This window comes from Oenanthe melanoleuca, chromosome Z (assembly GCF_029582105.1).
Source record: "Oenanthe melanoleuca isolate GR-GAL-2019-014 chromosome Z, OMel1.0, whole genome shotgun sequence".
Taxonomy (NCBI): domain Eukaryota; kingdom Metazoa; phylum Chordata; class Aves; order Passeriformes; family Muscicapidae; genus Oenanthe; species Oenanthe melanoleuca.
The window spans coordinates 75,247,563-75,490,778 of record NC_079362.1 but is presented as its reverse complement, the minus strand read 5'-3'; the positions used below and the strand labels follow the sequence as shown (position 1 = coordinate 75,490,778).

The 243,216-nt window shown below is 41.7% G+C and overlaps 1 protein-coding gene across 6 annotated transcripts; it reads left to right on the top strand.

The window, feature by feature from the left end:
• Positions 1-4,933: 4,933 nt before the first annotated feature.
• On the top strand, positions 4,934-213,058 carry DYM (dymeclin). Of its 6 annotated transcripts, none has more exons than XM_056514014.1 (19): positions 4,947-5,056; positions 16,015-16,192; positions 25,604-25,656; positions 26,316-26,409; positions 27,674-27,810; positions 34,271-34,343; positions 34,595-34,687; positions 45,800-45,925; positions 48,309-48,451; positions 82,392-82,574; positions 86,062-86,240; positions 92,341-92,466; positions 99,846-99,959; positions 101,263-101,357; positions 149,405-149,507; positions 157,918-157,971; positions 170,691-170,873; positions 180,802-180,915; positions 212,007-213,058. In XM_056514014.1, exons 2-19 carry the CDS (start codon positions 16,053-16,055, stop codon positions 212,154-212,156), a joined length of 2,160 nt encoding a protein of 719 aa, XP_056369989.1. In that variant the 5' UTR covers positions 4,947-5,056; positions 16,015-16,052; the 3' UTR covers positions 212,157-213,058. The 6 variants fall into 6 exon arrangements, with proteins under 6 accessions (XP_056369992.1, XP_056369991.1, XP_056369993.1 ...); XM_056514013.1 differs by having other exon boundaries at positions 34,595-34,699; XM_056514017.1 differs by lacking the exon at positions 34,595-34,687 and having other exon boundaries at positions 4,934-5,056.
• The last annotated feature ends 30,158 nt before the right edge of the window (positions 213,059-243,216 follow it).

Genomic DNA, 243,216 nt, shown 5'->3' with positions numbered 1-243,216 from the left:
ATCAGGAGGCAAAACGGGCAGCCCTAAAGGAAATGGTCCTAAAAAGAAAAAGGGGGGCAAAGGGGAAAAGATGGAGTCAAGGACGGTGAAAACACTGACACAATTTTTACAAATGAGGAGAAAGAGAGACTTAGAAGAATGGGGGTTACAGAGGAAGCAGGAAAGTGGATATTAGCAGACGGCCGGGAAGTGTTACCAAAGGCGATAGCTCAAAGGGTATTGTACAAGTTACATCAGAAAACTCATTGGGGAGCCCAGGGGCTGGTGGATCACTTTGCCACTAGGTACATGAGCATCGGGCTCCACGATATAGCTAAACATATCACAAAGGGATGTCCTACCTGTTTGCGGGTAAATCGAAGTAACCTCAGAAAATTACCCTATGGGGGAAGGCCTTTAGCAAAACAACCCTTTGCAAATATTCAAGTGGATTTTACCGAATTGCCAAAGGTGGGGAGGATTAAATATCTTTTAGTGGTAGTAGATCATCTTACTCATTATGTGGAAGCCTTCCCGACATCAAGGGAAACCGCACGAACAGTAGTAAAAGCCCTGCTGGAGGAGATAGTCCCCAGGTATGGTGTACCAGAAACAATTGACTCTGATAAGGGGCCGCACTTTACATCAAAGGTAACTCAGGAGCTGGCAGCAGCATTAGGAATAAAACGGGAACAACATACTCCTTTGCACCCTCAAAGTTCAGGCCGGGTAGAAAGGATGAATGGAGAAATAAAAAAACAACTTACTAAATTGGTACTAGAAACAAAATTATCATGGGTTAAATGCATTCCCCTAGCCTTGCTAAATATTCGGACTCAACCCCGGGCGGATTTGAGAATTTCCCCATTCGAGATGTTATATGGCATGCCCTATAGTTTAGAAAAGGCACAGACAAACCCAAATGTTAGTGAAGGATACATTAACAAGTATTTAATAGCTTTGATGAAATTCAAAAAAACAGTTATGGGAAAAAGGAATGTTGGTTCAGAGACCACCATTAGATCTTGTATTACATCAGGTTCAGCCCGGGGACTGGGTACTGGTCCGAAGTTGGAAGGAAAATCCGATAACACCCAAGTGGGAAGGACCTTACCAGGTGTTGCTTACAACAGACACAGCAGTACGCACTGTGGAAAAAGGGTGGACTCACGCAAGCCGAATCAAGGGACCAGTAGATCCGTCTAAATTCACCAACGACCCTGGGTGGGAAGTGAAGGGCACACCTGGGAGCCTGAAACTGACACTTAAGAAGCGAGTAAGCTCTAATTAAAAAGACAGGCTACATTATTCCCACCCCACCACAGGTATGAGACTTTTTCCACATGGGAGATAGACTGTGGGATCCAACATACTATTCCTTCCTGGCAGAGCTCCGAGCAACAGGAGCACCAGTGGGGGGGGGGGGAAGATCTGCTGAATGCAGCAGTGAAAATAAGATGTAATGCTGAAAATTGCTGGGGAAATTGTAACCCTTTTGTATGCTTTATTTGTTTAGTTTGTAAGGAGGAGTGGTGGACCCATTGCAGCAACAGTTACCCCCCAAGGGGAGTGTGTAAAAATTGTTATTCGGACCAAAGGCTACTCACCTCTCAGGTCCTGGTTACCAAAGTGGCTGCCAGAGAACTTTTAAGAGGATCTGAAGAGTGGTGGAAAATTTTTACAAAGGGGATAAACCCCCAGTTCTATTGTTATCACTCTAATGAACCTGCCCCATTTGTGGCTAGGATAGTAGCCGCCCTGTGCAGACGGTGGGTACCTGAACTCAGTTGTTATACCCCTCCAATTAAGAACCGCAAGTGGTATAAATACATAAAACGTATCAAAAAGCATGGGTCAAACACCCCTCCTGAAGAATACTCCTGCTGCCGAGAAGATGGAACTCCCCATAGCTCGTAGCAACCGAGTTGATGGGCAAGGCAGAGGAGACGAGAGCAGTGGAGGGGGGAGCCCGAGCAAAAGGGGAAAACGAGGAACAGGTACCCAGAGCTGTCGAGAGTCCAGGGAAAGGGAAAAGTCTGAGGTAAATTGGGAGGAAAATAAAAAGAGCAGTTGTGGAAAATGGGGAAGCTACCACCTCCAATTAGGAATCTTATATATAATGCTTTTGAGATCTGCGCTTGCAAGCCATGAACCCTTTAAATGGTCACTAATACAATGGGAAGGTCAGAGGGAAATTCAAACACAAATTACTTCGAAAGGTCCTAGCTTTAACATAACCCTGGATGACCTACTTGATAGGACGGGTTCTAGCCCCTATAGTGTATTCTACATGTGTCCAGCATCTAACCCAGGGAGGTCATACTGTAACTACCCCGGAGAATTTTACTGTGGATATTGGGGCTGTGAAACGATTTCCCTGGGATGGTCGGTCCAAATCCAAGATAAATACTTAAGGGTTGAAAGAGGTCCACATGGATGTAAAAAGCCCTGGACAGATCCGTCAGGGGTGGTGACTTATATCGGTACTTGCAAATGGGTCTATCTTAACGTCACGCAACCCCAAGACCCAGGATGGGTAGTAGGAAAATTCTGGGGAGTTAGAATATGGGAACCCGGGAAAGACCGGGGGGGGCATATTGTTATAAAGAAGGAAATTGTACCCCACGATCCTCAACCTGTTGGACCGAATCCTGCAATAACAGACTCAAAAGCCACAATAATAAATCAAGGTGATTTAGACAGCATGACCCCAGAAAATTTCACGGAGGCTAATAATAAATCACAGTTAATGGAGACCACGGCCGTGACGCAACCAAGTAGAGGGACCCTATGGAAAATCCTACAAGCCACCTTTAGGGTGTTAAATGGCACATACCCCAATTTAACTAAAGAGTGCTGGTTGTGCTACAGTATTAATCCACCCTTTTATGAAGCCTTAGGTTCTGTAGCAAAGTCTAGAAGAATAAAGGGGACCAATCCTTCCTTGTGCCTTTGGAAAAGGGGAAAAGAAAGCACCCCAGGGGTATCGGTGGCTCAGGTAACTGGGAAGGGGAGGTGTATAGGCAACATACCTCGGGATAAAGACCACCTTTGCGGGGTAAAAATGGCTGTAACCGACTCCCGCAAACCGGCCCAATGGTTGATCCCTGCTGCAAACACCAAGTGGGTTTGTAACACATTAGGGGTAACCCCGTGTATATCAATATCTAATTTTAATGAAACATCCGAATACTGCATTCAGGTCATGGTAGTCCCCCGGATTGTGTACCACCCAAAAGACTATGTGTATGCTCATCAATTCACTCCAAAACACCACTTAGAGAAACGAGAACCGTTTACAGCCCTCACAGTTGCTATATTACTAAGTATAGGAAGTGCTGGGGTGGGGACAGGAGTGGCTTCCTTAGTGAACCAACAGCAAGGATTTAAGGATCTCAGAATTTCAGTAGATGAAGATTTAAGTAAAATAGAGAAGGCAATAGACGGTCTCGTAAAATCAGTAAGATCTCTTTCAGAAGTTGTATTGCAGAACAGACGGGGATTAGACCTGTTGTTTTTACAGCAAGGGGGACTGTGTGTGGCTTTGCGAGAGGAGTGTTGCACCTATGCAGACCACACTGGGATAGTAACTGACACCATGGCTGAGCTCCGAAAACAACTGGAGCAGCGCAAGAGAGAAAGGGAGGCCCAGCAAAATTGGTATGAGTCTTGGTTTAAATATTCACCCTGGCTAACGACCCTCTTGTCAAGCATAGCTGCACCAGTGATTTTAATAATTTTAGGGCTTGCTTTTGGCCCCTGTATTTTCAACAAAATAATTAGCATTGTAAAAAGCAGGTTAGAAGCCGCTCACCTCATGTTAATACGAGCAAAATATGAAGCCTTAAACGGGGAAGAGGAAAAAGATTATCTGGAGTTAAGTAAGAGGGAATTACAAAGATTTAGCGAACAAAAGTAATAATATAGAAAAAGGGGGACTTGTAATAAATAAGAGGCCTTTTGTTCGCCTGACAGACTTTAGACCTTGGAGGAATATCACCAAGATTTGTGAGGTCAGAATGGGAGTTGTTCTGCTTTGATCCTCTGACAGACAGACCTTGAAAAAGATATCGCTAGAACTTGTTAATTGCTTTGCTCTGCTTGATAGGCCTAAAGTAAAAAGCCAGAATGTGTTTTGCTTTGCTTGCATAATTACATATTGTTTTAAGTGCCAAGAAAGGAGTCAGTGGCTGAGGAAGACTACTCGCCCTCATCCCCCGACCACCAGAAGGCAGAAAAAGACCCCCTAGCAACTGGAGGAGCATGCGCAGAATTACTAAAGGAGGAGCACGTCACCCAAAAACCTAACAGCTTAAAAGGAACAGACTAAGGGGGGGTGGGCGCAGCAGGTGGTGGAGTGGAGACTCCCCTGCTGCCCAGCGCTGAATTTGCTTTTGCTTTCTGTAACCAATAAATCTTTAAATTGTTATTTGATCTTTTATAGCCCATTGCGCTCATTTATAACACCTTCCACTGTCCCAGGCTGCTCCAATTCCCATCCAGCCTGGCCTTGGGCACTGGGAGCCATTGCCTGTGTCCTGTCCCTGCATGCCTTGTCCCCAGTCCCTGTGCAGCTCTCCTGGAGCCCCTTCAGGCCCTGGCAGGGGCTCTGAGCTCTCCCTGGAGCTTCTCTTGTGCAGCTGAGCACCCCCAGCTCTGCCAGCCTGGCTCCAGAGCAGAGGGGCTCCAGCCCTGCAGCATCTCCGTGCCTCCTCTGCACTGGCTGCAGCAGCTCCACGTCCTTGTGCTGCTGGAGCCCAGGGCTGGAGGCAGCTCTGCAGGTGGGGTCTCACCTGAGCACAGGGGCACAGGGGAGAATCCCCCCCGCCCTCTGCCCATGCTGGGGCTCAGCCCAGGGCAGGGGGGGTGTCATGGCCGCCCCGCCCGTCATGAACTACAACTCCCGTAGTGCCCTGCGCGCTGCCCCGCGCCGGCTTCGCGCACGCGCGGCGGGGCCGCGCCGGCGACGTGGAGGCGGGCGGGGACCGTGAGGGGCCGTGAGGGGACCCGGGAACGGCACCGGCCGAGGCACCCCGCCACCGACCCCGCCACCGAGCTCGGGCCCAGGGCACGGACGGTAAGCGTGGCCTCCGCGGTGTCTTCGAGGGGCACGGGCGACGGGAGGAACCGGCGGCCGCCGGCTCCGTAAGGGGCCCCCGAGATCCCCCGGTTACCCCGACGTCACCGTCCCCTCGTGGCGCGGGCCTATGTCGCGATAGATGGAGGGATACCTTGCGTAATTTGACACCGGTACTGCGGATAGTTGCCGAGGCACCGGCACTCGCCATATCCCTGCCCAGGCTGGGGCATCTCCAGGGATCCCTCACAGGGTCCCCGGGTTGTACCTGTGTCCCTTCGGGATCCAGGAATCGTTCCTCCTCTGGCTCCCCAGGATGTCCTTGTGTCTCTTAGAGATGCAGGGGTCCCTGCCAGGATTCTCAGAATGTGGCCGTGTCCCTTTACCCAGACACTGAGTGCTCACTTACCGGGATCCTGTGATTCCGCAGGGTCCTGGGATGTCCCTGTGTCCCTTTAAATGCGCCTAGGACTGGAAAGCCAGAGATTCATACCCGTATTTTGTTATGTGCTCTTAATGATATTTATCGTTCATTTTCCATCCTGTTCTTGGGAAGCAGAGGCTTTTCTATTCCTCTGCAGCATCTCAGGTCTGCTGGGGCTCACTCTGCCTCTTCACTCCTACCACATTGTTTTCATACTTATGAAGGATAATATTTATCAAAAGCGAGGCATCTTTTAGCTTAGAATTCAATTGGTATCTTCTCTGAGTTGCCAAGCTTTGTATTACCTCATATGCCTTCATGCCAAATGCTGGTTGTTTGTTTATTTATTCTTTTTAATCTCCTGTGCTGGGTGTAGGGAGTTCATGGGGCTGTAATCTGATTTTTTCCCTCTCCTGTGCTGAGGGATAATGTGCTGGGCTGCAGTTGTAATCATTGTAGGTATTTGTAGAAGTAAGTAAGCTGTTGATATTTCCATCACAGATCACTTTTGGAGTGCAGGGGAGTGGAAGGAAGCTCCTGGGTGGTTGGGTCCAGTGTCCCAATGCAGGGTTGTGTAATCCCACATTGTGTCAATTCCCAACTGAAAAACGTTCAAGGTGCTCCAGCTGGACCAACTAGAAAATTGCCATTGCTCCTCAGATTGCCAGGAGCTTGGGAGGGCCTTGTGCTGTCATTTCCATGGGCTGTTTTCTCTTTCCACTGCTGCTGCATCAGCAGAGGCCCGTGGAGAGCCCAGGGAGTGGTGGACCCAGCTCAGCACTGTCACCTGGCTGAAGCATCCCTCTGCTCCTCCTCTTACAGTCCCGTACTGATGTTTTAATAGCAGAGCTTCTAATCCCTCATATTTCCTGTCAAATCAGTGAAATAAGTACTTAGTAGCAAATTACTGCTCAACTTGGATGGATCTGGTTCTTCCTTCCGATGATTTTATCAGATTAAGAGGAAAATTCAGAGATGGTAGAATCCCAGACTGGTTTGAGTGGGAAAGGACCTTAAGGATCATCCAGTTCCACCCCTTGCCATGGGCAGGGACACCTTCCACTGTCCCAGGCTGCTCCAAGCCCTGTCCAAACTGGCCTTGGGCACTGCCAGGGATCCAGGGGCAGCCACAGCTGCTCTGGGCACCCTGTGCCAGGGCCTGCCCATCCTCCCAGCCAGCAATTCCTTCCCAATATCCCATCCAGCCCTGCCCTCTGGCATTTTCTGACATGCTGTGTTTTTAAGATGTTGTTTTTAACATGCTGATGACTGACAAAAGTCACTAAAAGTAAGAAATCCTGTTTGGTGGCTGCTGAACTGATGCCACAGTAGATGATTAATATTTTTAACAGTATTTTTCAAAGCGTATTCTCTAAAGTGGGAAGTCTATTGCACCTTGAAGTAATCCCACACCCTGGCGAGTATAATTTAATTTGCAGTTGATCCTGAAGATAGGTGATATAAATCACAATGTGTAATATAATATAAAATTATTACAGATACAGAGCAGATTTATCTTTCTGCATAACATGCTTTTTTATGCTGTAGTTAGACCTTTCGCTGTGAGAAACTTCAAAAGCAGAGACAAATAATCCTGTTCCAAAAATATGGTTAATGTGGAAGAGCACAGATACCAAAATAGTTGCATAATCTTTGAAATATAGCAAAATATACGAATATTGAAACAAATGCAGGCCTTTTAATGAACATCTGAATATCTGAAGCTTAAATGGTGTTTGAATTACCATTTTGAAACATTACTTTGGCCTTTAGGCAGGCGTTCCTTACATCTGATAATGAAATAGGGAGGAAATACTTGTGTGTAACAGTAATCTTAACATCTTTTCCATATAGAAGCTACTTGATTTATTAAATCAGGCTAGGTTTAGTCTGGTTTGTATCATATCCAATGCAGTTGTCCATTTCAATTATGGTAGAAACAATAAATTACTATAAATTGATTTTTTAGGTAGATATACTGCGGGTTTGTTTTTTTTTTAATAGAGAGAAGGGACAAATTCATCAGAGCCTTCTCATATTGAACAAAATTTCCAACACTATAATCCATCATAGATTATCAGGGAGTTTGTGTAAAACGGCTTTTAAAAACCATTGCTGTATTTGTAGTAATAAAAGTCTCTTTTTGGCCACTGCAAGAAGATAAGATCAAACCAGCAGTGTTGCTTCTGATGTGCTGTATGTTCTTAATCTGTGAAAGCAGGTCTCAGTATGGGTTGTGCATATTCTTGATTTGTCTTTTTTTTTTTTAAGCTCCATATCCCTTTGATATTTTTGTTTAAAGTTCAATTTGTCATTCTCATTTTATAGTTCCAGCACACCTGTCCTGGCTGGCAGCAGGAATCTCACTGGTGAGAGCAAACAAAACCTTTACAGAAATACCTGCCCACTGCAGAGAGCGGAGATAGTATTTGAATTTTCACTTCTTGAAACTTTTGAAAAATGTGTTATTTACCTGTAGTAGTTTTGTAACAGGTGTAGAGCCTTTTACACAGAAATTACAAGGTGTGCTTGACCCAGCCTTCTTCCCTTCTGACAGTGTTTACTGATTGGATTAAAGAATTTATTTCTGCATGTACTCCAAAAAATGCTAGCTGTGTTTGAGTGCTGAGCTGTTCTTGGGGTGTTGGAATGTAAGAGGACGGATAGAGGTATCTTTTTTTGTAATTAAATTTTTTCATAACTGCCTCCACACCAGCTCTCCTCCCCTCTGTGTCAGGATGCCTCTGTAAAACTGAGTCTGGGATTCTACTCTCAGATTGGTAGGCTTAGTGCAGTACTTATTTAATAACTTATTACATAGGAAGTTCAACAGAAAAGTTATCTTTATGTTTTTATAGCTTTAAATTTCATTAACTCTTGTCAAATTTTATATATTGAGAGGCTTTTGAACCTTCAGGGAGATACACAAGTACTGTGTTTTGGTATGGGAGTGTAACTGCCAGCACTAAAAATGAGCGTAATTGAGGGCCCCATAATTGACCTTGTGGGATTTTGTATTAGTGGACTAGAGATCTGTTTTGTTGCATAAATTGCTTTGTAAATTGGACAAAGAAGTCCTTAAATGCTTATTTACTTGTAAAGTTAAATAGGAGCTCTCAGAACTTCTTGACAGAAAGGTGTTTCACATGCAGGATTCAGCAAAAGCTCCCTCAAGAGGTTTGCCATGTACCTGCTGCCCTGTCCTGACAGAACATGGTGACTGAGGGGATGGAGGACAGAAAGCTTCATGTAGATTAGCTGTGTCACTCATGGGTATGTGCTAATGGAAAGGCCAATACATGTTGGGTGAAAATATACTAATTTTGGGGTTTAATTTGCCACAAGCCTGTATTTGCTTATTGGTGTTTGGGGCCATCACAGAACATTTAATATTTTTTAGAGCTCTCTGTATCAGAAGTGTCTGTTGTGAGGCAAAAGGTTGGAATGGCATTTTTGTGTAAATTATTTTTGATCTCTTATAACTTTAGAGAAAAGCAACTTGAGCAAAGTTGTTTTTGTCCTCCTGTGAGTCAGTAGTTCCAGTTCAGGACATGGCTTTGAAGGTGACCTATAAAGGTGACTAGTAGTTCACTTGAAATAAGGTACTTTGAGATTAGTCAGTGAGCATCTGCTTATCAAAATTGTTAAATTTGGTGATCAGAAATTAGCAGAGTGGATCACCAGTAACCTGGAGGTTAGAGATTATAGAGTATATGAAAATGCGTTAGTTCTCTGAGATGGCATTGAGAAACATGATTGGTACATCTCAGTCTCATTTATGGAATTTAGGTTTTCATTTTTCTGTCACCTCCTTTCAGAACACTTTAATAAAGTGTGACAAATTGTGTAGGGTGAGCTGTCAAAGACAATAGCATTCCTTGTTGAGCAGTTTGAGAAGCACCACAACATCCGGGCTCACTCACATACGAATTCTTCTGCTTGAAATACTCTGCCTCACCATGAAGGTTTTGAAAAATCCCTTCTTCAGCTGTGAGCAGAACAACTGTCCTGTAGGTGGGACATGAAGGAAACAGATTGTGCTCTTCAGAATTAGGCTTTTATTGATCACTGACTCCCACGAAAATGTTGTGGAAAGGGAACTGGAGCAGAAAACACAGCATCGTCACTCGTTTTTTCAGCCGCTTGCCTTCCCTGTGAGGGGCCGTCTTTGCCTGCAGTAAATCACTTCTGCTATGTGCAAGACGCTTCAGGCTTCAGTGGAACCCAGAAGGACTATACTGATGTCACTGCACTGCTGCTCAATTCAGGTTCTTACTGTGCAAAGGAAAGGCTCTAGAACAGCAGGAGAACGAAAAGAGATGCTGTGATTGTTCACCCAGCTGAGTAAACAGTGAGCAAGTCAGATAATTTATGTTGAGAGCTGCCTAAAGACCTTAAGATGGGTTTTTTTTATTGTATTGTTCTTGTTCTTAGGCATTGTGGGGACCTCTTCATAATTCTGTTGCATTTCTTGCTGCCATCTGTGTTTCTGTACTGATGTGCTGAGCTTGGCAGGAAGATGTTTTGGTACCTGGTGAATAGTTTTTGTGCTGGGCTGATGCAAAGATAGGTCAGAGGGTTGTATCAGTAGCCATCAAACTTTGCAGTGTCTGAAACACAGTGGGCACAGGAGAAACACAGGATTATCCAGAAAACTATGGAAGATGGTACTGGCCCCCAGGCTGCAAAAACACAGCCTGTCATGGTCAACCATGTTCTCTAAAAGAGCATCTACTTTTGTGTTTTTCACAAAAGCAGCTTGTCTGTTTGCTACTTCTCATAAGACTGTGTTTTTTGTGGTTTGGTGGGTTTTTTTCTGGGGGGTAGGGAATTTTGTATATGTCTGAACAGTTTCAGTATGCAAAAGTAAAAGGAGTGGGTAAAAGGAACTGAAGAAAGGAGTGATTGCCAAAAGGCAGTAGAAAAGAGGAGAAAAATTACAAATCAATGTAAAGTGAGCAGAAATAATCTTTCCTGCATAGCTCATTAACTTAAAAACTGTAGGAAGCTTTTTTTAATTGGTCACAAAGGATGCGTTTATTCCATTCTGAAATCTCCCAGGCTGATTAGCTGTTGCTAACTGGTGTATCAAGAAAGTGAATTTTTAATAGTGGTTTGATAGTGTTTGAATATTGCTAAGCATTGAGTTATAACTGGAATATTCTGACTCATTAACATGCTTTAAAAACAAATACTATTTCAATGCTCTTCTCTGATTTAAAAAGGCAAAAATTTCTAATGTCTGAGGATTGTAAAGATTGTTTTTTCCTGAAGATCCTTTTTACTGGCATGAATTGTATTGCCAGGTATTTCTCCATCATTAGTTTTGCTTAGCAAAATCTTACCACTTTAATTATTGAAACCAAAATTCTTACAGTTTTGTACATCTTTGTGTGAAATTAGTGAATGATCTCTGATCTCTGATCTCTGAGTATGAATGAAGTATTTGCACAGTTTTTGTCTTTGTAGAAAGATAGAATCTCATTTATTTATTTTTTTTTTATTTTTATTTTCAGTCTATTAACAGCACGAAAACTTCCCCAAAACAATTCCCCAAGCAGTGTGGGTAAATAAACATCTAATGTGCCTGCAAGACTGCAAAGTTGCTCAGAGAAATTGTGTCTGCCCCATCTGTGGAACTGTTCCAGGCTGAGCTGGGTGGGGCTTGGAGCAGCCTGGGGAAGTGGAAGGTGTTGCGGCCCGTGGAAGGGGTGGGATGGGATGGCCTTTAAAGGTCCCTTCCAACACAAACCATTCTATGGATCTATGAAATATTACTGTAACATGGCTGTAATAGTAATTACTGTGTTACTGTAACAGTGATTACTGTGTTACTGTAACAGCAGTCAGAATTCAAGTATCTTTTGCAGACTGTAAAATTCAAATATTGGAGCTGAACAGTACATACTGATAATCTAACTTCTGTGTTTTCTGTTGCATGGAGAATTATGTGTAAATATATTGCAGTAGTCTCATAACTCTGTGACAAGCTTCATGTTTGGATTTTGTAGGATGCTTTAATGTGTCATGGGTGAAAGTGCAGTGCTTTGGTAATATGGAGTGAGCAGCATCACATCTCATGTTCTCTTCTTTACAGTGATTGTGGCTGCTTTTCTTGGAAAGAAAACAATGTCCATTTGCTTTAGTTTGTAAAGTTGCAAACTGTAAAGGTAACCAGAAATTTTTGTTAGGTTTTAAAATGTTTCCAGTATTTTCATATGGTTGAGTTAAAGACTCAACCTAGCAACCAGATCTCAGATGACATTGTAAAATCATGTGCATGACCATCTCAAATTCTTACACTTTAAAGTAGTAATTTAAAAAGAATCCCACAGCTATATGTAATCTATATTATTCAAGATATCTGCGGACTCAGACAGACAGCCATGGCAAGCATAGTTTTGGAAGGGGGCAGCTGGCTTTGCAGTACAGATAAAATTCCAGCATTAGCAATTAAGTTGTGACACCATTAGGAGATACTGGCCTGAAAGGAACTTTGATTACTTGTCTAAACTTATTTAACTAGAAGATACATAAAACATGACAAGTTTTTTCCCAAGTTCAGCAGTACACATCTATACCTTGAGTTGCACTTAGGAACTCATACATGGCATCTGTGTATTGCTGAATTGCTTTTAACTTTTTTTCAGAGGAAAAATTGTATTCTTGTAAGCCTTGTTAATAATTAATACTAAAATCTTCTGGAAGAAACAGCAAACTTGGGATTTATACCTACCCTTAGCAATTTGAGATTGGAAAGAGTCCCTTGTGTTGCTCTAAAGCCTCTACTGCTGCATCATGGTGCCAAGTTCTAGGACTAAACAGGTGCTGGATTTAATAGAGAGTGACTCTTGCAGACCAGGCTGTGATTCTTTGGGGGTGTAATAATACCGAGTAAAACTAAGTGAGTTGCTAATAAATTGTGTCTGGTTGGGTTTTTTTTTTTTTTGCGGGGGGAGAGGCAAATAAATAGATTGGCTTTTTGTAAAATTTTATTTTAATGAACCATGCTTTTGTTTATTTAGTGTATTTCAAGGAAAAGGAAATTAGATTTCATTGGTAATTTGCTGCTAGAGTAAGGACTGACTTTCCTGGAGTGAAAGGGAATTTCCTGTGATGTTTGATGTTTGTTGGGGCTGTCCTGCTTCAGTGTGTGAGGAAGCAGAAAGTGTTTAACCTTGTGTTTTGCAATTTCTTTGGGATCCCCTGGAGCAACCTTTCTGTGCAGTGGGAACTGTTATGAAATTCACATGTAGGAAAAATCATGGAGAAATAAATAAATAAATGTTCTAAATACTGCTTAAAGCATACTGTTGTAAATCTGTTCCAAGTACTGACATACCTTTTATATTATCTAATGACTTGAACCTCTACTATCTTAACCAGCATACAGACACAGAGGCAGTGCCTCTTAATCAAAAGCAGTGTGGACATTTAAGTGGTTACACATTTTATTTGAGTGATCTTTTCAGCTAAAGGCAGCTGTATCTAAAAGAAACATTTGATAGCATGTTTGAAAATTATTTAAGGTGGTGACTGCCATTTATTTAGTACTATTTAGTAGCAGCTGTCTTGGAAATGTGTTTGAGATCATGACTAGCATGTAATCAGCTAAGTTAGAACATTGGGATTAATCTGTTACTATTGTTAAAATGCCTGGAAATTAAATGTTGATTTTTTTTTTCTATTTTAAATTATTTTTAGACATTTTTCCTGTAGGATATTCATGTACTCTAAAGAAGAGACTTGTTTCCTGGGTCACTTGATGGCTGGAGTTCCTCAGAAATGTCTTGCTTATGTAAAGCAGGGCCTGTGGTTCAGATTGTAGGAGCTGCAGGTCTCAGGCTGTATCATGAAGTCATTGCAGAGCACTTCATCAAGCTTTGGGATAACACAAGCTCTGGTGGAAGAAGTTAGCTTTGTGTGCCTGTAAGCTATAGGATGGATCAATAGAATCTGCTCAGATTTTTACTTCAGAGGGGTGTAGTGAGTGTAATGTATGTAGGAGAGGAAAGAAACCACCTGGGATATAAGAGGGAGAGAAAATCTGTATGTTTGTTTGCTCTGAGATTTGTTGGCTCTTGAATCAGTGGAAGTCAAAGCTCGCCAAGTCCCCTTATCTACAAGCTACTGTCAGGTATTTAAAGCTCAAGGTAACAGGTGGATTATTTTGACAGGTCTGGATGGCTTGATATTTATTTCATTTAGAGGAGAAAATAATCAGCTGGTGCCTTATTTTTCTGTCGCTTTGGGGGAGGCCTGTGGAATGAAACATGTTCTCTGCAGTTTGGAAGGAGCCAGCTGGGCATTAGAGCTGGAGGGCTCCCAAGGGGCTCCATAGCTTGTCACATTGCTTGGGAGCATGGCTGTGGCTGTGGAACGTGGGGCACGTTTTTGGGCAGTGTGATTTGACACTGATTCTGAAAACAGACAAATTTTGCTAAGACTTGCTGTTAAAACCCTCTTTATTTTGGATTTTGTCTTAATGGTATTGAACCTGCTGCCATACCATAGGAAATCTGGAAAGCAAGCATGACTCTTTTTGAAGAATTAGCTTGAAACTAGTTGTCATATTTTTGGGAAGGTGGTTTAAATGTGGGGGCTTTGGTAGCTGCAGCGAGCTGTAAGAGAGCTTGTAAATAAAGAATATGGTGACTCATCTTAAGAGAGCATGCTAAGGATTTTGGGCACTGTCTGTGCTCTGGCATGGAGAACTCAAGAGTTCCAGGTGAGGGTGGAGGGATTTGAAGGCAGGGCTCCAGCTGCCTCTTGGTTCTCTTCACTATTGGTTGTTTGTCTTGGAGCAATTGAGCTGGAAAAATGAGCAGAGAATGAGAACTTGAAGCAGTGAGAGACTAGACTTGTCTTTTCTCCAAGAAATAAAGGTTTAAATGTAGGGCCTTTAAGTAATTTAAAGGCACAGGAACGAGGCTTGAGTCATTATATTGGTCGAGGGCTTTTGCAGTAGTTGAATATGTTGCAAACATGTCAGGTTGGATGGGGCTTGGAGCAACCTGCTCCAGTCCAAGTATCCCTGCCTGTAGAGTCTCCTATAAATAAAATATAGAAAATAATCACCAATTTCTTTTTTTTTTTTCTTTTTTTTTTTTTTTTTTTTTTTTTTTTATGGTAAGCCTTCACATTTTAAAGATCTCTCTATTACTTAATATATCTTATATTCTGCTCTAGATGACGCGCTGACCCCTTGTTGTTTCATTTGGGTACTGTGCAGTTGCTCTAAACCTCAAATATGAATTCTTCAGAGAACTTCTGCTATGGCTGCTAGTGGTGCAGCTTTTTGTTGCAGTTCTTGCTTGTTTTTAGTAAGCTTTCTTCATATTTACACAGTTCTTTAATAATATTAATTGCTATTAGAAGTATCTTTTCTGGAAGTAATTGCTGCTGCGAAGTTGATGAGTTTGAGAGTATCATAGGGTCATGATTCTTGTATCTGATACTTTGCATCTGTATCTTTGTAGGAACCAAGGGAAAAGTTGCTGCTGGGTAGTAGTTTACGTCTTTTGGTACAGCTGTGCCTGTTCTTATGTCTTATGCCAGCTCAGGATTGAGTGTTTAGGTTACAGTAAATGTTGCACAGCACTTCTATCTTGACGGGATGCCTTTTTTTCATACAAACTTTTAAACCTATCAGTCACAGTTATTTTGTCCCAACTGGTGGAATTTTATTGAAGTTGATGGCCTGGAAAGATGTGAGGTGCTTGGGATCATACCTGGCACTCAGTCAATAGCATTGTGATGGTTCTCTTTAATTAAATTCTTTACAAAGATGAGAAGCAGCGTGAAGAATTTAAAGCTTCTCATTCTTCACACATATCAAGTACAACACATACATACAGTAAGAGGGTTTGGAGTGCCATCTTCTGCAGTGTCCCATCAAAAAGCAGTTGTATTTCTGATGTGTTAATTTTATGTCTTTTTCACATTGAAATAGTTGCCTGGAAGGAACCACATTAACTTAGAGAGGTCAGGAGATTAATGTATGGTCCACAGGACCTTTGCTTGCTTGATAACAGCATGATAAGAGCTGTGCTTACTCTGGAAAGGCAGGAACTTTAAACTGGTGGCACACAGGAATTAAGTGCATCCTTACAGAAGCAGTGATTTTCTATCTGTGCATGTTCAGTTTGAAAACATATTTCTGAATAGTATGTCAGCATGACACGCCATTAAAATTGTGAATTCTGTGTTGTTTCTCCCATTACTAGTAGCCTTGTTACTGATAAAACTGTGCTCCAGTGCTCTTGCTCAGTATAATTTATTAAAATACAAGTGAGGTGATGACTGAAGTAGTAGCACAGAAACTTTTATCTTTCTGGACCAAAGATGTTATTGTCCAAAGTTTGTTGAAAGGAAATCTTTCTAATATATTCCTATGTTCCTGATTCCTACATCTCAGTAATTTTTCGAGGAGGTGATCTAAAGCTCTACTAGTGGCTAACTCAGGCTCTTCATATTCCTTATTTGTGCAAAAGACTTAAAATGTTTCTTTCTTCTTCTTTTTTTTTCCTCGAAGCAATGAAAATTTAGGAAGACATTTGCCAAATAAAGAAGATGGGAGCAAATAGCAGCAGCATCAGTGAGCTTCCAGAAAATGAGTACTTGCAGAAACTGTCAGGATCAGAGCCCATCTCTGAGAATGACCCGTTCTGGAATCAGCTTCTGTCTTTTAGCTTCACCACTCCAACAAACAGGTAAGAAGGTGTTGAAGAGCTGGCTTTGATAATACGTTATTAGAAGTGACCAGTCTGAAAGCAAATGAGTGGTTATGTTAATTATTCCTGTTTTAGGTAGCAGAGGAATAAATACCTGTGCAAAATATGCTGTTGTTTCTAAGTTTGAAAGTGTTTTCCACCACCTCTTTCATTCCTGTGTGTTTCTTTCTTCTTCATAATAACTGTAATTGCTATTCATTCTCCTGGTAAAGATCAGAAATAGGGTCTGTAGTATTGGGGGAAAGCCTTTTTCCTTGTTTCCGGAAGCTCTCTTTTCCTTTGGTAGAACATTTGGGTTGACTGTATTTGTAGATTCCAACATTTGAAGTTTCCTCTAAATTTAGAGTGAATTGTACTTCTTGCATGATTTAATTATAGTTAGCTTTTGAGTTGCTTGGTCTGTATGGCTTCTTTTCACCCTCTTTGCATTTTAAAAAGAAATTTGGTGTGTTTTCTCCATAAAGATATTTTCTAAATACCTAAAATTCAAGCTTTGAATGCCTTTTCATTCGAGAAAGTGGTGTGGCTATAAATAAGATCAGTATTTTTTGTAGGATCCATAGCACATCTCCAGAAATAGAGAATTTAACTTCTTATAACTTCTATAACCCAAATCCATTTCTAAATTCTTTGGCCTATATGTTGATTATCAGTCTTACAAGAACAATCTAGTATTTATACCTTCCAGGTGTTGCTTAAACTGTTTTTACAGTTTTCAGCATAAAACTGGTGCTTCTCTGTAAGTGAAAGTTCAGGCAACTGGAATGGAAAATGGTTAAGGTAAATAACTGGGAGGCATTTACTAGGTGCTATTTTTGTAGAGATTGAGGAGGAGGAAGTATTTTGCCTTCTGCCTGAGAGAATAGCCAGGGTTAGGGAGAAGGCACAGTGTTGTGGAGGGCTGTAAAGCTGATAAAGGGCAGTACAGAATTGGGAATGTGCGAGCAATCAGTTGTTTCTCCTTTAAGATCCCTGAAGACAAGAATTATTTACAGCCTATCCATGACTAATAGAATTGACAGTATTCTAAGAGTATATATAATACTCTGTTGTTTGGGTTTTTTTAAGGGGGAATAATTACAGTAAAACCCCACCTATTTCTTTTGGTTGTTCTGTTTTCCTTCATTCCCCTATGAAAGTTAAGAAGTTTTTCTTAGCTTGTTTTGCAGCTTTTTTATCCATGTTTCATGGAATTCAGATCCAGTGCAGAGTAAATTTACTAAAGCTCTTCCAAATCAACAAAGCAAAAACCTAACCAAACAAAAAAACCTCAAGAAAGAAACATAATTAAAAAGACAAGTAGTCCAATAAAATAACCCAAACACAGGTTGAAATCTTTAATTAGCTGAACACCAGATGGTGCTCTTGCCTGGGAGCTAGAGCAGAAATATTTTTAGAGGCATCTTTTCTGCAGCTTAGCCTTGGAAGGAAACAGAAATTTCCCATCTACCTGAGACAACCATTGGCAAGTGAAATCAGATGATGTTGGCTGCGCAGCACCCTCAGCATTTGTCTATATCAGATAACCTTGCCTGCAGGAATGTAACAATAGAGGTCAATGTCAATTTCTGAGATTGAAATCTTCCAAATTACCAAGTTAACTCTTTTTTTAATGAGGCTTAAGTGTCAGGAGCAAGATGTTTGTTTGTAATTTGTGGAAAGGAGCCAGTTTTCACCTGTCATACAGAATAGAGTTTTGCAGGTTTCTTCTCTTTATAAATTTACTTTTTCCAGTTGTCTGTTGTGAAACTAGTGACTTGTTTGCAAGAATTATTGGAAGCTGAGTAAGTGTTTTGTGCTGTTTTTTTCTGCTTGCACTTGGTGATACTTCAGAATAAAAGATCTGTTCCCTGAAGTTTTTGCTAAGATGGGACTGATGTGGTCCCCAGGGAGAAGAGGACTGTTTTCTCTGGTGCTGCTTTGGACATAATTCTGTTATACATATGTCAGTACCATAGGGGAGGAGGCATAGAACAGCATTAGAAGAGCAGGTGATAGAAAAAGTCATGTTGGTAGGAAAAGCAATCAGCCAAACCCAAATTATCCAAGCAAAAACCAGCAAGGTGGGGAAGTGATGGGGCTGGGGTGCATTTACTCCTTTCAGCAACAAATTTACCTTGTTGGCAAGAAGCCGTGGCCATAGCAAGGCAACAGTATCTGCGAGGAAGACTTCCATGGGAAATAGGAACCTGTATATTTAAGAAAGTCTGTGGGGTTTTTAACGCTTTTCCATATATGCTTTTCCTAGTTGGGAACTTGTGACTAGTGCTTTGCTTTACAGAAACTGTTCCAGGTTAGTCCAGGTACTGTAGATCCCAGGTGTCTTCTGTGGAACAGTAGTCTTTGTGCCTTGTCTTGAGAGATGGGGAATTACTGTCTTGCTACTCCAAGAAACATGAAGACATGTTACCAGATCTTAAAACAGCTCTGCTTTCTGTGCTCTGCTGTCTTCATTTTCTTATGATTTGTTTGTCTTGGCACTTTGTTTTTCTTTATTTGTCCTTGTTTTGCTTTTCTTTCTTTCCCCTTTCAGTTTGGTTGATCTCTTCCTCCTTTTATCGATGCCTCATCTTCTCTCCTTGTTTTTTTTTTCTGACCTTTACCTGAATGAATGTGTTAATCTCTCTTTTTCTAGTTCCATGTGAAATTGTTTAGCATTGCTCATTTCCTCAGCCATGCCTTCTTTACTGGGTTTTATTTTTTCAATCCTGCCTACTTTTTGGTCTGCATAAGGTAGTTTTCCGTATGGGGTAAAGTTTGCCAAATACCAGTGCTGCCGACTGCAATGTTGCTGTATCTCTGTCAGCAACATTGATGCAAGATGCTCTTGCCCTTTCACTATCTCTTCCAGTGTTTATTTTGTTCTTCTGTGAGTTTAATCAGGAGCTAATCTATCTGGAAAACATAGCAGAAGTGTTTATTTTTTCAGCCAAGATAATTCCCTACGGTGATTCATAGCTTGGCACCACAAAACAATTCTGGCACGATGAGGGATTGATTTTTTGGGGCAAAGCAACCTATTGATCTAAAAGGTGGGATTGCTTAAACCTGCTGTGCCATCCAAAAATGAACAGGAGAGCATGTTGTCAAAGCAGAGCTGGCTGCGAGGAGTCCAGTATTCTGCCTTTCTGGGCTGCTTGTTCTTCCTTTCATACTGTTGATTTTTTTTCTTAATAATTAGGCAAATATTAAAAGGGAATATCAGCTGTCAGTAATCAGAAATGAGCTGATGGTGAATCCCTGCTCACTGCCTGCGACTCTCCTGGTATGAGTGAATATAACAGCCAGAGCCAGCCTGTGTGTCTGGCAGGTAAAGAAAGCCACCAGGGCCTTTCATAGTCCAGGAGTGGCAGCAGATAAGTGGTGCAGACATTAATGACAGTCAAAGGAACAGCTTCCAGTAGTTTAGTTTTAGGTTGCCTCATGCTTTTCACTGTAAAAGCTTTATTGTGATATCCTCTTCCATGAAGCAAATCAGAGTGCTAAGCAGGTACTGTTGAAGTGTCTGCTGAGACATTTCGGGTTTGGAAGTACCTGGTAGACTAATTTCACACTCTTGCATGTTTGTTTGATCTTTCCTTCATGGGTCCTTATTTGTTGCAGAATGGATTTGTGGGAGCTGAATTAAAATTGTATAAAACCTCTTAAATCTACCGCTTCTATACTTTAGATGACTGCCCTATCAATCTGAAAGTGTTTGGATACTGGAAAAATTAAATACAGCTTTTCTGGATGATTTTTTAAGTTACTGTCAGGATTAAGAGCTATGAGGTTTGCTTTGGAGTATTAGCTCCCAGTCTAGGCAGATTTTGTGTTTGTCTGGCTTTTCTGTGATTTGCTACCAAGAATGCAACCTCCTCCTTAGTGGTGGTATTAGTTACAATTATTTTCTGATGGAAAACTTAAAGTTAACTAAAGCAGAACTTGCTGAAAATCATGTGCTTAATATTTACTGTTCTGCTTTGTTCCTTCCCCAGAGTTATTAATGAGTTGCTGGTTCAAGAATAATGTGCATGGGCCTTTAATGGAAAGGCATAAAGATGGGAAGCTTTTATGTTGCCTTAACATGGTACATTTTTTAAAATGGTACAATAAATCATATGCTGCCTTATATTCTTTGATGTCTGTCCTCCAACTAGTCCATTAAAATCAGCATTCCCACAGTATGAATTTAGTAAATGGGCTGGTTCTTTTGTTTTGTGTTCAGAAGCAAAGAAAAAAGGCCTTACAGTGAGGAAAAAACTGTCAGGAAGCCTACTTGTTTTGGTTTTTTCCTCTCCTTTTGTAGAGGAGTACTTGTCTGCTTTGGTTTGGGTCTTTTTCTTACCATACTAAGAGGGGTGTTGTAGTGTGAATATGTTTATAATTGCAGCTTTTAGGCAGAATGCTTTCTCTTGTTATGTGGAGATACTTTAACAGAAGCCACTGCAACTTTGAAACATATTGTTGGGCTTTTAAAACAAAAGCAGATAAAACTAAGTTCTTCAAAGTTGTCTGCTGTCAGGAAACAACCTTCACTGTCTAAATAATTATGGTTTTGCTGAAGACTGATTGTTAGTAAATTTAAAGTAAAGCAGCTGAATTCAACTATATAAAAATAATCCTATTTATAATGCCACTGGTGTTTTTTCCCCCTTTTTCTTTTTTTACCATCCTCTTCTTTTTGGAAGTAATGTTTTTTACAATACATGCCAGAATAGTTGACTGCGGGATCCTGCTTTTTGGTTGTAAGAAGCCAGAAATAAAAATCTGCAGTCAATGATAATGATGAAGTTTTATTGACTAAATTGCCTGCTCAGTTTGCCATTCTTTCCCACCTCTACTGAAAGAAGGTTTTCTTACAGAAAACTAATTTTCTGATGAAGAAACTCTTTGGACTGTGATGAGAGATTGCAGACACAAAGTGATTAAATCCCAATGAAATAATGATTATCCTTGATTGCTCTTTACTTTCACCACTTATATGTAATAGCTGCAGTCACACAGATGCTGAGTGTATAGAGTGGTTTTTAGTGACAATTGGTATGCAGAATATTCTTATTACATGGTGAAAACAATCACTGCCACTATAAAAATCTCTCTTGTTTGGATACCTTTAAAATAAACAAAGACAAACCAATTTTCTTTGAACGTGGCTGTGCTGTCAAGGAAGCAAATTTCACTATTATTAATTTTAGTTTTGCTGAAGCCTGTGGACTTAGCCTCTACATAAAAGAAAAGCAAATAAAGTAATTTCTTTCTTTTATTAAGTACTTGCTAAATCTGCCCATCAGATCACAGGATGAGGGAGGAACTCCTGTGAAGCCTGGAATTCTTTTCTGAAGTGTGTGGGAAACAACCATGCACCTCACAAATTTGCTTGTATCCAACTGAGTCAGTAAAGTCTGTATAGTTAAGAATATTCTGCTTTGAGTCTATTCTGTTTGCCCCATATGTTCAAAACCGATTTGAATCCCCACATCAGGTGATACCTTTTGTTCTATTCTTGGAAAATTGTAGAACTGGTGAATATGTAAATATGTACTGCTCTCTGAGGTGGTTCAGTGCAGATTGTGCCAGTTGAAGTACATGTGCAAACTCACCCAGGTCACTGTGATCATGCTGTTAAAGGTCTGTAGCTTGAAGCTGGTATCACAGGAGCCCAAAACAGTTTGAGTTGGAAGGAATCTTAAAAATCATTCCATTCCACACCGCTGCCATGGGCAAGGACGACTTCCACTATCCCAGGTGACTCCAAGCCCTGTCCAGCCTGGCCTGGGACACTGCCAGGGATCCAGGGGCAGCCACAGCTGCTGTGAGCAGCCTGTGTGAGGGCCCCACCACCCTCAGAGTTTGTTCCGTGTGCATGTGACCAGTTTCCATAGAGGTGTCCTGTCTAGGGCAGAGTTTCCTGGATGAGACTGGTGTGCTTGGGTTTCTCCTACTGATGCTCAGTAGAGCCATCAAGCAGCAGGCAGAGTTGACTTTTCATACTTATCGCCTGTTTATAGATAGATAATCTGTTTCATGTTGCAAATATACCAAATGTTTCTCATAGAGCAGGAAATATTTTACACTCCATCTTTTACTTTTATGTTTTCTAACCCATGCCCCCAAATGCCACATCTACACTGCTTTTAAATCCCTCCTGTGATGGCAACTCCATCACTGCCCTGGGCAGCACTGCCAGGATTGGACAGCCCTTTCCATGAACAAGTTTTAACCAATTTCCAACCTGAGCCTCTCTGGCACAGCCTGAGGCCATTCCCTCTCCTCTTATCCCTGTTCCCTGGATGCAATTCAAGTACTTATTAGCAGTGTTCTGTGTGGCTTAATGAAAGGACAGATGTTTCACTGTTAAGTTTCCATTCTTACATTCATTCATTTACTAATCTCATTTCCACAGGAACTGTGGAGAAAAGTCAGTGACACAGTTGGTTGTACTGTTTCTTTTGTGCCACCTTGTGAATCTTGGCTCTGGCATCTTCTACCCATATCTTAATGTAATTTACCTTCTGTCTTTTCACTGCACAAGAAAACACCCAGACAGATTTTTCCATGTCTCTCACTTCTCTTTCCTGCCCAATCAAAGGAAAGAAAGTCACTGTTGAGTTTGGCCCAAGGTGCTTAGGAATGAGCTGCTATTTTTTGTACCCCTCCACGATATTGTCTCTGTGAATTCATCCTTGGGGGTGTAACAGTATTGATTATTTCACTGATATGTGTCTATTGGGGTGTTATTTCTGCTGTAATTCCCCCTCACTAGGTGTTTCTTTTGAGTGAACTGAAATTTTGCAGTAGCTGTTGCCTGGTCTTGAGTGTGGCGAAATTCACTTTTGTGTTCTTGTTGTTGAATAAGAGGCAGTGGGCTGTAGTTAATTTTTAAGTTAAGCTTCATTTTAGTATGAAAAAGAATTACTTGAGTATTAAAAGCTTTGCTAAAGATCTGAAAGCCTTGCTTGCTTTGCCACTGCTTTTGATCCTGGCAACTTGTAGAAATTAAACAACTCTGTGGAATTTTTTTTAGGACTTTGTGTGGGTTTTAATAACTCAAAGAGAAGAAAAAAAAATCTGTAAGAGTGCTATACTTTGAAACCTAACCTTAGAAATTAGGGAGAAAATGAACCATAATTCAAAGCTGAATGTCTGCATTTATGGTTTAAATCCTGGAGCAATTACAATAACCACTCTGACTGTGTCCCCAGGATCTTTGGATAGTGGGAGGGGTCATGTTGTCTTAGATTATGATTTTTCAGTACCTAAGAACTCTCTGCTGAGTTGTTGTCCATTGTAATATTCACCCTCCCTGCCTGCCAGGTCTCGGGAAGGAATAAATCCTGACGACAGGCAGCCAGCTGAGCAAATTAAGAAGTTTTTGTTTTTTTAAAGAAGTGTAAGGTCACATAGACCTAGAAAACTGTTGTCCGTAGTTGCTGGTGGTGTGTTCTTGCTCAATACCATTTGTTTTTAATTACTCTGTATGTTTGTAGTGCTGGAACAAGAGACCACCTTTGAGACCAAGCCTAATGTTTTTAAAGTATATATCAAAGTGTAAGCTTGTTCTTTCTGAATCTTGTGTTTCAAAGCAGTTTGTGAGAGAAGATTGAATGCTGGTAATTGATATCAGGACAAGCCAATCTGCATAATCTGAGGTTGTCTTAGGATATTCAGCTGTAGGTGAAGAGCTGTCTCAGCTGTCAGCTCTCTGCACAGTAAATTAGTCTGATATACAAGAAAATTTGCAGGCATCTTAAAACTTAATTTGTTTGATGTCTCTATCCTGAATAGTTTCCTGTTGAAGGGTTTTGAAATAATTCTTTTGACTCCTCTTCTAATCCTTATGAGTTGGGAACAGCTCAAACTCCACAGCTTCTAAGAGTATGAGTTTTCAGCACTGGAGTTGGTTTAGCAGTTTCCTACACAGCACAGCTGATAATCTCAGGTTGATGCAATAGTGTGTTGTAAACTGGATTACCATGCAAATTTTAAAATACTTCACTGGGCTTCAAAAAGAAAGGAGGACTGTGTTATGACTGCAGGCATTGAACTAAGTTTTTTTGACTGTCCTTTAATTTGTTGAACTTCAGAAGTCCCTGAAAGTCAGCCTATATATTCAGTCTGTATAGGCTCAACCATTTCTTCCAATACACTGAGCAGTAGGATCTTCATGATATGACAAGACATGATAGTTTTAAACCAGAAGAGGGTGGATTCAGACAAGATAGAAGGAAAAAAATTTAAAGATAAGAGTGGTGGAGCAGGGTGCCCTTATGTTATTAATATTCGTATTGCTCAGTATGGCAGTGAGCACATTATCTGATGATTTGTTTTGTTTTCCCATCTGTTAAGGATGTTTTTGAGGATCAGTTGCCTTGCACTGGTAGGTCAGAAGTATGTGTTTGTCACAGCTGTGTGGTTTCAGTGGTTGCTGTCAGGTTTTGCTTTAGTGCTTTATTGTTGTTTTCAGATGATGTTTTTCTGAGGCGTATCACGAGGCAATTAATGAAGCTACAAACAATGTGCTGTATCTGATGTGATTGCTGCACTAGTATAATAACGTTAGTTAAAAGGAAAGAGCTGCTTAGCTTGAGGTTAAATGTCAGATTGAGGTTTCTTTTATTCATGTTTTTAAAAGTGCGTCATTTCATGTGAAATTTCTTGTAAAAGAAGTTCAAATTCTTTCTGTAGACTGCTATTCTATTTGTATTTTCAGTGACACCAAACTGAGCATGGCAGCACGGCAGCACTGAAGCTGCAAAACTAGCAGTAATAAAATGCACATGGAATCACAGAATCATCTGGGATGTAAAAACCCACAAAAACCCTGGCGTTTTTGTCCTGGAGTGTTTCCCAGCACTGCCCAGTCCACCACTGACCCATGTCCCCAAGTGCCACATCCATACCTTTAAATCCCTCCAGGCTTGGAGACTCCCACCACTGGACAGTCCTTTCCGTGGAGGAATTTTCCCCAATATCCAACCTAAAACTCCCTTGGGACAGCTTGAGGCCATTTTCTCTCATCCTGTCCCTTGTTCCCTGGGAGAACACACCAACATAATTTCACTCTGATGAACAATTCACTTTTGAATATTAGTTTCCTGTTTTGTAGTTACGGTACTTCAAAAGAATATTGCACTGCCTGGTGTTAGGATGATGGAGTATTGGAATGAGTTGCTCAGAGTGCTTGTGGGGATACTCAAAAGCCACCTGGACATAGTCTGGGGCTGTCGGCTCTAGGAGATCCTGCTTGAGCAGGGAGGTTGGACTAACTGACCTCCACAAGCTAATGGATAGCTAAAATTAAGTGCTTCATAGAAAGATTTTATTACTGTTTTGTAATGAATTTTCACTTCAAGTACAGGAATCCAGCTGCTTGTGTAACCATTTTTGTTTTCTTTTCCTTCTACCTAGTGCTGATTTAAAGCTCTTGGAGGAAGCCACCATCTCAGTCTGCAAGTCTTTGGGTGAGACGTTGTGCCATCTTTTTTCTATGCACTTTACCAAAAAAATAGAGAAACAGCATCCCTGTTTTATGACTTTAGAATTCTATTGGTATATGTTGCCCTAGTAAGATTAAAGCAATGTAATGAGTGTGTTTATGTATATCCCAAATCTTTACTTCCATGGTTAGCTGATTCACAGAACTTGGTATCACTGCAAGGTTTAAAACAATTCCATCTCTAGTATGTCTTTCCCTCTTTGCCCTTTAAGCTGATCAGTAAGGGGAAAGAATGAGAGGATGAAAGGAAGGGATGATGTAAATGTGCTCAGTGGTGTTATGAGAAGGTAAAAGGTGCTTGTGAAGACCTGCCCAGTTTCCTGACAGGAGGCTGTTGGGCTGCAGACAAGTCTGGGAAAGGAAGCAGTATGAGTATGAGTATCCCATGTTTGGGATATTTTAAATCTAGGATTAATAGTATTTAGAAAACAATTATGGTCTAGTAAACCATGTACTGGAGAACCATGAAAGAAGAATGCATGTACAGAAAAACAAGACATACTGTGCTTTATTTAGAAATATTTAATACATTGAAATCTGTTTTTTTTCCCTATATATTATTTGAACTAGATAGTGTCAGCTTATGCATGCTTTGTAATGATATCTTATTTTTTTCTCATCTAGTTGAGAAGAATCCTCGAACAGGAAACCTTGGATCATTGATTAAAGTCTTTCTTTCTAGAACCAAAGAGTTAAAAATTTCAGCAGAATGTCAGAAGTAAGTTCCCAGAAACGAGCTGTGTGTGCCATTTAATTTTTTTAATGTTCCTTTTGTTGCTAGCTCTTGAATTTTTTTACTCTGCTAATTAACATACTCACATACCAAGCCTTAGATTTTCTTAAACTGTTGTTTGAAACAGAACAAGTGTCTAGTACTTTTCTAAACACAGAAATTAAATGTAATAGGTACATAGATTACTGGGGAAAAAATACATATTTGTGTATTGAATGAACACATTTTTGTATAAATGGTGTAAGCTATGGCTACTACTGGGTTAGAAATGTTTAAAAATTTTCTGAATTTTTTAGCTGAACTTAATGTATGAGCCAGTATTCTATCTTGGAAATATTTTAAATACCTCTATCTATAAATATGTAAATATGTATTAAAATATTACTTTCAAGTTATGTCATTGGTTTTGCTTGCCTCCTTTCAGCAGTAGGAGAGAACTCCAACAGGCTACTCGTGCAGCGCTGTGGGGGCTTTTTCAGGAGGCTTTCTGTAGTTGTTCCCTCACACCCACAGATAAATGTCCCACGTTTATCAGATCTGGGGCTGGAATTCCTCCTTGATCCCAGGACTGCCCTCAAGTTTTTTGCTTGACTCTAAAGTAAGAAGTTACTTGTGCCCAGATAGCTGTTGCTGTTTTAATCCTAAGATACCTTGAAGGTACAGCTTTGGGCAATAGTTGACTTGTGCTGTTGCATGGACTTTCCAGCAGTTGCTTACTGGGACTCAAAAAAATTTTGTGCTGCTGTATTTCCTTCTCATTCAGAAAACTTGGAAAATATCTGTGTGTATTGCATAAGAAAATCCTGCCGTATAGTGCTCTTGAAGTCCATAAATGCCTACTGTTACTTGAAGGCTGTTTACCTGGGGAAAAGGCTAATGTTCAGGGAGCCAGGAAGCTTTCAAGTCTGAGCCTGTTGGAAGTTTTCAAATGTCTGTGTGCCTTGAGTCCATAGTGCATAGAGACCCCTAGAACTATTGCTGAGCTATTTGCTGAGTTCCTCAAAGAGTTCTGTCTGCTGTGGTAGTTTTAATGGTACAAATGTTGTTAGGGATAAGGTTGTATTTTTAAAATTACTTTTGAATACATTCCCATTGTGTTTTCTGTAACATCAACTGCTTAAACACTTTGACTTTTCTTTGCTTCAGCTGTAGAGCTTTGTCTACTCTGACATTTATTTTCTTGTGGTTTTTGATGCATGTTTGCTGGTAAAGCATTACTGACTCTTGCTTGTTCCTGCTTCTTTTCTAGCCACCTCTTTATCTGGCAGGCTCACAATGCACTGTTCATAATTTGCTGTTTGCTGAAAGTATTCATCAGTCGAATGTCAGAAGAGGAGCTGCAACTTCATTTTACTTACGAAGAGAAGGCAGGACCAAGCTCATATGGTGGGTACACACAAGTGCTAGTGAAACAAACATCCCATAAGAAACTTCTGTGTCCTGGTGTTTGTAGATGTGGCATGTAGGGACATGGTTTGGTACTGGACTAGTGAGTTAGGTTGATGGTTGTACTTGATCTTAAGGGTCTTTCCCTTCAGATTCTTTAGGTCTAAATAATTCTGTTATTCTGTGTTTTTTCTAGACTCAGAATCCCAAACTTTGCTTTAAAACCAGAAATTAAGAGACTAGAGAGTTCAGTTTAGCTTAATCTGGCTTCTTCTGAACAGCTGTTGAGATGTTATGCTGTAGACCTACCCGAGCTTTAGTGATTTTCATACAATTTGAAAGGTGGTAATGGTCCTCTTCAGAGGAACATAACAAACTTGGGGTGAAGGTGACCACATATGAGCATGGTAACATTGATATTGCAATTTAATGCATCTTTTTACATATTTTTCATAAACCAACAGCAGCCATAGTGTGCAATTAATATTATTTTTAGGGATCTAGTGGAGGAAAGTAGAAGCCCTTTGGTTAGAATTGACTCCTTGAGAAAGCAACTGCTAAAATTTAATTTGGTGGCAGTAGCTTATACAAGAGTACAGGAAAAGTCGCAGAATTTAGGCAGACTTACCAAAATGGGCTCATGTCTAGGAAATGGAGTATGTATTACATGAGATGGAAGGTGGCAGGAGAGATGCTCAAGGAAGAAACTGTTGTCTTTGAATAAGAAAAATACAAATGCATTCAAAATCAGTTACATTACAGCAAAAAGACAGTCTGAACACAGTCTGCCGCAAATCTTTGTGTAGCCCTGTATCAAGAGGCTCTTAGAAAATGCCTGATGGATAATGCTGCCATGGGAGCCTTGATTTCTTTTGCTTTGTTGTAAATTGTGGAATCATTTAGGCCTGAAAAGCCCTCTAAGATCATCAAGTCAGATGGCTAACCCAGAACTGCCACATGCAAGTCAAAATGCTGTTCAGTATATAATTTCATGTTGTTTGTTTCATGAAGCCTAAAAGTCTAAGAATGCTAGAGCAATGTGAGTGGATGGTGTGAGAACAACCAAGAGTGTCTGACTGTGGATTTCCTGCGATGAGGACACGTGTTGAGAGCACCGAATTGCTGCTTGCTCATCAAACATTGAAAACTGTTCATTAAAATCTGTTTAACTCCTTGGCGCCTGCCAGTGCTCTGGGGAAATCAGAATTGTGGTGCCAAAGGATTAAGTGCTACATGTTGAAATGGTTTAATGTATTTAAACTGTGATGAGTGATCTCCAGGAGGGAAGTCAGCTCACTGATGCACTGGAAAAGAATATCTGATTATGTATAAGCTTTCCCTGCAGACTGCCTATGGGTTTATTCCTGGATTAAAAATATGGCTCACCTCTTGCTTCAGTGCAGCGTGACACAGTGGGATGGGTGGAAAAGCTGAGACTTTTGTCAACTGGAACTCCTGTGATCTTTTTTCCTTGCACTGGGAGTTCCTTGCAGTGTGGTGTGGAAAGTGATTCTTGTCACAAGGGTAAACCCATGTTTATACCATATCTAGTAGCACTTGACTGTAATTCACAGTGACATTTATTAGCGATAATTCTGTGCATATTGATGGCAAATGTACTTAGCAATTACCTCTGAGCGGATTGTTCATGGGATGTTGTTGATTAGGAAGGTAATTGTGTGTAGTCTGCTGGCGAGGCAGGAAATGAGCTGCTCCTCGGCTCGTCTTCGAGTTTCCAGTTGGAACTGGAAGATGGCTTTTGTGAACTTTCTCAGGGTGTTGAGGTTCATAACATGCTAAGGTTACATAGGCATTGAGTTTGATTCCTAAAAATATTAATTTTAAATATCTACAGAAGGTGGTAATAAGGCTTATACCTTCCTATAGCTCTTATGCTCAGCTATAGGAAGGTGAAGTATTATGATTGAATTGTCATAAACTGTAGTTGTGCTAGGGCCTATTAAGAGTAAGCAGAAGAAAATGAAGTGTTTCATTGTTTGTATTTTTATAATTAATTGTAGCTTTCTTGAGTTTTTGGTTTCTGCTTTATGGAAAGTATAATATTTTTGTTAATATTATGTATTATTACATTATTATTATTAATTATTTTTTATTAAATTATTATTTAATTATTATTATTAGTCTATTATTATGATATTGTTATTCCTATATTCCTCTTAATTTTACATAGATTTATTAGTACTTTTGAGGAAATTTTACTATCTTTAGGAGACATGCTTTTTAAAAATTAAGTTCTTAGTCATCCTTACTATTTTTTCATTTACTAGAGCTTGGCAGTATTTATAATTCTTCAATTGTGGCCATGATAAAACAAGCTTTATGAAAGACATTATTATGTGAATTGTATTATGCAAATAAAAGATCCATATTTAAAAAAGTTTCATTACAATGTCTGAATTTTGAAGTTTCTGTATTTCCTTACTGTCTGGTCGGGAGTTACTTGAAAGAATAGTGCAACCACCCAACACCACAAACAACCTCTCTACCTTGTGGTCCATTTTCATATGCTTTGTTCAGTCTCTTAGTCTTCTGAGAAAAAGTTATTGTTGTTTTCAGGATCATCACTACCCCTTTGGAAATTACTCTGTGGTGGTTTTTGTTTCCTGCTGAACATCACATTTTTATCCTTCTGGTTTGACAGTATCTTGTGGTGCCACACTCTTGGGGTTAAGTACAGCACCTGGGAGCTCACAGCACGTAACTGCAGTGTCAGGATGTCAGGATACTCACACTGCAATCAGGCACTGCAGCAGCACCTGCTCCAAGATATTTGGTGTCTCAGGGGGAAGTGTATAATTATAGCCTGTGAGAGTCCTGTCTATGGAAAATACTTCTGTCACTGGCTGCTCAGAAATACAAACTCTATATGACATAGCCACGATTTTTCAGGTAGCATTTTTTATAGTTGCCTTATCTGGAAGAATTCTTCTCTCAGATTTTGCAGTTCATATGCTTTTACTTTTTCTGAATGTCCAGTTTGTAATTCTTCCTACTAGGCTGTGCTTGAGGCTCAGAAGAAAGCTATGCAATGGTGCTTTCTGTCATAAAATGGAATTTTTTGTGGTTTGAGTGTATGGGTATACTTTAGCCTAATGAATAAATTCCCCTGGAGTCCCTGCTAATAGTGCTGTTTTTGATTCCCTTCAAGCAAAGGCCTACCATTGATAGAAATGTATTATTTTTGAGGAGTTTCAGATGGTTCTTTAGCCCAAGAAGCGCAGCCTTTGCCTCCTCATCTATAGCTGGAATTTGCTTATAATTTTGGAGAATATTGGAGAATTTTGATTGCAGAAAAATCCGCAGAGAGACTAAACCTATATACTTTTAAGGTTCAGCTGAAAATTTCCTGATATCAATAAATCCCAAACTGGAGTCAGCATCTGCTCAGCTGAAGCTGGACTTAGTCTCACTAATACAAATTATTCATCTTTCTACTATCTATATCCAATAATTTCTGCACAGACTTTAACTGTACTGTGACTCAAAGGTGTAAGAGAGCACATACTGAGTATTGTATTATAAATCAGACCATCAATTCATTTAACCTGTTCCCTGAGCTGTAGTAGGAAGCTTTACTTATCTGTAGAGAAGTTTTTATGCACAAGGCTACTCCTAAGGGCTGTCTGTGACATGGAGAAGGGAATAAATAACAACACATTTACTGCAAGCCTTAAATGATTTCATGAATGTTCAGCTGTCACATAAAGGAAATGAGGGAAGGCAATCAATTTATGTACTCATTATTATCACTCTTAAGTAGAAGTTGTAAGTTTTTTGAGAGTAATTAGAGCTGAAGATTAAACCGCAAAATCTGTGGAAGCCCTGAGTGTGTTTTGCAAGAAATTACTTATTTCATTACTTGTGTCCAGGCTCTGTATGAGCAACAGGGCAGAAAAACAAGTAACATCTAAGATGAGGATATACCCTGCTATGTCTAAATGTCTTTCTGATATTGGTATTAAACACATCCACCAGATCAGGTCTTATCAATATAGTAGTTATGTTCTCAATGATGGAACTGGACTGGTTTTAGAACTGGGGCCTCCTGGCATCTCTGCTTTCCTCTGCATAAGCCATTTTACCCGTGTAGTGTGTGCTAATCTATGTATGCAACTTTGAGAAAGTAAAAACAAACAAAAAAATTGTTCTAAAAAAAAATTAGAAGTGTATATAAATATATATATGAATAAATAAAAGTGTGTATATATACATATACACCAGACCCAAAAGAAAGAAACCCCACCAAAAAGTCAAAATCCATGTAATTACCTGCAAAATGAAATAATCCACGTTTGAGGACATAAATAGAGCTGATGAAAAAATGGTTCTTCAGCATAACTGGATATTTTAAAACCTGTGTAATTGCAGTCACTTCTACAGTGGAGTTTGGAAGATACACCTGTGATTCCTCTCTATGCTCTAATTTTATCTGGACAGGTTCACCCTGTACTTACTTTCCCCAAGGCTTTACAGGTCCTTGATCCAAGTATGTGATCTATTAATGTAAATGAGTCTTGTGTGTATTGTCTTTATCCTGCTATTGAAAGAGGCATTGTTTGTGAAAACACAGAGTGTTCCGTGTTTATAGCTCTCTCTCACGTTATAGATTTGGCTTGCATCCTCCTCATTGTCTTGGCAAGATGAAAATTGAACAAGAATGTGTGTGCCCCACTTGGGAAAAGGATACATTAATTATTGTAGCTGAATGACATTGATTACAGCAATTAAGCTTCTTTTTTTCTTTTTTTTTATTCTTTCTTTTTTTTTTTTTTTAATAACATCTTTCATTCCGCATGAGTGTGCTAACCCAGTGTTTTCTTCCTTTATTTTGAATATTGTCTTGAGAAAACAGCCTTCTTTGATATTCAAATAATCTCTGTTCAGATGAGTTGTGCATACAGTGTTGCAAAAAAAATGATGTTTTAAAAATGCTCTCACTTCACTTTAACCTTTTTCTTCTCACTTTCTTCTGTTAGGAGAAAAATTAGGAACCTGTTGGGAATTAGTATCAGTCTTGCTTTATAAGCATTTTCTAGGTTCAGAAAGCCTTAGGAAAATGTCACATTCAAGTTACTTTGGAATATATTATCTGTGCTACATTATTGGCTGTGGTTTCTGTCCAAGGTTAAATACTCTGAGCAGTTCTTGGTTTTACTAACAGGAGCTGCATTGTGTTACTCATGGGGGATTCTATATAAAGGAAACCATGTTTCCGTGATAAAAAACTGATTTCCTTTAGAATGTGCAGTTCACTAGGTGACAATTTTTAATGTGTTTTTAATAAACTGATTGTGGAAAGAAATAATTTTGCTTTATAGTGAATATTCCCCCTGGTGTGCTTCTTAAAATTGAGTTCTGGATTCAAGAACAAAATTGGGTTAAGCAGAATAACACCACTGCAACCTGGCTATAAAGTTGTGTTTATGGCAGGACTTATGTATTTGAAAATACAAAATAAACAGGCATTTGGGTAATTACTGTGCTGCGATGCTGTAATGCGGGGGATCAGCTATGCCACTTTTAAGCCATCCAGCATATAAAACCCTCCACTTCTTTATGATGTAAGTTTCTCATCATAATTTTATTTTTGAAAGCAGAATAAATCCTGATGAGCCAAGAGATTTATCTTCTGGGGTTTTTTAGTATTATATGATAACTTGAAGTGTTTTAATAAGCTTTTTCCTCAGTGAGTGTTTAAAAGTATTTTAAAAAAATACTAATGTGAAATATGACCAGCTTTATTGCTTATTATAGTTGCAAGTTTTTAAATAATTCTGAATTGCTTTGTGTATTTTATCACATTGTATATGACTAGAGATTGATTTCTGTTCCCTTAACATGCACTATCTTGTCATTGAAATGTATAAAACTTCCTCAATAAATAAATATGTATTCATGAAAAAATTGTAGCTATATTAGTCTAGAGCAGCAGTGACATACTCATACTCATACATTCTTTTGACATTCTTTTATAATGTTGCTCAGTGTATATTAGACAAGTGAAACTGTCTCTGATTATTCTTCGCTTGGGTTTAAAAAACAGTGGAAAAATATGTGAAGTGCATAGAATTTTGTGGACCAGTGATTCGTTCAGCTGTTAGTTATAACACTGCTTAATATGATCTTTTGTAAGTAGTAAAGGAAAGCTTGATATGCTAAGTATTAGCACAATCCCACAATACCAACATCTCATTTAATTTATGCGGTTGTTGCTAGTTACTTTTTTATGTAAAAAAGAGAAGGGATCACCATTTTCTCTGTTAATAATCTCGAGTGCTTTCTATTTCAGGAAAAAAAATCATATCTCCTTTAACAGCTAGAACTTTTAGTGGTTGTTCCTTAATTAAGATATCGATCATCTGCATTTGTGTATTTGAATCTTTGCTCTTTGTTTTGGTTTTTGAAAACGAAGAAATCCTTTGCTATGTTTCTTTTATAGGAACAGAATGTGAAGACCTCATAGAAGAGCTGCTGTGTTGCCTCATCCAGCTCATTGTTGAAATTCCCCTCTTGTAAGTAGGCTTTATTTTTTTTCTCTCCTTAGTCTTCTTTTATAAAGTGAGCACTTGAGAGAATATGGAACTTGTAGTAATGGGTTTATAATGTTTAAATTGCTGTACTTGAATGTTCCATGCAATGGAACAGTACAGATAACAATAAGCTGCTGCCAGTGCCAGCCCTGAATATTCTGTTGGAAGAAGTACATGATGAACGTCTCACACCCAGTTCAAACCATCAACAGAAGTTATTCCGTTTGTTTCAGGTACCCCTGTCAGCACACAGACAGTAACTGGTGGAAATGGTTGTGCTCATGGTACAGGGGAAGGTACAGTGGAGGTGTCACTTCAGCTCTGGGGTATGCAGTAAGGTGAAAACTAAAGTTCTTCTGCAGTTCTGTGGGGGTTGAAATTGCAAAAGTAAATCATACTGTGCTATTTAATACTGATTTCTGAAATTCCAGTGAATTGATGTCTGAAGAAGGGACAAGAGAAATGAATAAGTGGAATGTTTCTGTAGATCTCCAGATTTGTTTACATGGCTTTGTTTCTTTTCATGCATCTTTTGTATTTGAGAAATGCGCATTCCACATCTTGTTGGGAAATGTGTCATAAAACATACTTCAGTGTTTTATGTAGGAGAGCATGCTTTGTTCATTGGGGGGAAAAAAAGCATTCTTTCACTTTCTTGCAAATTTTCTGATGAGTTTTGACTATTTTCCCATTTACCCTGTACTAAAGGTAGAGTGAGCAGTGTCTTTAGTGTTTAATTGCATTGTAATCTGTGTCTAAAGTGTAGTGCCCCAAGTGAAGCATGGCAGCTTTGGAGGAGTTTCGGCTTGTCTGTTACAGTGCAGTATAGAGTTCTGCTATCTTGTAGCTGGGATTGTTCTTTTGGTTGGAAAACAGACAAAGATGCAAAGTTTTTTGAAACAAGTCATTAAATGCAGCTCTGTCAACATTAACACGAGGGATTTGTGTAGGTAGAGTGTAATGAATTAGTGCTGTGATTCAGAGTGTCATTCCACAGAGCTTGTCAGGACTTCCTGGAACAGATACACGCTTTGTTTGGAACAGATTAGAGGAAGTACAAAGGGCTGAGAGGACTGTGATATATGGGCAAGTTCATAAATCCTGCAGGGTTTTATTTTTGTTTCTTGGAAGTACCAGTGTGTGTATGAGTCTCTGTAGTCCGGTATCCTTTATTCTGCCTTTCCAGCAGAAGAAAATGATTGTTCCTCACCCACTTCAACAACTGAACCTGTCAGCATCTGTTTCTGTGTGAATGTGGTTGCTGCAAGTGGAAGCAGCTGCTGAAAGCACTTAGATTAATATAAGATTTCATGGGAAAATAGCTAATTTAAAAAGAAAATTATTAAGTCCATAATGTAATATTTAGCTATATCAAAAACTTAAGTTTTTTAGCTAGATTTCTCCAGAAACAGCAAGTTGCTGATTGCTTATAAATACTAACACTTACAAAAATGTGTATTACTGTCTTGTTTATCACTAGAACATGTTTAACAATGTGATAATGCCTTAACTAAGAATTTTGTTCCCATATCTTCAAAAGGGAAGTAGTGAGGGGAAAGGAGATACTGGAAAACTTGCATTCTCTTATACACAGTCTAACTGTGTTCTTCAAAAAAGTGTTATAAGGTATTATTATTTTATTATTAATTTTGTTCCACACAATGCTCAGGGTTATTCTCATATTGACTTTACTTCTTGCTTATCTCCCTCTCCCCAGTCAGGTATCACTAGAGATTCTTTCCCTATTTTGTTTCAAGGGAGCAGTCCATTTCTGTCTTTAACTGGAATGAATCAAGAGAACTGCAAGCCTAATATGTGAATTTGGGGAAGGAATATGAGTGGAATACATGAAATATTCAAACTTGTAATGATCTCTGTTTCAGGACTTAGGATCACCTGTGAGAGAATAGACAGCTTTGGCAGCTTGCAGTGGCACTGTAACAGAGTGTCTGTCTGCAAGGATACTATTAAAGATAAATTTTTGTTGTGACAGACAGTTAAAATCTCCATGCTGAGCTGGTATTCGAAGTGTCTTTCAGAATAGCAAAGATTTTGTTAGGAGCATTCAATAGCCTTAACAGAGGATTGTGACAATTAGTGTGTCCCTTGGGTTCTGTAGATGCAGTTTGGTGAAGGGGTAGATACAGCTAGCAGCTGCTGTCTGAATTTGTTGCATGTCTGCACCCCAGTTAAAGCTTATATTTTTCTCCTTCACTGAAACTGTAACATTATTTTTAAAGCGTGGAAGGCCACCTCCACGTTCAGAATACAGGAACAGAGGTTCCTTTGTGGATGTCTTGCACTCCTTCCTTGTGAACTTGTTCTGAATTTCATGTCATGTGCTTGGGATACCTGTGTGGTGTTTTCCAGGCAAGTACATAGTTGTTCCAGGCTGGCTGGGGAGCAGCCCTGAGGAGAAGGGATTTTGTGTATACTGGTTGTAGCCCGCTGGACGTGGACCAGCCATGTGCACTAGGACCCAGAAATCCCCCTGCCCTGGGCTGAGCCCCAGCGTGGGCAGAGGGAAGGGGGGATTCTGCCCCTGTGCCCCTGTGCTCAGGTGAGACCCCACCTGCAGAGCTGCCTCCAGCCCTGGGCTCCAGCAGCACAAGGACGTGGAGCTGCTGCAGCCAGTGCAGAGGAGGCACGGAGATGCTGCAGGGCTGGAGCCCCTCTGCTCTGGAGCCAGGCTGGCAGAGCTGGGGGTGCTCAGCTGCACCAGAGAAGCTCCAGGGAGAGCTCAGAGCCCCTGCCAGGGCCTGAAGGGGCTCCAGGAGAGCTGCACAGGGACTGGGGACAGGGCATGCAGGGACAGGACACAGGCAATGGCTCCCAGTGCCAGAGGGCAGGGCTGGATGGGATATTGGGAAGGAATTGCTGGTGGGAGGGTGGGCAGGCCCTGGCACAGGGTGCCCAGAGCAGCTGTGGCTGCCCCTGGATCCCTGGCAGTGCCCAAGGCCAGGCTGGATGGGAATTGGAGCAGCCTGGGACAGTGGAAGATGTCCCTGCCCATGGCAAGGGGTTTGAACTGGATGGGCTTTAATGTCCCTTCCCACCCAAACCATTCTGGGATGCTAAATATAAGAAGTTTGGGCTTGGCAGGGACATTGAATTTGTGAAGGCTCCGGTCTTTTCCTGGCATGGACAGATGTCACTTACCTCTGAGCTTGCTCTAGTTACCAGCCTTGGTAGAATAAGCTCATTTCTGCCTACAAAACAGCCTACAGCACACTTGTAAATTGCAGGTGAACTGTCTTTCTCAAAATTAATAAGGAAGATGTGGGATGTGGAAGAAGGTAAATGTCAAAACTCTGTCCTTTATTAGGAAACATAACTTCTTTTTGTTCTTGGGAAACACTGCAGAGCCTTTCTGGGAGGCAGAGTATTTCTGGAAGTGACTCAGTTTTTCTATAGGGAATTTTAAGAAAATCTTTCTCAAAGTTAGTTTGTATTGGAAAAGGCAAATGTGCTTTAAGGCAGAAATGGGTTGCAGTAGGGACTCTGGGACTCTGCAACATTGTGGTGCTGTGTCTGAGAGTTATTAAAAATATCTTGAATTACCTTTCTGAAAAACAGGCCGTGCTGCATTGTACAGAATGCCAGGATAAAGGTCTCAGCTTTAATTTTATAGAAAATAGAGTTTTCAACAATTAGACTTGTGCAGTCCCTTATAACACGTGTGTTACTGTATGTTGATGTTTGATTTATGGTTCCCTTGGGTGTGCTATGGAGACTCTGCTTTTTCTTTGGTTTTGCTAGTGTTAGCACTCAAGAGTGTACACTAATGATTCGAACTGCATAGTCGGCAAAAAGATACAATGTTAGTATTTAATTGTATGACTCCTATGTAGAAACCATTGCTAACATTTTGTTGCAGGATGGAGCTCCCAAAGCTTTAAATTATAAAGGCTTCTTTCAGCAGCTTGTTAAGAGCTGGTATCCGTAACTGAACATCTGGTTGTTATCAGTGCATTTTCACTTCATTAAAAACTATAAATGCATGTGGAGGAAAAATGAAATACTGTGATCTAGTTACATCACTCCTAAGTAGCACCCTGCGGTGCCAGTGCAAGTTAGTTGATATTTCTATTCCATTCCCTTATTTTCTCTAGTTATGGTTGTTTTAAGGTGTAGTCTTATTTATTTGGAAATTTAAATGTTAGCAATGTTTTGACTCATTTAGCGATGCTCGGTGCATTTTATGGGAGCTTTAAAGTCAAATGTAGAAGGAAAAAACGCAATATAATTAATTATAAAGCTCTACAAAATAACTGCAGTGTAGGAAATGTGCCATGCACAGATGATGACAAATGTTTACGCTTTCTTTCTTGCCAGTTGTGAGCAGCAAAGAGATTAAGAAATATTTTCTGTTCTAGATCAGGAATGTCATATTTTAATTATTTTTGTTACTTTCAAAAGAATAGGTCAGAATAGTGCTTTTTAAAAAGAGTCTATTCAAGGAATTTTTATCAAGATTGTAGTAGCTCCATTATTTGGAAAACTATGTGACTTTTGTGGTTTTGGCAACTTTGTCTAATCATCAAAGACAAATTTCCATCTGTTGAAACTGAGTTTGAAGGTATTGGAAACATCCAAACTGAGAGAGATTTGTGTTGCTTCACTTTGAAGAGCTTCAAAATTTAAGACTATTGTACTCTGTTTGGGAGGGAGCTGATTCATTTAGATGGAGTTTCATTTGCTGCTGCACCTTGGGGTGGTGCAGCAAATAGAACATATTTATGTATTTTTAAGATTTTCTTAATCGCTCATATCCTTATTTCTAATGATAGATGTGCAGTGTTTTAAGCGTTCAAAGATCCTGAGAAGAGCCTTTATCTGTATCACATATTCTTACTCTGTTCTAGTTCAGTTTTAATTTTAGACATAGATCAGTATTTCTCTATGGCCTGTCTTTTCACTAGGTGTGCTTTAACTGGTAACAAACTTCCTCACTTCAAAGCACAGTATGAGAGGTCTGTACAGTTTTTCGTACATTATGCTGTGTGTCATATTCCTAATAATCTGCTTTCTGATATGGTTTTCAGCCCTGTTTTCACAAAAGCTCATGGGTGTTGGAAAACCTCTGGTTGCAGGCATTTGGCTCTCAACAGCAAAGACATGGAGAAACTGTGGAGCAGATCTTCCTTTCACTTAGGCTGCTTCACTGAAATGTAGGATGTGATTCCTGTGGTCTGGCTATGTGTAGAACTCAGTGATGGTGTAATGTAAATCAAATGAGTCATCTTCTTTTACCTGGGGGTTGTAACCTGCACCTGTCCATTTTTATGGGAATTTGGGCTGCTTACTTGTGTTTGAAAAGTAATGTCTTTTAAATAGTTTTAGTGGATATTGGTAACAAGACTTGGTGATATGTGAAGTAAAAAGGGAATGATACAGGCTTCTCTGTGCAACATTTAAAAGTACAGAATTTCTTCTAGTATTTTTAATCTGTAGAGGGAAGAAATAAATACCAGTGAGGTGAAAATATACACTGTCATGTAGTCTCAGATAGTTTAGGAACAGATCTGTGAAAAAAGGCTCCTGAGTCCGACTGTCATATTAATCCTTTAGGCACTACCTTTAGAGTATTTCCTTATTATTGATGCTGCGGGGCTAGAGCCCCTCTGCTCTGGAGCCAGGCTGGCAGAGCTGGGGGTGCTCAGCTGCACAAGAGAAGCTCCAGGGAGAGCTCAGAGCCCCTGCCAGGGCCTGAAGGGGCTCCAGGAGAGCTGCACAGGGACTGGGGACAAGGCATGCAGGGACAGGACACAGGCAATGGCTCCCAGTGCCAGAGGGCAGGGCTGGATGGGATATTGGGAAGGAATTGCTGGTGGGAGGGTGGGCAGGCCCTGGCACAGGGTGCCCAGAGCAGCTGTGGCTGCCCCTGGATCCCTGGCAGTGTCCAGGGCCAGGTTGGACAGGGCTGGGAGCAGCCTGGGACAGTGGAAGGATGTCCCTGCCCATGGCAGGGGGTGGACTGAGATGATTTTTAAGGTCCTTTTCCACTCAAATAATATTGGGATTTTTTGTTTCCTCACCCTCTTCTTCTCCCAGTTGAGAATACCCACTGTGGATGAGATGCAGCACAAAATGTCACAGATGCTTCCAGTTTTCAGTGTTTGCTCAGTGCCCCCTTGGGACATCTCCCAAATGTTTGGAGTCAGCTGTAATGAGTGTAGGGCATTATCAGCTGCCACAGTGCATATGTGCCATCAGTGAGTATAAAATTAGGAGTGTTTCCAAGAGGAAAGATCATGTTCTCTTTCAGTTGTTGTACTTGTATCCCTAGACTGATAGCTAGATATTATACTTGCTTTTCAGTTTTCAAAACTGATCCTATTCTCTGTGGTGACTCCTCTTTCACCTTTCTGGTGGGCCCTCAGGAAGCAGGGAAATGAAACCTGGTTCCTGTATGATTTGAGACTTTTTGTATGAATCAGCCCTTTTGGCAACTCTCCTAAATTAGAAAATGGGTTACCTTTTAACCTTTTAATACTCGGAGTAGACAGCTCTGCCTGGGTGAAAGTTCAGGAAAATATTTGAACAGGGAGGGGGCTTGGTCTAGGGGTGGGTGTTGAAATTTGAAGTTTGGTTTCTGACTGTTCAGGCTGTTTGCTCTGTAGGTGTGAAATCATTTATGAGCTCTCAGTCCTCTGTGTGCTGATATAGAAATAGCTGCATTTCACTGAGTAATTAAAGTGTTTACAGCAGCATGTGCCTTCAGAGTGTTAATTGGAGTTCATAGCTGAGTTTTTCCTCTATGGTGCCTCTGTGCTTCACCTTGGTTCCTCTGTCACAGACCTCTCTCTCACAGGCAGGGAACAAAGCTGAATGATTGGGAGTACAGAAAGCACTTATGAACGGTGCTTGGCCTTGGAGAGAAGCCAGCAGCAGCAGGATGGTGACACATAGGTAGATTGTTGAAGTTCTTGGTAGGTGATGCTGATAGGAGGTCATCCACATGGTTTTGAATGAATAAACCAGATGCCAGGATACTGGGGAGCTGTGGTTTTAACAGGACCATAGTTCTTGTACTTATGTGGGGTGATTGCATCATTTGAAAATAGTATTTGGGCTGAGGTTGTACAGGGCTTGTAGTGACCTGGGATAGTGAAAGTTGTTCCTGTCAGTATCACAGGGTGGAACTGGATGAGTTTTAAGGTCCCTTCTGACACAAACCAGTCTAGGATTCAATGACTCTAATTTACAAGTTTGCCACCAAAGTTAATAAATAAAATAAATAAACTAAAATTTATGTTCTTGGTGGTCAACCAGAAGAGAAGTGATATTATCTCCAGTCCATATCCTGGAAGAATTAGATACTGCACCAATTTATTCTAAAGCAGTTCTATTGTATGTCTAAATGCAGTCTGCTTTAAAGCAGCGCTGTGGGGGCTGCAGAGGTTCCAGAGGAGCCCAGGATCTCTGTTACCTACCTGACAAAGCTGATTAAGATGGAACATGGTCTGACTCAGTAGAATTTATTTCTTGGAGCTTGTGGACTCTCCATCCCTAGAAGTGTCCAAGGCCAGATTAAATGGGGTTTGGAGCAACCTGGGACAGTGGAAGGTGTCCCTGCCCACAGTAGAAGGTGGCACTGGGTGAGCTTCAAGGTGCCTCCCAACCCACACCATTCTGTGATTCTGATTTTTGTATTTTGATTTAATAAGTTGTTATCTAATGATTACTATAAGTCATACAACTCCTTCATTGTTAATTTTAAAATTTTTTATTGAAATGATCTGGCATCATTTGCTTTTGGAAGGAATGCATTGGTATAAGGTTTTCATTGAAATGTAGACACCAAGTGTGTTAAATACACACACACGTTTATTGTGCTGGTATAGGGGAATTTTCCCTTTTAGAGCTCCTCATTCTATGGCGAATCCATAATTTAACATAATCTCAGATAGATATGGTATGATGTGTCTTTTCGTCAGAGAGTACATGTTTATCTATAAGGTTTGTTGCCAGATAACAGTTTTAGCTTGGGTGTCACAGTGGGAGAACCTGGACCTGCTCCCTCCAGTCCAAAGATGTCACTGCATACGAGGAGGTGTGATACCAGGAGGACAGCTGGGATAAGGAAAGATGTGTGTTTTGACAGGCAGACCTGTAGTAAAGGAGAGAGAGAGAGAATAAGATGAAAAAATTGAGAATAAGTAATGAATCCTCATAAGAGAAAATGCAAAAGAAGAGAAAGAAAAGACCTCTGCATGTTTTGATACATTACTTTATGAAGTCCATTTACACAGAACATGAGCTCTATCTGTGGATTTTTTTTGTTAGTTTTGTAAGACACTTGAGAAGGAAAAAAAAAAAAAGGCACAGGAGCTCAAAACAACATGCAGTTATTCTGGCTTTCTGAAATAAGTAGCTAAATAATTTTGACATGTAATTGATACATGAGTTCATTATTTCTAGTTTCCTCCTTATCTGCAAGCAAACAGTTTTCAGGGGAAGTTGGAGATCAGCATAAATTCCATGTAAAGTCATTCTGTATGACTGATAGCTTTGAATAAAACAAAAAAAAAATCAAATCCAAGACCTTGTATTATATAGTCTCTTAATATAAATAAACAATATGTTCTTTGAAGTTGAAAGAGGTTTTGGGTAGTTCTTATGATTCTTTAGAAATGCCTGAGTTTCAGAAAACCGTATATTTGACCCCTGGTGGAGAAAATAATTTTACTCTGAAGCTTTATCCTTGTGCTGGTGAATTCAGGGTGACTGGACCTCAGGGGTTACCTCAGATATCAGGACCCTGCTTGTGTTTATATCAGAGCATATTTAATTTGAACAGATTCTATAGGTTTGAGTGGAGTGTTTCTACAGTTAAACCTGCCCTGTCTGGGTGTTGAACTTAGAGAAAATGAGAATAACTCACTAAGTGGGACTGCTTGAATTTACCTGTTTGTTTTTTCTGTCAGAGTTATATAAGGATATTGAAAGCAAATTTTTTCCCTCACAAAATGTACTTAATACAGTACAGTAATCTCTTAGTTTATTTTTTATGCTGATTTTTATCAAAACAGAAAATTATTTTGTAATGGTTCCTCGAATTTGCTATTTCACTTGTGTGAGTTATAATAATAATAAATTAATAAATAATTGAAATGGAGAAAAAATATAGTAGACCCCAAAATTTGTTTCCCCTCTGAATAGTGACCCAGTGCATGTTGTAGTTTGTCATGAAATTATTATTATTACCCTTTTCATTCATCATCTTGGGATAGGAGACATTGTTCTTGTATTCTCTGCCTTTGCCATAATGATAAGTTTCTAAATGTTTTTCTTATGATATAAAAAAAGTATTTTTCCAAACTGTTGTTTTTATTTTGATAGAAAAACATTTCTTAATTTTTTATTTTTTTTTTGCTGGTGGCTGAACCTTTGATAATTGATATGTTTATATATAAGTCCTCTTTGCTTTGCTTGGGGTTTGTGTGGGTGGCAGATTCCACAGAACCCCTGTTTTGGAGAGGGAGCAGGCACTGTTCCTAGTGCAGCCTTGCTTCTGGCTGAGATGAATTTGCAGTGGAACCAGATCAGAGTGTAACCTCTGGCCTGATCTAATTATCAGCATTTACACTGGTGAACTTCCTCAGGAGTGGGCAAAAAGTCAGGTAACTTGCAGAGAGTAAAAGTAATTCAAAAGGACATCATGATTTTCAGGAAAATGTTACTTAGGCAGTATGTCCTTTCCCAACCCGCAACTTCAAATGTTTGGGGTTCAAATACTCAAATGAGGCGAGAGAAAATAAAAAACAGTGAGTTTGCACAACCTTCACTTGTAAAAACATTTTTGTATGAGAGGTGGTGCGGTTCTGTGGATTGTGATCCAGGAAATTGTGATTCTAGTTTGCTGTTGGCTTTGAGTAAATAAATAACTGCACTCTGCAGAAACTCCAGCCTGGAGCTGAAGAGGAGCTTAACTTAAGCAGTCTTTGCATTGTGGTGCATGAAATTCTTCTTTTTGCATTTCACAGTAATGCAAATGTTTACAGCATATCTGGCAGCATGCTTGAGAATATTAAGTTATTTGATTGTGTCAAAAATTAGACTGGTGTATTCTAAATAAAATCCTGCGTATTTCAGTGAGGACCTTACCAGCTCTGATCCCCAGACTAGTGAAAAATCTTGTCTTTTCTGGGGTTGATTTGTTTTTCTTTGGAAGATTGCACTGTACTTTTCAAATCAACATTGTTTGAAAGGGCACCACTGATTAAACAACTTCAATGCTGATTTGTCCTTCAGTGTTTTGATTTTTTTTTTTTTAATCTTAAATGGAGGTACTACTAAATATTTACATTTGACAATAATAAACAAATTTTGAATTTCCAGTATCTTCCAGGTTAGAGAACCTTGGTAGTTGTTGCAGGGAAGCTATTGTAACTTAGCAATACTGGATTGTGAGGCATACTGTGGAAATTAAATAGTGACAGTGGGAAAAGCATTAAAGAATTTGTGTTATCAATAACAGTACTTGATAACAATATTTCTGATTAACTGCAGGATGGTGCTGTTGCACCAAATGAGGTACCTCTTTTTGGAGGATGCAAAAACAGTCTTTGGTTGAAAGTAAGAATGGTACTGGTTCATGTCCAAATTAGTTCATTGTGTTTTTAAAGGTTTCTTGCAGTCTGCAATTTGTTACTGATTAAGGAGGCAAATGCCATTTTTTTCTCCCTTTTAAAAACAAGATTTGTAACAAAGTCATTATAGGCAGAGGTGGGAACAGAAAGCACAAGATATTTTTAATAGTGTGCCTGTCATCTGTTCTGCTGCACAGCCTTTCCTAATCAGCCTGAGCTAAATGAACTTCGCTGAACTGTCTGGTGTCTGTATTTAAGCATTGCAGCTCATTCTTTGTGATTATCTGTAATACCTTGAAACTTTCTAGTTCCCTGTTACCTCAAAAATACCATTTAAAACTGAACAACGTACATGGTATCCTGATACTCTGAGAGTTTTGTACGCTTGAGCTGGCACTTGTATATTACAATCCACTCACAGGGATCCAGTTTTTTTGGCAGATGGAGCTGTGTTGGGCTAACTGGACATTCATTCCCTCACTTAGCATGATGGTTTTGTGACAATTTTGTTTAACAGTAGAAAGGACATAGTTCTGAGAGATACTTATTGTTTTTAGGAAGAAATGTAGTGTATCAATTGCAAGTTGAGTGCAATGAGCAGTACCTCTTTTTATATTGTTTTTTCCTTTGGCATATAAAAAAATGCTTATTTCTAAGAAAAACAACCCATTTTTGGGAGGAAATAGTTCTAATGTTTCTCGAATTTGTTGTTTACATGTTCTGAGTTGAAACTCTCTGTGCTACACAGTGTATAACATCAGGTGAAGCTATCAAGTATTCTTGGAAATCTGCTTGTAAACAACCCAATAGATTAATCTCTGTGCTTTTCCCTTTATTCTGCAGAGATATTACATACAGCATTTCTTTGGAAGCCGTGACAACTCTCATTGTATTCCTCTCCTGCCAATTATTCCACAAAGAGATTCTGCGAGAGAGCATCATTCACAGATACCTGATGCATGGTCGATGGTATGTCCTGCTTTGGGGTGCTGCCTAAGGGCAAAGCAAACACTGTTGGTCACTTCTTTAGGTTCCTTGTACCTGAAAACAGAAGGCAGCAAAATGTTATCTTGTTGTTCTGCATAAAAGAAAAGAGAGTAGAAAAACGAAAATCTCTAAAGGCTCTTGGAGGGATTTGAGTGGAAATCTCACAGCCCAGATTCAGTAAAACTCGTTTGGAAGTAATTTTTATATTTTGAGACTAGTTTCATTAACTTAAAACAGCATTTACTTTCCAGGATGGTTTTCTTATTCAGCAATGAGTCTTGTAGCACTGCAGCCTAGAGAAGTCAGGTCCCTCAGAAATGCTAGAGCTTTCTTGCCATCTAGATAAGCAGCAGTCCTTGGAAAGATGAAGGCACGTGCTGTGCTGAGCTGAAGGGAAGGCTTAGCGGGGGGAAAACTTGGTTGTGTGAGTAATACCACTTGTTCTGGCAAGCTGGTGGTTGTGTTCAAGTGCTTTCATGGTGGCTTACATGCATTTTAGTCAGGCTCCCATTCATCCTCTTTCAGCTTCAAGTTCTGTGTGGGCAGATTTTTCATAAATGCATTTATTCTCTGGTTTCCTGAAGTTTCTAGTAGGTGTAAGGGACAGATACTGCTCTGACGTGAAAGGAGAGAAGGGGAAAGGAGAGAGACTCACCTTGGAGCACAGGGCAGACTTCAGACTGAAACAGCAGCAGAACAGAGCCAGAGCCTCAGGATATGTGGGGTGTCCTGGTACTTCAGTCTCTGGGCTGAAGAAATTGAGGGTTTGGGGGAAAATGGAGCATATTTGGGGGAAGAGTTAATATATGGTCTAAGAGGTCTAATTTTGGGAGTAGCAGGTACCTGACCTCTGGAGGCAGACATGGGAATTTGGTGGCTGGGAATCAAGAGCAGTGTGAACAGTTGGAGAGGTACTGGTGTGACTACTCACCCACAAGGAGAGGGGAGCACCTAGGATTTATACATGTTCATGATCAAAATGAATGACAGAAGTTAGAGGATCTGCCAGGTTTTATTAGTAATTGACACAGTTGGCATGGAAAACAGTGTGTTTGTCGCTGATATCACAGTGTAAGCACAGTGGTGTTTGGATAAAGGTGAGGGAGGCTATAAAGGGAGAAAAAGAGGGACACAGAGAGAGAGAGAGAAAATTAGATCAGAGAAGGGGAGAGAGAAAGGAAGAAAGAGAAAGATCATCAGTCCTGGCTCCATGTGGATCCAGCTGGTGGGATGTCCTGGGGTTCTGGGCTTTGTGAGGCACCTTTTAATTCTTCCCCTCCCTGGAGAGAAGTTTCTCCCTTTTTGTGCAAATCAGTTCTCACTCACAGTGAGTTCTTGCAGACCTTCCTGGGAATGGGTTGGAGGCTTTGGGGTCTGGGATGGGCTTGTTCCCCCCTCCAGCCCCCAGCCCTTCTCGGCCCCATCCCAGCACCTGCGCTGAGCCAGGAGTGCTTTTCTGCAGGAGCCACAACCAGGAGGTTTGTTGCAGAAAATGCTGCCCTGCCTCCATGTGGGCCCTTCTCCAGCCACATCCTGGTCTTTCTCTTGTGTGTTTTTACCAACAGTCCTTGTTTGTTATTCCCAATAATCCACACCATGCAGGTGTTGGTGTTTGGGGACATGCACATTAACCCCTTACTTTCTGGGCTTCTGCAGATGGTCAGAGGGTCTATCCTAACAAATCTCCTGTCTTTTCAGCTCTAAATCAGGTGGGAATGGGAGCAGCTGTTTGCTTCTGTGGAAATGCTACTCCATTTTGGAAATACTGTAACCTTTTAGGTAAACTCAACAAATTCTACAGGTGTTTTTCTGATTCACTGGTGTAAGGTTGTTTCATTGGTCTTTGCAAATTCATAGCATTATGGAGTTCTTGAGGTATGAAAAAGTGTTAAAGATTGGTTCTGAGCTGCACACACATAAATATTGTGGATGTGGAGAGATGCTGTTGGTACCTGTTCTGTGCTAGCAGGGCATGGAGTAAAAACTGAAAAAATACAGCTTTTCTTTCCATTGCATAAATATTTTTCCAGTTGTGTCCTGAAGTAAGTGAATACAAAGATTCTACAAACTAAGTGGTTTATTTAAAAATAGTATTTAAAAAACAAAAACCAAAAGGCAATTTTTATGATCCTGCTGTGGAAGTTGGTCCTGCAGACCCCTGCTGAAGTCCAGGCAGCTTTCCATGGGCAAGACCTTGGTGTTCTTTCCCTTTCCAGTCTGGTAAGCACTGGGACGTTTACTGACCATCTTTAATGCCAAACACCCTACAAACAGCCTTTGCACCCTACCTGGACTTTGTTGTGCCAATTTTTGTGAATTGTGAGTCAACTAAAGTTTTTTGTTTTTTTTTTTTTTTTCTTTCCAGTCTCCCATACACCAGCAGACTTGTGAAAACTTTGCTGTATAATTTCATTAGGCAAGAGAGGAGCCCTCCTCCAGGGGCCCACGTCTTTCAGCAGCAAACAGATGGAGGAGGACTGCTTTATGGAATTGCATCTGGGGTGGCAAGTGAGTCTGATTTTCTATAAATTGTACTTAAGACCATATGAAGTATCACCTTCTGTGTGCCCTCTCTTGCAGACACACCTGTAGCCCATTTATTTTTCAGCAAGTGTTACCAGTGTAGAAAAGCTGTCCACAGGCCTGCATGGCCCATCTTGAGATGTGTTAGAATCTGAAGCAATTATACCTGCAGGACAGCAGATGGTGAAAGTATCACCTAGCCCCTGTTTTTTTTTTTTTAACTAACACATTAAAAAACCCTCAACCAACCGAGTAGTGCCCTATTTGATGAATCACATACTTAAGTTACTTTAAATGTTGCAAGGAATAGTTTTATGTGCACATTTTATTCTTTACAATTACTCAGTGGATGTGGTGACCTGTTCTATTGCTCTGCTTGAGCAAAAGATTATGCTAGGTGGTCCCAAGGGGTCTCTCCCAGGAGGTTTCTTTGATGTAAGGGAGCAACCTAGATAGGAATTTTTGTAACATACTGTGCCTTTCCCAGTAAGTTGACTAATGTTTTTTCCTGATAAGTATGACTAGATTCTGACCTTTCCCAGACTTTGCTGTAGAGAAATACTGCCTAAGGAATAGCAAAGACTTGATGCCTTTCGTTTTTCAGAAAAAGGTTTCTCATTTTTGTTACACTGTATACTCTGTTTTGGTTGGTGGCTACTCCCTTCCCCACACCAGATGTGTTTTACTGGTATTTAAAAATCCGTCCTAGAGGTTTTTTTCTTTTCCACTGAATGAGGATAAAACATAATACAGTGCTAACAGCAAAGGTAGATATTATTTTCTTTCTCCCCGATAAACTGGAGAACACTTTGCAAGTCAGTTGCTGTTAAAACCGATACTATTTATTTAGCTCTTTTGTGAAATCAATTCACTGGCAGCCTCCTGGGGGAATATTAAAGTTCAGGCCGCAAGGGGTCTGCCAGAATTTGCAGTGGGAGGCAGTGCCCGCGTCTCTCCTCACGGCGGCAGCAAAAGCGCACGGCTGCTTTTCTGCTGCTGCTTCTGTGCTCCGGGCGACACCCTCCAGAGCCGCGCCTGGCTTGTGTCCCTAACGTAAACCCAGCACGAAGCAGTGCCTCGGTTTTCAATTCACTTACACACACGCCAGATTAATTAAATTGTTCCTTATAGTGTTTTACTCAAGAGTCCCATCAGGTATATTCTTTTCCTTCGTTGCATTTGCAAAGGGGGATTGCTCTTAACATGTTATTCTAAAGCAGTTTTCAGTATCTGGTTTGTAGTTTTGCAGTTTTTTCTGCATGTTTTGCTACATGTTATTACCTGAATAATTGTTGTTATTTATGTTGTTACTAATTCTGATCTCTGTAGTATCTTTCTGTCTCGGTGCTGCCACAGGCAAAACACTTCTTCTGTTCCTCTCGTTACTTGACTGATTTGTAAATCCATCCATATTGCCACCACTCCAGCCTCCCTCTGTAACACTTCTCACATGATAACCCCCATGACTTTTTACTGGTTGTATATTAAGTTTCCATTTCTTAGTGCAAACTCTTAAGATTTCAGCCTACATCTGTTCTTGTCTCTTCCTACACTCCCACCTCCTTCACTCCTCTTGAACCATTCCCTTAGCAACTACCTTGGCATACGCCTACGCTTGTTTTTTTGCTTCTTTCATGAGTACCTGAAGTGCCATCTCTTAGCCTGGCAAATTAAGTGTCTTCATTTAAAGCTTTAAGAAGAGGAGCCTTTTAAAGAGCTTTCTAATTTCCTGCCTGGGAAAAGGGAAAAAAGAAGTACCACATCCTGTTAAAAAACATAAATGTTTTTTCTATCCATGCCTAGACGGTTGAGATTTTTTAAAAATTATTTGCCTATATATGATGTTGGACTATAGGCAAAATATGGACACAGTAGGATTGTAGAGTAAATGGCATATTTGCCTGTCTTATCTCTGAATTAACTCTTATCAAGTCAGTACTTTGGTTCATGTAGCCTCAGGTACATTGGTAGAGTGCAGCACAAATGAAGATGCAGCAGTATGAGTTGATAGTCTGTTAGGGAACAAAAGCAAATTTTGAACAATGAACAGCTATGGAAAGCTTTGATGTTTTTTATGTATTGCATTACTTCTGTGTATTTTGTAATCTTTACGTGATTGAGATTGAAAGAAGAATGGGAGAATTGAAAACTCACTTCTGTGTTGCTCAGTGCCTTTTAGATGCCACATAATGTTTAAAGTAAGTTTACTGAAGCAGTCTAAATATAATCTACTTAGGATGAAGGGAGATAGGAGCCTGGTTTAAAAAAAATACTTTTAATATGAAATTTTGAGTCCTAAAATAATTATGGTACTTGTTAATTATTTTACTTGATGCCACAGTCATGGTCATTTATAATGCTATTCGTATTTTGTAGTCACTTGCACTGCAGCAGGAGATCAGCAAACTCTTACAAGCACCGTATTTTAGATCCACCCTCCTTTTCCTTCCTTGTGATTCAGCAGAATTGATAATTATACACAATATGAGCAGAATTTTACCCTTTCCCACAGTTAACCTTCTCCTGCATCTCAACCTTCGTAGCCTGTTTTTCTTCCTCTCATCAGCTTCCTTAACTCTGAAACCACAGAACCAGCACCCTCACACGATTACTTCTGGTTTTGGCCTCTGACTGGATCCAAGTTACCTCTGTGCAAGGACCTTTTTCCATCCTGGATATAAAATACCTGGATTGGATTGTCCTGCCAATTCTGTTATGCTCCAATAATTAAAGAAACAATGGTGGTTTTTGAAGGAGGGGAAAAATAATGGTATTTATTTTTGTAAATTCGGAAAGGAGATTTTTCTCTACTGAGTCAACTTTGCTTTGTCTTTGTGGTCTTTCAGTAGGTGTGCAAAGGAATTGTAAAGTGCTCCTAGATCTGGGGCAGTGTTGTGAAGCATAAATGACATTAATATGCATGGCACTAGAGTTCAGATATTAGAAACTCATTTATTGGAAACTAGAAATTAATTATTCTCGGTTCACAAAGCACATTGAACCAACTTACCCTCAAACCCAAGTTTTTTTGTTGGCTTTAAGTTCTCTCTTCTTTTTTGTTAAGATTTATTAACGTTTGCCAATTCATAGTCTACAGTCAACTAAGTTGAGACAACTTTTTGTGGAAAAGCAAATTTTTTTTTAATTAGTCATTTTATTGCTTGCAAAATAAAATCCTTGTTAGAGTGAAGAACTGCCAAGCAGATGATGTGCTAAGACAGGGAAATGATAGTGCTACTCAAGACTGTTGAAAAATAACTCAGTTTAAATGGTTTCCTTTGAAATAGGTGATCCAGTTTATACTTTGCTATTAAAAACAACTCCAGACACTAATGCATCTGGCAGAAGTAAGGAGTTACTGCAACAGTGGGATCTAATTGACTTGGTTTGTGCTGTTAGGGTGTTTATAGATGTGAGGGGTACAATGCTGTATCTGTAAGGAACCTCAACCAGAGTCAGTAACCGGATTCAGCTTCATTAATCACCTAAGTCATCATCATAACTAATCTGCCATACAAGTGGACTTTTGTAACATTAATAGAAATTGCAGAGTTCAGTGTGTGGTGGTCAGTGATGGCTTGTTTTCTGTCTGTATTCTTTGGTTGGGACTAGAGAAAAATTCCTGGCCATTAATGACTTTATATCAGGCTTTACTCTGCATTATACTGTTCAGCATTAGAATACCTGAAGGTATCAGACCTCTGTTGTACATCTGTGATTTATGCACACTATAGCTTATTCCTTTTTTTATATTTGGTGCTACTTTCTGGTTAATATAAGCATTTGCATGGTAATTTTTAACTTTACAAAAAACTATTTAATAATATTTAGTATTTTATATTAATATTTTTTTCCTCTTCAATTTTATGTAGCCTGGTTTGTAATATCTACATTAACCTATATCAAAGTAGAGAGACAAAATGGTACCAACAATGTGTCCATTATTTCCAATGATTTCATCAACCTTTACTTCTGCTAAGGAATGCATCACTCTGCTTGCTTCTACCTTCCAGATCCCTTTTGTGATGTGTCACAGATCTGGTGTCTATCTCTGATGCTTAGTCAGTGCTTAATTGCCTGTTCATGCCCACCTCAATGGAAATGTACATTTGAGCTTTCTTTACCAGTTCTGTCTGTTCGTGTTCCTTCTTGCTTGCAGTCTGTAAGTGTCATCCTCTTGACGTTGTATCTGTGATATTTTCCCGTGTCTGAATGGAAGATTGAGGGAGTTTCCAGATTTTTAATCTTTCACTTAGTTCCCCTGATGATGTGCCTGACACAGAGCGAAGTGTGTGGCTGCAGTTCAAGCACAGGTACTTTGAGAACAAATAGCTGAGTGTTCCTGGTTGTGCAGTTGTGGCAGGGGCAGTCTGCAAAAGCTGCACAGCAAACTGGTGCCAGAGCAGCTTCATACTGCCCAAATTCTGTGCTTGGGTGCCACAAAGACCACAGAAGCTGGTTTGAAATCGAGTTGCTGCAGCCCAAGCAGTGCCTCAGTGTCACCTTAGTGACTTTTCATGTTTTTATGACAAAAACTCGCCTTCTACCTTAATCACAGTAATACAGAAATACATTGTGTTGGGTAGAAATCTCTGCAGGCTAGAGATGTATTCAATATCAAGCTCTTAGACACTTCCTTTGACAGCCACTGTGTCATGTATATTCTGTTTCTTGAAATATAATTTATCTTCGTGTATTTTAATAATGTGAGAGCTTAGAATGATTACACAGCAATAGCACTTCTGGTAGCATTTGGTCCCAGCTCCACCAAGCTCTTGGGACTTTGAATGACAGAGATCTTATACTAGAAAGAACTATTGTTCTGCTTTGGAAATAATTAGAAATAATGATGCTCCAAGGGGTGGAGCCTCTCTGCTCTGCAGCTGTTCCCCAGGAGAAGAGAATGCTCCAGGGAGAGCTCAGAGCCCCTGCCAGGGCCTGAAGGGGCTCCAGGAGAGCTGCACAGGGACTGGGGACAAGGCATGCAGGGACAGGACACAGGCAATGGCTCCCAGTGCCAGAGGGCAGGGCTGGATGGGACATTGGGAAGGAATGCTTGGCACAAATTTCTTGAAGCATCTGTGGCTGCCCCTGGATCCCTGGCAGTGTCCAAGGCCAGGTTGGATGGGGCTTGGAGTAACCTGGGACAGTGGAAGGTGTCCCTGCCCATGGCAGGGGGTTTGGAATGAGATGGCTTTTAAAGTCCCATTTCAACTCAAACCATCCTGAGATTCCATGAAATTCTTGATCAGTCATGTTAGCTTCACTAACATTATTTTGATAGTAAACCACCATTAATCAGAATTAGCTGCACAGGTAGCATGGTCTTTGCTCTGTGAGCTCTACTCTTTGCACGTACACTGATGGTAGTGACAGCAAAGAATTCTTTCCCAGAAGAGCAGTTTATACTGTCATTTCCTGGCTTGATAGTTCTTAGAAGTCTTCCATTGACTTTGAAGAGACTCATCAGTATCTGCAAGGAGGTATCAGAGTATGGATCAGGCTCTGCTCTGTGAGGCTCAGCAATGGCACCAGAGGAAGTGATGCCCAGGAAGATCCACCTGGACATGAGGAAGAACTTCCCTGTGCAGTGACTGAGCACTGAAATAGACCAGAGAGAGTGTGGAGTCTCCCTTGCTGGGGATATTCCAGACCCATCTGGGCACAGTCCTGTACCATTGATCTGGGATCACCCTGCTGCAGGAGGGAGCTGGGACCAAATGATCCACTATGGTCCCTTGCACCCTTACCTATTCTGAGATTCTGTGAAACTGTACATTTTTCTTCTTTTTTTGGAGAGGCTGGTGCCTTGTGAGTGACACAATTTTTCATACTTAAGGTTGTGGAGGCTTAAATGTTTATAAGGTTTGTAAAGCCTCTTTTCTATGATGTCTTGCTGACACTGCCCAGGCTTGTGTTGTGCTGGGAGCTGTGCTGTAGCTCTCTGTAGCCTGTCAGCTGTTTGGAGCAGGGACCATCAGTGCACAGCCCAGCAAGGCTGTGGTTCATGACTAGAGCTTCTGATTTCTGTGGTCATACAAACCCTAATTGTAACCATATGCTTCAGCTTGTTTACTGAGAGTGTAGCAGCAAGTTTCACGAGGTGTGTTGGTGATTTATCTCCCTGACATTTATCCTGATATTCCAAAACCTGAGCAGCTTCAAGTAACCCATTATAAAAGAGAAGAGAAAACCTATTGGCTCAGAAATGATTTTTCTTTAATTCTTTAGGGGAAATTGCTTGTTCAAGGAAACCAAGAAGCAAGCTGATGTATTGTAACAAAGTTTTAAAAGTTGATATTTTGCAAGGATTAGAGATAGAAAAAAGGAATTTTATATGTCTAAAAAGGAAGTATTTATTTCAAAATTCTTCTTAGCTCTAGAAAATTATGGAAATTGAAATTGAGATAGACAATATTTGTAATTAGAGAATGTCTGTAATCAGCTATGTAAAAAAACAAATCTGAGCAACAAAACCAGTTATATTTGACTTTTTCTTAAAGTCCTATGAATTTCAACTAGTAGATGGTAAGAAATCCATAACTCTTCACCTCATAATTCAGTGTGAACAAGAGTATTAATTTCTTACCTAATCTTTATTTTAGCAATAAAGGTGAAAAGGCTTTAAAAATATCAGTATTTTTTCAGTTCATTTTTGAGCACTTTTCAAGTGACAAAGATGTTTGACCATCCATGCTGCCTATGAAATAGTCCAAAATCTGTGACTTAAAGCCCACACTTCTTCTTGTGGGCTTCTCTGCTTCTTGTACAGAGTTGAGAGATACTGTGCTCAGGTGAGACCCCACCTGCAGAGCTGCCTCCAGCCCTGGGCTCCAGCAGCACAAGGACGTGGAGCTGCTGCAGCCGGTGCAGAGGAGGCACGGAGATGCTGCAGGGCTGGAGCCCCTCTGCTCTGGAGCCAGGCTGGCAGAGCTGGGGGTGCTCAGCTGCACAAGAGAAGCTCCAGGGAGAGCTCAGAGCCCCTGCCAGGGCCTGAAGGGGCTCCAGGAGAGCTGCACAGGGACTGGGGACAAGGCATGCAGGGACAGGACACAGGCAATGGCTCCCAGTGCCAGAGGGCAGGGCTGGGTGGGATATTGGGAAGGAATTGCTGGTGGGAGGGTGGGCAGGCCCTGGCACAGGGTGCCCAGAGCAGCTGTGGCTGCCCCTGGATCCCTGGCAGTGCCCAAGGCCAGGCTGGATGGGAATTGGAGCAGCCTGGGACAGTGGAAGGTGTCCCTGCCCATGGCAAGGGGTTTGAACTGGATGAACTTCCAACACAAACCATTCTAGGATTTTATGATCTTGAACTTTTCGATGGCCCTCCTTCTGGATGGCAGATGCAGACTTTGTAGCATTCATGACTCAAAAGACTGGGTTTTTTTTGCACTAATATGGGATATTAAAATAACAGCTATAAATTACAATGCCATGAGTGGTTTATTCTTTATAATTTTGAAAATACCTGCTCTAAACTGTTTAGGCTGTGGCATTTAGCTGCATGATTTCTCATCAAAATGGTTGGATAGGTCAGGAAAAATGATGATCTGTTTGGTTAGATGTACTGATGCCATGTTATGAAAAACTTGATATCTTAAAATTGACAGGTGCCCTGGATAGATTGGAAAGTGAATGAATAGGATAAACTGAGCTGCATTTCAAGTTGGGATGAGGAACATTGATAAAGCACAACAAATCCTTTAGCTTTCTATTGTTCTTTCTTAAAAACTGTTTTTCAGGTCTGCTCATGGATTAAACCTATCTGAAGCTGCATTTGTTAATAAATTACATGTTACTGAATAACATATTAACTGTTTCCCCTTCATTGTCCTGCCAGATGTCTGTGCCATGTTTTGGAGTGGAGTATTCAGACATCAGATCACTCATTTTAACCATTGTCCATGTTCAGCAGAGCAGGGGAGTTACATTGCCTGGCGTGTGAAACTCCGTTTAATAGTTAAATTTTGTGGTTTTATTGATTGGTCGTGTGTGTAAAGACTAAAGGAATGAAAGGCAATGCTGTGCACTGCCTGACTGGAAATATTGATTAGCTAGCTCCATTTTCTGGGTGTTCTGTTTTCTCCAGTAGGCTACTGGAGTATCACTTTTGTATCATGATCAAATAAGTTCAAGTTCTGAAATAGTTTTATTTGTCTTTCAGTATTTTTGTCAGGAGAGAGCCGTAATTTGTCATGTCAGTCTACTCAACTAAAGTGCCCAAATATAAAGAATAGTTTACTTAAGGAGCCTGTGGATGACCTCTTATTTAGTAACAATAATTATGAGACAAGAATATTCCCTGCAGAAAGTGGTACCTGTCTTTCCAGTGCTAAGCACCTGTCCAGAAGGAGATGGGCAATTAACTACCTCTGTAAGCAAGTCATTAATGCAAGTAGAAATTGTCATTCTCTCTTTTGAATGTGCATGATGCAAGGGAATACTGTGCTTTTAGGTGATGACTGTGGTAGGTTCTGCTGGATCTCTGAGGGAAAGGAAGAAAAACAAAAGTGTGTTGTGAAAGCAAATCTTTGAACAGCACCAAAACTCAGAATCAGATGAACACTTGACTCTCTTTAATCTGTAGTGACAATATTTGTGGGCATTTCTGTGTATATTTGCAGTTCAAAATTGCAGTCTTGCAGATCTGTACAGAAGCTTTTTTCCTTGACTCAGATAATAAAACTGTGCTTTTATTTTCCTAAGCAACCTTGTTTTAAATTTGGTTGTTTGCATTTTTTATTGTGGTTGGTATGCAAAGAATACATTGAATTTGCAAAATATGAGACAAAAAATATTTTGAAGGGTAGGAGAATTCCCATCCCTGGCAGTGTTCAAGGCCAGGCTGGACAGGGCTTGGAGCAGCCTGGGATAGTGGAAGGTGTCCCTGCCCATGGCAGAGGGCTGAAACAAGAGGAGCTTTAAGGTCTTTTCTAACCCAAACCATTCTGTGATAAGAGAAAATACTGTGAATATCTTGGCTATAATTAATTTTGAGGTATACAACTTCACTGGAACCACACACCATCTGGATGTGGCTCAGAGTATGTTTTCCCTTGAGCCTTGTTGAGTATGTTCTTAAGAGCACAAGCTTGCAGTATTGCCTGTATGGACTGAAGTGTTTGACTCTGATTTTGAGGGTTGATTTCACAAATAATTTCATTTTGACAGCTGTATTTCTAATTAATGTATTTTGTTCAACAGGGGAAAATGTTCATCTACTTCTAAGCATAAAAAATTTGGAAGTCTTTCCATCTTTCTTTTATTTCTATGGATTATAGTTGTACTTCCTTGTTTTTGTAGACCCACGGAGGAGCTAAGCTCTGCACAGAATGATCTAAGATTTAATGAGGCCTTTGACTAAAATCTTTGTCTTAAACCAACAAAGACAAACCCTTAATGCGATTAAACCATCGTTATTTTTTACCTAATGTTCTAGAAGACCCAGTGGTAATTGAATGTGTTCTGCCAAAGTGTAGTTTCCAACACAAGTATGAGATTTTTACATAACCTGATAAATGGCTATTTTTCCTTTTGAATAAGCCATCAAAAACTTTTTCCGTCTTTCTGCGAAAGACTTCCCAGCCAAAGCAGAGCAAAGCCAAACAGATCATGTGCTTAGCAGTGTATTAGTAGAAACTATTTTCACAGTTGCAGACTTAAGTTTTATTTCCTTGTCCTGAGGCCAGTTACTATTGTTGAGTAATTTGGTACTTTTGTGATTGAGGTTTAAGTTATTGGTATGTGGTAGTTGTAGCTCTGAGCATGAACATTCATTTTTGTGACAGTTGGGGTTGTTTGTCAATTTTTCTCTTTTAAGCAAATGGCATTTTCCAGAGTGACTCACTTTGGGGAAAGAAAAATACTATTAACAAGAAAAGAATGTGGCACCTAGGAATAGACATCCTGGTTGAAAAGAATGGATTTCCATTATTGAAAAATAAAATTCTGCATTACATGGAAATTCAATTAGTATCCTTATAGGAAAGTGTGAATTTTTGCTTGCTCCTAAGTAATTAGATTTTTATTTGGATTTTGAATATACATGAAGCCCAGGGTTGTGCTGCTGCCAAGCTCTGTCAGATGATTACTGGGTGAAGGTGATTGTCACAGGTGAGGGGATGTGGCTCAGACATGCTGCTTTTGTGCAGGCTGACTGGGTGAAGGGCTGAAGCAAGAGGGAAGAAATGTTACCAGCACAATAGCTGGAACGCAGCTTTATTCATTTTATCTTTCATCAAATATTGGAGTTTAATAAAGCTAAGCCTTGTAAACTTAAGTGTTGTGTAAAGGAAAGGGAAGGACTAGATAGATGAGAGGCTGGAGGGGCAGGCACAGAAGCAAATCCCTGTTTGCTTGAGTGTCGTGGTGCTTTCCATCTTCTGTTTTTGTCCTGTAAGACAAAAAATGGGGGTGGTGGGGAGCTGGAGAGATCGAGTAGCTGTAGGTAGGAGGATGATTGTCATCTCTAAACCAGGTATGACTTGGCTGGCTGACATGCAGGCTGTTGCTTGTGTGTAAATGGCTGTTGTGATGTAAACCCATTCCTGATGTGAATGTATATCCAAGAGTTAATGCTAAAAAACTTCCTTTGTTAGGGGCTTGCTTATGCCAGGTGGACAGCAAGTTGGTCTGATAGGCTCTCACATATTACATTTATTTAGCATGTTAAGCAAATGCTTTCATATTTTTTCTAGTTCTCTAGATCATATTTCTTTCTAGATAGTATTTGTGCCAAGCACTGCTCTCTTTCCCCCTTAAGTTTTGAGCATTTTGTGAGGTTTGAGGTAGACTATTACTGGTAGAAATGCTGCAGTACAATGGACAGATTTTCCTTGGCTGGGATCCAAACCCTGTGTTCCTTTTGTGGATATTAATAATGACAGAGTTGAGACCTTGTCACTCTTGTGCTGAATTGGGTAGGTAATAAATTTAAAACTAGGTTTCATAAGAGAATTGTGGTCAGGAACAGGATAATATTTTCTGTCTAAATGAAAAATTTCAGAATGATTCTGACTCTGGAATAATTCCTTGTAATTGTTAAAAGACTGAATTTCTTAGCAATCCAGCTAATATTTCGGATTTTTGTTCAGCAGTATGAGACTCTGTAGCTGATAAATACATAGGCCTGTACTCTCAGCCTGAACTGGGAGTTTCTACTTTCCTGTTGGTCTTAATTCACACAAAACATGTCAGGAAGGTGGCATGAGCTGGTCTTCAAGGCCCCTTCCCACCCAAATCATTCTGGGATGTCTGTCATACAGCTAAGTTTGAACCTTTGGGGAAAGATGGATTTATAGATTCATTTAAGCTTTTAGAACAAACTAGTTTTCAGAATTAGGTCTTAAATGAGCTAAGACTTTGGAGGCAAGAAATAGCTCTTTCACAACTAGTTCTTACTGTACCACCCATGTAATATCTACCTCAATGCATTGCTTTGTGTAGTGAAATTCAAAAAAAGTGGGGAGAAGCTTAGCCAGTAGGATAAGAGAGAAGTGAATAATTTGTTGAGAACCATCTTTATTGTTCTTTTTCTCTGTGTTCTCAAGGAAGATCCTGCATTGCAGTTACCAGGCTTGCAAACTTTTGGACTGGCAAAGCTCTTAAGCACAAATTTTACTAGAGGCAGCATGTCTAAAGAGTCAGAGTCAGCTAACGCACTTTTTCAAAGTGCATAAGCTGGTCTTACATTACTCTCTGAATACTTCTGAAGGTTTTGTGTAAATATATCAGAATCTGTACCATTCTTTGGAAAGAGAGTAAACCCCCAGGACTGCCATGAATCATGAAATCACAGAATCACAGAGTAGTTTGTGTTGGAAGGGACCTTAAAGTGCCACCCCCTGCCATGGGCAGGGACTCCTATTATCCCAGGCTGCTCCAAGCCCAGTCCAGCCTGGCCTTGGACACTGCCAGGGATCCAGGGGCAGCCACAGCTGCTCTGGGCACCCTGTGCCAGGGCCTCATCACCTTCACAAGCCAAAATTCCTTCCTAAGTAAAGAGTAATTTTGTAGATGATGATGGCAGATTGTGTGGTATAAAAGTGTTCATGTTCCTCTATGTGAAAAGGGTGTGTATTTATAGCTTTGCAATGTGTGGTTCTGGGGTCTGCTTATGCACAAAGACATTGTGTGCTTGTGCAGAATCCCAGTAGCTTCAGAGGAAATCTTGAGATGAGACCCTGCACTTTCAGCCTGTTTGTTTTTGCAGTGGTACAAAGTGCTCTAAGGAAAGAGGGGACACTTCTTGATCATGCTCTGAATTCTTAGTGATGGTGATGCCTGGAAACAGAGGAGCATCTAATTTTTCCTAGATTACTGAGTGAACTGTGTTGGGTTTTTACACAGTTCCTGCTGAAAACAATCAGATAGCCATGGTTTGAAAAAGTGCATAGTTAAAATACTTAACCATTTGAAGGAGAAAAGTTGTGCAACGTTCCAGATGCAAACTGGGTATGTCATGTGGTACAGCACATGCAGAGCACACGAATGTCTGGTATTGAAATAACATGTCCCCAACCACTTCCAGTTTTGAGGAAATACATGACATCTTTCAGATAAAAGAGCTAAAACCGTAAGATGTAATTTTAGAATTTCTTTATATCTAGTTATTTAAATAACATTAGGAAGAACTTTGATTTCTATGGTCAGCAACAAACACTTGAGTCTTTTTTATTAAGTGATGCTTCACAGAAAAGTGTGGCAAGAGGAGCAGAATAAGTAAAAAGAAAACAGTTTTATTCAACAGAGAACTGAATTATTTTTGAAATATAATGTTTGGAACTACATTGGATTTCTGTAGTACCAGGACAAGCCAGACATGATGATATTCACAAGAAATTACCTACACAGGAAACTTGCATTTTAGAACCTCTATAAAAGAACAATTGCTATAAAAACATGTCTGGAAAATAAAGTAGTAATTGTTGATTTTAAAAATGTAATGAGTTTAACAATGAATTGCATAAAGGGTTCTTGCTGGGATGTATTAGTAAACTGTTTATGATCTTGGTGATGGTAGCAGTCAGGCACAGCAGCTTGAATGCCCGTGAAAGCTCTGATGGACAGAATTTGATATTATACTTCTGAGACCTGGTAACTAGTCCAAAAATTTTTTGTTTAACTGCATATGTCTAACCAAAACACCACCTTTCCTGTGTAGTGGAATAAAGAGTCCTTTGGGTTGGAAAGGCTCTCCTTGGAGAAAAAGTAGTTGTAAATGTGGAAGTACGCTGCTTAAAACACATTTTTCCTGGAAGATTTCTCTGAGAAGATTTTCTCAGAAGCCTTATGTTGTAGTATGGAATATATACTAAATTCTAGCAGGAGGGCTTGTACCCAAACATCCTTCCAAACAGATCAGTGGAAGTGGAACAGCTCCCAACAAGTCTTATCACCTGCAGAGGAAAAAGTGAAAATAAAAATTTCCCTTCCTAGTAAGTAGTTGATTGGCCTGTGGTCTCAAAGTCAGATAAATCAAAATTTCAAGTGTCTCAAGCAATTACTTTGAACTTCTTGATATTAGTACGTGGTTGAAGTTGTGTAGGCTCATTGGCCCAAGAGACCCTTTGGGCACTGGGAATGAAGCAAAGCTCCTTGGCCTGCTGAACTGGGTGCTGCTTTTCCACATCACAGTATGGAGAGCAAGACATGGACATACAGCATTTTGTCTGTCTGTGTGTCATCCACGTGTGTGGCTGACTTCAGAACTTTTCAGACACTAGTCCTGACTTAACACAAAGTTCTGTCTTCACTGAGGCATCTAATTTGGTGGAAATTATGGATATTTCCATAATTTTAGAAATAAGTTTGGTCCTCAAAAGCTGTTAACTTTCTGGGAAGAGAAGCAGAATGGCTGATCTTCACGGTGAGCCAACTCTGAGTGTTAGTATGTGGCTGCCTCCCTCTGGAAGTGTTGGACAGGGCTTGGAGCAATCTGATCTAGTAGCAAGTATGCTTGCCCATGGCAAGGGTGGAACTGGATGATCCTGAAGGTCCCGTCCAGCTAAAACCATTCTGGGATTCTATTTGTATCTCTGTACAGGAAAACTTTACTGTAAGTTTCCTCAATGATCTAGTCATTTAGTCTCAAGAAAAATGAACAGCAACAAATTTATGGTTGGACTTGACCTTAGAGATCTTTTCAACCATAGTGATATGATGATATGTAAAATCTGGAGTAGTTTTTTTTAAGTTAAAAAGCCCACCTGATGAAGCAGAAATCTTAAAAAATAATGGCAAGTCTAGGACTACACCAAGCAGACACATTCCCTTTCTTGACTAAATAGGGGATTTCATTGCTACTAAGTCTGACCTTACTTGTGATTCTCCATGAGCTTTACTGTTGCCAAACATTTTGTGAAATGAATCAGATGACTGTGATGAGAAAGGTTTCGGGCTGACTTGTAGTCAACCTCTTTAAATTGTCTTGTGACCAAGAAGTGAGAGGTGGCAAGCTGTTATTCCATTGGCATTTCCAGAAGCAGTGTTGGTCTTCCAAGGTTTCTCTCAAACAGCATCTGGAGCATCTGCTCCCAAAATCAAATGTAAGATCTGCACACAAGTTCTAGTGGCAGTCTGCTGTTTCACCTTGACTCAGTAGTAGTTTGGTGATCATTGAGTGGAGTTTACCAACATGCTTAAAGATAATCTAATTTTGCTACAGAGAAATCTTTATTGGTTTCAGGCTTCTTTTCCCTCCTTGACTTGCTCTCCTGTTTTTCAGTTTGGGTATTTTGTGTGCTGTCTTTTCTGTTAAGAGTTAGATTCGAGATTTGCTGCAAGTCATCACTCTAAAGGTGTTGTTTCTTGGTGCAAGCAGCCTGGGAGATGGACAGAAGCTATAGAGCCTCTGATTGTTGTCACTGTTGTTTTTGGACAGGAATCACATATAATCTAGGTTAGAGAGCTGCTTGTTATGTAAAGGCTTTATGCAATTGGAAGTGCAGCATTTTACATTTTTGCAATTAAGAGAGTTGTCCTGAAATAGTCTTAGCCTCGATGGAAAATGTGCTCATTAGCCATGTTCCTATTCTTGCCCAATGTTCTGTTTAATTTTTCTACAGCCTTTTAACATGCTGTGGCTGCTGTCAGTGCATTTTTTTTTTTTTTTTTTGTTATAATTGCTGTATTGGTTCAAATTGCTTAATAATGAAGATTTATATAAATTTTTCCTTTTCTGAGATATATTTGCCTTCCCTATCCCGAGTTTGAAAACATGCTGGAGCTTTGCAAGAGTTGTACTGTTTCCCAAACAAACAATTTTAAACTGCTGTAGCAGTCACAAAACAAAGTCCTGGTGACAGCACTTGGTAGAGCCGAGTGATTTAATTGCAGCATTAAAATGAACAAATGCAGGGAAAGCTATTGTGTGTGGCTGGTCTGGGTGTGTTTGCCATTTATGCTTGTGCTGCTTTATGAATAGAAAATACATTACATTTAATATGTGCTCTCGCGGGACTGTGGAAGTTTACTGTATCAGTGCATCAAGTGATACCATGAAAATAAGTAGTAAATTGTTACTCTTGTCTCTTCCTCCAAGGTTTTCCTGTTCCCTTGGTGCATTCCGTTGACTTATAAAAGTTTTTTAGAACTGAAGGCAAACTTGCTTTGAACAATGTATAGAGAATAAAATTTAATAATTATTTTCCAGAGCAGTCAACTAAATGTTTTAAATGTAATCCTATGTAGCTTGTCTAGTCAGGATAATGATTTGTCATATAATACATAGCTACTTGGGGAATTTTTGTCCTTGCTAAATAGAAAACGTTTATCTTTGCCATTTGGCTTCTTAGTATTTTCACTGGAAGAAGAAAAAATAACCTTATGAGCTTTTGCAGTTTGTGTATTGGAAAATAATGTGTTCTCAATCACTCTTACAGTGTTTCTCTTCCTGTCTTTTTAATAGCATCTTTTTTTCCCTTCTGTGTTTTGCACTCCCTCTCCCCACCACAGCCACCACCAGTCTGCTGAAACTCATGGCATGCTCAAATATTTGGAGTAATTTTTTAAGTCATTCCAGCATCCTATTGGTATGTCAAGAACTGGCATATTTGCAAATTGCAGAAGTCAATTTTTTAAAGGATAGAAGCTTTGTAGAGGTTAGCTTCGGCATGTATGTAGAGTTCTCCAGTTAATTAATTTTAAATTAGATTTTCACTGTGGTTTGGCACATACTTGAAACAAGCACAATGCAATTACTAAAGATGGAAAATAAGTACTAAATAATCATTTCACCTTCTGTACAAATCAATCCCTTTGTCTTGTCACTTTTTCTGCCTTAGGAGGCATTCTTTGAAAAGAAGTAATGACTGTATAAATTAAAATGTATAGTTCTGTCTGGTTAATATGGGTATTGTGTATGTCCATAGTGCAGCCGTCATTGTGTCCTTCCACAAGCGTAGGAAGGGATTTTATAATCTTATAGCATGCCAAATTCTTTCAACTAGAATTAAAAGTAAAGTGGTCCATGATCCATCAATTGCAATCATGTGTGTGTGGGGGAGTGTCTTACCATTAAACTCTTATGTCAGTGTGAGAGGTGTGGGGGGAAGTAAAAGCTTGGAATGGAATGGTTGATTTATTGTACATTTTCTTTTTCCAATTTGTTCTGAATGTATTTTGGAGCTCGTTAATTCATGCTTTCCTCAAACAAGTTGATGCTTGCTTTGGGGGGTTTGTTCAGAAGTATATTAATTAAACAGTATCTTGTTTCGTTTTTTCTTTTGGGCTTGTTTCAAATGATAATTAAAAACTAATTAATGAAGTCCATATACTGTGCTTGAATGTGTAAGGCATGTTTACTCAAATTTGTGCTTATTTTAGATGTCTGAGTTAGAACTGGACCTTTTACTACTATAACTACATTGGAATATTCCTTAATGTGAGGTCATGTGTTTCTGTAGCTGCTGATACTTTTTTAAATTACTTAAACTTGAGCAAGAGAAGTCTGGCTTATCTGTAGTTGTATCTATGGTGAGGATTCTTAGGTATGAAATTTTCAGGGCTTGATGTGGGTGTTGAGTCCTGTGGGAAAATATAAAAACATTGCATTTCTTAAAAAAATTCTGAATTTCTCCCTCAATCGTGTCCTGATCCTTCCTGTGAAGGATATTACTCCAAAGGCAGCCTCCTGTTGGGCCTGTGATGTCTGGTGCTTTAGGATAAGAGAGGACCTAGATGTTCAGGGTCAGAAGGAATGACAAAAGTCAGAGGGTCCATAAAAGCTTAGGAAGCTTTCCTAATGAATTACACTCTTGGCATGGAAATTGCTGTGGCTGTTCTTCTAGTATAAGCACATGCTGATGGATTTTGGATAAAGGAGTAGAGTGAAAGGGAAGAGAAAGACAGGGGGTGGATTAAAGAGAGGAAAGAAGGGAAAGAGGAAGGGGAAGTTTCAGGGAAGTTTCAGGGAAGTTTCAGGGAAGTTTCAGGGAAGGGAAGTTTCAGGGAAGTTTCAGGGAAGGGAAGTTTCAGGGAAGTTTCAGGGAAGTTTCAGGGAAGGGAAGTTTCAGGGAAGTTTCAGGGAAGGGAAGTTTCAGGGAAGTTTCAGGGAAGGGAAGTTTCAGGGAAGTTTCAGGGAAGTTTCAGGGAAGGGAAGTTTCAGGGAAGTTTCAGGGAAGGGAAGTTTCAGGGAAGTTTCAGGGAAGTTTCAGGGAAGGGAAGTTTCAGGGAAGTTTCAGGGAAGGGAAGTTTCAGGGAAGTTTCAGGGAAGGGAAGTTTCAGGGAAGTTTCAGGGAAGGGAAGTTTCAGGGAAGTTTCAGGGAAGTTTCAGGGAAGGGAAGTTTCAGGGAAGTTTCAGGGAAGGGAAGTTTCAGGGAAGTTTCAGGGAAGTTTCAGGGAAGTTTCAGGGAAGTTTCAGGGAAGGGAAGGGAAGGGAAGGGAAGGGAAGGGAAGGGAAGGGAAGGGAAGGGAAGGGAAGGGAAGGGAAGGGAAGGGAAGGGAAGGGAAGGGAAGTTTCAGGGAAGGGAAGGGAAGGGAAGGGAAGTTTCAGGGAAGGGAAGGGAAGTTTCAGGGAAGGGAAGGGAAGGGAAGGGAAGTTTCAGGGAAGGGAAGGGAAGTTTCAGGGAAGTTTCAGGGAAGGGAAGGGAAGTTTCAGGGAAGTTTCAGGGAAGGGAAGTTTCAGGGAAGGGAAGTTTCAGGGAAGGGAAGTTTCAGGGAAGGGAAGTTTCAGGGAAGGGAAGGGAAGGGAAGGGAAGGGAAGGGAAGTTTCAGGGAAGGGAAGTTTCAGGGAAGTTTCAGGGAAGGGAAGTTTCAGGGAAGTTTCAGGGAAGTTTCAGGGAAGTTTCAGGGAAGTTTCAGGGAAGTTTCAGGGAAGTTTCAGGGAAGTTTCAGGGAAGGGAAGGGAAGGGAAGGGAAGGGAAGGGAAGGGAAGGGAAGGGAAGGGAAGGGAAGGGAAGGGAAGGGAAGGGAAGGGAAGGGAAGGGAAGGGAAGGGAAGGGAAGGGAAGGGAAGGGAAGGGAAGGGAAGGGAAGGGAAGGGAAGGGAAGGGAAGGGAAGGGAAAGGGAAGTTTCAGGGAAGGGAAGGGAAGGGAAGGGAAGGGAAGGGAAGGGAAGGGAAGGGAAGGGAAGGGAAGGGAAGGGAAGGGTGTTTGTCCCAGAAAGTGCTATACTTCCTCCCTGTGGCCCCTTCTGCAGCCACATCCTGGTCTTTCTCATGCGTATTCTTACCAACAACCCTTGGCTGTTGTTCCCAGCAACTGCTCTTGGTTCTTGGTTGGCTCCACAGCCATCCAGCTATTGGTGTTTGGGGCATACACGTTAGCCCCTCACCTTCTGGGCTTCTGCAGAGCCTTCAGCTGCTGTGGGGGGACCTGTTGGCAAGGGAGGACACCACAGCAGTTGCTGTTTTCGCTGGTCATGCATCATATCTGTTGATGGAGTGTGCAGAAAGTGTAGGGAAATGCACCCAGAGTAGTTCATTTGCCAGAGCCTGACCTTCCCAGGGTGCTCCCTAAAGGCCTCCATGGCTTGTTGGCCTCTTTGAGGAGCTGTCAGATTGTTTGGAAAAGCCTTTACTGTTGATTTTTATACCTTTAGCAGGCTGTTCCCAAATTACTTTTGGCTCAACTCACTCCAGTTTAGCATTGAACTTGCCAAAGCTTATATACCTTTTTTTTCCCCTGGTTTGGAAAAAACTTAATCTCTTTACATTTAGTAGTCTCCTTTCTCTGCAGTTGAGTTATGGTGCTTTTTCGTCTGTTCAGGGTCTCTAACAGAGACATCCCATCTAAGCCCTCATGTGGTGACTTTGTCTTGTTGCCACCTAGGAATTCATAAGCTGAACCTGTTTTCTTACCTGTTTCTTAATCTTTAGGGTAAGTGCTATCCTGAAATTGCTAACTAGGAAAATAAATTCTGTTTTATAAGAAACTTGGAAACTTGAAGAATCCTCTGAATGTTTCATAGTTAATGCACTTGAATTATGAATTTTGGACAAATCTGTGTGGGCAACTGGTGGGGGTTTTTGTTTTTAGAAAAAAAAAAATCAGGTCATAGAATTGTAGAATCCTGTAAGGGCTTGGGTTGGAAGAGATCTTAAGAATCATTTTGTTCCACCATCCTGCTGTGTGCAGGGATACCTTCCACTCGACCAGGTTGCTCAGAGCTCCATCTAACCTGGTCTTGGACACTTGCAGGGATGCAGCCACATCATGACCTTGGAACAAGGACTTTTTTCTTGTCTGCAAAAGAAAAGAAAGTAGATATATGGGAGGTTTCAGCAGAGTTTACTCTCAGCTGGAAGGTAAATCTGGATCAAATTAATTCTGCAAAGAATGAGGGATGTTGTAGACACCACAGCATTTGACAGTTATTTGGTACTCACTAGTTTCTGTGTGTGGATGTGTATGTATATAATAGAAAAACTATAAAATACAAATAAAATACAGACTATAGAGAAAAAAAAGAACATACTTACACTTAATAATAGAAATATATATGACCCAGTGTACTGTGTCTATATATTGAGTATATTTATACAAAAATATACCATTTAGGTATAAAAATACCTAGAGATATAAAAATAAAATTTATAAGTTGCATATGAGAATAAATTGTTTCATAAATCTAGAACATATTATATCAACATGATGCTTAGTTAGGAGTCATACTATTTTTCTGTGGTAATTTGCAAGGTTCCCACTTAAACAATTTCAAGTGATTTTATAAGATGTATATATAGCATATACAAATATGACATGTGTGAACATATTAAAGCAAATATATATGCAGAAATGTAAATAGTACAAAATATAAAAATATTCTTAGGAAAAACTATTTTGTCTCGCATAATATCAAGTTTAGTATCAGGTTTATCCATCTAATACACTGCTGGCTTCTAATTTCTGCCTCAATAGTTTATATTTATTGAACTGCTTCTCTCAGCAATTGTCATTCTGAGAGGATCTGTCAAGTGGAGACCTGTCTTTTTATATGTCTATATAATTATATCTGTATAATTTGATATGTTCTGTATATCTATACCATTAGCTGGCTGTATGTAAATACACAACGAGTGTGTAATCAGTCCTGTTGTGTATATAATCTGCTCTGTCTCTCTTCAGTGGGTCAGAGATCTCTTCGGAAATTGGAACATCAGCTCAGGAACAACGCACGTTCAGGCCAAGGGCATCAGGATGTAAAGGCCCTTATTAAGTAGAAAATTCTCATTTTTATAGATAGGGGAAAAAGAGGAAATAACATGCTTGAAGCTTGGCTAGAATTGCACAATCAGTTGACATTGCAGCTGGGAATAAAATTCCACTGTCCTGATCTTTATCCTCGTGTTTTAACTGCTGGGCCTTGCTTCAAGGTTAATAAAACATGCTGTTTGCATGTGATAATGTGTGTAGGATTCCAACATACCAAACAATTTCAGGTGATTTTATAAGATGTAAATACAGCACATAGGGGGTTCTCATTGTCTTATCTTGCTACTTGTAATTGAAAACACCTGCTCACAAGGCCCTGCTGTCAGCTTGTGCCAAATAGTTTGGTGGCATTTGTGATTTTCCATAAAGTTTACTGAGTAATTGTTGTGGGAATGTGGAGTGAGTTTCATCCTGCACAAAAGAAGCTCCAGGGAGAGCTCAGAGCCCCTGCCAGGGCCTGCAGGGGCTCCAGGAGAGCTGCACAGGGACTGGGGACAAGGCATGCAGGGACAGGACACAGGCAATGGCTCCCAGTGCCAGAGGGCAGGGCTGGATGGGATATTGGGAAGGAATTGCTGGTGGGAGGGTGGGCAGGCCCTGGCACAGGGTGCCCAGAGCAGCTGTGGCTGCCCCTGGATCCCTGGCAGTGCCCAAGGCCAGGCTGGATGGGAATTGGAGCAGCCTGGGACAGTGGAAGGTGTCCCTGCCCATGGCAGGCAGGAGTTTGGGATGAGATGATCTTGAAGGTCCCTTTCCACCCAAATCATTGTGTGTTTCTGTGAACGTTTAGGATAGAAGAAATGTTTTTTGTGAAAAATATTACAATATTCAAATTATCTACTTAAAACCTGTTAGCCTAGAAAGGATGTCTCTACACAGGGGGCGGCTGCTGATGATGGAAGCCTAGAAAGTTTGTCTGCATCATAGGACTTGCCTGGGATTGCCAAGTAGCTTCCACATAAGTGAGATCTACATGCAAATCTGGAGGTGGTGATACCGAGTGTCACCCTCGAGGGCAGTCGTGCTGCTCAAATTTGCTTTTATAATTCCTACGTTGGTCTCAAACAGAGTAAGAATAGCTTTGTACATTATATTAAAAAGTTATATTAACTCCTCTTTCTCAGGTAGGGGCATAGCCCCTTTGTAGGTGGTGGCAGAGAGGCAGACATAGCTTATCCTCACTATTTCCTAACTCTGTGCCCTGAGAGCAAAATTCTTTTCCCTTTATGGCTTGGCACTATTGCAAAATGCTTAGGAACAGGAAAAGCCCAGAGGAGTCCCTTGCCCTGCAGTAAAAACATTTTTGGGCACTGAAGATGAAATATTATGGAACTAAACGTGCGTGCTAGAGGAAAAATAAAGTGCCTCTAAATATATTTTTTTCATATAAATGCAAATCTTTGTGTAATTCATTCCATAAATTGGCAAATCAGTATTTGGAACGAATCTTAATACTATATATGTAATTTTTGTCTTTAATAGTAAAGTCGATGAGTGTTAGCACATGTTTCTGTAAAATTTCAATGTTAACTATGGTTTTTTGCTGGGAACTAATATGCAGGCAGAGTCAGTAATACTTAGTCAGCCTTTTTCTCCCTCCATAGCGTTTTCATAGTCAGTAAATTTGACACACCAAAACCTTTCCCTACACCATCCCCTCCACACTGGCCATCAACCCGAAAGAGAGGGAATTCAGTCGGTGTTGGATCCACAGGAGAGCTTCAAAGAGTGTTCCGTGAGTGTCAGCCGTGTTTTGCTGGTGTGGCTCCAGCCGTGGTGTCTGGTGACAGAAACGTGTTCCTGTCTGATGCCGCTGGAGTTGATGTCAGTGCCGAGAGCGGAGCCAAAGGGCAGGTGCTGACATAAAACAGCTCGTCAGCCTTGGCAGGAGCTCACGCCCCGCTCGCAGAGGGAGCAGGGACACTGGGTTCTTTCAGCTGAGGAGGCATTTTCTGCTAGTCAAGATAATGAAAAGTTTTGCCTGTGGCACGCTTGTTCTGGGGGTAGGACTTCATTCCTCAGCATTGCTGCTTTCCACAACGCTTCATCATTAAAACTGCCACTTTAATAATGTTCGTATGACTGGAGCTGGTATTGATGTCTCAAGATAAGCTTATAGAGCACTTTCTGTAGTGAAATCCAGTTTTCAATTGCTCATAATTTTTTTTCAGACTTCAGTTGTTTGTGATGAAACTTTTCATGCTGAGTATCTTCCTTAGGCTCTTTTTTTAAGTTTTTTTTTTTTTTAAAGTTTTTTGGCACTGCTTTAATTGAAAACAGTTCTTCTGTTTCTGAGAATGAGGTTAGGGAAAAATGTTACTTAACCAATGCTGAATTCTTACATCTGTTTTATTGAGGAGTTTTAGAGCCTTCATGCCTTGGAACAGGCTCTTGAGATTTGGGAAGCGGGGCTTAGGGGAGTGAAGCTGTGGATAGAGATGTGCCATTTACAATCCCTCTTAAAGTTTACTAAATCTGGCCAAGTTACAAGGTCCCAAAACTTGCCATTTGCATACATTGAGCAGAAACTTGTTGAAAAACTGGCAGAAAAACTGTCTGAACGTTGAGTTTTCATGAAGTGTGTTCCACAGAGTGTCATGCCAGTGAGGCTCGGGATGCAGCACCCCTCCTGAGGTCCATGAGCCTGTTCCAGGATCCAAGGGGGACTTTCCCTGCTCCATGCAGTTGCTGGTGGACTGGGTTTCAACCAGAATTAACACTTAAAGTTTGTCTTGTCCTTGGAGTGGCAGGTAGTGTAGAGGCAGAGGTTACCTCACACAAACAGTGACCTCTTGAAGAAAAAAAGAGGGGCATGCTGGGTTAAAAAATTACTTGCCCATTGTGCTGGGGAGAGGTGGCAAGCTCCAAGGAGTGTGAGCAGATCTTCTCAGGAATAAGGGTGGCAGCCAGAGCATTCCTGAGCTGTGTAATTCCCAAGTTTTCCAGTGGTGCTTGTATTAGGAGTTTTATTTAATTGTTTTTGAATTCTCTCCTGAAGGCTGATGGAGAAGCTGGCTGGAATTGCTGCAGGTACCAGTGGTGAGGTGCTTCACAAGTCTAGAAGAGTGAAACTTAGGTCAAGGAGGGAAGCAGCAGATCTGTGCTGACTTTGCTGTGCTAGCTATTCCTTGTTCCTCTCATGTCTCAAGAAACAGTTGAATTGAGCGCCTGCAGGCGCAACAAGCCAACAGGAGCAATATGGTAAACTCACTAACTGATATAAAAATCTAACTGCTCTGGAAAAATAATTTCTTGGATGCCTTGACCTGTCTAGCAACTTTACAGGTCACTTCTTTCATTGGTTGTCTGGCTTTCTCCTTCCCCCTTCCCTATTATGTGTGAGGATGAAGTTCTCCTGAGGGTCCTGCATCAAATGCATTAGTTAATATTGATACCCTGATTAGCACTATTTAAAATTAATACTGCCAAGATGGTTATTTTGTAGCATGTTTCTGTGTTTGTTTCTGCCTCTCATTTTGCCTGCTGAAGTCCACAGAAGATTTTACTCGAAGTTCCAGAATTGGTTGAATTATACACATTCACTGTGTTCCCTTGCATTCTGACAAGAACAAAAAAAATATGGAGATGGTATTCTGGGCAAAAGCCAGAGGAGTTTTCGAATAAAAACATATATAATTAAATAAATAATAATGAAAAAATAAAAGCCTGAAGAAAACCCTCCAAGAACTAACCTTCTCTCCCCAGAATTCCACCAAAATAACCCAGATCAAAACAAGATCCCAAACCCCACTATCCAACAACTCCTTTTTAATGTCTCTATGTGAACTTGTTGTTGGCGTGAGATTTGCTGTTCCAAGGTGGATAGATGATTGAGTCAGACAATTCCTCTAAAATTAAATCCAACACTGTGTGGATTTGCAGTTTTTCCCACATTTCTCATTTGTTTTCCTCTCTCTCACTCTCTTCAACCTTGCACTTAGTTTCCTGGTTTCCGAATAGTCATAATACTGTGGTATTGTGTTCTTGTGTAATATCATAAAACCTTCGTTTATTTTTTCTTGATACTGTGGTCACATTTGCAGCTTCAGTTATACTGGACAGTGTTCAAATGTGCAGCAGGAGTACTGTTCCATCTCAGAAATTGTATCACTTGTGTCCAAAGGAGTTTGAAATAGGTATTGCCAGCAACAGGCCAGGAGCTGGGCTAATAAAAATGTGGATTCCTTGCTTAAGACGTTCCCTTCCTATAGATACTTTAAATATATTTCTAAAAGTGAATTAATGATTTGTTAGAGTTGTTCTCAGCTTTATTTGTCCTTTTGATTCAGAAGTATGTTATGTAATTTGCTTTACTTAATTCTTCAAGATCTTTGTCTCTGGGTATGTCTACTACTCATACTCCAATTACATATAATAAAAATGTCATCAGGGATTTCCAGCTAACGAAGCTGTTCCATGCTTCAGCATCTCTGGGCAAGTGAGAGGTAGACCCCATCTGGAAATGTTAAATTTATCATAGACTCTTGGAATCATCAAATTTGGGAAAGACCTTCAAGATCATCAAATCCAACTGTTAATAGTATATATAGTTACAGGTAGTATAATTTCACTGAGTTTACAGGTGACTTTGTTTTTGAATGTTTTCGTCATTTTTCAGATTAAATACTTCTTTGGTATTTGGTATGGAATTTCTGATTCCTCTATGGTGTGAAAAGCTTTAATGAGGATGCAAGTCTGCAGCTGAGCCTCACAGTCTTGGTAGAATATGATTGTCTCCTTATTTTAAAGTTCAAGAAAAAGAGTAATAATGCAATAGATGGGTTGCCTCGAGGAAAGCTTGGATCATTTCAGATTTCACAGTAAAGATCTCTTGAGATCTAGTGATAAAAAGGAAGGTGAATGGTTTAAAATGAAATAAACTGTTTGTGCAGTGAAATGAGGGATCTGCTTATTTATCAATTTATGCAATTTTGTGTTCGCAATCTTTTTCAGTTCCCTGACATTTGAAAGGTCGTGCAAAGTATTGGAGCTGGGATTAATTGCAGGAAGCAAACTGGAAAAGACTTTAAAAGAAAGGAAAGAAAAATGTGTGTATGTAATTTGGCTGGGCAACAAAGGAGACCTGACTGTGCCTTTTATTTAAGGGCTGTAAACACTGAACTGGGGCAGAAATGTTTTATGGTATTACATAGAACCACTTAAAGGAATAAGTAGAAGAAGCTGAGCAAAGTAATGTTTAGCTGAATATTAGGAAAAGAATCTTAACATTGAGGTTTATTAGATTATGGAACACGCTTCCCAAAGGATGTGGTTCAAGCTCCATTACTAGTCCCTTAAAATTAGACTAGAATAACAAGCTGTACTGGAGGGAACAGTGTTCATGGACAGAGGATGGACACAGTTACCTAAAACATCTTTGCATTTCACTTGCTTCCATGATTCATTTCCTGAAAAACTGCTTCCAGAATGTGTTAATGACATCACAGCCTTGGGCACCTCAGACTCATCAGTGCCTCTCTGGCTTTGGAGGATTTGGAGATTTCCTGGGCTGTCTTTTCCCCAGTGGCTCCTCCACCCAGCCATTCCCTGTCGCTTTCCTGTCCTGCTGCAGCACTGGGAGCAGTGGTGGCTTCAAATAGGTGCCTGGGATGTATTTGAAATTTGTGGGTGGACAGAGACATAAACTGAGCTATTCCTGGAGAGGCTGTGACCAGGAATGGGGCAGGCAGGGAGCTGGTGTTGCAGAGCTTGGCTCCACAGAAACAACTACCTTCTGCTGTTCTTGGCAGGGAGGATGAAGTACTGGTCTCCTTTACAATAGTATTATTAGGTGTGAAAACCCTCAAACAATTAAGTCATACTCAGTCATGTATTTCAATGAGGCAGTTGAAATCTATGAAATATAGAGCAGTTGTTCTGTTGCAGTGATTTTGTGAGAAGAAAATAACTTGGTTTTTAAATCACTTCTATAATTCTTTTTAATGTTTAAAGAAGTAATCTAAAACATGCACTTAATCGTTCTATAGCATTTCAGTCACTTTCCTGTAGTATTTAGGAATTAAATGCTTAAAATATAGTAGTAAAGGAGCTGAAATATAACACAGCACCTGAAATAAAGCCATGGCAATAATCTGTGTGAATTGTGTGACTTTGACCTTGCACTAAGGACTAAGTGGTAGTTCGATGGGATTTTAAGCCCGAATATGCAGTTCCAAGTGATCACACATTTAGTCTGATACACATCATATACCATTTCTGTGTTCCAGACAAGAAATAGAGTCAAGATGGACTGGTACATAGCTGTAGTTTCAAAATGCTTTTAAATTTAGTGTCTCCCACGCATGAATTCTTGCTGCAGCCTGCTTATGACTTAGAAAGCTGCTAGCCTACCAATATTTAAAATACAAATTTGTTTTGCTAGACTGTGTGACATCCAGAAACTGTTCATTTATAGCTGTTTGTAGAATCTCCCCTATGTTTCAAGCTAGTTTGGGTTAATCCTCTTAGTCCAATGCTGGACAATGAAGACCATGAAAAATATTTGCCATTTGTATTACCATGCCAGCTGAAATGTTGCAAAAGCCTATCATTTATGGAAACTTATGTCAGTTGAAAAAGTTACTGCAATTAAAAAGTGATTGCAAACAAAAAGTTAGTGTAGTATTTAGGACAGCCATTTTTGTGCTTCTGAGTTTTTACAATTTCCCTTCTTAAAAAGTCTACAGTCACCAGATTGACTTTTTCAGTCACAGTGTGTGTGTTAGTGTGTTTATGCTACAGATGAGTTTAATTCTGCTTGAGACTAGAATATTTAACATGCAGGTTCATAAACCATGTAAAAATGATTCCATATTTCCTATACTTCAGCTTTGCTAGTTTCTTTCTGTAATGAATCCTCCCAAATCTGCAGTAGGACTTCCCTAAAATCAACATTTGTTGTTTTTATAGTTTTCTAAGCAAGTGTGCCCTGGACTCCTCACAATTTGCAGTTTAAGTTCCTTAACTAAAGATCTGAGATGTTGAAGATGTGCATTATAAAGTATAAAATGCCCCTGATACAGCAGTTGCCTCACCCATCCCTGTTCATGATTCCATGGACCTCTTTTTCCTCTCCCATTCATTATCACATAACATCCCCGTGGCAACTTGAGAAATTGCTTGCACGGAAAAGTAATCGTAGGAAAGTATTTATGTATTTTTAGCTTTCTTCTAACACAATGTAGCAGCTGGAAACAAGGACAAGAGCCAGCACAATGTGAACTGCCAGCTCTCCATGGGCCACCAGAAAGTGTTCATCAGACCACAGTGTGAGAACTATTGAATTGACTTAAGAAATGTGACACACATAATAAGCATTAAAAAAACAACGCTCAAATTCCCACTGCTGCTGCTTGAATGTAATAAGAATTAAACAGTAATTGTAATGTTTTTTAATAATGCGTTATTTACTGGTTTTGGTGGAGGAACTATGTGATGGTATCAATTAGATGCAATGGAAATCACTTTTGCTTTAATTTTTCATCATCTCTGTTTAGTGATGCCTTAGATGCTGTTGCAGCATTGGACAATCTTCTGGATGCTAAAAGTTTCAGAAATATGAAAGCAGAACGTGGAACTAGGTTTTGGATGTATTACTAACCATAAGTTAGATCTGTTCTGTTTTGGGCTTTTTTTGTTGTGGTTTTCTTTCTGATATTTAACACTGTCTTTGCTAACTTTTGTATCCTTATCTATTTGTGTTCTTTCCATTTTTGCAACAAGGGAGCAGGATGATTGTTTTGGATATGTCAGAATGACGGGGAGATCAAGAGACCTTTTGAAGATCTTTATGTCTACTAAAACTCGTATTTTGTCCTGTTCAATCTCAGAAGCAGCCTGGGGCAGCACCTCAAGTTGGTGCCCTCGGCAAATACTTTCACAAGTAATAAAAAAGTCATTAGGAGGATGCTAAATATGTTTGAGATTGTGTGGGTCATGTGATGGGGAATGAGGGGAGGATCTGCCCTCTTACCAAGCTCCAGTGAGGAGAGACAGGACCAAACTCAAAAGACTTTGCTGATATTAATTGCAATTTAATGCCTATATTTAAACGCAATGAAGGATGTTCAAAGGAAGGGTTGAAGTTCAGTGATCACTTTAATTGAATTTTTGAGCTACTATTAGATTTAAAAAAACCCTAAACAATACTAATTTCCTAGAAAGAAACTTGGAAATAAGTAACTCCAATTTCCTCAGCATTAATTTAATGCTCTGTCCAGCATGAGAAGTCAGAGAGTTTATCTTCTGAGCCTTGACACTGAAGGTTGAAAGGTGAATAATATGTTTTGCAGAAGAATTACAACTAGTTTAATAACTAATCCAGGAGAGCTCAAAAATCAATTATAGCTCACAGTCGGTTGATCTGCTGACTTGAAATAACGGCAGGCAGTGTTAGAAGTTGTGGACTATAAGTTGCAATGCTTTATGTGAGTGTAATGAGTTTTTAGAATGCCTTCTGTACTCTTCAAAAATGTCTTCATAGTCAAAGTCTTAAAATTCTTCGTATTCTTGTAAAACTATAAATAAGTATGTTTAAACTTTTTCAAAGTAGGTACAAACATGAACCTTATTTGTATCTCATTGTGTAACAGAGACCAGGCATTATTAGGCTGAGGTTTCTGCAGAGTTGTGTTTACATCAAATAACAGTCAGGTGAAAGAAAGTTCTATTTTGATGACTGTGTCATAACTTCATTTTACCATTAAGTGTTGTTTCACAGACTGTCAAAGTAGATTAAAGTCCTGGGTTTGTTTTCATGGCTGTTAACTGTGTTTCCAGCCATCTTACAGAAAACCTCAGCTTCTCTGTTGCAAAATAACATACTTTCCTCTTACGACCTGCTTTTCTTGCTCTGCCTTACATAGAGTTGTATGAACAGGGGAAAAAAAATCTTTGGCTGATAGTTTGGTGAAAGAGAAGGGCAAAAATGAATCTGTTAATTATGTTTTAAATGCAAAAGCAGTCAGTTCCTTATTAAAGTATTTGAGTATTTCCCAGAAATAATTGGCAGAATTTTACAGTTCTCCAGTTGACAAAACTTCTAGCAGTGTGGTACCATGTGGGACTGAGTCAAGAAATAAAGTTATATCAGTGAATCCCAGAGCTGGTCAGGCTGGAAGGGCCCACAGTGGGACATCTGACCTGACATCCCTGATCCAGCAGGGCCATCCCCAGCACAGGGCACAGGATTGTGTCCAGAGGGCTCTGGAATACCCCTGGTGAGGGGGACTCCACCCCTCTCTGTCTCTGTTTGGGGCAGAAGTTGTGTCTCCTTTGCAGGGGGAACTGCTGGGCTCAGCCCCTGCCCGTGGCTCTGGTGCCATTGCTGGGATGAGCCCAGAGCAGAGCCTGGGCCCTGCTCTGCCCCTTCCAGTACACAGGGACAGACAGGGACACCAGGGACACCCAGGGCTGAGGGCCCCTCTCACAGCCCTGAGCAGCCCCAGCTCCCTCAGCCTGTCCTGGGCAGGGAGATGCTCCAGGCCCTTCAGTGTATGTGTCACTCTCCCCTGGACCTGCTCCTGGAGCTCCAGGTCCCTCTTGTACTAGGGAGCCCAGAGATGGATGTAGTTAGAAATTATGGACAAATATTATGGAAATGCACTTGAAAATATTCTGCAGAAAGCAGTAAACTGTATAAATTAAACAAGTAATGCAAATACCTAGGTGTTTGTCTTGTTTTCAGCTTGGATAGAGTTGCAGTGCTGGGTAATGTTGATATCACTCTGATGTTTTAGTTGTTACTAAGTCATGCTTATGCTGAATCAAGGACTTGTCACCTTCTCATAATTTCAGAAGAAATTCTTGGCTGTGAGGTTGGTGGGGCCCTGGCACATGTTTTCCCAGAGCAGCTCTGCTGCCTCTGGATCCCTGAAAGTGTTCCAGAGCAGGTTGGATGGGGCTTGGAGCAACCTGGGAAAGTGGAAGGTGTCCCTGCCCATGGCAGGGGTTAGAATGGGATGAGCTTAAGTGTTTCTTAAGGCACAAGGAGCTGGCAGGAGACACAGCCAGGACAGCTGACCCAACTGGTTGAAGGAATATCCCATATCCTATCATGCTGAGCAATAAAACTGAGGGGTCTTGCCCAGGGGTTGGTGGACATTGCTTCAGGTCTGCAGCAGGTGGTGAGCAACTGCACTGTCCGTCACTTCCTCTATATTATTTCATTATCATTATTATCATCATAATTTTCTCTTCTTTTTTGTTCCTACTGAATTGCCTTCATCTCACCCCCCCAAGTTTTGCATTTTCTCTTGGTTCTCTTCCCCATCTCACCAAAGAGTAGAGAATGATTGGCTGTGTGGTGTTAAACCACAAGGTTGAAGAGACTATTTTAGGGTTATGGATTATTGACTTCTTCAGGCTTATAACTGGGACCAGAAAGATAGTATTTGGTACTGTAGAGCCTTTTTAGGATTTTATAAATCTTCTGAACAGTTTGCCTCATGATGCTGTTTCAGGTAGTCTACTCTTCCCTCTTCTTCGCAGTTTAGTGGTTTAGTTTTGAGGACCCTAGCTTATCTTTGCCACCTCCCAGAGACATAGAAAGCTTTACAAAAACACCTGGAATTTGTGTTTCTGTTGTGATATATAAAAAAATGACAAGAGGATAGAAGTAAAATAAAAAAAAAAAACCCTCAGTGTGAAAGAAATCCAATCTTATGTTGAAGCCTTTAGCCAAATTTCTCATCATGCCTGTAATGATGCAAGGCAGAACTAGTACTCTTGCAGCTATCTGTGGCTATCCTGTTGGCTTAAAAAGGGATTTTCATAGAATCATGGAATCCTAGAATGATTTGGGTTGGAAGGGATTTCAAAGCTCATCTTGTTCCAACCCCTGCCATGGGCAGGAACACCTCTCACTATCCCAGGTTGTTCCAAACCCTGTCCAACCTGGCCTTTGTTCCTTTTAAACATGGAATTGTCTTCCTTTAATTCTGATTTTTTTTCCTGTGGTGTTTTGAAGAAGCAGAATCTGAAATATTATTCAGTCCACATTGTATCCATGTCTATTCTTCTGTTTTCTGTTAACTTCAGATCTGAAAAGAATATAGTAAGGAATGCTTCCAAAAGAGTGTAGCATAAGTTACTTTGTTTTGTGTGTTAAAGAAGTTAAATATAGTCTTGTAATTTTGAAATATGCATAAATATAAAATTAGAATTAACAAAGTAATATTTCAGATGTTTTGAACATACTGCTACATACAGCTAAAAACCTCCTGTCTCTCTGTTCTCCCATGCTCTTTACCTATTTAGCATTTTAATCTGAAGTTTATGATCAGAAATATTATTTTCCTTTACAATGTTTTTAACTTGAGTATGTTGGAGGCATCAGCCAATACTTACCACTTAATATGACACTGCCCTTGTAACTGCAAGGAATCTTATGAACCTGGTACACGGGATTGGTTTTCTGGAGGACCTGCCAACACACAAATTTCAGGAGGTTACTTGGGTCACATATTAATGTTCAGATTTCTCCCGGACATAGTGACCTCGTTCTCCCTGGTGGAAGATTCAGATTAATCAATGGTGTTTTGGCCAAATCCCTCTTTTTCTAACTAGTGAAAGATGGAATGACAGATGGCAGCCACAGAAGGATGGGGTGGTAGAAAATTAAAAACAAAAAGTACACTAAAATTTAAGAATGGAAATTTGATAAATTTTAATTTATTTAGCACATGATGATAAATGTATAGTTGTTTCAGGGTTTTTAAAATAGTTTCTTTGCATGTTACCTCTCTGGTTAACTCATGCGAGTTAAAAACTTAAAAAACTTCATGGTCAGCATCATTCATTCTGATAAGAACAGTGAATGAAGAACATGATGATAAAGGATTATTAATGTAACATGAAATTTTTGCTAAGAAGGTTGCAATTACAGTACTTTTTATTATAGGAACTCTCTCAAGCTGCTTAACACTGAGTGGCATTAGTCCCCTTGCCCATGCCATGGCAGTAATTGCCCTGCAATTGTCCTAATGAGGGAGCATTGGTTTGTTACATAATTACATTTGAAGAAAAATTCTTACTGGTTGGCTTGAAATTTTGTAGTGCTAAGAGTACTTGAAATTCTTTTAATCAGTTATGCTTTAATGTTTTGCATTCAAATGGCTTGCAGCTTTTTATCATTTACACCTTGAATCTTGCAGACTACAAGACTGGAAACTAAACTTTCTTGATTTTTCTTTTTTCTTTAGGAGGAGGCTGTAATTTCTTGAGAAGGTTGTAACTAATTTTTGATTTAGGCATTAATTAAAAGAGGAAATAAGAATTTACCTTTTTTAAAGTAGAACTTACAGGTTTTTTTCCTGTATAACTCATAGCTTTGACCTGTTAAATGAATAATTTGATGAAATGCTTAGTCTCTGCCATAAAATTTCAAGATACACTGAAAAAATGATCTGCTAGGCAGGCATTTGGGGACGCATCTAATACTGTGTGGTTGGGAGGGGCTGCTTCTTATCCCCTTGAAATGAATGTATCAAGCGCCCTGATGTGATAAATGTAGAGGTTTTGTCCTTTCCTCTGACTTTGTACACCAATAATGCTGAGTCTGCAGCATCTCTGTTTCAGTTTTGGTGCTTTTCTTAGTTTTTTTCAGTGCTGTAATACAGTCCTGTGAGCAGTGGCAAGGGCATAAGGACTAATGGACTTGCTGGAGAGGGGTGAGGGGAGTCCTTTAATCCTCCTCTGATGCTCCTTCTCCTCTAATCAGTATTTGGGCATGTAGCTGATCATCTGGTTTCACCAATGCTGCTGTAATTAGGAACAGGAATTTCAAATGCAGTAGTTTTGTATTGGAGATGCAGCACTAAAAAGAATTAAGTGTGACAATGACTCTGCATTTGAGGCCCAATCATTGAAGTGTGATAAGCAGTGTGATAATGAGAATTTTTTCAAGCAGCTTTGGGGACATTACATTGGCTTTATACATTATGTCTTATTACCGGACCTGCACAATGTACAATTGTAGAATCAGAGAATGGTTTGGCTGGAAGGACCTTAAAGACCATGGAGTTCCAACCCCCTGCCATGGGCAGTGACACCTTCCACTGTCCCAGGCTGCTCCAATTCCCATCCAGCCTGGCCTTGGGCACTGCCAGGGATCCAGGGGCAGCCACAGCTGCTCTGGGCACCCTGTGCCAGGGCCTGCCCACCCTCACAGGGACGGATTTTTTTCCAGTATCTAATCTAAACCTACTCTCTAAAATAGCATTGTTTATTAAAGTATGACCAAACCTGTTGTTTGTTTGTTGTTTTTTTTTTCTCTGCAGCTGGCCTGTGGACAGTGTTCACGCTGGGTGGGGTGGGCAGCAAAGCGTCGGCGCAGCTGGAGCAGTGCTCTCCTCTGGCCAGCCAGAGCCTGCTGCTGCTGCTGGTCCTGGCCAACCTGACCGACGCCCCAGACACCCCGAACCCCTACAGGCAAGCCATCATGTCCTTCAAGAACACACAAGGTTTGTATCTGTTCTTACTTTTGAGCCTGAACTGATGAAATGGAGTTTTAAGATGCTGTGATTGCTTAGAGGGTCTCTTTCCAAGATTTGGTGTCCTTCCAGCACATCCATGGAGAAGTAGTAATAACACTTTTTTATCTGGGAGTTTAAGGTGGAGTTCCTCAACTGCTGAACTTAATGGTGGGGACAGAGAGAGGATACTTTATCCTTCTGACCTGAGAAATACTAGAAAGCTTCATAATCCTGGTCCAGTTTACTTCCTGGGCTAGAGGTTTTTGAAGGTTTCTTCTGATTCTCGATGATTCTGTGATGCTATAATTATATAAAATATAGCATAAAACTAACCTATAAGTAGATTGGTATCCAAGAGTATGCAGGAATTCCCTAAAAATTTGTAGCACTTCTTGTCCTGGAGTCATGGTCCTTAGAGAGAAGGTAAATAATTAAATTGCTACCTGGGTTTGCTGACTGTATTCTTATATTTCAAATGTAAGAAAAAAATGTTTACCATAAACATGTCCATGAGTTTTGTATGTATAGGAGGTTTCGGAGTTGTTTCGGTGCTTGTCTGGATTTTGAGAAGGCAGGTTCCAGTCTGTGTGTCAGATAACTGCAGGTGCCATGTGGCACTGACACGCAGAGGGTCTTATTTGGGGCATGGGAATGCCAAACACAAGTTGTACTATCTAGATAGCTCAGTATGCAGCCTGTGCCTTTCACAGAATCATGGAATCATTTAGTTTGGAAAGCCCTCCAAGTCCAACCATTCCCCCAGCACTGCCCAGGCCACCAATCCCTGTCCCCAAGTACCTCAGTCACACAGTTTTTAAATCCCTGCAGGATGAGGACTCCACCATTTTCCATGTGTACTTTATCCATGCTTAGATCTCTGAGTCTGAGCCATGTGGTTTTACCTTTCATTGGCTTTGAGCAGGTTGGCACCGTGCACAGAGCTCAGGAGCTGTGTGACAACTTGTGAAGCCACAGTAATATCCTGAGTTATGTACTTTCTTCTGGGGAGTTTTTGTATTCCTTTATCCATTAAGTTTTAACCAGGTTGAGCTCTAAATTAATTCACCATTACCTAGGAAAATTTATTGGGTTATGAAGGTGGAGGATTGTTCTTATAAGAATTCTGAGTCCTAACATGCTTCTTTGATTTATTGGATACCATTTACAGGTGGTTGAGATCAAATTGTTGATAAAGTTTTTGTTTTGTTCTGTCTTTAAACTGCAAACTTCCTTTAATGTTGCATTTTGCTTGACTTTGTTTCATGCCATGAGTAGCCAGTAGTGTATTTCATTAATGTTCGCTATACATTTATCATTATAAAATTTTGCAACAACTTGTGTCAACAACTTTGTGTCAAATGTAGCATGAAAAGCTGTATTTTCTCTACGTGTGTATGTTGATAGAATGACTTATTGTTTCCCAGAAACTTGTTCCCACTAGCAATACTCATAATTGAGCTTAAATTTGATTTCTGTGAACATTTTAAGGGGTTTGTAAGAGGAAAGTAATGTGAAAAAAAGAGGCTGGTTGCTGTCACAATATATACTATAAAAGGAAAATTGGCATTTTTGTTAAAATAATTTCTATAATTTAATTGGGACTAAACTAGGAGACTTCAGGATAGGGTTTTTTTTTTTGTACATGGTCTAGAATAGTTTAATTTTTCTGTTTATCAGTTTAATGATCTACAGAATAATACAGGATATGCTGGTGTTGCTGGTAAGTTTCTTTAATTCTGTTCAGATTTTTATTTTACTGCACTTTTTAGTATCCTTTATTAAAACTGATAGTGAAATACTATAAATCCCAGTGGCACAGCTTAAAAATCCACAGAAGTGAAGCTGCAAAGCCAAGGGGAGCTTCTCAGCTAATGACCTGTGGCACCAAGGACTGAATGGTTCTGATTTTGCTGTCTACATCCAGGTTTTCCCTCCTGAAGGGAAATTCCTGCCCAAAGCAGGGAGGTTTTAACCCAGCTGGTGCATAGTCACGGTCAGCAGTTGAGGAAGGCCAGGTTGGAGTCTCTCTTGCACCCCTGGGTGCATGGTTTTGGGACAGGCAGGGTCTCCATCACCACAGGGCTGTGTCTCTGTGTGGTTCCCAACTCCTGCAGGCAGGAGTCCTGTTTACTCCAGGGCCTCCTGCTGCCTCCAGTTCAATGGCTGGAGCTGTCCCCCCTTGCCCTGGCCAAGAGGAGTGGTGGCTCCCCAGCACACTGTCTGCTGGGCCCCACAAAACCAGTGGCAGCCAGGGCTCCTGCAGGGATCCTGCAGCAATTCCAAGCACTTTTTCCATCCAAAGTGGGTGGAAATGTACAAAATACGTGACGACTGCCATGCTCTTCTGTGCTGAAAGCTACTTAGCAAACTTCAATAGGAATATGGGCTAAAAATCATAGAACCACAGTGTGGTTTGGATTGGAAGGGATCTTCAAGATCACCCTGTTTCAACTCTCCTGCCGTGGGCAGGGACATCTTCCACTGTCACAGATTCCTCCAAGCCCCATCCCACCTGTCCTTGGACACTGCCAGGGATGGGGGAGCCATAACTTACCAAGGCACCCTGTGCCAGGGCCTCACCACCCTCACAGGGATGAATTTCTTCCTGATCTCTCATCTAAATGTCTTCTCTTTCACTTTAAAACCCTTCCCCCTTGTCATATGGCTATTTTCCCATGTAAAAATTCTCTCAACTCTCCGTCTTCTTCAAAAGCCCCCTGTAAGTACTAGCTTTTTTGTTTCCACAGGGAATTTCTAGACCTTAGAGATCTGTGCAGATGTATGTTTTTATTGAAGCTGGTAAAGGTTCTGTGAACAGAAATCTGTTTTATTTTTGCTTCCAGCCCTGGCACAGAGTATATTGTGATTCTGAACAAACTGCTATTACTTTGAGGGATATCAGACAATGTGATGTGATGTTTTACATTGCTTAACTCAGCAAACTCCCCACCACACACCTCTGAAGTCTTGACACCTATATTTCAGTGAGATATCACAGTAATCTTGACCTATGCACATCCACCCTTCGTGCCAAGAAAGGGATGGATGGGAAATACTCCACCTTAATGCAAGAGAACTAAACCTGCAAGTTTGACGTGCAGGGATTGGAAGTTAATCATTGATATATTGGTTCCAGCAAAGACCTTGTGTCTAAACCCCTTCCAGCAGCTCCTGGGATCACATTCCTTCTTAGCAGTGGAAGCCATATGGAGGGACAAAATTGTTTTATGAAAAGAAAGGAATATTTTGTGCAGGTACTGGGCTCGTATGGGAGGACAACTTCAGCTTTTTGGCACAACTGAAGCTTTATGAGACTCTATTATGGTTTATGACCATTGGTGATAGGAGTCGCAGGTGATTTTTGTTCCTCCTTTCTGTGGTGTATTAAATATTTCCCCTAGGGATTTTATAAAATTAAAAGTAACTGAATAATAAATGTGTTTGTTAAAGATTTTCTTTTATTTCTTTATTTCAGATAACACTGCTTTTTCGTCATCAAATCCACATGCTTTCCAGATTAACTTTAACAGTTTATACACAGCTTTATGTGAGCAGCAGAAATCTGATCAAGCCACTCTTCTCCTATATATGCTTCTGCATCAGAACAGCAACGTGCGGACCTACGTGTTGGCACGGACAGACATAGAAAATCTGGTGAGTCTTGCTCTACCTCCTTTATTCTCACCATGAGAGATTGGCCCTGCAAGCTCGGGTGTCACCAGCTGCCAGTGGCCTCTGTTCTGCAGTGGGAGCAGCAGGTTCTGGATCATTCATTCCACCAGTTCTAGCTCATTTATTCATTTTTGTTATGTCATCTCAGGAGTGTAGTGAATGTCATTGCAGTCAAGGGTGGTAAAGCCACAAGACCATCTTGGATTCCCTCTTTCTATGTGCCACTATCATGACCCAGGTCAAAACCCCCCACTTCAGATCATGCTACCAGAGAAACTGGTAGCAGGTATCATTCTATTCATTGTTTTATTTAACTTTTTCAGATATCTAGGCCAAAAAGTTGAACAAGCTTACTCTGTGCTTTCAGGAGTAATAGTTAACAAAATGAGCTGTTACTGGACTAACATGCCAAATGTCTTACAGGGTTGACCTAAGACTGAAACTCCTCAAGGAGCAGCTCAAAGATTTTATAGAAATATAACTGTAGTGCCTTTTTAGCTGCCTAAATAGGATTGTGGTTAATGGCCAATATAACAGACACCTGGTATGGTTTTTGTAGGTTATAAATTAGCTTATGCTCCCCACTTTAGTAATGTCACAAACCACTTTAACAAATCTTACTTATTAAAAAGCATTCCTTTAATAAGATAATGGCTGTCTAGGGGAATTGGTAACAGAATAGAGGACCCTTTCCATTTTAATATTTGAAATCTTGCCAGGTAATTAGATCCCTTGCCTGTTTGATGGCAGATATGGAGTGAGTTTGGTTTCAGTCCAAGTTCTAGCAGATGTATTGCTAAAATCGGAGTTGATAGACACCACTGTTGGCAAACTGGGGTGAGATGGTTGAAGCTGAATTGATTCAAGACTGAACTCCTGTGTTCACTGCAGATTATGTAGGCAAGGCTGAGTCATTTTGCATGAATTCTGTGAACAAATGGTCGTGTATAATTTTTGGGGCTGCTAGTGTGTGATATGACAAGTTTACAGCTGCTAACCATAACAATTTGCTGTATCTTTAGAATCATAGAATGGAAACCCAGAATGGTCTGGGTTGGAAGGGGTTTTAAAGCTGCTCTTGTTGCAACCCCTTGCATGTGCAGGGATGCCTTCCACTATTCCAGGTTGCTCTAGACAACTAAATGTTAGGTGTGTTCATTGTTTTATAATTACAGTGTCTCATACACTGTAAAGCTTCCAGAAAAACAGTGCAGTACATCTGTCAAAACAAGTCAAGATGCAGGTACTCAGATGCTCTGCAATGTAAGATATTTTCATATATTATCACCTAAAGAAGAACAGTCAGAAAATCTCAGAAATTACCAGCAACTTTAAACACTTCACGGGGAAAGATTGAAAAATTTCAAAAAGCATCACTGAAAAGTCGACAGTATGTTTTTCTGGGTATTTTGACTTTTTTCAATACTAACGTTGGAAATTGCTGTTATTTTGCTCTTCGTGCTTCTGCTTTGTGATCTTTACTGACAACTTACTGACATCTTTGTCCAATCTTCTTGTTTTTATTGGGCCAGTAGATAAGGATAAGCAGCAACCAGCTGAGAAGAGCAGTTTTAATTGCTCAGTAAGGCCAGCTGAGCCAGACTCAAAAAGAATTGGATGGGCTGGGAGGGCTACTGGACAAAGAAATCATGACCTCCTAACTACAGTCCTGTGGTGAAAGAGAGCAATTCAACCTTAGACCTGAAAATGAGATAAAGGGACTTGAGTACTGAAGCTGACTATCCTTCCCTGTATGGCAAGAGTGATGCTGATGCACTGTGTACTGTTCTGGTGTTGTACTTCCAGACTTCATCAAACAGTTAGAAAAATGGATCAGTGTTGAGAAACATGGGAGTTTTTTTACTTCAAAATTAACAATAATGCTGTGTCTCACAGCATTAATGTCTCACAGCCTAGGAAACTGACTCTAGCTGCTCAGAGAAGAGCTCAGGGAGCATCAGGATATGTTTATGCTTTATAAAAGGGAATCCTTAAAAAACAGGAATCTCTACTTGCAGAGAGGGATGGGAAGAACTAAAGCCTGGAGGTTGATTCCTAGCATCTGGAAATATGGGAGAAAAACAATAAGGTCATTAATTCAGAGGCAAAATGATCCTTGAATGAGGGTGGAGCACTTTTTGGAGGCATGTGGTGTAAATCTGTGGCTCTTTGTACAGAGAAGTGTAAGGTGTTGTGTGAGAGATATGTCCACAAGCAGTTCAGAACTCATCCTAAAGTTTAGGGGGTTTTGCAGGTTGCACCTGTTTCACTGCATTCAGTGCATTCCATATGTTGTGTTTTCCCCTATTTTTATTTGTCTCCTTTTCTGCGCCTAGGAAGCATCACCAGAAGGTGCTCTGTAACATTTCATAAGGATTTTTGAAATGTGTCTCTGCTCTTTTTCAACTTAGTTTAACTTGTAAATTAAAACAGTTTGTTTTTCTTAGCTGTTGTACCAGATATTGTCTCAGCTCACTTCCTCATTTGTATGAATCTCCCTCTGCCAGTTATAGTTAAATATCTTCACTTTTTTTTGTTGGGCTTTGTGTTTTATTCTTAATAAAGAACCTTTTTTGCTCTTATTATAATTCTGCTTAGCAAAATGAATCTTTGTGTGTCGTTCATGACTTTGTTTTTGAAAATAACTGGATTAAATATCTGATGCTAGAGAATCTTCTGTTAGAGAAGTTTATATTTGGCTGTGCTTTTCAAAGTGCTTGCAGGGATCCTATGGAAAGAGGTGGTAGAGGTGAAACAGAGGGCAGTTACACATTTTTTGATAAGCATAGTGTTCTAGTCTGTGAATGGGAGACTGTTGAGCCTTCTTCTGTTTGGAAGAGAAGTTATTGCCAGTATTGCAAGTAAATATACCAGTGAGATTTCTGCATGTAAGAAATGAGCTATTTGATGTGTTTGTTTTGGCTGCTGAGTTGAGATTTTCTTGCTGCTCAACATGACTGGAATGAAATAACATACATGACGATGTATTTATATCAGCTGATGGTAGAGCAATATTTTTTCCTGTAGTATAAATTTGTCTTAAGCAGATTGCTGCTTGTATTTTGTTGATTACTAAAGACAATCTATTTTTAAACTTTACTGGGGAAACCAACCTTGGACTGGATATAGCACCTGCAATTTTCAGTGTCTGTTTTTACCTGCCACTTTTTTTTGGGATTAAAAGTAACATTTTTATGGTGGCTGTTTCTTACCAGTTAAAAGCTGCTCCTGAGGGAGGAGTATTAGTAGTGGTGCAGTAGAGTTAGTGTGACGACTGTGAGAAAAGGGTCAGCAATACAAGAGAAGTGGTGGCTCTCAATAAAAGATTGGATAAAATCATTGTGTAATAAGATAGGTATAAAAGTATTAATGTATGTATATAGCATAGGAGTGTAGAAATGTATTTCAGTTGAAAGTCTAGATAAATTTTAATATAATTAAAATATTAACTGAGAGAATTATTCTCTTTTGGAGGAATCTGTCTCTTCCAGAATCCTCCTGAGGCTCCTCCCAGGCATCTCCTGCAGTTTCCACCTTTATTTGAGGCACCTGAGATCCCAGGCAGAAGCTCTGGACTCCTTCAGAGAAGATCCCTGAGATGTTTCTGCCCTTTCAATAGCAGATCTCGCTTACAAGGTTCACTTGAGACTCCTTACAGGCTTCTCCCAGGGCTCTTTAAATTCTTCTAGAGACCTGATATCCAGGTTTCAGCCCCAGACTTCTCCAAGGAAACTACCTAAAAGTCTTCCTCTTTTGAAAAAAAACATCTCCTCCAGGTTCTACCCAAGACTCCTCCCAGGCACTTCCCAGAGTATTTCTAATTTTACATTTTCATATGTTTAGACTTTTAATTAAATCTATATTGTAACTTTTTTATAGAAGTGGTGGCTTGTTATCTAGTTTTTGTTTTGAGAACAATAATACTTGTCCTAAGGTATGTGTGCACCTCAGCAATCAATGTACAGAGGAAAAAGGAGGAAGGATTATGGAAAGTGTACAAATTGATTCTGGTTCCATCTGGACATGGCACATAAGAGAGAATTATAATTTGCTCCTTGAGTTTTGTCCAGTGTGTAGACAGCACAAAGCCTGAAAGATGAGTGGAAAGGGAGATGTGGCCAAAGGAGTGGGGGTTTTGGAAGCAACAGAGGTTTGTTTGGGGCAGCAGGACTGATTGCCATGATCTGGAGTGCCAGACTACTCTTCAGTAGCAAGTATGGAGCTTTAGTAACAGCACTTTCACATTTTGGCTTGTAGGGGAATGGCTGCAATGTCTCAATATCAGGTATTTTTAAATGTCGTTTGTAGCAGCACACATGTAGGACTTGGAGCACTTGAGAACGTGAATGGACTTTTTCAGTTACAATTAGTATTAATGTGTGTGGACAGAGGAGATATTTTGGGCTATTCTGAAGGAGTATGTTTTGCCAGAGTGGTTTGTATGGTTTAACACAACCAGACTGAATCACAATTATCTTTAAAGGTCCCTTCCAGCCCAAACCTTTCTGTGCTTCCATCTGGGATCTATCTAGAAAACTAAGAAGTTGTTCCAATGGCTACCTTTAGCAAGGCTTTTGTTGTTCTCCCTGCAAAGTCCAGTTGTAAATGTGATTCTTCATTAGTTTTTATGTTGCTTCAAGTTCTATCCAGCTTTTTATAATAATTAATGGACTTGTAAATTACAGAGCTTTTACACTGCAAAGCTCCATGTCAGTGTTCGGGATGGGAACAATTTGAATGGTGGACTAAAGCAGTGATGTTTCTCTCTGTTTCTCCCCATCCCAGGAAAAGGACAAATCTTTTTTTGACTATATGCTAATTAGAAGTTCTAGGGAAAACCTGGACTTCACTCAAGACTGATATTCAGTCTATTTTATTTCAATATTTATTTAATACTAATAAAAATACTGCTGTAAGTATATTCTCCCTCTGCTTCTGTTGTCATCTTGTATTGACCCTGACCAAAGCATGTGTCAAAAGGTTTTGTGGCCTGCAGCATTTAGATCAATCTTGTTTCACTCTGATAGAAACTGGTTTAGGATGTCCCAACTGTTTTGGGGATGGTTGATTGTAAGAGAACATTTTGGTAACTTCAGAGGCTTGTGAAGCACTTGGTGTCCTGGCTGCTCACCAGAATAGGTTTTGCATGATTCATCCAGCTGCATTTGGCCTGTTTTGAAAAACAGCAAGTTTTTAGGTGTCTAGAAGCTGCTTGGAACTGAGGGCTTTCTCCAGTTCCTTTTTCCAGGGCTTTTTTGATTTCGGCCTATTTCTGCAGCCCAGGGAAGCCACGTTGTACTGAGCCAGTAGAAAGCTAATTTTCATTTGGTAGAGAGACAACGTTTGCATCTGGATTAACTTTAGGCTAGTACCCAGGTATGCTTGCTGTTGCAATGAAATCTCATTTTCATTATTATTGCAAGGCTTTGGCTCAAGCTGTTCATCCTGGTGGAAATGTTGCAAGACCTTGGGCTGAACTCTAATCATAATGATCAGTCAGTTCTCTTTGGCTGCATATTATCTAAAATTGGAAAAACAGGCCTCTTCTAGTCTTAACCCAACCCAAACTGTTTTTTCTGGTATTATCTTCACACACCAAAATGGGATTTAACTTTCATGTCTCAAAATGCCTCTGTTCACCTTGGCTTTGATGTACTTGATGAGGAAAGGCTTTTCACAACAGGCTTGTGGTGGCACAGATGGGCAGACACAACTGTTTTCCTGCTTGGAGTGGTGAAAATCTTGTTTAAAAATTCTCTTTTTGCTATAGTGTAGAGAGGAGGTCTGAAGCATTTGGAGATTATGGTAACTGGTATGGCTGGGAATCTCATCTATCAGGGATTGAAATTCCATTTCTGACCACAAGAAAGCACTTGTTTAGACTCTCTTGTGAGACAAAATGAAGCAGATGGAAGGTGTTTGGACACTGTATGTCACTGCTCAGGGGTGGTTGTTTCAAGAGGGAGGAATTGGTATTAATTGTCAAGGGCAGGGCAATACATGGGACCTTTAGAGCCTCCTCTGTTTAGTGTCTGAGGGAGTTGAAGACGAAACTAATACACAGATTTTTCCTTCCCTAAAGGTTCTGCCAATTCTTGAAATTTTGTATCACGTTGAAGAAAGGAATTCGCACCATGTTTACATGGCCCTTATAATTTTGCTGATCCTTACAGAGGATGATGGCTTCAACCGATCCATTCACGAAGTGGTGAGTTGCTGTTTTGGTAAATAATCCTTCAGCTCTAAAAATAATCTAAATATTTACTTCTAAGATACATCAGCTAATCTGTTCCCTCAACAGAGACTGTATGAGTTCATCCAAATTTGATGGCATATATATCTTCCTTTTGTAAGAAGAAGGAACTTGAAGACTGATTCCAAAACTTTTCCCAAGTAAAATGAGCAAACACACTCCCTCCTGTAGAGAAACTGCTGCAAATATCTCTTTTTCTGCCTTTTTTGGTGTTCCCTGTTACAAATTAGCCTAGTAATAGCCGGGCAGGCTGCCTCAGAGGTGCTGAATGTTTGCCATGGAAGTGGAGGGCCTAGAAGAGAGGAAAAAAAACAGGAAACCTTTTTTATTTCTCTTGAAAAACTTTGCTTAACTAGTTTGATGCAGCCTTTAGCTGGAGTTGTATTTTCCATACTAAATGTTACTTCCTTACTTGGCACTTCTTTTTCTGTCTCTCTGTTAGATTAATTTCTATTTTATGTTGTCCATGTAACAGCATCCAAATTTTTACTAGATTTGATGGACCTTGACCATCTGTGCAGGAAAATACCTTGGACAATTACATCCTAGTTTCCCAGCTTCTAAAACTATGGTATCACATGAGATATTTGATTAATTTAATTTTTTGACAGGGATACAGAAATTCTCTTTTGGGGAAATTACTATCTTGTGAAATTATTATCTTTTGCGAAATTAGTGAAATACAAAATGCTGAAAGCAAGTTTCAAGGTTCCTAAACAGAATTGTCTCCCAGGTGAATTTTCTGCCTATTTTGGAGGGAGCTGGCATTTTTTCTTGGTGCCAAGCAGTAAAGACTTACAGTATTTTTTCTCTGAAATTTCAGATTATTTAGTAGCTCTGTGTGTAGAAAGCAGGAAGAGATTATTTAAGTGCAATTTCCTGGGAAAATCTTTTTGGAAGCAGCTTTTAGGAGCACCTATAGCAACCATGTAGATGACTGAAATATTTTCTTGAAGCTTTTTCCTGCCTTAGACTTTGTTTGCCTTAAACCTGAACATGTGCACCAGAGGTGTACATGTGTTATGTGTATTTTTGGGTTCCATGTCACTGGGTCATTTATCCTGTCTCATAAATGGCCTTGTTGAGAGTTGGAATTCAGCAGACAAGGTGTCATTCCTGCCTCAGTCTCTTCCCCTACCACTCTTTGTTCATTTTAGAGGCTTTACACACAGTCTTTCAATAAATTCCTTACTGAATGAGTAAAAGTGGAAGATTTCCCTGAAATTCCTTAATGAGGATCCAGCTGTGGAATGAAAACATAAATCAAGTTTTCTTGTCCGGTTTATCCTGCCTTTTAGCTAACTCTGCCAACAGAGTTGTAGTGTTTGCTTGCAATGTGGATATTGGTTTACTGCTTCTATCTTAATAGAAACACAAACCCCACCTTAATTCGTTTTACCCTGCACTGATCTTTTTTTCAGTCATGCCTTTGCTTCTTCCATTTTCTTCACAATTTTTTTTTATTTTACTTGTGTTGTTCACTAACTGCTTCTTTCTTTTCCTCTGTGGTTGTATTTTCCTGCTCTGTAGTGCCTGGTTCCATTTGTTAATAGTGCTGTGTGGCCAGAGTCTTGCTGGATTTGGTTCTTAGGTGGATAATGAGAGGTGGCTGTGAAGTGCATGAGCCTGCAGGCCTTCTCCTGCACATTCCTGCAGATCCCAAGGAGGGAAATACGTGTAAGGGGAAAAAAGTTTCAAAATCATACTTATCAATCCATTTCCCTCACCCATGTCTTTGGATTAATTAAATGAATGCTTTCAGGTGTGAATGAGCAAGTTACTATTCAAAAACTCTATATGAAATTAATCTCATACTTTCTTAAATATTGACTCCACGTCTCCTAAAGCCTAAGAGGGTATTATAGGCCTGCAAAATGATGGGAGTCAGAAAATCTGTGTAGGCCTTTCTGTAAAATGTAAGCATCTAGCATGAGTTTTATAAACCTCATGCATGCAAATACATACCAAATTTTAGCAATTACAGCAGGATTATTTTTTCCTTCATCACTTGGGTAAAAGATGTATAAAAAAAGATGTGCTATATTTTAGATCAACCTGTTTTTCTCTCTGCTGTGTGTCCTGTGTACTGTTCTTATAAGAACCATGACTGTGCAGTTCATTTATGGGTTATTTTCCTTTGTGGCATTTAACCCACATTTATTTATTGATTTTTAGGATTAATTTTAGTAAGCAAAGTTTTATAAATCTGGTGATTATACCAACTGCTAAGGAGCTCAGGAAACCACAGAAACTCTTTTTGACTGCTGTAGGATGCTGAAGCATTTTTATTTAAAATGAATGTGGTCTTAACTGCCTGGAAAATATGATCAAAATCATAGATCATGTTTCTGCAATTGGTTTAATGCAGTTGGGTCACAATAACCACCAGAACTCAATTTCTTTCACTAATAATAACAATAATTATAATAGTAGAATAAACAAGTAAATGTAAGAATTCCCCAGAGGTTCAAGTATTGGTGATCTTCTGTCTCTGATTTATGAAATTCTAAATAAAATTACATCAGACATCGAAATCATACAGTATTTTATGTAGCAGTAACCTTATTGTGCTACTGTAGCACTTTATTCTGTAGTAAATGGTGATAGACTGTAAATTACAATTTAACTGTGTTTATTTTTAGTGTGTTAAAAAATATGTCAGGAGCAAAGTTGTGGAAAACTGAGTATCTCACTGCTTGGTATATGTAGAACTGAGCTCCTGCTCTTTGCATCTGCAGTTTGTTCTCCTTGAACTGAAACTATCAAAGAGCCTCATATTCAAAGGAATAATCAGTCAATCAAAACATACTAATTTCTTTTTAAATTATTCTTGTGAGACCATCCCAGGACTAAGTTTTTTTTTTTCTCCTTTTTAATGTTAACTGCAAACCAATGAGATTGGTCAGAGGGGGCACTGGTTTTGGGTAGACAATTTTGAAATTTAAGATATTTTCATGCTTAATGCCTCTGAAACCCAGAATGGATGGTGGTGGTTGCTGCTGTTGTTTTTGAAATAGCCATTTCACTGCCTACCAGCTCAGGTTGCTTTCCTCAGTGTGGAGGAGAGGTAACAGCTATGTACCTGTATAACTGTGAATTTATCTGTTTCTTTGAAGAGTGGTGTACTGTTTCAATGAATAGTTATCTCAGTAACTGTCATTTTTCCCAGGCTGGTGTTTTCAGAGTTTCAGGAAGAACCACTGAAGGTTTCTGGGGTGAGGCTGGAGCATTAACATGTCTTTGCCCATGCCTACAGCTGTCAATGTGTTACATAATGAGCACTTCATGTAACTTCATGTTTTGCATTAGGAATCTGAAATTTGGCAGGTGGCCTTTGTGCCAGGGCTCTGCTGCTGATAATATGTCTAAATGTGACCAAATTATCAGTCTCCAGGCACGGGGAGCAGTCTGTTTCCATCTGCAGGGACGTAGCCGGAGGTGGCCTGACGTCTGTGGAAACTGAATATTCTCATTTTGCTGCTCCCAGAGCCATCTGGGCTGTGTGCATCCTCCCCTGCCCAGGGATCGTGTTATCAGCTGAGATAGGCACGGATGAGCTGCAGCTAGTGCAAGTGCAGCTCCCAGCTCCCAAGGGACGGGACTGTGCTCCCAGGGATGTTTCTGCTGCTGCTTGGCACGGGTTGAAGCCACACAGAACTTGGAAAAGCCCTGCAAGGCCATCAAGTCCAACCATTCCCCCAGCACTGCCAGGGCCACCTATGACCCACGAGCCACATCCACACATCAGAAAAAATGTGTAAGAGTGGGAGCCCTGATGTGACAGGAGTTGGGAGAAATTTGGAACAGGCTGGGGCTGGCTGTACATGGAACATGAGATAGTGCATGAGAGTGATAGGGGAGAGGGACAGTAGTTAAAGAAGAAGTAGGTAAGATTTTGGGATGCCGAGAAGAGAAATGAATGAAGAGGCAGGATAGGAACAGAGTGACAAAAAGCTGAGGAAGGTGAAGTCAGGCTTCTTTTTTATGAGAGACTGAGATGGGCAGGGTAGAACAAAGGAGAGTGGCTTCACCATGGCAGAAGGCAGGGTTAGATGGGATATTGGGAAGAAATTCTTCCTTTTGGAGTGAGGCAGGCCCTGGCACAGGGTGCCCAGAGCAGCTGTGGCTGCCCTCGGATGCCTGGAAGTGTCCAAGGCCAGGCTGGACAGGGCTTGGAGTAACCTGGGATGGTGGAGGTTGGGCTGAGCTTTAAAGTCCCTTCTATACGAAACCATTCCGTGGTTGTGTGATAAGGTGTAGGTGGGAGGCATGGTACCTGTAAAAGGAAGAGGTCAGAGGGAATGAGGTCTGTGAGGATGACGAGGTGGGAATAAGCTACAGGGAGGGAAAACAAGAAGGGTGATGGCTTCTATAAACAACAGAGATCCATGGAGGGGAGAGAAAGATGTGTCTGGAGATGGCTGGCTCAAGGTACTACTTGAAACTACTGAGCTTGTCCCAGCCCCATTTCTCTTGTCCCACTGGGACACCCTGTGGGAGAGAGCACATGATGGCATCTGCTGTCAGTTCCAGCATAGAGTGAACCATGAACTTCCACTTTGGTTGGTGAAGTGCAGGGATGTGCCCCAGAAAATAGCCCCAAAGAGGGTGGGGGGAAACATGGGGATTGTTTTATTTGTGGGAGGAAGTTGCTTTGCTATTTCACTCATAAATCAGAGACTACAAAAAGTAACTTATTAGAAATTTAATCAGTTAAGTTGATGGCTTTTTGGCCAGGATAAGTGTATTTTGTCTAAGAAGGGGAAAAAAAAAAAACCCAAAAAGCCAAACTCTTGGGTATCGTTTCAGAGCAAATTGAGTGAAATTATTTCTTCAATATTCATCAGGAAATACATCCCTTTATGTACTATTGGTTTCAATTTACATTGTGTGTCATGTCAAAACAAATAGTATTTTATACTACCCATTTTCATAGCTGTATTTTGTTTTTTAAAAAGTCTGTTAAATTTTCAATAAGCATTTAAAAGTCAGGAAATGAAATGTGCAACCACAATTTATCCCTGCTATATTTATATATTACTGAGAGTAACCATTATTTAATGATCATATACTATATTCTTCAAATAACAATGTGTTTTTCTTCTGGAAGATTCCAGTGCTGAGCTTGAGATATTTGAGCTTGAGATATTTGTCAAAGTGGTTAATTTATTTCTTTAAATAAAATCTTCTCTTGAGAACAGGTATATTCACATAGTCATAAATAAGCTGTTATTAAGAAATTACAATTAAGGCAACTAGGATGGATGTCTATACTTATTTTAGCATTTTGCATTTGTGAAGTAACCCATGAACTTGCTATGTCTTACCATATGTTTATGCTTAGCAGCCTTGGGATGATCAAGTTCTCCACTAGCAGAGTATCTTCTTGCAGTGAAGTTCGTACATGTGATTAATTAATTACTTACACTAAAAGCTTTTGAAATTTTCAGTTGCCTTCTTTTGTGAAAATATGTGTGGATTTTGCTTTGTCTTTCAGGCATTTCCTGTTAATCATCTATGTTCTTCATCCCAACTAGCTGTCCTTGTTTACTGAAACTCCTTGGATGACTTGTTTTCATTTATACCATCATCACTTTGTCTTAAAATAGTATTAGTGACTTTTTATAACCAGAAATTACACTGGTTTCCGCATCCACTCATCGCCTGCTATTTGTGGAAACCTTTTTTGTAGTGATTTCGTATTTCTTATTCGTTCCTCAGCCTTGACCATTCTCCCCTTAAATACCTCTCAAGTCTTTATATATTCCCCCATTCTGATTACTTTGATCCTTTTAGCAAAAGGTGTTTATCATCAACCACTACACCTCAGCCTGTACCTGGGGATGTTTTGTCACCTTTACCATGAAATAGTGTTTTTCCCATCTATAGGTTACAGTCACTGTCTTCATTTTAACTTCCCTGTGGAAAATAGGAAGGTGCTGACAAAGAGCCAGGTACCGTGCGGCATGTGATAATGGAGACACTTTTAAAAAATTATTTTTAAATTTATTTTAAGGATTTGGATTTTTATTTTGTCTCTTCGTACATAATAAAAAATTATTTTTGTATCTCAAACTTTATCAGCTTATAAATTAGCAAGAATCATAATAAGGATACTATTTCAAATGTCTCTTTTACTGTGAAGGAGCTTCCAGAGAAATAGACTCGCAGAATGGTTTGGTTTGGAAGAGACCTTAAAGTTCATCTCGAAGTTCCATTCCCTGCCATGGGCAGGGCACCTTCCACTGTCCCAGGTTGCTCCAGGCCCCATCCAAACTGGCCTTGGGCACTGCCAGGGATGCAGGGGCAGCCACAGCTGCTCTGGGCACCCTGTGCCAGGGCCTGCCCACCCTCCCACCAGCAATTCCTTCCCAATATCCCATCCAGCCCTGCCCTCTGGCACTGGGAGCCATTGCCTGTGTCCTGTTTGTCCAGTCCTTCTCCAGCTCTCTTGCAGTTTCTCTTCTCTCTCCGAAGTTACACAGAGCAATAGCTTTGTGTGCAGTAGTCCTTGTTAAACATATTTATGTTTTGACCGAGAATAACCCTGAATTTATAGAGGATCTTTTCCATGTTTTCAGGACAGTTCCTGTTGAGTCATTTTTACCAGTGCTTCAAGGCAGGGTGTTCGGCACATGTGTTTCCTCCATGTAGGTTGGCTGAGTACAAGGAAAGAGCGGATGGATTCTCCATCTGCAGTAAACTTGGAAATGGTGGTTAACTTCATCCACCCTCATAGTGAAGGGCCATGAAAGATACGAAGCTCTTAACTTAGCTGATGACTTCCTCCAAGTATTAGAGGAAGAGACTTCATACTTTTCAAGGGAAAGGCTTCAGTGTGAAGCCACACTGCTAATCTGCCCCTGACCTTCTGTGTGTGTGCTCTTGCCCATCAGTCAGAGCTCCTGTGTGCTGCCTCTTGCCCAGCCAGAGATGAGGGAAAATGGCAGAACATTGGCAGAATTATTTGGGAGTCTTGGGTGTAAATCAAGACTTTATAAAGTATAAAGGATAAAATCAAAATGAGTATATGAGTGTGGTGGCACAGGGTATAGAAATTAGTGAAGCACCAAATGTAATCTTCTTTCTGCACTTGGTGTGTTTCCATATGACTTCAAGTTGATGAGATCTACAAGGTGATAATGCTGCAGAGATCCAACTTCTTTTGGTTAATTTTGTTTTAATTATGCTTTGGAATACAAAAATGAAGCCATATTTGAGACTGGAAACTAATTTTTATGTCTTGAGGAATGTGAGATTCCAGACAACGTCCTGTGTTCTTATTCAGACATAGGTGCTGAAGAACCTTGTTCTTGTATTTTTTCCTTTTGCAGATACTGAAAAACATCACTTGGTATGCTGAGCGTGTCCTAACAGAGATCTCACTTGGGAGTCTTCTGATACTGGTTGTGATAAGAACCATCCAGTACAACATGACACGGACAAGGGTAAGAGCTATGTGGAGCACTTGTGAATTCCAAACCTCAGCAGCTTGAATTCAATTTCAAGCAGGAGGTGGAATTTTATTAATTTTGTTGCAATCAGTTGGCATTTGGTTTTGGCATTGGTTTTTGCAGGAGGGAAGAAAATGGATCAGCTGTGTTAACTAAGTGTTTGTGAACTTGTAATACAATTTCTGTGTTGTCTTCCAGTTCATTGAGTATGGTTCTCTAAAGACCTTAATTCAGGTATCAAGCTCATCTTCAGTCGAGAAGAAAGTGTTCCTTAGTTTCATGAGAAGAAATGATTCCATATAGGCTGTTTGCCTCTCTGAATGACTTAAAAGTGGGAAGGAATTTCTGGTCTATTTATTGTTAGTTTTTTTAGGAAGTATGGCAGGGACTGGGCCAGAAGACCTTTTTGAGCTCTGGCAAAGCAAAACTGCCTTAACTTCACAGCCTTATAGCCTAGATTGATTTTGTGCATTTTTTCAAGCATTTGGTTTTTTACTACTTTTGCAAACGCAAACGTGGTATCGTGCACTTGGGATTCTTTTCAACAATTAAAGAATTAAAAAACAGAATTTTTACATTAAACAGTAGCCAAAATATAAAATATATTTTAAATTGCAAAAATTAAGGATTTTACTTTTATGATAAAAAGAACTGGGGGGAACAAGAACAGATTTGGCATATATTTGTAGTATTTAGAATCTGTTACGTCATTTAGTATTTTAGACTTGAATAGGGAAATTTATCCCTTTTGAATAGGATATGTGGACAAGTTTCATTCTGTGAGAGCCCTTGACTTTGGAAGGGTCATCAGATAAATGCTTATCTGATCAAATGGTTTCAGGGATGCTGAAATGAGGACCAGTGCTCTGAAGTATGATGGGGGTATATGGAATGGTGTGAAAGAATCAATAGGGAGATGAGTTATGAAGTAGAAAGTTTTAGGATAAGATTACGAGAGAGAGAGAGAAAGGAAGGTAGAGGGGACGAAAATGTCTTTGTGTATGTGTTACAGCTGTGTGCAATTGTAAATGAACATTGAAAGACAAATACAAACATGTCTATACATATATGTACATACACACTCTGAAATCTGTATGGAATCACTCTTTTATAAGCCTTATATTTCAAGAAAACATGTTCAAACATCACCAAGTATATACTCTTTGCAATTCTGCCTGTGTTTTTAAAACAACATCCATTACTCAGTCTTTTGAATGATTCCTGCAAGAGGTGTCAGTGCATATCCAACAAACAGTTTGATGTGTTGGTTTTTTATCTTTCCTCTTCTCTCTGACAGGACAAATACCTTCATACAAATTGTCTGGCAGCCTTAGCAAATATGTCAGCACAATTCCGCTCGCTTCATCAGTATGCTGCTCAGAGGATCATCAGGTAAATATAAAGACTCTGCTGGAAAATTGTCTTTACTGAAACTCAGGAGGAGAGAAGATTGAATTTTGTATGCTGTAGTGGTAGAGAAACATTCGTTTTATATGCCTTAGTAGATACCAATGAACTAAACAGCAGAAATGATAACTGAGTAACTAAATAATCTCAGAATAAATTTTACTTGCTCTGTATTTGAGCCTGCTCTGAATGGACAGAAAAAATACTAGTTTCTCTGTCTGAGCAGCTCAGTAACTGCCTTCAAAACAGAAGGTTTTCAGGGGTTTGTGTGAATTAAAAATTCAGTTGTGCATTCAGTTATTATAAAAATGCACTGAGTGGTGGTTCTCAAGTACTGTGCAGCATGGATTTTCAGCTTATTTCTTCCTGCATATTTTGCAAAAGATCTATTTTTAAGATCAGATATAATTAAATGATCATTTTGTAACAATACCCTGCAAATACGGGCAATAAAGCCTAGATCTGTGCTTTTCAAATGATAAAGTTTATTATCCTGTATAGTAGTCAGTAGTCAATATCTGCTCTGGTTCTAAAACAAAGCCAGAACTTTGAAGAAGCAGATATTGAGGCTGGTCCTCCCCATTGTGTTTCTGTGCTGCAGAGCACATTGTAAAGGCAGGTAACCCTGTGCCAGGCATCCTTCTCATCTTGGCAGCCAGCCCTGCTCCACGCTCCAAGGGAAGCTGGGAAGGTCCTTTTTAATGTGATCTGGAATAAATTGTTACAGGGCTTGTCAGGTACAGACTGCATGCCAAAAATAATAATTGTGTACCTGTACACTTTGTCAAGGACTGGGTTAACATGACATACAGCTTGTTCTTAAGGATTTAATTCTCTCTAAGACACTTCTCCTTTGAAAATGGTTGGTGGTAAAAGTAGGACAGGTTACCAGAATGAATGCATTGTGTTGGTGCCTTTCACCTGCCTGATATTTGCCCTCTTTTCATACCCTTGGCAAAACTAAAGAGGGTTCAGAGTTTGAAATGGAGCTATTTTCCCCTTACTTGCAACAGACATTGTCTTAGATATTTGCTGTGCTCATTTCTCAAATCACAGACATGAAGTCTGAGTTTTCCAAGCATTTGAAATGCTCTGAAATCAGAGATCCTGGTGCGGTGTGAGATACACTTTCTCTGACTCAAAAACTTGGTCTGGTTCTTACTGTGATACTTCATTTGCCACTTCAGAGCTTGTTCCTAGAATCCTGCTTTCTGATGTTGTTCATTTTATTCTATGGCTGTTTTTGCAGCCCAAAGTGAGAAGTGTTCTTCTGGTTATGTTTGAGGCAGGAAGCAGTTACCTTGCTAGTCTCAAGACCCAAGAATTTCTCTTTCACTCATTTCATGCAGCATTTTATCAGGATCCTCTAGTCGTTGGGAGCCGTATTCCTCATGTGTCTTGACCTACATAGTTACAACATGACTTTAAGATTGCTGTTTGATTTTTAGTTATGATGTTCTTATCGGAGGCAGACTTGTTCTACTGCTTGACACTGACTTGTGTGGAAAGAAAGCAAAAGGGTGAATGGCAGAAAACAGGGAAAGGAAATTCTGTCAGAGTGGAAGGTCATCAAATCCAGCGTGTTTAAAAGCCATGTGGCACTTGGGGGTATGGGTCAGTGGTGGCCTTGGGCAGTGCTGGGGGAATGGTTGGACTCGATGGTCTTCAGGAGCTTTTCCAACTTAAATGGTTCTGTAGTTCTATTCTGTGATTCCATAAATTAGTCTGAGACCTCAGTGCTCTCAGTTTGGAGAACTGTAGACGTGTTAGTCTGGTAGGAGAGCTGAGAGAAGGATGCTGGCTATCCCAGCCATTGGGTGCCAGCAGGGTTAGAGCTGTATTGTTCTGCCTGGAAGTAATGTAAGGGTTGGTAGAGAAAATAGTCATACTCATCAACTGAAGAAGCAAAAAAATAGCAATAAGATCTTTATTATGTATTCTGTGACATCTTTACATAGTCCAAAGGTATTCCATGCTGTTGCTTTTAAGCTTCTGTCTTCTTGTAGCCAGGCAGTCCATATTATTGTAAGTGGAAATTGTGATGAAGGAGGTGACTTTAGATTTGAAACAGAACCAGCAAAACAAGAGGAGTATTAGGGAAAGAGAATCTTATTCTGGAGTTAGAAAACTGTACATCTGGACAATAGGCAAAAACGACCACCAAGACTGGAATTTAATTTGTCGCTGTGATCATGATTGCTTGTAAATCAAAAGACACTACTTTAAAAATGTATTAAAATCTGTTGTAAAGTGTCCTGTGGGACTAGGACATGGGCAGGCTGGAAGGAAGAGCCAGTTCCAGGAGCAGCCTGTCTCCTGTTAGACTTTACTGTATTTTCTTCTCAGGAACTTTACAGCTCTGGATTTCTTGGCAGGTTTAATCACAATTGAGGAAGTATTTTAACCTGATTTCCTCTCAAAATGCACTGGATTTGCTATGAAGTTTCAGTTACCAAGAAAAGCAGTGCAAACACACTTATTTCTTAAGGGACTGGTGTTTGAGTCGTATATGGTCCTTTGTTTTTCTACCTTAGGAAGTCTGTTATCCACAGTTATTGAATTTAGCCAGCAGTGGTGGACACAGATTTGTCCCATGATGGCAAAACAGAATATTTATACTCCTAATCTCCTTTGCCATCAGAATACAAGCATCTTAATGAGAAAGTGTTTTGTGCGAAGGGAAAACCAAAATTGTACTTTATATTACGTGAAGTATTTCAGGGTATAGGTTTCTAAATTAAGTAGCTCTCAAACACTTAAAATCTGCTTAGCAATACAACTGAATAGACAGTCATAATTTAAACCTCACCAGATGCTCTAATGACTCCTTCCTTAATGTGAGAATTAATTCCATTTCCATGAAGGCTTTTTCCTAATCCTATTCTGAGCAGAGACAGCCAATTGTTTTAAATTCTGAAGACTATATTCTGTGAAAGAATGAGCTGGGAATATTCAATGTAGTGCACTTAAGAGCTCAGTAAAATACAACTTTATAATGTTGGGTGATTTGTATCCCATTCCAGCAAGGCATGAAAATTGTCAGATTTGTGTAAATCTATCACAAACAGCTGCTGGAAGTTAAAAATAGAAGTAATAGATGTGTCCTAGTAAGATCGAGGGTTCACTTAGTGTTGGATGTCCTGTGTTGTAGATTACCCTGACTTCGAAATCCTTGTGTTCTCTGATCCCTGTATGGGCCATTCACTGAAGAGCTGGACTCAATGATCCATGTGGGTCCCTTCCAGTTCAGAATATTCTGTGATTCTGAGATTCTCTATGCACTGCTACCTGGGGTTTGTGTTTAATTACTCAGAGCTCTTTTATCAGCAGATTTCTGAGGGTGGTACTGCACTGGTGGAGTGCTTCTAGTACTTTTTAGTATCTTAAAATTATGTCTAAATGTACCTGCATCGTAGGTTTGTCATTTAACACTACAAGTCAGTTGGCATTAATTCCTTTAACCTATTTGGAAACAGCTTTTGTTCATGATACCTGGCTTTTCTGCAGCCTACCTGACTGCTGTAGTATCTGGAACACTTGGAGGGTCTTCCTCAGATCAGCTGTATCCTGGCATCTCCTCTCCATGTCACTCTAATAAAATCAGTGACAAGAAGAGGACTGATCACTTCAGGCACATGCTTTTCCTGTAGCTTCGTGTATTGGAATGTTTGCTGTTTCCTAAGCAGGCATATGCCACTAGAGGTTGCCATGCACCTCATTAATTAGATGTGGACTTCTAACATTAAGTGACTTCATGGGGCTAGAAATGTCATCCAAATTTCCTTTTTTGCTATATTATCACCACACCTGCTCACGTGCAGAGCTGTGTGAGACACTTAGGACTCTACTGGTTGCACTTTTGTTGATTTCTTTGGTAGTCACAGAGGTTTCAGTGAGATTCAGGGAATGGCATGAGGAAAGAAGTTTGTGTCAATTCTCCTGATGCTGGTAGGAGTCGACCTGGGCAACTTGCATGCTAAGGGGTGCAGTAGGTTGTAGTGTCATCACAGCCCTGCAGTACCTGCTTGGAGAGCAAAGCTAGAGACATCTGTACCAGCTGTAGACGTTTTTCTCATTTTGTTTAATAAGTTGTGAGTAGTGTCTTATGCATCAATGCTTGTAAATCTGACTGCACTGCACTAGCTCCTCACATCTGAGAGGAGGATGAAGCCCTGAATTCCCTTTTTACTCTTCAGTAGTCTTCCTCTTTTTGTAAGGTTGATTATGTTTCTTAAGCTACTGTGAAAATTGCTATCCTTGATGATATGTGCTGCTGTATTTGAGAAGTTTCAGTTACCCAACAAAACCATTTATTTGCTTTATGGTTTTTAGTGTTAGTAATTTAATTTCTTTGGTATGGTTTCCTCTTACAGAACTCTGATGGGATTTTCCAGAGTAAAAATGTTTATGACTGTTGTTTAGGAAAAAGAGTACAGGATGTTGCTTTAAACTCTGCTTTTTAAGCCCTTTTTATGCTGAACTAAAAATTGTGTTTAAGTTGTAATGTGTGAGTTTCTACAGGAATATTGCATTACTATTGAAATGTATTTTATGCAATCCCAAAATAGTTTCAGTGGGAATGAACCCGAAAGCCCATCTGGTTCCACCTTCCATCCCATGGACAGGGACACCTTCCACTAGACTGGTTTGCTTGAGACTTTATTCAATGTTTACCTTAAAGTAACTGTAAATAAAATTTTTCCTTATACCCAATACAGCTCTGCCCTCTGGCACTGGGAGCCATTGCCTGTGTCCTGTCCCTGCATGCCTTGTCCCCAGTCCCTGTGCAGCTCTCCTGGAGCCCCTTCAGGCCCTGGCAGGGGCTCTGAGCTCTCCCTGGAGCTTCTCTTGTGCAGCTGAGCACCCCCAGCTCTGCCAGCCTGGCTCCAGAGCAGAGGGGCTCCAGCCCTGCAGCATCTCTGTGCCTCCTCTGCTCTGGCTGCAGCAGCTCCACGTCCTTGTGCTGCTGGAGCCCAGGGCTGGAGGCAGCTCTGCAGGTGGGGTCTCACCTGAGCACAGGGGCACAGGGGCAGAATCCCCCCTGCCCTCTGCCCACGCTGGGGGCTCAGCCCAGGGCAGGGGGGCTCAGGCTGGGCAGGTCCAGCTCTCACCCACAGCACCCCCAGCTCCTTCTTCCAGGTCTGCTCTTGGTCCATTTTTGCTCACAAAAATGTGTGTGAATCACTGTGTTTCAACAAAGAAGAAAATGCTTATAGAGCAGCAAGACCCATGTGATCTGACCCGTGTATTAGAGGCTACACTGAACTGAAAAATCTGAAATTGTTAGTGTGTGAATGTGATGAAATTAAAATTTTCCAATTGCTTAATATTATTTAGCAGTGCAAATAATGAGATGTAATTGTTGGTTCAAAATTCTCTAGGCTGCTCACATAGGAAGATAAACAAATTTGTCTCTCACTCAACTTTAGACTCTGTGAGCATTCTGGTTTTCCTGCCTTTTTCTTTGAAGTTCACAGTGGTTTTGGGAAGCTCTTTAGTAGGGAGCTTCCTCTTTCATTGGAGAATAGCAATGGGATAGTTGGAGCAGAGAACTAGTGGGATGGAGTTCTTAAAATCAAAGTTACTTCTTAAGGGGAAAAACTTGGAAGCATAATCCAGGTTGCTGAATAGATGCTTCAAACTTGTTTGCTTTCTAATTTAATTCTCATTTGTAAATGTGGGTATAGAACAGAAGTGCTTCTTCTCATAAACGAGTTGTAATTTTTAGATTACAAGATTTGAGCTAAGTTGGCATTTCAGACTTCAACTGAGATGTCTAAATTGAGCAAATAGAATTAGGTGAATAGGGTATGCAGTAATTTTGTTAAGCTCGTCATTCTGGCTTCTATCTTACAGCAGGGTAGTGAATGGGGTTTAATTAGAGCAGTTTTTCAGGTAAAAAAAGTTCCTAAAATTGTTTTAGTTTTGGGAGTTTAAGCACTTTGACACTAGGAAACCTTATTTTGAAAAACTCTTTAGTTTCAGGAATGTCAACTTTCAGTAATCAAAAAGCAAGATAACACTAGTAAGATGTTCAGTGATTGATTTATAGCCTATACAATTATTAATGCATCGCATGAAAACTGGTTCCACCCTCCTTTATTCCTTCTCCATTGGTCCTGTTGGAACAGTTTATGTTGCTTAGAGCTGCAGAACTCTGGGGATGGTTTGGAACACACAGGTTTGCACCACACCATGCACACCAGGAGCCTGGGCTTGGGTAGGCTGTAATGACACTGTAGGAACAATCAGTAGACAAGGGTTTTACAATCTGGGTTCAAATCTTCATCTCTTAATTGGGCCATTAAATTAAATCTCAGTTTACTGATCTCTTAATCATAGCAGAGAAGTGTTCACAATGGCAGGCCCTAGAGAAAAGAGACTGCTCCTGCTCCCACGGCAGCAGACATTGAGAGACTTCACAGGTTAAATTATAACATAATAAACGATGAAGCTTCTTGGAATTAGTGCCCTGTGGCCAGAGCTGTTAAATACTGAACCCTCTAAGCATCAGCTTTGTCCTGCTCAATAGTGAGCCCTCTGAGAATCAGCTTTCCCATTTCTCTTTTTAACCAAAAGAAAAGAAGAAAGGAATGAATTGAGGGCAATGAACAGTTTCACTAAAGCAGTGAAATCTGTCTCTGCAGATAACATGATGGGAATAGTCAAAAATCTCTGTAACTTAAGTACCTCCAGTCTGAGCTGTCCAAGAATAAAAGATAATTTTTTGTCATCTTTTGAATCACATATGGGTTCTGCTAAAAAAAAATATTTCAGTGATAGTTATCACAACAGTATGACTGTCTTCTGAACTTTCTAAATGTGATCTTTAACCTCAGGCTTATGTTAATTTCACTGTCAGTGCAGGAAACCCCACAGCCCTACTCTCCAATTCCAAACTATGGGGGAACTATTGGTAGAAACAGTGGCTTTTAGTAATTCCTATCCCTGATTATTTTCATGCAGATATCATGTCACGGAGGTGAACAGGCAAGAGCACCTTTCTGTGGATATGGCTTCACGTTATTTATCTGCAACTTAACCAGCTTGTTTAATTTTCTGTGTTTGCTTTAAAGCTGATGACCTGCTCATCCCAACAAACTTATGTTGCCATAACAATACTTGGACTGGTGAATTTGTTACTTTGAAAAATCTCTATTGATTTTTCTTTCAGTCCTTCATTTGAGTGGTATTTACCATGTGCTGTGAGATACAGGTTCTAGCAATAAATCCCCTTCAGAATGGATGGCTACAGACCTGACTGGCTGACTTTGCCTCAAAAGTAAGAATCAAAATCCTTAAAGACTATTTAGTGCTTCTTAGCTTTGAAATTGTTCATAAAAGAAAGCATTTGTTGTCTAGCCTGGGTATAAAATGGCTTCCCAGTGCCAGAGGGCAGGGATGGATGGGATATTGGGAAGGAATTGCTGGCTGGGAGGGTGGGCAGGCCCTGGCACAGGGTGCCCAGAGCAGCTGTGGCTGCCCCTGGATCCCTGGAATTGTCCAGGAGCTTGCTTGGAGCAACCTGGGATGGTGGGAGGTGTCCCTGCCCATGGCAGGGGGTGGAACTGGATGATCTTGAAAATGTCTTGCAACACAAGCCATTCTGTGATTCTATGATAAAATAATACTCTGTTTATGAGAAACTGCTTTATAATGAGGGGTTTTTTTCAACCTCTATGCAGTGCAGCAAAAGTGGTAATCCCATTTTTATTAAGCATTCCAAGTGGAGTGAAAAGTAGTGTCTTCTCAGAAAAAGGGCCTTCATGATATTTTCATGCTCAGGCCATGTTTGAAAGAGGACACTGTGGAAATGGAAGATCAAGCAACTTCAAGCCCCTGAGCCAGAGCTTTGCTTTTCACTTGTGGACTGCCAGAAGCCAAAGCTGTGTGTGCAGTAGGACACATTGTTTGAGTCACCCGGTGAAACCTCGGGCAGCTTTGCCTTCTCTTCCTTGAGCTGTGCACAGGCACAGACTCCCTACTCTGTGTGCAGTGCTTTTTATACCACTCATTCTCTACTCTCTGTCACTGTTACTCCTCAAACCTGTAGAGGGTCTTGAATCCCTGGGGTGCCTTTTATTGGGAGACAGAAGTGATTTATAAAGATCTGATAGCGTTAAATAAAAGAAACATATGCTGGCCTTATTAGTAGCTTGTTGACCTAGATTAGCTGTGGGGAAGCTTATAAGCTGATCAGCCATTCCAAAATTGGGAGGTGTCATTGCAATTAGTAGGAAAGGCTGTGACAAAAGGGAAGACAACAATTGTTCTGACAAGGGAAAAGAGAATATTGGTAGCAAATGGGCTCTTGCTGGCACAACTTAAGGATGTAAATAGAATGAAGTTAATTTTTTAAGAGGAAAGAAACATCCTTTGTTACTAAGAATTGAGTGTAGTTGTGGTCAAATGTACTAAAATGCTGCTTTAGCTTTGTCAACAGCAAGAGGACTACCCCACGTGTGCTCGCCTGTTTTTGCCTCTGTGTAACATATGGAGGTGAGGTTTTAGGCTGATATCAGCTGTTTCCAGCATGGAAATATCATTGAACTTGGTTTAAGCCTGGTTGAACCTGCTGGGGATTCTGAGTGGGCATCTGATGGGACAGTAATACCCTCATCCCCCATCTGGCGTGGGCAGTCGAGTGCCCCACGTGCCATTGGAAGTGTTTGCAGGCCAGGACCCCCAGCTCACGGGTCATGGAGGCTCCCCAGATGGGTAGATTGGATCAGGGTGAGCCATGGAGGGCTGCTGGGGAAGCAGTTGCTTCTCTCTGTGTCAGGGTCTTCTCACATGGAGCAGAGTAGTTAAACTGCTTTATCTTCTGCTCTGCGGTTAATGGGCACAGGACTCCTTAAAAATGACAGTTTGATTGCTGATTTGGCTTTAAAAGGTATTTAGTGTCAGAATTTGCACCACTCTGAAACTCAGCTTTGTACAAGGTAGTTTGCTCTTCCATGGACCTCCTTTGTGTATCTGCTGACTTGTAGGCAGCAACCACAGGATAATTCTCTCATTTTTGTGGGGTAAGACTACTACAACTCGTCTTCTGCCATTCAGAAAATTGTGTATTTCAGAGTCATACAAACTGCAAGTTGCTGCCTGGCAAGATATATCAAATCAGCATAGAACTGAGGTCTGTTGAAGCCTTGATCTCTCTTTCAGGGCACACAGAGCATCACACCGAGCTGAAGTTAGGAGGGAGAAAGCCCCATTGTGACATCTTTAATTATTATGAATGGCCCATTCACTGTCACTGCGCTGCATAAACGCTTTGGAAACAGTGTAACTTGTTGTAATGTTCAAATTGGGGAATAAACTTTTCTTTTTTGGTGGAACCTTGAAACTGTTGATCTTGTGAATCTCTTCTGATAGAAGGAGAAATATCAGAGGAAACCTGTAGAGAAATAACTGTTTTTGTGATAGTCTTGTTTTACACATGAATTTGCAGAGTAAACTGAGGTCGTTCTGAATTGTGTCACTTAAGTTTTCTGCATGTTTAATGGCTACAGAAAGCAAAAATGAGAAAACAAGTAGTATTATTCCAGTCCTGCTAATGGAATTTTGATTTCTTTTAGATGGAAAAAATGTTAAGGCCACTGAAATAGTTGCTGTCTCACTGTATTATTTGGGATTCTTATGTCCAGTGTGGAGGTCACAGAATGGTTTAGGTTAGAAGGGTCCTTAGAGATATCTAGATGTGATCCTTATAGGTTTTGTGTTGTAAAAAGACTATTTTATACCAATAAGTTGTCCTGCATAAGGTTTTTTTGAGATTTAAGAAAACAACTGAATTCTGATGGTCTTTTAGAAAGTATTATTTGCCATTCTGGTAGAATCCTAGAAACTGCAGTCTTGTGTTCTCAGTTTGTTTTGAGTGGAAAGTATTTATGGGACAGTGTTCCTTAACAGAAATAGAGGTGACTCAAGATAATGACTTGCTTGAACCTGTAATTTATCCTCAGTTGCAGGGTATTTGGCTCATTAATGCTTTATTCTGATACAACATGTACTCTTTCCTTTTTAGAAATTTTCTCTTTGGAAAAAACTGTGCACTGTGATCTAAAGACATGAATAATGAACTTTTAAGGATTTATCTGACAAACTAAAATGGTTCTAAGTAAACATTACTATGAAACAAAAGTGTAGCCAAAAGTATAGCATTAATTATATTTTTTTCCTTGTCAGGCTGCTGCTTATTTCACATTTTAACTGATGTCATTATATACGTCTAGTATTTTTCCAGCTCTACACTGCAGTGAACTAATGTTCCTCTCCACTTGTGTGAAGTCAGGATAGGCATGAGTGGCTGCAGGGAGGGAAGCAGGGCTGTGTAATACCCAACTGACCTGTGTCAGTGCCCTCCAAATGCCTCCTGAAAACCTTCTTTTCCACCACACATGGAAATTTTCAGTTCATTCAGAGCCCACACTTCAGTGAGGATTTTCAAATAGGCTTTCTAATGGATTTTGGGAATAGAAAATAACAGTTTATGAAATTTCTGATTCTCCTAAGTACTCAAACTGAGCTGTTTCCTACCACCATGTATTTTCACTGGCTCTCAAAGACAATATTGCACATTGAATCATCTGAAATTTGTAAATGGAGGGTGAAACTATAGGTACAGGCAAAATAATCAGGATTTAACAACTTTAATGTGCAGCAGGTCTTTATAACCATTGAATGACTCAGCCTATTTAATGGTAATGACCTTCAGCAAGTTTAGGAAATAACAGGCTTTTAGGTAAAGTAAGTGCACTTAGTAGTGTAATGAATAAACAAATTTACTATGAAGTTGTGTAGAGGCATGCTCCTGTCACTTGTTAGTTGTGTGCTGGGGTGTGTCTCCAAGTAACCCAGTTAGCTGGGGTGGGGATGGGTGGATGGATGGATGGATGGATGGATGGATGGATGGATGGATGGATGGATGGATGGATGGATGGATGGATGGATGATGGATGGATGGATGGATGGATGGATGGATGGATGGATGGATGGATGGATGGATGGATGGATGGATGGATGGATGGATGGATGGATGGATGGATGGATGGATGGATGGATGGATGGATGGATGGATGGATGGATGATGGATGGATGGATGGATGGATGGATGGATGATGGATGGATGGTAGATGGATGGATGATGGATGAATGAGGGATGGCAGCGTGGCTCAGACTCCGCTGCCCTCGGTGCCCTCTCTTGCCGCTGTCTCCGACACAGGATTTTCAGGTTTAGGCAGACGGAGATGCAAAATGCCTCTGTTAATGAAGGTGTCGTAGCATCCCTGTAATCCCATGCAGAGCCTGTGAATTATCACAAGTGTCTAGCCAAAGGATAAAAGCACAGGAGGTTTCCAGAACAACATTCCCATAGTAGCATCTCTTAAGCTGGCAGGGACATGTTACTTCCAAGTAACTAGCGCATCTGGGTGATTAAAGCCTTCGCCTTTGTCTGAAACATCAGAACTGAATAGACACTTCCTCTGAGCTCTTTTATATCTCTTTTGTGTATAGGTCATCAGTTATTTCTGTCTGCTTTTAATATATAAATCCTTTTGTTGTTTCTGATAGAACTTCATCTGTACAGAAGTAATTTGGCCTTTCTGTAGAAGAATCTCATATATTTCTCATTTTGTTTCCAGTCTATCAGGCTTCTCCAGAACTTGTTTGGCTTTCATTTCCTTGCCCTCTGTCACTATAAATACTTCCATGCATAAAGATAATACTCCTCTCATAAGCCTGTTGTGTACATTTGGCCAGTACTGTGATAGAGTGCTGCTTCAGGGCATGAGAACTTACATCTGTGACACATTATCACAAATAATCGCTTCTTAAGCATTTAAATAATTTTCATCCTTTTCTATGTTGTTATGTCACCTTTAACCCCAGGATGACCCCTCGCTGCCAAACTGCTGTTTTGCAGTAATGTAATTTAAAATCCTGTCATCACTTTATGATGTAAGATATGAATTTAGGGATACTTGCATCTGAAAAGGAGGCAGGAATTAAGTATTTTTAGAAATCTGTGAGATTGTTACTTAGAAGAGGACATTAGGTGGGGATCAGGGAGAAAGGAAAGTGTCAGCACTGGAAAAGGATCAAGTCAGGATTACTGGAGAACTGACCTAGCCATGTCCACAGGGCCTGGTAAAACACACCCAAGAGTGTGTGTTGACTTGTGCTCGTGCAAGGCCACTGTGTTGGATCACATCTGGAAAACTGCATCCAAGTTTTGGGCCTCTAGACATAGCAGAGTAGCTGCCAGACTGGAGGGAGTTCTGTGGAGGGCAGCATGATGGCTGGGAGCTGGTGTGGGAAGATGGCCTGAGGGTACCTGTTTAGCCCGGAGGAGAGAAGGCTTTGGGGCAAGGCTACAGCAGGAGGTTCTCAGAAAGGGTGAGCAGTGTTCTGTATGAGAAGGCTGCTGAGGAGATGGAGCCAGGCTCTTTACACAGAAGGGCGTGGCAGGAGGATGAGAGAGAATGGTCAGGAGGTTCCAGGCTGAGGGGAAAGAATGCAGTTTTTCATGGCAGAATTGGCACAGTGGCACAGGGAAGTTGTAGAGTCTCCCTCCCTGGAGGCTTCTGAGACTCAACCCCTGCTCAGGTGTGGATACAGTTTTAATCCTGCTTTGAGCACAAGGTTGTACTAGAGACCCCCTCAGGTCTCTTTCATCTTAATTATGGCCCTAATGTTAGGATAATAATTCAAAAAATGCTTAAACAGTGTGAAAAATGAGGGATTTCTTAAGCAGTTTAACTGTATTAATACCACAGTGGCAGAAACTCACCTCAAAGAGGCCTAGAACATCTTTTCTTGAATCTGGGCATGTCAATCTTTGAAAACCTTCTTGGAAAGGAAAAACAAATAGATAGATAGATTTCTGCTATGGTTCATCAGTACCATAGTTCATTGTGTCATCAGTGGCAGAACGCTAAACAGAAATGAAAAGTTCAATCCAAAATTCTGTTTTTGCCTGATGTATATGATGTATTTTACTGTTGCAAGAATCACAGAATCCTAGACTGGCTCATGGTAGCAAGGGACCTTAAAAATCATTTCATTCCAACCCTCCTACCACGGGCAGATGCACCTTCCACTAAACCTGGAAGATTGCTCCAGGCCCTGTCCAACCTGGCCTTGATATAAGCAGAGAGATGGTTTGCCTTTCAGCTCTTCATGCCTTATGAAATAACATTAATTGGTGATATTTCAAGCAGAATAGAAATCAATTCCCATGGAATGGATGATCAACAACAACAAGTTGTTGTTATCATATATTTGGTGTTTGAGTGCAGGGTGTATTTTGCTTGGGTTTGTCTTTGGTAACAGGAGTAGTGACTGATAGGACTTCCTAGAACACATATTATCAAACATGAACACTAATAAAATGTTCACTTCATGTCGTGACGTTCTGCCCACGTGTACAGAGCTAGTTTGGTGTGTTGACTAACATGTACTAGTTTAATTAGCTTCTTCCATTCATTTTTCTTTTAAAGACTTTCATGTTGGTTTTCCTGCAGAGTCGTGTTGTAACATAACTGCCTTTTGAAAATACAATGATTAAGTCTTCAAGCTCAGGGAAAGATGTTATTTGCTGTGCATTTTTCAAATTCTGCCGCAGAAACAATATGACCTAAATATTTAATCAGGCTTAGTAGAATTGGCTTTTTTTATTGCTGCAGATTAATCTAGTTTCTCTGAGCTAATACACATGGCATGTATGTCTTCAAGACCTTTCTTTTTCTCAATAATGTTAAAGATTTATAGCTCTCATAAAATCTGGCATGTGCCAAGAGAAAGATGATGAATTACAATTACTTAAACATTAACACTGGGAATTTTTCTTTTGAATCCTGTATATGCTGTTTCAGCCTAGGTTGTATTTGTAGAGGGGTTAGTGAACACTGGTTTTATACCACTTTTCTATACCCTGCCCAATTTGCTTCCTTTCTGTGTTGCTAAGATGTTGGCCTGGTGCTGTTTACATTTTTGCCTTTGATATATTTATTTTAAAATGACAGCTGATTTCACTAGAGAAAATATCAGCTTTCAAATTTAAACAAATGAAGGTGTAAGTGGCTTTGCATGTTTTGCTTAGTGCTGTTGTCTTGTCAGATCTTAAATTTTGGATGAAAAAATTAATGTAAACATATGATGAATTTCTGCAATTCTTATTTTCAAGCTCTTGTTTTTGCTAGGTGTTTAGTCTGCAGCCGTAGCCTTATGTACACTTCTTGAATTAATGTGGAGTTTGAGTTAAATATTGAAAGTGATTTGATCACCTGAACCAAAATAGTTGCAGTGGCCAATTAAGATGTGAGATTTTCAGAGAAACTTTGGAAGAATCTTTAACAAAGTCTTATTTATTTGTTGGTTTTGACACTCTGATGGTTTCACACAATGTGCTTGGAGGGCTTCCAGATGATCAGGGAGATAACTAAAGCTGCAGGAAGCTGTGACATCCTTCTGTGCCCTGGCATTCCCAGAGGGAAAACTGCATACTGGTGTGCATCAAACACAGCAAAACCAGTTGGTCAAGGGAGGGGGTTGTTCCACTTTGCTTAGCATTGTTGCAGTGTTGTTTTGAGCACTGTGTGCCGTTCTGGACACATCATCTGAGAAGGATGTGAAGGTCCTTGGATGCATCCAGAGAAGGGCAGCAATGCTGGTGAAAGGGCTGGAAGAAGTGTCCTGTGATGAGCAGGTAAAGTGTCTGGGCTGGCCTGGTTTGGAGAAGGAGGCTGAGGCACAACCCCATTGCTCCCTGCAGCACCTTCCTGAGGGGAAGCTAGTGATAGGATGTGTGGGAATGGTTCAAAACCGCCCAGGGGAGGTTCAGACTGGATATTAGGAAGCATTTTACTGAGAGGGTGGTCAAACCTTGGAACAGCCTAGAGAGGTGGTCCATCATGGAATCCCAGAATGTTTTGGGTTGGAAGGCATCTTTAGTCTTACATCATTTCAACCCCCTGCTATGGGCAGGGACCTTCCACTGTCCCAGGTTGATCCAAACACTGCCCAGCCTTGCCTTGGACACTGCAAGGGATCCAAGGGCAGCTACAGCTGCTCTGGACACCCTGTGCCAGTGCTTTAGCATGGTTTAACTTGGTCATCCCTGAGCTGGTCAGGCAGTTGGACTAGAAGGTTGTTGTAGGTCCCTTCCTACTGAATATATTCTCCTTTATTCACATGGAAACTTCCACCTTCCTTCCACATCAAACTCCCATAGATTTTTAAGTGTGTCTTTGATGCTCTCGTTTAACTGCTGTCATCAGAATATCTTTATTGATTGGGGTAAGAAAAAGGAAGGAAACTTCTCTATGCGTTCATCAAATCTGCACTTAATTGCAAATAAATGTTGATATACTGGGTTAATTTTACATGTGTGTAGAAGTTACATGTTTCCCCTACATGTGCTTGATGTCAGGCAGTGAGCAGTGAGTACAGTAGAGGGTCTCAGCCTTCATTTTAACTACTTCTGGTTCATTCAAATTTAAAAAGCTCTCAGGCAGAGGACCAAAGCTCCAGGATTATGGAAGATTGGGATAAATGGGTGAGAGTATTCTCAGAGCAGTCAGATGAAGGCATTCACCTCTTGATGAGAACAGGCTGCCTTTGCAGGGTGTCAGAGGAAAGGTCAGCTCAGAAGTTGGGGAGAGATAAAAGCAGGACCAATGATCCCTTTAAGAAAATTCGCTTTTTATTTGTTTTGTTTTGTTTTTCTAGAAGGTTGATATGGCTGACTAATGTGGTTTGTTTGGTGGTGTTTTCCTTTTCGTTTTTTACTTTTCTCTTCTCTTTCTTTCATTTGCCAGCCAGTACTGCAGCTTCCTCCCTGCCCTCTCAATTTATAGCAGCTGCTGGGCAAGATCAGACAGTGCCAGGATCAGGGAAGGAATGAATCACTAATGGATGCCAGAAGCTATGAGTAGAAAGAGTTCTCAATTAGCAGGTAGTTTACAGGCTTTTTCACAGATGTCAGGTTCTCTCTGCTGTCTCTTACAGCATCAAATTACTTAAAGTAAATTTTTTTTATTCCAAAATTCACATTATTGATAGTTAGCAAGTGAGCATTTTTATGGCGGTTTTGGTGTTTTGTTCAATTTTTGTCCATTTCAATTCTCTACCCTGAATGTGCAGTAGAGAAAGTAAAAAGCAAACAAGAAACCTATAAAAATACCTATGGAATTAAATCCTTGGAGCCTCCTAAATGCTACTTTCTGACTATATAAAGACTGAATTTGGTGTTTTGCTGTGATGGCTGTCAGTTTTGAGCATCTTCTCTTATCTTAAAAATGTTGTTGGGTTTCCATGTTTACGTTTCCATCCAGCTGATATTCTGTAATCACAGGGGATCCCAACTGATCCAGTGAGAGATGGGGAACTATCAAGACGGAAAGGATCCTGGCATTTTAGTCTCCAAAATACTGATGCTGACCTCTGTTGCTTTGGATCTGAAAGTTTTGGGTTCTGTGGCTTTTGTGGCTGTTAAAGAACATTAATCACTTGAAGTTTTAACAGAGCATATGGAATTTTTTTCATAAATTTAAACTTTTGTTGAACATGGTTGTGTATTTTTCTGTCATGAGAAGCAAGAGAGGAGTTCTATTGTTTTCATTACCATAAAAAAGAGAAGAGAGTGTTAGTTTACTGTTATATGGGAATAATTAATTTTTTTTTTATTGGGTAACTCAAGTCCACCCTAATTTCCCTGACAGAGTTTTATAACAGGGCATTCTATCTTTTAGCTTTTAGAAATGGACACTAGTCATGTTGTGGTATCAGCATTCAAAATATTGATCAGAGAGCTTTTTACATGAGGGGACTACAATCTTTTGAAGTGGGATTTTAGTACAGTGTGAGCTACTGTTTTGTTCTCCACATAAACAGGATACCTGATTAGCACATATGCAGACACATACAGACACAGACCATAAATCAAATATGATTGTCTTCATTTTTTGCAGTAGTGCTTCTTCAAAAATTTCAGTTCTACATTGTAGTTGAAGTGCACCACATGCAGAAAACAAAAATAGCTGCAAACCTCATTTCTGGTGGATCAAATAAACTTAGTTCAAACTTACAAGTAGCCAGTGAAAATTGATGTCAATGTCTCTTAAAGTACAGGTCCTTAAAGGAACTCTGTTCTTAAACCTTGATTTTATTCTGATTTATTTTAGAGAATTTAATAACAGAAATGCTTAATCTTCAATATGATGTAAGTTCTGCTGGTCAAAGTGGCTATGGAGTTATGGGAGTTATGGGATTGCATGGATCTTGGTGTGGGTTTAACATCAAACTTCTCAGTATACAAGTTCAGCTTTGAAAATAGGAATGGTCTATGGAGGGCAATGCTGCTGGCACTGTGTCACCCTGTGTGTGTCTCTAGAACCTCTGAAGTGATGTTTTGGGGAAACTTCCATCTTTCTCCACGTGCTGTGGCCTCACCCAGTTGGTCAGTTAAGTCTAAATACGGTGGTGGTAGTTGTGGAATCAAGTTTTGTTCTTCCCATCTATGGAGAATGCTGGCAGGGGTCAAAGACAGTTGCTGTCACTTTCCCTGTGGAGCCAGGCTGGCAGAGCTGGGGGTGCTCAGCTGCACAAGAGAAGCTCCAGGGAGAGCTCAGAGCCCCTGCCAGGGCCTGCAGGGGCTCCAGGAGAGCTGCACAGGGACTGGGGACAAGGCATGCAGGGACAGGACACAGGCAATGGCTCCCAGTGCCAGAGGGCAGGGCTGGATGGGATATTGGGAAGGAATTGCTGGTGGGAGGGTGGGCAGGCCCTGGCACAGGGTGCCCAGAGCAGCTGTGGCTGCCCCTGCATCCCTGGCAGTGCCCAAGGCCAGGTTGAACAGGGCTTGGAGCAACCTGGGACAGTGGAAGGTGTGGGTTGGGATGGGGTGAGCTTTAAGGTCCCTTCCAACCAAAACCATCCTGGGATTTCTCGATAAATCTAAGTAAATTGAATGGCTAGAAGGAGTTTCCTAGTAAGAGGCTTTGTTAAATACAGTAAATGATAAAAGTGGACATTGAAGCATTTAAATCTTGTAAGCATCATTCTGAATTCTGGTTTCATCCATCATTCTTTATTCTGGTTTTGGAAAAAAAATATGTGGCCTCTCTGGGTAGCTGGAAGGGCAGGCTTTGGATTGAGGGTTTTCTTTAGCATGGGACCCTGTAAATCCTTTGTCTTGTCCATCCCTGGCCTATGGAGTGAACAGAATAGCCTGCCTTGCTCACAATGTACTGTGGCCAGGAAAGCAGAAAAGGCATGAAAGCTTAGGAAATTGCATCCTTGAAGCTTCTTCATCTCCTGAAAATTGCCATATCTGCAAATGAAATGCAGAGGGGATCTTGTGTTCTTAAACTTCCAGAGCAAATATAGGACTGATTTAACCCAGTAGTGAGTGTTGTTTAAAGCAAAGCAGAGGGAGGTGTTAGTTTTGATACAGCCTTGGGCTTAGAGCCCCGCTGATTGCACCAATTAACTGTTGGTGGCACTCCTTTTGTCCTGCTTTTTGCTCAAGGTACACAAATGATTTTGTCTCAAGAAAGGGTGTTTCGGCCTCATGTGACTGTGTCAGGTAAGGATTTAGAGAGACACTAGCCTGTGGAATGCAGGTGGTTGGGTGTCTAACCACTGGCCAATTTTCCTACCTATGAAGCCATGAAACAGTGGGGTTTTTTGATTTGGTGAGAATGCTGGAGCCTAGAGTTCAGGTGTTGTTGGTTCTTGCCAGAGTCAGCCAAAGCGGCTTGATTTCATAAATGTCCATGGGAAACTTTCCCAGTTTAGCACTCCATGGGTATGTCTTGGAGAAAGCCATGTCCCCTGGCTGCAAATAAGGACAGCAGAGCCTGGTAGGACCATCATGAGCTAACTTTTTTGTCTCACAGTGTATTAGGCTGGTTAAAGCACTATCTGAACAACTTAGAATCACAAAATCATTAAGGTTGGGAAAGATCTCCAGGATTACCAAGTCCAGCTGTAAGATCACTGAGTCACACCATCATATCACATCATATCACATCAAATATTTGGCACACCCATTATGCACTGACTGAGCACCATTATGCAGTGAAGTATTTTCTATACAAACCCTAAAATAAAAGGTTGAGGTTATATTTTCTGTGTGCCTCCAGTTTTCTAGTGATGCAGTTTGTTGCAGGTGAACTATGCTAATGAATTTATTTTCCTTTCCGTTGTGAGTGGGAGGATATCCTGTGCATAGGCAAAAGCAATATATCTCTTAGGTACATTCAGGGTTGCTTAATATAAATTTTAAATGTTTTATTGTTTGCCTTGTATTTACTTCATAGAAGTGACTGTAGTTCTTCATGGAAAAGCTAGCCAGGTCTTAATTGAGTAACTCTGTTATGATTAAACATAGCATTTGAGCAATTAGAATTAAGTACAGGAACACTCTACCCTTAAAATCCCAGGCTGCAAGAACAGTACACACTGATCAATAATTCTGCATTATTTTTTTTCCCTTTAAGTCAACTGTCAGTTTTCATGAAAGGCAGTAAAATTTTGTGAACATTCTTAGGTTTATTTTAGAGGTAACCTTTGTAAACCAGAGGCCAGTCTCCTACATTTATAATTTTTTGGCATGTTGAGAGAGAGATACTCTTCTTAAGAAGATTCTGAGAAAAAAAAAGGTGGGGGGAGGAGGGAGAGAAATGACACACACACCCAAAAGAAGCCCAAATTCTTGTGTCTAATGCGTGAGACTTGGCGAATTCCCCGTGAAGCAGTGACAGAACCAGCGTGTGGGCACAGGGGCAAACAGATCCCTCTGTTTCTTGAAACTGTTGTTTTATGTCAAACCGCTCCATTGCTTTCTTGGCATCTTCCATTGACTCTTGGCACAAAAGCCAGGGATGTTAAACCATGACTTAGCTTTCTTAAAGGCAAACACCTCTTTTTTCTGTTTTGTCTCCCTCTGCCCTTGTCTTTCAGTTATACCTGCCGCCACTTGCGGAGATATGTGTATGTCTTGGACAAACTGTATTTCCCCCACTCCCACTGCTCTACGCTGCAGCATTGCTTCTCGACCCTCAGTGACAATGGAGAGGAACTCTTGTCTTTAACTTGTTCTCACATTCTCAGATCCTATGCTTCCAGGTTATTAACCTCTGCTCTCCATTTACTGCATGCTGCATGCCCTGTGACTGATCTGTGCATGTTTTCAGTTAACTGATGAATAATTTAATTTCTAAGGGGATGGCTTGTCCTTGATGTATATTCTAAGAAATGGGAGTCTAGTAATGGTTTGGGTTTGTCTTTTTAAATTTAGAATACAAATTCTTTGGTCTTTGGAAGATTTAAATCCTTTTTATGTTAAAGTATTTTAATCCATTTCCAAAGCCTTGACATAAGAACATAAGCTGTGATTCACAAAACTTCCATTGCAGCTGCATAGTTTGTTTGGAATTGGTGCAGAGATTTAAGTTGTCTTACATGCAAGTGTCTAATATTTCCTTGATACCCCTTGTTTTATTTGTAATGTTTTATATATAATTTGCTTTTCGAGAATAGAAATGATAGAGCTTTTTCCTCAAGTTCAGAAGTTTTCATGGCACTTAATCACACTGGAAAAGCCCTCCAAGATAATCGAGTCCAACCATTTCCCAGGATTGCAACTGCTACCACTGCCCCATGTCCCCAGGTGCCACATCCCCACAGCATCTAAATCCCTCCAGAGATGGGTACTCCACCACTGCCCTGGACAGCTGTGCCAGTGCCTGCCTACCCTTGGGGTTAAAATTTTTTTCCCAATATCCAACTTAAACCTCCCCTGACACAAATTGAGTCCATTTCCTCTTCTGTTGGTTATTACTTGGGCCAGTTTTTTTTTGTATGCCTGATCACTTTTAATTATACAGAATAAGAATGTTGAAAATCTATCAGCCCCAAATCCTTGTTTATGATAGAGAATTATAGATGCTTTACAGAAACTGTAAAAAGGGTGAATTCAAAACTGAGTCCTACTTGCTGTACCCAAAGAATTTCTCTTAGCTGTTTACTCCAAGTAAAATTTAAGTTTTACTATTTCATTGTTGATGCTGTGGATAATTAAATATATTAACCTAGATCCTAGAAGCTTTGGGAAAACAAGGAAAAAATTGCGTGACAAAATTGATCAGAACATGGAAAGCATCCAGGGTGGAAATGCAGCTTCCCAGCTAAGCCAGCATACAATAGCAAGAGACCACACAGTAAACATAAGTAAAACCAGCTTGATTGTCAAGGGAAGAAAATACGGCATGCAAGCTGAAATAGCTCTTTTTGTACAAAAGAAAAAAATTTATAGTAGTACATAATGATGGAGAATTACTCTGAAGATCTCAACAGGAGATGAAAATCTAGCTGTCCCAGGGGCATTCTGCAGATTAATTTGGAACAGGGATATGGTATTAAAGTAGGCAAAAGCCTGAGATTTCAAAGGCTTATTTAAAAATGAATGCTAATAATAAGTGCAGTCTACACTACAATCTTCTTTAAGATGTAATGTTTTACATGTAGGAATGATATCCTGAAAATGTAAAAGAAATAGTGTAATTCTTCCAGCTTGTTTCCATGAAATTTTGGTAATTCTGTACAGCAGCAGCATTACACATTAAGCTGAAAAAATTGTTCTTGGGAGACTAAGTGCTTCTCCATGGATATTGCATCTTTCAGGGGTTCTGTGGATGAAAATAAGTACTGATAACACTGTATGTGTTTTCATGTAACAAGCTTGTGAAGTTTTAGAGCAAAAAACATTCATCTAGTTATTCCCTGTACCAAAACTGATGGAGTTATTTTTTTTCTTCTACTGGTATTCACTTTCTGAAATGGGGGTTATGCATCCGTTGAGATATATTAGAGTACGTCAGTCTGAGAGGTTGTAAAATCTCAGATTTTCATTGCAGGTTATCTTTTTCTGAGATAGGAGGAGAACAGAGGATTTGAAATACAAATTGCTGCTGTAAAAATACAGAGGTAGCAGGTTTTTTATTGCTAAATCTCTGTTGTTGTTTTGATATCGGATGATTAGAGAAGTTACACACTCAGAAAATTTGCCTAAGTCTGTAAGTAGCATTGAATATAACAGCATAATTGATGTGTGAAAAGTTTTTTGTGTGACTCCATGCAACCATCCTGCATTAAGTACTACAGTGTTTTATTGTGTGAACAGCCTGTTTAGAGAAGAGATGGAATTTATAAATTTCTAAAGGCAGAGGATAATTAGTTATGGTGATTTATAAATCACACCCACCATACAGTATTCCTGGTAAAGAATATAAAATTTAGCCCAGAGCAACAGGTCTCTAACGATGCTCTGATACCCACAGATGGTGTTGCCTTTGTGCTTACCAAAGAATTACAGTTTTCATTACTATTGTGGTAGATTTTATGTGCAAATATATTAGTGTTTGGATTAAACATGGTCAAAAGCAGTGTGGGCAGCAAGAAGGTGATCAAGGAAGAATCAAGGAAGGTGATTGTGCCCCTGTGCTCAGGTGAGACCCCACCTGCAGAGCTGCCTCCAGCCCTGGGCTCCAGCAGCACAAGGACGTGGAGCTGCTGCAGCCAGTGCAGAGGAGGCACGGAGATGCTGCAGGGCTGGAGCCCCTCTGCTCTGGAGCCAGGCTGGCAGAGCTGGGGGTGCTCAGCTGCACAAGAGAAGCTCCAGGGAGAGCTCAGAGCCCCTGCCAGGGCCTGAAGGGGCTCCAGGAGAGCTGCACAGGGACTGGGGACAAGGCATGCAGGGACAGGACACAGGCAATGGCTCCCAGTGCCAGAGGGCAGGGCTGGATGGGATATTGGGAAGGAATTGCTGGTTGGAGGGTGGGCAGGCCCTGGCACAGGGTGCCCAGAGCAGCTGTGGCTGCTCCTGGATCCCTGGCAGTGCCCAAGGCCAGGCTGGATGGGAATTGGAGCAGCCTGGGACAGTGGAAGGTGTCCCTGCCATGGCAGGCAGGGGTGTGGTAATACATGGTCCTTCAGCTCCCTTCCAACCCAAGCCATTCTGTATCTCTAAGGTTTTCAGTGTAGCCTGGATGTGTGTCACACAGGCACACCACACCCCACACTTACTGGACAGCCAACACTGGTTAAAGCAGGGAGGAGGGAATGCAAAAGAGCACATATTTTGCTATCCCACAGAGAGCAAGACCACAGCCCCAGTTTTCCAGGCAGCTTTCACTGGGATTTAGTACCAGTGCTGCTTTCAGTCTCTTGCAAATTCTAGAAGCATAGTGGATACAATATCCATTTTATTATGCTCAGCATTAGCATAGTGTAAATCTTGAGCCGGAGTTTGTAATGTGAAATTCCTAATATCTAATAATTCTGTTGTGACTTGCTATGTATTTTTTATTTTAGCAGCTGTGCTTTGTGATATGAGATATGTTTGCTACTATTACTGTTTCCTTTTGCATTTCATATTCGTTGTGTGATGTTTTAATGCTCGTGTGTGTTCTTGTTTTGTTTTAAACCTCTTTGGGTTGCAGTCAAGCTCAGGAAAATAGCTTTTTAAAGCAGACTGCCTTAGTGCATGTACTAGCAAAGAGGAAGCTAACAAGCAATGATTAGCTCTGGGATGCTGAGCAGTTTTAGTTTTATAGCGAGCATGACATTGTGTGTGAAAGCAGGAAATATAGTTTTTCTAAGCCTTATAAATGGGGAAATATGTCTTAAAGTAGTAAAGGTGAAATTTATTATGGATTAATTTAAATTAGGGGTTTTTTTCCTAGATAAAAAAGTCCAAGAAATATAACATCAAGCTGACATTCAGTTTACCCATTTTGCTTATCTTTTGTTACTTGCTGGGTAACAAAATGCTAGGTTTGTTTAAACAGCAAAATGTATCTCATAAGATTATAATGCTCCCTTTCAGAAGTGTTCTGGCACATTGTCTGAAGTATATGGAGAATGAGCTTTGCAGCCACCCTTCTCTCACGCCATCAGAGTCAATGGAATTATGCAATTACATTCATTTAAGAATGTGCCGCCTTAGCAGGATCAGGGCCTTGGAGGTTGGCTTTGAGAAATGCTGCTAATTTACTAGAAATGGTTCTGTTGCTGCAACCTGATGCTGAAGTGCTGCTTAAAGCCAATTTGAATTTATTATCCAGTTTCCAGTTCCTTTTTCCATGGAGTGCGAGCTGTGCTGGGCTACAGGGCTTGGATCTCAGTCCTGTGTCCTGGTATGGATTACTGACCTGACAATGCAGGAAAGGTGTCTAGATATCATCCTCAAAAACAGCTTAAACATTTGCAAGTCTGACATATTTTCTTTGACTTTAGTTTGTGAAGGGAAGATGGGGAAAAACATGAGGCAGACATGTTTATTATTGAGCCTTAAATGGCTTTAGGGTGGATTACTGCTATGTGGAGATGTGCAGCAATTTGTATTCTTTCAAATGGAGCTTGACAGATGTGAATTCTTTTTCTCTGATAAACCTGAGCGTTTGTTGCTATTTAGTTTTTAGGCAGTTAGTGTAAAAAACTCATCCTAAGTTAGTGCAAGTGAAATACTCAATACATCAGCCTTGCTTAGAGTCATTAAATGCTTTGAGTTGGAAGGTACCCTATAGCTCATCCCATTCCACCCCCTTCCAGGGACCAGGGACACCTTCCACTATCCCAGGTTGCTGCAAGCCCCATCCAGCCTGGCCTGGAATACTTCCAGGCATAGAAGATACATTGATCCTTACTTCACTGTGAGCTTAACTTGTCAGAGCTTTTATAAATGGCTCCACATTTGTCATAGGATTAAAAGTAGAGTAATGATGATGGCAGAATCTGGATCTGTCACAGGCAAGAACCAGCTTCACTTCATTCATCACTGAAGCAAACTATTTTTGGAATGGTAGATAGCATAGTTTAAAATATCTTTCCCCAAAGAAAAATTTATTTCTCCAATACATGTAAAAAATTGATAGATTTAAGCACTTTTTAAAAATAAACAAACTTGGGTTGTTTTGGTTTTGTTTTTTACAATACTGAGTGAAAACATTCTTTTTCTTCAGTATATTTAAATAAGATTCTGCACTTTGCTTCCAAAACTGGCATTTGACCAATGAACTTCTTTTCATTCTCTTTTTCCTTTCTGTTCCCCCAAACACCATTCAGTGATTTCTGCTCAGTATCCTGCCAGGCTGAGGGGCTGATAGGAGTGGGCTTGGTACCATTCAGGGACTGCAGTGTCGTTGCATTATCAGAGAGTGTCATTATGGATGGGCTGGGAAAATTTTTCTTGTTGTTGAAACATACAGCATAATTTCTCCAGCCTTTAGTGTCAGAGTTGGAAGTGGTACATTTTCATGACAATGGACAATTTTTTTTTGTCTTAATGCTGTGCCACTGATAAATTCTAACTGCTGCCATTTCCAGTGCTAAACCTGAAGTCTCAGAGGTGGTCTTTTTGCTACTGGGTTTAATATGCATGGTTTTACTTTTTATTTTCAATGCCTGCCCAGTGCTGTGAGTTCCTGTAATAGTCAACCAATAGTCATTGAGTTCAGTGATTATGGTGTATTTTAAATTTCAGTCTTAGGCAGACCATGGAACAGCTGACAGAATTTAATTAAGTCAATTAAGAAGTAAAGAGAAGCAAGAACGAGTGAAAATTTTCAAAGGGAAAAAGACAATCAAACTGCATTAATATTTCTTCACAGATTCAGGCTGGTTTGTTAATACCCATATGCTGAGATGTCTCTAGAGTGGCCTGTAAATTTCTATGGAAACTCTGTTCTCTGAGCTTCCATGCAAGATAGTTTGTGGGGCTCAGTTTCTGAGCTGGGGGCACAGCTCAGGAGATGAAGCTTTTTTTTTTTTCTGCTGCATTGGTGTGAATCATTACCCCAAAATGCAGCTCATCTAATCATTTTTCTTTGGGGGGAAAAATATAATTAAAAAATATAAAGGTCAGAAGTCTGTTGAATGAATATAATTTAATGTTTTATTGCTTTGTGATTGTGATTTTTAGTCAGCTGCTCATAATTTTATTGAAGGCTCGGAGTTGTTTATTGTGTAAGGATCACTTTACACTCAACATCGAGTGACTTGGCAGAGCAGAATTGTTTATAAATAATTCTATTAGAGATAATTTATCTTTGTACTGCACAGCATAATGATCAAGAAACCAGTGAGATATAAAATCAATGCTGTGGGTATTCATTGGGTGAAGAACTGCCTGGCTTGCAGGTCTCAAATACAGTTTAACTGGATGCTTATCAAATGGGTTCATGTCTAGTGGAAACCCTCTGCATTGATTTGTTAAGTCCTGCCCTATTTAAAATTAAGTATCAAAAATAGTTTTTATGGAAGGAGTGATCAGTGAAGGGGAGAGATTGCTGATATAAAAATGTAATTGTCTAAGCTAGATGAAAGCAAGGTATATTTTCATGAAGCTGGTGGAGTACTGTGCACATAGATCATGCTACAAGATAAAAGGTCCAGGTTGACTTTGAAAGAAATCAGAAGTACTCCATGGCATTTTTATGAGTTTACTCCTTAAATTATTTGGAAGATTAAGAGCAAATAAATCCTTCAATAAGGAGGTTGGTTAATAAGGTATGTCAAGGGAGGTTTAGGTTGGATTTCAGGAATGGGCACGGCCCCAAGGCTGCCAGAGCTCCAGGAGGGTTTGGACAATGCTCTCAGGGATGCACAGGGTGGGATTTTTGGGGTGTCTGTGCAGGGCCAGGAGCTGGGCTTGATGATCCTTGGAGGTCCCTTCCTCCTATGCAAAAGTACAATGCACACCAGTAGCTGGGAAGCAAACCCAGCTGAGACTGGTCCTCTTTTTTTGCATGGTGTATGAGTCACTGGAATAGTTTAACAAGGGCTTTGGATTTCCCAAGATTGGAATTTTTAAATGAGACTGGATGTTCTCCTAAAAGATATGTCCAAGTCCAGCCAAGCTATTGGACTTGAAGGAGGAAGTAGCTGAGGGAATTCCTATGGCTTGTGTCAGATGAGTGGATCAAAGTGGCTTCTTTTGGCATAAAAAATGGAAGTTGAAGGCAGATTGCCATGCAGGATTTTGTTCATTTATTTGCCTTACTGATTGCTTTAAAAGGCTGCATTTTGATTTGGAATCTTCCCATTAAAAATTATATCTTCTCAGGTTCCCCAGGTGATTTGACCCAAATAGTACAAAACAGCACAGGTTGCCAAAACTCTACATTCTCATGTACAAAGAATGAAATTGAAAAGGGAAAAATTGCAAGAGTGAGGTTCTTTCTCTATAATGATTTCTATTCCTCCCACCCTGGTAAAAATCTATCACAGGCATGTTCTAGACACATGCTGCCACATTAGCATGTGAAGCTAAAACACATCTCCATCAGTTGGAATTATTTTTAATTGGATGCTTATGAGCCCACATTCCCATGAGATGAAACTGGAACAAAATTACTTTCACACATTTCCATTGTAGCAGTATGTTCAGAGTCCGGGGGTTTTGCGTTCCTACGTAACGTCTGGCATTTAATCAGCATTGGGAGGGTGTCTTATTCTTTGGTTAGTATGTAAATAGGCTGTTGTGTTGGGAGTAAAAGGAGAAAAATACCATAGCTTGCCTGAAGAGTTCAGGGGAATGCTAACAAAATGCATGTGATCCTGAATATACTGAAACTGCTTATAACTGAAAGGAGAAAGGATTTATACTCGTCTCAGCCAGTTTTATCCTTTGACTGAAAAGCCTTGCTGAGATCTTGCCCCTCTGTAGTCTGCTGACTTCCATGGGTGCACCTCTCCCACAGCTTAAGTCACTGCCACTGGCAGCAGGGAGTGCCCTGCAAGTGTTCTTGGCTTTCTCTGTCTAGGTGATGCACTTGTGTCTGTTTTGATATCCCAAACAGCATTGGATGAACTTTGACTACTGAAAGCACCTTAGTAAAATATTTAATTATTGCCTAAATATAAAAAATTATTCATTTAGAAAATAATGAACATATGTTACCGGTTCAAAACATCTTCCAATTTGTCAAATTAAAGAAAGTATTGACTGCAGCTAGAGTTGTCACAATTGATAATTTTGATAAAGATGTTCCAGTCAGAATGCCTGAAGCTTCAGAATGTATATATTTTTTCCCCTTTTAAGTAGGAGTATCTATACCTTGGTATCAGTTGAGAACATATGTGAGTCTCCTGAGAGAGATCTGGGTGTCTACCCAGGACTGGGCAGTACCCTCAGTATTAAAATATTGCAAAGAACTTTGCAGTAACAAATGATTCACAAGAAGAATTGTGCAGCAAACATCTTTGCAGGTGTCTACTGGAAACAGAGATGGGTGAGCTTAAGGGATTCAAATTGTGCATATGAACAGTGGTGATGAGGGAAATTTTAAATTTTGATCAAGGATTCTGAAGAACAGAAGCAGCAAGAAATTTATCTTGTTAATGTAGAGGACAAGAGGTTTAAAGTTTTATGCTTTTAAGGTTGGATGCAAAGTGTCCCACTGCATGAAATACATACAGTTTTAGTTCTGCAGTTATTTTAATCAATAACCCCAAGAATCAACAGTGCAATTAAAAATGAGAGAACCTCACAACATGCTCATAGCTTCATAGGAGTCTTTCACTTGAAATGTGATCTGGTTAGTGGGATGTTGTGCATGAGAAGGATGTCTGAGTGTTCTGCTGGTATGGGGCTGGTATGTTAGTTTGAAAGCAATGAGTGCAGAAGATAAGCCTTATAGAGTGAAACCCAGGGTTTTTACCAGTAATCCCAAATTGTCTCAAAGCAGGGGTTGTGATATGTGCTGCAGAGATGTTCTGTGCAGGAGCCATAGAGCAGACCTGCTTAGTGAAAATACCTGAGAGTTCTATTCTTCTAATTAACTGCAGCTGCGGATAGCATGAGTTTGGTTTCTTTTGACAAAAAACCTCCAAATTTTAAATATTTAATTAACAATATAAATGATTAGAGGCATCATCCTCATGGTTCTCCTTCTGAAGTAGTTTTGGGTAGTCTCCCAGCTGCCCAGCTGTTGAATATGAGTAAGTGATTCTCCATCAAAGAGGCAGGTGCCACCAGTGAGAGGTCATAAGAGGCAAAGAGGCAGAGCCCCTGAGCTGCTGGGTCCTGCAGACCTGGCCTGGCTCCCCACATGGCTGGAACGGGATAGGGAGGAAAGGACCTTAATAGGGACCTTTGCTGATCTGCTTACTGAACGTGTAACATCTGAAAAATTGGAAATGGGCATCCAGATCCATTCATACTGACCTAAGTGACCCAAACCATTCCAGATTTGCAGAATTAATAACATTGTAAGAATAAATCCTTCTGTTCTTTTCATTTCCGGCTTCTATTGAGAACATGTGAAAACAAGAGCTATTATGTCTTCTCACATTTTGGTATCGCCCTTCCTCACCACAGCCTATTTGACCAAGAAATGCAGAGAGAGGCTTGGGGGGAAGATTTAGTCAGCTCTTTATTCCAGTCCTCCAAAGGATTGATTTAAGTTGTGTAAGGAGTTTTTGGATCCCCACTCTGCAGCAGGATGTAGGGGGTGAGAGCTGTGAGCTATTCTTAAGTGGTTTTGTTCTTTCGTGTTTGTAAGCTGAATTTATGAGAAAACATTGATGAGAATGCTCCCACTGCAGCAGCCACAGATCAGAAAAAGCAGTGGGAGAGGAAAATAAGAACAACCACAACTGGTTTCCAAAGATGACTAATCCTGCAGCCCCAGAGTAACCTCCAGGACAGTGATTAGCGTTTGGCTTTTCTTCTGCTGGAAAAGTTTTCTGGGGCGTCAGCCTAGCTGAAAACTGGTTCAATACATGTAACTAATGAAAGATTTTAAAGTTCCCATTTAATGTTCCTACTTTGTGCATTTGGTTACTTTATATATTTCTAGGTGCATAATGTGCCGTATTACATTTTGCCTGTATTCTGTATTAGTTGCCAGAATATTTTATGAATTAGGAAAATCTAGTTTCATAGGTTAGATATGGCAAGGTACCTCTAATAGACCTGTCAACAGTAGTGTGATAGGGTTTTTGACTTCCAGTTGGTGAAAATTCGGTGATTGCTCTTCAGTTTTGCAGAAGACTTTTAAGGAAATTCATCATAGATGTTTTCCTTTTCACCATCGTGAAGAAAGATGGAAGTCCTTGCTTTTAGTATGACATTCACTTGCAAAAATAAAAAATTGGTGATTATAAAAAACTCCCAACCGAATAAATAAAATCAGGTCTTTCCGATGCTGCATTCTTGTAATTAATCAACAAGCCACCCTCTTGCCACTGTAGGATTTTACCCTGAGGTATGTTGCCTGTATTTCCCAGAGTGCTTTGTACTGCAGTTGTGGCTTTACAGGTTTCTACATTGTCTTGGTTCTCATTCCCAGCAGGCAGTTTTCCTTGCATTTTGTTGTTTATTGTGTTGCATTCAATGTTTGTGCTCAGTGGTTTCAGGGAATCATCAAAGTGCCTGGTTGGGAAGCATCTTTGGAGGTTGTCATGTCCAAGGGCAGGGCTACCAAGAGCTGTATGCCCAAGGCTACATCCAGTTGATGTTTAATATCTCCAAGGATGGTGACTCCACAAGCTCTCTGAGTAACTTGTGGTTTTTCTCTTACGGTTAAATGCAATTTCCTGTATTTTGAATTGGGCCCATTTCCTTTTGTCCTTTCTCTGGGCACCAGTGTGTCTGGCTTCGTCATGTCTAGATCTTCCCATCAGAATCACAGAATCATCTAGATCAGAAAAGGGTGACCTTTAAAAAACGGTGATCATCAAGTTCTACCTATGACCTAACACCTCATCATCTATCAGACATTTGTATATCCTGAGACCCCCATAAGCCCTTTCTTCCCCAAGCTAATCACAGGTCTCTCAGCTTCTCTTTGCATGTCAGATGCTTTTTGTGGTGCTTTGCTGGATCTGCTGCAGCGTGTGCATGTCCCTGCTGCTGGGAGCCTGGTGCTCCAGGTGAGGCTTCCCAGTGCTGAGCAGAGAGGGGGGATCACCCCTGCAGTGAGTGATGCAGCCCCAGGTGCCCAGGCCTTTCTTTGCTGAGAGGATCAGTTGCTGGTGTAGCTTCAATTCTGTGTTCCCCAGGAGTTCGGGAGCCCTTGCTGCAAAGCTGGTTTGTATCTGGTGGACCCTCAACACCCAGGATCTGGTACATCCTTTTATAGCTTCACAAGCTTTCTCTTGGAGTTTATCCAGCCCATCCTCATCCCTCTAGCACCACAACCATCATGTGCATCAGCTTCTCCTCCCAGTTTTGTATCACCTGCAAACTTGCCAAAGCTTCAGCCTGCCCCACCAGCTGGGGCATCAGTGGAGATGCTGGAAAACATTGGTCCCAGAATCTCAGAGTGGTTTAAAGGCCATCTTGTTAACCCCCCTGCCTTGGGCAGGAACACCTTCCACTGTCCCAAGGTGCTCCCAAGCCCTACCCAACATTGGACACTGCCAGGGATGCAGGGGCAGCCACAGCTGCTCTGGGCACCCTGTGCCAGGGCCTGCCCACCCTCCCACCAGCAATTCCTTCCCAATATCCCATCCAGCCCTGCCCTCTGGCACTGGGAGCCATTGCCTGTGTCCTGTCCCTGCATGCCTTGTCCCCAGTCCCTGTGCAGCTCTCCTGGAGCCCCTTCAGGCCCTGGCAGGGGCTCTGAGCTCTCCCTGGAGCTTCTCTTGTGCAGCTGAGCACCCCCAGCTCTGCCAGCCTGGCTCCAGAGCAGAGGGGCTCCAGCCCTGCAGCATCTCCGTGGCCTCCTCCAGAATCAACACATGGGGTGCACTACTTATGGCTGGGCTCCAGCTGGACTTTGTACTGCTGACTGTAGATCTCTGACCCCTTGAGTTTAGCCAGTTTTCTGTCCACCTCACTGTCCATTTATCTAGTGTCTACTTCATCACTCTGTTACAACTTGGCTTAATTGTAAAATACCATGATTATCTTGATTTTTATCTTAGAGAGTACTTGTACTGTGTAGTTGTTCACATTTGCAAATTTCTTTCAGTATCCGGGATAGTTTTGGCCTTGCATTAAGATTTCAGATTACACCACCAGGGCTGGGAAAACTCATCTGTGATCTGTGCCAGCACTGCTGAGGCACCTCCAGTGCTGGGGACAGTTCTGGGCCCCTCAGGACAAGAGAGACACTGGGGGCTGGAGAGTACAGAAACCCGTATTTTTATCATAAAGATGGCAAAACATTACATCTTGCAAATGGCCAGAAAAAAAACACCAATTAGCAGTTTAAACCACAGTCTTCTTCATGTTTTTCCTTCATATCTCCCGAATTTTACTACATACAGTATACTACAGTTGCAGGAATATAATTTGTCCACCAGTACCCTATCATCCCAGCATCATCTCTGACTGTATTATCAAATATTTTCTTCATCCTTAATATTATGCTTAGCAGTAACTACTGTGACATTCTGGAAAAGTATATATATAACCTTTAGCATATTTCCTGTTAGCCACATGCTGTCACTCAAGAAACTCACTCCATAATTACAGATTACACCAATCCTGGAGTCAGTTCTGGAACCCTCAGGACAAGAGAGACACCGAGGGGCCGGAGCGTGTCCAGGGCAGGGACGGAGCTGGGGAAGGGGCTGGAGCCCCAGGAGAGGCTGAGGGAGCTGGAAAGGGGCTGAGCCTGGAGAAAAGGAGGCTCAGGGGGGACCTTGTGGCTCTGCACAACTCCCTGACAGGAGGGGACAGCCGGGGGGATTTGGGATCTTATCCCAGGGAACAGGGACAGGAGGAGAGGGAATGGGCTCAGGGCCGGGGGGGCTCAGGTTGGACACCAGGAGGAATTTCCCCATGGAAAGGGTGGTCAAGCATTGGAAGGTGCTGCCCAGGCAGGTTTGGGGTCCCCATCCCTGGAGGTGTCCCAGGAATGAGTGGACATGGCACTCAGAGCTCTGGGCTGGAGGACAAGGTGGGGATTGGACACAGGTTGGAGTCCGTGGGCTTGGAGGTTTTTCTCAGCCTAAATGATTCTGTGTAGTTCTGTCGCCTGGGTAAATTGGATTTCAGAACAATGTTTGTACGTGCCTAGAAGGAGTCTTATCATGTCTCTTCAGAATATCTCATTGAAACACAGTTCACATTTGATCCTATGCCCTAGCATTTGTTTCCCAAGTGGGAGTGGAATTAACATCCTAACCCATGACGGTTGTACTAGGTTTTTGTACTGTATAGAATATGAAATTTGTTAGTGTTTGCTTTATCATCATAAAGTCAGTTCCTGGAAGTGTTGTCCTAACTTTGGGAAAAACAGAGAATGACCTGGAGCATCGCAGAAATGTGTCTTTTTTAAAAGTACATTTTGGGGAGGGCAATGTTTTGGAATCTCAGAGGATTTTTGGATTGATAGAGGCACACAGAATTACACAGCAGAATAAGATTTATAAAACTGAGTGGGAGGTAAAGCACAACCTCTTTCTCCGTGGGAAGGAGGTTAATTTCCAAATAAATTGAAGACAATGTAAATTTAATTACTGTGCAGCTTGAAGGACTGGGACTTAAAAGCTATCATGTTAGTTTTTAAGATGGAAAAATATTGCACAACTGCAAGAATGATGAAATAAATCATTAAATCAAATCTGTGTTAGTTGTCCCACCAATCCCGAGACTTGAGGGTGTCTGAGGGCAATAAAATAATCTCTCTTCAGAATGACAGGTTCAGTAGTGGGTAAGGTAATTTCAGATGCCAGTGTATGTGGGAAATAATGACGCTTTTCTTTTGAAAAGTAATGAACAATAGCTTTAAAGCTTTACCTAAATAAAATCTGCCTTTTCTTAATAAGGCCTATTCACACCCATGTAACATTTCTAGATCTCATTGGTATTTTCTGTAACACTTTTTTCACTGAAGTATAAAATTAAAAGCATTGACAGGCAGACTAGTGTGGAGAAACAGGATTACATTTCATCTCTGTCAGGGTTGGATTGTCAAACCTGGGTAAGATGTGACTTTTGCTGGATATGGAAAATATTTTTATAAAATATGAGGGGATGGTCCAAGCTGGGGATCCTTTAGGATGCTGTCAAGCCTTTTCCTGCTGTGAGCTATGGTGATTTTGATCACACGTTTGTTTGGGAGAACAGTGGTGGTGATGGAGACAAAAGCTGAGAGAATTCAGTGCTCCAAACATTTTTCCTTCCTTTAAAGGCTTCCAGATTGTCCATTCCAAGATTGTCATCTTCCTGAAACAATGAGTAGTTCACAACATTTCAAACTGACTGTAGTGTATATCTAAATGCTTTTGTACATGCTAAAGATGATGGTATATTCTTGATACCTATATGCTGTTTCCTGGAGTTGTGTTTTAACCTTTCTAGGTCCTTGCTCTACATTTAATGGAATAATTTAGTCTGGAAAATCTGCCTAAAAGCATCAAGTCCAACCATTCCCCCAGCACTGCCAAGATCACCACTAACCCATGTCCCAAAATTTCACATTCACAGATCTTTTAAATCCCTCCAGCGAGGCTTCAAAGGTTGTTCCCCCCACCCCTTTTTCTGTTTGTTTGAGTTTTTAGTTTTGGTTTTTGTTTGGCTTTGGTTTTGTTTTGTTTTGTGTTTCCTTATGAGCTGTAGAACAAGGGGAAGAGAATCACTAAACACTGAATTTAGGATGTGATGTTAGGAAGGTCAACTTTACTGTTCATAATAAAGATACATGAAAAATGAAGCAGGTGAAGGACCCTGGCATTATCCCTCAGACATACATAGGAAAGGACATGAATGTTGTTGAGAGGCTGAAGCTACCAAGAAGAGAGAAATACAGAAAATAAAGAGAAATGTTAAATAACAGGACTTAAGAAAATGGTGTGGGCTGATTTCCCAGGATGTAGGCACAGCATTTACACTGAACTGGGCAAGGGCAGGCTGGGACTTCCTAAAGCCAAGTTAACCTCCGTGTAGGTCATTAACTGTAGCTTTTCCCATAGTGAATTGCGCTCTTATGAGATGCTTCATTATCCCTTGTTTTGTTCAGCATTTGCTGCAGTTGGGTTTTCTGACTGGATATTAACATCACTTACAAAAGTTTAATATTTTTGATAAATGCTTTCTTTCGATGATGCAGTATTTTTCAGGATGAAAATACATGTTTTTAATTTCCTATCTATTTTAACCTCAATTTTCCTTTGAAAAGTGGTTTATTTATGACAGGCTACCTTTTGCAGGTCTGTTTCTAAGAACAGAGATTCAAAGAAATAGAACAAAGGGGATGATGTTGACATTACAGTGAAAGATGTAAACAATTTTTATTTGAGATACTTGTTTTTCAAGTACTGTGTTGTTACAGGATGGGTTTAGTAATAGATATTGAACTTAATCTTGGTCTTGTATAGAAAAACACTTGATATGTTACATTATTTGGTGTTACATTATTTGACATTATCATGCGGTTTTATTGCATTTTTTGTTTTGTCAAGCACTAGTATACCTTCATGTTCTTCTGAAAATATTTAAGCTTTTCACCTCTTTGAAAGTATATGTGTCTGCACATCAGTGCTGTTTGCAGAGAGGAGTATTTCCAACAAATACCTCTCTGGGAGGAAGGTGTGGGTGTTTTATGTAGGTGCATACACTCAGTCATAGGATCCCAGAGTGGTTTGGGTTGAAAGGGACCTCAAAGCTCAACTCCTTCCACCCCCTGCCATGGCAGGGACACCTTCCACTGTCCCAGGCTGCTCCAATTCCCATCCAGCCTGGCCTTGGGCACTGCCAGGGATGCAGGGGCAGCCACAGCTGCTCTGGGCACCCTGTGCCAGGGCCTGCCCACCCTCCCACCAGCAATTCCTTCCCAATATCCCATCCAGCCCTGCCCTCTGGCACTGGGAGCCATTGCCTGTGTCCTGTCCCTGCATGCCTTGTCCCCAGTCCCTGTGCAGCTCTCCTGGAGCCCCTTCAGGCCTGGCAGGGGCTCTGAGCTCTCCCTGGAGCTTCTCTTGTGCAGCTGAGCACCCCCAGCTCTGCCAGCCTGGCTCCAGAGCAGAGGGGCTCCAGCCCTGCAGCATCTCCGTGCCTCCTCTGCACTGGCTGCAGCAGCTCCACGTCCTTGTGCTGCTGGAGCCCAGGGCTGGAGGCAGCTCTGCAGGTGGGGTCTCACCTGAGAACAGGGGCACAGGGGCAGAATCCCCCCTGCCCTCTGCCCACGCTGGGGGCTCAGCCCAGGGCAGGGGGGCTCAGGCTGGGCAGGTCCAGCTCTCACCCACAGCACCCCCAGCTCCTTCTCCCAGAGCTGCTCCCTCTGCTCATCCCCAGCCTGGACTGATCCTGGGGCTGCCCTGACCCAGTGCAGCTCCAGCACTTGGCCTTGTTAAACCTCAGAGATTTCCATGGGCCACTGCTTGAGCCTTTCTTGATAATGTGATTCCAGATGTTATAGTGTCCAAGGTATTTCATGCCTGACATGATTTATTCAAAAAGTAATACATGAGCAAAATTTGAAAATTGAAGTTTTCCATGTACTGATTTGAATACACGTTCCTTGGAAATTGCAGTTTGTGTATCAAGGTTGAACATCCTGTGTGACATTCCTGGTGGAGATGTAGAGGGAATGATCAAAATTCAGCTCCAAGTTTGGCTTTATAGTAGTGCAGCTCAAACTATGTATTTTTTCTGTCTGGAAAATCAGTAAAATGAGATATTTGAGCCAAAATCTAACAATATATGGAGGAAGGTAGTCCTTTGAAGAAGCTGGTAGTACACTCAGTATATTCTGCTATATGCACTTTTTACATTAAAAAGTTTACTTCATCGATATTGAAATTTGACTCAAAGTTCAGGAAATAATAGATTAAGATTTCATGAGAAGTTTTAATTCACCGTCTTTGTTTCAAAAGTGAAACACAATCTTTAATTAGGTGCTTGTTCATTGTGCTTTGTTCTGAATGTAGGATTATTCACTGGTTTGGGTTTTTTTTACATCATCTTTATTCTTTGTGTGGCCTCAGGCACACTGAACACATGCCATCTGACTTTATCCAGAAGACAAAAAATGCTCATTTCCTTAATAACTGTTTTTTTAGAGGCTGTGGTACTCATAAAAGTTCTCAGTGGTTCACAAGTGTTCACAGTGAAAATGCAAATTGTTTATAGATATGGATTTGGGAAAAAAAAATTGCTACCCACTATGAACAGTTAGGGAAGTTATCCACAGATATAAATATATTATCTTTCAAATTTTTTTCCTTTATGAGGTACTGGAAGTTTGGAAATGGCCTTATTGTTGTGCAAAACAGTCCATGCATCCAAAATTATGTTTGGGAGAACACCTTAACTGTGACACCTATGTCAGGTTTGAATTCCTGTAGTGTCCTTAGCAATGGCTTTATTGTAAAGTTGATTGGTTCAACTGATCTTATTTATATTAAAAAATGTTTCCAATTTGTTAAAATTTTAGAGGTTTTGTGTCAGTAAGATTACCAAACAAACTGTATTGCCAAGGGAGAAACAGCCTAGAGGCTTTCCATGCCTGCTAGTAGGATTACTGTGGAGGGAGAAAGGTGTGATCAGGAAAAGAGTAGGTGAGTCCATGAGGAATGCAGTCAACTCCTTCCTGTGGAGCAGGGAGGTCAAAGAGAGCCTTTAGGACAGGGACTGAAAGAAAGGAGGAGAAAAGGAGACAAAGGCTTAAGACAAAAATAGTATTCTCTGTCTGCAGATGAGTCCTCCTAGGGGCTTGTTTCTTGTTCTGTTTTGACACTGAAACTCAAGTTTTATAAAGTTAGGTCAAAGCCTGGAGAACAGAAGGCTCCAGGGAGAGCTCAGAGCCCCTGCCAGGGCCTGAAGGGGCTCCAGGAGAGCTGCACAGGGACTGGGGACAAGGCATGCAGGGACAGGACACAGGCAATGGCTCCCAGTGCCAGAGGGCAGGGCTGGATGGGATATTGGGAAGGAATTGCTGGTGGGAGGGTGGGCAGGCCCTGGCACAGGGTGCCCAGAGCAGCTGTGGCTGCCCCTGGATCCCTGGCAGTGCCCAAGGCCAGGCTGGATGGGAATTGGGACAGCCTGGGACAGTGGAAGGTGTCCCTCCCCACAGCAGAGGGTGGTGTTGTGATGGTTTTTAAGATCCTTTCCCACCCAAACATTCTATGACTCTGTGATATTTTTTTCCAAGCTTCAGTGGACATTATAATGAACAATTAATTTGTTGTAACTGTGCCAGTGCACTCAAAAGCCAAACTCTCACTGAGCCCATGAGGCTGCATGAGGACAGGATGATGCCAGAGGTCTGCTGTGAGGGCTCTGGGTGCAGAACCAGGGCTCCAGACTCACGTTCTGCTTAAATCTTAAAAGAAAGAGCTGTTAGCAACACATACTGTGACCTTCTGCCTGCAGAATGAGTCTCCTAAAGTGGACACAGATTCTTTCCTGTCAGAATGAGTTCAGAGGGTACAGCAATTCTCTTTCCAAGTGTAGTAAGCACTCAAATACATACAAATACAAATGTCCTTGCACTGCCAGTGTGTTTGGGCAAAGCTGTGCTGAATCCGAGCTGCTCAAAGGACAGGGATTTGCACCTTAGGTTGCATGACACAGTGTTTTTCTAATTTTCATATTGTTATTTCTTTGCTAGGAGTCTGTTGTTGGGGTTTTGGGTGAGAGTTTTGCTCAGGGTGCTTTTCCAGCAATTTCCTCTGATTCTCACCCACAGAGTTTTGCCCTCATTCAAGGCAAATGTCATCTCTCAGCAGCTATGAGACACTTACCCTGTTGAATTAAGATCAAGTAGATAAAATGGAAATTTTGCGGGCTCTGACCATTTGATATTCTAATAAAATAGTAATAGGACAAATATAGGGATCATTGGAGGGAATTGCATGCATACTTTAAGACACCCAAAACAGGTTTGAGGATTTTAAACTCAGAATAAACCTTGTATTTAATGTTTGCAAACATACATTCTGTTTATACTGGACTGCACTCATTTTCCTCTCTTAGCTTTCAGCCTTTCACAATTTAGTTTCCCACTTGCCACTCCCTTGGAAAGTACAGGATGCAGCACAGCACTGCCCTGTCAAGTCAAAATCATCAAGTTCTTTAGGATTTGTGTGCAGGAGTTCAGTCTGTGGTAGATCACAGTCTGCTTATTGAGTTTCTACTTCAATACAACCTGGAGTTGGGTCCCAGCCCGCCCCTGCCCTGTAAGTGGAATCACAAGGATGTTATTTGGTATGCCAGACAAAAGGGGAATAAAACGATCTGTACCAAGATATAGGGGAAGGAATTTACTGCTTTCTGTTCCTTTTACTTCTCTAGCAATAGGAGCATCCATTTCCCAACATTGGCTGGAAAGTGGCCATGAGATGCCGAACAATTTATGCCTTCAGTTGAAAAATACATTTCCTGGTCTCTGGAAATTAAACTCTTGGCTTATTTTGTAAATATTTACTTTTGTCTTGCCACATCAAATTCCTTTCTTCCATGTTGTTTCTAGTGTCATTGTCTTTCTAACTCCATTTTAGCAGGAAATCCTGTTCGTTAATGCAAAGCCTCCCTTAATTGTTCTAGGTTGTTTCTGATTTTGCTTATATACCTACAAGTGTATGGTGACTTCTCATTTTTCTACTTAATATAACAATATGCTAAATAATAATGTTATCCTCTGTGAGGCAGAATTTGATATGACTTTATAGCACATGACTTACAGATCTCTGCTCATATGTAGGCAGTAGCAGATAAAAGAGTACTCTTTAAAATTAGTAAGATGTTTTGTCATGAAGAAATCTTGAAATTTATAATTTATTAGGATCAAGTTTAGCATTGTAGAATTAAAAGAGTGGCCTTTTATGTTTAGTGTTTAACAGGGAAATGGGCTAGAAGTTATTTTCTTACCCAGGCTCTATTAAAATCATTTGTGATGCCAGAGATCAGCTCAGGAGAATGACTTTTTACATGGGCAGATACTGACAGGACAGCTTTAAACAGGCAGAGAGAAGGTTCAGACTGGATATTAGGAAGAAATTCTTTATTCAGAAGGGTGGGCAGGCCCTGGCACAGGGTGCCCAGAGCAGCTGTGGCTGCCCCTGGATCCCTGGCAGTGTCCAAGGCCAGGTTGGACAGGGCTTGGAGCAACTTGGGGTAGTGGAAGGTATCCCTGCCCATAGCAGGGGGTGGAACTGGATGAGCTTTAAGATCTGTTTCAACTCAAACCACTCAGAGGTTCTATAGTTTGGGATTTGCCCTGAAATAGCTGCCAGCTGCAGCACACAGCTGTTTCCAAGGGGATTCAAACTTATATCCCTAAGAAGGCACGAGATAAGAAAAGCAGAAAAAGGTCTGATCACTGTCCAACAAAATCAGAATGTGGCAGTATCCTCCTCATATGAATATTGTACTGTCTGGGAGTTCTTTTCATTCCCTGATCCCTTGAACACTCTTTGTTCATCAGTTTGGCCCATGCAAGCCATGTTACTTACATCCATGATGTTTGTCAAGTCTGCACACTGTGAGTCTCTCAATTTCACATCATCTCCACAAGCCAGATGTACCTAATAGTAAATATAGCAAATTTTTATCCAGCAGAATTTAGTTATGTTTCACTTTACAGGATTAGAAAGAAAGATATAGAATGTGTTTTTACTTTTTGTTTATTCTGTTATTTAATATTTTAATTGGTTAGATTCTGTTTCTGGGATCCTAAATGTCTTCCAGGCTTTAGAGTTGGGCTCAAATAGATAAGAGCAGTGCCCCTCTATGGAATAAATCACTCTGCAAAGGCCTTGGTGTTCTCCATGGCTATTGTCTCTCTTTATTTCTATTTATGTGCCATTGTAGCTTGGGTCATTTGAATGCAGAATGCCTCAAGGGTTCTTCAGTAGACATGAGCAGAGGGGACTTAGGGATTTTTCTCTGTATTTATTTTTTAAATGGATTTTTCCCAGTGCTGGATTCCTTAAGTGCTCACAGAGCACTTCTCCATCTCCCACAGACAGGCACTTGCTTACAACCTGTCCCCCATACAGGTCTATGGGACAATGCATTTATTGTATTTCAAGTGGAGCAGCACAGTGCCTTTGTTTTGTTCTGATGTCTGGTATGACCCTTCACAGACCTTTATTCAACCAGATGGGCATTTCAGGTTGTCTGCTTGGAGATGTCTGTGCAGGCACATATCCATGTCTAGAGTTCTTGTGCTACAGCACATACTTTTTTTGCTGCAATCCTTTTAAAATCTTTTTAAAACCAGGAAGAGTTCCTTAATTATACAGAAATGGTATTGTAAAAGGTATGGTTTTAATGTTTAGATGTCAGGTTTCGAAAATTAAATATTTTTAGAGCTTTATTCTGATATGATTGTGGCAATATAAAATCCATTTGTTTTTGTGTAGCAAGGTTTTGGTGTTTAAGGCTTTATATTTAAGTCTCTAAAACAGAACAATAGGTACATTTTGCATGTGTATAGGAGAGAGAAAAAGCAACATGGAATACTGCTGAATTGTTTGAGAACATTCATCCTCAAATTTTTTTATCCATGGAGCTGTTTTTTTCCATCATCAGATAGTGGTTTGGGTGCTTAGTTTACAGCACTTCTGAACTAGGAGAGCGAGCAGAAAAAATTCAGAATATCTGAATTTCCAGACTTCAGATAAATTCTGTGGAGAGGTTCTTTAGTCCTCAAGTAGTTTTGTACTCAGCACATATAGAATATTTCTAGATATACAGATAAAATATACCTTTAGAAGCTCAATAGTGATTTGAATTGTAATTGTGAGAAATCAAATCCTTACCCCTTCTTTCTGTCATATAACTCGATCTGACTTTCCTCTGCTAATATCATCAGTTTTTTCTGTCTGTGACCCTTTTTTTCAGTCTTCCATCTCTTTCTTTGCATCACACCATCAGTCTAAGCTCATCTCATACCCTAGGTATTGAGATTGTCTTCTTTCCTCCCAGGTTTTTCTTCCCTCTCTGCCATTGCTTTGACAGTGCAAATTGGAATTTATTGCACCTCGAGCCTTGCTTCCAGCTCCTTTCTAAGAGAGGTTTGTGCCCATGGGATGACAGTTAGTTTCTGTTTCAGTAACTCCTTTCTTTTTTTTTTTTTTACTCTCTTATCTTGTAGAATCCTCTGAAAGTAAGCTTCCTTTCTCCATTTGCATATTTTTGGTTTTTTGGTCAAATCACTCTTTCATCTTTTCTCAAATCCGTTAAATAAATGAGTTTTATGGCATTTCGTGTTTTCTGGTTTAGAGCCTTTGCATTTCCATACAGTTGTTTCAAAATCTTGCACAGGATGCCAGGGGCAGTTGCTGCACAGCACAGCTTTACTGGATATAAAATAATAGAATTGTTTTGGTTGGAAAGGACATCTAAGTTTGAGTCCACCCATTCCTCCACCGCTGCCCAGGCCACCATTGACCCATGTCCCCAAGTGCCACATCCACAGGCTTTGAAACTCCTCAAGGGATGGGGAGTCCATGGGCAGCTGTGCCAGGCTGGACAGCCCTTTCCATGAAGAAACTTTTTCTTATATCCAAACTAAACCTCCTGGCACAACCTGAGCCATTTCTGCTTGTCCTGTCACTTGTTATCTGGAGTAAGAGGCTGACACCCACCTGGCTGCAGCCACTTCCCCTCCTCTGTTCCCTTCTCTGGACATGCTCAAGCACCTCTATGTCTTTCTTGTCACGAAAGGCCATATTTTTGTTGAAACCAAAGACAGGTACTCTTTGTTAACACCAAAGATAGGTACTCTTTCAGCAGTTTTGTTGCATTATAGACAGCTGTTTGCTGTCTGGTCATCCTTAGTTGCTGCTCCTAGGGTGAAATCCTTCATTCTTAGGGAGCAGCTTGGATTGTTTGTTGCTGTATTAAATCCCAACAAGTTTATTTTGTGTCCAACTTCTTAAAAGGTAAAACAAAAATTAATTAAAATGCCTTTTGTCTTTATTTATCACTCCTGTAGTGACTGTGCCATTTGCAAAGTTTAACTGTAGTATTTAATAGAATCACAGAATAATCTGAGCTGGAAGGGACCCACAGGGATCATCCAGCCCAGCCCCTGTCCCTGCACAAACACCCCAACAATCCCACCCTGTGCATCCCTGGAGCAGTGTCCAAACTCTCCTGGAGCTCTGGCAGCCTCAGGGCTGTGCCCATTCCCTGGGGAGCCTGGGCAGTGCCAGCACCCTCTGGGGGAAAATCCTTTCCTGAAATCCCACCTAAACCTCCCTGGCACAACTTCAGGTCATTAGCATTTCTTTACTGTTGATGTATATTGATATAGGTCACTTTATATATTCTCTCTGTAAATTGAAAGTATTTTGGTAGCTCAAGCAAGTGTTTTATTAGTTTTTGGTATTTAGATGGGCCAAGGATGTGTTCCTTTTTGGACCTATTAAGAATATTTTTCACACTGTTGGGATGTCTCGCCTTTTGTTCATATGATGCATCCCATGTTACTTTTTATTATTCAACTGTCTTAATTTTGAAAAAAAATCTCACGTGAACAAAGTCATATAAATAATGTGTAGAAGCCTATTACAACATGGGTACTATTGTGCCTTATTTTACTTCCAGTCTCATTGAAAGACCATTGACGAGGCATATTTTTCATATTCTCCTTGAAATGAGTTTCACAATCACTGTTCCAGTATTATGCTCAGGACAAACTGTATGTCATTATTTTGGAGCATCCTATTCTTCCTTAAAATACACTGCTACCTTTCCTTCTCATTGTCCAAAGCTTTCAGAAAAGGTTTTGGCAAATTCTAACTTCAGATTTACTTTCAACTTCGAATTTTAATACCCACATATTTTTTTCCAATTTTTTCAAAATAAAAGCTGTGTTTTATGCATTGGGTTTTTTTTATGTGAAAAGTGTACTTTATTAGCTGTTTCAAACTGACTTTTTGAGGCACTTGTTAAATGAGTCTCCTTATTGGCTTCTTTTTTTTTTTGGCGGGGGGGGGGAATCTACAGGCTTTGTGGAGTTGACTTTTTGAAAGTATTAAGATCATATATTACTGATTTGCATTTTATTGTGTGTGCAAATAGCATTTAATCAGTTCGCTGGTATTAGCGACCATTACTATTTAGTCCAAATTAATTTTTTTATTTATTGAAGTTCAGCCCTGAGTTAAATTAAAAACCGCTGTGTAAAGGGAGGTAAGAAACCAATTTTGTTTTTAATTCCTTAAAAACAAACAACCACAGGACCTTGAGATTGTTTTTCAGCCTTGAGTCTTCCTTGTTGGCTGAGCTCATCCGTGGTGCAATTTGATGATCTGTAATAGATCACATTATCCCAGAATGGTGTGGGCTGCAAAGACCTTAAAGATCACCCTGTTTGTGGTCAGGGGCACCTTCCACTGAGCCAGGTTGTCCCAAGCCCCATCCAGCCAGGCCTTGGACTGCCAAGGACCTGGAGACTTCCAGCTGCACACAGCTTCTCTGGGCACCCTGTGTCAGGGACTCACCACCCTCACAGCCAGGAATTTCTCCTGATAATGCCAGCTGATGGTTCCTAATCTTCATAACAGATGCCAGCTGTTACCCCATCTTGTTCTTATTCCAACTTCACTGTTTTGCTTTCTAAACTTTGGGATGGATTACTTCTGTCAGGGAGAGATGAGCTGGGGTACCAAGATGTTTTCATTGTTCTGAACATAGCTTTTTATTATTATGAAAAGTCCATAATGGGTGAGATTGAAGGGCTGGCAAGCTCCATAGCCTGCCTGACAGTTGATGGAGAAGAGTGGATGAAAGAGGACAAGTATTCTGGTAGAAAGAATCCATATTCTTGTCAGTCTGTGCATGCTGCCCTCAGTGACCACAAAGTACATGCATTTTTCTGTTTGATCTCAATTTTTAGTTGGGCAAAAATAGATGTGTGATGAATACACATGAGGGAAATTTGGGAGACAGTCTCAGCTTCCACTTCTGGGCCTTGTACCTTATTGTGAAGAGGGGAACAACCTTGTTGTAAAGCATTTTTGCTTTTCAAAAATTGCATTATTCATGCTGTGAAAATCAAAATCAAGTCTAAAACTGTACAGACACTGGAGACATGACTGCTGCAGAACCAAGCAACTCTTTAGAATACAATATTTGTTGGTAATGAAAGATATTTATGAGCTAAACTTCATACAAATGGCTTTTGAGCATTGCAACTAACTCTGTGCTGAGTCTTTAAAACTTAGTCTGATATTTATCAAGGTGGTTTTCAGAGCTACAGATGGAGGCATAATAATAAGTCTATGACTTGGAATTGAAGTTTTGCACCAATTCAAGAGGCAACAGTACTTCCTAGGAAGCTCCAAATCCATTTGTTAATCACAATACCTAGCCTTGATTTTTTTTTCTTCTGTGTTTAGCTGTGGTGTTTTTGTAGAGCTCTTTGAATTTGCAGTTCCATGCATTTTTATTATGAAAAATTTAATTTGAAAGATTCTGCCATCTATCCCTGCCTTTTTGCTTATCTAAAAGATGGTCCTTGGAGAAGGATAACTAATGGATGGAGGAGAGAATTGTGTTGAGTTTTTTTAACCTGGTATCTGTGTTATGGGCAGTGGTCCCACAAAGAATTCTCCCAGCATGGTGTAAAGGTCATGAGTTTGTGGCTGGAAAGCAGAACTTTGCTAGGGAAAAGACAACAAAAACTTCTGCACTGCTGCTTTGGAACTAGAAATCAGTCACCAAGGTGTTGCTTATGCCATAAACTCTACTTACAGTACAATTAATTATGAAAAAAAAAAGCCCTTAATGAATGCATTAAGAAATAATTTATCATTATTTTCCTTTCTACTTTTTCCCAGTTCTCTACATTTCTGTTGGAATAAATAAATTTACTCTTTGCTGTTCTGATTTCATGCAGAGTACCACTGTACGTTCATTTTCCTCTTCACATGCATTGAATGCATGCACCAAAATCTTGATGCCACTCCTTTGTTTATATTTAAATTTCCTCTAAAACCAGAATGCTTTATGTATTTTCAAGAAAAATCTACTAGTTGGAAATCCTCTTTATTCCATATTCTTCCTCTTGGTGAAATTGTCTGTATCTTCTGGAGCATACAGCAGATTTAACCTGGTTTTGCTGCAGCCCACCTTAAGCATCTCCAGCTTAGTTTTAACTGATTATTTTGTCTCCACAGCACTAGATGGTGCTGATGACAGTATCTCTGAAATCTGTGTCTTCAAAGACACCCATGGTTGCAGAAGTAGCGCTTCTCTTTCCTACCAAGGACCAGTTTACACATCCAGTTATTGATCTGAACAAAAATTTTACTCTGTGAATGCAATGAGAGAATATGAGAGGGAGGGAAAAGACAGAAAGCAACCAATATCTCTTAATTTCTGTGCTGCTTCTCCCCCTTTTAACATGGAAAGTTCTAGTGGTATTGACTAATATCTGTTAGTGTAACTAATTCCTCATGCCTGTGAGGAGTGTTGGAAAAGCTTTTTCCTGAGGCTCTTGGGATGACAAGCACTGGTACTCAAAGAATCCACTCCCACCATCTGTGAAGAATATAATATGAATGATAGATTACAAGTTAAAAAAATTCAGATGACTTCTCCCAGTGCTGATCATCCTTTCATGAGGCAGAAGAGCCTTGTAAGCACATGACTTAAAACACTGATCCAGTTCCAAGAAGCAGAGGACGTCCAGAATATAATACTGAGGTACATTTTGCCACTTGAAAGTGAATTGTGTTCACAGCATCACAGAATGGTTTGGGGTGGACGGGACCTTAAATCTTATCCCATTCCACCCCCTGCCATGGGCAGAGACACCTTCCACTTATCCCAGGTTGTCCAGCTTGGCCTGGGACACTTCCAGGGATCCAAGGACAGCCAGAGCTGCTCTGGGCAGCCTGTGCCAGGGCCTCACCTCTAATCTTTTTGGTGCCTGATGATCAAGGTAGCCTTCCCACCCTCTAAAACACATATAGTTATCCTAGGAAAACCTAATAGAAGTCCTGTAATGCTCCAAAAAGAAGTAAAAAAGTCCAGATGATGTTTTTAAACACAGAAAGCCTAAAAACATCTGACACGTAACTAGAGCAAATGGCCTCAGGTTGCACCAGAGTAGGTTTATAATGGATATTAGGGAAAAATTCTCCAGGGAATGGGGTTGTTCTTTCACAGGCTGCCCAGGGCAGTGGTGAGTCCCCACCCCTGGAGGGATTTAAAAGCAATTTGAATGTGGCACTTGGGGACAGCGGTCAGTGGTGGCCTGAGCAGTGTAAGGGACATGGCTGGACTCAGTGGTCTTAGAAGCTCTTCCTAGATGGGGGATCACATTTATCTATGAATTGACAGTCATGTTTGAGCTATCCAGGGCTTTAAAGGAGTATCTTTTTGCTGCTGCTCTTTGCTGCTGCTGAGCATTAGCTGGTGGCTTTTGCCCAGTGGTGCTGCCCACCATTCTCCTTGTAAATCAGGTTACACCATCCTGTGTGAGTGTCATTGCCTTGCCTTTTTCCAGAATGCAAGAAAAATGTGTTTATTTCTCTGTATATGTATGGACCTCTGATTTAACAGATTATTTATAAAGCTAAGGTAATCCTTTTTTCATTGACTTAGGCTAAAATAAATTTGAAAGTAATATATACTAGTAAAATGTAATAACTTGGCCTCGAAATACCCAAAGCTTTTGTTATATACTCATATATATGCTCAGATTTCTCCTGTCTAAACAATAGGTTATTAGAATGGATAATATATGAGATACTTAAATGTATATTACAATATTGCATGAGGTGTTGCACTTAAAAATTGCATTCTAGTGAACACAAACTATTTATGAACTAAAATTGCATGTATGCCATTCCTTCTGTGACAATTTGACTTTTAAAAATTCAATCATGAACATAAAATTTTCTTCAGATCATACATTGTATAGAGTATTTCTGATTCAAACTCTGCTGTTACTTACCCAGATGTTAAATAAATAAATAAATAAATGGTTTAACTATTGTGCATTGCATTCTAAAAATTTTGTGTATATAATAACACTTCTTTCCTTACTGAACAGTCTTAACTATTACAGGACATTATCATGAAGTTATTTTAATTTTTTTCCCCCCAGTTTATTTTCTCTGTTGTCTAAAAAACACAACAAAGTGCTGGAGCAAGCCACGCAGTCCTTGAGAGGTTCCCTGGGTTCAAACGACTCTCCACTTCCTGATTATGTGAGTATCAAAATGAATGTTGTAATGGGTGCTTCGAAATTCTAGTCATACATCCCTAAACCTGCAAAGAATTCTCAGAGTGTGGCAGCTGAGCAACCACCAACATCAAAATACAGGAACCTGTATGAATGATGTCATGTCTGAAACATCTCTAAAAAACAAGAATTGCACTTAGAAATGGCAGAACAAAACCACAGCTATGCAGAGGGAAGAGACTTTCTGTCAACTCATGCTTTTCAAGCCATTTGTAATTCAGGATATTTAAATCACACAGTTGAAAATGGTGCATTTTTAAGAGCTGGGTTTTAGCATCCACAGAATCTTAAAATGCCTAAAAATGATTGAAACCACTTCCCAGTGAGCCTCTGGGGGAGTACTGGAGTCATGGGGCAAATTGGTATGTTCTGAATACATGGATACTTAGAGTTCCCTCATTGCTGAGCCAATGCCCACAAGTAGGCAACAATTTTGTATTTAATTGCACAGCTTATTGGGAAATCTCTGCTTTGGGTGGAAGAAGGACACATCGTGAAAGGACTTGAATAATATCTTTATACTGCTGAAATAACTTTGGTTTGTACTCATTTGAACCCTCACTGCAGTATTGTGTAAAGGAAAGAAAAGTTGATTTATTGGTTGCTCGGGATTTTTGAGGATGAAAATGTATCAACTGTTTTACATTCAGGGGTAATACATGATCCAGAATATGTCTGCCTAAAAATTCACATATCTGATTAGTCTAACATTAAATATAAAGATACCTAAAAAGATAATTTGATATATAGTTTAGTGACTTAAAAAAGAAAACAGCATGATACACTTGTCTGTAAACTACATAGGCACACATAGGCGTGTGATAACATACATATGAAGATACATATTTTAGGATGTGTAAGAGTACAATGCTTGAAAAATATTTTATGGGATTTGGACTTCTTTTAACTTGCTGGATGTAAACAATGCTGCAGTTAAAGAAAGGCACAGGGAAAGGGCTTTCTGTACGAAGTTGTCCCTTACATGCAGAGACAGCAGAACAATGCAGCTGATAGAGCTGGGAAAGCTCCCTGGAGTACAGCCAAGAGGCTTAGACACTGAATTTCATCTCTTTTTACTGTTGGTATGATGGAGGGATGGAAGGGGGAATGAGAGCACTTGGGAAGGTTGGTGTAGGGAAGAGTAAAATAAGTTACTGGCCTTTATTTTGAAACAATAAAACTATTAAACATGGCTTTCTGGTTATTTTCTTTTTCCTCTCCAAATTGTTCATGTTACAGCTCAGTCTGAAATATAGGCAGTTGACTAAAAAACATTGAGGCCAGATTTTGTCACTTCAGCATATTCTGCTCCTGAATGCCTGTTTATGTTGTGTGTAAGAGCAAGGAGGAGTGTAGGAGCTGAGGGGACTAAATGTCTGAAGTTCTGAAGCATGTTCTACCTCTGTATCCCAGCATGGAGCTAAGGAAAGGGGTGATTCCAGTATTGGCTGCTCTGCACAGGTTTGTTCAGTGAGAGGTGAAGGTTTGCCTAATAAGCAGGTCTCTTTGCAGATTCTGTACAGACCAAATAAGTACTTTAAAAATGCATCTCTCACCATTTTTTCATTCACTTTAATTTAGAAATTAATAATGTTCTTACTGTGCTCTGTAATCCAAAGGGAAATTTGCATGCAACCTGAATCCAAGGGTTAAATAATGCATAAAAGTATTCTAGGTGCTGCTTAAGATACTATCTTAAATTCTGAACAGTAGTACTCTTTGTATTTTAGTAAGTTTTTGACCCAATACACAATCACTGAGCTTATACTCACTGATGGTGGTAGGAATATACTGAGTTCTACCTTTACCACTTTTTAAAATATTATTTTTGTGAGTATCTGCTGCAGCCTGCCATTAGATCTGTGGTGTACCAGCAGAGCTGGGAACTGGAGTAAGGAACTGATCCTGTTGGTTCTTGCTGGTTTTTTTGTTTCTAAAAAAGAAAAGAGGAAGTTGTTTCATTTATTGAGGCTGGTCCAGTGTCCAGATCTTTTCCTGATAAACTCTTGTCAGTGTGGTGAGATTTAGGAGCAGGATGAAGAAGGCAGCAAGACAGAGACAGCCCTTGTCATTGCATCAAAGACACAATCCTTTGTTAGACTAATTCTCATTCTGAGTAGTTTGCTTATTGTTCCATAAGCCATAATAATATTAATTGTTTTTGTAACAGCATTGACCTGTTTTGAAATACTACATTTCGATCCAATTGGAAATGGGAAGAATCCACTTAGGTTTATCTTTCTTGCTTTCTTGCATTTAATGAAAGCATATTTTCCAATGTTTTTAGCAAACAAGAAAACTGGTGATAAAATAATTGAGAATTTTGCTTCTTTCAGTTCAAATCAAGACATATTACTTAAGTAAACGTCTCAATTATTTTCATGGTAATTTGATTTCAGCCTAATGTAATTTATCAAATCAGAGGTGCTTAACAGCATAACTAGAGACATGCTAACTTCTCTTGGGAAGTAGCATGACAGATGTGTTGTTGGAGCTACCATCTACCCCAAAAACTTCTTTTTAAGAATTTCATTGTATTCTTTATGATTTTTGAGCACTTCCCCTGCTTGCTAAACTACACTTGATAATGAGAGATTCTCCTTAAATCTTTCTAGGGAAAGAGTGGATGGAGAAGAAGAGAGTAAATTTTGATTTTTGGCAACTTCATATCATTTTCTTGTGATGTAAGGGAAAAAAACCAGTTTCCTTAATGCAAAAATTGAGGAAATTAAAAATCAAATGTAGGTATAGTATTAGATTTAAGTAGTTCAGTAGACATCATCACTTGAATCTTACCTTCTAAATTTTGCGTAAAAAATAAAATGTTCTAGCGAGACAAAGTTTGAATGTGTTAGGAAAAACTCTAAAAAAAAAATCCCATTTAATGGCAATACATTCAATTATTTAATACATAGCATTGTCATCTAAAGAGCACTTCAGTGGTGGATGAAATTTGGGATAGAAACCTTATAGTGTAATACTGAACTTTTCGTATTAGTAGATACGTTAATCAATATATGGAGAGCCATCCTTTAATCCTCTGTCCAAAATTTGTAGGGTTTTCGGTTATTTAGTGTAGAAATAAAAGCATGTTGGCAATTCAAAGAGAAAAATGTAAAAAATACAAATGTAGTAAGCTCTGTGTGTGCATGTATATGTATAAAAATATATGTTTTAATATATAGTTGTATGTGTAAAGTTTGCAGTAGCAAAGGCTGGTAGTACTGGGAGAGTTCCCAATCAGAGCTGGCTTTTCCTGACTCATTCCCAATCCAGTAAATTTACCCACTGTGCAAAGCTGGCTTTCATGGAGGGCTGGAATTCTGCAAATGTTGATGAGTTTTTCTCTCGTCTTGATAACCAGAATTAAACTTTGCATCTGGATGACGAGATTTCTGTATTATTTTCTTTTCCCCCTCAGTTTGTGCTCCATAATGGTCTAAATGAATTCCAATATTTAGATTCTTCTTTGATTTTTCTCTGATTTATATGGTAAATAGAAAGCAGCTGTCTTTTTAACCATCTAACTCTTGAAACTCCTAGGCCCCTCGAGCGTCATCTGGAAGTAATGTAGCTTGTAAAACAAAGCTAAGAAGAAAAAGCAATGTTTGTTTTATGTGGGATGAATGACATCAGTTGGGGTCCCTCTAATTCGGCCATTGTGGGGGTTATTAAAAAGCAGTATTACAAAAGTGGTTTCAACAAAAAAGAAATTTGGGGGGTGGGAGCTTATATCTTGTTATTACATTTGATTATATTCAAAGTTCCAAGTAGTTCATAAACAGTCCTTCGTTTGAGTTTCCCCAAGAGAGAACCAGCCCACTCTCCCCTGTACATCAATAGATGTAAAAAGGTTCCCTTGCATCATTAATTCCTAAGAAGAAATTGTCTGTTATAATTAAGAGCTCTGTATTTATCTCAGAAACTTGAAATTGCTAAAGAGAAAGTAAAATCAGGTCCATGGACTGCAGTGTTTGCTGTCTTTTAATCATAATGGAACAGATCTAAAATCTGTTAATGTTCTAGATTCAGTTACTTTGCAGAGAAGTTACTTTTTAATCCAATATGTAGCAAAAAAGTATTTAATTCACTATTGTTGTGAACAATTTGGCCTTTAAATAAATGCTGTGATGTTTTTGGGGTTAGAAGGAGACCATCTGCAAGCCTAAATCATTCTAGGATTATGTGATTCTATGAATCATAGACCTGTTAGGAGTGGGAAAGACCTCTAGGTTAATCAGGTCCTGTAATATGCTTTGTGCTTGCATATCTAATATTACATTAGGTATCCTGCAGCTCTATCTGATTTTTTTTAAATTATCTAAAGAACAGTTTAATGCAGAGCTCTGCCATCACATAGAAATGTTCTCCTATAAATGTGTGTTATCACAAAGAAATGGGAAATCTTCTCCACAATCATCTGATGACTCCAGTAATGATGCAGAAATGAAATTAAACCTACTTCCAAATAAACTGGTCGGCCATAATAGAGTTAGTGTGATGAAATTAACATTGTTCAGTTGGTAGTCTGTGAAGTGCTGCTCAGTGCTAATTGCTAAGAATGCACAAAATGTGTAAACTGGATACACTGTTGGCAGAATGGGAAGCTTTTGCCAAATTAAATCAAGACTCCTGACTAAGATATGTCTAAGATTTGTCAAATACTGGGGTGAGGAAAAAAGTTAAGGTAGTTTTGTTGGGGATTTTTTTTGTCATAATCTTTCTTTAAAATTCAGAAACCACCTACTTACCACCAAAACCACTGCGTAGGTCTCTTCAGTGTATTTGTCTATTTTCTTCCATTTCAAAATGTCATCAAGAAACTCAGTAAGACTTTTTTTTTAATGCCTTAGCCATGCATTATTAGTGGTCTAAAAAGCTTCATTTTTGTGTGTGAATTTTTAGTTTCTCATGTTGTCTAGAGGAGTAAACTTAAAATGTGATTATACAAGAAAATTTTTATTAGGGCATTGTTTACTGGAAGCATATGGTAAAGCAATATAGTACTAGATGGGTTTTGTATAGTATGTGGATTCTAGCTGTTTAAGTTGCACTTAATAGGAGAATCACCTTGTTTTGCACTATAATACCTTCTTTTTGATTACTCTGACTTGGTGGCTGATGAAGTAACATTTTCAATATCAGGTTATTCTTGGTTTTGCCTGTCTCCAGTATTGAGCAGAGGGCCTATAAATACTTTTTCTAAATACTAGTCATACCCTCCTCCAGATGAATTATATTTTATAGAATATTACTCCTACCTAATCCCCCTATTTTTATATCACCAAAAAATAGCTATTTCAGAATAGACTGAAATAACCACCCTAACCCAAATCTAAAGCAAGCTTTTCTATTGAGTAATAGCTGAATTCTGCAGTTCTGTCTGAATTCTTAATCAGTTCTTTCCTTTAAATGAATTGAAACTTTCATGAGAAAATGCTGCATAAATTATCCTTAAGAAGAAGAACTATCCTAAAATCCAGTGAAAAAGATGTTGGTGAAGTTCAGCCTGTTTAAACTTCTATATATCACTATGAAGTACTAATAGTTATTTGCAGCTGGTTTTTGCATTATTGTATCTTTACAAATATATTGCTTGTGGTTGAAAGATTTGTAGACAAATACATTGAAGAAGATCAAGATGATGTTCTTCAAAAAGTTGATGGGTCTTTCATCCCCCAGGACTTACACAAAAGTGTCATTGGTGTCTGGTATTTGTGTTACATAGATGGTGTTAAGCCTTATTTCACTTAGAAATTCTCATTATTTTGGGAAATAAGGATGAAAATCTGTTTTGAAAGAGTATTTACTGTAGCAGTAGCATCTTATGATCATCTGATTGAAAATCTTTCATTCTTCAGGTTTATGAGGCAGAAGAACAAATAAGTAAAAGAATTTTTGACATTAGCACTGCAAACACCTGCTAAAGTAATTTCAAATCCCCTTGTTTTGCTTGTTCAGAAACATGTGACATAAACCAAACATGAACATCATCATTTTTTACTTATTCTTCTTCAATAGTTCTAGAGCTTTAGGATATTGTCATTATTTTGCACTAAATGGTGTAAATTATGGCATATGTTCAAATTCTGTACTCAAAACCCGTGTTTTTTGAGAAGACTGCTTAAATGAGTGTCCTTAAAAGACAAGATGATTAAACTGAAGAAGCTGTAAGATTTGTCGTATAAATAAGACAAATTTATCTCCATAAGATAAAAAGGAAAATTTTGTTTTCTCCTGCACAACTAATTGGGTTGCATTTGAGAGAACTGGAAACCTGGGAATGCTGAGATATTAGAATGGTCTTAGATATTAGAATGGTCTTAGCTGTAGCTGTAGATGGAAAATGTGATACATTATTAAGATAAAGCCCTCACAAGCCTCTCTATAAAACTGTTTATTTCTGCCATGTAAACCAACATTTGTTTTATTCACACTAATGGCAAGTATTGAAGTGTTTGGATGAAAAAAGGAACAGTACTGATCCCCAAAGCACCCTTCTTTGCTGATTTGGTCATTAGATGCTTTTCCTGTTGTCTCTTTCACATGAATGGATTGTTCAGGGTTTCTCAGAAACCAATTATTCACCTGGACAGTTCATCTTGGTCAGACATCCACAGACAAGCAGAACAACCTAATGCAGTAGCTCTCCAAAGAATAGGATTTATTTTTATAGCAGCAATCTATTTCAACAATGCATTAAAACAATTTTCTGGTGTTCCTAACGCAAGGTTTTGATTGAAAAATGTAGTGCTTAAAAACCATAAGTATGTGGCCATATGTTATAAACATCCCAGTAATTGTTTTTTTAAACATGCAGCCATATAAAGTAGAGGAAATGGATGAGGAAGAAAGTATGTACCAAACCTTTTAGGCTGTTTGGTACTAAATATCTAATTGGAACTGGAATTTCTGTGTGCTGCTTTTTCTCTATGAGATATTGGCGGAACATGTTGTACCTTCAATTTCCAATTTCTCCTCTTTGTATTTTACGGGGACATTTACAGACTAACCAGTGAGATTTTTGTACATTTTTAGTTGTTGTTTAAAAAAAAAGCCACCCATTTCTATCAAAGGGTTCTAAGAAGTTGTTAAAAAAGTCAATGAACAAAGATCTTGCAGATATCTGTGATTTGGCATTGGAAAGACAAAGAAAATAAGAGAAATTAGGGTAAACCAAGACCCAGTGATTTTGAGAAACATGCTGTAAGAGTAAGATGGTGTGCTTCACATTGGATAAAATAATGGAAGTAGTTATTCACCTGTGGAGAGGCTGCTCACATCTCTCTGAAGTGAAACATCCACACCTCAGATGCTGTGTCCAGTTCTGCGCCACTCAGAACAACAAAGACACCGAGGGGCTGGGGCATGTCCAGGGCAGGAACGGAGCTGGGGAATTTGTTAACAAATTCATGTTACTGAAGCAAGTTAATCTCATCAGTTTACAGTTTATCTTCCTGGAGAGTTCTTGTCCCCCTGAGCAGCATTTCACAGTGTCACGCTGAGGGCAATTCTCCCACTGATGGCTCTTGTTAATATTACCTATAATGTTACACAACTGCTGCTGATTGGCAGTGTGGGTGGCCAGGAAACAGAATGATGGGATGAAGGGAAGGAGAGTATTTTAAAGGGAATGAGTCAACCATATTAAAAGACGGTCTTGGTCCGAAGTGAATAAGAAAAAGATTTGGAGAAGAAAAATTACTAATATATACAGAAATTCCAAACCAAAAGTGGATTTTGAAGAAGGGTTGTCTCCTCTCTGCTGCTCATATAAAGTATCACATGGAGCAAAGTAAGCCACTTACTGAAAACTGATTTCCTCATCACCTGGCCTGAAAACAGCATTAAAAAATTGTAGAAGGGAAAATTTACATTTTGTTTATCCTCATTGACAGGAGTGGATTCTTGTTCTCTGTGAAATATCTTTCTGAAAAACCTCTCAGAAAATGTAGAGAATGTATTTAGAAGAAACAGAAATTTTTAAGAGTCTGTTACTCATTTTTATTGATTTGTGTAGACACCCTAATGTTTTTCACAGGTGTAATTGAAAAGATAAACTTTTAATTCCCTTTCATGTAATCAGCTATTTCTCCTAATTTTCTCATTTCTTTGTTGATTAGGAAGTAAGTGAATTAGTGGAATACATTGCATATTTCTTATGCTAAATCAGCTTTTATAAATAGGAATTCTTCCAAAGAATTATTTAATTACAGAAACAATAACCCAGAGTTTGGGCAAAAAGTAGCAATTCTTAAGAATCTATGAGTTAGAGGCAGAGAAAGGGGTGTTCAGCCTGGGGAAGAGAAGGCTCTGGGGAGACAAGCCTCTAATACATTGCCATTGTTTAATCCTCCTGTATTTGTTATCCCCAGCACTTTTGGGAGATGTCTGATTGCCTTCACTTCTCTGAAACAAAGTTGGGACAAGTAAGATACCTTTTTTTTTTTAATTGCCCTTCAGATATGTTGCTGGAATGTGGTGGAGCTCTTCCAGAGCTGCTCTTGTTCATATTCAGGCTGGATGAGTTGTGGCCCACTACTGAATAACATATTCTCCAAAGACATTGTGATCCAATGCATTTTTTTGTTGCTATCAAGCTGGTACGGTGTGTACAGAGCCTGTTCCACTCCAGCATTTGTGTATGTGTTAACCCAAACCCTTGACCTCAAAGATAATGTTGGCTAATAACAAAAAACAACCATCCTGTTCTAGAGAAAATAAGATGTATTGTAACATTGCAGGTTCAATTTGCTTTATTCACTGCAATAGGACTCATTATCTGAAGTATATCTGTTCTCCCCAGATAAAGAGGAGAAAATGGATGTTGCAGTTCCCAAAGGCAAGTCTTTCATCTGCTTACCAGCAGATAATTTGTGGCACTCACAGAGAAATCAGATGCTTACTCAATGCAGCCAAAAAAAATTATCTGAACAAATAATGACAAATTTTCCCATTCCAAGACTAATCTCGTAGATTTTGATAAATTGAGGCAATAGGAAGAGTCATGTTACATTCCCATGGGAAAAAGCTTTGTGGAATTTTTCTGATATATAAAATTGTTTTCCTGCAATAAATTAGCCATCTTAACATGTAGTAGCTTAAATAGAGTCTGTTAGAAAACTTAGTGTAAATTATAAGTAACCAGTTACAATCACAAATGGGATCTTGGTGAGGAAGAGTTGAGGGACTCTGGGATGGATGTACAACATACCCAGGTGCTTTGCTGTCTTTCAGCAGTGATCTCTCATCTTGTCCCTGTCTGTCACTGCTGTGCTTTATGAACCAGGCTACACAAAATTAACTTTGGTCCCAAAATAGACAAGACTTCATAAATATTCCAGGAAAATTTATTTTGTTGGATAATGCTGTTTTTACATATTTCTATCAAGAGCATTTTGCTTCAACATTTGAAAAAATACCATCTGTTGCTCATAGTTCATTTTGGAACAAGAGCCTGTGTACATAGACTTCTATAATTATTTTCTGTAAGTTTTGGGTATTCCACATCCCAATTAAAGGTTCGTTTTTTGGCTTTCAGGCTGCAGCTGCTCTGTGCTTCCAGAACATTCAGCAGAGCAGTGGTCAGCAGCTTCTATGTTTATCAGAACTGATGCAGTGTCTTTGTGTCCAAAAGTCTTTCAAAAATAAGATGGAATGTATGAAAAAGAGATTTAATCTTAAAGTTACCCCATTTATTTGGTTTGTTTGCTGTGAGCTCTCAGAAGGCTGTTTCTCATCTCCTTACAATTTCCATTTTATTCAGCACTAGAGAGCAGTTCTTGAAATTTGTTCATGGAGATTTTTTGGGCCCAGGTTACAGAACAAATTATACTTTTACTGGCAGTGACTAGTTTTGGAGAATTGGTAAGGTAAGAGGAAAATAAAACCACTTTCTTGTGTTTTCTAATCTTTTAGAAGAACTTATCTCCTTTATACTGAAAACCACTTCAAAGCTCAAAAATGTGGTTTTTCTGATAGGCTTCATACATCTTTGTTAAGCTATTCCCTTTAATTTTGGAAATATTTAACACTGTTGAAGGAACGAATATAGTATGTGTGCTAAGTGGTGTCATAAAGGATTACTTCTTTAATCATGCTGCTGTCTTTAAATGTATCATAAGAAATAAAAGCATTTTCCCTTATTTATCTTCAGCTCTGGTATATGATGGTAGCTGTAAAGCATCTTATTCCTGCTTACTGCAGTTTAGGAATTTCTTGCCATGTCAACTGTCTGCTATCTGGGACCTGACATCTTTTATCATGCATTGCTGCTCTTTAATACTGAACCATCATAAAAGCTTTCCTTTTTGCCCACTGTCACCTTCTGTATGAGCAGCAACAGGTTAAATCAACCTTTTTTGTCATTGCTGTTTTTAAACATCCATAATATTGTCATGAGGCAGTCAAGAGGGGGATTTTTTGTGTTTTGTGGTGATTTTGTATTGTTGTGTTACCCATCTCAGTTTCCCTTTGCACTGGTTTTTGGTGTTTGAGCAGGGCAGGCATCTTGCTCTGTGGAAGAGGCAGTAACACCATTCCCTTGCCTCCTTGGCATTCCCAGAATTGTAATGATGGATATGTTTGCTCTGCAAACCCCTTCTGACTTTCTTATGCCTCCCACAGAAATTTCAATAGCAAGTTTCATCCCAAGGGCAGGAATACAGAATCTTTTGGCTGCTGGGCAGAGAGAAGCACTGACTTTTCCCACTGACATCCTGTGCGTTATCAGGACCGGAAAATCTTCTTCTTGGATAGTATGGAAATTGTGGAAACTCCATTCAGTCTTTGTTTGTATTGAGGACTTGGATTACAAAGTCTTGTGTGTGAAGTTTTTTCTCTTAGAAAGGGTCAAAATTGTTCAGACAACAATTCCAAGGCATTGATGGGTTTAATGTGTCACTGCAGAGATGCTGAACCACAGGATGAGGTTCAGCACAGGTGAGGAACCAGATGAGAACTTATGAATTCAGCTTCTGTGAAGTTGGCAGTTTTAGTCAGGGATCAGTATATATTCAGTTTGTTTTGATACCTTCTCAATTAAAATTGCTTGTACACTGAAGGTGGGTCTGCAAAACCACAGAACTGTGCGATCATTAGCTTTGGAAAAGTCATTGAGTCCAACCATTCCCCCAGCCTGCCAAGGCTGCCACTAACTCATGTCCCCAAGTGCCACATCCATATGGCTTTTAAATCCCTCCAGGGATGGAGACTCCATTCTGGGCAGCCTGTGCCAGGGCTGGACAGTCCTTTTAGGAAAGAAATTTTCCCTAATATTTATTCAACCTGAGCCTCCCCTGGCCCAGCCTGAGGCCGTTCCCTCTCCTCCTGTCCCTGTTCCCTGGGATAAGATCCCAAATCCCCCCAGCTGTCCCCTCCTGTCAGGGAGCTGTGCAGAGCCACAAGGTCCCCCCTGAGCCTCCTTTTCTCCAGGCTCAGCCCCTTTCCAGCTCCCTCAGCCTCTCCTGGGGCTCCAGCCCCTTCCCCAGCTCCGTCCCTGCCCTGGACACGCTCCAGCCCCTCGGTGTCTCTCTTGTCCTGAGGGTTCCAGAGCTGGTTCCAGGGTTGGTGTAATCTGTAATTTCTGAGTGATTTTCTCGAGTGATAGCAGGTGGTTCACACAAAATATGCTGAAAGTTGTACAAACACTTTGCCAGAGTGTCACAGTTGTTACTGCTAAGCATAATATTAAGGATGAAGAAAATATTTGATAATATAGTCAGAGATGATGCTGGGATGATAGGGTACTGGTTACATTCCTGAACTGTAATGTATTGTATGTAGTAAAATTTGGGAGATGTGAAGGAAAAGCATGAAGAAAACTGTGGTTTAACTTGCGTATCGGTATTTTTCTGGCCATTTGCAAGATGAAATGTTTTGCCATCTTCATGATAAAAGTATGGGTTTCTATACTTTGTTAACATCACAGAGGATAAAACAAATAATGCTCCTTCCGAAGAAGCATTAAAATATGGTAAGGGTGCTCAAATCTAGAGTTGTCTATGAGGTGAAACACAGAAATGGATGCCTGTGTAGCAACTGTATCTTCTCACAACATTGTTAAATTTATTTCTTTTTGGAGAAGTACTTACTTGCTTCAAAGAGGGTCCTCAGAAATCATCTCAAAGATACACTTCAAGGTCTACAGATTTCATTGGGTAATATTTACCCCTCTATTAATACTACTGTTAGGTTTAATGCATAAATTAGAAACTTTGTCTTATGTAAGACCTGCATTGGTCCTGATGGGAGCCTACAAGGAAGTGGAAAGGCACTTTTTACAAGAGAATGGAGTGACAGAATAAGGAGGATTGGATTTCCAGTGCCAGGGTGCTGGGGTAAGTGGGATATTGGGAAGGAATTGCTGGCTGGGAGGGTGGGCAGGCCCTTCCAACCCATACCATTCTGGGATAGTTATCATTCCATGATAATTATCAAGGTTTCAGTTCTTGCAGCACCTTCTTCTGTCTAACTTCTCCAAACAGTTTTGCTGGTTACATTTTGCAGCTAAACTGAATGTGTAGGGCTGCAATCAGAAACTTTTTTCCCTTGAAGAATGTGTTTAAAGTCCTTGAACTCTCCTCAAGGTAGATCAGTTCTATTAATTAAACCTGTATTATGATGATCTATTTACCTTTGAATGGTGGAGTTGGTTTTGTGTATGGGACTTGTTCTTCCTTGTTCTACCAGTCAAACTAAACAAAAATCTTCTCATACCTCTAGGGAATATTTAGTTTCATGGAGAAACAGAGAAATCTTCATTTCCTTTCAACAGCAAGAAAACCTCATTAGTATTTCAAGCACAGTATGACTAAATAGAAACACACAGTTTTAATTTTCTTAGTAAGAACATTGTCATCTTCTAGTAGCAGTTGCTTCCCAGGTTTTATGGGATTTTAGACAATGATTGGGTTCTGTTTTACTAAATACTGTTTGCATTCTGTTGTCCTTGTTGCGTGTGGTTTGGAAAAACTGTCTTGGGAGAGTTTGAGTTCCCAGCTGGTGACTGTCAGGTATTTTGGGCATTGTCGTGGATCCCCTTGTGCTGGAGCTTCTTGGTGGGCTTAGACCCTGAGTAGATGTCTTCCAGAGTAATTTACTTTTTCTAAGCTAATTGTGGTGAAAATCAGTTTCTTTGATTTGATTCATGGGGAAGCTTGGACCAACTTGGTCTAGAGGAAGATTTCCCTGCCAATAAAGCTTCCAAACAAAACTATTTTGGGACTTCTGTGATTCTGGGAATTGCAAAATCCTCAGTAAACAGGGCTATGAAAGTGAAGCATCACCCAGAAACAGTAAAGCAGTGAGGGAATCTGGGCAATTTTATAGTAATTTTTGATTGATTCTGGAGCCTGACTTTGAAAGAAGTGAAGGATAAGTTAAAATATTTTGAAGTGAAGTGGTTTAGGATTGGAATTTCAAAGATAGGAAGGGCATTGGATGGAGGAAGAGATGAAGGTGAAGGGGTGACCAGGACCAGGAGATGAGCTGTGGATTGGCTGTAGGTCAGCTGGATACTAAACATGGTATGGTGAAGTAATGTAAGAAGTACCAATGAAGCATCCTCACCTTCCCTGGGTTCCTGTCCTCAGAAATGGAAATTTTTTTCTGGACCAGTGCAAGTTGGGAAAACAGGGTTTTGGAGCATGAAAGCAGTTGGACTTGCTGCCTTGGCAGGTGTCCTGTGGTGTGTTTTCCCTTGGAGCAGCCTGCTCCTGGGACTGGACATACTCTATGGCATTTCCTCCAGTGTAGCCTTGTCCTGGGCTGAGGTGGGTGTTGGCATTGGGATACAGGCTGGAAATGCCACATTCTTCGTGGGAAGTTCCTGCATGGGCTGGCCTGGCGTGGCTGGAAACCTGTGCTCTCAGCCTGCCAGTTACTCAGGAGGGCAGAGGAGGAGTGTCAGGATGGACAGTTTATTTGGCCAAGTGTCTGGCAACAAACTTCACTCTGGTGTGACAGCTCTGCTTTCATTTCTAAGCAGTGCTTAAAAATCTAAGAGATGCCAGGGTTAATTCTTGAGGTTATAATCACTATGGGCCCTGCATTTTTTCACGTAATACCTACTTTGCCAAAAGTTGTCTGAGCTTGACATAGAGCAGCCAAAGAGTATTGCCAGTAAAAGAGATAAAGATAAGATTCTGGTCACCAAAGGCTTGGCTTTGAAGTTACTTTGCTCACTGAGGGTAAGAGCAGTTTTCTTGTGAGCTTCCTTCATTCCTCTCCTTCTTCTACTCCTTTGGCAGAGTGAGTTTATTTTGTTGAAGGTTTTATTTTCTGCTGAAAGTGCAGGAAATTCAGACAGCTCTCTTGGAATCTCCCCAAAGCTAATACAAACAAGATACATATGCTTCTCTTAAACTAAGTAAAAATAAAGTAAATTATTTGAAAAATATTTAACTATAGATATTCCTCTATGAAGACAAAAGGGAAATTTACATAATTACAGTTGCAGATGCTGATAAATTATGTAATCAAGGTGAAATTCTCTGGAGTGTCTGTTGTCTGTTGCTCACAAAAGATTGAAGAGTACCACCCTAAAATCTGGAATAGCTGTGATACTGACAGAAGTAGTAACTACTGAATGTCCAAAAGCATAATTCATTGAAGTATTCTTTAGCATGTACAAAGCCAGATTTAAAAAAATAAGGTGACGTGTAATGAATTGAAACTGTCTGTTCAGCTATACTTTGTGTGGCTGCAGCTTATGGATCTGAAACAGATTATCAAATTTTTCCTGCCGGTTTATCTCTGGTAAAAAATAAAAAAAAAAAAAAAAAAATTACAGAACTTGTGTGTTTGAGGTTAATTTGGCATTCTTAGTCCTTTTGATATCTGTTAATTGTGCAGGAGATGTACGCTTTTTTTTTTTCCATTGCTGACAAAATTGCCTTTATAGTCATATCTGCGTCATGAAGGAAGTAGTTGTTTATGACTATAATTTTTGTAATTCGTGTTCACAAATTGTTGAATCTCACTGAAAATATTGCAAATGAAGAGCTATAGTGAGTCATCATGGACAGGGGCTCAGAATGGAGAACAGCCATAATTACAGTTGCCTGTGCAACCTCCACCCTCACCTTTTCCTGCATCTGTATGAGGCCTTCAGCCTCAGCTCTGAAGATGATGGGTGGTCCCACAGTCTAGATGCAGCAACACAGACATGTTGCAGCCCTCCCTGACATTCCAGGGCCTGCAGGGGCTCCAGGAGAGCTGCACAGGGACTGGGGACAAGGCATGCAGGGACAGGACACAGGCAATGGCTCCCAGTGCCAGAGGGCAGGGCTGGATGGGATATTGGGAAGGAATTGCTGGTGGGAGGGTGGGCAGGCCCTGGCACAGGGTGCCCAGAGCAGCTGTGGCTGCCCCTGCATCCCTGGCAGTGCCCAAGGCCAGGCTGGATGGGAACTGGAGCAGCCTGGGACAGTGGAAGGTGTCCCTGCCCATGGCAGGGGCTGGAAGTGGATAGGTCCTTTCCCACCTGAACCGTCCTGGGATTTTCTGAGTTGCAAAGAAAGGCAAAGGGAGCAGATGTCCTTTTAAGGGGTCACTTAGAACTAGCAGGCAGAGTGGTGAGTCTGAGATGGTTTTCCTTCTGTGAATTGTGGAGTTCCTGGGAAGGAAATTATTACATCATGTCCAGCTGTTCTAAGTAGCTGCTTCACAGCTTTTGCACACTGTGTGCACTCCTGGCTCCACTGGAGAGGACCAGCAGTGTTGGTCAGAATGAGCTAAAGCCATCAAGGTTTGACACAAAGCAACTTGCACCTTTGAAAATTCAAATGTAGAAGCATTTTTTACTGGCAGCAAGTTCCCACTCACTAAAAGCCATTCATTGTCATAAGCAGTTAAGATCAGAATTGTGTTTGGACATTGTTTTTTTGTCAGCCTGCACTTCCATCAAGTATTTCTTTTGCAATTACATGTGACATTTCCATTTTATTTTGTCAGGTTTCTTTGAATTAAGACTTCAGCACAGAGTGGTGTCCTGTTGTTTTCTTTTACCCTATTTACATTATGCAGTTGTAGTATACTCCCTTACCAATCCCTGCTCAGGTTTGCTTTTTTTAGGCAGATAAGCTTCTGCCTGCTTAATGTCCTAACTATATAATTAGCAGTTATTTAGCTGAAAGTATAATTTGGCTGGAAAATTGCTATGATGTGAATGCACAGTGAGAAATGTGGCTTTTTTTAGTGCACACAAGTGACCGGGGTGTCTGTACCCATTGTATGGTGCATAACACCATTCCTATTAATCTTGCCACAAAGGAAAAGTTGCTCTGTTAGATCTCCAATTTTGTAAAAAGTTAGAGAGTAGACATCTTTGGGCTTAGAATTATTCATTGCTTTGGACTGGGGTCTACTGTACATGCAGATAAAAGGAAGGAAAACCAAATCATTGCATTTAACTGAATTTCAGCTTGCAATAAAGAAATATATAAACATATTTGTAATATATAGTCTGAAGCATATAATTGTCATGTGGACATGATGTGAGGCTTAAGTTTGTTCAGAAGTGCTTCTTAGAGCCATGGAATAGAATCCCTGAATGGTTTGGGTTGGAAGGAACCTTAGAGCTGATCTTGTTCCACCCCTGCTGTGGACAGGAGCACCTTCCAGGGTCCCTGTCCAACCTGGCCTTGGGCATTTCTCTGGGAAACCTGTTCCAGCTGTGGCTGAGTGTGCAGCACATCTTCCTGCATGAATGATCAAAAATACAAAATGTCATTAAGAAATCTGTCACCATGTGTGCTCTGTAATGCCCTGGGTACCACTCTGAAAAAGGGCAATGCTTGACTTCCAGCCTGGACCCAGGACTGAAGGTCAAAAAATGGGCTAATTTCATCATGAAAGAGAAACTCATGTCCACCTTTGCTTATTGATGCCATTTCATAGCATCACAAGTCACCAAAATTCTGATTTTTCAACAAGCTATTCTTTTTCCGTATAAACTAACTTTGGAGGAAAGAAAACAGAAAGCTGAATAATTTTGTCTCTGTTTATATTTGTACAAGCCACGAGGGATGGTTATGCAACATTAAGCTGAATTACACAAGACATGCCTCCCTTTATCTCCTCAGAACTGGTAACATTTAGAGGGTGGAGATTTGTATTCATTCATGAGAGAACTTTTAAAATCAGTTTTTAATCGTCACAATAATTAAAATAAATTCAATGTCAAATTGAATTAAAAGGATGAGCAGTCAGAATGTTCCATTGTGGGAACCAGGAGATGTGGCACCATAAATTAAACAGGTTTTTGGTGACATTGAGTTTTTGCATCCTCTGCTGACAGTGATTTGTTTTTTGATGGGTAAACACGTCTGTAAGGAGCTAAACTGTGAGCAAATGCCTGGGGTTTTGTGGTTAGGCTGCTTAACTTCTCTTGATATTTAAAAGCCATATACTTTTCAAGTGGTTCTACACATCAGGATGTAAGTATTGAATTCTATGGAAGTGTTTGCCCAGGAGGATACCATGCTAATTATTAATTGTACTGCAGTAAAGAAAGCAACAATATTCCATGATGGTCAGATCCAGGAACATCCAGCTCTGCCCATCATTTGCCTTGGCTTTAAACTTTTGAGTGTTCCTTGATAGTGTTTATCAAACTCAAATTGTTTTTCCCAGATAATGTTCTCATTCATTTTTGTTTTCCCCTGCATGCTCTCAGCTTATTTCCATTCTCTTTTCTCTGGCATGATATACTTGTTTTTTTCCTTTTAATAAAAACTACCCAGACGTGTACCTGGCTGTCTTTTAGCTGTAACTGCATGGCTTATACCTTGTGCATCTACAACATGACCAAACATCTGTCTTTTTGCTTTAGAAGTTAGAATCTTTGCAAAAAAAAGCCCCATATTTAATTTCTCTCCTGGGAAGGAGCAAGAGGTGACTACTTAGAATTATCCACAGTTATGTGGGGGCTGTGCCTACATTCCTGTGCCCTTTGCAGGCATGATTTTAACTCTTAATTGTACTGTTCAATTGATTGAAGCATGTCTACCATTCACAAATCAATATTTCACTTTTGTTCTCATGTAACAGTTAATACAGTAAAAAAAATTGGTCATAAAAAGCTGATGAGTATGATGTGTTAGTCCTTGTCTTGGCCACAGGCATTCAGCATTTCAGCTGTGTTCAACTCCTCTGAAAGTAATACACAGGGTGATAAACTTCAACAACAAAATGTTAATGTAACTTTAGTTATACCTGTCTTGATACCATGTCTGGATGTGGTGGGGCTGTAGCTTGATACTGATGATACCAAGGACAAAACCACATGGCATTTTATCAGCATTTCTCCACTATCTCATCCAAATGCTGTCCTTGGATTTATGCTTGTTTTTTTGCCTTGTTTTGAAAACTTTTAAACCCTTAGGAATGATTCAATCTCATTAATTATAGGAGCAAACAGTTCTGGTAATGTATGTGCAATAAAGGGATTCAGTGATATTCCTCTGTCTTTTATGGAGATAGTTCTTCTTATAAATTCTTTCTTATGTAGTTAATTGTGAGTAAAAATCTTTACTATATGTTGTATTTTTCTTCATATGGGTCCCAGATTCTGCACCTGCAATGAGATAGCTGAAATACAGATGGTTGATTCTGTCCATCAGCTCTTAAAAATGTTGAATTTAATTACTGTACAGTAACCTCTGAACCTTTTCATTGTTTGAAACTGACCACTAGATATTGGAAGATGGTTAGCAATGCTTTCTGTTTCAATTAGCTGTATGCCTGGGGTTTAAGCTGAACACCTTTCATTAAAAAACAGTTAGTTTTTGAAAAGTTGTGTGGTTTGTTACCTTTCTGGATAGATCTCACTTGATTTTGAATCATATTATTTCTGTGAAAGTCTGTATTTTAGATAGTGTCTTGGTCACTAGCTCACCCTGCTGAGGTGAGAGCAAAAGTGTGACAGTGCTCAGAGCTTTTAAAAATACACCATAATAGAGCATATTCTGCAGTAAATCTGAGTTGAAAGGCAAGCACCATTTCCCATGTGAGTTTGGTCTGGATTTTTCTTGAGATCCCAGGTGAAACAGTTATTTCTATTTTTGTCTAATATTTTCCATTGCATACCCTTCACAACACCTACCTGGGATGCTGTTTCATAGCACAATAACTCAGTAACTACAGGCAGAGGAACCACCTGCACTTTGAAAGTAAAGATTATTTCTATCATAGAAGAGTGTGATCCCATTGACAGCAATCAGCTTTGTAAGGGTTTCTGCCATCATTGTTAGCTACACTACAGTGCTAATTTAGTTGGCAAAGTCATTTTAAAAAAAGGAGATACTTACATTCAGAAAAAAATCCGTAACCTTCACTGTCAGGCTTTGTTGCTAAAGAAGGAATTTTACTGGAATGCATGCACAAAATATTCCTCTTTAGACAAGAGCTCCAAAAAGCTTCCACTTAAATCTCCCTTGTACATGTAGAAGACAAGTTTTGGGGATGAGCAGACACAAGTGTGGGAATAATGATGGGATCTCACTTCTCCATGGTCCTCAGTGTCACAAAAGAAATGGAGGAGCAGGTTAGGGGAGGGGTGCTGCCTTCTGCAGGGCCACATCAAGGAGAGTGATTTGGGACAAAGGACTGAGAGATGGGACAAGGTGGAATGCCTTCCCACTGCCTGAGTATAGATGGGATATTGGGAAGGAAATCCTGTCTGTGAAGGGGGGGAGGCCCTGGCACAGGGTGCCCAGAGCAGCTGTGGCTGCCCCTGGATCCCTGGCAGTGCCCAAGGCCAGGCTGGATGGAAATTGGAGCAACATGGGATAGTGGAAGGTGTCCCTGCCCATGGCAGGGGTGGAATTGGCTGAACTTTAAAGTTCCTTCCAACCCAAACCATTCAGGGATTCTGTGAGCTACACTTCTAGGAAGAAATGCACCTTGCTTTGCATTGAAAGCAGCTAGAGCAAAATGGTAGCAAAGAATTTGCTCTTTATGACTCTAAACAGGATAATGAAAATTTCTATGTTCTCTTCTGCCGTGGTGAGAGCATACATCTGCCACATGACAATTCCTGCAGTGCTACTTAATAGTAGAAAATAACTGTGCAGATTGAATGACAGCCCAACAAAATGCTGTGGTAAGGACTGCCTGCCTTTTTATAAAGAATTTAAGAGCCTTGTGATAACTCAGAAAATGAACTTTGTGGGCAGTTGGCAAAAGGAAATGTCGGTGGTTTCTTTGTTCATACCCAGCAGAAAAACTCAAGCTGGTGTAGCATGGTTCACAGTCTTGCCAGACCTGTAAAGTCTCACAGTCCAGTGTTTGATGTGATGGAGACCACCTAAATGATTGGTAGAAGTGTCCTTTTTTTACCCTATTCCAAGGCAGGACAGTCTGCTCTGCAGTCAGAATAACCATATTGGAGATATCCTGATGTGGAGCTCAGTGAGGGAAATCCAGGCAGCTGGTAGGAGTTCACATGCCAGCTTGTTCAGCTTAGGAAGCGTGAGTTGTCAAATGCACTGACAAAATGAAAAGCTCTACAAACTTATCTTAGTGTGAAGGCTTAGTGCACTACAAAAGGAGATTCCTTTTTTCATTTATTACAAGTGTTCTTCAATGCCAAGAAAATAATTTTAAAAAATAGTCAAAGGGGAAAAGTCTGGTAACAGTGACAGATGTTCAAGGTGGAGGGATGTTTGATCCAGTTGGTTTTCCTTCTTCTGCCTTTGCTTTTCTCTTTCACCCACTGTTTTTTATTTCTCTTTTATTTTTTCTCTCTTTTCACTATCTCCCCCCTTGCTTAGGGGCTCAACAGAAAATTTAATAAATTAATGATATGCTGAAGTGCTTTTGCTTAGAATACTAAGGGTTGAAAAAACTGTGTTCACTTAACCCTTAAGAATTCAGCTGACTACAATATGGTAATGCTTTATGTCGTGGCTCCTGTTGGGAGAACCAAGCTATGATGCTGAGTACTAGTATGATATAATTCAATTAAAATTTTGGTGATTACTGGAGAAAACAGATTCCTTTCCAGACACATGGATGCCAGATTTGCTCACCATAGAGACATTACTAGCCAATAGCTTTATTAATAATGATTACCTGTGCGCTGCCTTTATTACTCAATATTTTACACTGGAAAAAGGCACACTGACCTTTTACTCCTTTCTTAAAGGCACAAGACCTGAATGTGATCGAGGAGGTGATCCGAATGATGCTGGAGATTATCAACTCCTGCCTGACCAACTCTCTCCATCACAACCCCAACCTGGTGTATGCTCTGCTCTACAAGCGGGATCTGTTCGAGCAGTTTCGGACTCACCCTTCCTTCCAGGACATAATGCAAAATATAGACCTGGTGAGTGATACCTGACTTCAAGGGTGGTTACACTTGGTTATATGATCTCCTTTTACTCTGGAGAGATGGGAAATATGTATCACCTCTTACTGGTTTGTTTTAAAATGCTGAATATTTCTTGCCTTTTTGGGCCTACACTGTGAGGACTTCTGAGCAGCATAGAAATACAGAGTGGTTTGGGTTGGAAGCAACCTTAAATCCAATTCTGTAAATTCTTGAACAACTCTTTCTCACATCTTTATCATGGGAGAATCAGAGGGATTTTGAGATGCCTCTGGTAAGGAATTCCCAGCCTGTGACACATCTTTCACCCCCAAAAGGGTGTCGGCTTCTCTTGACTGCCCCTTGTTAGAAACCTGCCTGTCGGGGGAACAAATGCTAGTTTTCATTGTCTAACAATCCTTTTCCTTTTTTTTTACTCCTGTCACCAGCCTATTAATGATTATAGGGAATTATTTTTAAATAACTAAAGAGCTGACATTCAGCTGCCTTATACTGTGTCTGAATGTGTGTTGTTTTCACCTGCCAAGTGTTTTCTTCACAGCAACCTTCCCCTTGTGTAAGGAAATATTTTAGAAGAAAACAGAAGAAAATTGCTGTGGGTGAGAACATGTTACCAGTGTGGCTCTCTTTGGAGTATGACTTTGGGAAACAGTTGTTAATTATTTCTACATCTGATAGTAGTTTTAATGTTCATAGGGAGAACATGAGCTTCTGCTAGAAAAATCTGAACCATTACATGTTTCACTGTCTTCTAGTCAATATTTTCAGAGCTGAGCAATGTTTGAAGGCATTCTATGATCACAGGTTGCAAAATACTGGAAGGGAGAGCTGAGCAGAGTGCTAAGTCTCTGGATGCACTGAATAACATATTATTGTGTCTTATAATCTGCAGTGTTTCTGGCTGATTTACTTTTAATTACAGGAGATTGACAGGTATCTGATTGTCCATAGAGGAAAGTAGCTTTAAATGTTGAACTGAAGTCCTGCTCTGTACCTATTCCTTCCTCTTGTGTTCTCTCTTCACATTTTCTGGTCCTGCAGGAGTTTGGGGTGTGGAGGACTTGAAGCTCAAAACTCTCCAAACTTTCAGCAGCTGCAGACTACAGGCAGCATGATACTGCCTGCATGATTAGAACAAGATGTCTTCAAGTTATGTAAAGAGGATATGGTGCACTGAAGATAACAGTTGTCTACATTCCTGACTGAGATAGGGACCTTCTCTGGTTTCTTGCCCACATCCAGGATAACTGGTGGTGGCCAGATCCTTCTGCTTGCAGCCCTGTGCCTCCCACAGACAGCAGTACGTCTTTTCCTTTGTAACAGTTAAATGTAGGTTTTCCTCAACAATTTAAACAATTCCTCCCCAAAACTGTTTAATACTGGGTTACAGCATAATGCCAGTTACATTCAGAAACTATTTAAAGCTTTCCAAGGGAGAATGTTGAATTTTTAAATAGCTCCTTTGTTAGAGAAGCGAGGACGTCAAAAAAGAATTTTTAAATTTTTTTTTTTAAATGTACCTGTCACCATCTGGCAAGTGGTAAGAGCTGTCAGGCTTGTAGATCTGAATAAAAGATGAGATTCATCTGACTCCTCATCTACCCTGTCACGTCCTGCACTTCATACACAGTATTGGCAGCACCACACAGAACCAGTCTTTGTCTTGTGTGCTCCAGCCAGAATGTTCTAGCTGGTCTTGCTGTCCCTTGTGGCAAATCATGTTAGTTTTGCTGTACACATTGCAGGGAGCTTGTCTGGCATCTGAGAAGAACCAAAATGAGTTTCTATCTCCAAGAACTTGCCAGACTTTTCTCTGCAGTGGTGTAGCTGGGAACTCCATCCTTACAGCTGCATGGGACACTGTGGATGTCTGAAATGTAGCTGTGCTCTAAAAGGAGCCAGAAAAAAAATCTTAAAATATTTGGCTTAATAAATTTCTAAACTGTATGTTGCTGAAAGCTAGGAGGATATACTCATGGGGAGGATCTTCCTATTTTTGACCTGCTCTTATATTCTTATTTCAGCATCCATCCCAGCCTGCTTTTAGATAGAACAGTGAGCTGGCCAGGCTTTTCAAATTACCAAGGCTGGTTTTTCAGAAGCGGGTGGATCCTCCAACTTCCTGTGTACTGGGGAGCTGTGTTGGCTTTCAGGTTGTTGTGATCAGTGAAATGTTGTGGTCCAAATTGTGTAAATTGTAGATGGAAATGGTAAATGTTGTAACTTTTGGAAATGCAAGAGTGGTCAAGAAAAATTACCTTTCTGAAGCTCACCAAGTGTATCTGCAGGGACTCTGCTCCATCCCAAACTCCCTCTCTTGGTATTTTCTCTGGTCATAAGCAGCAAAATGTGTTTGGATTTTCTGCACTCATGCTGCAGTAGAACCAGGAGTGTAATTTTTAACAATGGCTTTTAGTGACAGGACAAGAAGCAATGGCTTCCCAGTGCCAGAGGGCAGGGCTGGATGGGATATTGGGAAGGAATTGCTGGTGGGAGGGTGGGCAGGCCCTGGCACAGGGTGCCCAGAGCAGCTGTGGCTGCCCCTGCATCCCTGGCAGTGTCCAAGGCCAGGCTGGATGGGGCTTGGAGCAGCCTGGGAAGGTGGAAGGTGCATTGGGCTTGGACTAGATGGCATTTGAAGGTCCCTTGCAGCCCAAACCATTCCAGAATTCCAGTCATCAGATAGCTCTAGAGATTCACATGAGCAGTAGCTGCTTATTGTGCACTGTGTCACTCTGGCATCCCTCTGCTCCAGCAAAATCTGCCCACCAGTTGATGAAAGATTCTCCAACTGTAAACTGTGGTCCAGATTTGTATTTTGTAGAGAAATAATAATAGACAAAGTGATAATATTTACTGGTGCAGAAATCAGACCAAAATACAGAGCATGTAAAGTCTGTAATTAGTTTTGGACACCATAACAGTTGCCAGTTTGCCTTGTCAAGAATGTATGAAATAGATATGTCATGTAAAGACTTAAATGCTTATTATTTTTACTCTGTTGGACGTAATGTACTCATCAACCAAAAGGAAGCATGGAAGAGGTGAAAAGGCTAAAAATTTGATGAAGAATTAATTGGACAATGTAGTGGGGATGTAATAATTAATAGTTTATGATGCAAATAGAAAAAGGCATTTGCTGCAATTCTGTGTGTGTATACAAGCAAAGAATGACCCAGAGGTGCCCTCTAAGCCTAATTACACTGGTGACATCTCAGCTGGATTACTTTGGTTTTAGAATCTCAGAATCATTTGGATTGAAAAAGACTTTCAATACCATTGAGTCCATTTCTCAGCACTGCCCAGGCCACCACTGACCCATGACCCCCAAGTGCCACATCCACAAGGCTTTTAAACCCTTCCATTAACTGGGGACTCCTCCACTGGAGTTGTGCCAGGGCTGGACAGCCCTTTCCCTGAAGGAATTTTCCTCAGTATCCAACCTGAGCCTCCCCATGCCCAGCCTGAGGCCGTTCCCTCTCCTCCTGTCCCTGTTCCCTGGGATAAGATCCCAAATCCCCCCGGCTGTCCCCTCCTGTCAGGGAGTTGTGCAGAGCCACAAGGTCCCCCCTGAGCCTCCTTTTCTCCAGGCTCAGCCCCTTTCCAGCTCCCTCAGCCTCTCCTGGGGCTCCAGCCCCTTCCCCAGCTCCGTCCCTGCCCTGGACACGCTCCAGCCCCTCGGTGTCTCTCTTGTCCTGAGGGTTCCAGAGCTGTCCCCAGCACTGGAGGTGTCCCAGCAGTGCCAGCACAGGGGACAGGCACTGCCCTGGGCTGTGTCACACCCTGGCTGGGACAGCCCAGGGGCCATTGCCCACCTGGGCGCCCCTGTGCTCATGCTCAACAGGCATGAAAGACATTCCAGGTAGGAATAAGAGCTGTAGAAAGCAGAACCTCTGTAGGTGCTGATTTGCCACAGGAAGGGTAAAGTGATGTGGTATTTTTCAAATAAAATGCTGCTGTGAAGTGAAATGGAATAATCTCTTTCACATTCTTGTGGGTTCACAGCTCATAAGGAAAGGCTTTTCCTAGGTTAGGAAAAACAAAGCACTGTGGTAGGTTTTCAGGGACCTCTGGATAGCAGGGCTTTGGCAGCATGGCAGAGGAGAAATCAGCATAGGGCTATAGGTAGGTGTGGGGATGCCTCTGCAGCCCCACCAGAGCTCAGACCAGAGCAGGAATTGCTCAGGTAACCTTCAGTACAGACCTGGCCACAGTAACTCTGGGCTCTTCCTCAGGATTTGGACCATTCAGTCTACTCTGGAGATACACATAATCTCTGTGTGCTTCATCATTGAGGCAAAAATAGGTGAACATATAAGGGTCATTAGTATATTGACCACTTTTTATTGAAAACTACTTATTTGCCTTTGTGTTTTTAAAAATCTAAAAGTCATCATTACCAGCTGATTGGGAACATATGGGAACCATTAGTACTGTACAGAAGAAACTGAAATCAAAATACTTTCTGTTTTCTATTACTTCACTTTTCATTTTAGAAAGCCATTTTAGTAGGAGATAGTGCATCTTTTTTAGCTAAAATGAGATATTCTTCTTCTGAATGGTGAACAAAGCGGAATGCTATGGTTCCTCTTCTGGCCTTGTCCAGAAATATTTCAGCTGGGAGCTCTCTATATGCCTCCACTTCAGAGGTGGTCTGTAATTTGGTCAGCCACCTCAGATATGTCAGGAATTTGGTGGAGGCTCTTCACTTATCATTCCTAAAGATGTGTTTGGTTCATGGCCATGGTGAGAACTCCTTGGCTTTCACTGCTCTCATATTTCCTACAAGCGAGCAACTGATACCAGGTGGCGGAACAGGCCTAACTAGGAGCTGCTAGAATTTTGTTTGCAAAATAGTCTGATAGACATCAGGAGGTTGGGAGCAATGGTTTAGTGATGCAAAGGATTCAATTGATGCAATTTCCTGCAAGGAATTTAATTCTTCAAAGACATTTCCCTGCTAGATTTTAAAATCAATCAAGTTGGCTTCGCTCTGGCATAGCAATCCCTGTTGTTAGACCTGCAGGGCTTAAGAACTAAGATTTTATGGCTTTCCTTAAAATGTGCTTTGAAAAACCTTGATCCTGCTGATTACCAGAGCCTGGCTAAATACTCTAAGGATCTGGGATTTTGGTGGGTTTGGGTTGGACTTTTTTTGGTTGTTGTTTGCTTTGTTGGGGGGGGGGGGGGGGGGGATATTTTTTGCCTGTTGTTTTTCTCCTCACTCTTATACCCTAGGAATGAGGGTGTATACCTGCAATACCTCATGTGTCCCTGAACATGCTCCTCATTTCAAGGTGATTCTGAAAAATACAGTACTTCAAGTTTGCTGATTAACCTCTTCTGTTTCTCCTGCTATTGAATCACCTGAAACTGTTTCACCCCTTCTTAAATCAGTGAGGTTTGGCATTGCCTCCAGGTATGACTACTGGATACCAAATGTAGCTGTGATTTGTCTTTCCCTATGGAAGCTACTTAGTTGAAGTGCTAATCCTGTAGTACTTTACAGCAAGAGGTTTGTTTTTTTCTTTTCTTCTCCATTCAGTGTGCCATCAATACACCATATTACTCTCCCAGTGGTGGACGTGGCTGGAAATAAAATACTCAAAGTGTTTCTTTCAATCACTTTAAAAGGGAAACAGAATTGACAAAAACAGGTTCAAAACTTACTCATTTTGTGCCAAGTGATTTTTTTCTTGTGTCTTGCAGAACTGACCTTTGCAGTTGCAGGCAGAGGAGGCAGCAACATGTTGCACTGTTATTTTTAGCTGGAGGAGAAGGAGAGGAGCTGTCATGTTCATTAGGCAGTGGCACTGCCTGGGCTGCCACAGGCCTCACAGCACTTCAGCATCTGCTGACAGAATCCAAGTGGAGAAAACATCTTGCCCTTGATAGCTCTGCTGTTGGCATGCTGTAAAGGGAAATATTTTGTTAATTCAGCCTTGCAGCCCGATTGAAAACAATAGTTGGGTGAAATAACAGACACTGTGGTTGTTCCCTCACAATCTCAAAAATTATCTCTGAAACCTAAAATATTGCCTTTAAATCAAAAATGTTTCTAAATCATTCTAATCCTGTTGTACTTTTAATAATCTCTGGCAATACCTTGTAAGTTTACTGTTTAGAAAACAAAAGGAGAAAGTATGAGTTTCTCATGGAAAATTGATCTCTAGGAAGAAGTTCTCACCGTGAGGGTGGTGAGGTCCTAGCACAAGTTTCCCAGAGCAGCTGTGGCTGCCCCTGGATCCCTGGCAGTCCAAGGCCAGGTTGGATGGGGCTGGGGCAGCCTGGGATGGTGGAAGGTGTCCCTGTCCACAGTAGGGGGTGACACTGGATGATCTTCAAAATCCCTTCCCAACCAAACCATTCTGTCAGTCTGTGATTAAAACCAGTTTTGAAAATCACTATAGAAAACAGTTTTTGTATAGAAATATTAATGGCATTTTATTGCAAACCCTGGCAAGGCCTGAGCTGGAGGTGGCCAAGCCAGGTCCCCTGTGCCCGTCGTGTCACAGGTTTGGGGACCTTGCACAGCCAGGAGTAGACTCTGCACAGGGCAAGGCTCTCCATACACCCACTGTTTTATCTGGACAGGGATCAGATACTCCTGATGAGGGGCTGTCAAATCCTGGATTAGATGTGCCTTTTAATCTCTGTTAACATGGAAGCCAGACTGGAGAGAGAGCTCTTAGGACAGGTTATGTTCCTTCATTGAACACATTCATGTTCCTTATGTTCATGGAAGGAACATAACCTTTCAGTACTCAGCATGACTAGGAAAAGAGTAATATATAGCAACTTGTGGAGTTTCTTCTTACTCTTCTTTTTTAAGCAGTCTTTGCAGTTGTTTTTTATTTTCTTAGACCAGTTGCCCAAATGATTAAGGAGAAAATTAATTTTTCAGAGTATCAGGACGACACCATCTCTCAACCTTGTTTATTTCCCCTAAGATCTGGGTTTTTTCTATTCATACAGTTATATGCTTGGTTGGTTTTAAAACCTGTACTAAAACCTGAAACTCATTTAATACTATTCACCCAGGGTTTTTTTCTGGTTTATTTTACTTTTGATGGGACAAGGAGTGGAAATCTGTTAATTTTCTTTTTATTTTAAATTAATCTCTCTTACTCAAGTGTAGAAGATGTTTAAAGCTCTTTCAAAGGAAAAGGCTAGTCTTCCTTGTTATGACGTTTAGCTTTTATATTTTTATATCTGACTAGATTTGTAGAAAAAGTGTTAGACCCTCTGCTACAGATGTTGGAGCTTGGACATGAGGGATGTAATACTGGATGCTTTTTGGTTTTATTGCTGATGTGGAGCTAATAAGAAAATGCCTTCTTTAGGATCTCTTCTTTATAATTAATCTTCTTTTACTTTTTCTTTTTGCTTTTCTGTTTTCTTACTTCATTGGGATACTTGTGGGTACCTCACTGTTTCATTGGGGTATTGTGCTCTCAGGGTCCAAACAAGAGGTACTTAATTTCTATATTGTTTGAAGTAGTAAGGCAAATAACTCTTAGAAATAAGTACCATTATTGAAGTAGATATTTTTAATTTTAGTCATCAACTACACATCAAAAATAGGCATTCTTAGCTCTCTGAAATGCTGACATAGCCTTAAAATACTGGAAGCCTGTCTTGCTTTTGTTCTTTTGAAATATAACCCAAAGAAGATTAGTAGTTTTACCACAAAAACATAAGTCTTTTAAAAACATGGTAAGAATGAAGGGTTTGACTTTCCAAAATAGGAAACGTCAGAATTCAGGGAGTATCTGTGAGCCTCATTCAAATTTTACATGTTTGCTTTATGATAGTATTTTATCCTTTTGGTTAAAAGTTAAATATTAAGTTTTGCTTTTGTTGTGGTTTAGCAGAACTTGAGCTAACAAGGCAGTGCCACTGGGATGGATTCTCTGCAGGAGCCTGCCCTTGGCAAGAATGGGTTTCACCAGTGATTACTGACAACAGAGGAGTGTTGAAATGCAGGAAGATGTTTTTTTCTTGCAAAGTCTGTGGGCAACTTGCTTGTTCCTCTGTGAGCTGTGTATCCTCCACCAGCAATTTGTCCCAAACTCTGTGCCAAAACCATGTCAGCCTCGCTCTGAGGTCCTCACGCTCTTTGCACAAGCTGTTTCTTGCTGTTTTACTCTGTTTTGTCTGGTCACTCCCTCCAGCTCCTTTGCTTATGAACTCAGCACATCTTCCTACTCCTGTTTTTTTTCTAAGGATCAGAGATCACAGTGCTCCTTATCTCTAAGAATGTAAAACCCTACCTGTAGCATCCGCCAGAGGCAGTGAAATTCTCCCTCTCTGCTCAAGTATGGAGATAATCGTAGGGACAGCACAGAAGATTAAACCTGAATTTACTCTTGACTGATTTCCATACTTCTGTTGTTAGAAACAAAATAAAACAGGGACAAAAACCCAAAACAAATACTACAATCCCATGACAACCCCAAAAAGCAACTTCCAGCAACTTTAGTCTGCCTGTCTCATTCACTTGGTGCAAGAGTTTCTAGAAATCCCAGCAAATCTTCCAGCTCAAAACAAGGGCTGGGCTTTCTGTGGGGGAAGTCAAAAACAGGAACAACAAATTTGAATCTCACAGTAATCAAGCCATCAGCTGTCTTTGTTTTATGAACAGCAGCTGAGCTGGGAGGCATAATTAGGGTAATGGTTTCTGGCTCCAGCTGTGTCTCACTACAGAACAAAGAGAGCTCAGCAGAGATTTTGTAGTATAATACACTTTTCCCCCCTTCTACTTGGGAGAATTATCAAAGATTACTCGATGGATTGGGACTGTGATTCAGATACAAGTGAACATCAGTATTTTTCCGCAGAGTGTATCAAAAGCTCACAGGATTTTGCAGAATCTGCCATCAGCATCGTGCTTGCCTCCAGCCCAGGAGTAGCCAGGTGCTCTGGTGTAGACAGGCTTTACCAAGTGCCTCTTGTGGTGCTTCCAGAGGGTTCTAAGTAGGTGTTGAAATGTTTCCCCAGACCCTTTTTGTGTTTTGAGTCCTGGATCCCCTGTGTGACTATGGAGTTTTCCTTGGATAAGGGATGGGGTTTGCAAAGTGTGTTCTTTTTGGATGAAAGGAGCTATAGGAATGAAGGTTTTCTGATGTCCCACATGGATAACTGTCAGTGGGATGTCTGTTTCTGGTGTGACCTACTGTGCTTGGAGAGGGATAAAAGTTAAAGCCTGACCTAACTGAGTTCTAGCTAACAAGGACCAGCTGGGTCACAGAAAAGGAGGTCGGAAGGGAAATACGGGAAAAATCAACTTGGCTTCACCAGGGGGATGTCTGGAACATGAGAGGGAATTTGCAGGATTCCTTGGGCCTAGAATACAGGATGTGGAAGGTATGTCTGGCACTTGGGGTGGATACTGGTTGAGGAGGAGCTTTGTGGTGTGGGCTTCCTTCTTACTGTCCACTTGCTGCAGCTTTGAGTGCTGCACAGCTCCCAGGAAATGTAGTCTCTCATATTGAGATGCTTTTCCTAAAGCCTTTTGTCCAAAAGTCAATGAAAGTGTAATGACTTTACTGCTTTACAATTAAAGTAAATTTCTAGCTCAAATCATAGAAAGACTAGAAGAACTCAAAAGCTTGATGGGCAGAACTGACTGAAAGAAATATAGGCATATGTCGGTGCACAGTACTTGAAAATGTAAATTTATTAATTCAGCTGTGTGTGTTAAACTGTAAAATCATCTGTCTGTTAAAAATGACTGCAGGAGGATGCTGAGAGTTGAGCTAACTTGACATTAATGAAGTCTCCCTGGCTGTGACAGAGGCAATAACGTGTTTATTCTTTAAGAAGTACAAGTACAGCTGTGCCAAAAAAGAAGATGACAGCTTTGTGTATAAATCGACCCAAAGATCTCTTCTATTTATTTATGTGCTGTGATGTTTCATTCCAGGTGATCAGCTTTTTCAGCTCCCGATTAGAGCAAGCTGGAGCTGAGCTGTCAGTGGAGCGAGTTCTGGAAATCATCAAGCAAGGAGCTGTTGCTTTGCCCAAAGACAGGCTAAGAGTAAGTGCTCAAGACCTCATCACTTAAAGTGTACCATTCCTATCAATTACACATACATGCCCTTTATATCTGTAACTTCAAAAAATCATCTCTCCTCTCAGTAGTGACTGATAAGTGATTACACTGTCGATTGCCATATGTGTATGTTTTCATTTAAATTCCTAATTTCTGCTAAATGTTTGGATGAGTTTTTGTGAATAGTTATTAAATTGAAGCGTGTGGAGAAATTAAAATTTGCTGAAGCTAAGGTTTTCTTCATCACATCCTGAAGATACAGGCTATGGAGATACACTCCATCTGTTGTTTAGTTATGCTGTTATCAAACATTGATAATTCTCTCTTTTGATTAATTTCTTTTTCTGTCTCTAGTGTTCTGCACCTCTGTCTGGGTCTATATTAAATGCTATAAAGATAAATTTTAGGGGCTTTAAGAATTACCCAACCTAGTGAAAATCAGTTCAGGACCTGTAAGTCTGGTCAACATGGTGATGAGCTTTCTGTATAATCCTGAGCAGTCCCCTCCATTGCTTTCTGAGAATCTTTCAAATCTCTTGAGGGATTTACCAATGACAGGCTAAAATCCATTAATGGCTGTGTGATGTTTAAATACTACAATAAAGAAATCTGTGTAAGTGGGTAAGTAAGCAAACGGGAGCTGTGTGTATTTTTTAAACATGATGAATCTTGTTTCTCTGTTATGCCAAGTGTATTTTAAATACTATCTGTTTTCTGAGAACTATTTTGGTTGCTACTCTGTGATAAGAGAGTGAGAGCACCATTTCTTTTGCGGTAACTTTAGTAAAATATCCTCTGATAAGGCACACTGAGTCCGTACAGCCACTGGCGACGGCTGGTAATTTATTTATATGCTGGTAATTTTAAAACACCCAGTGGGAATTTTCTAGCTGGCTGCATATACTGATGTCTTTCCTGAGTTCCCTGCATCCCTGAGATGGCACATCTTCAGTCACTCAGAATTCCTTCAGGAGAGGTTGGTCTAAAGTCCGTGTCCTGAGCCACAATACAGGAATATCCTGAGTAACACCTGAGCAGTTGTATCCAAATCCAGCCCTTAGGTTGTCCTTTCTACGTGGTGATGCTGTGAACACAGAGGAACACTGGAACTTTGGCTGTTTCTATGACAACTTGTTCTTATGTGCAGATATTTAAAAGCTCTTACATTGAGGCTACAGTTATTCCTTCTTGACAGAGAGCCATCACCAAATAAATTCACTGTTAGAAAAAAATGAAGGTTTTCTCAGTTACTGAACATGCCACATCGGCTGACATGTCAGGCCACAATATACAGAAATGCTGTTTCTGGAGAGAAATCGCATCAAGTTTCAATTTTCTGCACTAACGATATACAATATTCAAAATCATGTATTTATATTGCCACTTAAAGCAACCAACCAACAGTTTCTGGCGTGTGCCAAGCTCTGTAAGTCCTCACCAAACAGTCAAGTACTTCCAGTTTTAAGGATGCTTAGCGTTGCTTGGAGCACTTCCCTTTCCTCTGGAGCACTTGAGTTTCGGGACAGACTTACAAAGGGGATACAGCCAGCCTGGCACATCAGACTTCTGTATTGACCACTTACCTCTACTGGGTCTTTTTCCTTTTTCCTTTCCTTTCCTTTCCTTTTCTTTTCTTTTCAGCAGTTTGGTCAGAGCAGGTTACTTTTCCAGGTAGAAAAAGTGACGTTGGGGTGGGGCATTTGTATATATATAGATATATATGTATGCATTGTCATGCATCAATTTGTACATGCAAATAACATCCTTCCTTTACACAGATAGTGATGAGGAGCAGCACATGTTTCCCTCCTATAGAAGTGTTCTTGTGAGTTTTTGTGCCCTCTGTCCTTGTGCCTCTCTCCTGGGAGTCTCTCTGTTCCTCAGGTCTTCCCACTTCAGTCTGAGGTTTTCAGGGGAAGCTATTCTAAAGCTTGACAAACTCATATTAAGATCAGACTGAAGATATTGTTACACAATAGCTCTGGCAGCTCTGAGGCATTTCAGCAGCTAAATAAAGGAGAAAGCTTTAATCCTTATGTCTTTAATGACACTCTCTGGGTGAGTCTGGATGGGTGGGAGCAGCCCTACCCACGCTGGCTTTGATGGCACCTTTCAGGGAGCTGTGCAGAGCCACAAGGTCCCCCCTGAGCTTCCTTTTCTCTAGGCTCAGCCCCTTTCCAGCTCCCTCAACCTCTCCTGGGGCTCCAGCCCCTTCCCCAGCTCCTCAATGTCTCTCTTGTCCCCAGAACCAGGGGCAGCTTGTGCTCAGCCAGTTTGGGCAATGTCTGGAGGAATTCTGAATCCGTTGCATCTGTGTTGACACAGCCTACACATAATTCCAACGTGCAAAGCTGTGGAGTTCAATCCCAAGAATATATATGCATATATTCAGGTTTGCAGTTAATTGCTAACTAATTTTCAAGCCACCCTTGCCTTTTGCCACAGCATTCTGAAGTGCTGTAAAGTACAAGAGACCCTGCAGAGATATCATTCCTGCCTCCTAGAAATAACCATCTTCAGCTGAAGCACTCTGGGGAAGGCAGTTGGAACACGGAAATGATTTGGAAAATGAGGGCTGAGGCAGAGCTTTTACTCACTCACTTCCCTGCAGCTCAGACAATGATGTTTTTTTCTTGTGTGTAAGTACCCAATATATGCATAGATGTTTTCAAGTGAATGTTTTCAAGTTGCTTATCTTGGCCTTTGTTGAGGAAGTGAGCATTCAAGAGGTGCTACACTATTCATGTTCTGAATCTGTTGCTTAGTCCACAGTTCAAACATGAATCAACTTCAACTAAAAATAACAGCACTTAGAGCCACAATCCTCATCTGCATAATGGAGCTTATCAGTTTGGGAGCACACCCCGGTGCTCCTGCTCCCTTCCACTGTGGGAAGTAACACGGGATGCAAAGTGTGGTAGCAGTAGGTCATGGATAAATATATATATGTGTGTGTGTGTGTGTTAGGAAAGATATCCTGCATTTTCTTAGCAAATAATTATTGGGAAATGGGAGATCTAACTCAGATTTTCCTTCCAGTCCTGGAGCAGTCTGACTGGAGACAAACAATATAATTAACATTATTTTAAGCATATGCTTTTAGCTGTGTACTGTGGAAGGCCAAGTAAGTCCAAGCTGAGCAATTAGCCTTTTAGAAGACTTCTGCACAAACAGAGAGATAAAGGGCAGGTGCTGAAATCAAGAGCTGGTTATTTCTCCCTCAGTCTGTGGGAGGAGATAAATGAAGTTAATATGCCCAGGATGGAGGCAGAAGCCATGGCGTGGAGATAGAGCTGTCTCCTTTGCAGACAAGCAGCCCACAATCCAGGCTCCCTGCTATATTGCAGAAGCTTATTAAAGGCAATTTAGAGATCATAGTGATAGGTGAAAATTAGCCTCATTCTTTCTTTCTCTTTATTTTTTTTTAAAGTTCTCAGGCTGCCTTCCTTCCCTTTGGTGAACTATCTGTACTTTCAGGATTAGGAGAGTGAGAGCAGTGGGACTGTGTCTGGAGCCTGTGACTTATCTCAGGATTTCAAGGGGAGTTAGCCAGCAGATAACAACTCTTCTGCAATAAGTGGGAAAACTTGTTTCAAATGCCAGCTAGTGACTGGAAACTGACATTTGGTTTCATGGAGTGATCACACTTGGGAGACCATGTTTAATGCTTTATAAAAGAAAAGTTCCCATTACCTAAGCCACTTAAGATGGAGATTTGTTTTTCATGAGCATTTCCTGATCTGCTTGTGTTTTTCCTCTACTCCTTTTCTCCCCTTGCCAATGAGTATTTTGTCATCAGTGTGCACTCTGTCAGATGCTCTTTGTGTGCTATGCAGACGTGCCATTATGCCATCAACTCTCGTGTTTTTGATATGGTACAAAATTTAATATTTATTGAAGTGCATTTGAGTTCGATGGGCATTAAAATTTCACAGAATATGTAAAAGGAGCAGAGGTAAAAGCCTTCAGTCTCTTGACAGAACAAGTTTCGCTTTAGGTGTTAAAAGCACTTCTCATAGGTTTCCCCTTCTATTAACAATGTACTTCCAACTCCATCAGCATCCATTTGTTTCACTGAAAAAAGCTGCTAATCACTGAGGCACCAGAGCATAGAGGAAGAGTAAATTGTCGTTGTGGTGATGGCAGATACTGCCTGTGAGGTGGACCAAAGCAGCTTTATATCCCTGGCACATCACCTGGGAAAGCAGCACTGGCAGTTCAGCTACAAAAAATGTCATAAAAATAACATGGTTATTGACTGAGATGGCAGTGAATTCAACAGGGGATGTCAAGCACAGGTACTTTGGTAGAATCACAGAATCATTTAGGTTGGAAAAGCCTTCCAAGACCACCAAGTCCCACCATTTCCCCAGCACTGCCCAGGTCACCACTAACCTATGTCCAGAAGTGCCACATCCACACAGCTTTTAAATCCCTGCAGGTATGGGGACACCAACACTGCCCTCAGCAAACAGTGATTGACAGAGCTTTATGTGAAGAAATTTTCCCTGGTGTCCACCCTGAGCCTCCCCTGGCCCTGAGGCTGTTCCTTCTCCTCCTGTCCCAGTTTCCTGGGATAAGATCCCAAATACCCCCAGCTTTACCCTCCTGTCAGGGAGCTGTGCAGAGCCACAAGGTGCCCCCTGAGCCTCCTTTTCTCCGGGCTGAGCCCCTTTCCAACTCCCTCACCTGCTTCCTATCAGACTTACACTCATGGGTAATCAGAAATCAGACCATAAAAGAAAGTGTATGTGAAGTCCCCAAAATCAAAGGAGCCTAAATGTTGTCTTGGCTTGGATACTGAGCTCTCTTTGGAAGAATTTTCCTGCTTTTGAAGATGTTCCTCCCAGGGAGGAGACATCATCTGTTGAGCAGTCAGTGGTGCCATCACAACTACAGAGGGACAGGGCACAGGCAGCCCTGCAAAGGAACTCAGTAGTGTTATGTATATAAGCACCCTGTTGATCCAAATAAACCATCCATTGCCCCATCTTCTATTAGAATTGCTCCTGATTACAATTTTGTTTTTCCCCCACAGTCCTGCTGTTCTTAGTCCTAAGTGGTTATTTGGCCACAGCAAGATGTTGGATTCAGGATCCAGACCAGTGGTCTTTAATAATCCAAATTAAACCTTGGGGCAGATCTGTAATTACTTTAAAAACTATGTAGAGCTTTCTTGTGTTTGTTTTACTGCTGTTTCACTTTAGCTACTGTGGAGTTTCTGGTGGAATAGCGCACAAATTAACACAAAAATTAACATACAAATTAACAGTGTGACACTGTAAAGGGGTAGGAACAGAAAAGTTACAGAGACCAGCAGCTCCTTTACAGAGCTCCAGGGCACAGCACTAAGCAAGAGAGACAGAAAACTTCCTTAAAAAATAAATTCATCCAGTTCTTCCTGATATTTATCTTTTTTTTTCCTTCTGGCTCAAAGGTCAAAGTTCTTATTACAGTGGAAGCTGATTGTGTCTAATACATCCTTAGGTCTGACGCTAGGCAGGCGTCTACAACACAGACTTCCTTTTGCTGACCCTCAGCTGCTGTTAACCCTTACCCTGAAGAAGATCAGATTAGTGACAGAAGTGTAAGAAAGTTTTAAACAAAGTGCTTTTTGGGCCTTTCCAGAACACTGACCATATGCTAAGAATAAGAGTATTTATGGATTGTATATTTCCTTCTGACAATTTATACCCTCAATTAAGATGTCAGACTTCCCTGCTTCCGTGAGCTGACCTGTAAGTGATGGACAATAACTCATGTTTCTTTTGAAGGCATTTGTTTTAGATGTCGGCTTCTCACAGACCTCAAGTAGAGAAGAATATACTCTGTGTCCCTTGAGAAATATTATTTTGGGTAATCAAAATTCCAGGGGGAAAAAATGATCTTGAAAGTTCTGATGGGCTTTGTGGTCAGAAAATAACTTATCGTTGTGAAACTGTGAGCAGTCGAAGACATGTCTGCACTTAGCTGACTCTGGCTAATCTTACAGTGGGATTATAAACCTGTCTGTCTGTCTGAGCCAGGGCAAACCCTTATGCAGGTGCTTTTCTATTAATGTAAGCCTCTCTACTTAAATTGGTGAGAATGAGTTGAAACTAAGCTGAATGACACCACTATTATAATAAGTATGTCCAAGCAGGAGTTTCTATCATTTAAATCTGTTTAATTAAATGGTGCAAACTTGTGTGTAGGCAAGATCTAAAGTATGTGAAAAATACTATGGAAAAACTGTGATTATTATAGTGCTTGAAGTTAGATACTTGCTGACATAATGCATTGTATGGGAACTCTTGGCTTTGTAGTTTGAAACTGTACAGGAAGAAAAGTAACGGCATCATCCCAGAAGGGAACAAAAGCTTTGGGGGTTTAGTTCAGAAATAAATACCACCCTTTGAAGCATTAATGTGACAATCCACAGAAATGTGACTTTAGTAGGAAGTAGAGTTCAGTAGCTAGTTAGAATGCACAGCATGTTAGCAAAAAAATTTGCTTGTGTGCCTGGTTGCTTTAACACTGAAAAAGCCAATGGCCAAAGTAAATTCACTTTGCCACCTGTGGATTCAAAGTCATGGAATCACAGAATAGTTTAGGTCAGAAAAGCCCTCTAAAATAAGTTCTGCCAAGGAGGCCAAGGCTACCACTAACTCATGTCCCCAAGTGCCACATCTACATGGCTTTTGAACACTTAAACGTTCAAAAGTCTTTGAAATGTGATGACTCCTAAAGTGGATTTTAGCAGTCTTTAGAGAGCCTTGTTTGTAGCCATGCGTCATGCAAATACAGCTGATTAGTTGGATTGAATACTAACAACACTTCATTTTCAGAAGCATCCTTCAGGTAAAATGGAAGGAATCAGTTAACTTAGAGACTTTAAGGAAAGATAAATAAATTCTACTGCAGTCCTTAGCAATGTAGTTTGATTTGAAACTCGCTATCGACAGAGCTTCATATTGCTGAGCTCGAGGTGTTTGAAATGTTGGCATAGGCTGGCAGTGTTGGTGAGTCATTTATCAAGCATATTTATTTATTTTTCAAAGTTTGGTTTGATACTTTTATATGAAAAAAAGAAACAAGCCTAACAAGAACTCTTCATACAGTTACCCATTCCTGTAAGTATTCGCATGGATTTTGACTGTCATACGTGTCAAGATTTGGGTTTCTTTGGTGTGGTGTGAGACGAGTCCCTTTGCATACAAGGTCTTAGTTACAGCTGAGTATTTTATCTGCCTGAGCCTAGCAGCAGTGGTGTGCACCGTGGCACTCACAGCCTCTCCCTGGCACTCCCAAAGAGAGTTCACTCACACTGTAACCGACACCATATTTACATGTTACTGTTCAGGCTGTTTGAAAAGGGGATGTGCTTTCCACCTTTCCCCAGTTGTCTTAGGAGTGTGAAAATTATACAGTATCACATTCTTTAAATTATTTTTGTAGCATTATGGGGAAAGGGACAAAAAAAACCCCTAAAACCACCACCCCTCAAATGTTTCCAGGAAACTAAATTTTTCAAATATGAATGCTTCTGAGAACCCAAACAAGTTAGGTTTTCTTTTACACAGCAGCTGCCAGTCAATTTTGGGATTAAAACCAGCTTTTTAACTTGAGTTTACTTCAGTGGTTATAAATTCTTTCATGGAGGTGGAGAAAAATAAACAGTAATTTTTGGCATTGTTGACTAGAACAAAGAAAAAACCCAGCTATTTTATTTTGCTTGTCTGCCTGGCACACAGTTAAAAACATATTAATGCTTTTCTGACACCTCCCTATTGAAGAGTAGTATAAACATCACTGCAGCATCAACATAAGAAAAAAAGCATTAGCAAATTTTTGAATCTCTGATCATTAAACTGTTTCTCATGTAATATCAGTTTCTTATTGTAAAGAACCCAAAAATCCCTTTGAACAGAAAATAGTAATCATGCTTTTAACTTAGACCACTTGTGTAAAGCTTTTCTTCACAGATGAAGAATAAACTGAGAACTTCAGTATTGTTTTCTTCCTAGTCACTGAAGCATTCATTTCCATGGGGAAAATCCTGCTTCCACTGGAAAGTTTTGGTGATGGCTCCAACATTCTCAAGGTTGTCAGGCTGTATCTTTGTGCTTAGGAGATGCAAGGCAGGCTCCAAGGCTGTGTGTATCCCATGGTGGGGAGTGTGTGGTTCACAGTGACAGTATTAGCTTGGAGGAAAGAGGGATTGTGCTTCATGCTCCCCTGTCCTCTCCTTGATTTCCCTGGCAGCTGCTCTGTGGGGATTGCATTGATTGCATGGTAGTTCAGAAAGTGAAGCTGGTGCCATGGTCAGCAGCCTGGTGAGGATCTCATGTTGTAAGAACTGTGTTTCTGCCTGTGCTGTGAGTGAGCAGAGCAGCAAAGCAGGGTCTGTGAGCTCCTGACCTTCAGCCAGCTCAGTTGGAGTGGATTGAGAGAAACAGCTCAAGGAGCAATGGGATGGAGGTAGAGCTTTCTTAGCAGGTGCACAGTCAGCTCGAAGAAACTGGCAGTGACTTGGGTTACCCACATCAAATCCATCAGCTTTTGCTCACTTTCATCTTGAATAGTTTGCATTTTGTCACCCTTCTTGGTGAATAACTTCTCTTACAGAGATTCAAATTAAGGCACTGATGTCTGAATCGCTTCAATGTACTTTGACTGTTTGTTGTAAATTTAGGTTAGATATTGGGAAGAAATTCCTGGCTATGAGGGTGGTGAGGCCCTGGCACAAGGTTCTCCAGAGCTGTGGCTGCCTGTTAAAGTGTCCAAGGCCAGCGTGGATGGGGCTTGGAGCAACCTGGAATAGTGGAAGGTGTCCCTGCCCATGGCAGGGGGTTGGAACAAGATGAGCTTTAAGATCCCTGCAACTCAAACTGTTCTGCAATTTTACAATAGAAATATTAATTATTCAGTGCAGGTCTTTCCTTTTGTCAGCCAGCCTGTGGCACTCCATACCTGCAGTGTTGTCCTTCACTTTAATGCCGTATCCTGAAGAGAGCAGGAAGATGTTTTCTTGCTGCAATGTTCCTTGCTCGTTATGCAATGCTGTGCACAGAGTCATGGCAGTATTTGGCAGAAGCATAGCAGCAGCCCAGAAAGGATCAAGGATTCTTTAAAGGCAGCAGAGTTGTGAATATCAAAATGCTCCAAAGAATGGCAGATTTTTTTTTTGTATCTCTTTCAGGTGTTCCCACCGCTTTTCTCATTTGAGGTTTAAAGCGTGCATTAATTAATGTGAGTTAAAGTCAGGGAAGGAGCGGCAGGAATGGGGAGTTTGTTTGGTCTACGTGTGGGTGTTATGTCTGAAACAGTGTTCTGGTGTTCCTCCAGGTCCACTTACCTTGTTTGCAAACCTGTGCAGATAGAGAATGTAGAGAACTGTCATTCTTTTATGCTGTTAGCTTGTATTTGTCATAGCTGTGAGCAGAAAGCACCCAAGATCCCAGCAAAGGAATGAGTAGTGATGCTGTGATAAAGGACAGACTCAACCAAGCCTGTGGCATTTTATTTGGGAGCAAGAAAGAATTTATCCTGGGATTTCCAAAGAGCTAGAGCATGCAGTAAAACTGGATTGAAACACATTGAGAGCAAGCGGAATGTTTCTTTAGCTTCCCCACCTTCCCATTTATTATTTTGTTTTTCAGTGATGAGATATTGTGCATCCTAGTAAACTCCAAACCCACAGTACTTTCTCCCTGTCACCAAGACATCTGGTTGTGCTGGGGGAGCTAATCAATCACAGACTCTGTTGCTATTATAAGCCTGCAAGCCACTTGAAAACTTACCCAGGATTTTGGTAATGAAGGGCCTGAAGTTATTATTTGAGCTTTTTCCTTTTTTTTTCCTTTTAACTTCCCTTCAGGGGTCATCAGACTGGCAGTATTTTTTTTTTTACAAGCTCAGATTGTAGACTTTTGAAAGTTCAATTCTGTGTGTGTCAAGCTACTTGAATTTCCTGTAAAAATGTTGGAATTATGAACAGATTTGTAATAATATGAAAGTGAGCAACATCCAGGTTAACTCTGTATGAAAAGTTGGTATTGAAATAGATCAGAAAGGCTGATCTTGGGTTGAGGCACATTTGTCATTTTGCTATTAAAGCTGATACTTACTGTTAACATTCAGCAAGACTATTAGCCACATATTTGAAGATTCACTTTAAAAAAAATTAATTTCTAGCTCAAAACAAAGAACAGTTTACAACTTGAGAGTGACGTTCACCTCTTGAATCGACGCACCCTGTAGCTCCAGTATTAAACCCCTCCTTCACAGCCTCACTGATGCCAAAATCTAACCAATAATGAATGATTTATCATTCTGTATTTGGCTTTTTCCTGTTGGAAGGGTGGGGGCGAGATCCTCAACTCCAGAGTACCGAGTCACTCCTAGCACTTGGCCCCGGAACGCATAAACAGTGCGCACTGTTACAAGTCCCATCCCAACGCCCGTATTACACAGCCATGTGTTCTCAGAGTTCCTAGAGCCTGATGTCAGGCACTGTGCTGGTGCTGGGTGTATTTTCTGATTTCCTGGGGGTCTCACGTGTGGCTGTGCCGCAGCCGGGGCTCGCAGCGCAGTCTGGCAGCACTGGCGTTGTGCTGGTGCCGCTCGGCTGGGCGGCGATAAGCAAAGAGACAGTCTGGCTCCTTCCAGGAGCCTCTCGGTCATGTCTGAGCGCTCGGCAGTTCCCAAAGCCTCTGGCTGACTTTCCCCTGTGGACCGTTCATTTATCAGGAAATGGAATTGGTTACAGGATTTCGCGCGCTGCCAAACCTCACTGACGAAATCGGCCCGTTCCTGCCCTCAGAAGTAGGAAGAATGTGTTAACTCTTTGTGCTGGTGCTTGTTTTTAGTACTTTTGCTGAAAATAAGCCAGGTTCCTTCCTACTTTTAAAGGTTTCTGGAAATTGCTGACACACTCTCACCTTTTATGAATAAACTACTAATGCTGGATAATTTTGCCAATTACATTTAGTTCTTTGCATCACAGTTACCATTGTCTTTATAAATATTATTTTAGGGCAATTGAATTATGTTAATGGGCGATTTGCCTGCTGAATTCAGTGTATTCTTCCTTCAAAAAATGTCTTATGAAATAGAGGAATGAAAATTAAGATTTATTAAAAACATAAACAATGCTTTGTTGTTTAAGGGAGGCTTTAAAGCCTAAGTTGCATGTATAGCTTATACATAACTTATAGGAGCTTAACCAGAATTGAATAGAAATATGTCTTTAATTATGTATATAGGATGACAACAAAAAAACCAAGTGCATTTCTTTCTACTTTCTGGTTTTGCATATAGTTACAAACCCAGCTGCATAATGGCAAAGTAAACACCACTCGTTTTAGATGATATTTGGAGGTCTTTGTCTTTCATTATGGATCAATTTTATAGCAAACTTTAAAAAACAAATGCACTTTTAAAAATGCAAATTTGTATTTTTTTGGTGACTCACCAGACTCCAGGTTGCTCTGAAGTTTGCAGGGCAGAGCTGGTTGTCAATTCAAAGAAGCATCTGGGCTGGAAAAAACTCTCTAAGACCATCAAGTGCAGCTGTTCTCCAGCACTGCCAAGGCCACCACTAACCCATGACCCCAAGTGCCACATCCAACCAGGTCTTAAACCTCTCCAGGAATGGGGACTCCACCACTCCACACCCTGGGCAGCTGTGCCAGGCTGGTCAACCCTCTCAGTCAAGAAGTTTTTACTAATACTCAAGCTAAACATGACCAAATTCTCAATTGTGCAAGTTGCATTGAGAAACAAGGAGCCAGTTAGATTTTATTAATTTATTTATATTGATCAGAAGTACTTCTGAGGACTTTTTTGTTTATCCAGTGGTCAACATCTGTCTCTTAAGACCCCCTAATTTCATCCCTAATCAGCTGAGCTCACTCCTTTTGCAATACTCTTTCTGTGTCACACACTGTGTGTGTTTCAGAGGGGGTGGAGAAATGACCATTTGCAGGTTGTCTGCTGGTGGGTGCAGGTGTCTGTTCCTGTGCCACTTGAATCATTTCGGTTTGTGCAATGATGTGTTGCACTGGGAGCATGTCTCTCATAACACATCAGTCTGTTTTAATGCAATCAATAGTTGTAACCTCCCATGTATGAAATTTCTAAGCCCAGAGGTAAAACACAGTGCACATATGGTAATTATTATGTCTGGAAGTGGTTGCTGCATTAATTGATAGCAGTAGCAAGTAATGCAGCCTCGCTTAATTTCATAGCTTCTTATACTAAAATCCTGTAAACAGAATTTTTGCAGTCTAATACGGTAGAGTGTTTTTTCTCCTTTTTATTATGAGCAAATCACTGTGAAAGTATTTAGAGCTCTCTTAGCTCATTTAGCTTCATGGCAATTTGTGGTCCTTTGTTCCAGAAACAAAAAGTGGCTGAAAACAGCTCATCCACAACCTGTGAAAGCACGTGTAAGCCTCATCTGCTGCTCTCTGAGACATGGTTGGTGTTGCAGGATCTGCCTGGGGCTGATGCCAGTGAGGGACCCTGCTCACAGCCTGCATCCTGCAGGCTTGAGCCTCTGCAGGGGAGGATAAGTGGGTGATTTGGCCTCACTACTGACATAACTGAGGCTCATAAAATTCAGATGTTTTCCAAGCCATGTCTGCAGCTCAAGTTAACGTAAAAATATTGCAAATTTAGCATTACTTGCTTTTAAAAAATCGTGGTTTAGTAGTGTAAATATAATTTTCTATTTTGAAGTAGTGTGTCATAAATACTCCTGAGGATCTCAGAATGTTGGTCCTTTTCCCTGTGAACCAGGAAAGCCACAATGGCTAATGTGCATGCTTGGAGATCCCTCATTCTGCAGTGAGAGGCTGATGATGATCAAGGCAATCAGAGTGCCAGTAACGCTCAAATCCGCTTGAATTACTTGTTGAAAAATGACTGAATTTGTCATGATCCCAAAACGACCTTTGCTGTCATCCAGGGAAGCTCCAAATAATTCAGAACCATGGTTTGCATTTAGAACCAAACCAATAGTTTGGGTTGAAAGGGGTTAAAGCCCATCCAGTGCCACCTCTGCCATGGGCAGGGATGCCTTCCACTATCCCTGATTGCTCTTAAGCTCTGTCCAGCCTGGCCTTGAACACTGCCAGGGATCCAGGGGCAGCCACAGCTTCTCTGGAAAATCTGAGCCAGACCTTCACCTTTCTTCAGTGCTTGCTTAAAATCATAATTTTCTTAAATACATACAAGATAAAGGACTAGCTGAAAATAGACTATTTTGGAGTAATAGGTGGTAAAACTGAATCACATGAATGCAAATATATTGTAGGGTTCTCAGAAGCACTGGTGAGAGTTTCACTGGCATGAGGGTTTATGGTGCCAGTTGTAGTTTTAAAATCAAATATTTGTTTTTATTCTCTCCTTTACATCCTTCTTGTAGTTAGGTTGCAGTTCTCTAGGAAAGATGCATCCTGTTCATGCAGAAGGCTTGTTTATCTTATTGATATCCAGGGAAGCATGTTTCATTCCAGGATGAAGGAATGCATCAGAGATGGGTATTGCACAAGAATCCAAGGTAGCTTGGGAGGGTGGTGCTTGGGTGAGTGACTGGAGTACAGTGATTCTGCAGTTCAGGAATGAGGTGCATTGGCCAAGATGAGGATGAAGGGTGGGCTAGCACAGGACACTCCTATTCCCAAGCTGCTGTCTGCATGGAGACTAATATTTACATGGAGGCTTAATGTCTGTCCCCTCCACCCCTGAAGATTATTCCAGTTACCTTCTGGAAGCTGCGTTCTGGATTCAGTCACTTCATTCTCGAGTCATTGCTTTCTTTGCAAAGCTCTACAATTGCACTGGAATGAAATCACTTTATCCTGGAGTTGCCATAGCTGCTTTCAAAGAGCTATTCCATAATACTGTTATGCATGTCAGTCTCCTGCAGAAGGCTAGGCAGTGTTTTGGCTATCCCAAACCAGTTAAAAAAAAAAAAAAAAAAAAAAAAAAGTTTAAACAAAAATGTGCAGATGTCAAGGTCCTACCTACCCAGCCAGGACTATCGTGGACTAGGTAACAGTAACCATTGAATTGTACAAATGCAAATGTAATAACATGAATACAGTAATATCTGCTGTGATTCTGAGACTTAATTCTTAAACCACTGAAAATGGGAAGGGGAAAATAAACCAATTCTAGCAGGAGGTTGATCAGCAGTGCAGGAGTTTGCTGTTTCTCTCCCATGGTTGTCTTCACCTTGCCATCACTTGAGTTCCCTTTGCTGCTCTGCAGAGCTGTAGCTGCAGTCACAGCCCTGTACCCAGCTGAGCTGAATAATGCCTCAGCCTTGGCTGTAGCACTCTGTGGGTTGTAATTAACTAGCTCCCATTAAGGCAGCAGATGAAAATTCATGCAGTTACATGCAAAAGCTTTAGAAGATGAAATAGTGTATTGTAACAAGAGGTGTTAAAGGAGGTTTTGTTTCTTTTTTTGCTCAAGACAAAGGTAAAAGTTCTGAACTTAAAGAAGGTAGATTCGGAGTAAAGTATAAGGAAGAAACTTTTTATGATGAGGGTGGTAAAATACTGGTACACCTTGCCCAGGGAGGTGAAGGATACTCCATCCTTGAAAGTATTCAAGGCCAGGTTGGACAGGGCTTGGAGCAACCTGGAAGGTCCCATGGCAGGGGGTGGAACTGAATGAGCTTCGAAGGTCCCTCCCCCACTATTGTGGGATTCTATGACTCTATGAAATAATTATGTAATTCTTTATGCTACCTGTAGAGAGCAGAAAAATATTTCTGTAAGGGACACAAGGGAAGTCTACTGCAAAGATCTCCTTCCCTGGATCAGAAGAATCTGGATGTGCTCTACTGGTGACACAGTCAGGATGGGAGACACCCTTTCAGCATCTTCATCTCACATCCAGTGAAAGGGGCTCCAGCTGGTTCTCAACCATGAGGACGCTGTTGGGCTGTGGTGAGCAGAAACCATTGCTGTTAGGAGTGACATTTTGGAGGAGAATAATGTAACTGGTGTCATTTTCTAACTGCCATCTGTGATGAGGAATGTATACCATCCTGTTGCTGTCCATACAGCAGAGCATCCTTGCTCAAGGCAGTGAATGGTGGGAGGCTGATGTTAGATGCTCTGCAAGCTTTGTGGAAGGGAAGGCTCAGGAGATGACTTACAAACTCCAGTCACTACAGGGAGCATTGGGATTGCCAAAAGAGATCAGTCAGATATTTCTTTATGCACAGCTGAAGTCTAGCCTTTCATTGCAATGTGAAATAACCAGAGAGGGTAGCAATAAACTCTGATTTTTTTCATGTGAGCTCTTGAGACACTGCAGTTGTTGTCCGTGCATTATTTTAACTTAGATGTGAAATTTAAAAATAAAGTAGTCCCAAAATTTAGTTTTTCAGTGGTACATAGATAGGGAAATTTGAACTGGAAGAAAAATGTTTAAACTAGGTATTAGGGAGGAATTCTTGACAGTGAGTGTGGCGAGAGCAGCTGTGGCTGCCCCTGGATCCCTGGCAGTGTCCAAGGCCAGGCTGTACATTGGGGCTTGGAGCAATCAGGGACAGTGGAAGGCATCCCTGCCTATGGCAGGGGGTGGAATGGGATGAACTTCTGGGCCTCTTCGAATCCAAGCTGTCTATGATTCTCTGATTCTCTAACTTTATGGGAAGAAAGGGCACAGGTAAGAAACTTTGAGCGGAAGAAGTAAAACTTCTCACAGATTCTAACGTGAAACAGTCTGTCTGTGTGTATCTATTGTTTGACACCAGATACATTAGATTGATTTCATTAACGAAGCTGCTGAAAGAAAGAGATACAAAGTACAAGGCAGAAAGCAGGCTGTGGAGAAACAGGAGGATGGGAAAGCAGTGTGAGTTTCCAAGTCGCTCCCCATGGCAACAGAGCTCTGACCTGAGTAAACAGCTCTCTGCACGTGTACATTTTTCAAAGCTACTTCCATTCTGCTAACTGCTGCCCTGCCACATCATTTGAACTCTGTTAACCTTCAAGGATGATCCCATTTTTTTCTGAAAGTGAGCACAGAGGAGCTTCCCTGCCCAAAGCTGCAGAGCTTTGGCTTTGCAGGAGATTGGCAGAAACCCCACACTCATGAGCAGCCCAAAATTCCTTGTCCAGCACATCTTACAGGAGGGCTCCCAGCCAGAGCCCAGCCCCTGCTCACTTCAGAACTGCACAATTGCTCAAGCTAAACAACATTCCCCAAGTTTCCCTCCCTAGAAAGCCTCCCTATACTTTTATTACGTTTTTTGCTGTGACTAAATCTGCCTCACATGTGTTGTGCAGCCTCCCCTCACTCTCTTGCATATGTTGTGAGTCCAGTGAAAAGTCCAGTGCCAAAGGCACTGCGTTTGCATGACGTGTTGTTTCCAAATATCTTGCAACTTTGGTCAAAATAAAGTAAAATTACACTCAAATGCCCTGACCCCTTTCTTCCCCTGCTCAGTTGAAAGCAGTTTCCAACCTGTGTGTTCCTTTTCTACTCCAAACCTTCAGTGTAGGCAGAGTAGCTGAAAAGTATAAAAAGTTGCATTTAAAATGAATTTATTCATTCATTTGATTAATAAAGTCCCACATTATCCCCCCTCCATCAAGGAAAAAAAGTATTAACCACTCTTTAAATAAAATGTAAAATAATATGTCAGAGGCCAACAAATTTATCCCAAAAGGAGCAAAATTTAATGAGTTATGACAAGTAAATACAAGATAAAGGGAGAAATGGAATCATGTAACTTCTAATTATACTGATCCAATTGCCTTTCCACTTTTAAGGTTTAGCTGTCTTTTCTGAATTAGTCTTTTGAATTAAGTTTCCATAACATGTGGCAGATTGAGAAAAACAGTCCTCAGAAAATTTCTGCCCTGGATGACAGATGAACTAGATAATGGAGTATAATCTCTTCCATTTTCATGATTTTGACACATTTTCACTTCTGTGTGTATGTTTAAATCAAGGAATCAAAATAAATTTGAGTACAGAATATAAATCCTAGACAAAATTACAGCTTTCATTGCAGTGTTGGGTTAAATGTAAACAGCAGGAATGTTACAGATATCTTCTAATTAAATGCATAAATCAGAGGAATGTCTTGAATGTTTACAGCAACTGCACCAAGAAGTGAGAATGAGGAAGAGACGCACTTTGTCAGCTGATGGCTGTGTCCCTGCATTCTCGTACAGAGTTTAATTTTGTTACAACCTTTGATACAAGTTGCAAAGCTTCTTTCCAGTTGATTTACAGGCTGTTTGTTCCTGCCTAGGATGATTAGGGATGGAAATGGCTTTTTCCTGGCTAAGCAGGCGTTTTCTCATGTCTATTATCATTGCTGCTGAGGACTCTGGTGGTAGGATTTGGAGGGCAGCTGGTTTAGACCACCCTGCCTTTTTTGTAGCTGTAGATGTTCTGGAGTATCAGATGATGGTATTGGATCTTAAATCCATGTGGATTTAGGCTGGGCTTATGATAAGGTTTTAATGTTAAACCCACAATCTGTTGAGCTTACAAACAAAGGCTGATTTTTCTTGACTGTGTCCTCATGTTGACACTTGTGCCTTAATAAACCCTATTATGCTCCCTTCTCCCCAGGTTTTCTCCTTGCTCTGTAAGTTGGAAAAGCCCTCTTAGACCATTGAGTCCAACCATTCCCCAGCACTGCCAAGGCCACCACTGACCCATGTCCCCCCAAGTGCCACATCCACATGGTTTTTAAAGTCCTCCAGGGATCCAGGGGCAGCCACAGCTGCTCTGGGCAACCTGTGCCGGGGCCTCACCACCCTCACAGCCAAAAATTTCTTCCTAATATCCCTAACCCTGCCCTCTGGCAGCCATTACTCTGTGGGGAGAGCAGCCAACCTCTGGCTCATGAACTGGGGCTTGAGGACAGAGATAGTGTAGCAGTGGGGTGAGAATTTCTCATCTTGATGATGCTGCAGCAGCAGCATCCAAAGCTCCATGAAGATTTCCCTTCCTTCACTGCAGAGCTATCAAAAACACAACAAAGATTGTTTTTATAGATTGGAAACCAGAGGCTGGATAGTTCACTGGAGGAACATCCTTCAAGTCTATGGGAAACAGGTAGCTCCAAAACATAGAAGGAAATGTTGTGTCAGTAGAGTGGAGTCAGAGGAGAGCACAGGCCTTAAACTTCCATGTTGTTCTTGATGTGAGACCCACAAGATCCAAGTGGTGCCTGTAGTTCAGAGCACAGAGTCAGACAGCAGAACTTTATTTGAATTCCTGGTACTTATCTGCCCCACCAGGACTTGCCAAGCACCATCCTCCTGAGCTAAGACCAGCAAAGACTGATTGTCACCAGGGCAAACAATCCTGGCCTGAATGCACAGGGAGGAAGGGAGCAGATATGTTCAATAACAAAGGGACATAATAGCTTTTTTGAAAGAATTCCCCAGCCTGAGGTGGGGAGTTCTCTAGGAATGTTTGATTCATGTCCAAAAGACAATCTTTACCAGAATAAGTCTTAATACAAGTGGAGTATCAGGGAAGGCAAACAAATCTGGAAATGCTGCATCCAAAGCATAGTGAAACAGAAAACACAAGTAATTTTCATTCATTATTGAAACAGCAGGTCATTTGGGGCCCTGTTTTCAGATTGAGGTGATTGTTTGCATTAGGAAAAAAAGCGCAGTTTCACTATAGGAGAGTGCTACTTTTCTAACTGGTGGCTGCAGGACGATGCCAAGCATATAGATCCATTTTGGTTGCAGTCAGCTCCTGACTCCCTGTACTCAGGCAGTCAAGGAGATTGCTCAGTTGGCCAGGTTCAAGATATGTAAAGATATCTTAGCAACTTGAAGGAGTCCTTGTCCTGCTCATACTTACTCTTTCTCCTTTCTACACACTGCTGGCCTCTATCACTGATAAAGGCATGTTTAAAATACCTAATTTGAACTTACTATCTCAAAATCCATTAATATAATGGAATATAGAATAAAATATAGCATAGAATGAACAACCTAAAAATCTATTTCAGAAAAGGCATCCTGGTTATTTGTTGAGGTCCACTTAACACCATCCCCCCCCCCCCCCCGCTGATTTTGATTTGTCTTCACAGGACTCTTAGCATTAGGGCAGTATTTTTTTAATAAGACTGTGAAGTCCACATTCACAAAATAACTGTGAAAACCTACACTTTTGGCACCAGCTCCTTGGCTGGCAGTCCTGGCAGAGATAAGGCTGCAGTCTGGCACTGTGTGCTATGGCTGGAAAGGTTTTACTGTCACTTGACATTTCAGTCCTCAGGACAAATAAATGGGATTTCCTGCATGCAGCGGTGCAGCACTGCTCATCTCGCAGCACAGTCTGTCTTTTTGCAGAGGCTTGAAATACTTAAGAAGGGAGTATGTCCACTGGGGTGTACATTTTCCAGTTTGGGGAGATTGGGGAGCCAAAGGTCTGCCGACTCAATGAGGGTGTTAGTCAGCACGTCCTGAGCTTCAGGCAGATAAGGGTCCACTTCCTAGGCTGCCCTGATCTGAGAGTTAACAGTTGGTGACAGCGAGTCTGTCTCTGTTCTTAAGTCATTGTTATAATTTTTTGTAATATTTACAGGCCTGGCTCTCTCAGATTAAAAAGCACAAAATCAAAAGGAGGTCTTCCTCCGTGGGCGCTGGGGGAGGATGTTTGGGCTTGGCATGCAGCCCCACCGCCGCGCTGGGTGGGAGGGACCGGAGCAGGATGTCGGCGCGGGCCTCGGCTCTGCGGCTGCTGAGAAGGAAAGCTCAAACCGTGTCTAACGACCTTCCAGGAGCCCTCCACACCAGGAAACGTGCTGTAAATGTCAGCCCCCGGGATAAACTCAGCTGGGAGAACGGACCTTGTCCGTTCGGGTTGATGCATGAAGCCAAGGCAGTGCATCAACGCTTGTACAGTGATAACGGAGAGCAGCGTGGTCCCAGTTGTCCAAAGGAATGTTCTTTTTGGCTTGGTGGGATGTTTTGGAGGCTGCATTGAACCAGTACGTAGTGAAAGCATGTCTGGGACCTCATCACTGGAAAAGTATGCAAACTGAATCACTGTGCTCTTCTCCTGCCACCTTTTGTGTTGCGAGAATTTGTTCTACACAAATAAATGAGAAAACAAAACAACTGTGACGTGGTAGTAACTCTAGATTTGGGGTGAAAGAATTAGGCAGATGAAAACAGCATTTTGACCTCTCAATCCTTTGTGGTTCTGCTGGATTATCCCAAGACTGTATTAGAGCAGAGAAAGGTCATATAGTAGTTTGCAAAAGTAAAAATTTTTAAAGTGTGAAATTAGTGGGGTTTATACTGTTGTTGTGCTTCAGTTCCTTCCCAGGTCAGATGCTGAAGAGCATAGAGGTGGGTGCTGGAAACTCCATAGTCTTCATCAGCAAGCACAGTGTGGGACCAAGTCCCATGACAAAATCTCCAGCTCCTTCTCTAGGGTGGAGGAAGAAAAATCTAACCCTGGGCATAATTCCTATGAGGGGGAAAAAAAAAAAAGGATGAGAGAACAGTAGTATTTATTACCCTGGGTCAGGATATGGCCATACAGTTGTCCATACAGTGTTCCCAAAGTGCATCTCCCTGTGTGGGTCATGTTCTTAAGGTTCATCAGATTCCTTCATTGTCACACATGTATCCAGCACCTTCTGCCCGTTTTGTGTTGCTGATTGCATGGCACACACCATGGAGAATTTTATTTGCTCAACAGTTGGATCTTTGGTGGGAGTAGAAGTCAGGCAGCAGGGAGAAGTTTATCTGGGGTTTGTTTCAGGGCAGTGGGATGGTGCCGTAGCCTAGGTGGGGCAGCCATCCGTGATGTTATCTGGAGCACAAAGCATTTCCATGATAAACAACATTCCTTGTATTTTAGACTAGTCTGCTATCAAAGTCAAAACAACTTCTCTGGCTTGAACAGTAGCACTCACTGCTTGAAATGTAAAATATATAATTGGCTCTAAGCTTTGTCTAAAGCAGATTCTCCATGTCATTTAATATATAGCTGCACATATTAGTGTACATTCATTATTCAGCATGGTTATTTTCTCCAATCGTTTGTGAATTTCACTAGCCCTTTAAAATCCTTTCCAGTGAGTTTTTCCTTATTGTTAAAAGAAGTTTAATAAATTGTATCAGTTAGACTAAAAGTGTGTATCTCACTTTTCAGAAAATAATTAGCAGATGGTTGTCTCTGACATGAGCAGTGGAATATTGTTGGGCATTTATAGTATTGCCATGTTTTTTTAAAAAAGCTGATTAAGGGAATATAGATCTGTCATTTTTGTCTAAAATTTGAGGCAGTATTCCAGATACACAACTTAATTCTTGTCTACTGCCTTCCCTTACAATAGCTCCAAGAGGAGACTTTGCCTTTCCCACAGCTACCTCATCCTCCTTTGAGTTCTTCCACATTGTTGCAAATAATCAAATTCCCTGGGAAGAATTATTTTGGTCCTGAACCATAAAGTTCTGTTTGGCAAGTCCTGAACCATAAAAAGCCTTTTGTGTTTTATATAAGGGTTTCCCCACCCAGTGTCATGACCAGGTGAAACTGGGGCTCTGAGAGCACCATGAGCTTTTTCTGGAGGGAGGAAGCATCTCAGGATGTCACAGATCACAGAATCACAAAATCATTTGGATTGGAAAAGTCCCCTAAGACTATCAAGTCTAACCATTCCCCCAGAACTGCCAAAGCCACCACTGATCCATGTCCCCAGGAGCCACATCCATACAGCTTTTAAACCTTTCCAGGGATGGTTATATGCTCCAGATCTGGTTGACTGCAGAATTGATCTTACCCTGCCTTTTCTTGCTTCCTAGACTTTATAAATACATTTTGTCTTCTGCAGAGTGATGCAAACAGTGTGTGTGCATGTATGGACTTACGACAACTTGAGTTTTTGCCCAGTTTGAGATCTTCAAAGACGTGTTCCTCATGAGATGTTCCCAACTGATTTATTGCTGCCAGTTTCTTAAATTTACTTTTTGCACACTTGAAAAGTGGCAGAACCATAGAATCACTGAATGTTTTCAACTGAAAGGGACCTTAAAGCTCAGCTTGTTCCAACCCCCTGCCATGGGCAGGGACACCTTCCAGAGCACCTTCTCTGCTCAAATCTCACTCATGAAACTCTGGAAAGAAAAAATTCAGCCTTGAATCAGCTTTGTTTGGCAAGTGAGTGGTATTTTGGGGTTTGGAAAGTCTACATAAGGTGTTCTGAGACCTTGGAATTTATGTATTTCTAAGCCCTTCTTTGAGGGCACTGCCAAAACATCATGGTCTTACCTGTGAGTTGAGGTATCCAAAATCTAGTTCTAATGTTGTAACCTTTTGTTAGCAGGTCTGTAAGTCTTCCATATAAAGGTGTCAATGAATGAGTGATTTCTAATCTCACTTCAGTTTTAACAGAAATGTTTGCTGTAAACATACTGTTTTTTGTGGTTGTATAAAACCTTGCACATTAATCTAGAGAAGGATGGCTTGCAAGCAAGCAAGCACAGGAAACCAGGGCTTAAAGTCATTTGCATCTTCCTTACCAGTGGTAAAAATAGGGACTTCTGTTATGAAATGTGCATTTTCTGTAAATCCCATGGTAGGAAGAGCTTATATGTCTGCTTCATATCCATAAAAGTTTTGTGAGTTGATAGACTCATCCCCATTTGGGCTTCAGGGATTATTTTGTTTTTCAGATTTTAATTCCCTAAATTCAAGAGCACACAAAGGATTTGACTTATTTATCTGAGTGGTCAGTGTATGTACATGACAAGTGCTCAAGCAAGATCAGGACCAGAACTGTTTCTGTCAGTTGTGTCAGTAGCTTTGTTCATTCCATGTGTTTAACTCTCTTCTTGGGTAGTTTTTGTTTTAGTTTTTTTTTTTTTTTAATGTAAAAAACATCCCTTATTTGAATTGTTGTCGTTTTGAGGTTGTTCATTTTTTGCTCAGACCTATGTTCTTTCTTCTAAAAAGCCACTGTAGTTTCTGAGATTTACTCTTCTTTCAGGTTAAGCCCTGAAGTGGGTGAAAATTCTCTTTTTTGTTGATGGTACCTCATTTACAGGTCCTGCCTTCACCCTCATGCTTCAAGTGTAATTACATATATCAGTCTCTTTCTTTTCTTTTTATTTGGTAAAGCCAACATGTGTTTTATTTTCTGCCATGTTGTAAATATCCTTGTAGTGTTGTTTTCCATCTCCATGATCTGACAGCAAATCTGGCTCCTGGCTGTTGAACAGACCTCTTGTAAAAGTTCTGGAAAGATCTGTGTCCATCTAGATAACATGGCATAGAGAACAATCCTGACAGGGCAAGCAAATTCTAACTAGAGCTGTAAATCCCTGAACTGTGACTATAAATGCATAATACTTAAAATGTACGAAGAGATTAATGACACTTAATAGTGTGTGATATGTAGGTTTGGTTCAGTCTTTCATCTGGTAATCTTTTCCTCCCATTCCAAAATTCTTCCAGGTAGACACAGGATCTCTGAAGCTGAACAGGGATCCCCTTTTTTTCTCAAACCAAGGGATTTTCACAGAATCCTGGAATAGTTTAGGTTGGAAGGACCTTAAAGCTCATCGCATTGCAATCCCCTGCCATGGCAGGGACACCTTCCACTGTCCCAGGCTGCTCCAATTCCCATCCAGCCTGGCCTTGGGCACTGCCAGGGATCCAGGGGCAGCCACAGCTGCTCTGGGCACCCTGTGCCAGGGCCTGCCCACCCTCCCACCAGCAATTCCTTCCCAATATCCCATCCAGCCCTGCCCTCTGGCACTGGGAGCCATTGCCTGTGTCCTGTCCCTGCATGCCTTGTCCCCAGTCCCTGTGCAGCTCTCCTGGAGCCCCTTCAGGCCCTGGCAGGGGCTCTGAGCTCTCCTGGAGCTTCTCTTGTGCAGCTGAGCACTCCCAGCTCTGCCAGGCTGTCTTTATAGCTGCTGACCAGTTGTCCAGTTTATTTTCTGTGCTGTGTGGAACTAGCTCAGAGTCCAGGTCTTTTTGATGTGGACTGAACATACCCTGAAATAAGTACCTGGCCTTGTCCTAAGCTCAGATATATACATTTATGCAGTGCTTTTGGAATCTGTACAGATTAAAAGCCTGGTATGAAGACAAAAATGGCACAATTTGTGGCTATTGTAATTTATCAGCAATGTTCCTTTCCTGAAGGGAAAGAAACAAGTGTGTATTTGTTTGCATCTCTGAATTTCTAGGACTTTAAGTCTCTCATTATTTGCTATTCTATCCCAGACAGAAAAGCAGTCTTCTTCTTATGGTACTCTGCAAAGCTTTGTGCCCTGGCAGGTTTGCCACAAATATTTAACTCATTTAAATCATTGTGGTTTTACCAATAATTATCTAGGCAGAGCTGTTTGATTGATTTTTCCCAGAATGACCTGGCTTCTCAGTACTCTATAAAAAAATTAGTAATTGCTGAACTCTGACCAGAGGCACGTCTGCTTCTCTGGCAGTAGTTCACATCTGACACTGAAAATTCACTGCTGAGCATTTGTTTCCCTGCAGCTGTGGTTATACAAACCTTTACTCAAAGTGATCTGAAAACAGAAATCACGTATCAGTGAAACTTGCTGAAACAATTCTCTCTCTGTAGATGAACTCTCCAACCCTCCTGGACATGGACGACTGTGACCCACTAGATTGTGGGTTACCTGTCTTATGGAATTTTACTCCCTGGGAACAATGTTGTCTACTACAGCTTGTGTAGTTCCTTAAACTTTCATAGTTCTATTACTATAAATAATACTGTATTTAATATGTATTTATTAAATAATATGTAAAATACTTGTTATATTTAGCTTGTGCACAGATGGTTTTGCACCTCTTATTAGCCTTAGTTTTTTATTTCTTTTTCAACCTCCCAGCTGTATTCTGAGCTCCCATTTTCTTCACTGTCTTTCCGTTTGCACCTATTCCTTAGACAGATCTCTGAACAAGATGTGTGGCTCACACTTAGTCTAGCACATTTCCTGTTTGCTTCCTTCATCTCCTCACCATCATCCTCTATGCTGTGAGCCCGAGGAGGAGAAAAAGATGGTATCAGGCAGGTGTGGTGTAGCCCGTACAAATATTAACCAGAGCCACACAGACTTTCTGTCTGAAGTCAGAGAGAAGCATCACTGACATGAACAGAACCCAAGAAAGATGAAACGGCCTTACTGCCCCACAGGAATTAAGCAATTTCAAAAATTCAATCTGTCAGTATCTTAGAGCAAGCACTGAGACAGTTTCTTCCACGGATTGTGGTCTGTTAAAGAATTTGAGTCCTTATATTTGTATAAACCCAAATATATCAATGTTTTCATATGTACCTGTGTATCCATACCATGAATAGTGTATTGGGCATGATTGTTGAGTTGTGTTCAAGATCCTTGGCCATTAATTTAACTAAGATTGGTATTTTGGGGACCAGATTTCCAAGTGGCGTTGAGGACTTGGCAGGCAAGTACAGGTATCATTCTTCTGCCCAAAATGCTCACAGATTGGCATGTTTGGTGCAAGGCAGGTTTTAGGGGCAATCCTTCAGGGGTAAATTTTCGTTAATAATAGAAACTTGGTGCAGTGCTGAACCTGAGCCCTCTTTTTTTCCTTTGCCATTTGATGTATTTTGCTAATGAGGTCCAATCCTACAGATGCTCTGCAGGCAGTACTGCTATATTTAGCTGAAACAATATGAAACACATAATTTGCCATCAAGTCATTAGGTTACCAAACAGGATTCATGGTAAGCTTTTCAAACACAGAGAAATCCCATTTTCAGAAAGACTTTGAAGCTTTGGATTGATGTAAAGTTCACATGAATTTGACTCTCAAATGTGTTCAGACTCCTTCAAAAGAGCACTTCTCTGCTCAAAGAGTCACCTGCTTTTGAAAATTCTGCCTCTTGCTTGATTGCTGTTTCAGAAACCAGAGTTTCTAACCAGAACTCCAGGAAAAGAGGGTTCTCCAGTTTTTTATTAATCCAGCTGTTTAATTTCTTTATTTTCCACAGTGACTGCCCGGTATCTTTGATGAACACTGCTTTTCATCCAGTGGAACATCTAGATCAGGGAAGAAGCAAAGACATTGCTTTTAAAGCAGCTCCATCTACCCTTGCCTGCATTATCTGAGTGGAGATTGTCCACTGACACAGCGCTGTAGCCTGAGAGCAGCTCTGAGGGTTCATTTGGAGGAAAGGGGATGTTTTATTTAATGTATGGCTCGAGCCTTGTAGCTCAGATGGCACTGCACTTCCTGAAGCAGAGCCAGGTGCTGCTCGCTGGCCGTGGTGTTTCCTTCCTCAACGTTAACTGAAAAAACCAAACCAAAACAAATAAACAAAATAAAACAAAACAAAAACAACCAAAAAACCCAAAAAAAATCTCCCCAGTGTTGTTGCACTTCTGTGGTGGGGGAGCTACAGCAGTTCAGTTCTGTGTCTGTTCATCAGACTTCCCGTGGTTTTTCATCGGATCATGTGATTGACAGTGCAGACAGTCAGTAAAGTTCTCAGTCTGTCTCATTTGTACCCTCGTCCCAACCACTAAATCTAACTTCTGCTTTGTCTGGCAGAAGAAAACAAGATAGGGTGATGTGGTGGGGTGATTCACCGGAGCTGATAAGTGGTGTCTGTGTTTGAACTGTGCCGTTCAAACCGTAATGTTACCTCTGTCTCGCGTTTTCAAGGACTTTCTCAGGCTGGTTTATTTTGAACTATCTGGGGTTGTCTCTCCCTGTAAGGGGTGGAAAGACATGCAAATAACAACTCCAACGGACCTCTTCATGTCAAGCAAAGAGTTCAGTAATTAGATTGTGAGCATTGTCATGTATTGGATCAGAAAAGGATTTGGGTTGGGAGAGACCTTAATGCTCATCTCATTCTTCTCCCTCCCATGGGCAGGGGCACCTTCCACTGTCCCAGGTTGTTCCAATTCCCATCCAGCCTGGCCTTGGGCACTGCCAGGGATCCAGGGGCAGCCACAGCTGCTCTGGGCACCCTGTGCCAGGGCCTGCCCACCCTCCCACCAGCAATTCCTTCCCAATATCCCACCCAGCCCTGCCCTCTGGCACTGGGAGCCATTGCCTGTGTCCTGTCCCTGCATGCCTTGTCCCCAGTCCCTGTGCAGCTCTCCTGGAGCCCCTTCAGGCCCTGGCAGGGGCTCTGAGCTCTCCCTGGAGCTTCTCTTGTGCAGCTGAGCACCCCCAGCTCTGCCAGCCTGGCTCCAGAGCAGAGGGGCTCCATCTTTCAACACCGTCCATCCAAACAAGACTCAAACAGGATGGTGAAGGAAAAAAAGGGATGATTCATCCCATGCCGAGGTTTTCCCTCTATCATTAAGATTACCATTTAAATACCTTAGCACAGCCTCTTCTTTTCAGTGTTGCTAAAAATGAGGTTCATTGGGGTGTCACCAGCTAGGGTGCCAATGTCTTTCCTGGAGTAAGCTGGACACAACAGCAGCAAGGCAGAAGAAAATAGATTTGTGCACTGCAGGTTTGATGTGCCACTTTGGGAATTTTGTTAACCATGATAAAGCCCTCACCAATGTTGGCTGGGTTCTTGCTGGGAGTGCCCTGAGACCCGTGTGGCCTGGTTGCTTCACAGTGTCACCTCCTGTGTGTCTGCAGCACACAGGGCCCAAGGCTCTTGGTCACTCATTTGAAGCAGGACAAACAGGAGACAAATGGCACAAACATGAATTTAAACATTCCTTGGACTGTCACCTGAAAATCTTGGAAACTTTTTGAAAATCTTAAACCTTTTTGGCATCAGTCAAGCTTTTTACGTGGTGGTTAAATCCTGCTGTTACAATTAGTTATAAAGTCACTCTCATGAAGAAGAAACTTTTGATGATTTGTTAACAAATTCTGTTTTCAGTGAACACCCTGTTAGTTCAACAGTGTGGGTAGTTTTTTATCTCAGCAGTGGATGGCTGCCATGGTTAATCTGGCAAGTTACATCATAGAATCATTGAGGTTGGAAAAGCCCTCTAAGATCATTGAGTTCAAACATTAACTCAGCAGCACTGTGCTCACTACTAAACCATATTCCCAAGTGCTACATCCACACCCCAAAGATACTGGTGCAGTTCTCTCCATGCTGGGCCTCTAGAATTTCTCATTTTAAATGAATGAGAAAACATGGCCAGCACACAGCTGTGGGTCATTGCAGTCATCTAAAGAATGTGGATTTGAATTGCTGGCCCGGAATTCTGATTTTTCATGTCTCATCAGCAATGCATTGAGCTGTCCTGAGCCTGCTGTTCAGGTAGACCATCAAAAATCCATCAGTACTGCCATTATCTACATTCTTTTTATATAGACTTAATCAAAATTGTGTATATGTAGGGCGGTGTGTATTACTGCTCTCCTTAAAAATCTCATTCTCCTTGTCTTCATTTCCAAGATACCCCCGCAGGCTGTTCGAAGCATATGTTGAATATCAGAGAGTCCAGGCTGGCTGCAGTGAGTTACAGCCTTTAATCTGAAATTGATTATTAAATTGCTACGGTACGATCGCAATAAATGGCAACATCGATCAGCCTGAAGAGAGGCTGAGTAATAAACTCAATGCATGCCTTATTGCCTGAAAATATGAATGCTACCTGAGTTATTTTATGCTGCCCTTCCAGCTGAGAGATAATGGGACAGTAAGACCTGATCATCTCAGATGCAGCTGTTGGAATTTCTGGTGTAGTTTTGTCTACTCTTTTAAGGCTGAAGATGTTTGTTAAGCTGCACAAGAGCCCAAGAATGGTTCCAGGCTACTGCCATGAATGTTTGCAAAGCCAGTAGCTACATCTGTGACCTGAAGGTAGAAAAAAAATTAATTAATTAGTTAATAATTCAACTCAAATTAGAAATCTTTAGTCACTTTCCCCCCCACTTCTTCCCTCGAAGAAGGGCTACCATGGGCTGCATCCCTAGTGTGCAGCCACCCCTGGGTGAAGAGTGGCAGCTGTGCAAGACTTTCCTCTGGCTGGAACAGTTGCCATGGTGTAATCATGAGGTTGAACCATTCATTCTGCTGATGCAGTGCTGAACAGAACGTGCTCCTGTCTACACTGACCACAAGCCAGGAAGTTTTGGAAGGAAGTGGGGAAGATTGCATTGAGGATAAGCAGAGTAGAATGTCAGGTTTAAAAAAAAATAAATACTAATGAAAATATACATGAGGGCTTGGTTGGGGGGTTGCAGAGGGGGAGGACAGGGGCATCTTGAGAACTTGAAGCTGTGTTAGGAAGGGATAGAGAATGTCAATGAAAAGCAGGATCTCACAAGGCTGGTGAGAAAAGAAGGGTTTGTTGAGTACAAAAGAGAAAAGTGTGCTGAAGAGAGAGGATAAGAATGCAGTGGAAGGGAGTTGGCACGGCAGTAGGCTGGGAGATTGGAAGTGAGAGATGGGGCTGAATATAGGTGTAAGGTACCTAACAGTGAAAAAAACAAAATGATACAGGAGATTAAACAGGCTGGTCAAAACAGACTTGGAGAAGGCAGGTTGTAGAGAGGTGGTAGAAAGTGGTTTAGGTGCACAAAACGGCTGTGGGAGAGTTCTCTACCACAAACTGTGTGTCTGACACAGGAAATTAAAGCTGCTGATGTACCTTTGAGATTCTGGGCTTTGAACTCAACAGAGGAGCTAGATGCAGGAGAGCATTTAACAGCCTTACCTTTTAGCTGCCTCAGTACCATAGAGATAGAGAGAGATAGTGCAGAACCTTTTAGGTTGGAAAACTCCTCCAAGATCTTGGAGTCCAGCTGTTCTCCAGCACTTCCAAGGCCACTACTAACCTATGTCCCCAGGTGCCACATCTGCATGTTTTCTACAACTTTTCTACAAGTTTCCATGTTTGCTGACTCCAATAATACAAGGAACATGGGAGCATAGAAGTTAAATACCTAACTCTGAAAACCAAGTGTCTAAGAAATGCCCCCTCAAAGGAGACTGATCCAGCTAGAATTCTTGTACCCTTAGGCACTGAGCTCAAGAAATAGGATAGGGATTCCCTTCATTATTAATGGGCAAAGAGGCTCCTTAGCCATTGCTGTGCTTGTTCTGATCATGTCACACGGTAGAGTTTATTCTTAGTCTTAGCCACAGCCTTATAAATAATAAAATGGGTCATGTTTTATCTTACCCCAGTGATCGTTGTAATGCGGCTTTTGCCTGAGACTCTGCCAAGCTCAGACACAGGCAACGTTTAGAGGGGGATAAAGTGAAGAGCACAGTACAAAAGTAGACTCATCTCTTTCCAAAATACTCTCTTACCAAGAGTGAACCTGGTGGGTTTGCAGTGTGCACTGCTTTTGGAGGGAAAAAATGAGAAAAATGGGAACTTGAGGTTTCAGAATGTCTGTCTCTTCTCTTTGGTGACTGGGGACAGCACCCAGGGAGCAGCTGGAGCTGTGCCAGGGAGGTTTAGGGTGGATTTCAGGAAAGGTGGATTTTCCCCCAGAGGGTGCTGGCACTGCCCAGGCTCCCCAGGGAATGGGCACAGCCCCGAGGCTGCCAGAGCTCCAGGAGAGTTTGGACACTGCTCCAGGGATGCACAGGGTGGGATTGTTGGGGTGTCTGTGCAGGGACGGGAGCTGGGATGGATGATCCTTGGGGGTCCCTTCCAACTTGAGATATTGTGTGATCCTATGATATCAAACTGTGTTTATTATTTCAGCCTCTTCAGAGCATTCTCCTGCTAAGAAGCCAAGTACAATTAGTTGAAAAATGTTTTGTAAGGAAAAATGCAATAAATAAGTACATGCACAAGCAAGAAGGCTTTTGAGGAACTGCTAAAACTGAGTTTTCCTTAAGACCTTTGTGTTTTGTAAAGGATTCATGTGTTCAGTTAATAGGCAAATGAATTGTGACCAGCAGTAAAAGGCTCAAATATAACATGCTAATGTAGCATTTGATTCAAAGAAGAAATTATAAATGATCTCCTCATCCTATAAATATTTTCCTTGGGTTCTAATGGTTTAGTTCCTTCCATTATTTTTTTCACCAGACCTCTTTCTTCAGTGTTTATGTGGGCTGTGTGTTTGCAAGCAGACATGCAAACCTTCCCTCACTGGACTCTGGCTTCTTGTTGCAGAAGTTCCCCGAGCTGAAGTTCAAGTACGTGGAGGAGGAGCAGCCCGAGGAGTTCTTCATCCCCTACGTGTGGTCCCTGGTGTACAACTCTGCCGTGGCCCTGTACTGGAACCCCCGTGACATCCAGCTCTTCACCATGGACTCGGGCTGAGGGACAGCCCAGCCAGGCCAGCCCCACTCCTTCTTACAGGAATCTGAACCTCTGCACCCCTTCCAACCTGACCCCCTCCAGCTGCCCCCTCCGACCCCAGAGACAGTGTCCAGCCCAGCCTCACGCTGGGACAAGCTGGTGTGGGGCACTGATGGCTTGTAGGCAACCTTGTGTTTATAGTCCATAACCTTGAGCTTGTTTGATGAAAACGAGGCCTTACACATGGGGTGTGATGTTACTACCAACCACAAACCTGATCGTCCTTTTAACTTAACGGGCTAAATGAGATTGCAGGCTTTGATTTGGAAGCAGCATTTGTATTTTTGGCTCTTTCCAGCGGGCAGCTTCCTTGGGTCAAGCTTTTTATGGTCTCTGAGATGCTGCTGTGGGTTGCTCCTTACCTAATCCCATGTTTTCACTCACAGCCCTTCGTTTCCGTGGCACTGTCAAGGCTGCAGCCCTTAAATTGCTGTCATCCGAGGGAACTAAGCAAGCAGCATCTCAATCAGGTTAGCTCCCAGGCAGATTCAAAACACTTGATTTAGATGTTTGTGGGAGGATTTTCAATAGCAAGTCTTCTGTTGTTGTTGTTGTTGTTTGACTGGCAAATACTCTCCAGAGGGCAAGAAACACCTGCTTTCAGAGTCAGGTCCCTTACAGACTTGTTTTTCTGTGCTCCTGTTCAAAATTGTTCCTGGAAATTGAACATGTAAAGAAAGCGGGGAGGGGAAAAAAAGTCCAAAGAAAATAATTACAAGATTGTAAAATAGACCAGTGTCCTGTAAACCTGTGCGTAATGGTGACAGTGTGTTTTGGGGATCCTTGACAAAACTCTGTGTTGAAAACCTCCTGTCGGCTTTTAAAGTTTTATGGCAGAAGTATAAATTTATCTGAATGTAGAATACTGCTCTCTTTTTTTTGTTGTTTTCAAGTGCCCTTTCCTGATATACCTGTTTCAGCAGTGGGAAAAGCAACAGAAGTGGTGTGATTTTGAAAGAAATCTCATTTTTTCAAAGTGGGGATCATATTTTGGGGATGCCTGTTGCACACACATGCACCCACTCTCCTCGTCCCACGTGCTGCTGTGTGGGGGACTGTCACCAGTGCATTGCATGCCAAAACTTCAATTTCAAGGAATTAGTTCCTGAAGATGCGTGGCAACCCTCTGTATTCACTGCCTGCTCCAGCATGTTCTGTTTGTTAACCTGAGGAATCGGGTGCATTTGCTTTCAGAAAGTCCTTTGAATGGCTTTAAATAGAATTTCTTGCACCATTTTGTCCCTCTGAAGGATGTGCTAAGATTTCCTTTTATCTGCTTATTTAGAGACAGAAGTCCATTTGAGTCTTACACAAATGGAAATGCTGGCTTATTTAAAAAAAAAAAAAAAAAAAAAAAAAAAAAGCTTTCCAAATTTATTTAAATATAGCTGCGAAGGGATATATACAGCCCATGAGCATTTAGGACTTTGAAATGGCAGAAGCTTTTGACAAAAGACAATGGTAAGACTGGAGATGCAGTGTTTTCTTAGGCAAATAGGAGAAATGAATGAACCATGACTGAGCTGCACATAAGTTGATCTGTATTTTGGATTTATTCTGTTTTATTTTGGTCTTTGAGCAAACGTCAAAAGGGGATAACTATTCTTGGTTACTGTAGTGATTTGTAATTTTGTCTTTATTAAGAGACTAAGAGTGTTTGTGAGTCAACAGGGCTGCCCAGATTTGGAAAGGTCAGTCTGAAGATGCACTTTTAAACCATGGATTCTAAAGCTGCTGGGCTGGCTCAGTGTTCATCTGTTTTTAAACACCCTGGGGTGAGCAGAGCCAGAGAGGCCCTGCCAGGGCAGACGCTGCTCAGCCAGGTGTCAGACTGCAGAAAACCTGATTTGTCTGTGAAAGGGCTTTTCACAAGAGAGGGGCACGTAAAGCAGCAGTCTGATAGAACAGGACAGACAGCTGCTGAACCAGCATCGGTGTCTCACAGAAAATTGTCTCACTGACCTCCCGTTGTGGTGACACTGAGGTGCAGAGGGTTTGTTCTGATGGTATAATTTCCTTGTGTGTTTCATGGAATGCCCTGCTCCCAGGTCCCAGCTGGTTTGGAACAGCTGGAGTTACCACCTAAAGCCAAAACAGCAGAGCCAGACCAAGATTTAGGCAGAAATCCATGCTGGCCCCATTGGCTCTCCCTAGAGCTGGAGTGTGACGTGGGCCTGGCAGTGTCCTGACATCTGCAGTCTGGTACAGTCACAAATACTCTGTTTTTCCTTCACCTTAGGGATCCTTTTCATTACTTTGTGTGAAAGATTTATTATGCGTAATTACAAAAATAAAAAAGATTAAACAGTAAATACAGGGTGGTGTGTTTTATGTCACGGGGCTTGGCATGGTCATCAGCCAGCCCAACTGAGGTTTTACATTGTCCTCCACGATGTGCAATTATTTATTGTATAAAGTAAATCAGTAAAATCTGGTAAAAGAACGAACATGTCATGCTGCAGTGTCATGTGGAATGTCACCTCTTGCCAGCTCAGCTTTAGTTGTCACAGTGGCCATGGCCTGGAGGGACACTGGGAACGTGCAGTCATGGGGAAAGCAGAAAAGGGACAGGGCTGTCCACACAAGACCAGACCTGATGTGTTGCTGCACCCTCATATTCTCTTTCCTGTCCATTTCAGCTGATGGTGTCTCTGGTTTTGGGGTGTGGGGTTCATTTTGGGGTTTTGGGTGTTGCACCAGGACCTTCTCCTGACCGTGCTCATATTTGGGGTGCCCTAACTGTGGCCTTCCAGTACCTGAAGGTACTGACAGGAGAGCTGGAGAGGGACTTTGGGAAGGGGCCTGGAAGGACAGGACAACAGGGAATGGCTTCCACTGCCAGAGGGCAGGGACAGATGGGATTTGTTATTACCAGCAGCTGTGGCTGCCCCTGGATCCCTGGCAGTGTCCAAGGCCGGGCTGGACGAGGCTTGGAGCAGCCTGGGACAGTGGAAGGTGTCCCTGCCCATGGCAGGGGTGGGACTGGATGGGATTTAAAGTCCCTTTCAATCCACACCATTCTGAGATTCTATTGTAATATTCTTGCTCTGAGTGCTGATCACTGGTGTCACCACCTGCCTGGGCTTCCTGAGCAGCTGAGAGGGAAATCCATCACTTCAGGGCTGAGAAGTCAGGGAGGAGAAGTCAGGTCTGCCCACAGAGGACCATCCCTTCCAGAAGACCAAACAGGCAGAAAACTCAGCTGCTGTGTAAGTTGTTGGTGATGTGGGACTTGTGGAGCCTCATGCACGTTTCCCTGGTGAAAGAAATCCTCCTCCCTCCAGCAACAGAATGAAACTCTGATCTTGCTGTGAAAGTGAGATGGGGGGGAAGGGGGTTGGAAGATATAGATGCATTGGGCATCATTCACTTTGGCAAAAGCAGTCCAAAAATCTGCCAGATTTTTTGGCATTTCTTGACCCTAATAGCCTAAAACCAAAGAGTATTGGCAAGTTTCGGGGGAAAAAAAAAAAAAAACCAAGCTGTTTTGTACGTGCCAGTAGATTGTTGATCTACCAGTTAAACAGGAAAGGAAGAAGCAAACAACTCCCTTCCCTTTTTTGGAAACTCTAAAGATTTTGTACAACCTTTTCTACTGGTTTTATCATTGCATATGTTGTCTAATTCAGCCAAGTAGAGGTCAAATCTCGTATTTAGTCATCTCCAGGCTCTCTTGTAATTGATTGGGGTTGGTCTGCAAAAACCCCACCTTCTGTGCTGAAAGAGCAGGAGTTTTCTATATGATTGCACTTCCTCAAATCACCTGGCCACTGCAAATCCATTCCCATTTCTACCCATTCCCACTTTGTCCACCTTACCTAAAAATTTGTACCATTATTGTAAAATTCAGCATGCCAGCTGCTTTTGTGTTCGACTCATTAATTTTGGGATTTGAGGAAATTGTTATTACCTTATTTATGGTCTGTTACTGGCTAACAGCCAGCAGTGTTTAAGGTAACAGCTGCACATCTGAGAGCAAGACACAACAGCCTCGTACTGAGCTGCTGGTTCTGAAGCCTCAGCTCTGGACACGTCCTGGCAGAGGCTGTGGTGGCTGTGAGCTCTCGGTAAGGATGCAGGTGTCCCTAGAGACTCACCTGTGGGGGCAGATCGTCCTGGATGCCACACGGTTGGTTGTGTGGGTTAGGCTGGAAGTTTTCTGGACTTGGCCAGGTTGGCTTTTAAACTCTTAAGAGTTACTCATTGTTGGTGCCTTTGCACAGGTCAGTCATGACACTCAGATGTGTGAGAAGGGTTCAGGGAAAGGATCAAAGGCTGGGAGTTGCCCTGTTCTTTTCACTTTCAGGGAAGGAGCCTTTTTGGCAGGACATCCCCGGGCTGCTGTGACATCACCCGCGGAGTGCTGCGGGCCATCCTCCTGCGTGAGACATCAGCGCACGTCAGCAGAGCCTCACTGCCTGATAACAGCTCTGCCAGCTGAAGATAATGGCATTTCACAGACAAAAGGGCAGCTCTTCAACCTCCATTGACCCCGGCAGCAGAGCTGTTCTTCCTGCTGTGACTTTGGGAACATCGACTCATAAAGAGCAGGGCGGGGAGGTGCTGTAGGGATGAGAGTTTAAAGTAATTATAGTATTAGGGCTGGAAGGGGCTTCAAAGATCTCCGGAGCCCCTCTGCTCTGGAGCCAGGCTGGCAGAGCTGGGGGTGCTCAGCTGCACAAGAGAAGCTCCAGGGAGAGCTCAGAGCCCCTGCCAGGGCCTGAAGGGGCTCCAGGAGAGCTGCACAGGGACTGGGGACAAGGCATGCAGGGACAGGACACAGGCAATGGCTCCCAGTGCCAGAGGGCAGGGCTGGGTGGGATATTGGGAAGGAATTGCTGGTGGGAGGGTGGGCAGGCCCTGGCACAGGGTGCCCAGAGAAATTGATGGGGCCACGGAAATGGCTGCAGAGTTGCATGGGCTTACTCAAAAGCAGCAGCCCGTGAGCTATATCCCTCCTTTGCAAGCCCCTGACTAGAGATTTTGGCATCTCTTCTCTGGGAATACCGGGGATGTCCCTGGAGTAACAGCACTGTAGAAATCCTTTGCCTTTTGAGGGCAGTTAACCCCGAACTGAAAGGTTCCAGCTGAGATTACAGCTCGTAATCGTTCAGTCATCAATGCTGGGTTATTGCTGGGTGGATGCATTTCAGATGTTGGGCTGTGCTGCCTGCCTGCAAACGAATTTCCCCAAGGAGCTGTGCTTGGTGTTGGAGGCTCTGCTACCACCCATGCACTGTGACAGCACTTACATGTACTCAGATAAATGAAAATGTCACTATTGGTGAATCCCTCCAGGATCACGACTCCAATACACCATAGAGCTGCCAAACTGGGACAATTTGAATGAGAGATTTAAAGAGGAGAGATGATTTTTTTTTTTTTTTTTTAATGCTGCTGAAGCGCACGGCATAATCCTTCATCATCACTTTAAAAACTGTCTTAAAATTAATCCAAAATGAATATGTCTTGGCAGACGTGATGAAATGTTCAGCTGTACATAATGTTTTTGCCAGATGTCTTGGCAAACTGAATGGCAGACTTCAGTCTTCCTTGCAGTCAGTTTGTGCTGCTGAAAGCCCTGAATGTGATGGTACCCAGGGAAAATTGAGGATCCGGAGAGGAGCAGTGACAAAGTAGGTGACGTCCCAGTGATGCTACCCTGGCCCCTCCTCCTATTTATGAAACGACAGAAAAATGCTTTCCAAAGAGCAAACCAGCTTATTAAATCTGGCAATTCAAACTAGGAACAGCTGTCCTCGGCCTGCTGCTTCTATTTTTGTCCCTGGAGCTGTCAGGGTCTGTCCCCCCTCCCAGTGCAGCTCCTGCATCCAGTCTGCAGTGCTCCCCACCATGAATCCTGCTGGGTGTGGGGCTGGGAGTGCAGGGGACCAGGGGTGCTCAGTCCCACCAGAGCTGTCTGTCTCTGTTTAAGAACTGTATCAGCTTGAGAATAATGGGAATAAATCTCTTGGGCAAAACCATGCCTGGAGATTCAAAGCCTCTTGCAAAACAGGTGCTTGAAGGCCTAAAAAAGTGGGGTTTTTTCCTAGAACAGCCTTGTGTGTTGTTTTGTTGGCCAGGCTGCTCCTGGAAGGGGGAATGCCATCATTCCTTGATGTGGGATGTTCAGTATCCGTTATATTTACTGGGCTGAACTTTGGAATAAATGTTCTGCTTAGTGGCTTGTGTCCTGTCCATGTCTCTGCATGGTGAGCAGTGGAGCAGAGACAACCAGCACAGCTGTTCTCACCCTGGAATAAAGCTCTTTGTCATGGCTCCAGGGAAAAATCCTCACCTTCCCCCCCCACCACCCCCCCTCAAAAAGCAAGTTTTTGCAAGTTTCGTCCAACTAAACATGAAGTGAAAATTAAATTTAAATTATTTTCTTTCTCCTAAATCAAATCTCACAGGCGCCAATTGCCCTTTAAAAGGTCAGGCTTTTAGCCCACAGAACTGTAATCGATACATTATTGACCTAAACAACAGCCATAAACTACAGCCTTTGTCTCCTTGCTTGGCTTCTCCTCCTTCCTGGTGAAGCACATTTGGGCCAGGAAACTTGTCCTGGTGAAGGTGGAATGGAGAGGGCTCATAAAGCCTCTCATCCACAGCAGAGCTGGAGAGATGTGAGCATCACCAGCACCCACAGAGCAGGATTGCCCCTTCCTTCCTTCCTTCCTTCCTTCCTTCCTTCCTTCCTTCCTTCCTTCCTTCCTTCCTTCCTTCCTTCCTTCCTTCCTTCCTTCCTTCCTTCCTTCCTTCCTTCCTTCCTTCCTTCCTTCCTTCCTTCCTTCCTTCCTTCCTTCCCTCCTTCCCTCCTTCCCTCCCTCCTTCCCTCCTTCCCTCCTTCCTTCCTTCCTTCCTTCCTTCCTTCCTTCCTTCCTTCCTTCCTTCCTTCCTTCCTTCCTTCCTTCCTTCCTTCCTTCCTTCTCCCAGCTGTTTGAAACTGGACAGTTTTGGACTGGAAAATGCCCAGCTGGCCTGGTCAGGAGGTGGATTTCCCGTTTCCCACGTGTCCATCCCTAACACAGACCCAGAAGCTGTGTTCCAGCTGTTCTTCCCCTCCTCACCAGGTCGTTTCCCTGTTCAGTTAGGGACATTCAGCCACACCTGAGCCACAACACCAAGTGACCAAGGGTGCTATGTCCAGGTCATGGTGGCCACCAGTGGCCACATTTGAGGTACAACAACACCTCTGGTGTGTACCAGATGGCAGAGGCTCTTCTTGTCTGGCTGGGGAAGAAACAAGCATTTTAAGGCAATACCTTCCTGCTTGTTGTCATTGATTCTGTGCAGCCAAGTGAAAGTCCAGTGAGTACCCAGGGGAGAAGTGCTAGAGAATAAGCCAGAAGCCAGAGTCCTGACTCAAGGAGTGATTAATTAGTAGGAAATTACACTGATAAGGAAGGACTGAGCCTATAAAGGCAGTTTGGATGAATATGTATGTGTATAGTGTGCACATGTGTGTATGCAATACAGATACATAGAGTCATGGTATTTACATATACACATGTCAAAATGGCACATCATTGTTATTTATGATTGATTTTATGATACATTATCTGTAAAATGACCCCCTTTCTGATGTACCACGCTGTCTGATGAAGGGCCATGAGTAAGAGCACAGCACTGTGTGGGTTTGGGTGTGTGCCCTGGAGAACACCACCAAGAGGAAATGCACAAGTGGTGGCCACAGGTGACACCTCAGCTGTGTTTGGGGCAGGACTTGCAGGTGACACCAGGCTTTTGCAGTGAGGATGAGGACAGCACATCCCAAGTCAGGAGCTGCTGGTGCAGGATTCACCTCCTCCGTTACCTTGTGCCGCGGTGTTTATGTTGTGGCTACAGGCATTAAGTGAGGGCAGATTAGCAGTGTTTGTGCAGCTGCCAACCTCCCTGTTGTGACATTTCCCATCTGCCCCACTGTGGTTTAACCCTCTGCTCCTGATGAAATTAAGAGCCAGGAAGAAATCCCTTCCTTCCCCGACCCTCATGCCGGAGCAGCTCAACCCCTTTCCAACCAAGTTCCAAAGCTTCCTTTCCAGCATAGGCCTGAAATCCCCTGCCTTGCCCTGTGGGCAGCCCTTGGGCTGCTCTGCAATCAACAGGCATCAAAAGCCTTGTTTGTACCAGTGTGCTTCAGCATCACATCTGCCTCTGATAATCTTCAAGGGCGGACAGTCCTCTTCAGGTCAAAACAATTTAGGAGCTGGTCCTGGCAAGTCCATCTTCCACCTGTCCGGTGTGCAGCAGCAGCAGCCATCAGCAGGAGCAGCTGCCCATGCTGTGGCAGACCCTTACCCTACCTCCTCCCTCAGAGAAGGTACAGCAGGATGGAGAGCATCCCTGAAATGTTCCAAATCACAGCCTGCAGGGACCTGGCTGGTGGATCCAGGGCTTTTTCCTTCAGTCTGGAGCACAGATCTGGGGTTCATGAAGCTGGGAATAGTGGCCTGCTACACCTTCTTCCCAGTCAGTGCCCTCAGCCCCATGATGGACTCTGGGGACCAGAAGCTGTCCATTGAGTCCTCTTGATTTGAGAGACTCAGAAGAGGATTTGTCACTTTGCAGTCACAGTTTAAGGCCAAGTGGAGCAGGGTGAGGCTCAGAAAAGGTGGAGAGAGGCTGAGTTTTTTACTGATGCCTTTGCAGCACTGCCCTTCCAAGTTTTAAGGGTGTCTTTGCTTTATAGCTTTCTCCTACCTCGACAGTAACCCTTGGGATGGCAGCTTGGTGTGGTGCGTGTGGGAGATGTTGAAAGACAGGGAGATGAAGAAACTTGTACTGAACACTCTGCTGGCTCTTGGCCTGAGACTCTGGGCCTGCTCAAGGCCTTGCCAAGATCGTTTTCTCGGGGAGGATACGCTGATGATGACAGGCAGGTATTTCTTTGATGCAATTCTGTGTATTGCTGGGGAAAGAACGTGAAGTCCCGTTTCCCCGAACGCGTCGGCTGCCGCAGCCTGGAGCCCAAGCCCGAGCCTGCCTGGAGCCACCCTGCACACCCTGAGTGCCTCCCTGCACCTTGGCCTCACACTGCATTTCCCCAGATCCTCCTCTGGAACCTCCCTGGCACTTTGCTGGCTCGTTCTTTGCTTCCTCATCCCTCTGACACAAAATACGCACACCCCCTTTTAGTGCGAGCAGCTGCAACCAGGGCCTGGCAGGATGAGCAGTCTCTCCTCCATCCTTGTAGAAATTCCCAGGGAAATTTCTCATTTGTGAGTGATTTTGAGCAATTTCCATGTTAGTTCAAGGCCTGCATGAGAGTTTTTCCTGTTTTGGCTTTGACCAAACAAGGGTGAGAATGCCTTCCTTGCCTGAGTACCAAGGCAATGTAGCAAACTGGCCAACTTGGTGCTCATCTCTATCAGAACAGGCCCTCAGATAAAAGTGAGCACTGATAGTGCCACAACTGCAGCCTCTTGGAGGAGAGGAGGTGCTCTGCAAGGTGCCTAAGTCCTACCTGGTGGGAAAGGATTGGGGGTCTCCTGCTACTACCTCTGTCCCCAGTGAGTGGCTCCACAGGGTGTCCAGCCCACACTCACCCTGGGCATGTGGGGTCATGGGGTGTCCTGTGGAGTCAGCCATCACTTGTGACAGAAGAAAAAACTTTCCCAGATGCCCCTGGATCCCTGGCAGTGTCCAAGGCCAGGTTGGACAGGGCTTGGAGCACCTTGGGATAGTGGAAGGTGCCCCTGCCAGGTGAGCTTTAAGGTGTTTTCCAACACAAACCATTCTGGGATTCTGTGGTTCTATGAAAAAAAGTCTTCCTTGGGGTCGAGAGGAAAACACAGGGAGAGGTTTATAAAGACCAGACCACCCAGAGGCTGACCAGAGCTGGGAAGAGCAGGAGTCTATAAGCCATCCCTGGATATTGCTCTGGACAGATGCTCAGAGGGAGACAGAGACCAACAAGGGCAGCAATGCAATGGTGGAGAAAAGAGAGTTTGTTTTGGGGGAGAAAGGTACCAAATTTGGGGGGAAAGGTACCAGATTTGGGGGTCTGCCCAAAATAAATTTGTGCATGGGCTGTGGGGCAGAGGGAGGAACCCAGGGACCCACTCAGAGCATGGAGTGGCCCAGGTTTCCACCATGCTTCTAGCACAGCTTGTTTTTCCTGGGAAAATGAATCCTTCTTTTGCAGCATTCATGAGAGTGGCCCACGCAGGGAGCAATACAAGAAGGGAATGGCCTTTTTTGGCCACTGTGCTGGGGACAGAATGTCTCAGAACATAATGAATGAAACACAAACGTGCGGTGCCCCGTCAGCACCCCAGTGTGAGCTGGGGGTCACAGCCAGCACACCCACACGTGGAGCAGCACAGTGGAGACTGAGACCTCCTTTTCTGCCTGACAGAACCCCTGTGGCTGCTCCATGGGGCAGTGCTCTGGACACAGTGCACAGATCACGCCACGAGAGAGAGCAGAACATCTGGGGCTGCAGCTCAGCAAACGAGACGTGGGCAAGTCACGCCCCTCCAGACAATCTCTTGTTCAAAGTGAAAACTCGCCACAGAAATTTGGAAAAGGACGTGGAAGGAGTGGGGCAGGACTCCTATTATGTTTGGAAACTATTTAAATATGTCAATATTAAGGGAGGTAATTACCACTCAAGCAATTCCAGCAAACGAGTCGGTAACAGTGCCTGCTTTACGGGAAGTGCATTTCCTCTTGGCAGACTCCTGGCTGGGGATTATTGAGTGTGCAGCTCTCCCTCCATCCTCTTCACTGGGGAACCAGCACCTCCCAGCCAGGCAGGGCTGTGGAGTTATGGGCTGGGGTGCTGTAACATGAGGGAGCGTGAGGGCCAACCTGAGCCTCGTGCAAGTGATGCTCTACCCCTGGCTGCAGGTCTGAGGACACTGAGCAGCCCCATGGTGCTGGGAACACCATCCCACGCTCTCCTGGGGACAGTGACCATCATTTCTGTGGTCAAGGTCACCAGCAGCAGCCTGGTGCTGCTGTGCCTCTCAGAGCATCTGCCTGGCTCTTCCACTGCACCCATGCTGTGGGGAGTCAGAGGAAGGAGAGGGCTGTGGTTCAGGGGCTGGACTCTGTGCCCAGATGTCCTGAGTCAGCTCCCAGCATCACCACTGGTGTCCCTGTCCTGTCAGACAAGTCACTTCACCTCGGTGATCCTGGCTCTGGCCTCAAACCCTGCTGTGGTCCAGCCCTGAGGCAGCACAGGGTCACTCTCTGGCTCGGGGAAGTTACTCAGGCCCTTTGGCTCCTGGTTTGAAAACACTGAACCCAGAAATCAGGTCCTTGAGCCATTAGTCACTGAAGAAACAACAGCTTCCCAAAGCTGCTGAGAGCCTTCCCAGGGCTGCTGGGAGGAACAACCTCCCCCTCCTGCTGGAGATGCTCGGGGTGCAGCAGGGCTGGCATATCCAGACACTCTGATCTGGATCATTCCCATGGACAATGGGAATTATCTCATGGGAAAGCTGCTCTGTGGAGTGGCCACCCTGCAGCTGTCCCCTCTGGGATCACACACAGGTGCTGCTCACCACTCAGCTACCCAATGCCATCCACACAATAACCCACTAAGGACACAAAAACCTCCAATCTTCAACTAAAGAGGTGCAATTAACCTGCATCACTCATTAGAGAGGGCTTGTGTATAATCCTCATTACTGAATCTGCATGTTTTCCATCATCTCTGTCTACAAGTCCTTTCATCCACAAGTTGCAGATGGTGAACCAAGATCTCAGAAGTTTGGAATGAGAGGAGCTTTAAATTCCCTTTCAACCCAGACTATTCTGGGATTCTGTGATTTTGCCATCCCTTTGACTAGTTTTGAATTGCACTGACTCAGCATTGCCCAGGATGTTCTTTACAAGCCTGATGTGAAGTGTGTGAGTGCTCATTATTGTCCACAAGACATGGACCATGGTATGAGCCCTTTTAAATTCGTTAAAAGCACTTGAATATTTTTAATTAATTCCTTTTCTTTTTTTTTCAATACCCACCCAATTTGAGCCCTAATCCCATCTCACGGCTGCAGAGGAGCTACAACAAAAGATTAGCTCATGTTTAATGTCTGTTTAGTGCCTGAAAGGCATCTTGAAAATGTAAAATGACACGGAAATGCCAAATAATCATATTTTGTTGTCATCACTGCCCTTGAGCAATGTCCTTAAGCCTAACAAATGCTTGCTGCAAGCAAAGCAAATGTCCTCTCATTATTTTTGAACAATCCCACCCCCTGTCCTGAAGTTTGGAGTACCACAACCATATCTTGTCAGCTGGAGACATTATTTTTGCTGGGATTTTGGTCTCCCCATAATTTCTCATTGCAAAGCTCAAATTTCTGTTGGTCAATCATTGCCTGCAGTACTTGGAGGAGCCCAGAAGGTGAGGGGATAATGTGCATGTCCCAAACACAGAGTGCTGCATAGAGTGGAGCCAGGGAATGTTGGGAATAACAGACAAGGACTGTTGGTAAGAGCACACATGGGGACACCAGGATGGGGCTGGAGATGGGGCTGGAGATGGGACCATACAGAGGAAGGGCAGCATTTTCTGGGACAAACCTTGTTCTGGCTCCTGGAGCAAAGCACAGCCCAGCTCAGTGCAGGAATGAGATCAAGAAGTGGCCATGGACTTTAGCAAACCTTTGACACCATCTCCCACCTCATTTTTCTGGAAAAGCTGCAGCCCACGGCTTGGACAGGTTCAGTCTTAGCTGAGCTCAGAAGAGGCTGATGGCCAGAGAGTGGTGGGGAAAGGGGCACTGATTGGGGATCCCCAGGGCTCAGGATTGGGGTCACCCCAACCCAGTTCAGCTCCAGGCTGGGGTGGAGGGGCTGGAATGATGGGAAAGGCCCTGGGGATGCTGGTGCCAGTGAACATGAGCACAGCATGGGCAATGGCCCAGCCAGGGTGTGACACAGCCCAGGGCAGTGCCTGTCCCCTGTGCTGGCACTGCTGGGACACCTCCAGTGCTGGGCACAGCTCTGGAACCCTCAGGACAAGAGAGACACCGAGGGGCTGGAGCGTGTCCAGGGCAGGGACGGAGCTGGGGAAGGGGCTGGAGCCCCAGGAGAGGCTGAGGGAGCTGGAAAGGGGCTGAGCCTGGAGAAAAGGAGGCTCAGGGGGGACCTTGTGGCTCTGCACAACTTCCTGACAGGAGGGGACAGCCGGGGGGATTTGGGATCTTATCCCAGGGAACAGGGACAGGAGGAGAGGGAACGGCCTCAGGCTGGGCCAGGGGATGTTTGGGTTGGATATTGAGGAAAATTCCTCCATGGAAACGGTGGTCAGACCTTGGAAGGAGCTTCTCAGGGAGGTTTGGAGTCCCCAGTCCTGGAGCTGTCCAAGGAATGATTGGAGGTGGCACTCAGAGCTCTGGGTTGGTGACAAGGTTGGGATCGGGCACAGGTTGGACTTGATGGCCTTGGATGTCTTTTCCAGCCTCATGGATCCTGAGAATCTGTGGCTATGGAGGGGACAAGGCCACCCAAGATGTCTGAAGCCTCCAAAGCCTTTCCAGAAAGGCCCAAAAGAGCTGGCTGTGCATGAGAAGTGATTTGCACAGAGTGAGAATCTTCTCTCCAGGTGAGGAAAACTTCTCTGCTAAAGGTGCCCCCACAAAGCCTTGATGGCATTCCCAGGACCCTGGACATCCCATCAGCTGGATGGATCAGTGCTGGAGCCAGTACTGGGGATTTTTCTTTCTCCCTTTCTTCCTTCCTCTGCCTCTCCAATTAATCTCTCCCTTCCCTTTCACCCTACCCCGTTACCCAAATCCCTCAGCCTTGTGCTTACATTGGGGTATCAGGGACTAATTTCCATGACATGGGTGTAACTCACTAACAAAACTTTGTAGGATTTCACAGACCCTCTGACTCCTGTCACTCCTTTGATCACGACCACCTGCAGGTTCTGGGTGCTCCCTTCTCCTTAGGGGATGAAGTTGCTGCTGTGTGAGGTCCAGCCACCAATATCCCAGCAGAAAAGTGACAGTCAGGATTCCCCTGTTCACATCTTTCCCCACATCTTTATGGGGGGAACCTGAGCTGAGCTGGCTCATTTTCCTGTGTTTCACCCCTCATGAAGTGTTTCCTCACCTGTCATTCCAAATTCTTGCTGAAAAGCCACTACTGGGAAAACAAATATTATTTACTGTTTTGTATTCTGCCCACTGGCAGGGACAGGGGTCAGGCCCATCTCTGCACTCAGCAGGCAGCACACTCCATCATTTCTTTTGCTGTTTCCTTCAGATGATACCAGCTCATCCCAGAGATGTGTCCATCCTTTTCTTCTGGGTGACAGCATTTGAGGCTGCCTGGGGCTGCAAGGATCAGCTGGTACTGATCTGATGGCGTGCACTGATCTGCTCCCAGAGCTGTAATTTGATGAAACAACTACTGGAGTCCAGCTTTGGGATGCCATGGATGGCTCCCCACCTGTGCCAGGCTCCTGCTCTTGCTCGTGGCTCCCTGTGACACAGGGAGTGTGTGTAGGGTGAGGAGTAATGCACTCAGGGAACCAGGAAAAAAAAAAAAAATCCTTAGGGGAGGCAGCAGGGGAAGGTCCTGTCCCTTGTCTGCTGTGCTGCTGTAGGGTGGGAGTGAGGATGAGCCCTCACAGCCACCACAGGGCTGGGGCCACATTAACTATGGAGAGCTGAGAGCAGCAATAACCCAGCAGGGGAGAGAAAAGGAGCTGCTGCAGCCAGTGCAGAGGAGGGTGACAAAAATACTGCAGGGCTGGAGCCCCTCTGCTCTGGAGCCAGGCTGGCAGAGCTGGGGGTGCTCAGCTGCACAAGAGAAGCTCCAGGGAGAGCTCAGAGCCCCTGCCAGGGCCTGAAGGGGCTCCAGGAGAGCTGCACAGGGACTGGGGACAAGGCATGCAGGGACAGGACACAGGCAATGGCTCCCAGTGCCAGAGGGCAGGGCTGGATGGGATATTGGGAAGGAATTGCTGGTGGGAGGGTGGGCAGGCCCTGGCACAGGGTGCCCAGAGCAGCTGTGGCTGCCCCTGGATCCCTGGCAGTGCCCAAGGCCAGGCTGGATGGGAATTGGAGCAGCCTGGGACAGTGGAAGGTGTCCCTGCCATGGCAGGGGTGGAACAGATGATGTTTTAGGTCCCTTCCAACCCCAACCATCCTGTGTTTCAAAGCCTGAGTGCCTCTGTCAGGATGGGAGGTTCCAAACGCAGAGAGGAGCTGCCCAGAGGAATGAAGACAGATGTGGTGCTGCTGAGGGTGGTGCCTGGACACAGAGCTTGCTCCTTGGTGGGGTGAGAGGAAAGATGCTGGTGTCCCAGAGCACAGCCCAGACTATTCTCACCTGATCCCCTTTGCTCCTCAGTGTTGCAATATTGCCTGGCCACTGCAGACGAGGAGGAGGAGGCAGGAAAGAGCTGCCCCAGCAGCACATCCTGGCTGTCCTGGGGCTCCCTGCAGCCACAGCAGGGGCAGGGATGTGGGGAGCAGTGCCATGACATCCATGTCAGCTGAGGGATGGTCCTGGGTGTGAGGCTGTGAGTGTCCAAGGCTGTGCTGGCCTCGTCCCTGCTGTGATTTAAGTAGTGGGCAATCACTTCAGCCTGCAGGTTTAATTTTTAGATAAAATTAGGAGGGACAAATCCCAGCCAAACCATGCACCTTTTGGCCCTACAGAGGACATTATATATTACATTTCATCTCACCCTGCCATCCTGAGAAGGGAGGCTGGTCCATCCTCTTTGCTCACACAGTTCCATCGCTCCTGTGCCCACAGGACACAGAAAATTTGGGTTGCTCCTGCTCTGCCTGGCTGACAGATCCCTGCAGCTGCTTCCTTGCCCTTTCCTCATGGGACATGGCTTGGGAAGGATGAACTTTCTCAGGGGGAAGTAGCTGTAGTTGGTGGCTGAACTGAGTTCCTTAAATTGAAGGACTATTAGGAACAGCCCAGCCAAAGCCTAATGTGGATGGAAATACAGGAGCTGGAAGCCTGAATCCTCTGAGATCCATGAATCCTTCGAGGCTGGTGATAAAAATGCTGTTCTCTTCGGTGGGGCTGGAGCACAAAGACAAACCCAGCTGTGTTACAAGGAGAAATTGTTCTCCCAAAGCATCAGGTCACTTAAAAGAGTGATTCCTGGCTGGGATCCCAACAGTGCTGCACTTGGAGAGAAGACTGAGACACTGGGCAAGCTTGATATTTCACGTCTGGTTTATTTGTTTGATGAAAAAATTTCAAGGAATGAATGAGAAAAGTGGTTCTTATTTTTTTTTCTGCTGCATAAATGTTGGAGAAAATGATTTCTCTTCCCTGTAATTAACCTTGGGGAGGAACTTCTGTGGCAGGCATTTCACCCCAGCTGTCGCTGAGAAAGATGGATTGGAAGATGTAGAAGGGAAATAAGGAGATTTAGAAATAATCTAGATTCCATTTCTCTGTCAGATGTAATCTAAAGAGAGCCTAACTGTCCACATCTCTTTGCCTGCAGACAAAACAAGGTGCAGCACAGATCCCTTCAGAAGCACTTGAGGTGATTAAAATAAAGGCTTTCTCAGAACATATTTCCTTGAATAAACACCTGCCAAAATTCCCAAATTCTGCCCCAGGTACCCCACCACAGTGTTCTCTGCATCTCCCAAAACGAGTTTTGTATGGGGATAAAAAAAACAAAACCTAACTAAAACAAAACACAATAAGCAATCTGTGGGTGCAAAACACCAAGGAAAGCTGATCATCATCTTAGGCAGCACAGGGTTTCCAGGGAGACATGCAGCCAGGCTGTTTTTCATGGAAATGTTAAATATCCAGCTCCAAACAGCCTCAGACACCCCTGGCCTGGGAGGACCTGCAGAGGCAGAGCATCCTGCTTGTGCCACGCTTTCATATGGATGCAAGCTTGGCTTTTAACCACAGTGTCCTAATGGAGATTAAATAACTCCACAAACAGCTGCTCTGTGGTGATATCGAGTGGGGCCTGGATGAATTTATCAATTTAGATGGAACTGGGGAAGTTCTGCTAATGCACTTGAACAACAAAGGTGCACAGATGGCAACTGAAATGCTTAGGGAACTTCTTAAGAAAAATCCAGCTGAGCCTTATAAACGAATGTCCTTTGTAAAACCAGCATCTGAGAAGCGAGGGAGAGAGACTCTGTCTGAACCACTTTAATTAAAATATTAATTTTTTTGCCATCAGGGACCTGCCTGAAGCTTGAGATGTTTAAATTATCAGTATGGTTGCAACAACCACATGGCTATAGGGGGTAAAAAGGGAAGGCAAGATTTGCATGTGGACCATCAGTGCTTGTTAAGGAAAGGGCAATTGGGGAAAAAAAAAAAAGAAGAATGAAAGAGAAGAATGAAAGAGGAGAAGAGAAGAGAAGAGAAGAGAAGAGAAGAGAAGAGAAGAGAAGAGAAGAGAAGAGAAGAGAAGAGAAGAGAAGAGAAGAGAAGAGAAGAGAAGAGAAGAGAAGAGAAGAGAAGAGAAGAGAAGAGAAGAGAAGAGAAGAGAAGAGAAGAGAAGAGAAGAGAAGAGAAGAGAAGAGAAGAGAAGAGAAGAGAGAGAAGAGAAGGAGAAAAGAAAAAGAAAAGAAAAGAAAAGAAAAGAAAAGAAAAGAAAAGAAAAGAAAAGAAAAGAAAAGAAAAGAAAAGAAAAGAAAAGAAAAGAAAAGAAAAGAAAAGAAAAGAAAAGAAAAGAAAAGAAAAGAAAAGAAACCAGCTTTTTACAATTCTTCCCGGCTCATTCTGGTGTGGGCAGAGGTGTTTTGTGCAGGCAAGCACCGTGTATGCATTCAGAGAGGCCTTTGAAGCTGCCCAAACACAAAACATGAGGCTGGCAGAGCTTGCCTCGGCTGACACTCACAGGGGTAAGGGCAGGGGAAGGCAGCAGCTTAGCTGATGGCTTTGAACTCATGCATGTACTTTCCAATTATTTAGATGGCCTGGCCAGATAAACATCAGCACCCAGGGATTGATGTTAATATTCACCAGAACAAATGTTCCAGGTTTTCAGCCCATAACTTATTCAAACCAGTTGGTGGGGAGCAGGGCTGCTGAACTCGTGTTGCCTCTGAACCCAGAGCATCCCAGGGAAGGGTCTGGGCTGACCTCAAACAGCTGCCCAGGTGCTCTGAGGGGATTCTGCCCCTGTGCCCAGGTGAGACCCCACCTGCAGAGCTGCCTCCAGCCCTGGGCTCCAGCAGCACAAGGACGTGGAGCTGCTGCAGCCAGTGCAGAGGAGGCACGGAGATGCTGCAGGGCTGGATCCCCTCTGCTCTGGAGCCAGGCTGGCAGAGCTGGGGGTGCTCAGCTGCACAAGAGAAGCTCCAGGGAGAGCTCAGAGCCCCTGCCAGGGCCTGAAGGGGCTCCAGGAGAGCTGCACAGGGACTGGGGACAAGGCATGCAGGGACAGGACACAGGCAATGGCTCCCAGTGCCAGAGGGCAGGGCTGGATGGGATATTGGGAAGGATGTGGAGATGCTGGAGAGGAAGCACCAAAAGTTGGACAGAGGGATGGAGCAGCTCTGGTATCAGGAAAGGCTGAGAAAATTTGGATTATTCAGCCTGCAGTGGGCAAGTTCTGAGGTGGCCTAATTTTCACCACCAAAAATATGGAGCAAGAGAATTTACAAGGGAGTGACAGGACAAGGGGGAATGGCTTCCTACTGCGAGAGAGCAGATCCAGGATAGATAATGGGAAGAAATTGTTCCCTGTGAGGGTGGTGAGGGCCTGGCACAGGTTTCTTAGAGGAGCTGATGTTGCTCCAACCCTGGAATCATTCCAGGTCAGGCTGGACTGGGCTAGGACATACCTGGGACAGTGGAAGTTGTCCCAGCCCATGGCAGGGGTGAAATAGGATGGGCTTTAAAGGTCCCTCCCAGCTCAAACCATACATGATTCTGTGATGTAGGAGCAAGGAGAACTGCTGGGTTTAACTGCTGTTATGTTTGAAAGGCCTTCAAGGGTGCTCCACCATCAGAGGAGCTGTTCTCCTGCAAGACCTTGCTAACCAGGGACAGGGGTTAATATTCTGTAGGGGACTGGAGCAGGCTGCATCCTCAGCAAGCCTCCATCCCTGCTCCTCTGCTGGGGTGAACCACCTGCACCTGGAGCCTGTGTTCCAAAACCAGGTCCCAGTTAATGCTGCTGTGCCTCCTGTCACCCTGCTGAGCCCCTCCTTGGGCTGTGTGAGGCCCAGGGGCAGCCAGCCCCTTCAGGGGCTCTGCAGCTCCTGCACAGCAGGCTTTGAGGCCAAACGGGTGCCCAAGGCACTGATGAGTAAATGCTAATTAAACATACTCATATTCTGGTCTGTGGCTCAGCAGGACACCCAGACCTCCACCCCCAGAGTGCCCCACCAGGTGGAATTAGCATCTTTCCCACTGGGAGCTCATGCCAGGAGCTGGTGCCCTGGGGCAGGGCTGAAGGGCACACGTTCCAGGTGGTGTCCAGAGCCCCAGGCTCAGCCAAGCCCCACCATAAACCACTAAAACACCTCCTCTGGTCACCTGAAGGCTGTGTCAGAATGTGCACATGTGGTGGAGGCAGAGGAGGAGGAGGAGGAGGATGGGGAAGGTGGGCTCTGCACTGCCAGCAGGAAGGGTTTGCTGTGGGTTACCAGAGTTACATTTCCCTTTATGTACTGGCTTTATGACCTCTGCAAGCCCAACCAGGGAAGAAAATACAAGAACACACTGAAATAATGGAACCATGGGATGGCTTGGGTTGGGAGGGACCTTCAAAGGGCATCCAGTCCAGCCCTCCTGCAAGGAGCAGGACACCTCCAGGACACTGAGAGTCCCTCTGAAAATTGATTTAGTAGTACTTGAAAGGACACAAGCCAAAGGCAGGGATATGTACAGATCTTTCTGAAGGCCACATGACACACATTGTGCAGGGACTGGGGCCAGTGGTTTGAGTTTTTGTGGGTTAAGGGTCTGTGTCCATTGCTTAACCATAGCCAGCCACATGTGGACAATAGGGACATCCTTGTCTCCTCTGGAGGCAAAATAAAATCATTCACATGCTGGAAGATGGAGGAGCTATGCCATAATAATAAAAATTACTGTATGTGCTGTGCCAGTCAACTTCCCTGTAAAACCAAGTCCTGCCATGCACTTTATTCCCTGGCATTCAATTTAAAAAGTATTTCCCATTTCTTACTTTGAATAAGGACAGAAAATGCTGTCATGTCAGGGACAGTCAGGTGATTTTTTACTGTGCAAAGCAAAATAATTTCACTTCACAAGCAGCCATGGGAGGCCTTACATCAGATACTGTCCTGTTACCTGGAAATCAGCAGGACAGAAGGGCTCAGGTTCTCAGCAGCCACAAGAGTAATGCACTGGGCCTCCCTGTAACTTCTATTTCAATAGGAGGCATTTATGGGATAGGTGGAGACTTCTTTTAAGAAGAAAAAACAGGATTGTATATTGATGCTCAGCTTTTTCATACCTATATGCTGATGTATCAAATGCAGGACAATGGCCAAGAAATGCAAATCTTGGCCCAAGCCAGGACTTCCTGAGGCCCATGGAGCAGAGACCACTCACACCAGCAGGAGCTGTGGCTCTGCAAGCAGCAGAGAACAGCTCAGAGCACAAACAGCTGGGAGCAAAACTGGTCAGAAATCCATTAAAGAAACTGCTGGTGCCAAATCAATAAAGACTGCATGACAGATGAGCTGATGTATGAAACTAGAAAGAGTGAATTGTGTGTTCATCTTTCCTGCTCTCACTTTTGGCACATCCCACCATGCACTGGAAGGAGCTCAGGTGGATCTGTGGGTACACAAAATGCCAGCCCAAAGAACTGGAATCAGTGGTTTCAGCACAGGTTTTTTCTTCAGTTGCATGTACTCACAAATATATTCTTTCTGTTTCTTTGCATGCTGAGCTGACTCAGTAGCTAATTCATAGGGTATTTAGTGCAAATCGTTCCTGACAATAGTCAGTATTCCAATTCCATGGCAGGTCTCACCTGGTATTTACAGATCATCCAGTATGAACCAAATATCAAGATCCTACTCTCGCTCTCAAGTCACAAATTTTATAATTGGAAAAGGCTTTGCAGGTTTTAGGAACACACAGTGGTTGGCCTGATCTTATTTGCCAGCCATTCTTAGAAAAGAAGAAGCTGTATATAATATTTTGCTAATTATGAGGTCCAGTTTAGTGGTCTGTCTCGTGAACTGATGCTTGTATTGTAGTAAAAGTGCCTTTACAGTTCATTCTCTAGTAAAGCAGTGAGATGCACTGGTCTAGCCACTCTGAACAGCAGAGCCAGCCCAGCCAGTCTCCTTTTCTCCACATCTGTGGCTCCTGTGCAGTCCCCCTCCTTATTTTGGCCTTTCCTGAGATCCTGAGAAGCCTCCCAGCTTTTCTCTTAGGAAGGAGGGTCTAAGCACATGGATATATGGAATCATAGAATTATTTGGGTGGAAAAGGACCTTAAAGCTCACCCCATCCCACCCCACCCCTGCCATGGGCAGGGACACCTTCCACTGTCCCAGGCTGCTCCAATTCCCATCCAGCCTGGCCTTGGGCACTGCCAGGGATCCAGGGGCAGCCCCAGCTGCTCTGGGCACCCTGTGCCAGGGCCTGCCCACCCTCCCACCAGCAATTCCTTCCCAATATCCCATCCAGCCCTGCCCTCTGGCACTGGGAGCCATTGCCTGTGTCCTGTCCCTGCATGCCTTGTCCCCAGTCCCTGTGCAGCTCTCCTGGAGCCCCTTCAGGCCCTGGCAGGGGCTCTGAGCTCTCCCTGGAGCTTCTCTTGTGCAGCTGAGCACCCCCAGCTCTGCCAGCCTGGCTCCAGAGCAGAGGGGCTCCTATTTCAAAGACCTGAATTTTTGGGGATTTTTTCCCTGGAGTGCACCCTGCTCAATTCCCAGCTGTGCTTCACTGAGAGCTGCCATGACCCAAAGACATCCAAGAGCCTCACAGGTCTGGGACAGATTTCCAGGAAAACAAGTGGAGTCCAGAGATGCAGGAATGGGAACAATAACCCAGATCTGGATTTGGCAAATGGACAAGGGCTGATGGAGCAGGGTGGAGGCTCGAGGGGCTGATGCCACCCAGCAGGGTGGATGGGATTGTTTGCTCTGGCTGCTTTCCAAAGTCATTCCGGTGACTGGGAGGTGGGGGGGATTTCAAGGAAACATTCGAGATGCTCATGCAAACCTCGTTTTAAAACATGGCTCAGCAAAATGACTCCCTGTTTCACACGGGAAGCTGCTCAGTGCCAGGGGAAAGAAAGTGCTGGAGGCAGGGGCCCACCAGAGGCCATCAGGATTTTCCAGCATCATCCCCCCAATGCTGGAAGTGAAAATATGAAAAGTCTTTGGGGTGCAGTATGACCAGATTATAATAAAAAAATAAAATAAGTCCCTAATTAACTGTGCTATTAAGGGTCTGTCCCCTTCTCTGGGGGAAGGATCAACGTCTTCTAGGATGGATGCTTGCTAATAAATCAGGAGGGCTTTGTTCATCTGCCAGCTCCCCCACAGGCTGGCTGGGTGGTCTTCCTGCAAGTTAAATCTCTTTAACCTCAGTATCTCTGTCTGCAAGATATGTAGGAAATATATATATATTCATATATATTCCTTTCCCCCCTTTAAAGTCAAACCCCAAAAGAAATGTAAAACAATTAAGAAATCTGAGGTGTTGCTGCTATTTTTTGCATAGCAAAAGGCAAAGCTCCAGGGTGAGGAGTTCTTTTAGCTTTTGTTATCACAGAGTTTTTTTTTGGTGGTTTTTTTTTGGTTGTTTTTTTGTTTTGTTTTTTTGTTTTTTTTTTTAATATAGAGGGGATCCAAGAGGGGAGATGGGCAAAAACTGCCAGATCCTGAATGGGACTCCTTCTTAACAGGAGGTTTTGGGCAGAACTGATGATGAGCATTCTGGTAATCTCCTGCCTAGACAGGATGTCAGGAGCTGTTTGGAAACATCTCATCCTGAATGAGATGGGTCAGGCAGGCACAGAAACACCATGACCTGCAGTGGACAGCCAGGCTTCAGGGTGCTTTCTAAACCCACTCAAGTTTCCCAGTGCTCACTGAGCCAGGACTCACTCTCTCTCCTTATTATTGTATAGTTTTACCTGACCTTGGGTTTTAGCTAATTGCTTTTTGCCTTGGATTACCTGGACAAGGTTTTTATATAACAGTTCTTGCTGAGATTAAAAACATGAGAGGTCAGAACACGGGCCCTGCAGGTTGGTATTTGGATGGCTCTGACAAGAGTGTGGTCAGAACTTTGCACAAAATGACAAATCTGAACATCTGAGTCAAAGAGCTGAGGCTTAAACCACAGAGGAACTGGATTTGTTTTTCAAAGTAGCCAGTCTAGACATAATTTTGCCACTTTGCACCTTTATATCCTCCTGCTCCCCTCTTACTGTGCTTTAAGGAAAATGTCAAGATTACATTTTGTTGTGCTCTATCACCAGTCCCACAATTTCCCAATGCAAACTGCAAGGTGTCAGCAAACAGTGGGAACAGCAAAAATGTTTCACTGCTGCTGTGAAAGTGTAGGTATAATGTATCTATTTGCTGAATTGCAAGAAAATTCTTTTCCTGCTGCGGCTGAGCGTTGGCAAAATTGGTCACTTAATTCTAAAAGAATTAATTTCTCTTGAAGAAAGTAGCAGCAATTGCTTCAATGTCATGGCAACACACACCAGCACTGAGGGAGATGTCTGTCACCATCTCCTCACTTCAGTCTTCCCTTGGAAATAAAAAGAAAAAAAAGCCAAACAAGCATCATTTTGGCAGCAGTTTAGCAGTGAGGGAATATCACCCATGGTACCAGGTCTGCTGGATTTGGGGGAGCATCTCCAGGGAGCATCATCTCCAGCACCCTTGGGGCAGCAGGAGGCTGGCAGCACCTCCCTGCCTGCTGCCAAAATCCCAGAGCATGCACAGGAACAGCACAGGACCAACGTCTTGTGCATCTCAGCAGCCACCAAACAGGACCCAGGGCTTCAAGGGTGGTGCAGGGATGAGCGGCGTGGGTGTGGGGTCCAGGCTTTTGGCTTCCTCCCGTCAGAGTAAATGCAAATTACCCTGCTCTGGAAGCTAGAGGGAATAAAATCCTTACAGGCTGTAAATTACACTGAGTCTCTCTAGGATCCACAGCTCACCCTCCCAAAAAATCAGCTCTTGCCTTCGGCCAGGGCTCAGTCAAACGGAGGGTGGAGTACGGGCGGGTTCCCAATGATATCATGGAAGGATGTGGGTTTGCCTGCGAATTCCTGTGTCTTCTCCTGAGCTAATTTCACTCTTTGTTTACTCTTATCAGGACTTCTGCAGCCAAGAATTAATTAGCAGCACTGCCTTAGTACATTGGGGTCCTACCAGTTCAAGTCATTGTATGCACACAAAGCCAAGAAGATTTGCACAGCCTAAAACAATTTTTTAAAAGGAAGTCACTACTAGGCAATATCACTGGTTGAAAAATCAGCTAATTATACCAGCAAAAATAAACACTGAAGGAGAAACCAGCTCTGCAGCTTCACCATGTATAAAGCAAGCAGTGCTAGTGGCTTGGAAGAAGATGCTTTTGTAAGGACATTGACTTTTTTTTGGTTGCTGAAGAGTTTTGTCAGACTGCCCTTCACCTTGCAAGGCACCTGGATAGGACAGGCCAGAGAGCCTCACTTAATGAATTGCCTGGGGCTGGGCATTTTTGCTTTTGTTGACTGTTTTTGGTTGGGGGTTTTTGTTTATTTGTTTCTTTGTTGGGATTTTTTTGTTTGTTCTTTGTTTGGTTTTGGGGTTTTTGTTTTTTATTTTGTTTTGTTTTTTTGTTTTGGATTTTTTTTTTTTTTTGTCTGTTTTGTTTTGTTTCATTTTGTTTTTAAAGAGGGACAAAAAGAGTCCAAATGGAGTGATACTTTGTCACACAGCACTAATCTAGCTACTTGAAGCAAGACACACAGAGGTCATTTGCTTCCTCTAGTTACTAAAGTAAATAAATCGCGTGTAGATTAAATGCTGGGTGATGAAGGCAACATTATACAATATCCCCCGGCAGACGCTTACATTTCCTAGATAAGATACACGGCCGAAAAGGCTGATGAACTGAAGGCTTTCACATGGAACTGCCACTACTACCACTACTAAAAATATCACCCAGCCGTACTAAAATAAACATTTGTATGCACAGATAAAGCATGTGCTCCGATGTACAAGCTGTGCCAGGGAGAGCTGTACCTGCAGGGCTCCTGTCAGGGGCTCTGCCCTGGGATCATCCCCAGGACTGGCAGGAGCTGGGACACATCGGGAGGTGGGAGCAGGTTCAGGCTGCACATCCCAAAATGAACAGGAGCAACAAAAGAAATAAAGAGACAGAAAGATGCTGCAGGGCTGGAGCCCCTCTGCTCTGGAGCCAGGCTGGCAGAGCTGGGGGTGCTCAGCTGCACAAGAGAAGCTCCAGGGAGAGCTCAGAGCCCCTGCCAGGGCCTGAAGGGGCTCCAGGAGAGCTGCACAGGGACTGGGGACAAGGCATGCAGGGACAGGACACAGGCAATGGCTCCCAGTGCCAGAGGGCAGGGCTGGATGGGATATTGGGAAGGAATTGCTGGTGGGAGGGTGGGCAGGCCCTGGCACAGGGTGCCCAGAGCAGCTGTGGCTGCCCCTGGATCCCTGGCAGTGCCCAAGGCCAGGCTGGATGGGAATTGGAGCAGCCTGGGACAGTGGAAGGTGTCCCTGCTAATGGCAGGGGTGGCGCTGGATGTACTTTAAGTTCCAACCCAAACCACTCTGTGATTCTATTTTTTTATTTGTTTTAGGCAGAAGAGAAGCTTCAGTAAATATTTTCACATCACAATTTTGATGCCGATGAGAGCATCAGACCAAGATAATAGGAGTCTCATTTCCTCTTAGGAAACTAAAGGAGAAATGAGGCTTGGGAAGAAGTTCTGCAGTCAGCTCCTCTGTCACCCAGCTCCCTGGGGCATTACCCACAGGAAACACAGCTTCCCTTTTCTTCAGGGACACCATGCTAGGAAGTTCTCCTGGAATAAAACTCCTCTCCCAGTGAGTTCCCACCTCCATGAATTCCTTCTTGAGACAAAGGCCATGTTCCAAGTATGGTAGGTAGAAATGTTTATCCATAAAGACATTTCTGGCCTACAAAAGGTATTTATTTTTTTCCTCTAGTCTGGGAAGATGGGACATTGGTTAGTCTTTTGCCAGACAGAATAAACTCCAGAATCCAAAACATTTTAGTGTGGTACATCAGAAGCCAGTCAAGCAACTTATTCCAGTGTTCTATGTGATAATTTGAGTTCCAGACTGCTTAGGGTGGATAGAGACATTAATGTCATCAGTGCCACGAGCCAGGTCACTTTCCTCTACACCAGGTCATTCAAAGCCATGTTTCTGTTCAGACATAACTGGGAATGTTGTTTCTTTTGAGTAGTTTACAACACTTTAACTCTGTTTTTCTGTCTATTTTATTTTGTACCTGGGATGGGAATGCAGCACCATGGCCTTGCAATAAAACAGTACAGTCCCTGGAGATCAATAGCTGCAAGTGTTTACAGAAGAAAGGCTCATCAGGTAGCTCTGAATGAAAAACATGCCAAAATCATACACTGGGGCTCATTACATAAAAATCTCAGAATAAAGGTAAGCCAACCTAGCCACATAGGTATGTATGGCATACAACAGTACATGCAATTTGGGTTTTGCTCTTAAATCCTCCTGTCCCCAAAAAAGAAAATTAAGTTAACTCTAAACATGTTTCTTTTTCTACTAAAACCATCTAAATTAGAAAGTCCTTGAGCAAGCTGTTCCTTTTCTATTCCAAATCTTAAAGGAAATTAAACCATCAATGCCCCCCAGAAGTTACCAATTGAATTCTGCCAGGGATATGCAAGGAGACAGGTCACCCTTCAATTCCAGGTATTTATTTTCTCTTATTAAGTGTTCCTAGTAGACAAGTGAAAGAAAATAGCTCAATTTTTGCCTTTCACAATGTCACTTCTAAGAATGATTTTTTCAGTTCCAGGAAAGATCAATCACATTATTGCTGGCAGTAAGTAGCACTCCCACAAGCTGTTAAATTCTTTACCTGCAGACAAGTGGCTCTTGAATAGCTAAAAAACCCTGTTTCCTGCCTTTTGAAGATATGAAAGAGACTCAAAAGGATTATGAAATCACTGTAGCAGATAACCTTCAGACAGCAGCATCATCAAAAGGCAAGGATAAACAACAAAATTCATCTAACTGTGTAACGTCAATAAGCTCCAGATGGAGAAGAACAGCCTTCAGCAAAGCCAGAGTCCACAAGGAGTATTCTTGGGGAGTATAAGGAAAGGGAATATCATGACTGACAGCAGTAGTATATACACTTATATATATATATATATATATATATGTGTGTGTGTGTGTGTGTGTGTGTGTGTGTGTGTGTGTGTGTGTGTTTAATTGCACACAACACTTCAGCAGAAAGAAACTGCAGATTAGGGAAAAAAATAATAAAGGTGCAGGCATGATACAGAAGTGTATTTCTCACTTCAAAATAAAAATACCCTGCAGTCTAGACTGGGAGTTTGGGGCCAGAAAACTCCTGGGGTCACCCTGTCCAGAAGAGACAAGCTGGCCTGAAAGAAGTGCAGAAAGTGTCTGTTGGTTGTGCATATCTTACCATCACATACAACCACCTGAAAAGATTTTTAATTGGTTACTCTCTCATTAAAGTCCGTAAGAACAAGTCCTATGCACGAGGTATGCACTGGGACTGAAACTGGGCTGCCCCTCTTTGTTTCCTGGACCTTCTCCCCTTTGTTGCCCTCTTCCCTCACAGCTGGCCCATGATTCCAGCAAAGCCAAACAAGGTTCTCGTGGTGCTGCACAGACCAAACCCAAAAGTGCAGACAGGGACATCTCTATCTTTAAAGTTGTTCCAGCCATGACAAAAGTTGTAAGTACTTTCAAGCTCTCCCTGATATCAGTAAAAATTGAGGATGCTCTACATCCCATGGGAACAAGTCTTGTTTCCAGGTGTATTAAAAGTACTTCAGGATTTTTTTCTCATTTGAAATAATCCCATGGGACTCTTGCTTTGGCTGTGCAACGGGTTTGCACAGCATTCCACAAAGTATGGGACTACACATGGGCACTAGGTAACTCAGTCCTCTGCTTCCACCTTCAACTCACCCCTAACATTTTGAAAATTCACAAGAAAACTGTAACTGGTGTTATTTATGGTCTATCAGTCTAAGAACCCTCACAATCCTGGAGGATTTCTTCTTCCTCAAGAGCAGCAGTTCCTGCTCCATGGATGGCTCAGCATCCAGGTGGGTGGGCATGACAACAGAGGGCCATGGACCAGCACCTTGGAAGTGAAAACTCAGCTGGTCAGACTTGAGGTTTGGCTGGCAGGACTAATGAGTGTCAGCAGAAATATCCCTCCAGCAGTGTGAACTTTGATTTCCAGCACAGACATGTCCTCCTGCACTTCTAGCTGGTGCCACCTGGGAGAGGGGTTTGGTCTACACAGCAGGAAGAATTTAGAAGTCAGTACCAGATGTGTTTCCTGAGCAAGGAGTGTCTGGGTGCCATGGCACAGCTCTGCTGCTAACTCCTCTGAGCACAGACAACACCAATTTCTGCCCTAACCAACCTCACCTGCTGAAAAGGTATTAATTAGTAACTATTCACCTGGAGCCAGACTTGGTAAGTGTTTTCCCAATGACCAAACCAAAGAAAAAGAACTCTGCAAACTTTCCATGAGCAGAGCTGCTCAGGGCAGTGAAATACATGGTGGCAAATAGTAAATTTTCATATGTCCTTTGATCACAGTCCAGATGCTGCTCTGTCTGTGTCATCCACATCTCTCCATGACCCAGCTCTGGATGAGTGAAGCTGAGCAAAGGACAGCCTGTGCTTGAGTTCCCAGAGGATGAACCATGCACCAGCAGGTAATTTTTGGCAGGCAAGCCATAAATTTGAGATCAACATTCTGATGGCTCATATTTTGTCCGTCATCTCTGACAGAGGACTTGTAGAAAGGTGTCTCACCTGCAGTGACAAATGAACTCCTGCTTTGAAGCTAACAGCTTCCCTTGAATTGCTCTCATTATTCTATACCTTAGACTTCCTACACTGTATGTACATCTTCTTTTGAGCCAAACCTGCCAGAAGGACTGGATTTTATATTATATCATAAAGTGGCAGGATGAGGTAATGATACATGTCCCCTTTACATGCCATTTTCCACAAGGCCTAGAAGGGATCATCATACTTTATTTTATGATCAACGGGTCACTCATCTATATCTGCTTTGAAGCCACAATAGACTTTTTGCCAATCACTAATAGAAACTAAATAAACACAGCCAAGCAGTGTCATCTATCTGTGTGGTGAGTAATTGTGAGGGGTTCCTTTTTAAATAGATGCTGAAGTAAATATAGAAATATCATTTTACAAATGCTGGCTCAAGAAGAGGTGTTGGGAGCTACAAAGAAGGGACATCTCACTTAGGTATGTACATATAGAAGTGAAAACGTGGTCCTGATACCATTATCAAATAAATACCAAAAGAGTTTAATTTGGCTTTTATTGCCCTCTGTGTGCATAGTTCAGTGTTCCATACCCATGATAGAAAAGTGCCATTCTACTTCCAAAGCCTTGTTCACAGAAATGACCTTTTTATTGAATGTTTTTGTTCTAGCAGGCAGCACTTAATTTCCCAGGGAGGCTGTTGGGGCACTGTTCCATACATAAGAGTTTGTGTGAGGGTCACAACGCGTGTGATGACGAGTTATAATGCAGATGTATGATCTTTCTAGACCCTCTCTCTGTCTGTGTTTATTAATGACTCTGCAGCTCTGAGCACTGGGTGTTCTGGCTGACGCAAGTTATTCTGCTCTCAAGGGCAATCCTCTCTCTTGTGTCCTTGGGGCACAGTATTCACCCTCACCTCTACACCTGCCGTGTCAGGCTGTGCTGTGGGTCCAGAGGTGTAGGTTTCTCAGTGCCATATGGAGCCCCCTGCTACCTGCAGAACAGTAATTTAAATATTAAGGACGCGTGGGTTTGGAAAGTTCAGCTCTGGGTGAGCAATACTCAATTAACTGGGGAAGAGGGAAGTAGAAATTGGGAAGAGGAAGCAATGGGGAATCATAAAGGGTTTTCAAATGCTTTTGTAATCGTCTGCAGATCAGACACAGGGCTGGTGGCTCCTGTTGATGCCTGCCAGCACTAAACCACCTGAGTGGCACTGAAAGATTTATCTCCAGACAAAAAATGGAGACGGTGGAGAGAAGGAACAGGCAGATATGAAAGACAGTGGGGCACAGGAAATTTCTTCCAGGCAAGAAACTTTGGCTCCCAGATCTGTAGAAAGAGGGAAACAGATCTCCTAGGGTTTCTGCTCATTGAGCATTGACTGTCATTGTACTTCTGCTGTTCTTCACCTCCCCTCCACAGTTCAGTCCCACAGCCTCCCCTATTGCTGTCAATAAAACCTTGAACCAGAAAGGAAGAAAAACACAGACCTTTTTCAATACCTCTACCTCTGGAAAATATAAGTTTCCAGGAGACAAGGACTCAGTATTCCTGGGACTTGCACCCACAGAGGGACATGGCAATAGGACACAGGTCTGTGCAAGAGGACATCCCAATTTCTTCAGCTGCCAGGGGCTCGGAGTTTGGAAGGATTACACGGTGAAATGGCTCATCATTCTTTGTGTCCTATCAAATGGGGACATGCACTCACATTTTTAGTGAAATGACTGCTTTGTGACTGCCTGCAGGCACTCAGTGGCAGCTGTGGCCAGAAACATGGGCTGGGCACAGCCCAGAATGTGGGCAGAGGGCAGGGGGGATTCTGCCCCTGTGCTCAGGTGAGACCCCACCTGCAGAGCTGCCTCCAGCCCTGGGCTCCAGCAGCACAAGGACGTGGAGCTGCTGCAGCCAGTGCAGAGGAGGCACGGAGATGCTGCAGGGCTGGAGCCCCTCTGCTCTGGAGCCAGGCTGGCAGAGCTGGGGGTGCTCAGCTGCACAAGAGAAGCTCCAGGGAGAGCTCAGAGCCCCTGCCAGGGCCTGCA

Coding starts and splice junctions, on each gene's coding strand:
- DYM (XM_056514013.1), top strand. CDS start 16,053: ATGGGAGCAAATAGCAGCAGCATCAGTGAGCTTCCAGAAAATGAGTAC. Junction 25,657..26,315: donor CTCAGTCTGCAAGTCTTTGG/GTGAGACGTTGT, acceptor TTTCTCATCTAG/TTGAGAAGAATCCTCGAACA. Junction 45,926..48,308: donor TACCTGATGCATGGTCGATG/GTATGTCCTGCT, acceptor TTTTCTTTCCAG/TCTCCCATACACCAGCAGAC.